The sequence below is a fragment of the Electrophorus electricus genome, chromosome 3, assembly GCF_041902795.1.
Source record: "Electrophorus electricus isolate QZ-2024a chromosome 3, ASM4190279v1, whole genome shotgun sequence".
Taxonomy (NCBI): Eukaryota; Metazoa; Chordata; class Actinopteri; order Gymnotiformes; family Gymnotidae; genus Electrophorus; species Electrophorus electricus.
The window spans coordinates 39,820,253-40,086,990 of NC_137499.1; the positions used below are offsets into that span (position 1 = coordinate 39,820,253).

The 266,738-nt window shown below is 43.6% G+C and overlaps 14 protein-coding genes, 1 long non-coding RNA gene and 2 pseudogenes across 27 annotated transcripts in view; 13 read left to right on the forward strand and 4 right to left on the reverse strand.

Annotated features, from left to right (window-relative positions):
• Positions 1 to 3,497: 3,497 nt before the first annotated feature.
• Positions 3,498 to 5,406, forward strand: LOC145653882 (heat shock 70 kDa protein-like). The gene has a single exon (XM_081708505.1). It carries the CDS (start codon positions 3,498 to 3,500, stop codon positions 5,262 to 5,264), a length of 1,767 nt encoding a protein of 588 aa, XP_081564631.1. The 3' UTR covers positions 5,265 to 5,406.
• Positions 5,407 to 19,273: 13,867 nt separating this feature from the next.
• Positions 19,274 to 21,182, forward strand: LOC145653897 (heat shock 70 kDa protein-like). Its single transcript, XM_081708506.1, has one exon. It carries the CDS (start codon positions 19,274 to 19,276, stop codon positions 21,038 to 21,040), a length of 1,767 nt encoding a protein of 588 aa, XP_081564632.1. The 3' UTR covers positions 21,041 to 21,182.
• Positions 21,183 to 37,305: 16,123 nt separating this feature from the next.
• On the forward strand, positions 37,306 to 39,214 carry LOC145653903 (heat shock 70 kDa protein-like; annotated as a pseudogene).
• A 15,063-nt stretch (positions 39,215 to 54,277) lies between these two features.
• Positions 54,278 to 56,186, forward strand: LOC145653905 (heat shock 70 kDa protein-like). The gene has a single exon (XM_081708514.1). The coding sequence runs from the start codon at positions 54,278 to 54,280 to the stop codon at positions 56,042 to 56,044; it is 1,767 nt and encodes a 588-aa protein (XP_081564640.1). The 3' UTR covers positions 56,045 to 56,186.
• A 15,912-nt stretch (positions 56,187 to 72,098) lies between these two features.
• Positions 72,099 to 73,915, forward strand: LOC118242446 (heat shock 70 kDa protein-like). Its single transcript, XM_081708518.1, has one exon. The coding sequence runs from the start codon at positions 72,099 to 72,101 to the stop codon at positions 73,863 to 73,865; it is 1,767 nt and encodes a 588-aa protein (XP_081564644.1). The 3' UTR covers positions 73,866 to 73,915.
• A 7,749-nt stretch (positions 73,916 to 81,664) lies between these two features.
• LOC113588782 (thyroid hormone receptor alpha-B-like) lies at positions 81,665 to 113,549 on the reverse strand. 2 transcript variants are annotated; one of them, XM_027028129.3, is made up of 9 exons: positions 113,176 to 113,549; positions 90,303 to 90,471; positions 89,364 to 89,425; positions 88,351 to 88,451; positions 88,122 to 88,269; positions 87,697 to 87,902; positions 87,097 to 87,243; positions 86,477 to 86,735; positions 81,665 to 84,250 (listed from the first exon to the last, which is right to left on the reverse strand). In XM_027028129.3, the coding sequence occupies exons 2-9, from the start codon at positions 90,356 to 90,358 to the stop codon at positions 84,003 to 84,005; spliced, it is 1,227 nt and encodes a 408-aa protein (XP_026883930.1). In that variant the 5' UTR covers positions 90,359 to 90,471; positions 113,176 to 113,549; the 3' UTR covers positions 81,665 to 84,002. The 2 variants fall into 2 exon arrangements, with proteins under 2 accessions (XP_026883930.1, XP_081567700.1); XM_081711574.1 differs by lacking the exon at positions 113,176 to 113,549 and adding an exon at positions 106,118 to 106,230.
• A 1,618-nt stretch (positions 113,550 to 115,167) lies between these two features.
• On the reverse strand, positions 115,168 to 136,381 carry nsfa (N-ethylmaleimide-sensitive factor a). 2 transcript variants are annotated; one of them, XM_027028124.3, is made up of 21 exons: positions 135,836 to 136,381; positions 128,902 to 128,987; positions 125,735 to 125,834; positions 125,376 to 125,415; positions 125,030 to 125,196; positions 124,682 to 124,789; positions 124,351 to 124,426; positions 124,102 to 124,257; positions 123,569 to 123,768; positions 123,088 to 123,253; positions 122,300 to 122,374; positions 122,006 to 122,193; positions 120,254 to 120,349; positions 119,809 to 119,965; positions 119,563 to 119,696; positions 119,362 to 119,428; positions 119,188 to 119,267; positions 118,819 to 118,953; positions 118,385 to 118,498; positions 117,957 to 118,012; positions 115,168 to 116,240 (listed from the first exon to the last, which is right to left on the reverse strand). In XM_027028124.3, exons 1-21 carry the CDS (start codon positions 135,845 to 135,847, stop codon positions 116,219 to 116,221), a joined length of 2,235 nt encoding a protein of 744 aa, XP_026883925.2. In that variant the 5' UTR covers positions 135,848 to 136,381; the 3' UTR covers positions 115,168 to 116,218. The 2 variants fall into 2 exon arrangements, with proteins under 2 accessions (XP_026883925.2, XP_081567701.1); XM_081711575.1 differs by lacking the exon at positions 115,168 to 116,240 and adding an exon at positions 116,259 to 117,803.
• A 149-nt stretch (positions 136,382 to 136,530) lies between these two features.
• psmd11a (proteasome 26S subunit, non-ATPase 11a) lies at positions 136,531 to 145,524 on the reverse strand. Its single transcript, XM_027028125.3, has 13 exons — positions 145,380 to 145,524; positions 143,026 to 143,127; positions 142,689 to 142,885; positions 142,405 to 142,462; positions 142,105 to 142,299; positions 141,830 to 141,974; positions 141,538 to 141,598; positions 140,504 to 140,566; positions 140,183 to 140,308; positions 140,048 to 140,083; positions 139,217 to 139,268; positions 137,901 to 138,043; positions 136,531 to 137,220 (listed from the first exon to the last, which is right to left on the reverse strand). The coding sequence occupies exons 1-12, from the start codon at positions 145,465 to 145,467 to the stop codon at positions 137,901 to 137,903; spliced, it is 1,266 nt and encodes a 421-aa protein (XP_026883926.1). The 5' UTR covers positions 145,468 to 145,524; the 3' UTR covers positions 136,531 to 137,220.
• Positions 145,525 to 149,622: 4,098 nt separating this feature from the next.
• Positions 149,623 to 155,140, forward strand: cdk5r1a (cyclin dependent kinase 5, regulatory subunit 1a (p35)). The gene is made up of 2 exons (XM_027028128.3): positions 149,623 to 149,767; positions 150,573 to 155,140. The coding sequence occupies exon 2, from the start codon at positions 150,646 to 150,648 to the stop codon at positions 151,567 to 151,569; it is 924 nt and encodes a 307-aa protein (XP_026883929.1). The 5' UTR covers positions 149,623 to 149,767; positions 150,573 to 150,645; the 3' UTR covers positions 151,570 to 155,140.
• Positions 155,141 to 169,350: 14,210 nt separating this feature from the next.
• Positions 169,351 to 192,222, forward strand: itga3a (integrin, alpha 3a). Of its 4 annotated transcripts, none has more exons than XM_035529314.2 (26): positions 169,351 to 169,585; positions 178,738 to 178,865; positions 179,241 to 179,326; positions 179,434 to 179,680; positions 179,785 to 179,877; positions 179,995 to 180,214; positions 180,902 to 181,095; positions 181,289 to 181,377; positions 181,533 to 181,669; positions 181,808 to 181,885; positions 182,127 to 182,194; positions 182,526 to 182,668; positions 183,369 to 183,515; positions 183,595 to 183,692; positions 184,213 to 184,381; positions 184,678 to 184,755; positions 184,856 to 184,935; positions 185,264 to 185,341; positions 185,533 to 185,635; positions 185,898 to 186,074; positions 186,364 to 186,480; positions 186,568 to 186,678; positions 188,076 to 188,174; positions 188,446 to 188,571; positions 189,085 to 189,246; positions 190,204 to 190,343. In XM_035529314.2, the coding sequence occupies exons 1-25, from the start codon at positions 169,383 to 169,385 to the stop codon at positions 189,196 to 189,198; spliced, it is 3,183 nt and encodes a 1,060-aa protein (XP_035385207.1). In that variant the 5' UTR covers positions 169,351 to 169,382; the 3' UTR covers positions 189,199 to 189,246; positions 190,204 to 190,343. The 4 variants fall into 4 exon arrangements, 3 of the variants coding, with proteins under 3 accessions (XP_035385207.1, XP_081567702.1, XP_035385203.1); XM_081711576.1 differs by having other exon boundaries at positions 189,085 to 189,199; positions 190,204 to 190,341; XM_035529310.2 differs by lacking the exon at positions 189,085 to 189,246 and having other exon boundaries at positions 190,204 to 192,222.
• A 695-nt stretch (positions 192,223 to 192,917) lies between these two features.
• LOC145643312 (integrin alpha-3-like) lies at positions 192,918 to 195,473 on the forward strand (annotated as a pseudogene).
• A 422-nt stretch (positions 195,474 to 195,895) lies between these two features.
• On the forward strand, positions 195,896 to 196,507 carry LOC145643313 (integrin alpha-3-like). Its single transcript, XM_081708244.1, has 3 exons — positions 195,896 to 195,986; positions 196,142 to 196,278; positions 196,417 to 196,507. Exons 1-3 carry the CDS (start codon positions 195,948 to 195,950, stop codon positions 196,496 to 196,498), a joined length of 258 nt encoding a protein of 85 aa, XP_081564370.1. The 5' UTR covers positions 195,896 to 195,947; the 3' UTR covers positions 196,499 to 196,507.
• A 3,265-nt stretch (positions 196,508 to 199,772) lies between these two features.
• Positions 199,773 to 205,033, forward strand: LOC113588774 (integrin alpha-3-like). Its single transcript, XM_081708528.1, has 4 exons — positions 199,773 to 199,860; positions 200,123 to 200,299; positions 200,588 to 200,704; positions 204,944 to 205,033. Exons 1-4 carry the CDS (start codon positions 199,798 to 199,800, stop codon positions 205,031 to 205,033), a joined length of 447 nt encoding a protein of 148 aa, XP_081564654.1. The 5' UTR covers positions 199,773 to 199,797.
• Positions 205,034 to 206,299: 1,266 nt separating this feature from the next.
• On the forward strand, positions 206,300 to 232,310 carry ca10b (carbonic anhydrase 10 (inactive)b). Its single transcript, XM_027028126.3, has 9 exons — positions 206,300 to 206,681; positions 208,344 to 208,418; positions 225,679 to 225,821; positions 228,828 to 229,013; positions 230,338 to 230,433; positions 230,619 to 230,691; positions 230,929 to 231,083; positions 231,216 to 231,390; positions 231,621 to 232,310. Exons 1-9 carry the CDS (start codon positions 206,624 to 206,626, stop codon positions 231,641 to 231,643), a joined length of 984 nt encoding a protein of 327 aa, XP_026883927.2. The 5' UTR covers positions 206,300 to 206,623; the 3' UTR covers positions 231,644 to 232,310.
• On the reverse strand, positions 207,695 to 213,595 carry LOC113588780 (uncharacterized). Of its 2 annotated transcripts, XR_003411880.3 has the most exons (4): positions 211,308 to 213,595; positions 210,665 to 210,783; positions 208,317 to 208,424; positions 207,695 to 208,167 (listed from the first exon to the last, which is right to left on the reverse strand). It is a non-coding gene; the product is annotated as an uncharacterized LOC113588780 (long non-coding RNA). The 2 variants fall into 2 exon arrangements; XR_014122930.1 differs by having other exon boundaries at positions 210,665 to 213,594.
• A 246-nt stretch (positions 232,311 to 232,556) lies between the features above and the next one.
• Positions 232,557 to 243,507, forward strand: smarce1 (SWI/SNF related BAF chromatin remodeling complex subunit E1). Of its 6 annotated transcripts, none has more exons than XM_027028130.3 (11): positions 232,557 to 232,623; positions 233,764 to 233,816; positions 234,234 to 234,277; positions 234,781 to 234,885; positions 235,705 to 235,797; positions 236,449 to 236,580; positions 236,683 to 236,854; positions 241,416 to 241,588; positions 241,840 to 241,941; positions 242,243 to 242,471; positions 242,613 to 243,507. In XM_027028130.3, the coding sequence occupies exons 2-11, from the start codon at positions 233,810 to 233,812 to the stop codon at positions 242,831 to 242,833; spliced, it is 1,278 nt and encodes a 425-aa protein (XP_026883931.2). In that variant the 5' UTR covers positions 232,557 to 232,623; positions 233,764 to 233,809; the 3' UTR covers positions 242,834 to 243,507. The 6 variants fall into 6 exon arrangements, with proteins under 6 accessions (XP_026883931.2, XP_026883932.2, XP_026883933.2 ...); XM_027028131.3 differs by having other exon boundaries at positions 234,781 to 234,879; XM_027028132.3 differs by having other exon boundaries at positions 232,558 to 232,623; positions 235,705 to 235,785.
• A 3,419-nt stretch (positions 243,508 to 246,926) lies between these two features.
• The window catches only part of prkcbb (protein kinase C, beta b), a 96,192-nt gene continuing 76,380 nt past the window's right edge, over positions 246,927 to 266,738 (forward strand). Inside the window, exons 1-2 of one of the 2 annotated variants that reach the window (XM_035526403.2) lie at positions 246,927 to 247,281; positions 247,669 to 247,700. In XM_035526403.2, coding sequence (XP_035382296.1) covers positions 247,106 to 247,281; positions 247,669 to 247,700 — 208 coding nt within the window. In that variant the 5' untranslated portion in view covers positions 246,927 to 247,105. The remainder of the gene's footprint in view (positions 247,282 to 247,668; positions 247,701 to 266,738) is intronic. The other variant, XM_035526404.2, reaches the window with a different exon arrangement.

Genomic DNA, 266,738 nt, shown 5'->3' on the forward strand with positions numbered 1-266,738 from the left:
AGTATATGTGAAGCTCACGTCATATTAAATATATGTTTTTTTTGTTTGTTTGTTTGTTTTTTTAATTAATTGACCGCCTTTATGCTTCTTCAGTGCTACAAGAGTCATGATTTACTAATGACTAGTTACAGGGGTGCATGTGCATGTGTGGTTTCTGCTGTATGGAAGCAGTTATGCATTTGGAACAACACCACGACTTTTAATTTAGCCTTCTTAAATGTGTCAGTGATGACAAGAACATTTCACCTTATATGTCTTGTTCAGTGGTGGTCAGGTTTCAGCCTTCCTTACTTTGGCCATATCTCTGAGTACTGAACACCTTGTACTTCTGGGCACTCCAGATAGGTTGCAGTTCTGGAATATGACAGCACTGGAGGATAATTGGTTCCTGGTCGCTGCACTTTTGATTCTTCTCAAATCTTTGGCAGTTAATTTCCGTCTTTTTTTCTCAACACGTTTCTTGCGACCCTGTTGACTATTTGCAACAAAACCTTTGAGGGTTCTGTGATCACGCCCCAACAGCTTAGCAATTTTAAGAGTGCTACATCCCTCTGAAACACTTTTTGCAATTTTTGACTTTTCAGAGTTAGTTAAATCTTTTTTGGCCCATTTTTGGCCCTGAAAATCTACACCCTGGTACTGATGTTAGGCAGTCAGACTTGTGTTCCTAATTCAAACTGTGACCTTTCATACTACATATTTGTAGCCAGTACCCATAAACCATTTTTGTAAGAAACACAGTGCTGTTAGCTTGATTAGTAGAGTGGGTATGATGTCAGCCAGAAGGACCGCCTGAAGACAGAGAGAAGAATTATAGCATATGACAGAACAGACACAATAATAGGTCTGTAAGCATACCAACACATCTTTACAATAAGCCAATTAACTTGCATCATGGCACAGTTCAAAAAAAGAAAATAACTAGCACATGTAATGACAGTGTGTTGATAAAACTATCAGGGTATGGGACACATACAGGATGCATCATTCGTTTCTGTGCATGCGAGAGACTTACTGCAGTTGACACAGGGTTGCAGTCATAGCGACTCGAGTTGCTGCTGTTTCCACTCTTTGTTTGCTGCAGACCTGGTGCTGGAGTCTACAAAATACACAGGGCAACACACTCAGCCAACTCAGCATGTACCCTCTGCTACCAGGCAACTTCATCAGCATTTATGGCATTTATCAGATGGCTCTTTTCCAGAACAGCTTACAAAAGTGCTTCAGTGCATTTCCTGTACAGATAGCCACACTGAGGTAGGCATTCAGTATGAGAAATTTTAGATGCCATTTATTAATTTTATTCTGGCAAATTAAATTATTTATTGTAATTGTGTGACAAGATAATTTTTCTGCAGGCAACTAGGCACACTGTAATACAGGCAGACAAGCATATACAGACCTATAATTTGCACGCACTGTTGTGTTCTGAGATTCCTGTTGTTTTAAAATGTCTTGGGCAGCACTCAGCATAACCACGTAGGCAAAGTTATTACACAGTCCCAGTAGCCCACACACACACACACACACACACACACACACACACACACACACACACACACAGAGAGAGAGAGAGAGAGGTAAAGGGTTGAGTTTACTCAAATATAATCAGTAATGTTCACATAACCAACAACACGCCCTCACACAAATTACTGCTTTCCTCATCCATTTAGTTAGCTAGCTAGTTATCTGACTAGTGGAACACACTAAACAAAATCGGCTTTGATTCCTCAACCGGTGTCAAGATCTGCTACCTAAGGACACATCATCAATCTCATGACACGTACCAGACAGTTCAGTTAGCTAGCTTGCTACTGTTTGGCTAAACATCAACTTACCAAACATAGCTAATGTTAGCTACTTACCCTCACTAACGGTATCAGGATCAGCATCAACACTCTCTGATATGTTCATGACAAATGCTGTAAAACCGATAACTGACACGTCTGACGGTGTTGATATCTAGCTACTGCTAACTAGCTAACCTAGTTATAGGTAAGAAATAGCTAAGCTACTTAATGTGAAATTCTGATTTCTTTGAGGAATTCAGTAAAGGTTAACGCCATAGATATGTAAGATGCTGGCATGCTCCATGAGACGGAAGATGTATATCTAAGCAGTCCCGAGGAGGACAATGAGCAGCCTTCAACATCTGAGGCAGGTAACTTTGGGTCATTTCGTGCCAAATCCCCTTAGGAGAAAAGGTTTCGTTAGTGAGGTCAGGTAAGATCATGTAGGTGTATGCCAGTGTTTTAGGTCTTTTTTCCCCAAAAATTGGGAATGAAAAAAGTCACAATTAGTATTTGTTTTCCTCACCAGGTCCACAAAGTTAGTGACGTTCAGGGGCCTTGTTCCCGTTCCAAAACGAGAGCGGGATCAGCATACGAGATAAACTGCCCACCGTCTACCTCACAAGTACAGAGCATATCAACTATATAAGCACATAGAAACCCAAATAATTCGTCTTTGACGAATTCACATATGTAATTATGGCATATTACTGAGTCAAAATAAGCTAAGGGATAGTTTCGCTTCTTTAAAATCAAAAAGCAAAATTGCTTTTCATTCTTCCTCTTTCTGTTATGAGCAACTCATAACAGTTCCGTATGTCAGGTATTCAAGCGCATGTGGCCTAGCAAAAGTAGGAACCCCTTGGAATGATCTGAAAATCTCAGGTAGTGTCTGTACTGAATAATAAATATTTATCAATAAGAATTTATACAGTCCAGTGATTTCCATCTTCAGCGTAGGGAGTGGCAGGCCATGGCGAAGGGCGGGCTGAAGACCAACCCTTCGCGTTGCCATGGCCACGTGTCTTTGTTTTGGTTTTGTCTCCTGCTTGCCATGTGAATGTGTTTCCCTCTCTAATGACCCAGAGTATTCGATCACTGCATCCACATGTTCCCTCTCGCAGTTTTATTAATCCTCTGATTTTATGAACTTCCCGGCCACACCGCTCTCCCTTCACTTCCTGACATTTCTCGTTGTTTCTCCAACGCTCGTGCGAATCAGACCAATTAGAATAAAGCAAGCTGATGCGGCCACGCCCACCACTGACGCAAGACCACAGCGGGGGAAAGTTCTGGACGGACCACGTTTTTTCTGTTGCTTTTACTCGAATGTCCTACTGAAACTAATCTAAGTAAAAACACGTTTAATGAATACCTTTTGTATACAGATTTATTGAACAATATAACATATACAGCAGTCCTTAAATGTGGGGAAATAGGAAACGTTACGTTGGCTCGGAATGACTGAAGTAATTTTATGATAAAGTAAAACATTTATTTATAGTCATTTACATAGCCTATGTGGTTCCGCTTTCCCATTTATGTCCCATTTTCCAACTTGTTTGGTTATTTGTTGGTATTGTCCCCTTTCAGACCATCCTGGATCTTTGTTTCATTTCTACGGACTAATTCGGTCTCAGAGACATCAGTAGTCTACAGTTGGACTGGCGGCGTTGCTGGCTGACTCGCGGTTGGTGAGCTCGCGCAATGGAGAAACCTCTAGAACTGTCGCGAGGTGAACGGGGGCGTTACCTGCTTGAATATAAAGCGCGAGCGGCAGCTCGTGGAAGACACAGCGTTCACGGACAGGTAACTAACGCACGAGCGAGGAGAAGTAAACCAACGGCTTTATCAGGGCAAGTTGAGTACAAAGGAGAGAAGAAGTCCTTTTACCCTGAAGAGATCTCCTCCATGGTCCTGGTGAAAATGAAGGAAACTGCAGAGGCCTACCTGGGTCAGAAGGTAACCAACGCTGTTATTACTGTACCTGCCTACTTCAATGACTCTCAGAGGCAAGCAACCAAATTTGCTGGTGCGATTGCTGGGCTGAACGTCCTAAGGATAATCAATGAGCCCACAGCTGCAGCGATTGCCTACGGCCTGGACAAAGGCAAGCAGGGAGAGCGCAATGTGCTGATCTTTGACTTAGGAGGGGGTACGTTCGATGTGTCCATCCTGACTATTGAAGATGGCATCTTTGAGGTGAAAGCAACAGCAGGAGACACACACCTGGGTGGGGAGGACTTTGACAACTGCCTGGTCAACCATTTTGTGGAGGTGTTTAAGAGGAAGTGCAAGAAGGACATCAGCCAGAACAAGCGTGCACTGAGGAGATTGCGCACAGCCTGTGAGAGGGCCAAGAGAACCCTGTCCTCCAGCTCTCAGGCAAGCATCGAGATCGACTCCCTGTATGAGGGCATTGACTTCTACACTTCTGTTACCAGAGCACGTTTTGAGGAGCTGTGCTCTGACCTGTTCAGGGGAACACTGAATCCTGTGGAGAAAGCCCTTAGAGATGCCAAAATGGACAAATCCCAGATCCATGACATTGTCTTGGTTGGAGGTGCTACGAGAATCCCCAAAATCCAGAAACTTTTGCAGCCTTTCTTCAACGGCAAAGAGTTGAACAAAAGCATCAATCCAGATGAGGCAGTGGCTTCCGGTGCCGCAGTTCAGGCTGCCATCTTAATGGGCGACACATCTGGAAATGTCCAGGACCTGTTGCTGCTGAATGTGGCCCCGCTGTCTCTGGGCATGGAGACCGCAGGTGGAGTCATGACCGCTCTCATCAATGGCAACACCACCATCCCCACCAAGCAGACCCAGATCTTCAGCACATATGCAGACAACCAGCCCGGTGTTCTGATCCAGGTTTACGAAGGTGAAAGAGCCATGACAAAAGACAACAACCTGCTGGGGAAGTTTCAGCTGACGGGCCTCCCACCTGCACCTCGAGGAGTCCCTCAGATTGAGGTGACCTTTGACATTGACGCCAATGGCATTTTGAATGTGTCGGCAGTGGACAAAAGCACTGGCAAAGTGAACAAGATCACCATCACCAACGATAAGGGCAGGCTGAGCAAGGAGGAGATTGAGAGGATGGTGCAGGTTGCAGACAAATATAAGGCAGAGGATGACCTGCAGAGAGAGAAGATTGCTGCTAAGAACACTCTGGAGTCCTATGCCTTTAACATGAAGAACAGTGTGGAAGATGAGAACTTGAAGAACAACATCAGTGAGGATGACAAGAAGAAAGTCATTGAGAGGTGCAACCAAGCCATCATGTGGCTGGAGAACAACCAGCTGGCTGAAAAGGAGGAGTACGTACATCAGTTGAAGGAGCTGGAGAAGGTGTGCAACCCCATCATCGCCAAACTGTACCATGGAGGGATGCCAGCTGGAAGCTGTGGAGCTCAGGCCCGTGCCCGCTCAGGGGCCGGCACCCAGGGGCCCACTATTGAAGAGGTCGATTAGGGACGTGAACTTCTTGTATGGACTCAGAGTGCTCTTTTTGAATTAGTTTCTCCTGAAGAAAATGTTGTTGCCTGTATTGTTCAGTTGTGCTTCACAGCATGTGGAGAATTAGCTGATGTGGACAATAGCATCTTTTGTCATTGCTAGTGCATTAATAACGTTTAGAACCTTGTAACACTATCAATATGTGAGATTTGTCATTACAATGTTTTTCCAGTGAAACATTTTACAAAAAGGTAAATATTACGGTGTTGTAAATATTCATCTAAATATATTTTGATATTTATTGTTAATAAAATGATCTGGACAAAATGGCTTAAATTTGTGGTCTTGACAGTCCATAATGTAATCTTTCTTATGAAAATAAATATATTAAGAAGAAAAACTAAGGAAACATAAAAAACATTTTTAGCTTTTTGAGCTCCTGAAATCTAATTAAATAAATGTAATTAAACTGAAATGGTGTGTTAGTCCTACAAATACTCAGCAGCACTATATGTGAAGCTCACATCACATTAAATTATATACCTTTTTTTTTTTTCATAATTGACCCCTTTTTTGTTTCATCAGTGCTAGAAGGCATGATTTACTAATCACTATAGTTACAGGGGTGCATGTGTATGTGTGGTTTCTGCTGTACAATATACAATATAAAAAGAAGGAAAAACTTTATATTCACCGTATATAAAAGATAATAAATAATACTGGATTCTGTTATATTTTGTATGTAAAGTATAATAATAATGTAAAGATGCCCAAACAGAACACGTATTGCATCTGAGACAGAAAGTGCAGACTGCACCTGGAATCCACCAGAGCCAAACTGTAATGTGGACATTGTGTGGTCCAACTGTGGCCATGCAGATGATGATCATGACCAAGGTAACTACTGTCATCCACTGCTTGAGGCTCACCTAACTTGGTGGTAAGCTACCATCAGACAGTATGCTTGCAGATGTAAATGCAGCAATAAGCACAATACCAACAACCTGTATAACTGAAACCAACAAACTGGTATATACCACTGCTATAGTTATGCTCAAGATCCTAGGATACAGTATACAAGCAACAGGCCACTTCCTCTGTGCCCCTTGAAATCGGAAACTTCAAACCAAGATAAAGCCAACTCGAAGTCAGCAAAATGACAGATCTTCAGAAGGGCATAAAGATCAAAGGTGGGGCCTGGTTACAGAAGAAATACAATGGGTGGCCCATAACTTAAGATCTAGTCTGGTAAACAAAGATCAAGAGGTCAAAAGAGAGGTCAAGACGCTTTTTATTGTCTTAGTAGCTATAAACATACAAATATAAATAATGTTCTTCCAGGACCGTGGGGAGAGAGACCCTGAGGACCTTTTCGGCTGTTCATTCTATTCTCCTCGGGGTTTTGCCATCTGAGACAGAGCAATTCCCAAACCAGGTAGTGAAGCAGCTGCTCAGGATGCGCTCTATTGTAGAACATGGTGAGGATAGTGGTAGGGGGATGAGCTAGAAGTAGGAATTACTGCTGGGTTTTCTTGGCTATGGAGCTGGTTTTGAGGGTCCAGGTGAGGTTCTCTGCTAGGTGGACACCAATGAACTTGGTGCTTGTGATGATTTCCACAAAGGAGCTGATATTGATATTGACTGGATATTGATATTGACTGGAGATTGATCACCATGTACTTTCCTAAAGTCATCCACCATCTCTTTAGTTTTTTCCACATTCAGAGACAGTTTCTTGACTTTGCCACTGCACTTCCTCTCTGTATGCTGACTCATCATCCCGCTGATGAGACCCCCCCACAGTCTTGTCATCAGTGAACTTGATGACGTGGTTCAAGCTGTGCATCGCTGCAGTTTTGGGTCAGCAAAGTGAACAACAGTGGACTGAGCACACAACACTACGGGTAACAGTGTTCAGTGTAGTGGTGCTGGAGACATTGATCCTGATCCAGACTGATGGGGATTTCCCAGTCAGAACAGCATTCTAACGTATGTGTCTTTTTGTTCAGATGGATAAGGGTCAGAGGAAGAGTTGGAGCAATTGCATCATCTGTTGAATGGCTGGGATGATATGGGAACTGTAGATAAACAACACTGGTGTGCAGTCTGTGGAGATACACAAAAGAAGAGACAGCCAAAAAGTAATGGCCTTGTTTGGGTTGGGTCCTTGCCTGAGCCTGGGTGGGTTGGCTGGCCCAGGGTGGTGGCCAGGTCCCCGCATATATTTAATACTAGTTCTGGTTGAAGCTCTGTTGTGTCAGTGCCTGACTGTATGTGCCCTTTTGGAGCCAAGCCAACATCATTATTTCTCATTAACATCACGTAGACTAGCATTAAGGTTCCGTTTCTTGTCCAGCATTAATGTTACTTGTCCTGTAATAGAATTGTAGAGAGAACAGGAACACATGAGCATCAGCTAGAGAAGTGCTGTTACGCAAAAAAAAGAAAAAAAAGCCAAATAATAAAATGTAGACGTGCCGGTCCTGCGTACCAGTGAGTACCGGCCTACTTTGAGCTCTGAGTAGGAGAGACTGTTGGGGTGGCACCGATGAAGATGAAGAGGAGGACAGCAGTGATGAGCTTGATCAGTGAATAGTGATGAGATACTGATGCTTTACCATACAAAAGATGGAAAAGGAACCTATGTCAGAGAAACCAGGTATAGGTTACACTGAACATTCTGCATGCCTAAACAAAAAATATTTCATTGGGGGCTTCTTTTGGGTAAGACATTTTGTTGTTATTTCTAGATTTCATTTGCTGTTACATGTACCAGCACATGGGTGCCCATGGGTTTGTGTCCACAGGTGCAGACTGTGGAAAAGGGGGGTGATGACTTCCCTTTAAAGAGCTGGCCCCGGGTCCATGAAGATTGGCTTCATTCTCTTTTCAGACAGGAACTATGTCTCCTGGGAGCCCACATGCTCTTTTGGTCTCTCTCATAATAGAAATTTGTTGTGCTAGGCATTTCTGATTAGCATTTGACATTTTTTGTTGATCTGCAGAACACATAACATGTATAACCATTAATTGTTCATCAGTGGGTTTATAACATTTTATAAGTATTAATTGTTCATCAGTGGGTTTATAACATTTTATAACCATTAACTGTTCATCGGCCATTCCAGATTCTTGAACAGCACTCAGTATATTAGACTGTTCTCTAGTGCTTTCTGGAATCATCTAGCAGTTGGTGACATTTGCATGCACCAGATGTTTGTGTGCCAAGTTGTTTGAATAATGCAAACAACAAACAACTCTTAGCACCCAATGTTACACTATTACACTAAGATCTGTTACAATAACTATTATACTTCATTGTCAGTAGAAATGTTTTAGTATACAGCAAAACATAGGCTATGTGACTTAATGATTCTAAGACCATTTCAGTTCTTTCTAGTCTCATCATCATTAGGAAAGTGTTAGGTGCAGTGAGGAACTTAGTATTAGTAAGATAGCCTACATGTATTGGGAGACTCAACACTACAATGACAATGCTAAACAAATAGTTCAAAAAAAGCCAGAAATTAAATAGGTCTAAGAAAACATACAGAGAAGTGATGTGAGGTGATATCTGAGCATCATGTTCTTAGCAAATCAAACAAAGCAACTAAAATGAAAGCAAGCAGCTTATATTAATGTAATAAATGAGGCTCAGAGTGGTGAGAAGGATCCATATGCAGGTAAGGGGTTTTAACAAAAGGAGCACAAAACAGGGTACGGCCAAAAATCAAGGTCCAAAGGCAAAAACAGGGTCAAAACCAGAATGAACGCAGAGGAAAAAGGGGCAAATGTATGAGTCAAAAGTGAAAAAACACGAGTACAGTCCAAGGCACAAGAACAACAATAGCAGGTAGCAAACACTTGGCCGGGCTGTTCATCCTTGAACCAAGGACTGAGTCCTCTAGAGGCCTTTGACTGAGGCGCCTAGAGGCCTGTCAAAGAGGCCTCCTAAGGATTTATGCTGAAGCCTACAGAGCAGAGTAAAAGAAAACAAAAGTAACTGGGAAATGACCTGCACTATTTCTCCTTTTGATTGCTGATGTGGGTTTCTTTTTCATGAACATTCCTGATTCTGGTTTTAAAAAACGTTGCTTTACAAACATCGCTGTTATGTTTTGGAAGTTATTTACGGTTCCAGGCTAAACTAAAGTCAGTACGGGGCTGCCTATCCACGAATTCTCAGTGAGAAGGAATGAAGCCCAACAACGTCTCCTGATGTTCAGTGCTTACCACTCAGACAAAGGCAATTATCTTAGGATGGCAGGCCTAGTGAGACTAAGTGACTATCCTACCATGAAGCTTGTGAAGTGTTATTTAATACATTCCGTGAAATGTAGCAAATTAATTTGTATCCTAAAATTCGTGAAATATTTTTGATAAAACAGGTCAGTGAAATTAACTGATTTTCTTCTGAAATTAGTAGAGTCCTACTAATAAAGCGCTAGGCCTAATGGCACGGTCCATTATGACGTCACATCGTTGTGACATCACTATGTGGCTACAAAAAGGTATAAATACGGTCATTTCACGAGACAAGTTTTAAAGCTTTGAAACGTGTCCGATTTGAGGCAGGAACTTTCACCGTTGGTGTGTATACATACATTTACATAGATACTGTTAGCTAATTAATTTCTTCCATTAATTCTTATCTGTGGATAGACGGTATGCTACTTGACCTTATTTACGGATAAGCCGTTCACCCAGCGAGGTGGAGATTACAGGGCGTAAAGCAACACAGCACACGATAAAGGCAAACCGCCCGACTCCGTTCTGATCGTATCTGATCTTTTCGACTGGCTAACTGCTAGTGTAAGGTTTTATCCACCGGTCACAAGCTAAATTTTCCACAGGACCGTCCGTAAAATTTACGCCTAGACGGGAACAGGTGTATGTTCAGATTTCATAGGCAGCGTCTTTGGGAACAGTTTTAAACGTTGCGATAGCAGGGTGGCTGCGATGCAGACATCGTTGCAGTTCTTCTGATGTCTAGCTATAACAACGCAGGCCTGATTCAGAGACTTAGGAGCAAATTGGTAACCGAGGTAACCGTTGTTGTTACACTGCTTTGTTTAGAGGTCAGTGTGGTTTATATGAACTATGTAATTCGATTGATTTATGTATTTCACTGTCGGTGGGTTTTGTTTTGCTCTATACTTGGTAATCTAGTAGGAAACAGCGAACTATCTTGCCACAGTGAGTACGAGTAGCAATTTTGCTACGTAGCAGCGCAGGTTGCTTAGCAACGGTCATTATTACGCCTGTTAAATGGGCGCGTGCATCGCGACTGGTCTTGGTGAAACAAGCGTGTATTATTTCGTCATTGTGTCAACAAAATATTAGCGCGAACGTGTTCCGATTGTCATTAAGAAGATAATGCGATTAGATTTATAGACCAAAACAACTTCTTCATCGAATTATATGTTACAATTGACGCGAAATCAAGCTTGTAAGGAAATACTTATATTTTCTTAATACAATTTTAAGAAGTGTTGGGGATAAAATCACGCAGCTCAGATATTGGTAATTATTGGCATTTGTCTCGGGTATTTCCAAAGCTGTGCCTCATGAGCTGAAAACTAACTTTGTGGTTTACCATGTTACCCTGGTTTTAAACTGACACGGATTTTCGTTGAAACAGAATCCATCCTTTTACGTATAGAGTAGACATCGGCACCAACCCCCCACATCGCAGTGTGAGTATTCCTTTTCCACCTGGGACACCACAAGGCAGCGGATGAGGGGACGCCGGGAAAGTGGCCGAGGAAGACGAGGGAGGAGCAGCAGACACTGAAGGAGGCGAGAGATGCGGCAGCTTCTCCTGCACATGAGAGTAAATATCTATTTTCATCAAGCAGTCATTTTATGCATCATCTCTACTATAGGTTTTCTGTTTATCTGTCCGGAGTTGGTATTCTCAAAGCGTTCCAGTCTTAATACCATGGTAACCAGAATGAAGTCATTTTAATAACGCTTCCTTTAATATGTCAGAATAGTCTTGGCTTTGCAATGGGAAACATTCAATTTTGTGTAAGATACATAAGTAGCAGTCTGAGACTATAAACAAGAGACAACTCAAATTAATAGTGAATCTGAGAAGGTATGATGTTAGGAAGAACACACTTTAATAGCAAAAGCAAATCTATTCACAGCCACTTATATAAAAAACCCCATCTGTTTTCAACACACAATCAACGTTTTCAATCATGAAGCAAAGTGACGGGAATCGGGAACCAGTTCCAAATTGTCCAATCCATCACAATTATACGACGCCGAGATAAACACTTGTTTTTAGCAATGCTTTTCTGACAGTGGGTCAAACATCCTTTACTTTCATCCATATTAGACGAAGATGGACAGACTGTTGCTCCAGCCAGCTTCAAAACTTATCGTCAGCCCCAAGCTGAAAGCTCCGTCTCATGTTTGCTGCACAACAACGGGGAGTGAGCGTGCGGCAAGGGCGAACACATCAATGTGCCAGGCAGGCAGACAGGGAGGGAGGCAGGCAGAAAATGAGGGAGGGAGTCTAAGGAGGCAGGCAGACAGGAAAGAAGGGAGGGATGGAGGGAGGAAGGATGGGGAGGCAGGTATTCAGACAGATAGGCAAGGAGGGAGGGGAGCTGGGGAGTGAAGGAGAAAGGCAGGCAGGCAGTGAGGGAGGGAGGGTGGGGAAAGAGGAAGGGAGGTAGACTGGGGTTAGATGTGGCCAAATGAACAGCATGTATCATGAACCTCCGCGCGGAGTCTGGGTCTCCATGCTACTTGTCCAGTCACATGTATTGACACTGTCTCCCTGGAGTCTGGGTCTCTATTCAAATCTTCCAGCTCCAGGTGTCCCCAGCCTCCACCAGGAGTCTGGGTCTCCATTCAAATCCTCTGGCTGTATGTATCCCCAGCCTCCATCCGGAGTCTGGGTCTCCATGCTGCTTGTCCAGCCGCATGTATCGACACTGTCTCCCTGGAGTCTGGGTCTCTATTGAAATCCTCCAGCTCCGCATGTCCCCAGCCTCCACCAGGAGTCTGGGTCTCCATTCATATCCTCTGGCCATATGTATCCCCAGCCTCCATCTGGAGTCTGCGTCTCCATGCTGCTCATCCAGCCGCATGCTCACCAGGGTCTCCCTGGAGTCTGGGTCTCCATTCCAATCCTCTGGCTGTATGTATCCACAGCCTCTCCCTGGAGTCTGGGTTTCCATTCCAATTGTCTGGCCGCATGTATTCCCAGCCATCCGCTGGAGTATAGGTTACATGTTGCTTCTCTGGCTGCATGTATCCCCAGCCTCCCTCTCTTCCTACCACCCCAGCCTTCCCTCCCACCCTGTCTGCCTGCCTGCCTCACTCCCGCCCCAGCCTCTCTCACTCCCTCCCTACCTGCTTGCCTTCTTGCCTGCCTGCTTGCGTCCCCAGCCTCCCTCCCTCTCTCGCTGCTGGCCTCTCTTCGTCCCTAGCCTCCCTCACTCCATCCCTGCTTGCTTGCGTCCCTCCCTCTTGCCCTGCCTCCTCGGCCTTCCTTACTTACTTCCTGCCTGCCTGCCTGCTTGCCTCCCCAGCCTCCCTCCCTCCCTCCATGCATGCATGCATGCCTGCCTGCCTCACCCGCCTTCCTCCTTCCCTGCCTGCCTGTCTGCCCAGCCTCTCTCCCTCCTTGCCTGCCTGGTTACGGACCTCCAAACCCTGCCATCGCTGAGCTCAGTCAAGCAGGACGTCCCGTTCCCCAGGTAAATATGCTGCATTAGAGTAACATTAACACAATGTAGGCAGGCTTATCAACTTATTTCTCTGACTAAACGAAAATGAACACCGTGCAAACATCCTCTACTTTCATCCATATTAGACAAGGATGGACAGACTGTTGCTCCAGCCAGCTTCAAGACTCATCGTCAGCCCCCAGCTGAAAGCTCCGTCTCATGTTTTCTGCAGAACGATGGAGAGTGAGGGTGGCAAGGGTGAATGCTTCGCTGTGTCAGGCAGGCAGGGAGGAACGGAGGGAGGGAGGGAGGAAGGATGGGGAGGCAGGCATGCAGACAGATAGGCAAGGAGGGAGGGGAGCTGGGGAGTGAAGGAGAAAGGCAGGCAGGCAGTGAGGGAGGGAGGGTGGGGAAAGAGGAAGGGAGGTAGACTGGGGTTAGATGTGGCCAGATGAACAGCATGTATCATGAACCTCCGCGCGGAGTCTGGGTCTCCATGCTGCTCGTCTGGCCGCATGTATCCACATAGGCTCCCCAGAGTCTGGGTGTCTATTCAAATACTCTGGCCGTATGTATCCCCAGGCTCCATCCGGAGTCTGAGTCTCCATGCTGCTTGTCCAGTTGCATGTATTGACACTGTCTCCCTGGAGTCTGGGTCTCTATTCAAATCTTCCAGCTCCGGGTGTCCCCAGTCTCCACCAGGAGTCTGGGTATCAATTCAAATCCTCTGGCTGTATATATCCCCAGCCTCCATCTGGAATCTGGGTCTCCATGCTGCTCATCCAGCCGCATGCATCCCCAGGGTCTCCTTGGAGTCTGGGTCTCCATTCAAACATTCTGGCCGTATGTATCCCCAGCCTCCACCCAGAGTCTGGGACTCCATGCTGCTTGTCCAGCTGCATGTATCCCCAGTCTCTCCCTGGAGTCTGGGTCTCTATTCAAATCGTCCAGCTCTGGTTATACCCGGCCTCCACCCGGAGTCTGGGTCTCCATTCTAATTGTCCAGCCGCATGTATTCCCTGCCTTCCCCTGGAGTACGGGTCACATGTTACTCGTCTGGCTGCATGTATCCACATAGGCTCCCCAGAGTCTGGGTGTCTATTCAAATACTCTGGCCGTATGTATCCCCAGGCTCCATCCGGAGTCTGAGTCTCCATGCTGCTTGTCCAGTTGCATGTATTGACACTGTCTCCCTGGAGTCTGGGTCTCTATTCAAATCTTCCAGCTCCGGGTGTCCCCAGCCTCCACCAGGAGTCTGGGTCTCAATTCAAATCCTCTGGCTGTATATATCCCCAGCCTCCATCTGGAATCTGGGTCTCCATGCTGCTCATCCAGCCGCATGCATCCCCAGGGTCTCCTTGGAGTCTGGGTCTCCATTCAAACATTCTGGCCGTATGTATCCCCAGCCTCCACCCAGAGTCTGGGACTCCATGCTGCTTGTCCAGCTGCATGTATCCCCAGTCTCTCCCTGGAGTCTGGGTCTCTATTCAAATCGTCCAGCTCTGGTTATACCCGGCCTCCACCCGGAGTCTGGGTCTCCATTCTAATTGTCCAGCCGCATGTATTCCCTGCCTTCCCCTGGAGTACGGGTCACATGTTGCTTGTCTGGCTGCATGTATCCCCAGCATCCTTCTCTTCCTACCACCCCAGCCTTCCCTCCCACCCTGTCTGCCTGCCTGCCGCACTCCCACCCCAGCCTCTCTCACTCCCTCCCTAGCTGCTTGCCTTCTTGCCTGCCTGCTGGCCTCCCTTCCTCCCCTGCCTCCCTCACTCCCTCCCTGCTTGCTTGCCTGTATGTCTCTCCAGCCTCCCTCTCTGCCTCCTCGGCCTCCCTCAGTTCCTGCCAACTGCCTGCTTGCCTCCCCAGCCTTCCTCCCTCTTTCCACGCCAGCTTCCCAGCCTCCCTCCCTCCCTCCTCAGCCTCCCTCCGTCTCTCCCTATTGGCCTCCCTGCTTGCCGCACTCCCACCCCAGCCTCTCTAACTCCCTCCCTACCTGCTTGCCTCCCCAGCCTCCCTCCTTCTCTCCCTGATGGCCTCCCTTCCTCCCCTGCCTCCCTCACTCCCTCCCTGCTTGCTTGCCTGTATGCCTCTCCAGCCTCCCTCTCTGCCTCCTCGGCCTCCCTCAGTTCCAGCCTACCTGCCTGCTTGCATGCCTGCCTGCCTCTGCAGCCTTCCTCCCTCCATTCCAACTTTCCTCCCTCTTTCCCTGCCTGCCTATCTGTCTGCCTCCCCAGCCCCACTCCCTCTATCCCTACCTGCCTCCCCAGCCTCTCTCCCTCCTTGCCTGCCTGCATGCGGACCTCCCAAGCCTGCCATCGCTGAGCTCAGTCACGCAGGACGTCCCGTTCCCCAGGTAAATATGCTGCATTAGAGTAACATTAACACAATGTAGGCAGGCTTATCAACTTATTTCTCTGACTAAACGAAAATGAACACCGTGCAAACATCCTCTACTTTCATCCATATTAGATGAGGATGGACAGATTGGCATCACTGTGCCCATCACAGATGAAGAGGAGGAAGAGGACTACACTCAGATCACTATGATCATGTGGCCTGAATTAAAACATGAAGCTTCAATAAAGCCAACTAAACCATTAAACTAAACCGTTTGATTGTACTACTACTACTACTAGTACTACTACTACTATTAATAATAATAATAATAATAAGTAAACTTTAGTTGTATAGGGCTTTTCAAAACTTCAGAACAAAATAGTACACACAAGATAAAAAACAGTACAAACATAATGGTAATGCACTGGATAATAAAATCATAGAACATAAAACCTGATCAAATTGAGTGTACAATATAAACAGTGAAATAAAAGTTGCAAGATGGATAAAACTACACAGATTTACAATATAAAAAATATTTATGGTCCATGTAATTTTCAGATGCCCAAACTGTGATGGAGTTTGCAGATCTGCACTCTTCTAAACTATTTAGAATGAAACAGCTCAAAATCATTTATGACAAGCCCCACCCGGCAATCCCCACCCGCCAATCCTGCCTCTCTTCACATATACTCAGCAGCAGTATATGTGAAGCTCACGTCATATTAAATATATGGGTTTTTTTTTTGTTCGTTTGTTTTTTTAATTAATTGACCGCCTTTATGCTTCTTCAGTGCTACAAGAGTCATGATTTACTAATGACTAGTTACAGGGGTGCATGTGCATGTGTGGTTTCTGCTGTATGGAAGCAGTTATGCATTTGGAACAACACCACGACTTTTAATTTAGCCTTCTTAAATGTGTCAGTGATGACAAGAACTGGTTGTCAGTGATGACAAGAACATTTCACCTTATATGTCTTGTTCAGTGGTGGTCAGGTTTCAGCCTTCCTTACTTTGGCCATATCTCTGAGTACTGAACACCTTGTACTTCTGGGCACTCCAGATAGGTTGCAGTTCTGGAATATGACAGCACTGGAGGATAATTGGTTCCTGGTCGCTGCACTTTTGATTCTTCTCAAATCTTTGGCAGTTAATTTCCGTCTTTTTTTCTCAACACGTTTCTTGCGACCCTGTTGACTATTTGCAACAAAACCTTTGAGGGTTCTGTGATCACGCCCCAACAGCTTAGCAATTTTAAGAGTGCTACATCCCTCTGAAACACTTTTTGCAATTTTTGACTTTTCAGAGTTAGTTAAATCTTTTTTGGCCCATTTTTGGCCCTGAAAATCTACACCCTGGTACTGATGTTAGGCAGTCAGACTTGTGTTCCTAATTCAAACTGTGACCTTTCATACTACATATTTGTAGCCAGTACCCATAAACCATTTTTGTAAGAAACACAGTGCTGTTAGCTTGATTAGTAGAGTGGGTATGATGTCAGCCAGAAGGACCGCCTGAAGACAGAGAGAAGAATTATAGCATATGACAGAACAGACACAATAATAGGTCTGTAAGCATACCAACACATCTTTACAATAAGCCAATTAACTTGCATCATGGCACAGTTCAAAAAAAGAAAATAACTAGCACATGTAATGACAGTGTGTTGATAAAACTATCAGGGTATGGGACACATACAGGATGCATCATTCGTTTCTGTGCATGCGAGAGACTTACTGCAGTTGACACAGGGTTGCAGTCATAGCGACTCGAGTTGCTGCTGTTTCCACTCTTTGTTTGCTGCAGACCTGGTGCTGGAGTCTACAAAATACACAGGGCAACACACTCAGCCAACTCAGCATGTACCCTCTGCTACCAGGCAACTTCATCAGCATTTATGGCATTTATCAGATGGCTCTTTTCCAGAACAGCTTACAAAAGTGCTTCAGTGCATTTCCTGTACAGATAGCCACACTGAGGTAGGCATTCAGTATGAGAAATTTTAGATGCCATTTATTAATTTTATTCTGGCAAATTAAATTATTTATTGTAATTGTGTGACAAGATAATTTTTCTGCAGGCAACTAGGCACACTGTAATACAGGCAGACAAGCATATACAGACCTATAATTTGCACGCACTGTTGTGTTCTGAGATTCCTGTTGTTTTAAAATGTCTTGGGCAGCACTCAGCATAACCACGTAGGCAAAGTTATTACACAGTCCCAGTAGCCCCCCCCCCCCCCCCCCCTACCTAAGGACACATCATCAATCTCATGACACGTACCAGACAGTTCAGTTAGCTAGCTTGCTACTGTTTGGCTAAACATCAACTTACCAAACATAGCTAATGTTAGCTACTTACCCTCACTAACGGTATCAGGATCAGCATCAACACTCTCTGATATGTTCATGACAAATGCTGTAAAACCGATAACTGACACGTCTGACGGTGTTGATATCTAGCTACTGCTAACTAGCTAACCTAGTTATAGGTAAGAAATAGCTAAGCTACTTAATGTGAAATTCTGATTTCTTTGAGGAATTCAGTAAAGGTTAACGCCATAGATATGTAAGATGCTGGCATGCTCCATGAGACGGAAGATGTATATCTAAGCAGTCCCGAGGAGGACAATGAGCAGCCTTCAACATCTGAGGCAGGTAACTTTGGGTCATTTCGTGCCAAATCCCCTTAGGAGAAAAGGTTTCGTTAGTGAGGTCAGGTAAGATCATGTAGGTGTATGCCAGTGTTTTAGGTCTTTTTTCCCCAAAAATTGGGAATGAAAAAAGTCACAATTAGTATTTGTTTTCCTCACCAGGTCCACAAAGTTAGTGACGTTCAGGGGCCTTGTTCCCGTTCCAAAACGAGAGCGGGATCAGCATACGAGATAAACTGCCCACCGTCTACCTCACAAGTACAGAGCATATCAACTATATAAGCACATAGAAACCCAAATAATTAGTCTTTGACGAATTCACATATGTAATTATGGCATATTACTGAGTCAAAATAAGCTAAGGGATAGTTTCGCTTCTTTAAAATCAAAAAGCAAAATTGCTTTTCATTCTTCCTCTTTCTGTTATGAGCAACTCATAACAGTTCCGTATGTCAGGTATTCAAGCGCATGTGGCCTAGCAAAAGTAGGAACCCCTTGGAATGATCTGAAAATCTCAGGTAGTGTCTGTACTGAATAATAAATATTTATCAATAAGAATTTATACAGTCCAGTGATTTCCATCTTCAGCGTAGGGAGTGGCAGGCCATGGCGAAGGGCGGGCTGAAGACCAACCCTTCACGTTGCCATGGCCACGTGTCTTTGTTTTGGTTTTGTCTCCTGCTTGCCATGTGAATGTGTTTCCCTCTCTAATGACCCAGAGTATTCGATCACTGCATCCACATGTTCCCTCTCGCAGTTTTATTAATCCTCTGATTTTATGAACTTCCCGGCCACACCGCTCTCCCTTCACTTCCTGACATTTCTCTTTGTTTCTCCAACGCTCGTGCGAATCAGACCAATTAGAATTAAGCAAGCTGATGCGGCCACGCCCACCACTGACGCAAGACCACAGCGGGGGAAAGTTCTGGACGGACCACGTTTTTTCTGTTGCTTTTACTCGAATGTCCTACTGAAACTAATCTAAGTAAAAACACGTTTAATGAATACCTTTTGTATACAGATTTATTGAACAATATAACATATACAGCAGTCCTTAAATGTGGGGAAATAGGAAACGTTACGTTGGCCCGGAATGACTGAAGTAATTTTATGATAAAGTAAAACATTTATTTATAGTCATTTACATAGCCTATGTGGTTCCGCTTTCCCATTTATGTCCCATTTTCCAACTTGTTTGGTTATTTGTTGGTATTGTCCCCTTTCAGACCATCCTGGATCTTTGTTTCATTTCTACGGACTAATTCGGTCTCAGAGACATCAGTAGTCTACAGTTGGACTGGCGGCGTCGCTGGCTGACTCGCGGTTGGTGAGCTCGCGCAATGGAGAAACCTCTAGAACTGTCGCGAGGTGAACGGGGGCGTTACCTGCTTGAATATAAAGCGCGAGCGGCAGCTCGTGGAAGACACAGCGTTCACGGACAGGTAACTAACGCACGAGCGAGGAGGAGTAAACCAACGGCTTTAACAGGGCAAGTTGAGTACAAAGGAGAGAAGAAGTCCTTTTACCCTGAAGAGATCTCCTCCATGGTCCTGGTGAAAATGAAGGAAACTGCAGAGGCCTACCTGGGTCAGAAGGTAACCAACGCTGTTATTACTGTACCTGCCTACTTCAATGACTCTCAGAGGCAAGCAACCAAATTTGCTGGTGCGATTGCTGGGCTGAACGTCCTAAGGATAATCAATGAGCCCACAGCTGCAGCGATCGCCTACGGCCTGGACAAAGGCAAGCAGGGAGAGCGCAATGTGCTGATCTTTGACTTAGGAGGGGGTACGTTCGATGTGTCCATCCTGACTATTGAAGATGGCATCTTTGAGGTGAAAGCAACAGCAGGAGACACACACCTGGGTGGGGAGGACTTTGACAACTGCCTGGTCAACCATTTTGTGGAGGAGTTTAAGAGGAAGTGCAAGAAGGACATCAGCCAGAACAAGCGTGCACTGAGGAGATTGCGCACAGCCTGTGAGAGGGCCAAGAGAACCCTGTCCTCCAGCTCTCAGGCAAGCATCGAGATCGACTCCCTGTATGAGGGCATTGACTTCTACACTTCTGTTACCAGAGCACGTTTTGAGGAGCTGTGCTCTGACCTGTTCAGGGGAACACTGAATCCTGTGGAGAAAGCCCTTAGAGATGCCAAAATGGACAAATCCCAGATCCATGACATTGTCTTGGTTGGAGGTGCTACGAGAATCCCCAAAATCCAGAAACTTTTGCAGCCTTTCTTCAACGGCAAAGAGTTGAACAAAAGCATCAATCCAGATGAGGCAGTGGCTTCCGGTGCCGCAGTTCAGGCTGCCATCTTAATGGGCGACACATCTGGAAATGTCCAGGACCTGTTGCTGCTGAATGTGGCCCCGCTGTCTCTGGGCATGGAGACCGCAGGTGGAGTCATGACCGCTCTCATCAATGGCAACACCACCATCCCCACCAAGCAGACCCAGATCTTCAGCACATATGCAGACAACCAGCCCGGTGTTCTGATCCAGGTTTACGAAGGTGAAAGAGCCATGACAAAAGACAACAACCTGCTGGGGAAGTTTCAGCTGACGGGCCTCCCACCTGCACCTCGAGGAGTCCCTCAGATTGAGGTGACCTTTGACATTGACGCCAATGGCATTTTGAATGTGTCGGCAGTGGACAAAAGCACTGGCAAAGTGAACAAGATCACCATCACCAACGATAAGGGCAGGCTGAGCAAGGAGGAGATTGAGAGGATGGTGCAGGTTGCAGACAAATATAAGGCAGAGGATGACCTGCAGAGAGAGAAGATTGCTGCTAAGAACACTCTGGAGTCCTATGCCTTTAACATGAAGAACAGTGTGGAAGATGAGAACTTGAAGAACAACATCAGTGAGGATGACAAGAAGAAAGTCATTGAGAGGTGCAACCAAGCCATCATGTGGCTGGAGAACAACCAGCTGGCTGAAAAGGAGGAGTACGTACATCAGTTGAAGGAGCTGGAGAAGGTGTGCAACCCCATCATCGCCAAACTGTACCATGGAGGGATGCCAGCTGGAAGCTGTGGAGCTCAGGCCCGTGCCCGCTCAGGGGCCGGCACCCAGGGGCCCACTATTGAAGAGGTCGATTAGGGACGTGAACTTCTTGTATGGACTCAGAGTGCTCTTTTTGAATTAGTTTCTCCTGAAGAAAATGTTGTTGCCTGTATTGTTCAGTTGTGCTTCACAGCATGTGGAGAATTAGCTGATGTGGACAATAGCATCTTTTGTCATTGCTAGTGCATTAATAACGTTTAGAACCTTGTAACACTATCAATATGTGAGATTTGTCATTACAATGTTTTTCCAGTGAAACATTTTACAAAAAGGTAAATATTACGGTGTTGTAAATATTCATCTAAATATATTTTGATATTTATTGTTAATAAAATGATCTGGACAAAATGGCTTAAATTTGTGGTCTTGACAGTCCATAATGTAATCTTTCTTATGAAAATAAATATATTAAGAAGAAAAACTAAGGAAACATAAAAAACATTTTTAGCTTTTTGAGCTCATGAAATCTAATTAAATAAATGTAATTAAACTGAAATGGTGTGTTAGTCCTACAAATACTCAGCAGCACTATATGTGAAGCTCACATCACATTAAATTATATACCTTTTTTTTTTTTCATAATTGACCCCTTTTATGTTTCATCAGTGCTAGAAGGCATAATTTACTAATCACTATAGTTACAGGGGTGCATGTGTATGTGTGGTTTCTGCTGTACAATATACAATATAAAAAGAAGGAAAAACTTTATATTCACCGTATATAAAAGATAATAAATAATACTGGATTCTGTTATATTTTGTATGTAAAGTATAATAATAATGTAAAGATGCCCAAACAGAACACGTATTGCATCTGAGACAGAAAGTGCAGACTGCACCTGGAATCCACCAGAGCCAAACTGTAATGTGGACATTGTGTGGTCCAACTGTGGCCATGCAGATGATGATCATGAAGAAGGTAACTACTGTCATCCACTGCTTGAGGCTCACCTAACTTGGTGGTAAGCTACCATCAGACAGTATGCTTGCAGATGTAAATGCAGCAATAAGCACAATACCAACAACCTGTATAACTGAAACCAACAAACTGGTATATACCACTGCTATAGTTATGCTCAAGATCCTAGGATACAGTATACAAGCAACAGGCCACTTTCTCTGTGCCCCTTGAAATCGGAAACTTCAAACCAAGATAAAGCCAACTCGAAGTCAGCAAAATGACAGATCTTCAGAAGGGCATAAAGATCAAAGGTGGGGCCTGGTTACAGAAGAAATACAATGGGTGGCCCATAACTTAAGATCTAGTCTGGTAAACAAAGATCAAGAGGTCAAAAGAGAGGTCAAGACGCTTTTTATTGTCTTAGTAGCTATAAACATACAAATATAAATAATGTTCTTCCAGGACCGTGGGGAGAGAGACCCTGAGGACCTTTTCGGCTGTTCATTCTATTCTCCTCGGGGTTTTGCCATCTGAGACAGAGCAATTCCCAAACCAGGTAGTGAAGCAGCTGCTCAGGATGCGCTCTATTGTAGACCATGGTGAGGATAGTGGTAGGGGGATGAGCTAGAAGTAGGAATTACTGCTGGGTTTTCTTGGCTATGGAGCTGGTTTTGAGGGTCCAGGTGAGGTTCTCTGCTAGGTGGACACCAATGAACTTGGTGCTTGTGATGATTTCCACAAAGGAGCTGATATTGATATTGACTGGATATTGATATTGACTGGAGATTGATCACCATGTACTTTCCTAAAGTCATCCACCATCTCTTTAGTTTTTTCCACATTCAGAGACAGTTTCTTGACTTTGCCACTGCACTTCCTCTCTGTATGCTGACTCATCATCCCGCTGATGAGACCCCCCACAGTCTTGTCATCAGTGAACTTGATGACGTGGTTCAAGCTGTGCATCGCTGCAGTTTTGGGTCAGCAAAGTGAACAACAGTGGACTGAGCACACAACACTATGGGTAACAGTGTTCAGTGTAGTGGTGCTGGAGACATTGATCCTGATCCAGACTGATGGGGATTTCCCAGTCAGAACAGCATTCTAACGTATGTGTCTTTTTGTTCAGATGGATAAGGGTCAGAGGAAGAGTTGGAGCAATTGCATCATCTGTTGAATGGCTGGGATGATATGGGAACTGTAGATAAACAACACTGGTGTGCAGTCTGTGGAGATACACAAAAGAAGAGACAGCCAAAAAGTAATGGCCTTGTTTGGGTTGGGTCCTTGCCTGAGCCTGGGTGGGTTGGCTGGCCCAGGGTGGTGGCCAGGTCCCCGCATATATTTAATACTAGTTCTGGTTGAAGCTCTGTTGTGTCAGTGCCTGACTGTATGTGCCCTTTTGGAGCCAAGCCAACATCATTATTTCTCATTAACATCACGTAGACTAGCATTAAGGTTCCGTTTCTTGTCCAGCATTAATGTTACTTGTCCTGTAATAGAATTGTAGAGAGAACAGGAACACATGAGCATCAGCTAGAGAAGTGCTGTTACGCAAAAAAAAGAAAAAAAAGCCAAATAATAAAATGTAGACGTGCCGGTCCTGCGTACCAGTGAGTACCGGCCTACTTTGAGCTCTGAGTAGGAGAGACTGTTGGGGTGGTACCGATGAAGATGAAGAGGAGGACAGCAGTGATGAGCTTGATCAGTGAATAGTGATGAGATACTGATGCTTTACCATACAAAAGATGGAAAAGGAACCTATGTCAGAGAAACCAGGTATAGGTTACACTGAACATTCTGCATGCCTAAACAAAAAATATTTCATTGGGGGCTTCTTTTGGGTAAGACATTTTGTTGTTATTTCTAGATTTCATTTGCTGTTACATGTACCAGCACATGGGTGCCCATGGGTTTGTGTCCACAGGTGCAGACTGTGGAAAAGGGGGGTGATGACTTCCCTTTAAAGAGCTGGCCCCGGGTCCATGAAGATTGGCTTCATTCTCTTTTCAGACAGGAACTATGTCTCCTGGGAGCCCACATGCTCTTTTGGTCTCTCTCATAATAGAAATTTGTTGTGCTAGGCATTTCTGATTAGCATTTGACATTTTTTGTTGATCTGCAGAACACATAACATGTATAACCATTAATTGTTCATCAGTGGGTTTATAACATTTTATAAGTATTAATTGTTCATCAGTGGGTTTATAACATTTTATAACCATTAACTGTTCATCGGCCATTCCAGATTCTTGAACAGCACTCAGTATATTAGACTGTTCTCTAGTGCTTTCTGGAATCATCTAGCAGTTGGTGACATTTGCATGCACCAGATGTTTGTGTGCCAAGTTGTTTGAATAATGCAAACAACAAACAACTCTTAGCACCCAATGTTACACTATTACACTAAGATCTGTTACAATAACTATTATACTTCATTGTCAGTAGAAATGTTTTAGTATACAGCAAAACATAGGCTATGTGACTTAATGATTCTAAGACCATTTCAGTTCTTTCTAGTCTCATCATCATTAGGAAAGTGTTAGGTGCAGTGAGGAACTTAGTATTAGTAAGATAGCCTACATGTATTGGGAGACTCAACACTACAATGACAATGCTAAACAAATAGTTCAAAAAAAGCCAGAAATTAAATAGGTCTAAGAAAACATACAGAGAAGTGATGTGAGGTGATATCTGAGCATCATGTTCTTAGCAAATCAAACAAAGCAACTAAAATGAAAGCAAGCAGCTTATATTAATGTAATAAATGAGGCTCAGAGTGGTGAGAAGGATCCATATGCAGGTAAGGGGTTTTAACAAAAGGAGCACAAAACAGGGTACGGCCAAAAATCAAGGTCCAAAGGCAAAAACAGGGTCAAAACCAGAATGAACGCAGAGGAAAAAGGGGCAAATGTATGAGTCAAAAGTGAAAAAACACGAGTACAGTCCAAGGCACAAGAACAACAATAGCAGGTAGCAAACACTTGGCCGGGCTGTTCATCCTTGAACCAAGGACTGAGTCCTCTAGAGGCCTTTGACTGAGGCGCCTAGAGGCCTGTCAAAGAGGCCTCCTAAGGATTTATGCTGAAGCCTACAGAGCAGAGTAAAAGAAAACAAAAGTAACTGGGAAATGACCTGCACTATTTCTCCTTTTGATTGCTGATGTGGGTTTCTTTTTCATGAACATTCCTGATTCTGGTTTTAAAAAACGTTGCTTTACAAACATCGCTGTTATGTTTTGGAAGTTATTTACGGTTCCAGGCTAAACTAAAGTCAGTACGGGGCTGCCTATCCACGAATTCTCAGTGAGAAGGAATGAAGCCCAACAACGTCTCCTGATGTTCAGTGCTTACCACTCAGACAAAGGCAATTATCTTAGGATGGCAGGCCTAGTGAGACTAAGTGACTATCCTACCATGAAGCTTGTGAAGTGTTATTTAATACATTCCGTGAAATGTAGCAAATTAATTTGTATCCTAAAATTCGTGAAATATTTTTGATAAAACAGGTCAGTGAAATTAACTGATTTTCTTCTGAAATTAGTAGAGTCCTACTAATAAAGCGCTAGGCCTAATGGCACGGTCCATTATGACGTCACATCGTTGTGACATCACTATGTGGCTACAAAAAGGTATAAATACGGTCATTTCACGAGACAAGTTTTAAAGCTTTGAAACGTGTCCGATTTGAGGCAGGAACTTTCACCGTTGGTGTGTATACATACATTTACATAGATACTGTTAGCTAATTAATTTCTTCCATTAATTCTTATCTGTGGATAGACGGTATGCTACTTGACCTTATTTACGGATAAGCCGTTCACCCAGCGAGGTGGAGATTACAGGGCGTAAAGCAACACAGCACACGATAAAGGCAAACCGCCCGACTCCGTTCTGATCGTATCTGATCTTTTCGACTGGCTAACTGCTAGTGTAAGGTTTTATCCACCGGTCACAAGCTAAATTTTCCACAGGACCGTCCGTAAAATTTACGCCTAGACGGGAACAGGTGTATGTTCAGATTTCATAGGCAGCGTCTTTGGGAACAGTTTTAAACGTTGCGATAGCAGGGTGGCTGCGATGCAGACATCGTTGCAGTTCTTCTGATGTCTAGCTATAACAACGCAGGCCTGATTCAGAGACTTAGGAGCAAATTGGTAACCGAGGTAACCGTTGTTGTTACACTGCTTTGTTTAGAGGTCAGTGTGGTTTATATGAACTATGTAATTCGATTGATTTATGTATTTCACTGTCGGTGGGTTTTGTTTTGCTCTATACTTGGTAATCTAGTAGGAAACAGCGAACTATCTTGCCACAGTGAGTACGAGTAGCAATTTTGCTACGTAGCAGCGCAGGTTGCTTAGCAACGGTCATTATTACGCCTGTTAAATGGGCGCGTGCATCGCGACTGGTCTTGGTGAAACAAGCGTGTATTATTTCGTCATTGTGTCAACAAAATATTAGCGCGAACGTGTTCCGATTGTCATTAAGAAGATAATGCGATTAGATTTATAGACCAAAACAACTTCTTCATCGAATTATATGTTACAATTGACGCGAAATCAAGCTTGTAAGGAAATACTTATATTTTCTTAATACAATTTTAAGAAGTGTTGGGGATAAAATCACGCAGCTCAGATATTGGTAATTATTGGCATTTGTCTCGGGTATTTCCAAAGCTGTGCCTCATGAGCTGAAAACTAACTTTGTGGTTTACCATGTTACCCTGGTTTTAAACTGACACGGATTTTCGTTGAAACAGAATCCATCCTTTTACGTATAGAGTAGACATCGGCACCAACCCCCCACATCGCAGTGTGAGTATTCCTTTTCCACCTGGGACACCACAAGGCAGCGGATGAGGGGACGCCGGGAAAGTGGCCGAGGAAGACGAGGGAGGAGCAGCAGACACTGAAGGAGGCGAGAGATGCGGCAGCTTCTCCTGCACATGAGAGTAAATATCTATTTTCATCAAGCAGTCATTTTATGCATCATCTCTACTATAGGTTTTCTGTTTATCTGTCCGGAGTTGGTATTCTCAAAGCGTTCCAGTCTTAATACCATGGTAACCAGAATGAAGTCATTTTAATAACGCTTCCTTTAATATGTCAGAATAGTCTTGGCTTTGCAATGGGAAACATTCAATTTTGTGTAAGATACATAAGTAGCAGTCTGAGACTATAAACAAGAGACAACTCAAATTAATAGTGAATCTGAGAAGGTATGATGTTAGGAAGAACACACTTTAATAGCAAAAGCAAATCTATTCACAGCCACTTATATAAAAAACCCCATCTGTTTTCAACACACAATCAACGTTTTCAATCATGAAGCAAAGTGACGGGAATCGGGAACCAGTTCCAAATTGTCCAATCCATCACAATTATACGACGCCGAGATAAACACTTGTTTTTAGCAATGCTTTTCTGACAGTGGGTCAAACATCCTTTACTTTCATCCATATTAGACGAAGATGGACAGACTGTTGCTCCAGCCAGCTTCAAAACTTATCGTCAGCCCCAAGCTGAAAGCTCCGTCTCATGTTTGCTGCACAACAACGGGGAGTGAGCGTGCGGCAAGGGCGAACACATCAATGTGCCAGGCAGGCAGACAGGGAGGGAGGCAGGCAGAAAATGAGGGAGGGAGTCTAAGGAGGCAGGCAGACAGGAAAGAAGGGAGGGATGGAGGGAGGAAGGATGGGGAGGCAGGTATTCAGACAGATAGGCAAGGAGGGAGGGGAGCTGGGGAGTGAAGGAGAAAGGCAGGCAGGCAGGCAGTGAGGGAGGGAGGGTGGGGAAAGAGGAAGGGAGGTAGACTGGGGTTAGATGTGGCCAAATGAACAGCATGTATCATGAACCTCCGCGCGGAGTCTGGGTCTCCATGCTACTTGTCCAGTCACATGTATTGACACTGTCTCCCTGGAGTCTGGGTCTCTATTCAAATCTTCCAGCTCCAGGTGTCCCCAGCCTCCATCCGGAGTCTGGGTCTCCATTCAAATCCTCTGGCTGTATGTATCCCCAGCCTCCATCCGGAGTCTGGGTCTCCATGCTGCTTGTCCAGCCGCATGTATCGACACTGTCTCCCTGGAGTCTGGGTCTCTATTGAAATCCTCCAGCTCCGCATGTCCCCAGCCTCCACCAGGAGTCTGGGTCTCCATTCATATCCTCTGGCCATATGTATCCCCAGCCTCCATCTGGAGTCTGCGTCTCCATGCTGCTCATCCAGCCGCATGCTCACCAGGGTCTCCCTGGAGTCTGGGTCTCCATTCCAATCCTCTGGCTGTATGTATCCACAGCCTCTCCCTGGAGTCTGGGTTTCCATTCCAATTGTCTGGCCGCATGTATTCCCAGCCATCCGCTGGAGTATAGGTCACATGTTGCTTCTCTGGCTGCATGTATCCCCAGCCTCCCTCTCTTCCTACCACCCCAGCCTTCCCTCCCACCCTGTCTGCCTGCCTGCCTCACTCCCGCCCCAGCCTCTCTCACTCCCTCCCTACCTGCTTGCCTTCTTGCCTGCCTGCTTGCGTCCCCAGCCTCCCTCCCTCTCTCGCTGCTGGCCTCTCTTCGTCCCTAGCCTCCCTCACTCCATCCCTGCTTGCTTGCGTCCCTCCCTCTTGCCCTGCCTCCTCGGCCTTCCTTACTTACTTCCTGCCTGCCTGCCTGCTTGCCTCCCCAGCCTCCCTCCCTCCCTCCATGCATGCATGCATGCCTGCCTGCCTCACCCGCCTTCCTCCTTCCCTGCCTGCCTGTCTGCCCAGCCTCTCTCCCTCCTTGCCTGCCTGGTTACGGACCTCCAAACCCTGCCATCGCTGAGCTCAGTCAAGCAGGACGTCCCGTTCCCCAGGTAAATATGCTGCATTAGAGTAACATTAACACAATGTAGGCAGGCTTATCAACTTATTTCTCTGACTAAACGAAAATGAACACCGTGCAAACATCCTCTACTTTCATCCATATTAGACAAGGATGGACAGACTGTTGCTCCAGCCAGCTTCAAGACTCATCGTCAGCCCCCAGCTGAAAGCTCCGTCTCATGTTTTCTGCAGAACGATGGAGAGTGAGCGTGGCAAGGGTGAATGCTTCGCTGTGTCAGGCAGGCAGGGAGGAACGGAGGGAGGGAGGGAGGAAGGATGGGGAGGCAGGCATGCAGACAGATAGGCAAGGAGGGAGGGGAGCTGGGGAGTGAAGGAGAAAGGCAGGCAGGCAGTGAGGGAGGGAGGGTGGGGAAAGAGGAAGGGAGGTAGACTGGGGTTAGATGTGGCCAGCTGAACAGCATGTATCATGAACCTCCGCGCGGAGTCTGGGTCTCCATGCTGCTCGTCTGGCCGCATGTATCCACATAGGCTCCCCAGAGTCTGGGTGTCTATTCAAATACTCTGGCCGTATGTATCCCCAGGCTCCATCCGGAGTCTGAGTCTCCATGCTGCTTGTCCAGTTGCATGTATTGACACTGTCTCCCTGGAGTCTGGGTCTCTATTCAAATCTTCCAGCTCCGGGTGTCCCCAGCCTCCACCAGGAGTCTGGGTCTCAATTCAAATCCTCTGGCTGTATATATCCCCAGCCTCCATCTGGAATCTGGGTCTCCATGCTGCTCATCCAGCCGCATGCATCCCCAGGGTCTCCTTGGAGTCTGGGTCTCCATTCAAACATTCTGGCCGTATGTATCCCCAGCCTCCACCCAGAGTCTGGGACTCCATGCTGCTTGTCCAGCTGCATGTATCCCCAGTCTCTCCCTGGAGTCTGGGTCTCTATTCAAATCGTCCAGCTCTGGTTAAACCCGGCCTCCACCCGGAGTCTGGGTCTCCATTCTAATTGTCCAGCCGCATGTATTCCCTGCCTTCCCCTGGAGTACGGGTCACATGTTGCTCGTCTGGCTGCATGTATCCACATAGGCTCCCCAGAGTCTGGGTGTCTATTCAAATACTCTGGCCGTATGTATCCCCAGGCTCCATCCGGAGTCTGAGTCTCCATGCTGCTTGTCCAGTTGCATGTATTGACACTGTCTCCCTGGAGTCTGGGTCTCTATTCAAATCTTCCAGCTCCGGGTGTCCCCAGCCTCCACCAGGAGTCTGGGTCTCAATTCAAATCCTCTGGCTGTATATATCCCCAGCCTCCATCTGGAATCTGGGTCTCCATGCTGCTCATCCAGCCGCATGCATCCCCAGGGTCTCCTTGGAGTCTGGGTCTCCATTCAAACATTCTGGCCGTATGTATCCCCAGCCTCCACCCAGAGTCTGGGACTCCATGCTGCTTGTCCAGCTGCATGTATCCCCAGTCTCTCCCTGGAGTCTGGGTCTCTATTCAAATCGTCCAGCTCTGGTTATACCCGGCCTCCACCCGGAGTCTGGGTCTCCATTCTAATTGTCCAGCCGCATGTATTCCCTGCCTTCCCCTGGAGTACGGGTCACATGTTGCTTGTCTGGCTGCATGTATCCCCAGCATCCTTCTCTTCCTACCACCCCAGCCTTCCCTCCCACCCTGTCTGCCTGCCTGCCGCACTCCCACCCCAGCCTCTCTCACTCCCTCCCTAGCTGCTTGCCTTCTTGCCTGCCTGCTGGCCTCCCTTCCTCCCCTGCCTCCCTCACTCCCTCCCTGCTTGCTTGCCTGTATGTCTCTCCAGCCTCCCTCTCTGCCTCCTCGGCCTCCCTCAGTTCCTGCCAACTGCCTGCTTGCCTCCCCAGCCTTCCTCCCTCTTTCCACGCCAGCTTCCCAGCCTCCCTCCCTCCCTCCTCAGCCTCCCTCCGTCTCTCCCTATTGGCCTCCCTGCTTGCCGCTCTCCCACCCCAGCCTCTCTAACTCCCTCCCTACCTGCTTGCCTCCCCAGCCTCCCTCCTTCTCTCCCTGATGGCCTCCCTTCCTCCCCTGCCTCCCTCACTCCCTCCCTGCTTGCTTGCCTGTATGCCTCTCCAGCCTCCCTCTCTGCCTCCTCGGCCTCCCTCAGTTCCTGCCTACTTGCCTGCTTTCCTCCCCAGCCTTCCTCCCTCTTTCCCTGCCAGCTTCCCAGCCTCCCTTGCTCCCTCCTCAGCCTCCCTCCCTCTCTCCCTACTGTCCTCCCTGCTTGCCGCACTCCCACCCCAGCCTCTCTCCCTCCCTCCCTACCTGTTTGCCTCCCCAGCCTCCCTCCTTCTCTCTCTGATGGCCTCCCTTCCTCCCCTGCCTCCCTCACTCCTCCCCTGCTTGCTTGCCTGTATGCCTCTTTAGCCTCCCTCTCTGCCTCCTCGGCCTCCCTCAGTTCCAGCCTACCTGCCTGCTTGCATGCCTGCCTGCCTCTGCAGCCTTCCTCCCTCCATTCCAACTTTCCTCCCTCTTTCCCTGCCTGCCTATCTGTCTGCCTCCCCAGCCCCACTCCCTCTATCCCTACCTGCCTCCCCAGCCTCTCTCCCTCCTTGCCTGCCTGCATGCGGACCTCCCAAGCCTGCCATCGCTGAGCTCAGTCACGCAGGACGTCCCGTTCCCCAGGTAAATATGCTGCATTAGAGTAACATTAACACAATGTAGGCAGGCTTATCAAGTTATTTCTCTGACTAAATGAAAATAAACATTGTGCAAACATCCTCTACTTTCATCCATTTTAGACAAGGATGGACAGACTGTTGCTCCAGCCAGCTTCAAGACTCATCGTCAGCCCCCAGCTGAAAGCTTCGTCTCATGTTTTCTGCGTAACGATGGAGAGTGAGCGTGGCAAGGGTGAATGCTTCACTGTGTCAGGCAGGCAGGGAGGGAGGCAGGCAGAGAGAAAGAAAGGGAGGGAAGGAGGCAGGAGACAGGAAGGGAGGGAGGGAGGAAGTATGGGGAGGCAGGCATGCAGACAGATAGGCAAGGAGGGAGGGGAGCTGGGGAGTGAAGGAGAAAGGCAGGCAGTGAGGGAGGGAGGGTAGGGAAAGAGCAAGGGAGGAAGACTGGGGTTAGATTTGGCCAAATGAACAGCATGTATCATGAACCTCCGCGCGGAGTCTGGGTCTCCATGCCGCTCGTCCAGCCACATGTATCCACAGAGTCTCCCCAGAGTCTGTGTGTCTATTCAAATACTCTAGCCGTATGTATCCCCAGGCTCCATGCGGAGTCGGTGTCTCCATGCTGCTTGTCCAGTCGCATGTATTGACACTGTCTTCCTGGAGTCTGGGTCTCTATTCAAATCTTCCAGCTCCGGGTGTCCCCAGCCTCCACCAGGAGTCTGGGTCTCAATTCAAATCCTCTGGCTGTATGTATCCCCAGCCTCCATCTGGAATCTGGGTCTCCATGCTGCTCATCCAGCCGCATGCATCCCCAGGGTCTCCTTGGAGTCTGGGTCTCCATTCAAACATTCTGGCCGTATGTATCCCCAGCCTCCACCCAGAGTCTGGGAGTCCATGCTGCTTGTCCAGCTGCATGTATCCCCAGTCTCTCCCTGGAGTCTGGGTCTCTATTCAAATCGTCCAGCTCTGGTTATACCCGGCCTCCACCCGGAGTCTGGGTCTCCATTCTAATTGTCCAGCCGCATGTATTCCCAGCCTTCCCCTGGAGTACGGGTCACATGTTGCTTGTCTGGCTGCATGTATCCCCAGCATCCTTCTCTTCCTACCACCCCAGCCTTCCCTCCCACCCTGTCTGCCTGCCTGCCGCACTCCCACCCCAGCCTCTCTCACTCCCTCCCTACCTGCTTGCCTTCTTGCCTGCCTGCTGGCCTCCCTTCCTCCCCAGCCTTCCTCCCTCTATCCCTGCCAGCTTCCCAGTCTCCCTCCCTCTCTCCCTGCTGGCCTCCCTGCCTGCCGCACTCCCACCCCAGCCTCTCTCACTCCCTCCCTACATGCTTGCCTCCCAGCCTTCCTCCCTCCCCAGCTTCCCTCCCTCTCTCCCTGATGGCCTCCCTTCCTCCCCTGCCTCCCTCACTCCCCCCCCTGCTTGCTTGCCTGTATGCCTCTTTAGCCTCCCTCTGTGCCTCCTCGGCCTCCCTCAGTTCCTGCCTACCTGCCTCCCCAGCTTCCCTCCCTCCCTCCCTCCCCGCTTGCATGCCTGCCTGCCTCTGCAGCCTTCCTCCCTCCATTCCTACCTCCCTCCCTCTTTCCCTGCATGCCTGTCTGTCTGCCTCCCCAGCCTTCCTCCTTGCCTGCCTGCCTGTCTCCCCAGCCTCTCTCCCTCCTTGCCTGCCTGCTTGCGGAACTCCCAAGCCTGCCATCGCTGAGCTCAGTCACGCAGGATGTCCTGTTCCCCAGGTAAATATGCTGCATTAGAGTAACATTAATGCCATGCAGGCAGGCTTATCAGGTTATTTCTTTGACTAAATGAAAATGGACGCTGTGCAACCATCCTCTACTTTCATCCATATTAGATGAGGATGGACAGATTGGCATCACTGTGCCCATCACAGATGAAGAGGAGGAAGAGGACTACACTCAGATCACTATGATCATGTGGCCTGAATTAAAACATGAAGCTTCAATAAAGCCAACTAAACCATTAAACTAAACCGTTTGATTGTACTACTACTACTACTACTAGTACTACTACTACTATTAATAATAATAATAATAATAATAAGTAAACTTTAGTTGTATAGGGCTTTTCAAAACTTCAGAACAAAATAGTACACACAAGATAAAAAACAGTACAAACATAATGGTAATGCACTGGATAATAAAATCATAGAACATAAAACCTGATCAAATTGAGTGTACAATATAAACAGTGAAATAAAAGTTGCAAGATGGATAAAACTACACAGATTTACAATATAAAAAATATTTATGGTCCATGTAATTTTCAGATGCCCAAACTGTGATGGAGTTTGCAGATCTGCACTCTTCTAAACTATTTAGAATGAAACAGCTCAAAATCATTTATGACAAGCCCCACCCGGCAATCCCCACCCGCCAATCCTGCCTCTCTTCACATATACTCAGCAGCAGTATATGTGAAGCTCACGTCATATTAAATATATGTTTTTTTTGTTTGTTTGTTTGTTTTTTTAATTAATTGACCGCCTTTATGCTTCTTCAGTGCTACAAGAGTCATGATTTACTAATGACTAGTTACAGGGGTGCATGTGCATGTGTGGTTTCTGCTGTATGGAAGCAGTTATGCATTTGGAACAACACCACGACTTTTAATTTAGCCTTCTTAAATGTGTCAGTGATGACAAGAACTGGTTGTCAGTGATGACAAGAACATTTCACCTTATATGTCTTGTTCAGTGGTGGTCAGGTTTCAGCCTTCCTTACTTTGGCCATATCTCTGAGTACTGAACACCTTGTACTTCTGGGCACTCCAGATAGGTTGCAGTTCTGGAATATGACAGCACTGGAGGATAATTGGTTCCTGGTCGCTGCACTTTTGATTCTTCTCAAATCTTTGGCAGTTAATTTCCGTCTTTTTTTCTCAACACGTTTCTTGCGACCCTGTTGACTATTTGCAACAAAACCTTTGAGGGTTCTGTGATCACGCCCCAACAGCTTAGCAATTTTAAGAGTGCTACATCCCTCTGAAACACTTTTTGCAATTTTTGACTTTTCAGAGTCAGTTAAATCTTTTTTGGCCCATTTTTGGCCCTGAAAATCTACACCCTGGTACTGATGTTAGGCAGTCAGACTTGTGTTCCTAATTCAAACTGTGACCTTTCATACTACATATTTGTAGCCAGTACCCATAAACCATTTTTGTAAGAAACACAGTGCTGTTAGCTTGATTAGTAGAGTGGGTATGATGTCAGCCAGAAGGACCGCCTGAAGACAGAGAGAAGAATTATAGCATATGACAGAACAGACACAATAATAGGTCTGTAAGCATACCAACACATCTTTACAATAAGCCAATTAACTTGCATCATGGCACAGTTCAAAAAAAGAAAATAACTAGCACATGTAATGACAGTGTGTTGATAAAACTATCAGGGTATGGGACACATACAGGATGCATCATTCGTTTCTGTGCATGCGAGAGACTTACTGCAGTTGACACAGGGTTGCAGTCATAGCGACTCGAGTTGCTGCTGTTTCCACTCTTTGTTTGCTGCAGACCTGGTGCTGGAGTCTACAAAATACACAGGGCAACACACTCAGCCAACTCAGCATGTACCCTCTGCTACCAGGCAACTTCATCAGCATTTATGGCATTTATCAGATGGCTCTTTTCCAGAACAGCTTACAAAAGTGCTTCAGTGCATTTCCTGTACAGATAGCCACACTGAGGTAGGCATTCAGTATGAGAAATTTTAGATGCCATTTATTAATTTTATTCTGGCAAATTAAATTATTTATTGTAATTGTGTGACAAGATAATTTTTCTGCAGGCAACTAGGCACACTGTAATACAGGCAGACAAGCATATACAGACCTATAATTTGCACGCACTGTTGTGTTCTGAGATTCCTGTTGTTTTAAAATGTCTTGGGCAGCACTCAGCATAACCACGTAGGCAAAGTTATTACACAGTCCCAGTAGCCCACACACACACACACACACACACACACACACACACACACACACACACAGAGAGAGAGAGAGAGAGAGAGGTAAAGGGTTGAGTTTACTCAAATATAATCAGTAATGTTCACATAACCAACAACACGCCCTCACACAAATTACTGCTTTCCTCATCCATTTAGTTAGCTAGCTAGTTATCTGACTAGTGGAACACACTAAACAAAATCGGCTTTGATTCCTCAACCGGTGTCAAGATCTGCTACCTAAGGACACATCATCAATCTCATGACACGTACCAGACAGTTCAGTTAGCTAGCTTGCTACTGTTTGGCTAAACATCAACTTACCAAACATAGCTAATGTTAGCTACTTACCCTCACTAACGGTATCAGGATCAGCATCAACACTCTCTGATATGTTCATGACAAATGCTGTAAAACCGATAACTGACACGTCTGACGGTGTTGATATCTAGCTACTGCTAACTAGCTAACCTAGTTATAGGTAAGAAATAGCTAAGCTACTTAATGTGAAATTCTGATTTCTTTGAGGAATTCAGTAAAGGTTAACGCCATAGATATGTAAGATGCTGGCATGCTCCATGAGACGGAAGATGTATATCTAAGCAGTCCCGAGGAGGACAATGAGCAGCCTTCAACATCTGAGGCAGGTAACTTTGGGTCATTTCGTGCCAAATCCCCTTAGGAGAAAAGGTTTCGTTAGTGAGGTCAGGTAAGATCATGTAGGTGTATGCCAGTGTTTTAGGTCTTTTTTCCCCAAAAATTGGGAATGAAAAAAGTCACAATTAGTATTTGTTTTCCTCACCAGGTCCACAAAGTTAGTGACGTTCAGGGGCCTTGTTCCCGTTCCAAAACGAGAGCGGGATCAGCATACGAGATAAACTGCCCACCGTCTACCTCACAAGTACAGAGCATATCAACTATATAAGCACATAGAAACCCAAATAATTCGTCTTTGACGAATTCACATATGTAATTATGGCATATTACTGAGTCAAAATAAGCTAAGGGATAGTTTCGCTTCTTTAAAATCAAAAAGCAAAATTGCTTTTCATTCTTCCTCTTTCTGTTATGAGCAACTCATAACAGTTCCGTATGTCAGGTATTCAAGCGCATGTGGCCTAGCAAAAGTAGGAACCCCTTGGAATGATCTGAAAATCTCAGGTAGTGTCTGTACTGAATAATAAATATTTATCAATAAGAATTTATACAGTCCAGTGATTTCCATCTTCAGCGTAGGGAGTGGCAGGCCATGGCGAAGGGCGGGCTGAAGACCAACCCTTCGCGTTGCCATGGCCACGTGTCTTTGTTTTGGTTTTGTCTCCTGCTTGCCATGTGAATGTGTTTCCCTCTCTAATGACCCAGAGTATTCGATCACTGCATCCACATGTTCCCTCTCGCAGTTTTATGAATCCTCTGATTTTATGAACTTCCCGGCCACACCGCTCTCCCTTCACTTCCTGACATTTCTCGTTGTTTCTCCAACGCTCGTGCGAATCAGACCAATTAGAATAAAGCAAGCTGATGCGGCCACGCCCACCACTGACGCAAGACCACAGCGGGGGAAAGTTCTGGACGGACCACGTTTTTTCTGTTGCTTTTACTCGAATGTCCTACTGAAACTAATCTAAGTAAAAACACGTTTAATGAATACCTTTTGTATACAGATTTATTGAACAATATAACATATACAGCAGTCCTTAAATGTGGGGAAATAGGAAACGTTACGTTGGCTCGGAATGACTGAAGTAATTTTATGATAAAGTAAAACATTTATTTATAGTCATTTACATAGCCTATGTGGTTCCGCTTTCCCATTTATGTCCCATTTTCCAACTTGTTTGGTTATTTGTTGGTATTGTCCCCTTTCAGACCATCCTGGATCTTTGTTTCATTTCTACGGACTAATTCGGTCTCAGAGACATCAGTAGTCTACAGTTGGACTGGCGGCGTTGCTGGCTGACTCGCGGTTGGTGAGCTCGCGCAATGGAGAAACCTCTAGAACTGTCGCGAGGTGAACGGGGGCGTTACCTGCTTGAATATAAAGCGCGAGCGGCAGCTCGTGGAAGACACAGCGTTCACGGACAGGTAACTAACGCACGAGCGAGGAGAAGTAAACCAACGGCTTTATCAGGGCAAGTTGAGTACAAAGGAGAGAAGAAGTCCTTTTACCCTGAAGAGATCTCCTCCATGGTCCTGGTGAAAATGAAGGAAACTGCAGAGGCCTACCTGGGTCAGAAGGTAACCAACGCTGTTATTACTGTACCTGCCTACTTCAATGACTCTCAGAGGCAAGCAACCAAATTTGCTGGTGCGATTGCTGGGCTGAACGTCCTAAGGATAATCAATGAGCCCACAGCTGCAGCGATTGCCTACGGCCTGGACAAAGGCAAGCAGGGAGAGCGCAATGTGCTGATCTTTGACTTAGGAGGGGGTACGTTCGATGTGTCCATCCTGACTATTGAAGATGGCATCTTTGAGGTGAAAGCAACAGCAGGAGACACACACCTGGGTGGGGAGGACTTTGACAACTGCCTGGTCAACCATTTTGTGGAGGTGTTTAAGAGGAAGTGCAAGAAGGACATCAGCTAGAACAAGCGTGCACTGAGGAGATTGCGCACAGCCTGTGAGAGGGCCAAGAGAACCCTGTCCTCCAGCTCTCAGGCAAGCATCGAGATCGACTCCCTGTATGAGGGCATTGACTTCTACACTTCTGTTACCAGAGCACGTTTTGAGGAGCTGTGCTCTGACCTGTTCAGGGGAACACTGAATCCTGTGGAGAAAGCCCTTAGAGATGCCAAAATGGACAAATCCCAGATCCATGACATTGTCTTGGTTGGAGGTGCTACGAGAATCCCCAAAATCCAGAAACTTTTGCAGCCTTTCTTCAACGGCAAAGAGTTGAACAAAAGCATCAATCCAGATGAGGCAGTGGCTTCCGGTGCCGCAGTTCAGGCTGCCATCTTAATGGGCGACACATCTGGAAATGTCCAGGACCTGTTGCTGCTGAATGTGGCCCCGCTGTCTCTGGGCATGGAGACCGCAGGTGGAGTCATGACCGCTCTCATCAATGGCAACACCACCATCCCCACCAAGCAGACCCAGATCTTCAGCACATATGCAGACAACCAGCCCGGTGTTCTGATCCAGGTTTACGAAGGTGAAAGAGCCATGACAAAAGACAACAACCTGCTGGGGAAGTTTCAGCTGACGGGCCTCCCACCTGCACCTCGAGGAGTCCCTCAGATTGAGGTGACCTTTGACATTGACGCCAATGGCATTTTGAATGTGTCGGCAGTGGACAAAAGCACTGGCAAAGTGAACAAGATCACCATCACCAACGATAAGGGCAGGCTGAGCAAGGAGGAGATTGAGAGGATGGTGCAGGTTGCAGACAAATATAAGGCAGAGGATGACCTGCAGAGAGAGAAGATTGCTGCTAAGAACACTCTGGAGTCCTATGCCTTTAACATGAAGAACAGTGTGGAAGATGAGAACTTGAAGAACAACATCAGTGAGGATGACAAGAAGAAAGTCATTGAGAGGTGCAACCAAGCCATCATGTGGCTGGAGAACAACCAGCTGGCTGAAAAGGAGGAGTACGTACATCAGTTGAAGGAGCTGGAGAAGGTGTGCAACCCCATCATCGCCAAACTGTACCATGGAGGGATGCCAGCTGGAAGCTGTGGAGCTCAGGCCCGTGCCCGCTCAGGGGCCGGCACCCAGGGGCCCACTATTGAAGAGGTCGATTAGGGACGTGAACTTCTTGTATGGACTCAGAGTGCTCTTTTTGAATTAGTTTCTCCTGAAGAAAATGTTGTTGCCTGTATTGTTCAGTTGTGCTTCACAGCATGTGGAGAATTAGCTGATGTGGACAATAGCATCTTTTGTCATTGCTAGTGCATTAATAACGTTTAGAACCTTGTAACACTATCAATATGTGAGATTTGTCATTACAATGTTTTTCCAGTGAAACATTTTACAAAAAGGTAAATATTACGGTGTTGTAAATATTCATCTAAATATATTTTGATATTTATTGTTAATAAAATGATCTGGACAAAATGGCTTAAATTTGTGGTCTTGACAGTCCATAATGTAATCTTTCTTATGAAAATAAATATATTAAGAAGAAAAACTAAGGAAACATAAAAAACATTTTTAGCTTTTTGAGCTCCTGAAATCTAATTAAATAAATGTAATTAAACTGAAATGGTGTGTTAGTCCTACAAATACTCAGCAGCACTATATGTGAAGCTCACATCACATTAAATTATATACCTTTTTTTTTTTTTCATAATTGACCCCTTTTATGTTTCATCAGTGCTAGAAGGCATGATTTACTAATCACTATAGTTACAGGGGTGCATGTGTATGTGTGGTTTCTGCTGTACAATATACAATATAAAAAGAAGGAAAAACTTTATATTCACCGTATATAAAAGATAATAAATAATACTGGATTCTGTTATATTTTGTATGTAAAGTATAATAATAATGTAAAGATGCCCAAACAGAACACGTATTGCATCTGAGACAGAAAGTGCAGACTGCACCTGGAATCCACCAGAGCCAAACTGTAATGTGGACATTGTGTGGTCCAACTGTGGCCATGCAGATGATGATCATGAAGAAGGTAACTACTGTCATCCACTGCTTGAGGCTCACCTAACTTGGTGGTAAGCTACCATCAGACAGTATGCTTGCAGATGTAAATGCAGCAATAAGCACAATACCAACAACCTGTATAACTGAAACCAACAAACTGGTATATACCACTGCTATAGTTATGCTCAAGATCCTAGGATACAGTATACAAGCAACAGGCCACTTCCTCTGTGCCCCTTGAAATCGGAAACTTCAAACCAAGATAAAGCCAACTCGAAGTCAGCAAAATGACAGATCTTCAGAAGGGCATAAAGATCAAAGGTGGGGCCTGGTTACAGAAGAAATACAATGGGTGGCCCATAACTTAAGATCTAGTCTGGTAAACAAAGATCAAGAGGTCAAAAGAGAGGTCAAGACGCTTTTTATTGTCTTAGTAGCTATAAACATACAAATATAAATAATGTTCTTCCAGGACCGTGGGGAGAGAGACCCTGAGGACCTTTTCGGCTGTTCATTCTATTCTCCTCGGGGTTTTGCCATCTGAGACAGAGCAATTCCCAAACCAGGTAGTGAAGCAGCTGCTCAGGATGCGCTCTATTGTAGAACATGGTGAGGATAGTGGTAGGGGGATGAGCTAGAAGTAGGAATTACTGCTGGGTTTTCTTGGCTATGGAGCTGGTTTTGAGGGTCCAGGTGAGGTTCTCTGCTAGGTGGACACCAATGAACTTGGTGCTTGTGATGATTTCCACAAAGGAGCTGATATTGATATTGACTGGATATTGATATTGACTGGAGATTGATCACCATGTACTTTCCTAAAGTCATCCACCATCTCTTTAGTTTTTTCCACATTCAGAGACAGTTTCTTGACTTTGCCACTGCACTTCCTCTCTGTATGCTGACTCATCATCCCGCTGATGAGACCCCCCACAGGCCTGTCATCAGTGAACTTGATGACGTGGTTCAAGCTGTGCATCTCTGCAGTTTTGGGTCAGCAAAGTGAACAACAGTGGACTGAGCACACAACACTATGGGTAACAGTGTTCAGTGTAGTGGTGCTGGAGACATTGATCCTGATCCAGACTGATGGGGATTTCCCAGTCAGAACAGCATTCTAACGTATGTGTCTTTTTGTTCAGATGGATAAGGGTCAGAGGAAGAGTTGGAGCAATTGCATCATCTGTTGAATGGCTGGGATGATATGGGAACTGTAGATAAACAACACTGGTGTGCAGTCTGTGGAGATACACAAAAGAAGAGACAGCCAAAAAGTAATGGCCTTGTTTGGGTTGGGTCCTTGCCTGAGCCTGGGTGGGTTGGCTGGCCCAGGGTGGTGGCCAGGTCCCCGCATATATTTAATACTAGTTCTGGTTGAAGCTCTGTTGTGTCAGTGCCTGACTGTATGTGCCCTTTTGGAGCCAAGCCAACATCATTATTTCTCATTAACATCACGTAGACTAGCATTAAGGTTCCGTTTCTTGTCCAGCATTAATGTTACTTGTCCTGTAATAGAATTGTAGAGAGAACAGGAACACATGAGCATCAGCTAGAGAAGTGCTGTTACGCAAAAAAAAGAAAAAAAAGCCAAATAATAAAATGTAGACGTGCCGGTCCTGCGTACCAGTGAGTACCGGCCTACTTTGAGCTCTGAGTAGGAGAGACTGTTGGGGTGGCACCGATGAAGATGAAGAGGAGGACAGCAGTGATGAGCTTGATCAGTGAATAGTGATGAGATACTGATGCTTTACCATACAAAAGATGGAAAAGGAACCTATGTCAGAGAAACCAGGTATAGGTTACACTGAACATTCTGCATGCCTAAACAAAAAATATTTCATTGGGGGCTTCTTTTGGGTAAGACATTTTGTTGTTATTTCTAGATTTCATTTGCTGTTACATGTACCAGCACATGGGTGCCCATGGGTTTGTGTCCACAGGTGCAGACTGTGGAAAAGGGGGGTGATGACTTCCCTTTAAAGAGCTGGCCCCGGGTCCATGAAGATTGGCTTCATTCTCTTTTCAGACAGGAACTATGTCTCCTGGGAGCCCACATGCTCTTTTGGTCTCTCTCATAATAGAAATTTGTTGTGCTAGGCATTTCTGATTAGCATTTGACATTTTTTGTTGATCTGCAGAACACATAACATGTATAACCATTAATTGTTCATCAGTGGGTTTATAACATTTTATAAGTATTAATTGTTCATCAGTGGGTTTATAACATTTTATAACCATTAACTGTTCATCGGCCATTCCAGATTCTTGAACAGCACTCAGTATATTAGACTGTTCTCTAGTGCTTTCTGGAATCATCTAGCAGTTGGTGACATTTGCATGCACCAGATGTTTGTGTGCCAAGTTGTTTGAATAATGCAAACAACAAACAACTCTTAGCACCCAATGTTACACTATTACACTAAGATCTGTTACAATAACTATTATACTTCATTGTCAGTAGAAATGTTTTAGTATACAGCAAAACATAGGCTATGTGACTTAATGATTCTAAGACCATTTCAGTTCTTTCTAGTCTCATCATCATTAGGAAAGTGTTAGGTGCAGTGAGGAACTTAGTATTAGTAAGATAGCCTACATGTATTGGGAGACTCAACACTACAATGACAATGCTAAACAAATAGTTCAAAAAAAGCCAGAAATTAAATAGGTCTAAGAAAACATACAGAGAAGTGATGTGAGGTGATATCTGAGCATCATGTTCTTAGCAAATCAAACAAAGCAACTAAAATGAAAGCAAGCAGCTTATATTAATGTAATAAATGAGGCTCAGAGTGGTGAGAAGGATCCATATGCAGGTAAGGGGTTTTAACAAAAGGAGCACAAAACAGGGTACGGCCAAAAATCAAGGTCCAAAGGCAAAAACAGGGTCAAAACCAGAATGAACGCAGAGGAAAAAGGGGCAAATGTATGAGTCAAAAGTGAAAAAACACGAGTACAGTCCAAGGCACAAGAACAACAATAGCAGGTAGCAAACACTTGGCCGGGCTGTTCATCCTTGAACCAAGGACTGAGTCCTCTAGAGGCCTTTGACTGAGGCGCCTAGAGGCCTGTCAAAGAGGCCTCCTAAGGATTTATGCTGAAGCCTACAGAGCAGAGTAAAAGAAAACAAAAGTAACTGGGAAATGACCTGCACTATTTCTCCTTTTGATTGCTGATGTGGGTTTCTTTTTCATGAACATTCCTGATTCTGGTTTTAAAAAACGTTGCTTTACAAACATCGCTGTTATGTTTTGGAAGTTATTTACGGTTCCAGGCTAAACTAAAGTCAGTACGGGGCTGCCTATCCACGAATTCTCAGTGAGAAGGAATGAAGCCCAACAACGTCTCCTGATGTTCAGTGCTTACCACTCAGACAAAGGCAATTATCTTAGGATGGCAGGCCTAGTGAGACTAAGTGACTATCCTACCATGAAGCTTGTGAAGTGTTATTTAATACATTCCGTGAAATGTAGCAAATTAATTTGTATCCTAAAATTCGTGAAATATTTTTGATAAAACAGGTCAGTGAAATTAACTGATTTTCTTCTGAAATTAGTAGAGTCCTACTAATAAAGCGCTAGGCCTAATGGCACGGTCCATTATGACGTCACATCGTTGTGACATCACTATGTGGCTACAAAAAGGTATAAATACGGTCATTTCACGAGACAAGTTTTAAAGCTTTGAAACGTGTCCGATTTGAGGCAGGAACTTTCACCGTTGGTGTGTATACATACATTTACATAGATACTGTTAGCTAATTAATTTCTTCCATTAATTCTTATCTGTGGATAGACGGTATGCTACTTGACCTTATTTACGGATAAGCCGTTCACCCAGCGAGGTGGAGATTACAGGGCGTAAAGCAACACAGCACACGATAAAGGCAAACCGCCCGACTCCGTTCTGATCGTATCTGATCTTTTCGACTGGCTAACTGCTAGTGTAAGGTTTTATCCACCGGTCACAAGCTAAATTTTCCACAGGACCGGCCGTAAAATTTACGCCTAGACGGGAACAGGTGTATGTTCAGATTTCATAGGCAGCGTCTTTGGGAACAGTTTTAAACGTTGCAATAGCAGGGTGGCTGCGATGCAGACATCGTTGCAGTTCTTCTGATGTCTAGCTATAACAACGCAGGCCTGATTCAGAGACTTAGGAGCAAATTGGTAACCGAGGTAACCGTTGTTGTTACACTGCTTTGTTTAGAGGTCAGTGTGGTTTATATGAACTATGTAATTCGATTGATTTATGTATTTCACTGTCGGTGGGTTTTGTTTTGCTCTATACTTGGTAATCTAGTAGGAAACAGCGAACTATCTTGCCACAGTGAGTACGAGTAGCAATTTTGCTACGTAGCAGCGCAGGTTGCTTAGCAACGGTCATTATTACGCCTGTTAAATGGGCGCGTGCATCGCGACTGGTCTTGGTGAAACAAGCGTGTATTATTTCGTCATTGTGTCAACAAAATATTAGCGCGAACGTGTTCCGATTGTCATTAAGAAGATAATGCGATTAGATTTATAGACCAAAACAACTTCTTCATCGAATTATATGTTACAATTGACGCGAAATCAAGCTTGTAAGGAAATACTTATATTTTCTTAATACAATTTTAAGAAGTGTTGGGGATAAAATCACGCAGCTCAGATATTGGTAATTATTGGCATTTGTCTCGGGTATTTCCAAAGCTGTGCCTCATGAGCTGAAAACTAACTTTGTGGTTTACCATGTTACCCTGGTTTTAAACTGACACGGATTTTCGTTGAAACAGAATCCATCCTTTTACGTATAGAGTAGACATCGGCACCAACCCCTCACATCGCAGTGTGAGTATTCCTTTTCCACCTGGGACACCACAAGGCAGCGGATGAGGGGACGCCGGGAAAGTGGCCGAGGAAGACGAGGGAGGAGCAGCAGACACTGAAGGAGGCGAGAGATGCGGCAGCTTCTCCTGCACATGAGAGTAAATATCTATTTTCATCAAGCAGTCATTTTATGCATCATCTCTACTATAGGTTTTCTGTTTATCTGTCCGGAGTTGGTATTCTCAAAGCGTTCCAGTCTTAATACCATGGTAACCAGAATGAAGTCATTTTAATAACGCTTCCTTTAATATGTCAGAATAGTCTTGGCTTTGCAATGGGAAACATTCAATTTTGTGTAAGATACATAAGTAGCAGTCTGAGACTATAAACAAGAGACAACTCAAATTAATAGTGAATCTGAGAAGGTATGATGTTAGGAAGAACACACTTTAATAGCAAAAGCAAATCTATTCACAGCCACTTATATAAAAAACCCCATCTGTTTTCAACACACAATCAACGTTTTCAATCATGAAGCAAAGTGACGGGAATCGGGAACCAGTTCCAAATTGTCCAATCCATCACAATTATACGACGCCGAGATAAACACTTGTTTTTAGCAATGCTTTTCTGACAGTGGGTCAAACATCCTTTACTTTCATCCATATTAGACGAAGATGGACAGACTGTTGCTCCAGCCAGCTTCAAAACTTATCGTCAGCCCCAAGCTGAAAGCTCCGTCTCATGTTTGCTGCACAACAACGGGGAGTGAGCGTGCGGCAAGGGCGAACACATCAATGTGCCAGGCAGGCAGACAGGGAGGGAGGCAGGCAGAAAATGAGGGAGGGAGTCTATGGAGGCAGGCAGACAGGAAAGAAGGGAGGGATGGAGGGAGGAAGGATGGGGAGGCAGGTATTCAGACAGATAGGCAAGGAGGGAGGGGAGCTGGGGAGTGAAGGAGAAAGGCAGGCAGGCAGTGAGGGAGGGAGGGTGGGGAAAGAGGAAGGGAGGTAGACTGGGGTTAGATGTGGCCAAATGAACAGCATGTATCATGAACCTCCGCGCGGAGTCTGGGTCTCCATGCTACTTGTCCAGTCACATGTATTGACACTGTCTCCCTGGAGTCTGGGTCTCTATTCAAATCTTCCAGCTCCAGGTGTCCCCAGCCTCCACCAGGAGTCTGGGTCTCCATTCAAATCCTCTGGCTGTATGTATCCCCAGCCTCCATCCGGAGTCTGGGTCTCCATGCTGCTTGTCCAGCCGCATGTATCGACACTGTCTCCCTGGAGTCTGGGTCTCTATTGAAATCCTCCAGCTCCGCATGTCCCCAGCCTCCACCAGGAGTCTGGGTCTCCATTCATATCCTCTGGCCATATGTATCCCCAGCCTCCATCTGGAGTCTGCGTCTCCATGCTGCTCATCCAGCCGCATGCTCACCAGGGTCTCCCTGGAGTCTGGGTCTCCATTCCAATCCTCTGGCTGTATGTATCCACAGCCTCTCCCTGGAGTCTGGGTTTCCATTCCAATTGTCTGGCCGCATGTATTCCCAGCCATCCGCTGGAGTATAGGTCACATGTTGCTTCTCTGGCTGCATGTATCCCCAGCCTCCCTCTCTTCCTACCACCCCAGCCTTCCCTCCCACCCTGTCTGCCTGCCTGCCTCACTCCCGCCCCAGCCTCTCTCACTCCCTCCCTACCTGCTTGCCTTCTTGCCTGCCTGCTTGCGTCCCCAGCCTCCCTCCCTCTCTCGCTGCTGGCCTCTCTTCGTCCCTAGCCTCCCTCACTCCATCCCTGCTTGCTTGCGTCCCTCCCTCTTGCCCTGCCTCCTCGGCCTTCCTTACTTACTTCCTGCCTGCCTGCCTGCTTGCCTCCCCAGCCTCCCTCCCTCCCTCCATGCATGCATGCATGCCTGCCTGCCTCACCCGCCTTCCTCCTTCCCTGCCTGCCTGTCTGCCCAGCCTCTCTCCCTCCTTGCCTGCCTGGTTACGGACCTCCAAACCCTGCCATCGCTGAGCTCAGTCAAGCAGGACGTCCCGTTCCCCAGGTAAATATGCTGCATTAGAGTAACATTAACACAATGTAGGCAGGCTTATCAACTTATTTCTCTGACTAAACGAAAATGAACACCGTGCAAACATCCTCTACTTTCATCCATATTAGACAAGGATGGACAGACTGTTGCTCCAGCCAGCTTCAAGACTCATCGTCAGCCCCCAGCTGAAAGCTCCATCTCATGTTTTCTGCAGAACGATGGAGAGTGAGCGTGGCAAGGGTGAATGCTTCGCTGTGTCAGGCAGGCAGGGAGGAACGGAGGGAGGGAGGGAGGAAGGATGGGGAGGCAGGCATGCAGACAGATAGGCAAGGAGGGAGGGGAGCTGGGGAGTGAAGGAGAAAGGCAGGCAGGCAGTGAGGGAGGGAGGGTGGGGAAAGAGGAAGGGAGGTAGACTGGGGTTAGATGTGGCCAGCTGAACAGCATGTATCATGAACCTCCGCGCGGAGTCTGGGTCTCCATGCTGCTCGTCTGGCCGCATGTATCCACATAGGCTCCCCAGAGTCTGGGTGTCTATTCAAATACTCTGGCCGTATGTATCCCCAGGCTCCATCCGGAGTCTGAGTCTCCATGCTGCTTGTCCAGTTGCATGTATTGACACTGTCTCCCTGGAGTCTGGGTCTCTATTCAAATCTTCCAGCTCCGGGTGTCCCCAGCCTCCACCAGGAGTCTGGGTCTCAATTCAAATCCTCTGGCTGTATATATCCCCAGCCTCCATCTGGAATCTGGGTCTCCATGCTGCTCATCCAGCCGCATGCATCCCCAGGGTCTCCTTGGAGTCTGGGTCTCCATTCAAACATTCTGGCCGTATGTATCCCCAGCCTCCACCCAGAGTCTGGGACTCCATGCTGCTTGTCCAGCTGCATGTATCCCCAGTCTCTCCCTGGAGTCTGGGTCTCTATTCAAATCGTCCAGCTCTGGTTATACCCGGCCTCCACCCGGAGTCTGGGTCTCCATTCTAATTGTCCAGCCGCATGTATTCCCTGCCTTCCCCTGGAGTACGGGTCACATGTTGCTTGTCTGGCTGCATGTATCCCCAGCATCCTTCTCTTCCTGCCACCCCAGCCTTCCCTCCCACCCTGTCTGCCTGCCTGCCGCACTCCCACCCCAGCCTCTCTAACTCCCTCCCTACCTGCTTGCCTCCCCAGCCTCCCTCCTTCTCTCCCTGATGGCCTCCCTTCCTCCCCTGCCTCCCTCACTCCCTCCCTGCTTGCTTGCCTGTATGCCTCTCCAGCCTCCCTCTCTGCCTCCTCGGCCTCCCTCAGTTCCTGCCTACTTGCCTGCTTTCCTCCCCAGCCTTCCTCCCTCTTTCCCTGCCAGCTTCCCAGCCTCCCTTGCTCCCTCCTCAGCCTCCCTCCCTCTCTCCCTACTGTCCTCCCTGCTTGCCGCACTCCCACCCCAGCCTCTCTCCCTCCCTCCCTACCTGTTTGCCTCCCCAGCCTCCCTCCTTCTCTCTCTGATGGCCTCCCTTCCTCCCCTGCCTCCCTCACTCCTCCCCTGCTTGCTTGACTGTATGCCTCTTTAGCCTCCCTCTCTGCCTCCTCGGCCTCCCTCAGTTCCAGCCTACCTGCCTGCTTGCATGCCTGCCTGCCTCTGCAGCCTTCCTCCCTCCATTCCAACTTTCCTCCCTCTTTCCCTGCCTGCCTATCTGTCTGCCTCCCCAGCCCCACTCCCTCTATCCCTACCTGCCTCCCCAGCCTCTCTCCCTCCTTGCCTGCCTGCATGCGGACCTCCCAAGCCTGCCATCGCTGAGCTCAGTCACGCAGGATGTCCCGTTCCCCAGGTAAATATGCTGCATTAGAGTAACATTAACACAATGTAGGCAGGCTTATCAAGTTATTTCTCTGACTAAATGAAAATAAACATTGTGCAAACATCCTCTACTTTCATCCATTTTAGACAAGGATGGACAGACTGTTGCTCCAGCCAGCTTCAAGACTCATCGTCAGCCCCCAGCTGAAAGCTTCGTCTCATGTTTTCTGCGTAACGATGGAGAGTGAGCGTGGCAAGGGTGAATGCTTCACTGTGTCAGGCAGGCAGGGAGGGAGGCAGGCAGAGAGAAAGAAAGGGAGGGAAGGAGGCAGGAGACAGGAAGGGAGGGAGGGAGGAAGTATGGGGAGGCAGGCATGCAGACAGATAGGCAAGGAGGGAGGGGAGCTGGGGAGTGAAGGAGAAAGGCAGGCAGTGAGGGAGGGAGGGTAGGGAAAGAGCAAGGGAGGAAGACTGGGGTTAGATTTGGCCAAATGAACAGCATGTATCATGAACCTCCGCGCGGAGTCTGGGTCTCCATGCTGCTCGTCCAGCCACATGTATCCACAGAGTCTCCCCAGAGTCTGTGTGTCTATTCAAATACTCTGGCCGTATGTATCCCCAGGCTCCATGCGGAGTCGGTGTCTCCATGCTGCTTGTCCAGTCGCATGTATTGACACTGTCTCCCTGGAGTCTGGGTCTCTATTCAAATCTTCCAGCTCCGGGTGTCCCCAGCCTCCACCAGGAGTCTGGGTCTCAATTCAAATCCTCTGGCTGTATGTATCCCCAGCCTCCATCTGGAATCTGGGTCTCCATGCTGCTCATCCAGCCGCATGCATCCCCAGGGTCTCCTTGGAGTCTGGGTCTCCATTCAAACATTCTGGCCGTATGTATCCCCAGCCTCCACCCAGAGTCTGGGACTCCATGCTGCTTGTCCAGCTGCATGTATCCCCAGTCTCTCCCTGGAGTCTGGGTCTCTATTCAAATCGTCCAGCTCTGGTTATACCCGGCCTCCACCCGGAGTCTGGGTCTCCATTCTAATTGTCCAGCCGCATGTATTCCCAGCCTTCCCCTGGAGTACGGGTCACATGTTGCTTGTCTGGCTGCATGTATCCCCAGCATCCTTCTCTTCCTACCACCCCAGCCTTCCCTCCCACCCTGTCTGCCTGCCTGCCGCACTCCCACCCCAGCCTCTCTCACTCCCTCCCTACCTGCTTGCCTTCTTGCCTGCCTGCTGGCCTCCCTTCCTCCCCTGCCTCCCTAGCCTTCCTCCCTCTATCCCTGCCAGCTTCCCAGTCTCCCTCCCTCTCTCCCTGCTGGCCTCCCTGCCTGCCGCACTCCCACCCCAGCCTCTCTCACTCCCTCCCTACATGCTTGCCTCCCAGCCTTCCTCCCTCCCCAGCTTCCCTCCCTCTCTCCCTGATGGCCTCCCTTCCTCCCCTGCCTCCCTCACTCCCCCCCCTGCTTGCTTGCCTGTATGCCTCTTTAGCCTCCCTCTGTGCCTCCTCGGCCTCCCTCAGTTCCTGCCTACCTGCCTCCCCAGCTTCCCTCCCTCCCTCCCTCCCTCCCCGCTTGCATGCCTGCCTGCCTCTGCAGCCTTCCTCCCTCCATTCCTACCTCCCTCCCTCTTTCCCTGCATGCCTGTCTGTCTGCCTCCCCAGCCTTCCTCCTTGCCTGCCTGCCTGTCTCCCCAGCCTCTCTCCCTCCTTGCCTGCCTGCATGCGGAACTCCCAAGCCTGCCATCGCTGAGCTCAGTCACGCAGGATGTCCTGTTCCCCAGGTAAATATGCTGCATTAGAGTAACATTAATGCCATGCAGGCAGGCTTATCAGGTTATTTCTTTGACTAAATGAAAATGGACGCTGTGCAACCATCCTCTACTTTCATCCATATTAGATGAGGATGGACAGATTGGCATCACTGTGCCCATCACAGATGAAGAGGAGGAAGAGGACTACACTCAGATCACTATGATCATGTGGCCTGAATTAAAACATGAAGCTTCAATAAAGCCAACTAAACCATTAAACTAAACCGTTTGATTGTACTACTACTACTACTAGTACTACTACTACTATTAATAATAATAATAATAAGTAAACTTTAGTTGTATAGGGCTTTTCAAAACTTCAGAACAAAATAGTACACACAAGATAAAAAACAGTACAAACATAATGGTAATGCACTGGATAATAAAATCATAGAACATAAAACCTGATCAAATTGAGTGTACAATATAAACAGTGAAATAAAAGTTGCAAGATGGATAAAACTACACAGATTTACAATATAAAAAATATTTATGGTCCATGTAATTTTCAGATGCCCAAACTGTGATGGAGTTTGCAGATCTGCACTCTTCTAAACTATTTAGAATGAAACAGCTCAAAATCATTTATGACAAGCCCCACCCGGCAATCCCCACCCGCCAATCCTGCCTCTCTTCACATATACTCAGCAGCAGTATATGTGAAGCTCACGTCATATTAAATATATGGGTTTTTTTTTTGTTCGTTTGTTTTTTTAATTAATTGACCGCCTTTATGCTTCTTCAGTGCTACAAGAGTCATGATTTACTAATGACTAGTTACAGGGGTGCATGTGCATGTGTGGTTTCTGCTGTATGGAAGCAGTTATGCATTTGGAACAACACCACGACTTTTAATTTAGCCTTCTTAAATGTGTCAGTGATGACAAGAACTGGTTGTCAGTGATGACAAGAACATTTCACCTTATATGTCTTGTTCAGTGGTGGTCAGGTTTCAGCCTTCCTTACTTTGGCCATATCTCTGAGTACTGAACACCTTGTACTTCTGGGCACTCCAGATAGGTTGCAGTTCTGGAATATGACAGCACTGGAGGATAATTGGTTCCTGGTCGCTGCACTTTTGATTCTTCTCAAATCTTTGGCAGTTAATTTCCGTCTTTTTTTCTCAACACGTTTCTTGCGACCCTGTTGACTATTTGCAACAAAACCTTTGAGGGTTCTGTGATCACGCCCCAACAGCTTAGCAATTTTAAGAGTGCTACATCCCTCTGAAACACTTTTTGCAATTTTTGACTTTTCAGAGTTAGTTAAATCTTTTTTGGCCCATTTTTGGCCCTGAAAATCTACACCCTGGTACTGATGTTAGGCAGTCAGACTTGTGTTCCTAATTCAAACTGTGACCTTTCATACTACATATTTGTAGCCAGTACCCATAAACCATTTTTGTAAGAAACACAGTGCTGTTAGCTTGATTAGTAGAGTGGGTATGATGTCAGCCAGAAGGACCGCCTGAAGACAGAGAGAAGAATTATAGCATATGACAGAACAGACACAATAATAGGTCTGTAAGCATACCAACACATCTTTACAATAAGCCAATTAACTTGCATCATGGCACAGTTCAAAAAAAGAAAATAACTAGCACATGTAATGACAGTGTGTTGATAAAACTATCAGGGTATGGGACACATACAGGATGCATCATTCGTTTCTGTGCATGCGAGAGACTTACTGCAGTTGACACAGGGTTGCAGTCATAGCGACTCGAGTTGCTGCTGTTTCCACTCTTTGTTTGCTGCAGACCTGGTGCTGGAGTCTACAAAATACACAGGGCAACACACTCAGCCAACTCAGCATGTACCCTCTGCTACCAGGCAACTTCATCAGCATTTATGGCATTTATCAGATGGCTCTTTTCCAGAACAGCTTACAAAAGTGCTTCAGTGCATTTCCTGTACAGATAGCCACACTGAGGTAGGCATTCAGTATGAGAAATTTTAGATGCCATTTATTAATTTTATTCTGGCAAATTAAATTATTTATTGTAATTGTGTGACAAGATAATTTTTCTGCAGGCAACTAGGCACACTGTAATACAGGCAGACAAGCATATACAGACCTATAATTTGCACGCACTGTTGTGTTCTGAGATTCCTGTTGTTTTAAAATGTCTTGGGCAGCACTCAGCATAACCACGTAGGCAAAGTTATTACACAGTCCCAGTAGCCCCCCCTACCTAAGGACACATCATCAATCTCATGACACGTACCAGACAGTTCAGTTAGCTAGCTTGCTACTGTTTGGCTAAACATCAACTTACCAAACATAGCTAATGTTAGCTACTTACCCTCACTAACGGTATCAGGATCAGCATCAACACTCTCTGATATGTTCATGACAAATGCTGTAAAACCGATAACTGACACGTCTGACGGTGTTGATATCTAGCTACTGCTAACTAGCTAACCTAGTTATAGGTAAGAAATAGCTAAGCTACTTAATGTGAAATTCTGATTTCTTTGAGGAATTCAGTAAAGGTTAACGCCATAGATATGTAAGATGCTGGCATGCTCCATGAGACGGAAGATGTATATCTAAGCAGTCCCGAGGAGGACAATGAGCAGCCTTCAACATCTGAGGCAGGTAACTTTGGGTCATTTCGTGCCAAATCCCCTTAGGAGAAAAGGTTTCGTTAGTGAGGTCAGGTAAGATCATGTAGGTGTATGCCAGTGTTTTAGGTCTTTTTTCCCCAAAAATTGGGAATGAAAAAAGTCACAATTAGTATTTGTTTTCCTCACCAGGTCCACAAAGTTAGTGACGTTCAGGGGCCTTGTTCCCGTTCCAAAACGAGAGCGGGATCAGCATACGAGATAAACTGCCCACCGTCTACCTCACAAGTACAGAGCATATCAACTATATAAGCACATAGAAACCCAAATAATTCGTCTTTGACGAATTCACATATGTAATTATGGCATATTACTGAGTCAAAATAAGCTAAGGGATAGTTTCGCTTCTTTAAAATCAAAAAGCAAAATTGCTTTTCATTCTTCCTCTTTCTGTTATGAGCAACTCATAACAGTTCCGTATGTCAGGTATTCAAGCGCATGTGGCCTAGCAAAAGTAGGAACCCCTTGGAATGATCTGAAAATCTCAGGTAGTGTCTGTACTGAATAATAAATATTTATCAATAAGAATTTATACAGTCCAGTGATTTCCATCTTCAGCGTAGGGAGTGGCAGGCCATGGCGAAGGGCGGGCTGAAGACCAACCCTTCGCGTTGCCATGGCCACGTGTCTTTGTTTTGGTTTTGTCTCCTGCTTGCCATGTGAATGTGTTTCCCTCTCTAATGACCCAGAGTATTCGATCACTGCATCCACATGTTCCCTCTCGCAGTTTTATGAATCCTCTGATTTTATGAACTTCCCGGCCACACCGCTCTCCCTTCACTTCCTGACATTTCTCGTTGTTTCTCCAACGCTCGTGCGAATCAGACCAATTAGAATAAAGCAAGCTGATGCGGCCACGCCCACCACTGACGCAAGACCACAGCGGGGGAAAGTTCTGGACGGACCACGTTTTTTCTGTTGCTTTTACTCGAATGTCCTACTGAAACTAATCTAAGTAAAAACACGTTTAATGAATACCTTTTGTATACAGATTTATTGAACAATATAACATATACAGCAGTCCTTAAATGTGGGGAAATAGGAAACGTTACGTTGGCCCGGAATGACTGAAGTAATTTTATGATAAAGTAAAACATTTATTTATAGTCATTTACATAGCCTATGTGGTTCCGCTTTCCCATTTATGTCCCATTTTCCAACTTGTTTGGTTATTTGTTGGTATTGTCCCCTTTCAGACCATCCTGGATCTTTGTTTCATTTCTACGGACTAATTCGGTCTCAGAGACATCAGTAGTCTACAGTTGGACTGGCGGCGTCGCTGGCTGACTCGCGGTTGGTGAGCTCGCGCAATGGAGAAACCTCTAGAACTGTCGCGAGGTGAACGGGGGCGTTACCTGCTTGAATATAAAGCGCGAGCGGCAGCTCGTGGAAGACACAGCGTTCACGGACAGGTAACTAACGCACGAGCGAGGAGGAGTAAACCAACGGCTTTAACAGGGCATGTTGAGTACAAAGGAGAGAAGAAGTCCTTTTACCCTGAAGAGATCTCCTCCATGGTCCTGGTGAAAATGAAGGAAACTGCAGAGGCCTACCTGGGTCAGAAGGTAACCAACGCTGTTATTACTGTACCTGCCTACTTCAATGACTCTCAGAGGCAAGCAACCAAATTTGCTGGTGCGATTGCTGGGCTGAACGTCCTAAGGATAATCAATGAGCCCACAGCTGCAGCGATCGCCTACGGCCTGGACAAAGGCAAGCAGGGAGAGCGCAATGTGCTGATCTTTGACTTAGGAGGGGGTACGTTCGATGTGTCCATCCTGACTATTGAAGATGGCATCTTTGAGGTGAAAGCAACAGCAGGAGACACACACCTGGGTGGGGAGGACTTTGACAACCGCCTGGTCAACCATTTTGTGGAGGAGTTTAAGAGGAAGTGCAAGAAGGACATCAGCCAGAACAAGCGTGCACTGAGGAGATTGCGCACAGCCTGTGAGAGGGCCAAGAGAACCCTGTCCTCCAGCTCTCAGGCAAGCATCGAGATCGACTCCCTGTATGAGGGCATTGACTTCTACACTTCTGTTACCAGAGCACGTTTTGAGGAGCTGTGCTCTGACCTGTTCAGGGGAACACTGAATCCTGTGGAGAAAGCCCTTAGAGATGCCAAAATGGACAAATCCCAGATCCATGACATTGTCTTGGTTGGAGGTGCTACGAGAATCCCCAAAATCCAGAAACTTTTGCAGCCTTTCTTCAACGGCAAAGAGTTGAACAAAAGCATCAATCCAGATGAGGCAGTGGCTTCCGGTGCCGCAGTTCAGGCTGCCATCTTAATGGGTGACACATCTGGAAATGTCCAGGACCTGTTGCTGCTGAATGTGGCCCCGCTGTCTCTGGGCATGGAGACCGCAGGTGGAGTCATGACCGCTCTCATCAATGGCAACACCACCATCCCCACCAAGCAGACCCAGATCTTCAGCACATATGCAGACAACCAGCCCGGTGTTCTGATCCAGGTTTACGAAGGTGAAAGAGTCATGACAAAAGACAACAACCTGCTGGGGAAGTTTCAGCTGACGGGCCTCCCACCTGCACCTCGAGGAGTCCCTCAGATTGAGGTGACCTTTGACATTGACGCCAATGGCATTTTGAATGTGTCGGCAGTGGACAAAAGCACTGGCAAAGTGAACAAGATCACCATCACCAACGATAAGGGCAGGCTGAGCAAGGAGGAGATTGAGAGGATGGTGCAGGTTGCAGACAAATATAAGGCAGAGGATGACCTGCAGAGAGAGAAGATTGCTGCTAAGAACACTCTGGAGTCCTATGCCTTTAACATGAAGAACAGTGTGGAAGATGAGAACTTGAAGAACAACATCAGTGAGGATGACAAGAAGAAAGTCATTGAGAGGTGCAACCAAGCCATCATGTGGCTGGAGAACAACCAGCTGGTTGTAAAGGAGGAGTACGTACATCAGTTGAAGGAGCTGGAGAAGGTGTGCAACCCCATCATCGCCAAACTGTACCATGGAGGGATGCCAGCTGGAAGCTGTGGAGCTCAGGCCCGTGCCCGCTCAGGGGCCGGCACCCAGGGGCCCACTATTGAAGAGGTCGATTAGGGACGTGAACTTCTTGTATGGACTCAGAGTGCTCTTTTTGAATTAGTTTCTCCTGAAGAAAATGTTGTTGCCTGTATTGTTCAGTTGTGCTTCACAGCATGTGGAGAATTAGCTGATGTGGACAATAGCATCTTTTGTCATTGCTAGTGCATTAATAACGTTTAGAACCTTGTAACACTATCAATATGTGAGATTTGTCATTACAATGTTTTTCCAGTGAAACATTTTACAAAAAGGTAAATATTACGGTGTTGTAAATATTCATCTAAATATATTTTGATATTTATTGTTAATAAAATGATCTGGACAAAATGGCTTAAATTTGTGGTCTTGACAGTCCATAATGTAATCTTTCTTATGAAAATATATTAAGAAGAAAAACTAAGGAAACATAAAAAACATTTTTAGCTTTTTGAGCTCCTGAAATCTAATTAAATAAATGTAATTAAACTGAAATGGTGTGTTAGTCCTACAAATACTCAGCAGCACTATATGTGAAGCTCACATCACATTAAATTATATACCTTTTTTTTTTTTCATAATTGACCCCTTTTATGTTTCATCAGTGCTAGAAGGCATGATTTACTAATCACTATAGTTACAGGGGTGCATGTGTATGTGTGGTTTCTGCTGTACAATATACAATATAAAAAGAAGGAAAAACTTTATATTCACCGTATATAAAAGATAATAAATAATACTGGATTCTGTTATATTTTGTATGTAAAGTATAATAATAATGTAAAGATGCCCAAACAGAACACGTATTGCATCTGAGACAGAAAGTGCAGACTGCACCTGGAATCCACCAGAGCCAAACTGTAATGTGGACATTGTGTGGTCCAACTGTGGCCATGCAGATGATGATCATGACCAAGGTAACTACTGTCATCCACTGCTTGAGGCTCACCTAACTTGGTGGTAAGCTACCATCAGACAGTATGCTTGCAGATGTAAATGCAGCAATAAGCACAATACCAACAACCTGTATAACTGAAACCAACAAACTGGTATATACCACTGCTATAGTTATGCTCAAGATCCTAGGATACAGTATACAAGCAACAGGCCACTTCCTCTGTGCCCCTTGAAATCGGAAACTTCAAACCAAGATAAAGCCAACTCGAAGTCAGCAAAATGACAGATCTTCAGAAGGGCATAAAGATCAAAGGTGGGGCCTGGTTACAGAAGAAATACAATGGGTGGCCCATAACTTAAGATCTAGTCTGGTAAACAAAGATCAAGAGGTCAAAAGAGAGGTCAAGACGCTTTTTATTGTCTTAGTAGCTATAAACATACAAATATAAATAATGTTCTTCCAGGACCGTGGTGCAGTACAAAAGGAGAACATAAGTGTAAACAATAAATATGAAATACAATACCAATGTTAACATATAGGCAACAGCAACCAGTGCACAATACTATGGCATTTTAATAGATATGCGTACAGCATACAGCAGTCACTGAGGTAACAGCCAATACACTCATTTCAGAACACAGTATTGTTAAACGGAATCCAATATTTGTTGTATGTCTCTGGGAGTTGAGAATTCTGATGGCAGGGGGGAAGAAACTGTTGCACAGTATGGCTGAAAACACCCACATGTTTTGTACCTATTCTGAGACTAACAGAGTTTGTGTGAGTGATGTGTGGGCTCATCTATAATGCTGGTAGCATTGAGAAATCAGCGTGTGTTGTAAATGTCCATGATGGAGGGGAGAGAGACCCTGAGGACCTTTTCGGCTGTTCATTCTATTCTCCTCGGGGTTTTGCCATCTGAGACAGAGCAATTCCCAAACCAGGTAGTGAAGCAGCTGCTCAGGATGCGCTCTATTGTAGAACATGGTGAGGATAGTGGTAGGGGGATGAGCTAGAAGTAGGAATTACTGCTGGGTTTTCTTGGCTATGGAGCTGGTTTTGAGGGTCCAGGTGAGGTTCTCTGCTAGGTGGACACCAATGAACTTGGTGCTTGTGATGATTTCCACAAAGGAGCTGATATTGATATTGACTGGATATTGATATTGACTGGAGATTGATCACCATGTACTTTCCTAAAGTCATCCACCATCTCTTTAGTTTTTTCCACATTCAGAGACAGTTTCTTGACTTTGCCACTGCACTTCCTCTCTGTATGCTGACTCATCATCCCGCTGATGAGACCCCCCACAGTCTTGTCATCAGTGAACTTGATGACGTGGTTCAAGCTGTGCATCGCTGCAGTTTTGGGTCAGCAAAGTGAACAACAGTGGACTGAGCACACAACACTATGGGTAACAGTGTTCAGTGTAGTGGTGCTGGAGACATTGATCCTGATCCAGACTGATGGGGATTTCCCAGTCAGAACAGCATTCTAACGTATGTGTCTTTTTGTTCAGATGGATAAGGGTCAGAGGAAGAGTTGGAGCAATTGCATCATCTGTTGAATGGCTGGGATGATATGTGAACTGTAGATAAACAACACTGGTGTGCAGTCTGTGGAGATACACAAAAGAAGAGACAGCCAAAAAGTAATGGCCTTGTTTGGGTTGGGTCCTTGCCTGAGCCTGGGTGGGTTGGCTGGCCCAGGGTGGTGGCCAGGTCCCCGCATATATTTAATACTAGTTCTGGTTGAAGCTCTGTTGTGTCAGTGCCTGACTGTATGTGCCCTTTTGGAGCCAAGCCAACATCATTATTTCTCATTAACATCACGTAGACTAGCATTAAGGTTACGTTTCTTGTCCAGCATTAATGTTACTTGTCCTGTAATAGATTTGTAGAGAGAACAGGAACACATGAGCATCAGCTAGAGAAGTGCTGTTACGCAAAAAAAAGAAAAAAAAGCCAAATAATAAAATGTAGACGTGCCGGTCCTGCGTACCAGTGAGTACCGGCCTACTTTGAGCTCTGAGTAGGAGAGACTGTTGGGGTGGCACCGATGAAGATGAAGAGGAGGACAGCAGTGATGAGCTTGATCAGTGAATAGTGATGAGATACTGATGCTTTACCATACAAAAGATGGAAAAGGAACCTATGTCAGAGAAACCAGGTATAGGTTACACTGAACATTCTGCATGCCTAAACAAAAAATATTTCATTGGGGGCTTCTTTTGGGTAAGACATTTTGTTGTTATTTCTAGATTTCATTTGCTGTTACATGTACCAGCACATGGGTGCCCATGGGTTTGTGTCCACAGGTGCAGACTGTGGAAAAGGGGGGTGATGACTTCCCTTTAAAGAGCTGGCCCCGGGTCCATGAAGATTGGCTTCATTCTCTTTTCAGACAGGAACTATGTCTCCTGGGAGCCCACATGCTCTTTTGGTCTCTCTCATAATAGAAATTTGTTGTGCTAGGCATTTCTGATTAGCATTTGACATTTTTTGTTGATCTGCAGAACACATAACATGTATAACCATTAATTGTTCATCAGTGGGTTTATAACATTTTATAAGTATTAATTGTTCATCAGTGGGTTTATAACATTTTATAACCATTAACTGTTCATCGGCCATTCCAGATTCTTGAACAGCACTCAGTATATTAGACTGTTCTCTAGTGCTTTCTGGAATCATCTAGCAGTTGGTGACATTTGCATGCACCAGATGTTTGTGTGCCAAGTTGTTTGAATAATGCAAACAACAAACAACTCTTAGCACCCAATGTTACACTATTACACTAAGATCTGTTACAATAACTATTATACTTCATTGTCAGTAGAAATGTTTTAGTATACAGCAAAACATAGGCTATGTGACTTAATGATTCTAAGACCATTTCAGTTCTTTCTAGTCTCATCATCATTAGGAAAGTGTTAGGTGCAGTGAGGAACTTAGTATTAGTAAGATAGCCTACATGTATTGGGAGACTCAACACTACAATGACAATGCTAAACAAATAGTTCAAAAAAAGCCAGAAATTAAATAGGTCTAAGAAAACATACAGAGAAGTGATGTGAGGTGATATCTGAGCATCATGTTCTTAGCAAATCAAACAAAGCAACTAAAATGAAAGCAAGCAGCTTATATTAATGTAATAAATGAGGCTCAGAGTGGTGAGAAGGATCCATATGCAGGTAAGGGGTTTTAACAAAAGGAGCACAAAACAGGGTACGGCCAAAAATCAAGGTCCAAAGGCAAAAACAGGGTCAAAACCAGAATGAACGCAGAGGAAAAAGGGGCAAATGTATGAGTCAAAAGTGAAAAAACACGAGTACAGTCCAAGGCACAAGAACAACAATAGCAGGTAGCAAACACTTGGCCGGGCTGTTCATCCTTGAACCAAGGACTGAGTCCTCTAGAGGCCTTTGACTGAGGCGCCTAGAGGCCTGTCAAAGAGGCCTCCTAAGGATTTATGCTGAAGCCTACAGAGCAGAGTAAAAGAAAACAAAAGTAACTGGGAAATGACCTGCACTATTTCTCCTTTTGATTGCTGATGTGGGTTTCTTTTTCATGAACATTCCTGATTCTGGTTTTAAAAAACGTTGCTTTACAAACATCGCTGTTATGTTTTGGAAGTTATTTACGGTTCCAGGCTAAACTAAAGTCAGTACGGGGCTGCCTATCCACGAATTCTCAGTGAGAAGGAATGAAGCCCAACAACGTCTCCTGATGTTCAGTGCTTACCACTCAGACAAAGGCAATTATCTTAGGATGGCAGGCCTAGTGAGACTAAGTGACTATCCTACCATGAAGCTTGTGAAGTGTTATTTAATACATTCCGTGAAATGTAGCAAATTAATTTGTATCCTAAAATTCGTGAAATATTTTTGATAAAACAGGTCAGTGAAATTAACTGATTTTCTTCTGAAATTAGTAGAGTCCTACTAATAAAGCGCTAGGCCTAATGGCACGGTCCATTATGACGTCACATCGTTGTGACATCACTATGTGGCTACAAAAAGGTATAAATACGGTCATTTCACGAGACAAGTTTTAAAGCTTTGAAACGTGTCCGATTTGAGGCAGGAACTTTCACCGTTGGTGTGTATACATACATTTACATAGATACTGTTAGCTAATTAATTTCTTCCATTAATTCTTATCTGTGGATAGACGGTATGCTACTTGACCTTATTTACGGATAAGCCGTTCACCCAGCGAGGTGGAGATTACAGGGCGTAAAGCAACACAGCACACGATAAAGGCAAACCGCCCGACTCCGTTCTGATCGTATCTGATCTTTTCGACTGGCTAACTGCTAGTGTAAGGTTTTATCCACCGGTCACAAGCTAAATTTTCCACAGGACCGGCCGTAAAATTTACGCCTAGACGGGAACAGGTGTATGTTCAGATTTCATAGGCAGCGTCTTTGGGAACAGTTTTAAACGTTGCAATAGCAGGGTGGCTGCGATGCAGACATCGTTGCAGTTCTTCTGATGTCTAGCTATAACAACGCAGGCCTGATTCAGAGACTTAGGAGCAAATTGGTAACCGAGGTAACCGTTGTTGTTACACTGCTTTGTTTAGAGGTCAGTGTGGTTTATATGAACTATGTAATTCGATTGATTTATGTATTTCACTGTCGGTGGGTTTTGTTTTGCTCTATACTTGGTAATCTAGTAGGAAACAGCGAACTATCTTGCCACAGTGAGTACGAGTAGCAATTTTGCTACGTAGCAGCGCAGGTTGCTTAGCAACGGTCATTATTACGCCTGTTAAATGGGCGCGTGCATCGCGACTGGTCTTGGTGAAACAAGCGTGTATTATTTCGTCATTGTGTCAACAAAATATTAGCGCGAACGTGTTCCGATTGTCATTAAGAAGATAATGCGATTAGATTTATAGACCAAAACAACTTCTTCATCGAATTATATGTTACAATTGACGCGAAATCAAGCTTGTAAGGAAATACTTATATTTTCTTAATACAATTTTAAGAAGTGTTGGGGATAAAATCACGCAGCTCAGATATTGGTAATTATTGGCATTTGTCTCGGGTATTTCCAAAGCTGTGCCTCATGAGCTGAAAACTAACTTTGTGGTTTACCATGTTACCCTGGTTTTAAACTGACACGGATTTTCGTTGAAACAGAATCCATCCTTTTACGTATAGAGTAGACATCGGCACCAACCCCCCACATCGCAGTGTGAGTATTCCTTTTCCACCTGGGACACCACAAGGCAGCGGATGAGGGGACGCCGGGAAAGTGGCCGAGGAAGACGAGGGAGGAGCAGCAGACACTGAAGGAGGCGAGAGATGCGGCAGCTTCTCCTGCACATGAGAGTAAATATCTATTTTCATCAAGCAGTCATTTTATGCATCATCTCTACTATAGGTTTTCTGTTTATCTGTCCGGAGTTGGTATTCTCAAAGCGTTCCAGTCTTAATACCATGGTAACCAGAATGAAGTCATTTTAATAACGCTTCCTTTAATATGTCAGAATAATCTTGGCTTTGCAATGGGAAACATTCAATTTTGTGTAAGATATATAAGTAGCAGTCTGAGACTATAAACAAGAGACAACTCAAATTAATAGTGAATCTGAGAAGGTATGATGTTAGGAAGAACACACTTTAATAGCAAAAGCAAATCTATTCACAGCCACTTATATAAAAAACCCCATCTGTTTTCAACACACAATCAACGTTTTCAATCATGAAGCAAAGTGACGGGAATCGGGAACCAGTTCCAAATTGTCCAATCCATCACAATTATACGACGCCGAGATAAACACTTGTTTTTAGCAATGCTTTTCTGACAGTGGGTCAAACATCCTTTACTTTCATCCATATTAGACGAAGATGGACAGACTGTTGCTCCAGCCAGCTTCAAAACTTATCGTCAGCCCCAAGCTGAAAGCTCCGTCTCATGTTTGCTGCACAACAACGGGGAGTGAGCGTGCGGCAAGGGCGAACACATCAATGTGCCAGGCAGGCAGACAGGGAGGGAGGCAGGCAGAAAATGAGGGAGGGAGTCTAAGGAGGCAGGCAGACAGGGAAGAAGGGAGGGATGGAGGGAGGAAGGATGGGGAGGCAGGTATTCAGACAGATAGGCAAGGAGGGAGGGGAGCTGGGGAGTGAAGGAGAAAGGCAGGCAGGCAGTGAGGGAGGGAGGGTGGGGAAAGAGGAAGGGAGGTAGACTGGGGTTAGATGTGGCCAGATGAACAGCATGTATCATGAACCTCCGCGCGGAGTCTGGGTCTCCATGCTACTTGTCCAATCACATGTATTGACACTGTCTCCCTGGAGTCTGGGTCTCTATTCAAATCTTCCAGCTCCAGGTATCCCCAGCCTCCACCAGCAGTCTGGGTCTCCATTCAAATCCTCTGGCTGTATGTATCCCCAGCCTCCATCCGGAGTCTGGGTCTCCATGCTGCTTGTCCAGCCGCATGTATCGACACTGTCTCCCTGGAGTCTGGGTCTCTATTGAAATCCTCCAGCTCCACATGTCCCCAGCCTCCACCAGGAGTCTGGGTCTCCATTCATATCCTCTGGCCATATGTATCCCCAGCCTCCATCTGGAGTCTGCGTCTCCATGCTGCTCATCCAGCCGCATGCATCACCAGGGTCTCCCTGGAGTCTGGGTCTCCATTCCAATCCTCTGGCTGTATGTATCCACAGCCTCTCGCTGGAGTCTGGGTTTCCATTCCAATTCCAATTGTCTGGCCGCATGTATTCCCAGCCATCCGCTGGAGTATAGGTCACATGTTGCTTCTCTGGCTGCATGTATCCCCAGCCTCCCTCTCTTCCTACCACCCCAGCCTTCCCTCCCACCCTGTCTGCCTGCCTGCCTCACTCCCGCCCCAGCCTCTCTCACTCCCTCCCTACCTGCTTGCCTTCTTGCCTGCCTGCTTGCGTCCCCAGCCTCCCTCCCTCTCTCGCTGCTGGCCTCTCTTCGTCCCTAGCCTCCCTCACTCCATCCCTGCTTGCTTGCGTCCCTCCCTCTTGCCCTGCCTCCTCGGCCTTCCTTACTTACTTCCTGCCTGCCTGCCTGCTTGCCTCCCCAGCCTCCCTCCCTCCCTTCATGCATGCATGCATGCCTGCCTGCCTCACCCGCCTTCCTCCTTCCCTGCCTGCCTGTCTCCCCAGCCTCTCTCCCTCCTTGCCTGCCTGGTTACGGACCTCCAAACCCTGCCATCGCTGAGCTCAGTCAAGCAGGACGTCCCGTTCCCCAGGTAAATATGCTGCATTAGAGTAACATTAACACAATGTAGGCAGGCTTATCAACTTATTTCTCTGACTAAACGAAAATGAACACCGTGCAAACATCCTCTACTTTCATCCATATTAGACAAGGATGGACAGACTGTTGCTCCAGCCAGCTTCAAGACTCGTCAGCCCCCAGCTGAAAGCTCCGTCTCATGTTTTCTGCAGAACGATGGAGAGTGAGCGTGGCAAGGGTGAATGCTTCGCTGTGTCAGGCAGGCAGGGAGGAACGGAGGGAGGGAGGGAGGAAGGATGGGGAGGCAGGCATGCAGACAGATAGGCAAGGAGGGAGGGGAGCTGGGGAGTGAAGGAGAAAGGCAGGCAGGCAGTGAGGGAGGGAGGGTGGGGAAAGAGGAAGGGAGGTAGACTGGGGTTAGATGTGGCCAGATGAACAGCATGTATCATGAACCTCCGCGAGGAGTCTGGGTCTCCATGCTGCTCGTCTGGCCGCATGTATCCACATAGGCTCCCCAGAGTCTGGGTGTCTATTCAAATACTCTGGCCGTATGTATCCCCAGGCTCCATCCGGAGTCTGAGTCTCCATGCTGCTTGTCCAGTCGCATGTATTGACATTGTCTCCCTGGAGTCTGGGTCTCTATTCAAATCTTCCAGCTCCGGGTGTCCCCAGCCTCCACCAGGAGTCTGGGTCTCAATTCAAATCCTCTGGCTGTATGTATCCCCAGCCTCCATCTGGAATCTGGGTCTCTATGCTGCTCATCCAGCCGCATGCATCCCCAGGGTCTCCTTGGAGTCTGGGTCTCCATTCAAACATTCTGGCCGTATGTATCCCCAGCCTCCACCCAGAGTCTGGGACTCCATGCTGCTTGTCCAGCTGCATGTATCCCCAGTCTCTCCCTGGAGTCTGGGTCTCTATTCAAATCGCCCAGCTCTGGTTATACCCGGGCTCCACCCGGAGTCTGGGTCTCCATTCTAATTGTCCAGCCGCATGTATTCCCAGCCTTCCCCTGGAGTACGGGTCACATGTTGCTTGTCTGGCTGCATGTATCCCCAGCATCCTTCTCTTCCTACCACCCCAGCCTTCCCTCCCACCCTGTCTGCCTGCCTGCCGCACTCCCACCCCAGCCTCTCTCACTCCCTCCCTACCTGCTTGCATTCTTGCCAGCCTGCTGGCCTCCCTTCCTCCCCTGCCTCCCTCACTCCCTCCCTGCTTGCTTGCCTGTATGTCTCTCCAGCCTCCCTCTCTGCCTCCTCGGCCTCCCTCAGTTCCTGCCTACCTGCCTGCTTGCCTCCCCAGCCTTCCTCCCTCTTTCCACGCCAGCTTCCCAGCCTCCCTCCCTCCCTCCGTCTCTCCCTACTGGCCTCCCTGCTTGCCGCACTCCCACCCCAGCCTCTCTAACTCCCTCCCTACCTGCTTGCCTCCCCAGCCTCCCTCCTTCTCTCCCTGATGGCCTCCCTTCCTCCCCTGCCTCCCTCACTCCCTCCCTGCTTGCTTGCCTGTATGCCTCTCCAGCCTCCCTCTCTGCCTCCTCGGCCTCCCTCAGTTCCTGCCTACTTGCCTGCTTTCCTCCCCAGCCTTCCTCCCTCTTTCCCTGCCAGCTTCCCAGCCTCCCTTGCTCCCTCCTCAGCCTCCCTCCCTCTCTCCCTACTGTCCTCCCTGCTTGCCGCACTCCCACCCCAGCCTCTCTCCCTCCCTCCCTACCTGTTTGCCTCCCCAGCCTCCCTCCTTCTCTCTCTGATGGCCTCCCTTCCTCCCCTGCCTCCTTCACTCCTCCCCTGCTTGCTTGCCTGTATGCCTCTTTAGCCTCCCTCTCTGCCTCCTCGGCCTCCCTCAGTTCCAGCCTACCTGCCTGCTTGCATGCCTGCCTGCCTCTGCAGCCTTCCTCCCTCCATTCCAACTTTCCTCCCTCTTTCCCTGCCTGCCTATCTGTCTGCCTCCCCAGCCCCACTCCCTCTATCCCTACCTGCCTCCCCAGCCTCTCTCCCTCCTTGCCTGCCTGCATGCGGACCTCCCAAGCCTGCCATCGCTGAGCTCAGTCACGCAGGACGTCCCGTTCCCCAGGTAAATATGCTGCATTAGAGTAACATTAACACAATGTAGGCAGGCTTATCAAGTTATTTCTCTGACTAAATGAAAATAAACATTGTGCAAACATCCTCTACTTTCATCCATTTTAGACAAGGATGGACAGACTGTTGCTCCAGCCAGCTTCAAGACTCATCGTCAGCCCCCAGCTGAAAGCTTCGTCTCATGTTTTCTGCGTAACGATGGAGAGTGAGCGTGGCAAGGGTGAATGCTTCACTGTGTCAGGCAGGCAGGGAGGGAGGCAGGCAGAGAGAAAGAAAGGGAGGGAAGGAGGCAGGAGACAGGAAGGGAGGGAGGGAGGAAGTATGGGGAGGCAGGCATGCAGACAGATAGGCAAGGAGGGAGGGGAGCTGGGGAGTGAAGGAGAAAGGCAGGCAGTGAGGGAGGGAGGGTAGGGAAAGAGCAAGGGAGGAAGACTGGGGTTAGATTTGGCCAAATGAACAGCATGTATCATGAACCTCTGCGCGGAGTCTGGGTCTCCATGCTGCTCGTCCAGCCACATGTATCCACAGTCTCCCCAGAGTCTGTGTGTCTATTCAAATACTCTGGCCATATGTATCCCCAGGCTCCATGCGGAGTCGGTGTCTCCATGCTGCTTGTCCAGTCGCATGTATTGACACTGTCTCCCTGGAGTCTGGGTCTCTATTCAAATCTTCCAGCTCCGGGTGTCCCCAGCCTCCACCAGGAGTCTGGGTCTCAATTCAAATCCTCTGGCTGTATGTATCCCCAGCCTCCATCTGGAATATGGGTCTCCATGCTGCTCATCCAGCCGCATGCATCCCCAGGGTCTCCTTGGAGTCTGGGTCTCCATTCAAACCTTCTGGCCGTATGTATCCCCAGCCTCCACCCAGAGTCTGGGACTCCATGCTGCTTGTCCAGCTGCATGTATCCCCAGTCTCTCCCTGGAGTCTGGGTCTCTATTCAAATCGTCCAGCTCTGGTTATACCCGGCCTCCACCCGGAGTCTGGGTCTCCATTCTAATTGTCCAGCCGCATGTATTCCCAGCCTTCCCCTGGAGTACGGGTCACATGTTGCTTGTCTGGCTGCATGTATCCCCAGCATCCTTCTCTTCCTACCACCCCAGCCTTCCCTCCCACCCTGTCTGCCTGCCTGCCGCACTCCCACCCCAGCCTCTCTCACTCCCTCCCTACCTGCTTGCCTTCTTGCCTGCCTGCTGGCCTCCCTTCCTCCCCTGCCTCCCTAGCCTTCCTCCCTCTATCCCTGCCAGCTTCCCAGTCTCCCTCCCTCTCTCCCTGCTGGCCTCCCTGCCTGCCGCACTCCCACCCCAGCCTCTCTCACTCCCTCCCTACATGCTTGCCTCCCAGCCTTCCTCCCTCCCCAGCTTCCCTCCCTCTCTCCCTGATGGCCTCCCTTCCTCCCTCACTCCCCCCCCTGCTTGCTTGCCTGTATGCCTCTTTAGCCTCCCTCTGTGCCTCCTCGGCCTCCCTCAGTTCCTGCCTACCTGCCTCCCCAGCTTCCCTCCCTCCCTCCCTCCCTCCCCGCTTGCATGCCTGCCTGCCTCTGCAGCCTTCCTCCCTCCATTCCTACCTCCCTCCCTCTTTCCCTGCATGCCTGTCTGTCTGCCTCCCCAGCCTTCCTCCTTGCCTGCCTGCCTGCCTGTCTCCCCAGCCTCTCTCCCTCCTTGCCTGCCTGCATGCGGAACTCCCAAGCCTGCCATCGCTGAGCTCAGTCACGCAGGATGTCCTGTTCCCCAGGTAAATATGCTGCATTAGAGTAACATTAATGCCATGCAGGCAGGCTTATCAGGTTATTTCTTTGACTAAATGAAAATGGACGCTGTGCAACCATCCTCTACTTTCATCCATATTAGATGAGGATGGACAGATTGGCATCACTGTGCCCATCACAGATGAAGAGGAGGAAGAGGACTACACTCAGATCACTATGATCATGTGGCCTGAATTAAAACATGAAGCTTCAATAAAGCCAACTAAACCATTAAACTAAACCGTTTGATTGTACTACTACTACTACTACTACTACTACTATTAATAATAATAATAATAATAATAATAATAATAAGTAAACTTTAGTTGTATAGGGCTTTTCAAAACTTCAGAACAAAATAGTACACACAAGATAAAAAACAGTACAAACATAATGGTAATGCACTGGATAATAAAATCATAGAACATAAAACCTGATCAAATTGAGTACAATATAAACAGTGAAATAAAAGTTGCAAGATGGATAAAACTACACAGATTTACAATATAAAAAATATTTATGGTCCATGTAATTTTCAGATGCCCAAACTGATGGAGTTTGCAGATCTGCACTCTTCTAAACTATTTAGAATGAAACAGCTCAAAATCATTTATGACAAGCCCCACCCGGCAATCCCCACCCGCCAATCCTGCCTCTCTTCACATATACTCAGCAGCAGTATATGTGAAGCTCACGTCATATTAAATGTTTTTTTTGTTTGTTTTTTTAATTAATTGACCGCCTTTATGCTTCTTCAGTGCTACAAGAGTCATGATTTACTAATGACTAGTTACAGGGGTGCATGTGCATGTGTGGTTTCTGCTGTATGGAAGCAGTTATGCATTTGGAACAACACCACGACTTTTAATTTAGCCTTCTTAAATGTGTCAGTGATGACAAGAACTGGTTGTCAGTGATGACAAGAACATTTCACCTTATATGTCTTGTTCAGTGGTGGTCAGGTTTCAGCCTTCCTTACTTTGGCCATATCTCTGAGTACTGAACACCTTGTACTTCTAGGCACTCCAGATAGGTTGCAGTTCTGGAATATGACAGCACTGGAGGATAATTGGTTCCTGGTCGCTGCACTTTTGATTCTTCTCAAATCTTTGGCAGTTAATTTCCGTCTTTTTTTCTCAACACGTTTCTTGCGACCCTGTTGACTATTTGCAACAAAACCTTTGAGGGTTCTGTGATCACGCCCCAACAGCTTAGCAATTTTAAGAGTGCTACATCCCTCTGAAACACTTTTTGCAATTTTTGACTTTTCAGAGTCAGTTAAATCTTTTTTGGCCCATTTTTGGCCCTGAAAATCTACACCCTGGTACTGATGTTAGGCAGTCAGACTTGTGTTCCTAATTCAAACTGTGACCTTTCATACTACATATTTGTAGCCAGTACCCATAAACCATTTTTGTAAGAAACACAGTGCTGTTAGCTTGATTAGTAGAGTGGGTATGATGTCAGCCAGAAGGACCGCCTGAAGACAGAGAGAAGAATTATAGCATATGACAGAACAGACACAATAATAGGTCTGTAAGCATACCAACACATCTTTACAATAAGCCAATTAACTTGCATCATGGCACAGTTCAAAAAAAGAAAATAACTAGCACATGTAATGACAGTGTGTTGATAAAACTATCAGGGTATGGGACACATACAGGATGCATCATTCGTTTCTGTGCATGCGAGAGACTTACTGCAGTTGACACAGGGTTGCAGTCATAGCGACTCGAGTTGCTGCTGTTTCCACTCTTTGTTTGCTGCAGACCTGGTGCTGGAGTCTACAAAATACACAGGGCAACACACTCAGCCAACTCAGCATGTACCCTCTGCTACCAGGCAACTTCATCAGCATTTATGGCATTTATCAGATGGCTCTTTTCCAGAACAGCTTACAAAAGTGCTTCAGTGCATTTCCTGTACAGATAGCCACACTGAGGTAGGCATTCAGTATGAGAAATTTTAGATGCCATTTATTAATTTTATTCTGGCAAATTAAATTATTTATTGTAATTGTGTGACAAGATCATTTTTCTGCAGGCAACTAGGCACACTGTAATACAGGCAGACAAGCATATACAGACCTATAATTTGCACGCACTGTTGTGTTCTGAGATTCCTGTTGTTTTAAAATGTCTTGGGCAGCACTCAGCATAACCATGTAGGCAAAGTTATTACACAGTCCCAGTAGCCCACACACACACACACACACACACACACACACAGAGAGAGAGAGGTAAAGGGTTGAGTTTACTCAAATATAATCAGTAATGTTCACATAACCAACAACACTCCCTCACACAAATTACTGCTTTCCTCATCCATTTAGTTAGCTAGCTAGTTATCTGACTAGTGGAACACACTAAACAAAATCGGCTTTGATTCCTCAACCGGTGTCAAGATCTGCTACCTAAGGACACATCATCAATCTCATGACACGTACCAGACAGTTCAGTTAGCTAGCTTGCTACTGTTTGGCTAAACATCAACTTACCAAACATAGCTAATGTTAGCTACTTACCCTCACTAACGGTATCAGGATCAGCATCAACACTCTCTGATATGTTCATGACAAATGCTGTAAAACCGATAACTGACACGTCTGACGGTGTTGATATCTAGCTACTGCTAACTAGCTAACCTAGTTATAGGTAAGAAATAGCTAAGCTACTTAATGTGAAATTCTGATTTCTTTGAGGAATTCAGTAAAGGTTAACGCCATAGATATGTAAGATGCTGGCATGCTCCATGAGACGGAAGATGTATATCTAAGCAGTCCCGAGGAGGACAATGAGCAGCCTTCAACATCTGAGGCAGGTAACTTTGGGTCATTTCGTGCCAAATCCCCTTAGGAGAAAAGGTTTCGTTAGTGAGGTCAGGTAAGATCATGTAGGTGTATGCCAGTGTTTTAGGTCTTTTTTCCCCAAAAATTGGGAATGAAAAAAGTCACAATTAGTATTTGTTTTCCTCACCAGGTCCACAAAGTTAGTGACGTTCAGGGGCCTTGTTCCCGTTCCAAAACGAGAGCGGGATCAGCATACGAGATAAACTGCCCACCGTCTACCTCACAAGTACAGAGCATATCAACTATATAAGCACATAGAAACCCAAATAATTCGTCTTTGACGAATTCACATATGTAATTATGGCATATTACTGAGTCAAAATAAGCTAAGGGATAGTTTCGCTTCTTTAAAATCAAAAAGCAAAATTGCTTTTCATTCTTCCTCTTTCTGTTATGAGCAACTCATAACAGTTCCGTATGTCAGGTATTCAAGCGCATGTGGCCTAGCAAAAGTAGGAACCCCTTGGAATGATCTGAAAATCTCAGGTAGTGTCTGTACTGAATAATAAATATTTATCAATAAGAATTTATACAGTCCAGTGATTTCCATCTTCAGCGTAGGGAGTGGCAGGCCATGGCGAAAGGCGGGCTGAAGACCAACCCTTCGCGTTGCCATGGCCACGTGTCTTTGTTTTGGTTTTGTCTCCTGCTTGCCATGTGAATGTGTTTCCCTCTCTAATGACCCAGAGTATTCGATCACTGCATCCACATGTTCCCTCTCGCAGTTTTATTAATCCTCTGATTTTATGAACTTCCCGGCCACACCGCTCTCCCTTCACTTCCTGACATTTCTCGTTGTTTCTCCAACGCTCGTGCGAATCAGACCAATTAGAATAAAGCAAGCTGATGCGGCCACGCCCACCACTGACGCAAGACCACAGCGGGGGAAAGTTCTGGACGGACCACGTTTTTTCTGTTGCTTTTACTCGAATGTCCTACTGAAACTAATCTAAGTAAAAACACGTTTAATGAATACCTTTTGTATACAGATTTATTGAACAATATAACATATACAGCAGTCCTTAAATGTGGGGAAATAGGAAACGTTACGTTGGCCCGGAATGACTGAAGTAATTTTATGATAAAGTAAAACATTTATTTATAGTCATTTACATAGCCTATGTGGTTCCGCTTTCCCATTTATGTCCCATTTTCCAACTTGTTTGGTTATTTGTTGGTATTGTCCCCTTTCAGACCATCCTGGATCTTTGTTTCATTTCTACGGACTAATTCGGTCTCAGAGACATCAGTAGTCTACAGTTGGACTGGCGGCGTCGCTGGCTGACTCGCGGTTGGTGAGCTCGCGCAATGGAGAAACCTCTAGAACTGTCGCGAGGTGAACGGGGGCGTTACCTGCTTGAATATAAAGCGCGAGCGGCAGCTCGTGGAAGACACAGCGTTCACGGACAGGTAACTAACGCACGAGCGAGGAGGAGTAAACCAACGGCTTTATCAGGGCAAGTTGAGTACAAAGGAGAGAAGAAGTCCTTTTACCCTGAAGAGATCTCCTCCATGGTCCTGGTGAAAATGAAGGAAACTGCAGAGGCCTACCTGGGTCAGAAGGTAACCAACGCTGTTATTACTGTACCTGCCTACTTCAATGACTCTCAGAGGCAAGCAACCAAATTTGCTGGTGCGATTGCTGGGCTGAACGTCCTAAGGATAATCAATGAGCCCACAGCTGCAGCGATCGCCTACGGCCTGGACAAAGGCAAGCAGGGAGAGCGCAATGTGCTGATCTTTGACTTAGGAGGGGGTACGTTCGATGTGTCCATCCTGACTATTGAAGATGGCATCTTTGAGGTGAAAGCAACAGCAGGAGACACACACCTGGGTGGGGAGGACTTTGACAACTGCCTGGTCAACCATTTTGTGGAGGAGTTTAAGAGGAAGTGCAAGAAGGACATCAGCCAGAACAAGCGTGCACTGAGGAGATTGCGCACAGCCTGTGAGAGGGCCAAGAGAACCCTGTCCTCCAGCTCTCAGGCAAGCATCGAGATCGACTCCCTGTATGAGGGCATTGACTTCTACACTTCTGTTACCAGAGCACGTTTTGAGGAGCTGTGCTCTGACCTGTTCAGGGGAACACTGAATCCTGTGGAGAAAGCCCTTAGAGATGCCAAAATGGACAAATCCCAGATCCATGACATTGTCTTGGTTGGAGGTGCTACGAGAATCCCCAAAATCCAGAAACTTTTGCAGCCTTTCTTCAACGGCAAAGAGTTGAACAAAAGCATCAATCCAGATGAGGCAGTGGCTTCCGGTGCCGCAGTTCAGGCTGCCATCTTAATGGGCGACACATCTGGAAATGTCCAGGACCTGTTGCTGCTGAATGTGGCCCCGCTGTCTCTGGGCATGGAGACCGCAGGTGGAGTCATGACCGCTCTCATCAATGGCAACACCACCATCCCCACCAAGCAGACCCAGATCTTCAGCACATATGCAGACAACCAGCCCGGTGTTCTGATCCAGGTTTACGAAGGTGAAAGAGCCATGACAAAAGACAACAACCTGCTGGGGAAGTTTCAGCTGACGGGCCTCCCACCTGCACCTCGAGGAGTCCCTCAGATTGAGGTGACCTTTGACATTGACGCCAATGGCATTTTGAATGTGTCGGCAGTGGACAAAAGCACTGGCAAAGTGAACAAGATCACCATCACCAACGATAAGGGCAGGCTGAGCAAGGAGGAGATTGAGAGGATGGTGCAGGTTGCAGACAAATATAAGGCAGAGGATGACCTGCAGAGAGAGAAGATTGCTGCTAAGAACACTCTGGAGTCCTATGCCTTTAACATGAAGAACAGTGTGGAAGATGAGAACTTGAAGAGCAACATCAGTGAGGATGACAAGAAGAAAGTCATTGAGAGGTGCAACCAAGCCATCATGTGGCTGGAGAACAACCAGCTGGCTGAAAAGGAGGAGTACGTACATCAGTTGAAGGAGCTGGAGAAGGTGTGCAACCCCATCATCGCCAAACTGTACCATGGAGGGATGCCAGCTGGAAGCTGTGGAGCTCAGGCCCGTGCCCGCTCAGGGGCCGGCACCCAGGGGCCCACTATTGAAGAGGTCGATTAGGGACGTGAACTTCTTGTATGGACTCAGAGTGCTCTTTTTGAATTAGTTTCTCCTGAAGAAAATGTTGTTGCCTGTATTGTTCAGTTGTGCTTCACAGCATGTGGAGAACTAGCTGATGTGGACAATAGCATCTTTTGTCATTGCTAGTGCATTAATAACGTTTAGCACCTTCTAACACTATCAATATGTGAGATTTATCATTGCAATGTTTTACCAGTGAAACTTTTTACAAAAAGGTAAATATTACGGTGTTGTAAATATTCATCTAAATATATTTTGATATTTATTGTTAATAAAATGGTCTGAACAAAATGGCTTCATTTTGTCACGGTACGGCCCCTCCCCCACCAAACGTCTCCGTGCGTGTGTATGTGTGTTCGTCAATGTGGCCACGCCCTCCTTGTGTATCACACCTGCTCCTTATTGTGTCGTTATCATATGTATAAAGGTCTGTCGTTTACGCGTTTGTGTTGTCGGTTTTTGACTCTGTTAGCGTGCATGTCTAAGTGTCAAACGTATGTTTCCGTTTCACGCTACTTCTCTCCGCATCCTGCCTAAAGCTTCCAACATTACAGAAGAACCGACCGATGAAGGATGCCTGGGAAGGGCAGCAAGAAAAGGAAGGGGAAGAAGGGAGGTAAACGTCCTTCCACAGCCCGCGCAGTGAGACCATCAGTCATCCTGGCCACACTTCCACCATTGGGGAGGAGATCACTTTACGATTTTGGGGGGCCCCCGATTACGATCCATGGTCGAACTCTCTGGAGTCCTACAGACCCCAGCCAGACTCTGAGAACTGGTACGCGGAGGTGGACTCCGTTGGGTCTTACGACCACTACATGGACTTCCACGAAGGGTACGCAGATTATGGAGAATACAGGGAGTGCAGTGACGTTAGTCTGCGGTCGGATGGGGGTTTTGACTATGGGGAGGACCCGATCTATGGAGATGGAGGAGGTTCTCTATGGGGATCCCTCCAACAGCAGTGACATAGCATCTGCGGACTCCGAGAGCGACGAAGCCCCGGCACTTCAGATACCACCCAAAGCTCCGCCTAGGAGGTGCTGCTCGGGAGCAAGCAAACCTTCCCAAGCCGCACAAAGAGGGGCGATCGTGCTCGAGGACACTCTTCCCACTAGGGCATACAGCCCCGGAACTCGTGCGCCGGTACCTAAGCCTCGTAGAGGCAAGGGGGAAGCCTCACCAATGCCCGCCCCTGAGACTGGCAAAGCAACTTGTGCACCTACTGTAGTGGGTGCGTGGAGGTCACCGTCCCCCAAATCAGCGAGCGGTGATCCACCGCAGGCGGGTGGGACTCCAGCCCAGCGGACAACTGGGGGACCGGTCAGGGGTCCTGCCCCCCCCGACTTTTCACGAGTCCTTTATGTAATTTTGTACCCCTCACTGTGTCGAGTCCCCATCACATTGTCTGTGCCTGTCAGTGTGTCCGTCCCTGTGTCTGTCGTCCTGATCCCCGTCCTTACCCCCCCCCACCCCCCTGCTGTTCTGCTCGCGCTGGCCCCTTTTGGGTCGCTCGGTCCCCTGGCCTCATCGTTTGGTGTTGGTTTCGGGGCTGCAGCCCGATAGGCTGGCATGCCAGGAGTCGCGCCCTTGAGGGGGGGGGCTCTGTCACTGTACGGCCCCTCCTCCCAAACGTCTCCGTGCATGTGTGTGTGTGTGTGTTCATAAATGTGGCCACGCCCTCCTTGTGTCTCACACCTGCTCCTTATTGTGTCGTTATCATGTGTATAAAGGTCTGTCATTTACTGAAATGGTGTGACCGGGTGTCGGGCTGTCACGTTCAGCCCTTTCCGTGTTACGTGTTTTCCCTGTCTTGTGTTTTGTTCCATTCCATAGTTTTGTTTGGTCCTCACATTTATTGCTTACACCTGTCCCTCGTTTCTATTTTTGTGAATTTCATGTATTTAAACCCTGTTGTGTGCCTTAGTCGTGGCTGTTCATTGTTTGTTTGTTTGGAGGTTTAATTGTTGGTTTCATTTTGAATTAATGTTTGATGGTTGTTTCTTTGTGCTCCGTGTCTTTGTGTTTCCTAGCCTTAGTTCCTAGCCTGCTTTCCTAGTTAGCCTTCGTGTGTTTTTGTTGTGTAATGTTTCCTCGTACTCTCCGTGTCGGCTCTGTGACCCTGGACCGTATTAACGACTCTGGTTTTGGATTTGCTCCTATTAAATCTCGCTCCTCTCAGCACATGCGTCCACCTCCTCAACATTACATGGGCAGACTCAACCTGCTGTAGGATAGAGTGTCCCGACAGGATACCACTGAAGATGGAGATGAAGACAGCACTACTGAACTCAAACATTAGACAGTGGTGTAATTCCAATGTTTATTAGTTATAATGAACATGACCAGAGAAAAATCGTGCTGGGTAAATTCACGGTACAAGTAAGCATAACCTTAGTATTTGTGGGGTTGAATTTGTTACAGATAAAGAGTCAAAGGAATATGAAATTAGCTTTGCAATGGAAAATGTAGCAGCTATTAGAATTATATACAGCCAGATTGTGATGGGGCTTTTCAACAGTACTGGGAGGAACACACGGACAACAGAAGGGTAGGTATCCTCCTGGTTTTGATATTTGTCTGTAGCATATTATTATAAATTAATTCAAAATTTGACAACTTGCAGAATTAAATACGCAAGACATCTGTCCTATTATATAATAGTCAATTGTTTGCATAGAATGTTAGTGTTACATTTTATGTCTGCTACTGTTTACATGAAGGACATATTATGGCTCAGAGGAGTGGAAATAGAAAACAGAACTGTGGCCTGGTGTTCGAGGACTGAAAGCTAATGTGACTGAATTTGCACTAAGTGGACTGTGTGGATGATTCATGTAAATAGAACTGTGTTTCCAGTGATCAGTAGGGTCAAGATGCAGCTTCTTAAAGAATGGTCCAGGCTAGAGGACCAATTACTTACATATGCTAAGGGCCTAATTACTGTAATTCCAGAAACTAATGGAGATGCTATTATGTCAATTACATGTTACTAGTGTAAAGGACAGAACCACAGTAAGGAGCTTGTTATAGCCAATTAAACTCCTCGGAACCTTAATGGAATAAGAGGGTTTAGTAGCACATCATATATTGTTAGCAGCCTGCTGCTGAATTCTGAGAAACTCTTGAGCAGGGTGGCCAAGCTCCTGGAGATCTGTCACCCTACAAAACCCATTTCCAGATCTTCCACATCTCAATATATTACTCAATGACTTCAAGAGCAGAGACGAGGACACCACAGATCCAGAAACATTTTGTGCATACAGTCTCATTTTCAGGCTGATTGGAATGAATATGGGAGAAGTGTCTAGGACCTTTTATATGAACCGTATAAATCTATAGATTTCTGTGTATATGCACCTCCTTGACTTTGATTTCAGGTAGCTGTACTGGTACCAGGAAAACAAACCATGCAAGGCAGAGGTAGTCCAAGACTAGGGCTAGAAACTGGTTTATTCTTGTGCATTGGAGTCCTGTTATGACATTTACATTGATGGCATTTAGCAGACGCTGTTATCCAGAGCAACTTACCAAAGTGCTTTGTCATTTACTCATAGAATACATCCTAGCCAGTACAGTAGGTTAGAGTCCAATATACCAATGATTTAGAACACTGTAGAAATACAGGTGTGACAGGCCAGACAAAGTCAGATGCTTGCAGATATAAAATATGAGCTTTATTTGTGCTCAAAACCAAGGTCAATACCAGAAGGACAAAATCAGGGATAATCCAAATAATGAATGAAAAGCTGTCCATATCAAAACCCAGGCAGATCAATCCAAAAGGGGTAGGCAAAAATCAAAGACAAGAAACACAAAAACTAGATGTGATATGCAGAAAGGTAATCAAGGAATTAATGCTTGGTATGCTCAGATTAACACTAGTAGCAATACTTCACAGTGTAATGTTGCTTTATATACATATTCCTAAGTGACCACAGGTGACTTCAATACTCTGGTGATGATGATCTAATTGATCGTTCATGGTTGGATGAGTGGTTGGCCGGGTGATGAACAGCCTGCTGGGAAGTGTAGTTTACTAGGGGGTTGGGCGGTATGACAGCAGGGATCACTGCTAATGCCTAGAAGTACAAAATACATAAGGTCTATATTAAACAATGATAAATGTAATAAACAATAAGTACTAGAGTTTGTTAGACAACATCAGTGTAATAAACAATACCCTACAATAAGTACTAATTTAGTTAATATAGGAGCAGGGTCAGTTGTCATTTAAATATTCCACAAATAGATGGGTCTTCAGTCTGCGTTTGAAGACTGCAAGAGACTCTGCTGTCCGGACAGCAAGTGGAAGTTTATTCCACCATCTTGGAGCCAGGACAGAAAATGGTCTCGATGCTTGTCGTCCATGAGACCTGAAGCAAGGTATTTCAAGCTGAGCCGTATTTGAGGTTCGAAGTCCTCAAGGTACGGATCAGGCTTTGACTATTGACCTCATGTATGAAGGGGCTGGTCTATTTTTGGTTTTGTAGGCAAGCATCAAGGTTTTAAATCTGATGCGTGCAGCTACTGGAAGCCAATGAAGGGAGTTGGACCCACAGTCCCCATCCCACAGTTCCCAACCCACATGCCCCGCATATGCGTCTGCTTCATCATCGCCACACATCACTGAATAAAATCAAGCAGTCCAAGTTGCTTATGGAAAATTATAATAGGCTATGGAAGCATTGAGTAATGGGAAATGAATTATGTATAAACAAAAAATATACCCATGTAATTTTGTGTTCCATGTGTATAAGTTGAAGTCGAGGTGACAGAAGAATACCAATTTTGGCCATTTGGGTAAAAGCAAGGGAATGACTAAATAATGAAAAGCACTAAGGGGATTAGTAATGGTGTGTTCGCCCTACACATATTCATATATGTAAAGCTCATGTCACATTAAATATGCCTAAATGTTTGTTTTTTTTATTATTCATTGACCCCCTTTATGCTTCATCAGTGCTACAACATTCATGATTTACTAATGACTAGTTACAGGGGTGCATGTGCATGGGTGGTTTCTGCTGTTTGGAATCAGTTGAGGTAATAAAATTATATTGCAAGGAGAGAAATAGGGATGGTCCAGAATAAACTGATTTCATGCAGGAAAGGCCTCTGTGCAGCTTCAACATAAATCCTCAGGAGGTCTCTTGGACAGGCCTCTAGGGGCCTCAGTCGAGGGGACAGCCCGGCCAAACACCGGAAGAAACAATATGGACATCACCGGAACAACCAATACAGGCAGCCGGTGATATAGAATATGATCGCCTTTTAAAAAAATAGAAGTAGTCCAGGATGAACCTAATGGTACCAAGAACTGGTTACTGTAAGTATTCAATATCAATTTGCATATATTGAATAATGTATGGTTTGGAGAACAATAGTGGAACCTGGACAGGTTTTTATGAAAAAATAAAAATGGTCATGAAGAAAATGTATAAAAGTTGTGCCCACCTGAGGCTGTTAGACATTCTCTGGACAATGCCTTGTTTGTAACATTGAGTTCAGAATAAAGACGGAACCAGCTCTTCTCTTCAATTAATTCCAGAGTCTGCATTTTTATTTCTATTTAGTGTGTATTGAATAAACAGTCTTGAATTTAGGAAGATCTAGAAATGACACAGTTATGATGCAACACAAATATGGAGGTTACATTATTGTATTTGGAACAGCACCCCAAAAAAAAACATTTCTTATTAAACCCATGATGTAATGTCATGGACACAGTAGCTTCACATTCAGTGGCTACATATATTCAGCTGTAGCTTCATTTTCAAGACACAATCTCAATAGTGTTACATTAATTACTATTGTTTGTTATAAGTATTATTCAGTTACTTGTGTTCAGAGATACATTGCTCCACATATACATGGGGCAGAGAATTTAATTTTCTTCTATCAGGAAGATTGAAGATAAGATTAATGCAAAAAAACCCAAAACAATTTACACTAATTTGTTTTAGTTTTGCAAAGAATTAAGCTATAACAAAAGCTTACACACTTAATAAAAACATACACACTGTCACAGTATGCTCCCCTTCCCACTGATCACGTGGTATGTCCCGCCATGTCCAACGGGAGTTCACTATTGACTGTGTTCATTGTGACTTGTAACTTGTTTGTAGCCACACCCCCCTTGTTACTGCAAGTCGAGCCATTGCAGTGGCTGTTGGCCATTGTTCATGTTAGTGAAGAGAGGAACAAATGAAAGGTGTGTTAAATGAGTACAAGGAGATGATGGAAGCAGGACAGAAACCCAAAAGTGTGAAAGGCAAAGTAAGTAGCTCTGAATATGACTCCGGTAGAAAACCCTCTCTGCCACAGGAAGCTGAAAAGGAGCTTGCAAGTATTGCAAAGATGCTGTCTCAGAGAGGCTTTCCTTTAACCAAAAAGGACATTCAGAATCCTGCTTTCAGCTATGTCAAAACCAATGGCATATTTATTTTTAATTTTGTCATTTCTGTGAACTTGTGGAGAATTTATAGTCACAGTCCTTAATGAACAACACATTTTAAAAGTACAATAAATGTAAGATAAGAAAACAAAATTAGGATAAGAATATGGTTTTGACCTCTTATATTGTTGAGGTTGAAGGCAAATCACTTCGGTACCATGTATGCAGACACCACAGAATGGCCCAAACAGTAGTGTGGTCAACTACACCAAAGGCTGTGCTTAGGTCCAGTACAAATGTACTGATGCATGATACAGAATTCACCTTACATCTAATTACACACTACTGTACTCACATTCTTTATCTTGTATTCTTAAGGGCCTTTGCTATTTATTTATTTATTTATTTATTTATTTTTTTCTGTTACGCACCACTAGACTGTGCTCTGTCTAGCTCTGTATTTACTATTGCTTTGTGTGGACATAAAAAGTTTGGATAAACTTTAAATCATATATTAAAAAAAAAAAGATTAAATCATTCAACTAGGACAGTGACCCAGACTAAGACTGGATTCAGAATTTCATTTCATCATAGTGTCAGTAACTGGCAGTGAAAATTTTCAATGCAAGACTACAATTGACATAATATGCACTATGTTTAGTGGCAACAGTAGCTGATAAATCAAGCACTACTCATTACCACTGCTTGCCATGTGTTTCCTGTGATTTAGTACATTTGTATTATCAGAGTTCAAGTGTTGATCTTCCATGTCCAACTGTGCCATGCTTGTGACATTCTGTTTAATGGAGTTTTAGATGCATCACTGAAATTCACAGGTTCTAAATAAGGTTCTAAATAAGACACACATTTTCAAATATGAGTAAGTACTCTTTATTTGTTGAGTATATGTGAATGAGAAATGGGTCTTTCCATGTGGTCAATGAATGTTAAGAACTGTTATATTGTGATATGTATCGTTATCGGGACATGAAATTATCTGTATTGGGATGAGATTTTGGTCATACTGTACAGCCCCAGATGTAAGAATTTGTACCTGTTTTAAACCATTAAATGTTTTAGTTCCTTTTCTTCGGTAGTGGAACATTTAACTCAGTATTACAGTTTTTATTAACACTCCTCTGATACAATTTTGTGACCCCTTAGTTTGAAATGGATTGTTTCATGGGGGCACATGAATGAATGAGGACATCCTCCCTTGTTTTTTTGTTATGATCAGTTCAATTCAGTTCTGGACAGTCAAAAACATATTTAAGTGAACATTAAAAAAAAAGCCATCCCTGCTAATACAAGACCTCTTCAGTTTTTTGGCCTAATTATGTAACAGTGTGGAGCACATCTCTTAGTGTCACACCAATTCAGATCCTTTTTCAATTACTTTATTGCAAATGAATGAGTACAATTTGTACCGACATAAGTACATGGTGTGTAAAGGATGTTTAACAAGAAGTGTTAATGACTGACCCCTATTAAAATAAACAGGTGCAGAACTAATATATGCAGAATTTAAAAAACAGATTCTAATTGTATAGATGAGAAAGTGGCAGAGTTGTTGTAAACCATGTCCAAAAATGCAGAGGAGATGGCTCCTTGATTCCCTGGACTGGTTGCAATGATCAGAACTCTGCTTGGGGTGGGGCTTCTCTCTGCAGTGCTGGTGGGTTGGGGTGGGGTGGGGCTTCTCTCTGCAGTGCTGGTGGGTTGGGGTGGGGGCTTCTCTCTGCAGTGCTGGTAACTTGGGGTGGGGTGGGGGCTTCTCTCTGCAGTGCTGGTGGGTTGGGGTGGGGTTTCTCTCTGCAGTGCTGGTGGGTTGGGGTGGGGTGGGGGCTTCTCTCTACAGTGCTGGTGGGTTGGGGTGGGGTTTCTCTCTGCAGTGTTGGTGGGTTGGGGTGGGGGTTTCTCTCTGCAGTGCTGGTGGGTTGGGGTGGGGTTTCTCTCTGCAGTGCTGGTGGGTTGGGGTGGGGTTTCTCTCTGCAGTGTTGGTGGGTTGGGGTGGGGTTTCTCTCTACAGTGCTGGTGGGTTGGGTTGGGTTGGGTTGGGTGGGGCTTCTCTCTACAGTGCTGGTGGGTTGCCTGGGTCTGAGTCTACTACAGCACAGGGTGTAGAGGGAGAGCTGCATCCTACAGACCAGGTCTGGTTATTCACAGTGAGTCACACAGTCGCAGGTCCCTGATCACAGTGTCAGTGCTGCCTGAGCAGAGAACTACTTAAAAACCCCTGCAAGAGTACAGTACGCTGCGCCATTAGTAAATCTGACATACTGAATATACGTTCATATTATGCCGTCTGTTCATCACAGATTTACTGACTGGATCAGTGCTTTGTTTACTTTAAGTTCAAATCATGTCATAGATTTTATTTTGGAAACTTTGTTCTTTATCAAATAGGTAAAGAGGCATATTTGACCCCACATCATAGACGCAATATATCAAAGGAAAAGTGTCAGGAAGGGGTTGGGGTCAAACAAAATGTCAGGAAGGGTTTAGGGTTCAGGAATGAACATCAGCGTGAGTTCAGCATCTACGTACCATGTATATGCAAAGAGATTCTTCTGCACAGAAAAGGATCTGAGGAGAGTATGTTTATAGTGTTTATAGTGATGAGGTGAGGTAGTCTGTTTCCACACTGAGGTTACCAAAGCCCATTTCTCTGTTGTGGACAAATGATTGTCAAATCTGTAGGAACACTATATAAGCTCTTTTAAAAGATGTCAATGATGTAAGCTCGACGGTAAGATTCTGTGAATCTGTTTTTTCGTTCCATGTTTCTGTTTTTTAATAAAAACATTCCCCTACTCACATTGTGCTACATGGTGCTTGGAAACTGACCAAAATTCCCTAAATCACATTAATAGACCAGGACTGGAAAGAATTCACCTTTACTGTTCACCCAAAACACAGAACCCTGGAGCCATCTCCTTTGATCTTAGCATGATACGGTGTGATGCTTTTTTGCTCATGCTTCTCCGCGTGTGTCCTGTAGTGTAACCCTGGATCTGCAAGATGGCCTGGCTTGGTCTGGCCTGATCCACAGGACAGGTAACAGGGACAGCACGTAACTGTGCATGTTGCAGTCTTAGGGCAGACACTGATCGACGCAGAGTAGCACAGAGTCAAAATACATAGTGACATGGGACTACTCAAGATACGATCACTGATTTTAAACTTGCATTAGGTTTGTAAAGTCAGTGGACAGGCTGAGTGTGAAGGTAGACTGGTTGTGTAGTCAACATTTTGAATGCTAAGTGATGAATGGTAGCAGGCAGACTCCTACACATGTATACACATATGTGTATGGGGCTACATGTGCTGGGCTACATGAGGTTAGTGGAGGTTTTTAATTGTAAGTTCATAATGTACACAGGGTGTATCTGAATGTTTACAGGTAGGCATGTTCTTGCAAAATATATTCAGTTGAGCACAGAAAATGCAAAAATACTTTTAGTTTGAAGGAATTACTTTTGCTAAACTCCCTAAATATGCTCCTCCTGAATAGGTGAGGTATGTGGGAACAGAAGGAGGTAGGTTGATAAACGATCTCTTAGCAGAAGGGACCCGACAGCTGGCGAGAGGGTGACTGGCGCTCTGAAGCGTGACAGGTTAAGGGTTAAATGGAACCGGAAGTGCATATCCTAACTCAAAATTGCATGAGTCTGCGGAGAGGAAACTCTTCTGGCACTTGTGAGCGGCCTTGCTCCCGGTCACACGTGGTCCTCGAACATCTCCAGGAAGAGCGGAGGGAAGAGCTCGGTGGGACACTCCACCTTCATGTGGAGGAAGCGGCTGGCGTGGCTGGCACCAATCATGCGCAGGTCCGTCACCTTCATCAGCAGCTTGGGCCAGAAGTGGGGGATGTCGTGCTTCCGGTGGTTTATGTAGTGCTCAAACGCCAGCAGGTAGGTCTCCTGGCATTGCTCGATCTTCTCCACACACGTCAGTCCTGAGCGATCTGAGACAGCAGCAGAGAGAGTTTCACATGAAGGGGATACACTGTTAGGACTTCTGCACACAACCGGTATGTTTAAACACTTTATGTACTGGGCTGAGTCTAGAATATCTGTCTGTAATACCACATGACAGTTGGGCTGTGTTTTAGCATACATTCTGTCTGAAGCAGCATGCAAATATAAATGCTCAGTTTATGCACATGGAAATAATAAAATGACCTTATTTCCCTTACACAAACATTTAATGGAGGGTTTTGCATAGCACGTGCTGATCAGACATAAAGGGTAAAGACTTTAGAAGTCTGATGATTATATATACTGTCTGATTTCCTAAGGCTTGAACAACTACTGCCATCTGATTTCACATGAAAATGTCTTATAATAAGGTGCAAAGCAGTGACTGACAGATGACAATAAGAATAAGAGCTGAAGAGATAGAAGTCATTAATCACAGAGGGGCTGAGCACACCTCAATAATAAACAGTGCAAAGATACTGAACTAATTAGGTCAAAAAATGTAATAAAATGTAGCTATCCAGTTCAGAGGACCCAGAGTAGTGTCTGCCTTAGTCCCTAGTTATTTTGGGATTCTAATCTCATATGAGCTCTATCTGTGTTCTGCAAGTCTTCCACCTCATAGGGCATCAGTTCGTGCTGTACCAGGTCCTCCGGCCCATGGTTCCACATGTTATTGTGGCTGCTATTTGTTGTCAGCAACATTTTCTTTTTGGTCACCTTAGGTGACCTCATCTTTTTTTTCCGGTTGATGTTCTTTAATGAAACCTTCTTGGTAATTTCCATTCTATAATAAACTTTTAGACTTTGGAACCAAAATGAAAAAAATGTTCTATCAGATTATTGCTTTACTTGCTGACTCATCCTGGAGTATGACACCTGTTGCTTGCTCTGTAAGCCAAATTCTATTTTTATGAGTCAAATGTGAATTACAGTTTGATGATTACACCATATAAATTATGAATTATGCTTTGGTGGCTCATAGCCTTGTTTATTAAAGGAATAGTTTGGCAAAACTTTAATTTACACAACTTTTCACTTACCTCAGATGTAGTCATTCAACCAGGACGTGTTTGGTAACTCAAGTGTCCTTTATTAGTTTCACACTAGAACTATGAAGCAAATTTAGGTAGCATATACTGGAATTCAGTACACTAAATGTTACCAAATTAAGATAAAGGAAAGTTATTCTGGCCACCCAGGATATTGTCTTGGAATGTATGTGAAGTCCCTCCCCAATTGTATAGAGTACAGTAAATTACAGTGTGTCAAGATGCTAAAACAGAAATTACGGTGTCCTAATCCACCAGCAAATTACAGTGCGTCAGAGGAAGCAGGGAGGGGCACCGTGAGGACTCCCACAATGCCGTTCACCTATCTGCAAGGCTTATTTATTTAAATTTCATGTTCACATTTTTGTTGTTGTTGCCATTGATAGTCAGACTGTGTGACTGTATCTAGTTGTTTAATCAATCCCAAGATAACCCTTTTACATCAACGAGGACTGGGTCCTGATCTGGTTCTGAGAACCTTTGTGCTATTCTGAGAACCAGTTTGCACCCCTCTTAATGTTGTCACAGTTTGAGCTTAAGAACCTGCTATTCTTTTGTACCAGCTAGGAACAAGCTGTTTATTTTGGATGAAACGTGCCAAATGGTTTGAAATTAGGTGCGTGAACCAGATCGGTTTCGGTTTCTCAAAACCAAAACTAAGAGTCTAAGAGGACTAAGAGAGATGCCTGCCCCACGCCTCTCCCCTCTGCCCCTCCACTCTGGGGTGGGCCACACTGACCTGCCCCACGCCTCTCCCCTCTGCCCCTCCACTCTGGGGTGGGCCACACTGACCTGCCCCATGCATCTCCCCTGTGCCCTTTCACTCTGGGGTGGGCCACACTCACCTGCCCCACGCCTCTCCCCTCTGGGGTGGGCCACACTCACCTGCCCCATGCCTCTCCCCTCTGCCCCTCCACTCCACAGAATGGTTCAGTGATATCAGAGTTCTGCATGTGCTGATCTCAAGATACTTCAACCATGCAAATACACATGAAGAGTCTGAGAATCTAGGCAGCATGCTGTCTCCTCTCTGCCTTACAGCCATTCATTGTGTGCACTTCTGTGGATTTAAACCCATAACCTTGCTGTTACCAGCACCCTGCTCCACCTTCTCCGCTACAGGTGTGTCACCCACACTGTGGCAACTCTGCTGTGTCTCACCCGAACTCATGAGCAGAACCGCCTGTAACAGCGCCACCTCCGTATCGTCCAGGTTGAAGTGGGCCAGGCTCTTGCCCAGGTCGAAGATGGCATCTGACACCACTCCCAGGCCGCCGTTCTTCAGCTGCTCTCTCTTCACGGCCATCTCACCACTCAGAGTGAGCGTCTCGCTGTCGGGGTCGTAGCGCACGGCCGCACGCAGAGACATGATCTCCATGCAGCACCCTTTCAGCAGGATGATCTGGTCCTCACATGGCAACTACACACACACACACACACACACACGCACACAGACATACACATGTATGCACACACGCACAGACGCGCACACACACACACACACACACAGACTGGTGCTATCTTTAAAAAGGCATGTCAGTAGCTTGCTAAATTTCCAATTAGAGTCAAAATGATATTTTCGCCTTCTACAGAATTTAGAAAGACCAATCCTGGAATATCTTGTCACCTGAAAGCAGATAAGCATGTCATTCCTCACAGTCGTAGACAGACTGAAAGTAAGATGCAGCTTCAACCTTGACTTCATGGCTGTGATGAGAACTGCAAGTGTTTCCATTGTGACGGAAACATTCGAATATGAGGGCCTGAGTGAAGACGCTCACCTCAGAGAACATGGGAAGCTTTTTGGCAAAATCGACCACCCGTGTGATGGCAGGAGTGACGATTTTGATGAACTCACTGAATGCCTCTAGATCCACTTTGTCTCGATTCTGGGTGGCAGCCGTGGGAGACTGACCGATGTCCTCTGGCTGGGGCCCAAAACAGGCATGTGAAGTCCAGAAGCAGTGACATAAAAACACCAGTCACACACACCTCAGTCCACCCAGCTGAGCGAGTCAGCTAAAGTCATCTGGCCACACCTAATCAAGTACTGGTGACTCTACAGGGAATTACACTCTATGAATGTAAGCTACTGTATGAAAATATGGTGTTCTCTCATTGTCCAGTAAGAACAAGGACATCATTGTTCAGGACATGCTCTGACCTGTCCCCCTTACAGCTCATTTCAAACGTACTGGCTGGACGGACTAAAGAATCTACAATGTCATGTGAAATAGACCAGTAAACAGCTCACAGATGGCAACACTGGTATCATTCTTTCTTATTGTTAGAATCAAAATAGTTGGGTCTGTAAAGTGACCAGACGAGGTCAGTTAGGAGCAGGGGCCTTGGTGCGTGGCCGACCACTACAGGTGTCTTACCATGAACTTGCGCTTCTGTTTCCAGTGCGAGAGCTGAGCGCTGGTGTGGCGATGCGCCTCTGTCACTGTGTGGATAAGCTTCCACTCCAAGCACGTGGGCTCAGGCCGGTTCTGGAGCGTCTTCATCAAGTCCTCCTTCCTCCTCCGCTCCCGGTTCTCCTCGATCAGTCGCCTCTTGGCGACACGCTTCGAGTCATCCAGCACCACTAGCCAAAAAAACCCCCCAAAAAACACAAACGACAGGAATGTCACATGAGTGCTCGTGCAAAACACGAGGCTCTTCTGCGTTGCGGGTTAACTTTCGGGGTGAACATTTGGGGTGAATGTGCTGCTCCTACACTGTAACAGCACAGCAGAAGACACCTTGTCCACATGCCTGGGGAGTAGCAGTGTGAGGACGCGGGGCGGTGCAGGGGCGTACTTACGGTCCATGGCCATGCCCGCGGCCAGGCACTTCCTGAAGCGGCACAGTTGGCACTGGTTGCGGGTGACCTTGTCAATGATGCAGCAGTGGTGGAACTTGCAGGAGTAGGATGGATGGAGGCTCTTCTGGATGGTGCGTCTGAAAAAGCCCTGAAGGGAGACAGAGTCAGCAGCTGCTTGAAAGTGTGTGTAAGATCTGATGTGTTGCTTCTATGAGGAGCTGGAACACACCTTACATCCCTCGCAGGTGATGCAGCGGTAGTGGTAGCCCGTCGCGCGGTCTCCGCACACCACACACACCTCATCCTTGTCCAGGTAGCTGGGGATGTACCCTAGAAGAGAGATGCACAGCACAGGAGGAGGGGGACTTACAGCAGAGCAAGCACACACACTCGCACACACATAGGGCACAGAACCTTCTAAGTTTCTCACCCACAACCACTGGCGCAGGCTGAGTTAAATCTCAACGCACAGAGACACACCCCCACAGTAGGGGAAGACAAACACTTTCTCCCATTCACCAGGACCCCTTTCAAAATAAACCCTTTCCATGAGCGTTTTATATCATTTACTGTAAGGACTGGGAACCAGGGCTGGGCCAGCTGCTAGGCTCCATAAAGCCACCAGAGGGAGGCAGAGAGCAGTTCCAGGATAATCAGGGCTAATCATAACACCTGTCCTCCTGCCCACTTAAGAGCCACTCAGGCCCCCTTGTTTTTAATCATTATTCCATGCTCTGATAAACCATGTGGCTGGTGTTTTGCGGTTGGGCTCTGAAACGCTGCCTCTTGTTGCTCGAGTTTCCCCTGTAAGTAACTGGATTTTTTAGAGAGAGTAGCACAACAAAGTTCTGTTGTAGGTTTCCTTCATCAGCTTAGCCAGATTTAGCAATTATGCCAAACAGAATACTAAAAGTGTGACCAAAGTGTTGATGACCATAAGCTGTCTTGGTCTGATCAGTCTGAAGCAGAGATCTTACAATATCTGAATTAGGGCTTCTGAGTGGGACTGTCGATAAAACTGCATATTATCATTTAAGAAACAATAATATGTGTATTACTCCAGACATCTGCACATGCTGACTGCAAAGTCTCACTCATGATGTTCCTGACAGCCGAGCGGAAGCACAGCAGCCTTTCCAGATCACTCTGGCCATCCCCCGGTCTGCCCATAGCACTGCACTGCACATCTGAGAGGAGCTTTTAAATGTTAGATGACTCAACACATAAGCCAGGCATCCTTACCAGACATGTGCTTCAGAGAGCAGGGACTCTTCTTCCGTTTTCTGTTCACAACATTGGGCCAACTGGGAACAGAAGGGGGGGGGGAGAGCATGTTTTAAAATTATGAAGCTTAAACGGTTTAAAGGTTTCTAAGCAATGATATTTTCATTTACAAACCTACACCTTGTGACCCGTGAATTGCATATGAATTTGCTGAAAACGAAATTATAACATTATGCCCACATGGTGGCACTGTTCTCAATGCTGTTCTCAGAGCCTTCCTGCGGCTGTTTGACAGCTCTGTAGTGCAATAAAGAATTGAAATAAAGCTCCATGTTTGGGACACATGGAGCAGACTCCGCCCCCTATGTTTGGGACACAGAGCAGACTCCGCCCCCTGTGTTGGGGATGCACAGTGCTTAGTCCTATGGCAAGCACAACTGCTTATAGTACAGGCTTAAGCATGTGGACAACAGACATTCATGTAGGCACACACAGAGGCACTTTGTTCAAAACGATGGATGACGTGAAATAGAACTAGTAGGGTGTGGTGATTAATACTTGTGATTGATATAGTGTGGAGGGTAACAACACCACCGCTCCCATGGGGGACTGGGGTTCACCCACCTGCCTGGGCCAGTACTCTATGTTATAGCAAAATGCGTCCTGGGGCAAGACCCTTACCACTACCATCATCTATGTGTAACATGTATTTTATTATCTGAAACCAAATCATTTATATTAAGTACAGAGTATATTAATTCCATCTGGGAAACATCTAAAGAGTATTTATTAAATCCTAAACGTTTATATCTGAGTGTATGGTGGTACTAAGAATATGAAGTGAGGTAATTTGATGCACACAACAGGTTAAAAAACAGCACGCACGCAAACACAAACACACACACACACACACACACACACACACACAGAGTTTGTGTGGTGGGGGTCCAAGTTCACCTTGTGTCATCTTCCTCTCGCAGGTTATTGTTCTGGTCTTTCGGTGTGTGTTCCATTCACCTTAGTTGCATCCAGCAGCCAATCATGCGAGACAGATGTTGGCCCCACCCTTTCCTGCTGCCTCTGCATTGAGGAGTTGGGAGGTTCAGAGAGGCCTGTGTCCCCGCCCCTATTTCAGAAGACACACATCAATCAAAAATATTAGCACCTTTTGACACCTGGTGGTAAAGGTGACAGTAGGAAAAACACACTGGAATGATGGAAGAGGATAAAGGACTGTTGTTACTACAAAGATTCATTTAGATTGTATCCTTTATTAGGACACATTCTTTTTTTTTTGGGGGGGGGGGTACTTAATGAAATAATAATGAAAAATTAATGGATGAAAGCATACCAACTCAAATTCCCTGTTAATGAAATCATTTTTAAGGTAAACATTATTTTGTTGAGAGTGATGTAAGGAATCTTTTTAAATGTTAATTTTAATTTCATGTTAGAATAATGCTAACATCTACAGGATGATCTGAGGGTTAAAGAAACAAGAGGTGGATCTTATGGGCAATAATACAAAAGACATTATAGTGGGACAAGGTGCTTTCTTCTAGCTAAGTGAGCTGCTGCATCTCACTTTGAGTCATGTAGAATTCTAAAGATAGCAAATCTTAATTCTGGCATAAAACAAAACTGAAGGGGAAAACATATTTCGATTCATGTATAGTTGCCCAGTAGTTAACGATTTACAGTAGAATAATTAAATAAAGGCAAAGTTATTAAAAAAGTCAATCAAAAAAGTGGTCTTGATATGTGACACAATCATTTGCATTATATTGTCAACAATTTAAAATTATCGCAATATTCGATAATATTGCTTGTAAGACAAGACAAATTGTTAACCAGGTTAATTAATTTACTTTATCTAGAAGATAGCTAACACAGTGATAATCACCTAGTGTAAACTAGATAGGTAACTAAATTTGATGTGATAAAACTTTGCTGTAGTTTCCTGCTAATTATACATTTGGCTTATAGCAAGAAAGTGATTCTTGTTTGCTGCTGCACACTTAACACTGGTTTCTGGTTTGGTCTAGCCATTTGACAGTTTTTCAGTGTCAGGTATACCCTCATTCAGCAACCTGGACACCAACCATTTCCAAGACTAGTTCAGAGGTGAGTCTACCTATTAGACTTACCTCTGAACTATCAGCAGTCATTTCCCTGGCCTAAAACCCTCTCTTTTCACTTTGGGCATTTATGATACTTTATGATACTTTTCCAGTCTTTTGTGTGCTACCTGTTTTGTTTTTTTGTCTCTGTCTGCTTTTGATTTTTAACCCTTTTGGTCTGTGCCTCTGATGAAATTTGCTCAGGGTTTGTAATAATAACAGGTTCTATACCATTACGTCTAATGGGTTTGTATTAGTAACATGTTTTATACCATTAGGTCTAGCCTATCTAGCTGTGTATAATGGACCACTAAGTACATTTAGTTTCTCACACAGGCTTAATAAGGTCTCTCCATATTTGGTACCAGAAAAACACTTGCCGATTTCACACTAATCTCACACCAATCCCTGCCCATCTTATGCATATCTCATGGCCATCTCAAGCCCATTTGCACCCATTTCATGCAGATCTCATAAGCAACTCAGGCTGATGTCCGATACAGCCGATAGCTGTTGCCCCTGGTTACCATGATATGACAAACGTTGACTGAGTACAAGTGGGAAAGCTTGACATCTGCTTGTAAACAAATCCAGGCACATCAAGACCAGGTTTCCACTTATTGGATTATTGCATCATTTCTAACATCTAAATCTGCATAAACTACATCTACATAAACTGTCAAATTTCAATAATCTGTTGCTAGGTACACAATACATTAGATTGCATGGACAGAGTTCATAATTGATACAGTAGAGAATCGCACGTTGTGCTGAGAATAATATAACAGTTGTTTGTGAATATAACAAACAACTGATTGTTGTTTAATGGTTCCACTTTAATATCACTGAATTCTGAGTGCATAGTTCAAATGGCATGTGTGTGCAATGTAATACAGTTAATTCATGAAAATGTGCTACACATAGCCTTGTGAAATAGGCAGGAGCAGAAGCGAGCCAGTTCTTAGGTAGCTAACTCACCAGCTAGCTAATGTGCTCACTTGCTAAACATTTGAACCATAACTTTGCATTGAGTATTACATCATCCTCACGAACTGTTGGCTCTGAATCAGTGATCAAAAGATTTAGCTGGAAATGTGTTTAGTTTTGCTATCAAAGCCTTGCTTCCAAAAATGTAATGATAAATTCAGCCCTTAAAGTGCCAGTGTTGGCCAAAACAGTGTTTCCAGTGCATTGTGGGAAGTACAGGATCACAGCCCACCAGCTACACTGTACAGATCTCTGTACAGAAGTCTAATAAAAGTGCAAGTCAGATTTAAGTTCCTGTTTTGAGAACACTGAACACACAGGCCAGCCAAAAAAAATAAAACTGCTGAGTTCGGAGACACCAGATTCTGTGGAACATGGCCAGCTCCATCTAGCTGCTGATGTAGTGTGTCAAATATTTCAAATCCAACACAAATCCAATAGCAAGATGTTCTTGTTCACTTGTGTACACTTGTCTAAGAGATGGGGGAAAACATTGAGAATTAAATCTGTACTCTCATTTGTCTGCTTAAGAAAACATGTATGAATTATATCTTAAATGGTGCTCATATGCTGACTGTTGCTCTCCAAATTTATACCTATTTCATGTTAAATATGTTATTACATACATAAATATTACCATATCGGAGGTCTTCCCCTGGGCGATCAGGACACAGACTGCGACAGTACAGATCGTGTTTTCCTTTGTAAAACTTAAAAAACGTCAAACCTGTTTTCAACTGGACATCATAATCACGTAAATATATATACGGACAAACCTATAAATGATTTTGACTATAAAACTCAGTCAAAGAATGCAGGCTAGCTGAACACCAAAGCAGAAGTCTACTAGTGAATAAAGGACAGTGAACAAAGGACATTTTATTTTACTAGAAATGTTCTATCAAGTCACAGTCTAGAATGTAGCACCTGAGATGTTCCATCTTACCAGGCCTACAGCGCATTCCAGAAAGTGGTGAGGTGCAGCTGAAATGCGTTCTGCTAGGCTACAGCTCTAAACCTGTACCCTCACACTGACCCTACTACTCTCACAGCTCACTTTAACCCTTAGTACACAGAACTGCTTATCTGTCTGGACATCAAGAGAAATACACTCACAGCTAAAGACAAACGACAAGCAGCATTTTTGTTCCATATTTCCAAAGTGTTTCACATAGGAAACACTCATATATAGTGCCATATAGGGTCAAGGTCAGCTTCATTCAGAAATGATTCCATATTGCTCAAAAACTGGAAACCAAATCCATCAGAGACACTGTCAACATGAATATTAAAATCAACGTCTACTGGGGCTTTATCCTAATAAGGTACGAGAGAAGTAAGAAAATCATTCTGATATAAAGCAACACTGTAACTTAGGAGGAAGGTAAATTACAGCACAAAATACTAGATGATTGCCAAGAACTTTAAAAGATAATCTTTCAAACTTGAAATTTCCCCAAGAGAAACAGACAAACAACAGTAACAACCCTTAAAAATAGCATTCAATTCTCCTCCACGACCTTGGATGGTTAAACAAGAATAGATCTGCGGGCATAATTCATTTTGGTGCCAGTTCTCACAAGGCTTAAGCCAAGTCCCCAGTAAACACAAAAAACAATCCAAGCTGTTTAAGGATACAAAGTCCCACAAAGTAACAAAGATATTTAACAAAGATCTGAGCTTGATTAAATCCATCGTAGCAGCTGAGCAGTGTTCCATTTTAGTGGGCAAGAGGCCGAGTATTCTACTTAAATTATTTAAATTCACCAGACTGGACCTAATTAAGTTTTTTTTTCTCTCAATATGGGCAGAAGGTGGTAGAGCTGAAAAACCGGCTGCAACCACACATTCCGCTTCTCCGGTGAACAACACATGAGACTGTGTCCATGTCATCTTACCACAGCTGAATAAGAGTACTCCCTCCTTCCTCTACTGCTGTTCTCATCGACTTAAAAACCGTTCACAGCAATGGAAACGAAAAACTTCCAAGGGGGCTGGCAGCAACAATGGAGGTGAAAAAGAGCTATTTTGTAGATTTATCCTGCCAACAGAGCCATTGATCATGCAGGCGAGGACACAAAACATCTCTCAGTCATAGGAACTGACAGAATGTGCATTTGACAAAACAACTAACAACATTAAACAAGTAAGAGCACACCCGAGACAATGCCATCTCAGGGGGAAAAAACTAAAAGTTTGAGAGTAACTTAAGTATAAGCTTTTATTTTTTGGCTGGATTTAAAAACCCATAAAGAGGTTGCGTAACTAATATTCTCTATAATATTTCAGACTATAAGATATGGAAGAATATGATTTTACAGCACTTTCCACTGCTCCTTAATTCATACCATTTAGCAATCTTAGGGATAAGCAGTAAGCCTGCCTCTGCATGAGTGAGGTGTTCGTGATAGCCCCATCAGATCTCTAAATGTGCTATAATCTGAGATATGCTGGCTCTAGGCCATTATAACATCATAACATTAAACATCAGATTTAGTACCTAACATCAAAATGTTCTGTTTTATTGGGTTTGTATGGTTATAAAGGCTCTCTTAGCCATTAACAGCTTTTTCTTCCATTTTGTATGACTGTGCTGTTGAACCGAGTACCAACAAGGTTCAAAAACCATTATGTTTCCAAATGACATCAACTGGGCTTTGCAGAAAGGGAGAGCAGCAGGTGGCTTAAAAATGGCTATCTTGAAAAGCCAACATGGGACATGTCCAGCCTGCATGACACATTAATCAGTTATGCAGAATTATGCAGAATGTAGACAGTTTAAAACAACACAAGATGGATTTACCAGTTATATTTGAAAATAACAAGACTTTTATTGTGGCCAAAATATATTATTATTATTAATCAATAAAATATGTAATAATAGTAATAATAATAATAATATTATATTATTTTTACCACTAATAATAATAGTAATAAATAATAATAATAATAATAATTAATAACCTTTCCAAATAACTTCTCCAGTAAGATGTAAACACAAGCATGTTGAGATTGCTGTAGGACAATGCAGTTATTCGCAGGCATGCTAATTTATAGCACTGACAAGACAACTGAACTGCACATGACAAAATATAAGTGCATGAACCAACAAAGTTCATGTGTCACTATTCCCCTCCACTAGCATGGTGATTCCCTTCGCTATCATGTGTTCCTCTGTAATTGTTCAGTTCCTGGTTTTGTTCTTCACCCATAACTGGCCTCACCTTTGTCTTGTTAGTTTGCATATTTAAGTCCTGTGTGTCCCCTGTTTTGTCGCTTGTCTTTATACTAAGCCTCTGTAATACAATCTGTATCCCCGTTTCACTTCCGTCTGTCACAGAACGCTCCTCTTGCCACTGGTCATGTGGTACGGCCCAGCAGGAGCAGTGGGATTCACACTGTCTTGTTTGTAACCACGCCCTCCTTGATAGCACACACCTGCACATGGTTTAGTGTTCTGTGTGTCTGTATGTATTTAAACCCCCTGTTGGTGTGTGCATCATTGTTGGTCATTGTTCATGTAGCCTTTGTAAATGTTCACGTTGTTTAAGATAGTTATATGTGTATTCATGGTCGCCGTTTATGTTAAGTGTGCGGCCTGCTCCACGCCCTGCAGCGCTCGGGCCATTACACCGTCATCTCTGTATCACTTTGTTGGCCAGTTGCAACCAGTTGGCAAGTTCCCTGTATTCTATTTCATGTTCTTAGTATTTTGTAGCATGTACCTTGTTACCCGTTAGCCCGTTTTCCTGTTGTTTTTTTTTTCCTCTAGCCAATTCTGTTAGTCTGTTCTTTGCCTTTATTTTACCTTGTTTCAGTTAGCCTGTTCCTGTTCTCTGCATTTATTAGTTTCACGTTCATTTTAGTGTTTGCCTGTTTAGTTCATTGTCTGTTGTTTTTGTATCTTTTTTCTCTGTTTTTGTTACCAGTTTTGTATTCCTGTTTTGTTTTACTTCCCCTGGTAATATGATCCTGGAAAAGGCATCCATCTCAGCATTTGCATTCTGCCTCAGCTCACTTAACATTACATTAGGAAATGGAGACACTGCAATTATAATTAGTGGTGCACCAATATTGAATTTCTTGGGCCAGTATGATGACTGACAATTAGTGCCTTGTTTTAGGTGATACTGATATTAATAACTAATCATTTTACTTTTATGTATTTTAAAATAATCTGTATATGAAGTGCTGTGAAAGACATGTTAAACTCTAAATATTTTGCATAGCCATGTCACAGGTAAATCGACATGACAATTATTGTATACATACTGCTCATACTATAAGGTGAGGCAGAACGCATTTGTGGAGCGACGTTTATTTTAGGCAAATCCATAATCAATATCAATTACACGGTCCAAGAGCTTAGAACTCTGGGAAGCAAAACCGGATCACATAAAACCAGATAAAAGGCACAAAGTAAAACATGAAGATAATGAACTACAGCCTGACAGCACAGAGATGTTTATAACATGGCATGTGGTGCTTATTCTGTTACATAGTGATGGGTAAGCAGGACACGTTTGCAGAGATGAGTAACGTTTATTTTATTAGTTTTTATTCAGAAGCCTTAATACGGTTTGTGTTCAAAGTACAGGTAGTCAATGAAATGTGTCCAGATAGCATCATACAAAAAACAGACAGACAAAGAACAAAGGGAAGCAGATAATATGAATATGATAATATAATAATGATGATATGAAGTCAGGAGAACCAGCAAAAATACACAAGGAGAAAGCGACAGAGGAGAATGAGATATAAATACTTGGACAAATCAAGACAAATGAAACATTTAATACATGGCAGGGGTACACAAGATAAGAGACAAGCAGATGAAAGAAACTGAAACAGAACCTCGTGGAAACATTGCCATAGGAACAGAACCTCGTGGAAACATTGCCATAGGAACAGAACCTCGTGGAAACATTGCCATAGGAACAGAATGAAACGAAGCACCACGGGAATCACAACTACAAAGGGTATTCTGTGATGCATATGTTGCAGTTAACACGAAGGGGAATAATTCATTCCTTTCTCGAACATTAAGTGCCATATTTTGTCTTAAAATAATACAGGTAGAAGAAAGCCTATGGCTGGAAACTTAAAGACCCAGAAAAAAAATGATCGGTTGTAATAATTGGCTGATACAAACTTGTAAGGATGAAATAAAAATGATCCTTATTGGCAAATTATACATTGACCACAGAGCTTCCGATTTTAATACTCATATCTCAGACAACTTGGCTATATTTGCTCCACAGATAATCAGAGCTGTTCCCTGTATCCATGCCTCCCCAGGGCTAAGACATCTCAATCACCTGTATAAGACAACCTGTATAAGACAATCACCTGTATAAGACAACCTGTATAAGACAATCACCTGTATAAGACAATCACCTGTATAAGACAACCTGTATAAGACAATCACCTGTATAAGACAACTGGCCTCACAGTTCACCTCTTTGCCTTCAATAACCATATAAAGTAATACCAAGACATTCCTAATGCCTCCCAATCAGCCTCTCTGTATCAACATTCATGATGGAAACAATAAACACAATAAATACCCTCTTCAAAGCAATCAGCAAATTTGTCCAGGCCCCATCTTCAATACTGTCTAGTTTTTCACTAGTTTGTGAAGATTGTCTTCAATTCCTTCAAATCACAATTGACAATATTTACAAACAACTGCAATCTCACTCCACTGTTTACACTCCATCAGCACGCACAGACAGTATTCAAGCTGCTTCCTTCCAGTTTTCCTCTCACTGATCGTGTATATATGCATGAACGTCTAACACAGACTCTAATACATTACCTTGCTTTTTAGATCCAGCCCCACATCACTTCTTCAATATTGCCTTCCTGTCATTTCTGCTTCTGTCTCCAACACAGTAAACTGCAACTGTTACCCTTGATACTACTGAATTTGGCAGTCTCTAATCTGTCCTTTGTTGCTAAGATATTAGGAAAGGCAGTAGCTTCACAACTACAGGTACACATGTATTCTAATAACCTCTTTGAGTCTTTTCAGTCGGGTGTTTGCTCTAATCACAGTACAGAAACTTCTCTAGATACCAAGATAACACCTCTTTGTTTTTCTCTTGTTATGCACAAAATGTACCTTTACTTCCAACCAATCTGCTTCATTTGATACTCTACTGGACAAGTTAAACTCAAAAATGATCAGTGTCATGTATGTGATTGCATCTGTTAAAGTTAAAATCATTTGATATAAGCACCTTGGAGAAATACCGCCATGGAGACCACCATGGAGGACAGAGTGTAGAAAAGCAGAATGCAGATGGCAAAAAAACTAATTTTGGATTCACAAAGGAGTCTGCAAAGATACACCCTAACGTGCAACATGAGACAATTATCCTCCAACATCATCAACAATAATATTAACAACAACCCAATTCTGTTTGCCCCCATCAACAGGCTAAATAAAGATATTAACTGAAATATATAATAAGTTTGCTTCTTTTTTCAACACTAAAATACATAACAACAGCTTGGCCAATAGTGATTCTATGTCCAGCAATACAGCTGTCTCCTCAGTATCACTATATCGATATAATATGGTCAAAATGTTCCAGTTCAGTGGTATTAATTATTAATTAATATTAAGTATTAATTTCCTTAATGGAAACAGTGAGACCTCAATTTATTTGCCTATAGTAGATTATTTTAAGATAATATTTTAAAAGGTTTTTTTAATGTTCTTAATTCTATAGCAACAAATATATTACAACAGATATATAATAAATGTTTGTCACGATTAGTCCCTACCAGCTTCCGTGTTCCATGTTTTCCGTCGTGTGTATTTTAGTTCCATTCCATAGTTTCGTTTTCTCCACCCCTAATTTGATTTTCCACACCTGTCCCTCGTTTCTACTTTGTTTAGTTCATGTATTTAAACCCTGCCTTGTGGCTTTGGTCTTGGCTGTTCATTGTGTACTTCATTGCGTTTATCTGTTTATTTGAATGCGTGTGTTAGGTTCATTGTGTTTGGTTGTACTGAATGTTGGTTTGTACTCCGTATATCCTAGCCCTCGTGTTTCTTAGCCCAGAGGTTTCCGAGCGTCTTTTGCTATAGCCTGATTCCCCTGTTTGCCTGCGTGTTTTTGTTTTGTTATGTATTCTTGTGCTCTCTGTGTTGGCTCTGTGACCCTGGACTACTACAGTGACTGATTTTGGATTTGCCTATATTAAATCTCACTCTTCTCCACACTTGCGTCCGTCTCCTTACCGCTACTTTTTTTTTTTCATGTCACACTCTTTCAAAATGCATTAAACCTGCAGTGGTTAAACCCATCATGAAAAAATAAGACATAGATCCATCAGTGATAGATAAATATAAACTATTTTTTAAATCTTATACAGCTATTTTGGCAATTGTCAATCAGGCTTCTGGCTGAACCACAGCACCAAGATAACTCTTTATAAAAAAATTTGAATGACATTTACAGATTACAAATTCTGGAAAAATACCTGTTTTACTACTTGACCTCAGTTCACCTTTGACACTACTGATCATAAAATATCCTTCGACTTGAGAATGAGGTTGGACTTTCACGTGAAGTCTTAAAAGTAGTTTGGGTCCTATGGCAGAAACTACTTCAATGAAATAGACAAGCATATCTGAGACTATGACCTGTGGTGTACCCCGGGGTTCATGCTTCCCCTTTGGCCAAAAAAACTATGTATCTTTAAATATCTTACCACAGAATTATAGTACAAAATGGAGGTGCAAAAATGCCCTGCATCTGAATATAGATAAAACTGAGATTATTATTATTTGGAAATAAAGATGAGAGATGTAGACTTCTTAGAGCCCTCTAATGGACTGGTTTATGACCTTGGTTCTCCACAAACAGGTGAATGCATTTGTGGCATGCACCACAAGAACAGGAAAGACCTACATGACCCTGCATGACCCCTACAGTGGCTTTATTCTGTCAGCTGCATTTGGGAATCGGCTCTTTCAGGCTTAGTGGGCTGATGACATCACCAAAACATCAATTAAGGGAATATCTTTTGGATCTTTCAGAAACTTGTAGAAACTATGCTAAGGTGCACTAAAGATATTTTGGCAGCTCATGATGGAACACAGCCAATCAGGAAATAGTATACTAATGGCCCAAAAATGTTAGCAGCTTGAATTGCATTTTATTTTAGTAATTTTTTCCTTTAATCCTCAGAGATTTATCATGCATTAGTGTAATACTGTAGAGATAAAAGTAGAATACATAATACTCTAAACACACTATATTTAAATTACAACAATAAGAACAACTATCCTCGGTGGGTTAATTTGTTAGCCCAAGCACAAAATTAAAACAATATCTGGACACCACGTATATACAATAAAGGAAAGAAATGTGTAGAATAGATGTATTTTTTTTAACTGAACAACTGCTTTATGAAACCACTCACACTTTGCAAATTTCTGGAGAAAAGTAGAATGTTCATGCAAAATGCAATATGAAGGCTACAGAAAACAGACTTACTTTGTCAGACACATGGTTCTCATACAAAGACTTAGGGTTTTTTTTTTTTTTTCAACTTGGCCTCACTGTGCCCTGGATCTTAAGGTTAAAAACATTCAGACATAGACAAAAACATTTAGAAGTCTATTTTTTGGACCATGTCACACTCTTGGCAGTTGAGTCTATGACTTGGCTCTACCCACAGAAGCATGTCCTCTGTCTCTTTAAGCAGAATGCCACATGCATGTAATGGCACTTACATTTAAATGTGCTTGGGAAATATATATTTTTTAAAAAACAAACATTTTATATATAATATGGTTCTTGGTTTTTTCTCAGGTCTGCTTTTCCCTGATGTCCATATTAGGTGAATTAATTTCATGCTGGTGTATTATCTCTTGGAAAATATCCATTACTACTACCTGGTTGAAAGTTGAAAACTATATCTTGACTGAGGCAACACACACAGTACTTACACAGTATGTTTGGTGCTTGTGGATTTGTAGGCATGCACAGTTATTTTTATATTAATTATTATATTATGATATTTGTGCTGGTCACATGCCAACTATAAAAGGTCTTAAGTAAGGCAGTACACTCAGCAGTATGCCCAAACCTGTACACCTTCTCTTGAATACTCCATACATAAAGAGCAGCAAGACCAGATATATCCTTTCATCTGCAGCATTTAGCAGAGGCTCTTAACCAGGATGACTTACAGAAGTTATACCCAGTGCTTATCAGTAAATAAACAGGTATCACCAGTTGCTGGGCCCATTGATGTATGTGTTGAAATATGCCAGTTCTGGTAATTACAGTCAGTAATTATAATGGACACTGTTATTTCTGCCAGACCTCTCAGCTCAGGACACCTGTTTTGTGACTAACTGTGGTATTGATCCACTTGTGTCTAAAAGAAGTGCTAATCAATAGGAACAAAGCAATCTGCAAAGTCAAAAAACATCCTCACTTTCATCCCAACAGCCTTGAAAACACGTTCTGCTGCAAACAGAATGTCATCACTCCAATTAAAACATACGTTCCAAAAGCAATTACAACGAAAGGCACACCAGCCTTTAGGAAGAAGCGTCTGAAGGCTCTGTCAATACAGGTTTGGATATTAGATCCTGCCGAGTTAGCTTTCTTTACATAATCATACCACTCAAGGGACTAAAGACAGAATTGATGTGGCCCCCCTACAGATAAGAGATTTTCTTGATTCTGAGATTAACTCCCAATCTTGGCACACATATAGCTATAATGTGCACTTTGGAGGACACATTATTTGTTTGTGGAGGGCTACATAAACTGGTGGATATTATTACTGCATGCATGAACAATGTCTGGCTTCTATGAGCCCACAAGATCCAGTTACTCTTGCACATAGACTGAATAGAATTTAATAATAAAAAAAACTGAATCTAAAATGTGAAGATAAAAATATTTATAGCTTAATTCCACTAACAAAACAAAAGTGTTACTGTGACAGGCCAGGCAAACTCAGACGCTCGCAGATATATGAGCTTTATTGGTGCTCAAAACCAGGGTCAGTACTAGAAAGACAAAATCAAGTTTCAAGTTTGGTTTATTTGTTACATACATAGTCATACACAGTATAACTCACAGTGAAATGGTTGAGAGGGCTCTGTCCAAACTGAGGGAAAAGAAAACAGGGGTGCATAGAGAAATATATATTCTATATATGTACAAAATATATTAACAATGTTTGTACAATATATGTATATTATGTTTATATACACAATGTACAATGTATATGGTTATGTACACAATGTACAGAATGTACAGTTCCATCTTGTAAATGACATTTACAGTTATGTTACATGGTGGTAATTGAACATATTTACAGTTATGCTACATGGTGGTGGTGGTCCCCACATTTTATCAGTTGCTCTGATTCAGGGCCCGAATGGCCTGTGGGAAGAAGCAACTCTTCAGTCTCTCTGTCTTGGTCTTCAGGCAGCAAAAGCGCTTCCCTGACCTCAACAGAGAGAAGAGCCTATTGTTGGGATGGGTGGGGTCCTTCACAATCCTCCTGGTCTTGGTCTGACACCGCTTGTAGTAGATGGTCTGCAGGTCAGGAAGTTCCGTATGAGTGATGCGCTCTGCTGAACGCACCACCCTTTGGAGTGCTTGTCTGTCCTGCTTGGTGCTGTTCTCAAACCACACGGTGATGTTCCCTATGAGGATGCTCTCGATAGTGCAGGTGTAGAAGTTCCGCAGTACCTTGGAGGGCAGTCTGAAGTCTCTTAGGCGTCTGAGGTGGTAAAGATGCTGACAAGCCTTCTTTGCCAGGGAGTTGGTGTGGCAGCACCAGGACAGGTCCTGCGAGATGTGAACTCCAAGGTACCTGAAACTATCAACTCTCTCCACCATGGTTCCATTGATCCTCACAGGTTGGTAGTGCCGCTCCTGCTTCTTGCTGCAATCCACAATCAGCTCCTTTGTCTCGCTGACGTTTAGGAGGAGATTCTTTTCCTGGCACCAGTTTTCCAGCTGTTTAATCTCCTCCAGGTAGGCCCTCTCATCGTTGTCCGAGATCAGGCCCATGACAACGGTGTCGTCAGCAAACTTGACAATGATGGTGGAGCTGGAAGTGGCTGTGCAGTCATAGGTGTACAGTGAATAGAGCAGGGGGCTTAAGACACAACCCTGAGGAGCTCCAGTGCTGAGAGTGAGGGTGGATGAGGCACAGTTGCCCACCCGTACTGATTGTGGTCTGTCTGTTAGGAAGTTGGAGATCCAGTCACACAGGGATGTATGCAGTCCTACATCCTCCAACTTAGTAGTGAGTAGGGAGGGGATGATGGTGTTAAATGCTGAACTGTAGTCGACAAACAGCATTTTAACATAATTACCCCTCCCTTTGTCCAGGTGGGTCAGTGTGGTGTGGAGCAGACGTGCAATTCCGTCATCAGTGGAGCGGTTGTGGCGGTATGCAAACTGCAGTGGGTCCATGGAGGCGGGCAGTGAAGATGTGAGTCTCTGACTAGCTTTTTTAAAGCACTTCATCACGACTGATGTGAGGGCAACAGGGCAGTAGTCATTGAGGCTGGAGGGTCGAGGTTTCTTCGGGACGGGGACGATGGTGGACCGCTTGAAGCTGGACGGGACGATACCAAGCGTCAGGGAGAGATTGAAGATGTCAGTGAATACCGGGGCTAGCTGATCTGCGCAGGCTTTTAGGACTCTCCCGCAGATACTGTCTGGTCCCACCGCCTTCCTGGTATTCACCCTTTTAAACACTCTCCTCATGTCACTCTCCGTGTTGATGAGAGGGCGCTGTTCTATGGTGGGCTTTGCGCACCGTTGGCTGCGCTAATGGTAATGATACTATTTGCACTAGCACTGTTAGCATTGGCGCTGCTAGCATTAGCGCTGCTAGATGTAGCCTCGAAGCGAGCAAAGAATGTATTCAGCTCGTTCACCAGAGACTCATCTGCACTCATCAGTCCAGAGGGTGGGCCCCTGTAGTCTGTGATCATCCGTAGTCCCTGCCACAGGGATCTAGAGCCACTCTGCTGGAACTGTGTCTCTAGTTTCCTCCCGTAGCGCCGCGTCGCCTCCCTCACCGCCCTGCACACTCCGTATGCCGCAGACTTGTACTCGTCCATGTTCCCGCTGGTAAGGGAGCTCGGTGTGCCCGAGCCCTCAGCCTGTTCCTGACGCTGGCTCACTTCCCTCGAGGCCTTTTCCTCGCGTCGCATCCTTCGTTTCCCCTCAGGATCTCCGTCAGTCATCTTGGGTCCGGGGTTAGAGACGGCTTGAGGTGAGTGCTATGAATATTAAGAGAAATAAGAGCGTCTCTGCTGTACGAGATACGTGTCGTGGTGTAAGAAGGGCTGCGGAGAAATCGGGGTAGCGGGAAGAGCGAAAAGAGCGAAAAAAGTGCCAGGTGTGGACGGAGCAGTCGTGACGGCAGCAGACCTCACTGGCGCCATCTTGAAAATTCAGGGGGAATCCAAATCATGAACGAAGAAAGAGTCCAAGTCAAATACCAGAAGAACAATACAAAAACCAGGCAAATAAATCCAAAAGGGGCAGGCAAAAATAAGAGATGAGAAACACAAAAACTAGAAGTCAATACACAGAAAGGTAATCAAGGAATGTATGCTCAGTATGCTTAGATTAACACAGGTGGCAATACTTTGCAACATAATGTAGCTTTAGACAGGCTTATATACAGAATCCTAAGTGAACGCAGGTGACTTCCATACTCTGATGAGGATCTAACTGGATGTTCATGGTTGGATGAGCTGTTAGCTGGGTGACGAACAGCCTGCTTGGTAGTGTAGACTATCAGGGAGCCAGGCGTTATGACCGTACCCTTCCCCAAAGAGTCTGGGACAGCTGAGGCATGAGAACTGGCCGCGGCGACCAACGGCCAGCACGGAGGACTCGCCCAGGCTCCAGAATCGCCTACAGGAAGGCGGCAAGGGCGATCCTGAGGACGAGGTGCAGGCTTATCTGGGAAGCTCGCGTGAAGTCGGAAAGAAGACTGAGATCCAGTATATGACAACGGGGAACCCAGCTCTGTTCCTCAGGGCCAAACCCGGCTTATGTAAGTCCCACACAGAGCCACACTCGGTCTCCAGGTCGGTATCTCAGGGTAACTCCTCTGTGTCTGTCTGCTATTTCCTTATACTTTCGTAGGGTGTGTTTTATTCGCTGGCGTGTCTCCTCCCATATCTTCTCGCTACAATGCATCCATTCGTCCACAGCGGGGATAGCGGCTGTCCTCGAAGTCCATGGAGCCATTGCGGGCTGTCCTAGAACACACTCAAAAGGTGTTAGGCCGGTGGAGGAACTCGTGAGTGAGTTTTGGGCCATCTCCATGGGAGGAACTTGGACCAGTCTGAGGGACTGTACATACAGAAACAATGCAGGAATTTGTTAAATTCCTGATTAGTCTGTTCACGTTGTCCATTGGGCTGATACCCAGATGTAAGGCTAAGGGCAACTTCTATGTGCTCAAAAATGGAAGCCCAAAAACGAGACGTGAATTGGGAGTCCCCAATCAGACAAGATGCCATCCAGGATGCCAAAAACACGAATAGAGCTTCTGCAGTTTGGAAGGCTGTTGGCAAGCTTGGAAAAGCAATGAACCTCACACCTCAAGAGAATTGATCCACTACCGTAAGAATAGTAGAGTTACCTTCAGAACAGGGGAGGTCAGTGACAAAATCCAGGGCAATATGACACCAGGGTCTTTCGGGTACGGGAAACGGCATGAGTTTTCCTGTGGGTAGAGTCTGGGGGGGGGGGGGGGGGGTCTTGCTTTGGCTGCAGATCAAACACGAAGAAACATACTTGTGAACATCGTTTGTCATTGTTCCCTACCAATATCAGCTAGTCAAGAGTTGACGAATGTGTGTTTCACCCGGATGACCCGTAGAATGGGCCCAGGTCAACAGCCGGTCCTGGCATGTCACAGGTGCGTAACGTTTCCCTGTAGGGCACCCACTTGGGATGTCTGTTTTGTGTGACTTGTTGGATCATCTCATCCATCTCCCATTGGATAGACAACAGGTGCACCCAGGTAGGAAGAATTGACTCCATGGCATCCCTCTCCTCCTCCGTCTCTCCTTGATTCAAAGTTCAAAGAGGTTTTATTGTCATTTCAGCTATATACAAGTACACAACAAAAACGAGACAATGTTCCTCCAGGACCATAGTGCAACACAAAACAACAGTGCAACAGACAACATGCTACACAGGTGCAAACAGTCCAATATAGTGCAAAGATGTCATTAAATAAACATTAAATAAACAATAATAAATACAGAACAGGACAAATACAAAATGAGTAGACAGTGCAATTATTTAGTGCAGTACACAGCACTGGGAATATGTAAAGTGAGTTGTGCATAGGAGTCAGTGACATGCTACACTGAACATAGTCACCGGTAGCAGCCACAACAGTTCAGAGTACAGTGTTGGTTTAGTACAGTACTCTAGCAGCAAGTAGGATAATGTGCATGACTGCAACAGGAGTGCATAGTTTATTTGTGTGAGGTTTGACTTCAGCACTGATGAATGCGAGAGAGGGCATCAGCTTTCATATTGCGGGTTCCTGGTCGATACATAATCTTAAAATGAAACCTTGAGAAAAATAACGACCAACGAGCCTGGTGGGGGTTCAAGCATCGGGTTGGGTGCATATATTCCAGATTCCGATGATCAGTGATAACTAACAATGGATGATTAGCCCCCTCTAGCTAGTGTCTCCATTCTTCCAATGCAAGCTTTATGGCCAATAGTTCCTGTTCTCCTATTCCATAATTCTGTTCAGCTGGCAACAGTTTACGAGAAAAATATGCAACCGGGTACAGCTTCGAATCTTCATGTCTCTGGGACAATACAGCCCCTACACCTATGTTTGAGGTGTCAAGCTCTACCACAAACAGAATAGATGGGTCAGGATGTCAAGGCAGGGAAGCAGTGGTAAATGCTTCTTTCAATGCTTTTTTCAATCGTCGAAAGGCTTGCTCTGCCTCTTGATTCCAACAAAGCTGAGTTGTAGCACCTTTTAAAAGAGATGTGAGGGGAACAGCTATGATACCGGCGGTAGAAGTTAGCGAAGCCTAGGAGGCTCTGGAGCTTCTTGACAGTGGTAGGCACGGGCCAATGGAGAATGACCTCTATCTTTTGGTCGTCCATTGTGACTCCCCCATGGCCAAGTACATATCCCAAGAATGATACAGTAGTCAGATGGAATTCCCATTTCTCCCCCCTTTACATATAATCCATTGTCCAGGAGAACCTTCAAAACAGACCGGACATGTTGTATGTGGGTTTCCAGATCAGGTGAGTAGATGAGGATATCATCTATGTATGCAATCATGAATCTCCGTATATATGCTCGCAGGATGTCATTGATAAAGGCTTGGAAAATAGATGGAGCTACACTGAGACTATAAGGCATTACTCTGTAATCAATGTCCCCTAGTGATAATGAAGGCGGTCTTCCACTCATCTCCTTTCTTGATGCGTATAAGGTTGTAAGCACTACGGAGGTCTAATTTGGTGAAGTACTTGGCATCTCTCATCTCCTCCAGGGCGACGGGGATGAGCGGAAGTGGGTATGCTTATTTTTTAGATATCTGGTTGAGGTTGTGATAATCGATGCATGGACGAAGACTTCCATCTTTTCTCTTTACAATGAAAAAACCGGATGCAAGGGGAAGTGGATGGCTGAATGAAGCCTCGACTTAGAGCTTCCTCTATGTATGTTTTCATGGCTTTTTCCTCCTCCTGGGAGAAGGGATAGATGCAGGCCTTGGGATACAGGGCTCCTTCCAGGAGTTCAATAGAACAATCAAAAGGATGGTGAGGGAGTATCAGGGTGGCTCTTCTTTTACTGAATACTATAGCAAGATCACAATATTCTAGAGGAACGGGAAAGGCTTGGTCGTGGGCAGGGCTCGCTATGCTTGTAGAACATTGGTGAACTGTGGGGAATGTCAAACAATTATTTTGACTTTCAGACTACCAATGAGTAATCTCCCTTCGCAGCCATGATATACTCAGGTTATGTTGTTGTAACCAGGGCAGACCTAGAATAACTGGGAAGGATGAGGCTCTTAGGACCAGAATGGAGTGCACTTGTGAGTTTGATGGGTGTAATTTGGAGAGATATGGTACCAGCTCCTTCCTACTGGTGATTCTTCCAGAGTGGCCAGGCGAAGGAGTTTTGGCAAAGGCTCCTTGGGGATGTCCAATTCCTGAACCAGACGAGCATGTATGAAGTTACCCTCTGCTCTGGAGTCAATTAGGACTGTAAACATCGAGGGCGGGTGTGAGATCTAATATAGACAGGTAGAGAAAATGACTTAGCTACCATACATTTCGTGGAAAAATTTTACTACCTTGGTGTTTGGTGTGGTGTTCATGACTTCTGTGGGCTTGAGACGACACTCCCTGAGAATGTGTCCCGAAGAACCACAGTACAGGCAAAGACCCTCCTGGAACTGGCACCTCCTTTCCCCCTCGGTCAAGCGAGAGGAATCACATTGCATAGGTTCCACAGAATCCTCCCATCTAGGCTCTGCTCCATTTCTTGAAATGAGGTAAGTACAGAGATTATTGCTGGCTCTACGCGATCTTCGTTCTTGAATGAAATGGTCAAGACAGATGGCTAGAGCAATGATATGATCCAAGTTGAGTTTGTCATACCGGCAAGCAAACTCATGCAAGACCGTTATGGAAGATGACAAGCAGAGACATCATTCCACCCACTACCAGCAGCAACAGTACAGAATTCACAGGCATAGTCAGCTACAGATCGGTTGCCTTGGTGAAGTTGAGCATTTCACTGCAGGCTCTCCCCTCATGTGGGTGATCGAAAACCGCTTTAAATTGAGCGATGAAATCTTTATAGGATTTCGTTTCCACTTTCTCAAATACAGCAGTAGCCCAAACTAGTGCTTTATCCGATAGATGGGAGATAAGAAGAGCAATCTTGGCTTGGCTGGAACAGGGTGGGATTCTATTCAAATACAAGGTGCATTGTAAAAGGAAACCCCGACACTTGTCTGGGGAGCCGTCGTATTTCTCAGGTTTACTCACGGGAACAGCTGGTTGAGTGCCAAGAGGCACAGCAAAGGAGGCCAGTGGTGGGGTGAACTGGGGAGTCGTATTCATTAGTTGTAGCCAGGAAGTGAGTTCTCTCATACACTGCCCGAGTTCAGACATTTGTGTCTGTTGGTCTGCTTGCTGTTTGGCGATTATGTCCATATATTGCGTGAAGCCCTCAAGTACATGTTGGTGTTGGCTGAGTAGCTGTCCTTGATTGTTAATAGCCTTCTTCAGAGCCTCAAAATCAACCGTCTGCATGATGGCAAAGTATTCTGTGACGGGCCAGGCAAAGTCAGACGCTCGCAGATATAAAATATGAGCTTTATTGGTGCTCAAAACCAGGGTCAGTACTAGAAAGACAAAATCAGGGGGAATCCAAATCATGAACGAAGAAAGAGTCCAATTCAAAAACCAGGAAGATAAATCCAAAAGGGGCAGGCAAAAATCAAAGATGAGAAACACAAAAACTAGGAGTTGATACACAGAAAGTTAATCAAGGAATGTGTGCTCAGTATGCTTAGATTAACACAGGTAGCAATACTTTGCAACATAATGTAGCTTTAGACAGGCTTATATACAGAATCCTAAATGAACACAGGTGACTTCAATACTCTTGTGATGATCCAATTGGACATTCATGCTTGGATGAGTTGTTAGCCGGGCAACGAACAGCCTGCTGGGTAGTGTAGTCTATCAGGGGGTCGGACGGTATGACAGTTACAGACAAGAAAGTCCAGTTTTCTAGTAGATGAAGTGAGGAACTGCATCAGCATGCACCGTAAACATTTAATGTGGTTTTGACTGCATTGTGATTTGATTCAGTTATTTCATTTATTCACAACACACATCCTCCACACCCACTATAGGTGAAACTCCCAAATGTGATGAAGGCTGTGTGCACCAGGAGAACACTAGATGTCCTGATCCTTTGACTTTCTTTCCATTATCATCTGTCTTGCTCATACTCCAGGTCACTTCAACATAATTCTTCTTATCCATAGGCCACCCATTACCAGGAACTTCCGAACAGGAATTATTTATCTCTGATGGCAAATCAGAATGGTACCACTCTTACCATTTTCCTGTAGTTCAAAGGAAACTTTAATAGATATAAACCAAAAAGAACCAAAATGAATAGATCCCTGGATGACCTTTCCCCCATTTTGACACCAAGGCAACAAGGAAGTGTGAACTGGACACACATAGCCCTTAAGGGCCAAAACATATGTGCAATGTATGTTTGTGTGTGATGTCTCAGCACAGAAACTCCAAATATATTTGCTCCGTCAGCATATGTTGTAAGATGTTCTATTTACCTGTTTGACACGTTTTGTGTAGTAATTCATTTTATGAGACATCAAGAGACTGGTTATTGTATTTAATTTAATTCTTTCCATAAGAGATCACCCCTTTATCATTAAAGCTATCAAGTAAAGCACAAAGATCATGTAAGAAAAATTAGCACTTAGTTGAAATATTTTATTAACAGAAACTAAAATCATATTAAGATTAAATATTCTGAAAATGATCAGCACATGCATTTTTCTAGAGAAGCCCCATTAGATCTAGTGTTTTTAACAAGGTCATTAGCAGTAAAAAGCCAAAGCTCATTAGGTTCGCACACCCAAGATGGGCTGTATGGGACTAGCCCCGCCCTCTGGGAGGGGCACAGGGTCAGTGTGACACTTGTCAATCAAGGGCGTCCATTATGTCACACACACAATTATGCAGTCGGAACTCAATACACTCATTTTACGCTCAATACGCTATTATTTTTTTTAAATGGCACCAGTCACAGATTTTTACATTATATATATATTACACATCATAAACATTGTATAAACACAAACCTTTATCTACATAGATATTAAAATGTGTATATATGTAGATAAACGTTTGTGTCTGTATTTATACAATAATGTTTATGATGTGTAAAAGATTTTTGAAAAAATAAATCTAAATATATTACACCTGTCTTGCCTGGCAAACTTCTCACCAATAGTTCCAAAAGACAAACATATTAATACAACTGCCAACTTGAAAAACTGACTGGCAACTTTAAATATATTCCAGTAAAGAGCCCACGATCTCTGCTAAATCACAAATTTTGCTATATAGGGTCTTTATATCCATCAATATTTAATTCTTTTAATCGTTGTTGGAATCAAAAATCCAGGAGGCTCATTGTGAGAAGCAGTGTGCGTTCTAACGGACTGTTGGCAGTCTGCTGCTGCACTGATCTAATCCGTTTTCTTCTTGAAAAAATCCAATCCCAAGAACCGATCCTGTGTTAATCTGGATTTCTGCACTATATAAGAATTTAGAATTATTCTTTTTTTTCTACCAAGTGGCTGTTTCTATATAAAGTGTAGACTACAGTCAAACCAAACAGCAGGTTCCGAGTTGTTTGTGCTGTGATACTATTCCACTGAGAAACGCGACTTCAGCAGATCAAATGGATGGTTTGATAGCGGTACAGGTCCAGGTCGGCCTTTCCCTAGCATGACCCCCCCCCCCCCCCCGCCCCTCGAGCGCGCGGGAGTGTACTCGCTGCCCCTCCTCTCGCGAGCAGCTGACGTAGGCACACTCCGAGTTTGGACCAGGACATCGGCGCAATCGACTTATGTAACCGCTGTTTTTCTTCCTTCCGTATTCTCTCAATCACCCAGTGCCACAACAACCCCAGAGTGGGGCGTTATCGGCTCACTATGCAGAGACATCAGGCAGTAGCGAGCAGCTCTGGTGATTGCATCGCCATTCTTTAAGGACCAGGGATTTAATTAAGCCCAGTTGCCGGCTGCAACTTCTCTCTTCTTATTCGATTCTCTACAAACACATTCGTAATCCAACGGGATAGGACATCAGAAGAAAGAGTCCTTTAAAAGTTGTAAAACTATTTTAAAACTATTTATTATTAATGTGATCATTCTTATCATTCATTCGGCAACGTGTTTTTTTTAACCTAGGTTGTGTTCATGGGATAAAAAGTCGAACCTCTAACTAAGCTTTTTAACTTCAATGTAGCATTTCAGATAGTCCAGATAAAAGGAATAACTTCCCAACATAAGACAATCTGTCTTTCAATGTCCTAATAATGGCATAGATAATTGGTTGCCACCCACTTGAACATCGACAAAGCCTTCTTAATTAAACTTAATTAAACGTAAAATGTATAGCAGGTGATTGTCCGTGATTTGAATGTTTCATTTTATATACACAATCTTTAGAAAGAAACAATGAAGATTGAAAATTGATTTATAGAACGAAAATCCACAACGATGAAGTGACAATGAGCGACGGAGCAAAGATTTAGACTAGGTTCAGATATATTTAACGCTCTTTTAGATTAGGTTTGGATGTATTTAACGCTCTTTTAGACTATGTTCAGATGTGTGTAAAGCTCTTTTAGCCTAGGTTCTGATATGTGTAACAGTGTTTTCGAAACTGCCACCATTCCTTGTCAGCAACAGTAAAAAACGAGGACTCCAAGACAAAACAACTATACGAGGGTCGAAGTTGCACTTGAGAAACAGTGCCTCATACTTCCCCGTCAAGTCACTGAACACGCCTCGCTCATAGCACGCTACGGTTTCACCGCGGCGGTCATGACTCGGTAATCTGCGCAGTCCTACTCACCCAGCGCTAACGAAGACACGGGCGCGTAAGGCCAAAGTCCGACACCCGGGAGCTCAAGGGTCCTTTACGGAGCGGGCGAGCTGCGGCGCGTCCTTCATCTTAATGGGCTACATTGTACGTTGCGGGGTGAAAAAATGTAAATAATATCGCAATCTCCAAGGACTGTAGGAAGTCTTCTAATGCATATAACAGGCAAAATCACTTGGTGATTCCTTTTTATTTATTTAGAGTATTTGAAAATAAATGTAGACTATCGAGGTTAGGTTGCTGAAGGGAAATGCAACAGCATTACTATAGTGGCTCCGCCCTCTTTACGGTGAGGGCGCGCGCTGATGTATAGAACTTCGCTCGTGTCGAATGCTGCTCTCTACAGGTTCGCGAGAGCCCAAACTTTTTAAGCGACTGCTGAGATTATTTTGCTGTGAGCAAGCATATGGTGGTCCCTGGAGATGTTTAACTTGCTGGTAGCCTCCTGTTGTGCGCCATTTGAATAAACATATTTCTTAGAGGTATATCCTGTTCTGTTTTTGTAGTGACTACTTGGTGTATATTTAGTACACAACGTTATTAAGAGTCCTATCAATTACGACAATTAAGTCAAAAATCACGTGTACCGTCACGTGTCAAAATATAGAGCGCAATCAGACAGAATTGATAAGATTTATTTTCTAACGTTTTACAGGAACAATATGCACAGTAAAAGTCATAACCAGACGCAGCTGTTTTTAGACCTCGGAGCAAACACTACACTTGGAGGTCTTTTCTTCAGTCTTAGAGTCGGTCTTTTTTCCCAGCGTACAACTGATGCATAAGTATCTGATTTTAATTGATATTTGTCCTCGATATGAGCTTAGGAGGGGATGGATAGAATGGTTGTGTTCAGAGCCGGGACGTTCATATCATTAGAGCTTTGTAAACAGTAGGTATTAATGTTAATTTTAATTAATGTTAATATTATTTAATAACAGCATTAACGGTGCCTTTGTTTGTGTCTAGAAAGTTTAGAAAGAAGTTTTTATTATTAAAAAAAAAATTTAGTTTTATTATTATTATTATTCAACCATTCATTACAATAATGATTTGCCAACGGTGTCCTGACTTTGGGAGCCACAGAGCATTGATAAGCAGACTAGTCACTTTATACAACAGAGTTAAATGCCTGGTGTCAGGCCACAGTGATGGACTTTGACAACCCTCTCATTTACAACCTGATCAACAGCCAGGAAAAGCTGCTCAGTCCAGTTAGCTTGTTAGTGATGAGCCATTATCTTTTTTTATTGGGAGGAACGTTATAATGTACAAATGACATACTAACGCAAACTAACTAAGGATTTTCAGTGTAATAAGTGGAATCATTGTGAGGCATGAAAGCAAAGGGATGAATTCTATGTTGGTGCTCCGAGAGCATCACAGTCTTCAGGCTGCAGCTCAGACTGGCATTTGTACAGGTTTCATGATTATTTGCTATAAACTTGACTCAACAGGCCTATTTTCAGTAGAAACTGTCAGCACTTTGATCGTATTGTGTTTAGAAATGTAGGCTCTCCACAGCTCATCCAAGTTATGACTTTCCTAAGATTGTTTTAATCATTCCTTCACTAAAAACAATTTACTGCTGTTGCTGGCAGTAGGTAACTTCAGTTTTAATAGGTCAGTTGTTTTGAAAGAGATGCTAAGTATATGTGAGCTGTACTTTGGAAAACACCTTTTCCCCAAACAGGACTTCGGCGATAACAGAGGGACAGTGCATAACAGATGCATATTTGGCCTTTTGCACATGCAGTGTGTAGTAAGCATACTGTAGTCCTGCCATAATCCCAGATCTTCAGTACAGTATCCACTCTGTGTTAAATATTTAAAAAACAGTGATCACATCATGGAAGAAAAGTGAATCGTACACACACACACACACACACACACACACACACACACACACACACACACACACACACACACACACACACAGAGAGAGAGAGTGCATGAATGCTTCCATCCTTGAGACTGTTTCTTTTTTTTATTGCAATAATACATTTTTCTTTCCCATATACAGCTTTAATAGTCATAACAAAAAAGTGCTGAACATCGAGCATTAACCACTGAATCAGTAGGGTGGGGCTAAACAAGCAAGCAAAAACCAAACAAATTATCCTTGTGAACAATATCTATACACACACACACACACACACATTTCACTACAAGTTCATTCACTCGAAATATGAACTCACACTCATGCCAACACAAATAAAGATGACAATAGGAAAGGAACCCATTGTATCACAGTCATGTTAAAGGTTTCATTACAGCTTATTCACTTGTCAAAAGTGCCAGATCCTTGAACACTGTCTTCAGTACACACAGACACTTAAAGCAGACTTACCGAACATGAAAAACACATCAAGCTATACTCCAAAAAATAAAAACACATTCAAACAAAAACGGCAGTAATTATGTGCATTAGTCTGTGAAGTGTTGGAACATCTATGATGATACAAGATTGATTGGTAATGCATGAGAAATTATGAACAACATTGTAAAGGTAGCACTGTCATCAACTAGTGTTACCATAACACAATCAGGTGTGAAGATGTGGTTTGGAAATTAAAGTGATCACGTTCACACTACATAGAGCACTGCTCAGTTGTACTTCAGACATCAATAAGATTTCCTATCTAGATATTTCAGATGCTGCATGATATATATATATATATATATATATATATATATATAAGTATGATATGTGTATATTACCACAGAGTAAATATATAATACAGGTTTGTTTCTGCTTCTCTCTGAATGATTTGGTACATCCACACATCTGAGTTGTTACTACACTGTTATATATGGTGTGCAAAAACGGCACAAAATCACAAGACACTACTGGGACTGACTGATACTGCAGTGGGGCAGGAGTAGCAGGAGCGCCTCGGCCTAGGCTAGCCCTCCTGCTGTGGTGAGCTGTGAAGGTCGGTCGTAGTTGCTATGGAACATGCAGAATGTGTTACAGGGCCAGTGGATAAGATGTCTGGCTCCTCCATCTGCTTTGCTACTGGTAGAAGCCACGATCTCTGGAGAGTGAGAGAGGAAGAGCGTGAATGGATTGCAGAGTGTACGTGTCGTGTGTTGCCATGTGCGTGCAACAAGACATTTGTGTGCTTTTATGGGAGAAAATGAAAAGATAAACTTGAAATAAATTTTCTATAGACGTTTCTTTGGGTATGCTTTATGCCCACTTTGCACGCTAGATGGCGACATCACGCCGTTCAGGCAGCGTCTCCCCCTCGCAATATTGGTGTAAGAGACAGCACGTGTAAAATAGCCTATTTCCCCATCACTGAGACAGTCGCAGTTACGTTTTGGTGTCGCTTTTCAGGGCAGTAATTAGAGCATACCGATAACTGGCCCATGTTCATCAAAGACGCTCAAATCTGGCGTAAAAGTTTATGAACAACTTTTTGCTGAGACTAAGAGACGGGAATATTTTTATTGTGGTCAAATCACTGAGAAGGTAGCCCCTATTCAAAAAATAAACGTGGTCTGCTTTTGAAAATGGATGTCTGATATTCGGTAGTAGTTGTTTACATCTCCAGTTTAGGCGGCTCAGTGGTGATAAACCTCTTATTGTTCAGCATCTTAGTAATACTGTAAAATACTCTGGAAGTAGGTACGATATGCACTTAAGTTTGACTGGGTTACGTGTGGTCTAATTTTCCGGTAAATATAAACTGGAATTTTGCAGCCTTATTTTTATGTAACTAGGTTCTTAATTTATTAGCATGTCTAAACAGAAAAATTTTAGAAGTTGTGTTATTCTCTGAGAGCATATTCTCTCGTGTTTGTGTTTCGATACAAGACACCTGTTTTACTTCTGAGCCGACACAATATTGGCTGAGTAGCTAAACGCTAGGCACTTTACTTTAGTTTGGCATATGTGGTTGCTTCTGCAACATCCATACAAGCTCTTGCTGTGATTTTATTATGATCACGAACGACCGCTTCCTTCTCGCCTCTAGTTAAAGCTATTTTTATTCTTGATTTATATTTTTATTTTCTTCTTGATTTGCTTCCTTTCAAGTCCATCTGTGCACGCATGGTTCCTGAATGTTTTAAGGTGACAGGTTTAGACATGAAGGTGCGTGTTTAGACCTTAAGGTGCGCGTTATATCAGTAAGGTCCATTTGAGCCGATTCATCAGTTCTGCTCAGATCACCGCTGTGCTCGTTTGATGTTTGTAAACCGATGCAAAGTCATTCATTCATTCCGACTCATTCGTGCTGACTCCGCGCTCGTTCCTAAGCAGTGTTCATGAATAAGGACCATTATTCAATTTGTGAAAAATACCACCTGTGGAAAACTGTTGCAGGTTGACAGAATTCTATAAGCAGGTACAGACTGCTACACACTTCTATAGACCAAAACAAATTGCAAAATACTTCTACAGTCTTAAGTACACTAGATTCAGGGCTCTGTCTGTTTGGTCTTAGAGTTTAGTTAGTGAAGGATTTGCCAACTTTATAGGTTCGTCTAGGGAAACTACTCTAGCATTACTGCATGATGAACTTACCCACTCTTACCATCACTGGCAATGCACACAGGGATCTTAAACCCGGATATGATTGTTGTCATGCAGCCTGATGGTTGTGAAATTAAAAATAAAAAGTGCATTTAATATTCTTCTGGCTTTTCATTCCACTCAAGATGGAAGAGTATTAGCAGAAGTGCCAGTGTTGTTGGTCCATGATGGCGCTAACAGATGACATGTGAGAGAGGATGGCCAAACTTACGCTCCCTCATCTCGGAGCAGAGAGAGGAACTTGCTGACGCGGTACTCCTGGTCCATCTGGAGTGAAGAAAACAAACAAACTACATTATCACACTGTTGCCGTGCTGCCTGAGACGTGTGCTATGCATGTGCTGTTTCCCTGGGACTGTATGTCTGTCTGCAACCAATCATCCATGCAACTTGTGTCCTTGAATGCGTTTTGTTTTTTAGTGCATGTTTAGTAGTTATATGTTGAGAAGTATATATGACAGGTTGTCAATGTTGCATGGAAATTACATTAATCCCCCCCCCCCAAAAAAAAATAAATTAATAAGAGTCAGCGTACATGTTAAACGTCTTAACAAATGTTTGGTAAATAGCACTGTGCCTCTGGGCTTCGAAGCTTCTGGGTTCAGGGTTGTTTATCAGATGTAAAGCAAAGCAGCTCACCTGCAGAGACATTTCAATAAGCATGAGGAGCTTCTTAATGCCAATCCACACCCTCTTTCCCTTCACCTGCTGGGCGATGGTTGCCCTCTCAGTGTCCGAGAAGCTCCCCAACAGCTGTCAAACAACACAAACCCATCACCTGCAAGGTCTATCAGGAGGTGAAGGGTTCAAACCAAAACTGCCAAGACTGTGAGGGAGACCAAAGACATTCATTGCATTTAGCTGATACTTTTATTCCTCACGTGGACGTGACATACAACAGCCTCTCATGTGCACCAAACTCTGTCTCTGTGCTTTAGGCTTGTATTGCACTATGATCATGAAAAGGCCCAATACATTTGAAAGGCATTTACTGAGATAAGTTTACTCTTTATTCACTAAATCAAGGTTAGAGTGCCCCAGCCAAGCTGAGATGTACTGATTCTGGGCTTCACCTCAAGAGCTTCTACCAGGTGCTCTCCACTCGAGATGTTTGGTATGTGGATGGTGGTACTGAAGGCATCCAACATCTCCATCTCCTGGAGTACATCCTTACGGCTGGTGGTGCCAATGATGAGGAGCTTACGGCCCTGTACGTACGTGTACACACATACACACACGTTATTGCAGTACAAATGCTTCCCAATCGGTCAATACTATAGAGCTATCCAACCCCTGCAGTAAGAGACAGAAACAACACGCACAAAACTAACAACAAAAACTGTACTGCATAAAAACACACAATAGCAAACCCCACTGTAAGAACATGAACACACACACTCACACACACACAAAATAGTAAACCCCACTGTATGAACACACACATGAGGAGGTGCCTTCTTCAGGAGAACAAGCAGTGCTTGTAGAACCAGATTGGAGAAACGAGGTCCGATTGGAACATAATCTGTGGATAAATCACAGGAGGAATTATTAATATTACAGGAAACGTGACCGTCAGTCATGTAACTGTTTATTTGGTGAAACACACAAGACCTCACCCAGCAGTCTCTCAATATCGTCCACCACCACACAGCTGAGCTGTGACTTATACGCATCATCAAAGATCTGGAAGGAGAGATGAACAGATGTACACCACACAATAAAGAAATGTTACTCCCCCCACTGCAATATAACGCTCATATGTCCACAGGAAGTGACGACGTGATTGAGATGTACCATTCAGACTACGACCGACTGACCTTCTTGATGGCCTGGCACTTGGAGATTTCAGAATGGCCAATCATCTTGTCAGGAGAGCAGATCTTGATGAAGGGAAACTGGGAATCCTCTGCGATCTTGGCAGCCAAGGCAGTCTTTCCAGTGTGTGGAGGTCCTGCAGCAAACAGATCGAAAACAAATTCACATAACACGTACATTCTGCAATATGTTGAAACACCAAAATGAGATATTTCTAGGAGTTATTTGAAATGTCCGATCTGGCTGACCCTCCAGGAGCACTGCCACCAAAGGTGTACGGTCACTGTTCTGGGTCTGCTGCACGAGCAGCTCCCCGTCATCCAGCACCCGGGTTACAGCATCCCCCCATTTAATAATGCCATTCATTATGTAGCTGGCGTAGTCCTCTTGATTGGTACCAAAGGCCTTACAGGACAGAACAGAGGTTCAGAACAAAAACAAAGAACTGGAAACAATATTCCATTGCGACTCCCTTGAAAACCACTTTGATGTTTAAGTAAGAGAGTCTTGATAGCTATTATACAGGAGTGTAACGAAATTTCATCGGCAGCCTTCTTGATGCAGTAAAGCACGCATTTGGAGATTTATGTGGATGGCAGAATGTGCAGCAAGAGAGCAGATTGCAGTCTTTCACGATTAAAGTGCAATGGGAAAACAAAGGAAACCCAAAGCAACTGAGTGGCTGCTACTTACAGGTTTGATGTCATTGTTGAGCGAGCCCATGAAGTCTGCTCTGCTGACCTGGAGCTTCTCCGCTTTCTCCAGGTCGACCTCCACTGTGGCTGTAGCCTGTGGCACAGCAGATCAGGTTTAGCCACGTGGATGCTCAAAACCTCAACACACTTTCTGATTCACTTTTTACAAACACTTCATAAAACAGAAAGAGAGAGAGAAACAGTGAGAATGACCAAAGGAAGTCGAGCACATTCTAAGAATGAAGAAAAGTCCATCTACATAAGAGGCGGCCCTCCGGGGGTCTGATGACCTACAACCATACGGAGTTTAGCTCCTACCACAGTCTCACACACCTAATGCAGCTAATCTCTGCCTTTGGTAGGAAGTTACTCTTATACCCAGGTGTAGATGAATATTGAATACATCAAAACTATGAAGGAACACATTTGTATTATGTAGCAAATAAAAGTATTAAACCAGAACATGTTTTATACTTTAGATTCTTCAAAGTAGCCATGTTTTGCTTTGATGACAGCCTCATGAGGTAGCCACCTGGAATGGTTTTCCCAACAGTCCTGAAGGAGTTCCCAGAGGTGTTGAGCACTTGTTGGCTGCTTTTACTTCACTCTGCATTCCAACTCATCTCCAACCATCTCAGCTGGGTTTAGGTCGGGTGATGGTGGAGGCCAGGTTATATGACACAGCACTCCAACACTAACTCACATAGAATGGAGGTGTGTTTGGGGTCATTGTCCTGTTGAAAAAGAAATGATGGTCCTACTAAGTGCAAACCAGATGGGATGGCGTGTCACTGCAGAATGTTGTGGTAACCATGCTGGTTATGTGTGCCTTGAATTTTGACTGAATCACCAACAGTGTCACCAGCACCTCCATGCCATCACACCTCCTCCATGCTTCACGGCGAGGACCACACATGTAGAAACCGTCCACTTGACTTTTTTGCATCTCATGCAGTCTCCTCTGAACAGTTGAAGTTGAGATGTGTCTGCTGCTTGACCTCTGTGAAGCACATACATGGGCTCTAATCTGAGATGCTGTTAATTTGCGGTTTCTCTAAAGAACTTCTGTGCAGCAGAGGAAACTCTTGCTCTTCCTTTCCTGGGGCAGTCCTCATGAGAGCCAGTTTCATCATAGCTTTTTATGGCTTTCATGACTGCATCTCGGGATACATTCAAAATGTTGTGGATTGACTGACCTTCAGGTCTTAAAGTAATGATTCTGTTGCTTCCCTTTACTTAGTTGAGTGGTTCTTTCCATAAATATGACTTAGAACAGTATAGAGAAGTGTGTATGAGCCCAACCTCTGCACAACACAACTGATGGTCTCAAACGTGTTAAGAAACCAAGAAATTCCACAAATTAACTCTCAACAAGGCAGAGCTGTTAATTGAAAACCATTCCAGGTGACTGCTTCATTGAGCTGACTGAGCGAATGCAGAACTGTGATTAGAGCAAAAAGGTGGCTACGTTGAAAAATAGAAAGTATAAAACATACTCCAGTTTGTTTTGGACACTTTTTTATGGAATACATAATTCCATATACGTTCCTTCAGTTTTGATGTCTTCAATATTAATCTACATTGTAGAAAATAATAAAGAAAAAGCAATGCATGAGAAGGTGTCCCCAAACCGTGGACTGGTACTATCAGATCTACACATCTCCCACCATCAGTTCTTAGGTTTTTGCATGGCGAACTTGTGTGCTTGGCCTGCTGCCCAGCAGGGCATGGCGCATGGCGAGACACACACCTTGATGTGACGGTTCATGGCCGTGGACTGGGCAGCGCGCACCAGGCCCTCCAGCTCCGCCCCGCTGTAGTTCTTGGTCTCGGCCGCCAGCTCCTTTAGGTCCACGTCAACAGCCAGCAGATTGAACTCCCGCATCTTAGCCGTGTGGATACTCAGGATCTGGACACGCCCTTTCTCGTCTGGCAAGCCTGGGCGGAGAAGAGGGGGTGAGAAGAAATATGTGATGCATGAAGTAGATGCATGAAAGTGAAACAGTTTGTTCTGTAAAAATGGAGAGGAGAACTGAGATCTTACCAATCTCCATTTTCACTTCAAATCTGCCAGGTCTCATCAAAGCATCGTCTATGAGATCTGGCCTGTTGGTCATGCCTGTACACAAATGAGGGAGACGGTGAGGACTTTGTGTGAGCTCAGAGATATGGAGGCTGGTTGGATCCAGTGCAACACAGTGCAGTGCAGACACAGAGCTGTAATGCAGTGAGGTTCACTCCAATACAGTTCAGTGTTATTCAGGACAAGGTTTCAGAAGCAAATTGATGTTCTGTGATGTTTGGTGATGTTCGGTGTCATGCAGGGCCATACAGTGATGTGCAGTGTAGTGCAGGGCCATACAGTGATGTGCAGTGTAGTGCAGGGCCATACAGTGATGTGCCGTGTAGTGCAGGGCCATACAGTGATGTGCCGTGCAGGGCCATACAGTGATGTGCCGTGCAGGGCCGTGCAGGGCCATACAGTGATGTGCAGTGTAGTGCAGGGCCATACAGTGATGTGCCGTGCAGGGCCATACAGTGATGTGCCGTGCAGGGCCGTGCAGGGCCATACAGTGATGTGCAGTGTAGTGCAGGGCCATACAGTGATGTGCCGTGCAGGGCCATACAGTGATGTGCCGTGCAGGGCCATACAGTGATGTGCAGTGTAGTGCAGGGCCATACAGTGATGTGCAGTGTAGTGCAGGGCCATACAGTGATGTGCAGTGTAGTGCAGGGCCATACAGTGATGTGCAGTGTAGTGCAGGGCCATACAGTGATGTGCAGTGTAGTGCAGGGCCATACAGTGATGTGCAGTGTAGTGCAGGGCCATACCTATGACAAGGATGTTGTTGAGCTGCTCGACCCCGTCGATCTTTGACAGCAGCTGGTTCACTACAGTGTCATGCACGCCAGTGCTGCTGGCCCCTGTGCCACGCTGTTTACAGATGGCATCCAACTCATCAAAGATAATGATGTGCAGACCACTGTTAGCACCCAGCTTACATAAAGAGAGTAAAAAAGAGAAAGTTACATTTTTGTTTATTACTCCAATTAGAAAGAATAAAGAGGGAATGAAGGCCATGTGAGTTGTGTGAGGGCGAGTGAGGTTGCATGAATGTAAGGATGAATGAATGTAAAGTTATGAGAGGTGTGTGGCTTTGTGAATGTGTATGAGGGTGAGTGAGGTTGAGGTTGTGTGTGTGTGAGGGTGAAGTTGTGTGAGGTTGAATGAGGAAGTGTAAGTGTGTTTGAGGGTCAAGTTGTGTAATTGCATGTGAGGTGTGTGCGTGAGGTTGCGCCTGTGGTCCCTCACTCTCTTCTGTTCATCCTCAGCATCTGCAAACAGCTTCCTGATGTTGGCCTCCGATTCACCCACGTACTTGTTGAGGATCTCTGGACCATTGACAACCTTTGGTTCACGCGCATTCAGCATCTTCCCAATCTGCCTGGCCATCAGAGTCTTACCACAGCCTGGAGGCCCAAAGAGCAGTATGCCCTTCACGTGTTTACAGCCTGCGGGTCACAGGGAGTAAAGCTGGTGGGAATACTGCACGTTCAGGACCCTGTACAACAAGATCCCAACTGAGTACAACTTGAGCAATTGAGGTTTAAGGGGCTTAGGGGCCCAACAGTGGCAACTTGGTGGGACTTGAACCAGCAACCTTCCAATTACAAGTCAAGTAACAAGTCACCTTAACCACTGAGTTACCACGGCTCTAGACTTCTCAAATTTGTGTTTGTGAAATTTCTGAATACAATTTAAACTGGTAAATGTGGCATGTCTGCTCAAATCACAACCAGTGTAATAATGAATTGTATAGATGGTTCATGTCTGAAGGTGCACACCCATTTGTTCCACTATATCTGGAGGGAAGACTCGAGATGCAAAAGCCCTCCGGAAGATGTCGGAGAACTCCTTGTCCAGACCACCGATGCCCATACGTTCAAAGTTCCAGTCAGGGTTAATAATGGTCTGACGCGCCTCTTTGGTTTTGGCCTTCCCTGATGAGCAAAGACGAAGCGTAATACTCCATTAAAAAACTGAAAAATCAATGATGTTCTAAATGTTCATAAAACAAAATAGGTTACACTCACCAACCAGAGTGAGAGAAGAACTCTCTGCCTTTTCAAAGATCACCTGACTGTTTCCCACTAGCAAACCAATCTCAATCTACACGGCGGGGTGTCGGTGAAAGACAAACAAATAGATGGTCTGAGTGGGATTTGTTTAAACAAGGGTTTTAATTGTCTTTTTTACCAACAAATATTAAAGTGCCACTCTGTGTTAAGAAGACCAGTATATAAAATTTACAGCAAGAGTGTAGTACATGCCGTTTGACAACGGATAACCCAACCACACAGCCCAGGACTGGGTGAATGCTAATTACAGCTAACGTTCTCAACAGCTACAGAAATGAAGGGAAACCTTCTGTTTCTTGCCCGATGCTGGCTCTCCTTTCAGAATGCTGGGGTCCATAGCCTCTATGTCCTTAACCACCAGGCCAAAGAGTTTATCACAGAAACTGAAAACCAGCTGAAAAAGAGCACAGGCAGGCCAAGCACACACAATCAGCCATCACCATCTAGACCACCGTTCGTGTTTATTGCAATGTTGCAGTTGTTCTCGCACTGATCTGCTAAGTCAAACTCCTGGGTACTGTGTACATCTGCTGAATAGATTGCATCCAGCATGTCCAAAGCGCTGCTTTTTTCAGCAGTGTAAGAGGAAAAAAAACAAAAACAGATTCAAAATCCATTTGAAGTGAGTGTTTACCTGCTGCCCCACAGAAAAGGCCTGGTTGTTGAACTGCTGAATAAACTCACTAGCCATCTTGTCCGAGTCGTAAGGACTGGAGTCGGTGCTTTTCTTCTGCAGGAAGTCTATCTCGATCGTCATAGCACCAATGCACTGCTTCGACTTATCAAAATTGTAGTTGGACACTAACAGGTGGAACAGCAGCCGTTTGAGTGGGAAACACGTAGAGAGCGAACAGATACATGTGCTGACGGTTGGCTCTTAGAACACATTTTACTGCTTAAAGGGCTAAAGTCTGATACTGGTTTAGCAGATTACGTTTTAGAATTATTTATAACAGATCATTTAAGATAATTCTACACACCTTCAACTTCTTGTCCAATAGACAGACCAGCCCATTTTCTCTTTATGAAGGAGAGATGGAGTAAACAGATCAGTGTGCCCATTACAGACTATTCAGAGAGCTTTAATCAGACAGTTCAGCTGTTCGAGATATGCCCCCTGTAGACCGCTCCCATTCTTCAGCTGCTTGTGGGCTATAATGTGATCTGATGTGCACAGCCTGTCTGTCCTCTGGAGAAACACAGCTCTACACTGTAGAACTGGACAGTTATTGAATTATTTGTTCAAACCTGTAATGTGTGTTAATAACTCACTAAAAAAACTTACTCTAGGGTCAGCTGCTTAAAAATGGCTTCTCTGCATGAGTGAACCCAGACTCACCTGCGGCAGACTGAAGGCGATGGTTCCTGGCGCCACAGTGTGGTGGCACTTCACTGTAAACACAAACTTATGGGTGGGCGTGGTCTTGACAGTCACATGCCTGCAGGGGGGCAGGACCAACAGGTCACACTTGGAGGTCTGCAGAGGCTGTGAGGCGATCAATGGGTAGCACATTTCATTTCAGTATGTAAAACGTGTGTGTGTGTGTGTGTGTGTGTGTGTGTGTGTGTGTGTGTGTGTGTGTGTGTGTGAAATATCACTCTGAGTCTGAAATTTCAAAGTGCTATACATAAGGAACATTAAAGCTCATATGATGATAAAGTATAAAAAATTAATACAAATTCTGAAATATAAAATACAATAAAGTAAAAATACTAAACTAAATACGAGACAGTCTCAACGGACTCAAGCATCTTTTTGATCAAGATTTTAAAAACCTTCATAAGGGTTTTATTCCTAATAATCTCTGGAATATGATTCCAGAGTACAAAAGGTATACAAGTAAAGCCTTCTCTACCAGCAAGTGCATGATGCCCCCACTCAGCAAAGTGAAGGGGACAGGACAAGCGAGATATAATGGAACTAGTCCATTAAGGACAAAAGACTTTGCAGTCAGTGGAAATCAGTGCAAACTGAGTGAACCGGAACGTGCAAATTATAGCATAGTACCCAGATGGGGGTAAAATATAATAAAACATAACAGAGAGGAGTGTGTACAGAGATACTGTTCCAATCAACTAAACGGTTTCCTCTGCCATTCCTACAATGTCATAACTGAAGGGAATGTGGACCAAAATAATTTTGATTAAAGATTAACATGAGATTACCACGCATGACAAAATGCCAAACATTATTTTGATCCTCTACAGAATGTCAACAGGAAGTACAAACAGGGACTATTTCAAATCAGCTAAAAGAACAAGTTTATTCATTTACAAGAAAATATATAAAATACACATAAAAAAAAATCCATAACAATTACAGTTTTGCTGCATATACACATATACAGTTGTGCACACACACACACACACACCACGCACACGCACACGCGCACACACACGCGCACACACGCGCACACACGCGCACACACACGCACACACACGCACACACACGCACACACACGCACACACACGCACACACACGCACACACACGCACACACACGCACACACACGCACACACACGCACACACAGTGTATTGTAGGGCAGACTGCAGCAGGGGAAGGAGACTGCGGCAGCCTGATTCAGCAGTCCAAGAACATTCTAACCCTCTCATTCTCACACACACACAACACAGGCACACTCACCACAGGCACACTCACCACAGGCACACTCACCACAGGCACACTCACCACAGGCACACTCACCACAGGCACACACACCACAGGCACACACACACTCACACACACTCAGAACGCAGCCTCCGATCATGACTACGATGTCATTTTCCCATCAGTTCATTTATAACACAGCCACTAGAGTCATTACTCACACTAAATTCTCATATAGCATTCCATATACAATTCTCCTTCTCACCTCCAAAGCCCTACATGGCTGTTCCCCTGATAACCATGGCAAACTGTTCCATCCCTATACCTGACCATCTGGGTCCTAGACTTAGACTGTCTTCCACACATACACACAAACACACAAACCTATGTACTCAAATTCCTATTCGCACTACAGTTCTTCACACCCCAAGGCCTGTAAAAACTCCATCCGTTATTTACAGCCACTTAGACTTAAACACATTTTCAGTGAGAATGAAGACTTCCTCTAGAAAGACATGGAAATGTGTGATTAACTTCATAACCGGGTTTCCTGAGGAAGTCATAGATGACGCCTTCACTCGTGTCTTACCTGTTCGGAGTAGACGCACTGACCTACAAACAATCTGCTGTTAAGACTACAAGAATTCCCTTGGTGATGGCTTATCATCCTACAAATACAACAGTTGCTGATATACTTCAACACTTCATGATCCTCCAGAATTCTCCTTTAAATCTCCTACAGACATCAATGACATGCTCATCAAGAGTAAGAGAAATGATCATTCAAATAGTGGTTGTGGTACTGTAGCCTGCAGCATGTACATTTATTAACGCAGTCACTAAAATAACTGGCACAAAAGGATCAGTTGTCATCCCCCATTCCTCCTCATGCATCACTGTGGGAGTTTGTATACTGTATTACTTGTGAGAGATGTAGCTTTATATTGGAGAAACCAAGAGAAGATTTGCTGATGGGTAAGGAGTTGCTGTTTCCTGTGGTGAGGCATTTTAATACTAATGGACACTACATTAATGACATATCTGTTTGCATTGCCAGTTGTTGCTATGGTAGCAATTAAATTAGGAAACTCAAAGAAAAACTCCTCCTACTACTAATTCAGAAGCACTTTGCTTGCACAGCTAATGAAGGACCTCTATCTAAATGTCCTGTTTCTCTGGAAACTCATATGTACTTCCATTTTGAATCCATCACACACACACACACACACACACACACACACACACACACACACACACACAATACATACAAACACAATCTTAACCTCTACATCTGATTGCACAATGACTATATAATGTTTGTTATATTTACTTTATAAATAACATTTATTTTTTATTCATTTTAAGATCATCATGTTCATGATGCTGCCAAATTGGGCACCTCACCCCACCCAAAAAAAAAAAATAATTCCACTGGAAATATATAATATAATCTGGCTATAATAAATATTCAATACATATCCTAGCCCTTATGCTAATTCAGAGGTGGAAATGCAAATAATGCTGGGTCATTCTCCAATCTAGAGTACTATATCAGTGCAGTATGCACATCAATGTCATTAATGTTAGCAGTTCAGTTGCCATGGAATGAGCATGACAAATACCAACAAAGCAGCTGGATGCTTCTTTGGAATAAAAATGCACTTATTTAAAGAATATATGAGTGAGAATCAATGAGTGACCTATGAAATATATGTGAGATTTTCCATTAATGCTTTAATGAGTATCACAGCATTGTGCAATTTAATAGAATTGTGGTTGAGGGGTGTGGTTTCATAGACTGCGTCTGTGAGCTGCGGTTTTATGATGGGTCTGACAGAACTATACAGTGTTCCCCAGATCCTCTGCAGTGGTGTGACTCTAGAGGACTGGTTACTCACTGGCCAGACTTCAGGTCCTTCTCGCTCACCACTGCGCAGTTGGTCAGGGACAGCTCGTCTGTTGGGCATCGCGCCGCCTGCATTGTCTGATGTAGAGAGACAGAAAAGAAGAGATTAAGAGAAAGTGTTGGAGAAAGAATGGCTTGCATGTTGAAATACAAGGCAGGGCTTTTTCTGACATTGTTAGTTTTTTCTTTTTTTGTTTCTATTGATGAGCATTTGCAGCTTTAGATGGGGTTTGGCCCATCCTCTTAATACTCTGTTTCACAGACAGGGTGGGTCCTGTGACTGTCAAGTTTTCAAATATACTGTCTCTCAATAAAGCATGAGGAGCTGGGGTGGGTGAGGCAGATCAAATGATTATCATTATTTAGTGGAAATGATGCCCACATCCTGTTTCTTAAATCCACTGGCTCTGAACTAAAAGCTTCTGCAGCCAGAAAGACAAGTAATGAACTCTTCAACAGAGAAACAAGGAAACCAGCACCAAAGAAAGAAAGTGAGAAAAATGTTTATAATGTTTTTGACAGCCAAAAAGAGTAGCAGACAGCAAACCCAGCCAAAAGACCCAGAAAGTGAACGACACCATGAAACAGTGCTAAAAATGCCAATGCACTGTACAAAGAAATGCAGTTTATTAAAGGCTGAGAAAAACACAGTAAAATAAAACAAAACAGCACACAGAGCAACCAGAAGCCTAGCAGGCAGTGGCTCCAGCACACAAAAATATAAAGCAGCCAGAAACCTAGCAGGCAGTGTCTCCAGCAGACAAATAAACAGAGCAGCCAGAAGCCTAGCAGGCAGTGGCTCCAGCACATAGACCAACACACACAGGTCAAGTGTTTGAAGCAGGAGAACTCTGTAGGAGGTCTGGTGACTATCAGTTGAGGTTCTATTTGCTTTCATATTAACACACTACCTGCATGTGACTAAAAAAAGCATCCTGTACTGGGATATAATGCGTTCTATTTCAATACGTATTTCAAATGACCATCACTGGTATGCTAAGGGTAGTTTTTAGGTCAGTCGACTAGCAGGAATAAACTTTGATTAAATATAGTCTTTCATTTGGTTTACTGAGGTGGACATGCACTATATTAGTTGATAAGGGTCTTACCAGCATACCTGTACTGGTCTCTCCAAAACACAAACAAACATTTTAGAGAGTAATTTCACATCATGTAATTTGGGACATGTTTTAGAAGAGGATTTCTCAGATACTGGTAAAACATCCACAAACCAGGGCAAAGGTTAGGGTTAAGACTAGGTATAGGGTTAGGTTAGGGTTAGGACTAGGGATAGGGTTAGGACTAGGGATAGGGTTAAGACTAGGTTAGGGTTAGGTTAGGGTTAGGACTAGGGATAGGGTTAGGTTAGGGTTAAGACTAGGGATAGGGTTAGGTTAGGGTTAAGACTAGCCTGAATGGAAGCTGTGTGGACTTTCTCTAATAGTAAAATTTCACCTTGACAGACAAGAAATAGGATAATCTTTAAACTGCGGTCAAAGAATCACAGAATTGTGGATGTTGTAATGTTATGGCCCTTGACACCAAACAGGCCAAACCATGTTTCATACACACATTGTCTGATGTTATTTGTGATCTCAGCAGTGCATGCGCACACACACATGCACGACTGCAGTGCACTCAGACACTGCAGGCCAGAGAGAAGCCGAATCCCCTGAGAGAACAGGTGTACTAGCTTCAGGGGTCACGTCATCCGACCTCTTCTGCCTCTTTATGGTAAACCATAAGCCTCACGTGTCTTCGTACCCCCCTCACCCCATGCTCTGTCTCATCACACACAGCTCCATGTCTGTCTCCAACACGAACACTAAACCTGCCATCTAAAGAGACAGCATTCATTCACATATCTACTACAATTTGTGGTTTTGCACTGTGAGCAAGGAAAAGAAAATTCCAGAGTTCTGAAGCACAGGTGAGTATGCAGGACAAACGATCACACTCTGCAAATTCATCTCAAAGCAAGAACAGGATGATTCACAGTGTATATTTTTTGCATGAGAGGAAAAGAAATCTGTGTAGTACCTAAATGAATGATGCTCTTAACCTACTAAAATAATGCAATTCTCTGTCTAAAAGAATGGAGCACTCACACTGTGACAGTAAAAGACCACCACCACCAAATAAATAAACAAAGTAAAACAAAGTTCTCTCCCTCTCTAAAATAATATATGCTTCCTTTCTCTAGCAGTAAAATAATGTAACATTCTTTCTGACAGTAAATTTATGTGTAATTAACAAGTAATAAACACATCTGTGTATGTTAAAAAAAAGCTGATACCTGTCTGTAAAGCGTCATTGAGTCTGAGAAAGGCACCATACAAATGTAAATAATAATAATAATAATAATAATAATAATCAGCATTTTTTCTCTACCAGTACAATAACAGTACTTTCTCTCTGGCAGGAAATTAATGTACTCCCTCTGGCAGTAAAGTAACAGTATTTTGTCTTTGGCTGGACTCCATCTCTGATAGTAAAATAATGCAGTACTGTCTCTCCTCTGGGCAGTGGAATAGTGGTACTGGTACCAAGCAGAGGCCAAGCTGTCACCCTTCAGATCAACACTGGAGCGGCCAAGGCCGCTGCCAGATTAAACCGAGAAGACAAGCCCAGGCCTCAGTCACTGCAGTCAACAGTGGTGGTGAGCCCCATGTTGAGAAAGAATACATACCTTCCAAAATATAATGACCTTGATAACCAATGTAAGCACAAGGGAGGGGAAGAGGACATCAGACAGAGGGCTGAGAGCTAGAAATACAGAGACCTGGGGCAGGTGTGAACGTGGAGCAAGCAGGGGGGTGGGGCCGCTCATACTCAGCACAGTGTGGCAGAGGGCTGGGCGGAATGTGAGTTCACACGGGCACGGCGGGTTAAAAGGCTGCAGGCATCTTCAAGCTTTAAAACCATCAGCTCCTACTTAACTGGGGCAAATCAGAACAAATGAATCACATTTAATACTAGACTCCACCACTCCAAAAAGCTACAGGCTTTTATTTTTAAAGAGACATATACTGGAAATTTTCGAATGGGTGATGAGGTTTCAGAACCCAGCTTTTATTTCTATTAAATATACAGCACTTTGTGGCAGGTTCCTGGTCTCAGTGAGGTAAGAAGAGGAGAAACATTTCCTATCGAAACATCTAGCAAATCTAAAGTATCTGAAACACCGGCAGTCAAAGAGCAGGTCTGTGGCAGTCGAGCAGTAGCAGGGTTTCCTACTCCAGAGGTGCATTCCACAGAACTACTAAAGCATTTCACTGCCAGTTACATCATGTATGACCCTGTATGTGACAAATAAACTTTGAACTACTGCAGTATCCAGTATGAAAGTGTTATACACCTCATGTTGTACAGATTCATTTACCACAGAATTGAGTCTTTTCATCTGTTTGTGGATCAGTGAGCTTGCCAAACAAAAACATCTAACTCAGCTATTTCAGGCAACCCTGCCCTGCATATAATGATTCTGCTCATCAGGAGAGATGTTTACTCAGGCACCAGGAAAACCAAACGATCAGTGATACAGAGCAACACCAGCTCACTGCATTAAGGGTGGATCCAGTGATCTGCAGGACAAAAGCTTACTGCATTTAGGCTGGTTCCAGGGCAGGAACACTGCTTTAGTCTCTAGGCTGCATCCTTCCACATGAACCTTTATTAGTCAATATATTAGTCACAGAATACAAAACAAAAACACCAGTACTCCATCAGTAAAATCAGACATAGGAATAATATTTTACTGCTAATTTGAGGGTGTACCTGTCTAAATTATTATTCTGCTTTTACTAGATTGTCATCTTTAACCAACATACTGCAACAAGCACTTGAACTGAATATATTTCTCTTGTAAATGCAAGGACAACAAACATTGAACACAGCAAATAATGCTTTGTCCCTAATCTTAAACACCCATGAAATGCTATGCAGATTAGAGACCATTTCAAGCTTTTATTTTATGGATGAAAGTAGTTTCAGTGTATTTACTAAATAGTCATTGCCACATTTTCTTCTTCTACACCCATATTCCAAAAGGTATATATAGGCTCTTAAATAGTATAATAGACTGTAATCTAATTACTGGTGCTTTAAAAATAGTTATAACAGCACCAAGTGTCAAATACTGTGGGTAGTTTTTCAATGCTACTTTAATGTCTAATCACACAGTCTGACAAAACATTTAGGGTTAGGATTTTTGGAATATTTTAATTAATATTTTATATTATTTAGACAGAAACCACTATATCACAGAGCCTGTGCATGGCAATATAAGACCAGCATTACACTTAGACCTGTCATTTGTTCACTTATTTTACATAAGGCTACCAAATAGTTCGTATAGTAAAGTGGGTAACAATGTTACCAACCTTGTGGGGGACTGGGGTTCAAACACTGGATAAGTGTTCTGTACTATACCAACATGAGTGCTTGTGTAAGACTCTTATCACTGCATTTGCCTCTGCCTCTCTAAGATGCTTGAAATGTTTAGTTGCTCTTGATAAAAGCATCTTCCAAATGTGTAACCTTTAACAATTGACAGTAAATAAAAGTAAATAAAATCTAAATAAATAAATAGTTTATTTTTTTGGTGTAGTACAGGAAGTAGTGTAGTGTGGGGAATTGGATTTCAAACCGATTTAACTTAAACCCATGGGAGTAGCTAAGATCAGATTTAACTGGATGTGCGTCATGATAGTACCAAACAGAAGGATGTTATTCTCAGAGAAAAATAAAGTCTGTAAAAAACCTAACTGGCTCATCAGAAACCTTCTCCAGAAAATCCCACCCACACCGTTCTGTAATGAATCCATCTCTGCTCTCTGATTGGTTAACCACAGAAGCGCATTTGAAGGTCACTTCTTTACTTCCACTGTAAAACAGTACAGAAATATTCTAAAAAGGTATTAGACTATATCACATTCTGCTGCTAATGGAACATATCTTTGTTTTCTGAGATGAAGAGAGTAAATGAGTCATTGACTGTATCCTGTCTGGGAGCATGTTACTGTTCAAATATAGCTGCTCCAGGGATTAGTGATTACGCTGTTCTCTCTCTCCCTCTCCAAAAACATGCCGCTGGGGTGTTTTTAGGTTTTTTTTAGTTTTTTGGGGGGTTGGGGACAGCAGATTATGTCAAATCGCATTCCAGCACAGGATTAAAAAAATATTGTCAGAAATAACAATCACACAATCTAACGAACCTCAGAGGTTCATGTTAAATGCTTCCTACTACAAAGAGCAAACTATAGGCTAACAGACAGCATTCCAGGACTTTATGTGCTCCATGTGTGGGAGGATGCCTCATTGCATTTTACAGAATCTGTGCCCAGGTTTATGTCTACACACAAGTAGACTGCAACAGCACAGTGAGATGAGCCACTTCTGCATCTGCACTCTCAGACTAGATCTCAGTGCCATCATGTTATGTCCTGAGAGTCAGCATAACCGAGGGTAACGTCCCTGTGTGCTCAGATGAACCTAGTTGTATTGAAAAGTAAGTTATAAAGCAGGCAGTGAGGCACTGTTGTGTAGATATGTGTCTTAACTGAGGCAACCTGCAGATAGTCCTGGAAGTAGATATATGACTCCAGTGGCTTAGAACAGCAGGACACCACAGCCTGGGTACACTGTGCCTACTCCCATAACTTATGCAGAGAGCCACAGACCAACACAAGCCAGCACGTCTTTGGGCTGTGTCAGCCCAATCTTACTCTACCAAGATGAAAGCATTGTCTGTAGTATTCATGGATTATCCGATTTGCCAACATAGAGTCTAATGCGACAGTTTAGTCTTCATGCCACTGTGTGCAAGCTGATACATTCAAGCCTTTTGATTTCCTATAACAGCTTCATACAGGGTATATTAAGTACACAACTTCTCTTAATATTTCATAGACATTTGTAGTGCTGCCTGTGCCTTGATGCCAACATCTATACAAAAATTATTTTAAAATGAGCCTCATTGCCATGCTAAAAACGGAGGCTAGTATAGTTTTCCTATAGAGTAATGACGATGTCCGTCTATATTTGGCTCGTGTCTTTTACATGGTTAAAAACGTTGCGCGCCTACGATTCTTATAGCTGCCATTAGCTCGTGCTTTAACCTTACCATTGTGTATTTTAAAAACGGGCAGGATTTTGTGAACGGTATGAGCACCACTATGTATCCATTTTGTGTCGTTGTAAATGTCTGATTAAGAACAGTAGGTACTAATGAGAACGTCGGAAAGCGACTGCGACATGATTAAACTTGGCTTTACGAGAGTGTCAAGGTTAGGCCTACGTCTAATAACCATTCAAATAACATTCATTATCAGCACAGTTGAGTTTAATAAAGAATCGAACCCTGTTCTGTTAATGAAAACACGGCGTTTTGCTGCAAGTCTGTTTAGCAGAGCAGCACAAGGCTGTATAGACGCCTCACCTTGCGCTAAAATAAGTAGGCTATAGCTTCACCTCTACTGACAGTAAGACACGGTCAATATTTTAACAATGCAGCAATCACATTTAAAATAAGATGCATAATTACTGAAGACAACTGATGTGTTGCTTTGCCAAACCTTAGAGTCCATAAATGCCATATCTTGTTCCGTCTCGGCGTATTATCAGCTATTAGAAGCGTATTAATAGTTAGTTTGCAACGTACGGATGTTACAAATAAAAACACATCGCCACAGCCTGTATTTGCTCTGCCGCACAGAGCTGCCAATTTTTATTGCAGCCGTTTTTGTGCTAGTCAGCCTATCTGTCCACCATGGCTATATAGCACAGACCAGCTCAGATGGCATACGCGCTAACCTACAGTCGAAAGGAAACTATAAGGAGGGGATTTAATGTAGCACTACCTCAGTTCTTGACACCCAGGTGTGCGGCGCCATGACAGAATATATTAAATTAGGAGTCTCTCTTACCCGGCCCGCCATCTTTGTCTATGGTGACGCTCCTCAAGCTCTGCAGTTCAGAGGCTCCGCGGATCAGCACCCACAAAGTGGACAGCGACACTCGGATGCACTGCGCATGCGCTGGAGGCATAGTGAAGTCGCTTGCTGCCATTCGCTATACGAAACTCAGATATTACTCAAAAAAAATAAACAATACAACGAATATACGAATATTTCAACTGGTCACGGTTTTTGGAACGTTATAGATTGGAATATAGTTATAAATCTAAACAGAGGGCAGTGTTATTAGTAACCGTAATCGCTGCTACTTTATCCTTATATCCTCCTAAAATACTGCACGGGACTATAGTTTTTCCATGTGCTCAGTTTTTTTTATACCCATAAACTAAAACAAAGTGTAATCCCAAATTCAATTAAGCACCTCCTTGAGTGATCCTTTTTTTTCAGCATTTTGTATAACGGTCATGGTTAGAGGACAAGAAACACGAGGGCACGCTCAGGAGGTCAGAATAACACCTCATTTGTGCCCACTATCCAGTTAGTTTAAATAAAAAGTAAAATCTAAATAGACTGCTTAAAAAAGAACATAAAAAAAAACAAAAACAAAAAAAACCCTTCAAACACTGCATCTTTTTTCAAGTCAATGTGAGCATACTTGTTTTCATATCAACTGTTACTGCACACCACTACATGGACCCCACTGGTGTGACCATGTTCTCTTGGTGACTTTATTGTTTTTAGCGTTATAAAAAAGGCGCGACAGCATGGCAGGCCGTAGACAGAGACGCTTGGCAACGATATTTACAAAGAAAGGGTAGGGGCAAGGAAAACAACGTGATAGCCATGGCATTCTCCCTCTACTGCCCTGCCCCGCCCACAAGCAGAAAGTCCCAGAATGCTGTGTTTCAGAGAGGCAGGTCTGCACAGGGCCTCAGAAGGAGGAGATTCTGGACTGAAAAGTTCCTCTAATAACACGAGGGGTAAGGGGTGTCCATGGTCAAAAAGAGTGACCTTTAGGTTGGCAACAGGGTTGACTCATCCATGTGTCAGCTTTGTTCTGCAAGAAATCTGTGTATATATATATACATTTCTTATAGAATTATAATGCATGTGTGTTTATTATTTCAAGATTCCCTGATGGCTCATTGGAGGCAGCCAAGATACAAATAACTGTGAAGAAAAAAAGAGAAGGGTGGTGGTGGAAAGTAAAGTAGATCCTGGAGGAGCTGAAGTTTGTCCACTGAGGGGAATGTTCAGAATGTCCGGGTGAAAGCTAGCCGGCCCAGCAGACTCTGGGGTTGTGGCTCCTTTAGTCTGTGTGCACATCTGGCTCCCCATGGCCGTGCCTGAGGGAACCCACACTGGCCTTGCTCTCAGCTGCAGGAACCCACCACCTGATCCCCACCAGGGCACAAGAGAAACGAGAATATCACCATCAGACCAAGAACTGCAAAGCATTAGGCAATATGCTAAAGGTTAAAAGTCAAGAGACATTGAGCCATGATGAATAAAATCATATATTTCTGGAGAATTGACATTTGCATTATGTTTTTATCATATTTAGGATATGCTCGTCAAAAGTGACCTACAATACAGCTTAGTGGTATCCGTGGGAAAGACACTTATTCCATTATTCTAGCCCTGAATCTAAGGACACCATTAAGATAGGACACCTTCAGAGGGAAAACACATAGAAAGTGTATACACACACACACACACACACACACACACACACACACACACACATATATATATATATATATATATATACACACACAAAATATATGCAAGTCAAGGAATGATTTGTTATTCAAATGCACTGAAGTGAGTGCTGTTTCTACAGCTGCTTGAAAAGGTATATTTGTAGTCAACGTTTGAAGACAGCAAGACTGATGTGTGGACAGGTAGATGGGGTTCATTTCACCATCTGGCCTGACAAACACTCAAGTGAAGTCTAAAAAGAAATCATCATTGACTAGAATCACTAGTGACTCATCACATTAATTTATTTATTTTTAACATATATGCCTGACAGGCAAACCACATCCAGCTGACTGACATCAATACAGCTCACCTATGACAGCTTCTTGGCTTTGTTGTAGAGGGAGTCCACTACTCTGCTCATGTTTTGTATGGTGTCCAGAGCAGCTTCATATGTTTTGTCGACTGGGGGCTCATCAAACACAATAAGCACACCCTCCCCTTGATCAAGGATCCCTGGGAGAACGACAGTAATATGAGCCAGAGGCACAACAATCATTAAGAAGCAAATTAGTTACTTATTCCAAACCTGGGTTATTAATTTGCTCATCCTCTGCATTTTCATGACAGTTCAGCCTAAGGTTTAAGCCTAGTACTGCAGCCTCCCACAGTTTAGTGTTAACTCAGGTCCTGACTATCAATTACCAGACTAATGAAAAAAAAAATTAACTGGCAATAAGTGAAACCATCAGGCCTCATTTTTATTGTTTAGCTTAATATTTTAGAGTTTCTGAATTAGTGTTTTTTAAAATTATTAGTACTTCTTTGTAAAAAAAATAAAATAAAATTCCACTCAAAACGGTAGTAAATGAATGGTGTACTTGCACTGAGACTTTTATTATGACAGGGCTGCACTACAGCTGGTAACTATGAAACCAGCCTGCAGTCACTAATTTATTCAGTTTATAGCTCATTCTTTAAAGTGATAGTGTATTTTGGGAGAAATGTGGGTAGCCGAGTAATTAGGGGGAATAGCACTACATAAAACTATTTTGATACTAATTTAAATGAGTCCCAGGGCTGTATTACCATCATTTTTTACCCATTACAGCAATGGCCCTTTAAGTACTGAATTGACAATTTTGCATTATGCAAAAGACCCTTGTAATAAAATAAACTTAAAAAAAAATATTTGTATTGTGCATTGTGAGCATCCTTGTCAATCTCAGAATTTCCTAAAGACTATCCTAAATTGGCCACTGCAATACAGATAGAACCCTACGTGACATTGAATTCTATGAAGTGAACAACTTTGCAAACAATATAGCAACTACTAAAAAAATGATCAAACAGGACTCATTTATTATATACAATACTCTAGTTTAAATGTACTTTTTTGTTGTTTACACTTGATTAGCTCTTCAGTGAGTTCTGGCTGCTGTTTGACATATCACTGCACTACGTCCATATAAACAAAATGCCATTCAAATTGTCTGTCTAAAAATGGTACAAAACAACACAAAGGTGAACTGTTGTAACTGGTTCTGGCACAGATAGCTGTTTGAATGAAATGTGATCTCCCTCAGCTTTTAAAATGAATAAAGATGTGTGCTTTTTTGTTTGCATTTTTGAAAACAGCAAGGTCATCTCTAGGCAGGTTCTAGGAACTGCACCAAAATGAGTAATTACCGTGAAATTTCTTATCTAGAATCATCTGTGACAGTTTTCTCTCAACATCTCCCTGGAACAAAAGAGGCGGATTACTCATTAGATACAACAGATACCAGCCCTGTCATCTACACACATGCAGTATGAATGAATCTGTGCTTGCTCCAACATCAAACCAACATTTTAATTTCAACACTGTAAAAGAAAAAAGTGCAGTTTTTTCAATTTAATCTTCATCTGCTACATGCTTTGCATGTGGTCAGTTACTGCAGACAATAATTCTGCCCTGAGGACAATTCAGTCAATAAACATTTATGCTAATCACACATTTTTGTACAAAGCCTTGATGAATTCTTCAGTAAACAGGTGCTTGTAAACGATATTATAATTTCAGGGACGGGACTACTTTTCCAGATGGAAGGATCTGTGGTAGGACACTACTGCCGGCCTATTGCCACTTAGCTCAAAGTAAATGCAGTTCTGCCTGATCGCACATGGATACCATAAAATCTCAGAGGAAGGCTGAGTAACTGGAATTGCATTTTTCTGTTTGTCTTAAAAGCTGAAGACTACATGACAGCTTTGGCAAGATATTTCCTTGTGTGGGCCTAATCCCAGGCAACATGAAAACAATGATAATGAGAATTTGATTGAAAGCAATTTTCCAAGTCATCCATTTTCCATTGGGAAACATGTCAAACATTTACTGGCTGTGGTAACTGACCATATGTTACAGATAGACAGAGAAGTTTGTAAAAAATAAATGTTGCTTTAAGGAGGTATTGTGTCATCCCTTAATTCTTACTGCCCTTAAATTGAGAGTTAGATGGGACAACAGATTTTGGCTCTTACCTTTGACAGTTTTATAAGACTGGAAATGTGTTCAATCTATGGAAACACAACAATTGTGAGCATTTTTCCTTGCTGAACAGTGTATGCTCCCTTGGCACTAGGAGTGTGCAGTCAGGCTGCCCCAGCCCAGCTCACCTGGACTCTGGAGAAGGGCTCGATCACCCTAATGAGGTTCTGCTCCAGCAGGTTGTCGTAGAGCTTGGTCAGGTGGGTGCTGATGATCGGGTCCTCTCGCAGCTCAGCTCGGTAGTCCGTTAGAGCCTGAGAGACAAGAACATCAGCATACAACACAACTAGGCTGCAGATACAGCTTTAGGTATAGAATCAAATAAACATTAAATTACATAAATAAACTAATGAACAGGGCAGTTTAACCTATTTACAGCATAGAGTGCACCATATTTATATGTCTGCCACAAATTCAGTGCAACACTGAATCATGCAGTCTGCACTTACCTTTTCAAAGTCTGCAAGTGACCTGTTCTTACTGGCCTGGGCCACACATTTCAGTGCATCAGTCTGCAGAAAGACACACGTTAAGGAGGAGAGTAAAGTCTTCTTCTCCCAGGCCTACTGTACTTCAGATAGGAACAAAAAACTGTAGAGGAGACTACATAAAAGCTGCACAGATGAAATCTTTTCAGAAACATCAACATTCAATCTCTCCTACTCCACACAGGCCTATCAAAGACATTTCTGCACTGTACAGATGTTTAAGCTGTAAGCCATCACGTATGGGGTTCACTTATTCTTTCATAATGTTCCACTCATGATTAAATGTCCTCATGTTCTTTAGGAACAGACTTGATTAATCAACTCAAGTACTTATTATGTAAACAGCCACTCAACTGGTACACTACCACTCCAAATTCACAACTAGACTTTGCTTTTGCTGAAACAGGAAAAAAAAAAAAAGAAATTATCTGAAGAGGGCACCTTGTAGTAACTGCAGGGCACTGTAGTACAAAATGTAGAGGTAGTCAAAACTATACACAGGACTTCCAGAGAAACAAAGGTCCTAAGTAGTAATATTATACTATGTTATAATAAAATTTAAAAATTGTGCTTTTACAAGAACATGTGCATATACCTGTACAGTGTTTACTGAATGCCTTTAGATACTGTAGCCAACTTTTATGTATTAACATGATAATATGTACTAGGCCACAGAGTAGTATCTTAATGTTCCTAAAGAATAAACACTGGCGGCAAGCAGAAAATCCCATTTTTGCAATAAGATGAAGAAACTCAATTTTATTATGAATTTAAAATGTGTTTTTTTTGTATAATCAAATGTGTGACAATGTCTCAAAATAGCTATACATAATACTCATTTAGTGAATGTGATTCTTTCTAAATACAGGTTAACCCAAAGCCATAATGCTGACATCAGTTACTCCTCCAAACTGGGGTTCCCCTCCAGTGCAGAGCAGGTGTGAATGAGCAATAAAGGGTTAGTGAGGAGGCAGGATGCTCTCCCATGCACATACCTGCCTACCAGCGTATCTAAGGGCAAGCTTCCCACTGATCAGTGCCTGCACATCCTCTGGCCTGCGGACAGACAAAGTTTAAGTGTAGAGAACTTGTTTTTGTGAAAATTCAAATGAGTGAACCCAAAGTGACTTACAATCATGACTGAGTACAACTTGAGCAATTGAGGGTTAAGGGGCTTGACCAGGGGTAGAACAGTGCCAACTTGGCGGTGGTGGGGCTTGAACTGGCAACCTTCCCATTACCAGTCAAGCACCTTAACCTTTAGAAAACCAATCCAGCAGGACTTACGCGTTGAGCATGATCTTACACAGCAGCATGTACTTCAGTGCTGTGATGGCCCGGGGACTGTCGATGGAGTCGTTGCCTTCAAACGCCTCATAGAAGTACGAATAAGCTGTCTTCCAGTCCTTCTCCTCCGCTGCGTGGATGATACCTGGAAAAAGAGTAAAGCCTCCAGTGACGACAGCCCTGCATTCAGAGCTTAAACACCTTAAGATGTGACTGAAGCATCGAGTGTCCCCAGAAGTAGGCCCACATGCAGGAGCGGGTCTCTGGAGCCTGACCTGACTGCATGTCCAGGGCTGCCTGCAGCTTGGGCGGGCAGTAGATGGCATTGGCTGTAGTCCTAGCAGACGTGAGGGCGGCACGAGCTTTCGGCAGGTTACTGAGTGCATGGTAGGTCTTGCTCTCCAGGAGCTGAACCTCCACAAGAAGAGCTTTGTCATCCATCTTCTTCAGCTCCTGCAGGAGCTGAGAGCCTGTGAAGAAAAAGAGAAATGGGGACCAGAAGAATGTTAATAAGTCTTCCGGGTTAGAACATAAGTGTGTGTCAGAAGTAAGAGGGTTTTATTTGCAGAGCTAACCTAGCTGGAGGGCCTCCTGATAACGCTTGGTGTCAAAATATAGAGAAACCAGGCGTGCCTGTGAAATGAAGAGAAACACACACACACACACACACACACACACACGACTGAGTCAGCCATACATTATTTAATCATGGGTCATACAATTAAATCACTAGTTCAAATTTACTAAATTATCAAAAGTATCCAAAACACCAAATGCATTTCCTGAAAAGTTTAGATATAAAACGACAAATGAAAACCTCACAGAACAGAGAACACACTGAGGGGGCCTAGCGGGTTACCTCCAGGGCCTGACGCAAAAAGGTCCTTTTCTCAGATTTAGCCCATTCGATGCACTCCAGACACAGCTCCACCTCCTGGCCTGTGGCTGCTTCCATATCCAAGAAGAGGTCGAGCAAGGAGCGCACCAGACGCGCCGCCTTTGCCTTGCTGATGGAGTTCAGGAAGGGCCGAACATACTTCAGCAGACCTCCGAGCTCTGCGTGACACACAAACACAAAGCTACATTTGTGGTGCACACATACACACATCCCCAATGCTCTGACGTTGAGACTCGCAGTAGAACCAGAGGTTTTCTGCAGTCGCTGAGCTAAGAAGCAGTTCTGCTGTGGCTCTTACCGGCCGCCTGTCCTGTCTTGGCCAGCAGACCCCCAAGCTCCAGAATGCTCTGCTCCTTCACCCGCAAGGCCTCTTCATCGCTCTCCTGCACGTCTCGCTTCACTAAATGCCAACAAACAGGAAGTCTCAGTTCAATACTGCTCCTTCCTTACACAAAACACTTCAGTCATGCCGACAGATTAATAGAAGCACTCATATGTTGCTAACCTACATTCACAACACAATTAACAAAAAGCTTGCAACTTTAAGGCACAGGGGCTAAAAAATATAGTTAAAAACAAAAATATAATAATTTCACTACATAAGCCTCACAATACATGATGATGGTGAACCCTTGATGGACATGGTTAAAGATGGGATTGTTAGTGGATCAATGTGCATTTGTTTCAAGTTTGGTTTATTTGTCACATACATAGTCATACACAGTATAACTCGCAGTGAAATGGTTGGATTTTTGTTTGTTGGATTAAGTGAATTTATTGCCAAAATTAAAATCAATAACTTGCTATACAACAATATATAGTGACATCCAATATATTTAATGTTAACTTACATGTAATTACATCAAAGCAGCCACACAAAACACTCGTGTGTATCCAGAACAGTATTCGTGGTGGATCACTGTTCCCCCTAAATTGTGATCTGTTACAGGGCTGATTTGCATATTAACTGCCTTGTCAGTATTAAAGGCCAAAATAATTATCAGTGTTCTCACTTCAAGTCAAATGTTAAGATTCCATGCTTTTCACTGACTAAATATGTACGAAAAAACAGGTTGATTTTGTTAATCCCACACACACACACACACAAGACAGAACAGGTGAACAGGTGAAAATATAACATTTTGATAAAATGGCAACTAAATTTAAAGATGGTACAAACAAGATTCACTGATATTCCATGATTTGACCCAAAGAATTAGCAAATTCACTGACTTTCTAAAAGTCTGGAATAGACTTTAACATTCCATGATACTGCAGAATTTCCATGACCTGTAGGAAGTCTTATAGCAACCCTATAACATACAACTTATTTCAAGCACTTGATGACTGAAAAATTACTTGTACAGGCAGGTCAGTCACATTGACACAGTAGTCTAAAGAGGGTCGAATGACAAGGGCTCAAGCTTTCAAACAAAGCAGTTGCATTTTAAATGTGCAAAAATATTCATCTTTGTACAGTGAATGGTATATATTAAACAATTCTGCATCATTATTTTAAGACTTATTTCAACATTTAGTACAAAAACGACCCATTTAATTCAGCGCACTTAACAACAACCCGCTAGCTAATTTTCACACTTCTGCTTTTTGTTTTGCAAGCTTGTCTGTCCAAAATAAGATGTTTTAGCCACTAAACTTAACTATCCACAGCTAACGACTTATTCAAACAAACATCATCCACAAGTCACTCCAATAATCATGTTTAAAATAAGCAAGATGCTTTTAGTTGAAACAACAATAATAATAATAATAATAATAAATTCTTATCATCATCATCATAAATAAACGAGGTATTATTTATTGCCAAAACTATAATCAACAACTTGATAACACAACGTATAGTAACACCTAGAGAACATTTTTGGCGTTAACTTACATGACATCAAAATTTGTCAAATGAACGTGAAAAGGTGACAGCTTAGTCGGGTAACACATCGATCTGCCTGCGATCAGTTCGCTAGTTAACATTAGTCGAAGTAGCTGGCGAGATTATCTAACCTAGCTAACGCAAGCCTGGATATGAACAAACTAGCTAATAGGCTGCAGCTAGCCATCGGACGCAAAGCAAAGTTTTAACTGCACTATTTATTCTTCTATCCGGCTCTGTAGAGTTCATCCTAACTATAATTTATATCTGGCTGCATTTACATGACGCAAAAGATACATTCCTCTAATGTCTAGCTAGCTACTAAACTATCCATCCGTGCTAGCTAGCAAAGTTGTCTTTACTAACCAATGATATTTGAATGGAAGGACGCTAGCGTTAGCGTTAGCTGTCTGGCTACCTAGCTCATTTCTAAACACTTTAAGGTGGCCTGCACTGAGCTTTTCTAAACAACTAGGCACAAGGTTCAAGAGGTCACCGTGGATCCTCTGTAAAAACAAAATCCCCAATAGGCTAGCTAGGCACAGTCAGATGGGAAAGGCGTTAGCTGGCGTGTTTAGCCGGCTAGGGTTCGCCTGTCACAGTGAGTCAGCAGGAGAACCCGGTAACCTGGACCGGCCATAGCGAGCTAATGTGGAGGCTAGACAACGATTTTCATTGTGAAGATGCTCCGGTGGACGGTGAAACAAGGCTATGTCCAAAACCCAATAAATCACCTATTAATTGTCCACGCAAACGACACTTACCAATAGCGTGTAAAATGTCAATAGACGCATTCCGGTCCGTGCTGAGCAGCGATTGTGCTCTCTGAAATTCCACTGCTGCGGCCGCCATCTTACCAGTTCACCAACTGCATGATTCACACAAGACGTCCATCAGAGAGAGGCGGGAACTTCCCCCGCGCGTGCACGAGTCACGTCACTACGTCCATCAGAGAGAGGCGGGAACTTACCCCTGCGCGTGCATGATGGGACTTGGCGTTAGTAAAAATAAAACGTTTCATAGGTGAGACAGACGTTATGACCGCATTATAGACTCGATTCTCAGAAAAAAAAGCTTAGTTTTAGCTAGCTAACATAAAAACAAATACTCTCAACTCCCTTCTAATCAATGTAATGTAACACAAACGCTGCCAGTCAATAATTTACTACTCTTTGCTTATTTGATTTTAGAAAACAATGATGGTATAAAGCAGTTATTTCTTAGATTTTAGATTCTTCAAAGTAACCACCCTGTACTTTGATGACAATTTTGCACACTCTTTGTGTTCTCTTAACCAGCTTCATGAGGCACCACCTATGATGCTGTTCCATTAGTCTTGAAGACGTGCTCACATACGCTAAGATTTTGTAGGATCGGGTACTAAAGATCTGATAGAGATATCTGCTGAGGGTGAATTTAAAATCAATGTCAATGTTTTAATTTTGATATATTTGAATGAATTAATTAAGTTTATAGAGTAGGCCTATATATAAATTGATTACATTTACTCAGATCATATATCAACTTTCAACTTTCACTATTTACATTCAGTCAGGTATGTCCAAACTGTTAGTGCTTAGCTAGCTACAGACTTATGCTTAGAGAGTAAGTGCCAGGACCACAGATCATGTATGCAACAATAAAGAGCCTTCAAGAAATAGGGGCCTTGTCCCAGACAATAGTTGCCTTGCCATTTATGTGGAAAACACTACTTTACCATTGGTATGTGATTTAGCTGATGTTAGGCTGTTTGAGTAAGAATTTTGATCTTAGAATTTATTTTCAGCTAAAATCTGTGATCCACTTTAGCAAACCCTAATCTTGATTTAGTCAATGTGGGACTACCATAGTATATGTAAGTAAAAATATCCTTAATGTAATATGTTGATATTTGGCAGTTTCTCTTCAGGGATTCCACTCAGTGGATTGTCCAGTCCTTTGTCATCATAAGGCCACCTCACCCCTGCTTGGTCATCCTCTTCAGGCCCTGCTCATCCTGGCAAATGATCCAGAAATTCAGTAGCATGGCTTGTATTGACTCTGTCTAAATTATTTCCCTTCAGTTCCCTGCCAGTAGATGAACCAATGATGCCAGTTGATGCTGCCATGTCAGAAATGGCCAGCCCACCTTAGGCCCACTGGACTAACTGAGACTCCACCCTAGAACCATTGGAGTAACTGAGAATCCACCATAGACCAACTGAAGTAACCAACACTCCTCATCTTCATTGAAGTGGCTACTTGGACTAAAAATAACATAATGAAGTAATGACTGGTTACTAGCTGAACTGCCCAATGGAGGATGGGTTCCCTCTTGAGTCTTGGTCCTGTCGTTCCCAAATCCCCAGTCAGCTAGTCTTAAACATTCAAATATAAAATAAAGATGCAGACTTAGTATAAAATATAAAATAAAGATGCAGAATTAGTAGAAGAGAATAGCTGGTCCTGTCCTTTATTGCAAGTTAATGTTAACAAGCATTATTGAGGCACCATCTGGAGAATGTCTAACAGTCAAACAAAGAACCCACATTTTTATACATTTGTCAGAAGTGGTTATGTATTCACCCCACCTTCTTTTACACATTAGCGTTTGCATTCGCCACCATTACAACCAAACCCTACATTAGTCAATATATGCAAACTGATATTCAACACCCACACCAGTTGGAGCCAGTTACCCCCACATTCCAAGAGAAGACTTCTCTTGACTTTATCCTAAAGTAATTGTTTTTCTATATGGTCCTGAGCCTGGTGGAGAGGTCATATTTCTTACCCTGAGGTCCACCAAAGCCTACCCAGGATCCTTTGCTGAAGCCTGCAAAGGCCTCTGCTGAGCCTCTGCCCTGTACTAAAATCATTCTGAAAGGACACAGAATCTCTAAACTCCCTTATGTTTTATGCTATTAATATGTCTAATGCAATGTTAGGCCTCTTTTCCCTGTAAACACTCTTTTTATTACTTCAGTCCTCCAAGGGTTCCTCCTTAATCTACCCATGGAATTTTTGCTTGCCTCTGTCACCTTCGGCTTGCTCATTAGGGATCTGGACCCATAGATTTGTAAAGCTGCTTTGCAACAGCATGTGTTATAAAAAATGCTATATAAATAAGTTTGACTTTGACTTCAATGTTGTGTTCCCGCCACTGGACCTCTCCTGCTGTCAGTTTGCTGTCAGAGTCTCTCTGGATAGGAATAAGAATTCCATATGCTGTAAATGTACATATAAAAAAGCAATCATGAGGCTACACTATATAGATGTTCCACTGGCATTATATAATGTAAATATAGAATAAGGTTTAGGAAACAGGACCACACACCAAATTCTTTTGAAATGAAGGTGTCACTTTGCTTTGAGTGGCTTTCTTGAGTCTACTTCAGTAAGGGCCCTGAAAGACTGAAATGACCAAATCTGATTCCTGGTTCTGTGAGGGCCACTTCTTGCAGAGTTTGAACTAGCCTAGATAGAGTTTAACTCATTCAGTCTCATTCAGTAATTACAAATATGCAGATTGTCTTTGGATTCAAGATCTATGACTGAGTATGAGAGACTTAAAGACAGTAATACCAAATATTTGCCTTTATGGTTTCTGATGGCTAATGTTCAGTATCTTAACCTTCTCTACATGAGAGGGTAAATATACCACCCATCATAATCAATACCATAGGTCTTCAAAAAAAAAAGAAAGCCCAATCCTTCACTATATAGTATGGTAGTAAATAATCAAATATACTAAATAGAAAAATGTTTCTTTGTAAACTGCACAAAGCTATGAAGTTTAAACAAGTCTAAAAATATTTATTGGGGTAGATTCTAGTTAGCCACTAGTCACATTTCTGAGGGTATGAGAAAATTAACATGCCGATTAAAAGAAACAATGAATAAAAATTAGACAAAACGCCAGGACATGTAAAATAGGCTGCTACACCTTTTGTCTTTGATTAGTTTTTTCGTTCACTGCCATTTTGATGTGACTATATCAGCATTAGGTTTAAATGAGTGTGATGCCATTTGTAATGCCAAAAAATAATCAATCGTTAACACATTAACACCTCGTTGTATTATCGAAGGATTGGCACTAGCCATTTATTGTTTACATCATATGACACGAAGATGGTTGGTAGAGGACTGCAAACATTGAATTGGTTTGAAAGATTATGAGTGGTGCACAGGTTTCCTGACGACCCGCATAAGATAATCACGTTTAGGGGCCATGACCACAGCCGTTAAGACTCTGATGTGTACGTTCACAAAAAGCCACTCAGCAACGTGTAAGTGATTTGCTCATTGGGGCGATGTTTGCCCATTTCAGTTTTTTTTTACCGAATACGCGAACTGTCTTCGAGTAACAAAGGCGGGGCTTTTAAGGGTAAACGCAAAGTTGCTTTGCTTTACGCCACACAGATGTTGACGGGGAGGGGAAATTGAAGCACAATTGGCAGGACCATGGACAGATCCCCGAGTCTTAGCCAACCACAGTCTAGTTCCCTCCCAGCGGTCGGTGTCGTTTGCTGCGATTCAGCTGCTGTGTAGCAATGGCCAATAGCATGCCATCACCTCTCTCCCTCAGAAATCACTGCGAAAACCTGCAGATGTCTGCGTCAATGCGAACAATGTTCTCTCGTTTATTCAGCAAGTAGCATTTTTACCGGATTTTTGTTTTTATTTTTATTTTTTGCATTAGTCTATTCATTTCTATACATATATATCCACGCATCAACAAGCTTTATTACCACCGAAGTAGGATGGTTAATAAGTCAGAATATCGTTTCCTTTAGCTATAGCTGCCAGAGCATTTTATTGAGAAGACATACGTGCAGATATGAAACGGACTCATTTGTGGTGAATGAAACACTCAGAGAAGCGCGGACCCCGTTATCTGCCACACGTGAATGGAGATGTTCGGCTATTTTATACGCCAAGTAGTAGCGTGGCCTCCCCCATAGACTTTGCATCTCGCCAGGCACATATACATTTACCGCATAGATATTTGTGATTTGATCACGGCAGGTCCAACTCTAAGGTACCTTGGAGAGCGACGAATGCGTTCGGTTCAAAGTGCGCTAATTTTCTGAAGGATATTTTAAAAGAATAGGCCCAGTAAAGAATATTTATGAAATAATGCTTAATTATCGACGCTGACTAAAATTGACTGGTAAGTAATTCGTATATTTTCACGTAATACAAATAGATAATTTTACCCTAATACAAATACGTATACTGTTCAGCTTTTGTCGACTTGGTCCTTTAATTTATGTATATAAAACACCCTCAATGTAATTTGATATAAAAATCAAAATGTTATGTCTCTTATTTCTCTCGAGGAGAACTGTTTATATATGAGTCTTCAGTTATTTCCGTTGTATGGGAACCATGTTGTTTTGCTGACTTAATTCTGTTTAAAATTACGAACCATTTGAAAACGCACAGAATATCTCAAGATTACGAATTCCAAACGTTTATGTATGCACTTGGGAAATAGACGTTTATGATTTATCGTTACCGACATAATTAATAAGAAATGGTTAAACGTCGGTGTTGTTTATATTCTCGGCTTCCATTTTGGAGCTAAGATGGATGCTTGCGCACATTTTCCTATTTTAGGCTAGTTGCTCACTCCCATGTCAGAAATAGATCTGACTGTCTTAAAATGTTTACGGGTTTATGAACATTATTATGTCTAAAACCTTTTAATTCACAAAATAAATTAAGTCTGGCTGAATTTCATGTTTGACATTTGACAACTATATGGCTCGGATGAAGAAATGCCTATATTAAACGATACATATATTTAATGTTGGATCATGAAAACAAAAAAATTGTTTTTTTGCATGTCTCCGTCAAAGGGTATAGTAATCTTGCTTGTGGTTGGTGTTATTTAATTAGCAAAAACTAAACTCGATGAAGTTTAATATGGAAAAGAAAAATGGGAAACCTCACACTGTTGATTTTGTTTTCAGGTGTACGTTCCATTCAGGCAGTTTTTATTACACCTTGGCCTTTAGATTCTGTAGCCTCCAAGCCCAAGGTAAGATGGGTACAGTGCTCTCTGTTTCCCCCAGCTACCGCAAGGCTCCTCTTTTTGATGAGATACCACCTATGGTGGGTCATTATACGGCTGTGCAGAACAGTAAGAATGCCAAAGATAAAAACCTAAAGCGTCAATCACTCATCAGCGTCCTGCCATGGAAGCGCATTGTAGCTGTGTCAGCCAAGAGGAAAGGTTCAAAGAAACTTGCATCAGGAGACAGCCAGGAGGAAGGGAGTGTGGACACCCTCAACAGCCAGAACTTGAAGAAATCCCAGTCCTGTGCCAACCTTTCCACCTTCACCCAGGAAACAGTTGTAAGCTCCATACCTACATCCAAGACCACTACCAATGTGGTCTCAACTGCCAAGAGGACCTCGATCACAGGATCCATGGGCCAAGCCACCAGCGCAGGTACACCTAAGAGGGTAATAGTGCAAGCATCTACCAGCGAGCTTCTCAGAAGCTTGGGGGAGTTCTTGTGCCGGCGCTGCTACCGGCTGAAACGCCTTTCTCCGGCCGACCCAGTCTTGTGGCTTCGCAGTGTGGACCGCTCACTCCTGCTGCAAGGCTGGCAGGATCAAGGCTTCATCACCCCAGCCAATGTCGTCTTTCTCTACATGTTGTGTCGTGATGTCATTTCGGCTGAGGTGTCTAGCGAGCGGGAGCTGCAGGCCGTGCTGCTCACCTGCCTCTATCTGTCCTACTCTTACATGGGCAATGAGATCTCCTACCCACTCAAGCCCTTCCTGGTGGAGGCAGAGAAGGAGGCTTTCTGGGACAGATGCCTGGAGATCATCAATCGCATGAGTGTCAAGATGCTGCAGCTGAACTCAGACCCGCACTATTTCACACAGGTCTTTGCTGATCTGAAAAACGAGAGTCAGAAGGAGGAGGAGAGTCCACTGCTGATTGGACTGGATCGGTAAAGTCTCTCATGGGGGGTGGGAGGGGAAATAAACATCGGGTACATTTATTTTGTTAGGAGTCATTGCTTAAAAAATATTTCGATACCAGCCCCCATGTAACATGACATGGAGATCCCCCACTATTAATCTGGCAAGTAAAGGACCATGTTTACTACAGTTCCTCCACTTTTCCGCGATGGACTGAATATGTCAGTGTTGAGGAGCTGTGGCTGAAACCGGATGTATACAGGGGTGGTGACTTCAGCCAAGTCACTGGATCCCCAGCATGTAAATTCATTACATGATATCTTCAAAAGCCTTTGTGCATGTGTTAGGGGGCAAGAAGAGATGCAGGAGCTATAGTGGGGATAAGGAGGGTGGGAACCCAGCACAAGCCGCTGAGATGATTCAAAAGCAATGCCCATGAGCAAACCAAAGACTCACAGCTCCTGTAACTAGAACATTTGGGATTTCACTATTGATAACTGCAGTGTTTCTGCTGTGTTCTTCCAGTGCAGTTGTGCAAGGTCCCACACATGAAACTCCAGCTCAGCCAGTAAAGCAACACGCTGCTACTGTGAGCAGCCATTTTGTCTGTTACCAATACATTACCATGGTTTTGCATAGCTTTCCCTCCAAAGAGGTGATTGAAGATCTTAAAGTGCTGAAGGCACAGGGCTCCATAAAGACACAAACATGCAACATTGGTGAATGAAAAGAGGCAAGTGTTGATTATAGCATTGAGCAAGCAGTGTAAGGTGTGGGGTTAAGTATTATGTTTTATCAGGGAGTGGGGTAATAAACATCACTTGGTAAAGAAATTAAATCTTTTATCTCAAAAGGAAAGTTTGTCTGACACATTTTATGTTATGAGCTGCCTCTTTTCATTGTCAAAAGAACAGAATAGGTATAACAAGGACAAATCCAGTGGTTATGTATTATTTTGTATTTGTTCTGCTCACCCCCACCCCCCAAGATGCACTGTACATGTTATTATATGGGTGTTTCTTCATGCATGCTTCTTTGACAAATAATTAGTTTTTAAGGACCTCCCCCCTGCAGTTCTAGTCTAAACTCGTTCCGCATAGATCTGTTGAACTGGTCTACCAAAGAGGTCAAAGGTTGGGTCAGTTCTTACCCACAAAACATCAAAATCATCTGGCATGGGCTTTCAGTAATCTTTAAAAATGGATACAAGCTTTGAGTGGACAAAGTAAGACCATATTTTTTATACCATTTGGCAAAAGGATCTGATCTTCCACACATGGCTTGTAATATATTTTCCATAATGGTGTTATCAACATGAAGTAAAAAAAAAAAAAAGCTATTTTCATCAATCTAAATGACACAAACTTAAGGGTGAAGTTATAATCACATATCAACCAATTTTATAAATGCATGGAGAAATAACAGGAAGAGAGGAAAACTGCAGTAGTTGGGTTATGTACAGGAAAAACGTTAGAAGTTATTATTATATTACAGAAAGAAATACAGTGTTCTGAGATTAGGGCTGTTCCATGTACATCCTAGCAGTACAGTATATGCCTAGGATATACTGTATATTTTTCCTATAAGATATACTGTATAATAAGCCCAGGATATAACATATAATATTCCTAAAGGATATACTGTATAATATTCCTAGGATATACCATATATTATTCCTATAGGATATACAGTATAATGTTCCTAGGGTATGTATTTTTCCTTGGATATACAGTATAATAAGCCTAGGATATAGTGTATGTTTTTGCATTTTTCCTTACACCAAACCTTATTTGAACACTTGTGTGGAATGTGGATAAAAAAAACTTTCTTTAGTGATGTAATCACTCATAAGCTGTGAATCCAGTGTTTTCGTTTTTCAAGGAGAATGGGTATTTTTTTTAAAAAGTGCTGCGAATTTGCATAATATTATCCTCAGTCTGGTGCATGGAGGAGGAGCATTAAAAAAATCTTTGTTACCTCAGAGAGTTGCAGACTACTAAACGGAAATTTGAGATAAATGTCTGAAATATATCTAAAGATCATGTATGCTTTCCATGAGTCTGCTGCAGTCAGTGCTGGTTCAGGTCTGGCACATGTAACAGGGTATCAATCCAGTGCCAATAATAACCGTTACTTACTGCCAGAAAGCAGCTTGTTTATAAACTGCAAAAACAAGGAAAATAAAGCAAATGGAGGTCAAGTGCAAACAATCTAGTTTAAAACATGCTATGAGAGAACAACTGGTGTCAGGCTGATAAGGTTTGAAGTCTCAGTGTGTACCTGCGCATGACAATGGCATGAATATCAGTCCTAACAATTCTGAAATAGTGAGCGTACACATAAGTCCGGATGACTCAGTAATAGAAAACATAAATATAAATCTAACATGTGTGTAATGGTGGGCATAAATATCAGGCTGACTGAGGTCATGGAGGGAGATGAGCCAAGAGTTGGGGGAAATGCCCAGCCTGATGTGAAGGATCAGCAGAGATGATGATGTCACAATAGTTAACTCCTCCCACTGTCTTGAGCATTTTTGATGCAAGAAACATATTCAGATAGAGATCAGATTGGAAAAAATGCATATGAATGTCAAGGTTATGTTTTACTTCTTTGTATAAAGTTTCCATTTTAATTTGCAATAAGGCAAACAGTTTTACTCTTATAATTGATTTAAAGTCTCAAGAATATATCAGAAATTTGATGTAAGCAAAGATCTTTAACAGTTCCCTGATAGAGACTAACAAACAATTAACTAGTATTTTGCATTTAAAATGAGATCAAATGTACCACAACATGTCATGGAGCAGAGAGCTCACTGGTGAGATGTTAGCACAAAAGGAAGCAATATAGGACTCATTATAGCCTGGGTTATACGACACCTGGGTTAAAATATAGCCTGGGTTATATGAGACCTGGGTTAAAATATAGTCTGGGTTATACGACACCTGGGTTAAAATATAGCCTGGGTTATACAATATAGCCAAATTTATACAAGTGGAGAGTTAAATATCTGTCTATGCTAAAGGAATTCCAGTCCAGAAAAAGGCTGAATCACTTATATTTGTATTTATCCATTTTTCTTGTACTCTTTAAGAGAGACACATGTACCGCCTCCAAGTGTAGAGTTCGGTTGTAGTACAGACACAGCGCAGTTGATTCTGTAGAACTCTGTATCTCTGTGTAAATGGTTTTTCCTCTGGTAAAGCAGTGTTGCTTGTCATTGTATCTTTACATAATGACATAAATGCCCGTGGGTTGAATGCATTGTAAAGAACGCAACCTGACTGTGTGAGAAGAACAAGTGTCCAGCAGGAAGATCACGCCAGAGTGACACCATGCAAGCACACAAGTCATCTTTACCTCCCCCTCTCCATCAGACTGAAAAACGTACTGTAAATAATGAACGACTACAAAGTAGGAGGGAAGCAGAATTTGGTTTCACTCTTTCTCTTATGTTTTATGGTTTGTGGTTTTTGAGCAAAAGAAAAGAATTAATCTATATAGATAACATATTCAAGGAAGCAATCTGTAACTACAGCGTATGAGTGTGAATATGTGCAATGACTTTGTTTTCACTTTATATAAAAACAGTGTTAAGCTATTTGCTTTTCTGTGTTTATTTGATCTACATGTTTATAAAATTGTTTTGGGGCAATAAAATGGGGAGAGACACAGTAATAGAAGAGAAGGGAAGAGAAGAGTTTATTGGCACCTTCTGTGAGAGGTTTCTGCATGACTGTGCGACTGAACAGTGATGTCACATTGACGTAATGACATCATACGTGTGTGAGCGGGAAACAGTAAGGGTGACTGTTTGGTGAGTGAGTGGGCAGTGGAACACCAGTCCTGCTGGGACAGGCCAACAACCTGCAATGTTACATAAGTGTGTGGGAAGATGGTAAAACTGTGCTCCTTACTGAAGAACAAGGCTGGAGAGCTTTACTGTGTGGTCACAACTCTGCATGTTCACCTGAATGCCAAGGAATGCTTCCAAGCTTCCATTTGTATGTGTGTGTTTCTGCAACCACTTAACTGAGTCACTGTACACTATGTTTGCTATGCCAAACTGAAACATGCTTTGGAAACATTTACATTTACCTTCCATTTTTATCCAAAGCAACTTACAATTACAACTCAGTACAATTTTGAGCAATTGAGGGTTAAACGGTCTTGCTTAGAGGCCCATAGTGGCAATTTGGCAGTGGTGGGGTGTGAACTGGCAACTAATTACAAGTCAAGTATCTTAACCAATGAGCTACCACTGAAACAATCATTACAGCTGAAGCACTGGTGTTTCATGTTTGCAGCTGTAGCACGTGAAGTTGAAATAACAAGGGTTGAATGCTGAACACACTCGACCAAAGCATTGGGTAAAGGTGAACAGATCTACAGCCGAACTCTCACATTCTCATGTCCCATGTAATTATAGTGGCCAGTAGGGGGCAGCCAAGCCGCAGGTATTTGTTTGCTTTTCTGGACTAAATAGAGATCCTACATGAAAGTAAAACCTGGAGACGTGGTTCGGTATCATTCAAACACCAGCCCAACTGATTACTCATCAATGGCTAATGTGTTCTTTTAAAATGTGTGTGTGTGTGTGTGTGTGTGTGTGTGTGTGTGTGTGTGTGTGTGTGTGTGTGTATATAAGTCCTGTGAGGGGTGTGTTTCTGCTGAGAGATGTGGTAGTCGTTCTACATCACTAACTGGAGAGCTCTAATGTTTTATGCAGTTTGTGAGTGCTTTCATTCTCTATATGAGTAGACAGTAGCTATTAAACATAAAACGTTACTGAAGAGTGTGTGTTAGTGCTGAGAGGGTGTATGTTAATGCTTTGAGGGTGTGAATGCCGGTTATATTAGTAAAAAGTGTGTTAGTACTATGGATGTTAGTGCTGGGGTGTGTTACTATAATGGAGGGTATGTTAATGACGAGGGGTGTGTGCTAGTACTTTGTGTGTGTGTTTGTGCAAAGGGTTGCCTGTGTTATTTCTGAGGGATGTGTGTTAGTACTGTAGGTGTGCGTTAGTGCTGGGTTGGAGGGTGTCATAGTACTGAGGGGGATGTTAGTGTTAAGGGGTGGGTTAGTACTGTGTGGTGTGTTAGCACTGTGGGTGTGTGTTTGTGCTAAAGGGTGTGTTTGTGCTTTGGGATGTATGTTAGTGCTTCTTCATCACTAACTGTGGAGCTCTAATTTTAAGCAGTTGGTGGGTGCTTTCATTCTCTGCAGTACAAGACAGTGACTATTAAATCTAAAAACAAACTGTATAAACCAGCAGGCAGGGGAGAGATGCTGCACTTAATGATATATAGAGTGTGCTGGAAATATCCCCAAAGGAAGGGGGGTGGATGTGACTTCTGGCAGCCCGCTGTGAACACACTCCCCACATAATGGATTCTCTATTGATGATACTCGTTTCATCTTTCCTATAATGCACACACAAAGGCACACACGGGGCCCAATGACACACATACTCAGAATGGTAAGACGTAGTGACTGCCTGAACTACTCGGGAGATGGACCCTTTCTAAGTAGCCATTTATCAGTTATGAGGCACAAAGCCAGGGCCCATCCCAGTGGTCACTGCAATACCCTGCTCCTGGTCAGGTACAAAACCTTCGTGTTACATTGCAAGGAGTGAGGCACTAACAATAATACATAAATAAACAGATTTTATTTGGAGAAAACAAATCAAAGACACTAACAGAGCGTCAGAAAAACGTTAGCTAATGTTGGTAGATATAAACTTTATTTCTAATTTTATTTTGCTTCCAGTAGTCATTAAATAATTAATCTATCTGATACGAAGCAAATGAACTGTTGCTATGACACAAACAACTGAAGAGAATGGGCTTAACCTAGCTAGCTTTAACCACGTTATGCCACATGAATAAACTGCATGACTAAACCTCAAGGTAACATGTTGTTGGTGTTGAAAAACTAGTCTGAGAGCTATTTAACTTAATGATTACGTTTAGCTGTTAAAATTTAGGATAGATTTCGAGAATAAAGGCATATTTCGAGATATAAAGTCGTACGGTATAACATTTTGAGAAAATCGTAATGGGCTGGATGTCCCGTCATTAGAGATGTCCTGACGGACGATTCTTAAATTGAAAGGCGGGCAAACACTAGAGAACATGAATTCCAATAATTTTTTTAAATGATACGAAAATCCGAGCGTGACAAAAGAGAAAGAGGGTGAGGAGACATGCAGTGGAAGAGAGAAAGAGAGAGAGAGAGCTGCACACACAGAAGGTGAAGAAGAAGTTAGCTGGCAGTCTATCGCAAACCACTAATACGCCGATATAGAGACGGCATTGCGAAGACTGGGAGATAAAAAGGGGTTGATGGACTGGATAAAAATGTCCCCAATGGAGAAGAATTGACATTTTACAAATAATCCAAATGAGAAATAAGAGCTTAACAGAGACCCGGTTGCTCATGCTGCTACAGAAAAACACCATGCTGCTCCTTTATCAAACGCTAGAACATTATTTGACACAAGCAGTTAATTTCGTAGGATGAGTGTTCCGGTGAAGGAGGCGGAGTTGCAGCTGTCTGTTCATGTTGCTGCCATTCGAGCATTTCAACTGTTGATCATTTAGGATGTGTAGTGGAAGAAATTTCCATGAGAGGGGTTACATTACACAGAACAAAATACAGCGCTGAGTAATTCAGTGATAGGGCCTGCAGCACATGAAGAGCTAGAGGAGTGAGCCGTACTGTGGAACAGTCGATGAGGGCACGATGTCACAAGCAGAAAAGGACGGTGTGTAGCAATCGGGTACTTGTCGTTCCTAAATCCCCAGTCAGCTAGTTGTAAAGTTAAACATTCAAATGTAAAATGAAGATGCAGACTTCAGAATTAGTAAAAGAGAATAGCTGGTCCTTCTTGTATTGCAAGTTAACATTAACAAGCATTTTGAGGCACCCTCCAGAGAATGTCTAACAACCAAACAAAGAACCCACATTTTTATACATTGGTCAGAATTGATTATGTATTCACCCCACCGTTTTACATACTAGGGTTTGCATTCGGCACCATTACATCCAAACCATACATTAGTCAACATATGCAAACTGACATTCAACACCCACACCCGTTGTAACCTGTTACCACCACATTCCAAGAGAAGACTTCTCTTCACCTTGTCCTAAAGAAGACTGTTTTTCTGTACCATCCTGAGCCTGGAGGAAAGGTCATACATCTTACCCTGAGGTCCACCAAAGCATAGGATCCTTTGCTGAAGCCTGCAGAGGCCCTTGTGCAAATCCTTCTGAAAGGACAAAGACTCTGTTATTAATATGTTATTAATATGTTATTAATATGTCTAATGCAATGCTATGCCGCTTTTGCCTGTTAACACTCTTTTATTACCTCATGCCACAGCAAGAAACACTCACAAATCATTAGCACATGTCCAGTGGTTCAGACCATAGACTGTATATATCTTACAGTACACTTTTATATACAATCAGACGCACTAGTGTTTTGTTTTTTTTTGCTGCTATATGCATTGTGACAGAGGTTTGTGGAGCTTCTTCTAAAAATTTGTAGTTCAGGCAAAAAATAACTACTTTTATCTGCCTTGTTAATATATTCTTTAGAAACTTTGCAGAAAACATCAGGTACAGAGGAATCAATGAGGGAATGAATCTGTGGACTCACTTTGCTTCGTATTAGCATTTTGCCATTTTCCAACACACCTTGCTCTCATGTTTTTTGTCATCATTTTTGTCATTTGACTGGATGCATGAATGGATAAGACCATTTTTTGCATGACAGGCGCTATAGGACCAGGCTGTGACTTTCCTCGTCAGCCGGCCTCCAGGTACAGCATGAAATCAGCCCAGCTCCTCCTCTGCCCTCATCTCTTACTTCATCCACACCTCCATCCCTCAGACCACCTAAGAGGACACCTCAATCTCAGAGAGTGTGTTGCATTAATACTCTTCGGGTCCCTGCTGTTACAGTAATGATGTCAGCAGTTCTTGTTTTCAAAAGAAGCGCAGACCCAGCATGCCTGTAATGTCTCCCATTCCAGTACATATCAGAAACAGGAAAAAAAAAAAAACAGGCAGTACATCTCAGATACTGTAAATGTGGAAAATCTGCATTATGCAAGATACGAGCCACAGTGTTTGGTGCAAAACACAAAGGTTAAGTCACCACTTCTTAATATTAAAGTCATTGAGAAAATCATCTTTCAGCACCTTACTGATTTTCTAAAGGCAAATGGCTGTCAAGACAAATTTCAGTGAGGATTTCGGCCTACTCACAGTACTGAGAATAATGACATACGTTTGAACACAGGTCCAGGAAAGCCGTCAGTTCTACTACTGCTTTATTCTTAGTGCAGCCTTTCATACTGTAGACCATCACATTCTTATGGGTAGATCTGAGAAATTGGTTGGTCTCTCAGCAACAGTCCTAAAATGGATCAGTTCATAACTGCTAGGCAGAAATTATTTTGTTGAAATAGAAAATAAAGTTTCTGAAAGAGTGCAGTTGACTTAATGCTATGGATGAGCTTTAGTATTTCCTAATCTACACCCCCATAGTTTATCTTTAGTATTTTCTAATCTACACTTCCATGATCTACATAGCGAACACAACTGACTAAAGGATGAAAACAATGATGTTATTGTATAATACAAAGTAATATTGTATCATTTACAAACAAAATTCAATGATAAGATAGTATGAATTTATTGTCAAATAGTAGTATTAACACAATATAATATATCTATAAGCATTTCTTTTTTTGGTTTTAAAGAATCTTTTTTTCTGTTCCATATAGATTGGTGTTTCACTCTAATCTGGCAATTTTAATGAAAATCTGGATTTAGGTATTTAGTGTCATATTCTAGTCACTTTTATGGCAGCATTGTGAAATTTAACTCGTGACACAACACAGTTTAGTATTTTATGTGCTCTAGCCCACTAAATGGAATTCATAAAAATTTGTTGATGAGTTGATTGAGGCTTGATAGAGTCTCAGTTGCTAGAGACATCAAACAAGTGAGGAAGCCCCATCACAACAGCTTTCAAAAAGCTGGTGTTTCTCTCCTTGACAGAGACTGCTTAGCCCCAATCAGTAATATTTAATACTACAACAATAAACACTTTGGCATAATAACAGTACTCCTACTTAAATGCGCAGTATGTATAATATATTAACAGAGGTAATCTTAGGGCAGTTGTAGCAGTACTTAATGAATCCTTTAAAGATTTAATATGCATTTTAACAATGCCATGAATTGTAACTTGATTCATGAAAGCGTGTGTTTTCCTGCCCCTTGTTGCTTACTGAATTTTCGGGTCCGTAAATCCTCTGCTACTTTCCTGTCCAGTCCAAGTTTGCCATGGAACAACTGGGTAGTACCTGCCAACCTGCAACATGCTGGGTTTCAGTTTGGCAAGCCAGTTTGCAAACTCATGTCAAGACATCCATCCAGTAAGTTCAAAGTTCAAAGTTTATTTGTCACGTACATAGTTATGCATGGTATAACTCGCAGTGAAATGGTTTTGTAACTGCTCCGTCTGAGCTGAGCAGAGATTCAGGGAACTATGTATATATGTATAATATGTATATATATGTATGTATATATACACAATGTACAATGTACAATTTCCAGTGGTGACCTGGTTGTTCATTTTTAAACCTTGTTGTCAGTATTTGACAACAGTACGAAGCGTTACAGTATTTTGGAGAGTGACCACTTTGACTGGGCAGGACGAGCTCAGAGGTCTCCCTCACAGTCTCAGCCGTAGCAATTACTAGGTTCAAAATTTGGACAGGAGAATTATCTTACATGTAATAAAATCAGCCCACATCACCCCAAATCTATATCAGTTACACTGGCTCCCTGTCCCTGAACTGAATGCATTCAGTTTAAACATACAAAGCTCTGCCCAGTCTTGCACCTCCCTACCTAGCCGCACTACTGCCCTCATACTGCCACACCCATAACCTCTGGTCTTCTACACTCCATCCCCGAGTTTAGGTTGGTCTCTGTAGGAGGCAGATCTTTTAGTGTCATGGCTCCAAAGCTCTGGAACACTCGAGCTCAATCTCTCCGTCTCTATTTCAGATCCCAACTTAAAACATGACACTCTTCTCTAAACAGTTTTCATCACCTTTCTGTTAATGGTTGTTAAGCAATGCATGGGACTTTTATTCTCCATTTGTATTGATATTGTAAAGTGACCTTGAGTTTGACAAAGTCCCTGTACAAAATGATTATTATTAATCAGAGTCAAAGCTGAAAAGCATCACCAGAGTGTCAGACGTGATTCCACTTTATTAATATTATATTATTATTATATGCAAAGTAGTTAATATGATGTTGTAGAGCCTCCTGAGGTCCTAAATGGCTGAACTTTACAGGGAACATCAGACTGTCAGTTCATATTCATGTGTGTAAATGTGTGTTGATGTCTTTCCTCAGTTCTGCCCTTAAACACTTTGAGGCCTAAAGAGGCTGTTTTCATAGACTGATCATAAATTACAGAGTCAGTTTCTCAAGGGGCCTCTATATGTCATGAATGATGATCAGAAACCCTCAACAAAAATGTTTGTGAAGTTTTGTAAAGTTTTTTCACCCTTTGACCTTTAGACAGTTCTTTATACTTTTTGAAGAAATAAGTCAAAATACTTATCAGGCAGTTCAAATTTTGGCATAATTTGTAATAGCAATGTTATTTAGCTCATCGAGCTGAATTACATGGCACCTATACACATCTGAAGTATGCAAAAAATGATAATGTGAGTTTAATGATTTTAGACGTCGTTGTGCGCTGTAGCGCCCCCTAAAGATAATTTTGGGTGAAACTTTGCAGACCACACTAGAACATCAATGTATGAAAGTGTTTCAAATGTGTATGATGATGATGATGATCTCTTACATGGTTTAGGAATTGTAGCAATTTAGGTCATATATTTGCAAAGTTGTATATGCAAAGTTGTTAGTGCTAATGTAGTGTGACTCATTTGAATCCAGTTTTGTGTTTCTCGGTAAAAATATGTAGAAGGTATACTTGATGTATGTACTTTAATAGCACTACCTAGTGGCCAGAAGTTTTGAAACATCAGAGAATCGTACTAAAAACTTACTCATGATTCATGCAAAGTTTTGGCTTGGCTAGATGTTTAAATATCAGTCAGCCTGTCAACATTTGTTGCTGGGATGTCACTGCTCCCAGCCATGTCTATTTGACCAACAGTATAGATGTATTTTACAGCTTACAAACAGTAGCCTGCACTGATTATATGTCAATATGACCACACAGGTATCTCTCATAAATAGTCACACTCTTCTGCAGGTGACAAACCACCCACTAAAACGTCCAATTATTGTTAAGGTATCACGTTCCAGTAACTGTTACTTTGACACTTATTGGAAGGTATCAAATTTAAGTTGTGAAGTAGTGTGTAAAGTTTAGCTCTGAGCTGTGGCTATGTGAGTGAAAGCATATGTGTATGTGAAGTCTGGTATAGACTGAACCAGGAATTGTGTTTTATTCTGGAGTGGCTACTGGCTCTGGAGGTCGAGTTCAGTGCAGGTTTCATGAAAGGTCTGTCACTTTGCAACTTTTAAAAGACAAATCAAAGCTTTTTAAAATGTACAAACTGGCATGATGTATTTCTTTGAAATGCTGGTGAGTTTATGAGTATGTGATGGTACAAAAATACCAAGAACAGTGCTGTGCTTGCCCTGAATATATGATATGATGAGTGTGAGTAGTGATGCCTTGGTAATGTTTACAAATGTACAAAATGGCACATTCAGTCCATAACCTTCTGAATCTGATATTAACTTACAAAATTATTCTGTCATTACATGTATAAAAGTACATTTCTGTGAGGATATAAACTACTTTTCCTGACTTCTGTGCATTTAGGTATTGAAACACATCCTGTGATTAAATGTGAAGTAGATAATAGTGTGTTGTAGAACCTCATACTGATCTGCATCAAACTTTGCAGGCATCATCAGACTCTCATCAGCAGACTATCATTACGTGTAAGTCTGTTTGATATGGACTGCTTTTCCAGACTTTTCCAGACGTTTGTCCATATATGGACAAACCCAAGGACTGCATTAACCGGATAGTTAATTTCATGCTGTATAGCCTCCCAATATCCTACCTTGTTCAAACTTTGCAGTCAGCATCAGTGTCAGAACATGTATATCTGGAAATTTCAGTATTGACGCAACTGTGTTTTCCTAATTAATGTTCATATAAGTACAAAAATACAAGATACGTTCATATAGATATGAAAACACATTTTCCAACTTTGCAGTTTTGCTTAGAATGTTAGATTGAATATATCTGTCCATTTTGGTCAAAATCAGACAAACTATGAATTTTATTATATTTATTCCTATTTATACATATACCCAAATGATATTGGTACCCATTTGATCAATGCTTTGCCACATAAGGTCAAAATGTCAACATTTATTTCTCCCCTCACGTTTGTCTCCAGCTATTTCTAGTTTATCTCTGATTGTAGTCTTCTAAAAACCCCGTCCCTACGTATCTTGTTTGTCGGTCGTTGTTTCTAATCAGCTTTCGTTTGTCCTCGCCCCTTCGCTGATATGTGTTTGGTAACATGGTCTCTCATGGTTGCTGGTTAGTTCTCATCGGTCTTAGTCTCGCTTTGTGTTGGTAAGAGTGTGTTTGTGGTAAGATCCCGTGTCACACCTCGCTCCTTGCTCCTATGTGTTTGTTTAGATCTCATTTGTATTCTCCCTCTGTGTTTGCTGTCTGTGCTGCCTTTCCCGTTAATGTTTACCCATTGTTGCGGTTTGTCTTTGAGTCTGTTTGTTTATTAAAACTTAGTATTTATTCATTCTAATCATCATGCTTGTTATGGCTTCCCTCGTCAATTCTGTTTCACGTAACATCCAAGACGCCGGCACTTCGCACGTGTGTTCATCCTCGCTCATCTCGCCTTGCGCGTTACTATTTCAAACAAAGCCCACAGTTCTGCCCACAGCTTCCAGAACAGTTTGAATTGCATTACCTCTATGCTTACCTTGGTCTGAAGGATGGGTTTTATATTTAAATATTTAACCAGAAATTTGCAAATAACTTTGGAGATATTTCTCTCACCTGAAAAAGAGTTACTACCCAAATTCTGCTTAAAGAAAGCTGATGGTTAGCAAAATGAAGGCAATTTGACAAACTAATTTAGATATAGATATCCCAATTGTGTTTTTGTTTTGTTTTGTTTTTTTAAATGGGGGGAATAAACCCGTTCTTGGAGCAGTTAGTCTGGCTGTATTTGGGCACACAGGAAGGCACTTCCTGTCCTGCTGAGGGTCCATTTTAATTGTGTAACAAAGTCCAACATACACTGCACTTTACACAGGAGTGTAAGTACACAGCTGCTCTTCAGATTATTCAAACAACATCTACTAATACATTTACACAATCCTACAGTCCGAACACAATAGAGCCACTTAAAATTATTTAATAGCCAGAGGGTTTTCAATGCAAACTGCCCCCTCTTATAGATTGTGATCACATTGTGTAAGGGTTGGCACCAGGCCAAGGCCCACTCCGGCTACCAGAGGGAGGCCTCGAGTCAGGCACACCACTAATCAGGCTTGATGCCAAACAGCTGGGCTAGATCTATATAAGCCCAGTGCACCAGTCACAGTGTGGGCTCTTTGCTAAAGTTTTGAGCCAAGCGCCTAGCCGGTAACTCTGGGTATTGAGGTCTGTGAGCCCTTGTGTTACACCTCTCTTCTACTCTTCGAGGGTGTCTGTGTTTTTACACGTCCCCTCCCCTTCTCCAGTTTTCCCTCTTGAGTCTCTCTCCCAAGGCTCCCCTTAACCACTAAAGCTCCTCCCTGTTTTCTGGTTTTGTTTGGGAAGTTTTAGTTTGGTTTTCCCAGTGCATCGGGGCTGCCATTCTTTCCGTGGCATCCTTTGTTCTCCCTTTTTCCATGCTCGGTGTGGTGTTTAATTATTCCTCTTGTTTTGTCATGCTCCATTCCTTTGAAGTGCGATATATGCGCAGGTTGTTTTGATGGTCGCCGCAGTCTAGTTTGCCTCGTAGCAAAGTGGCTGGGGTTGAACTCCCCAACTTCGGGGATTTTTTTTTTTTACTTCTCTTGCTTTACCTGTTCTTAGATCTAACTGTTTTGCACACGGGCTCACCATCATTAAAATGTGGTAACTCACCCAGTAGGCTGTCGGTGTCTTCACCTATCTGACCCCTCATATTTGAGCCCCATTATGCAGTTCATGTAACCTGTTTAACTGTTTTAGTAAGACCACTGAAAGCAGAGTCCGTGATGTCAGTCATTGTGCTTATTTTAGTCTCATATGTGATTCATCCTGTTCATCTGGATTTCGAATGTTCAAGCACGTGCTTGTTACAGCAGTTCCCAATGTGTGTTTCTGCTTTGGAGAACTGGTTAAAATGGGGAGGTTGCAAGATACTAGCAGCAGAGAACATGCATGGAGGGAAGAATAAAGAGTGAACCTTTCATCATCATCATGATGGTGGGGAGAAACACCAGTCCAAAAGGAACCTACAAACAATAAGAGCAATATATATTGCTAGCAGAGTTCAGCATGAAAAGTGAAAAAAAAAATAATTTCCTCCAAAACAATATATTATCACAATGATCAACTTTTTAATTAAATTTTGCAAAAGAATTTTGCTTAATTGTTAATAATATAACATTATAGAACTGATGTGTTTAAAGCACACATCAGTTTTTGAGTGGAATTCAGCTACTTTTAATTATTAATGAATCAATGTAAAAATAATGACCATTGTCAAAATCCATTTAGACTTTAATTTGAAAAAGTCCGTTTTGAAAAAGACATATGAGTAATTACTGTGCATGACATTAATAATACAGCGCACCATTGTCTGACTCCTAATGGCAGTCAGACATTAGCCCAGATGAAACAGAGCTCATAAAAAACCCTGTGCCCAACACCAGATGCCTAGGACTGACTCTGCTTTAGTACCATACTGTTGCGCTCTGTTACAGAGAGGAAGCCACACAGAGGAAATACTGCAGCATGGTTTCTGCTGTGGTTTAAGAAAAACCTTTCAATAGACTAAAAATGCCCAGCAGATGGCAGTCATTTTTCACTGGGGGCTTTAAAAGTCTGGGGATACACCAGAAAAGAAGTCTGTGAGCAGGAGAAGGTCAGTGTTCTCAAGCTGCAAGCAGGACCTTCTGGCAAAGGCATAGTCTCCTGAGGCAGTACTGTTTTCCAAACTTAGGTCCTTTTCATAGATTATTTTTCACCTTGCAGATAGTCCAGAGACACAAGCAAGACAATTTCCTTCCTTTTTTGGACTTCTAACCACAGTTATTTTTTGCATCATGAGAATAAGAAGATAAAATGCAGAAATACTTGTATTTTTACTGAACAGAGATCTGCACATGGTCATTCTTTTACTTCTTCTCCTTCTGGTTTTTTTTTTGTTTTGTTTTGTTTTTTGTAGGAAGGACTCAAGCAATTAGTTTCTTCCCGTCGTTATCTCTCTGGTCAGCTTCACAGCTCCATTCTTTGACCTCTTAATGAACAGAAGTTCACAGACATGTGTGTGCAGCTCTTCTGATTCATATCATTCAAGCTCTGGAGTCATTTAGGGCCGTATGAAAAGAAGACATTTTTGAATTTATGAATATATTGAATTTATTAAGCATCACAAATAATGGGTTTGAAGAATGTAACTTTCCAGAAGACAAAGCTTATTACCCTTATTATTTATTAACCCAAATGGTTCTGTAATGTATAAATATTTGCATAATACTTTTGTATTGTTTTGTCCAAGTACTATTGTATCGTATATTTGAACAGTTGTGGCTTTATTTGGCTTAATTAGAATTTTAACTGAATTGAACTGAAACAGCCTCAGCAGCAAAGCTCATTTGCCCTGTAATGTACTCCTACGAGACATGTGTTTGTGCTTGTGGAGCTCCTAAGCATCTAAGGTAAATACTAAATCCATATAAAAGTGTTTTTCCTGAGAGGAAGATCTGCATTGTCAGTTAAGGTAACCTCGTAGTATCCTGCTAATGCAATTCTTCCCCAAATAATTACGAGTAAACATGCATGTTTCCATTTAGTGCATCCAAACAAAGAGGCTGTTTGGGTTGGAAGCCAGAGCGTTTTAATCTGCATGGTGGTTTTCATAGTGTGGTTTGGCCTGCGCCTGCCTATAGAAGGGGAGGAAGGAAGGTGCACAGACGTGTTCCTCTCATCTGGGTTCCGCATCAGTGTGTGTCTCTGGCTGAGCCTCGCTCTGCTTTCCCTAGAACGCTGAATGCTGTGCTGTCACCGCTCCGTGACGTGCCTGCCACACACCTGCTGCTACAAGAAGGAAAATCAGTGTTTCCACTATGAGCCGTATTAGCAGTAAAGGACTAAACATCATGGGGGTAATTACTGCAAAGCACAGACCTCTGGGAGATAAGTGCGCTGATCAGATCAAAGGCCTACAGGACAAAAGCTATCATTTACGTAATGAAGAGCATGGAGTCATTTGACTTCACTGAGTAAGCTTCAATGACTTCAATTATGCAAACGCACACACACACGTGCGTGCCCAAGCAGGCACACATTTATGCACTCATAAGCACACATGTACATACACACACATGCTCATGCAGACATGTGCGCAAGCACACACACACACACACACAGCATATCTGATTGTGCATTCAATGAATATAACATCTTAGATATACAAAGCCTGATTCTACAGTAACCTTGCCTACCATTGTGTCTGTCCAGTGAAGGAGAGCCACTGAGAACTAGCGGATCACATTCAGCCTGTTTTACCCAGGCTGGGCAGACCACTGCAACAGAGGTCAGCTAGGTATGCCAATTTCCTGCTTCTCCGTTTCCTCCTCCAGGCCAGGGGATGGGGATTGGCTGGGGAAGGCCGATAACTCAGAGCGGATGCAAGAAGAAACAATCAACAGAGTGCAGGAACTCTTGGCTGCTTTCTCTCTGCTTCTCGTGGAGTGCGGGCTGCATGGGGCCGCTGCAGCTTGTGTGCACTGCTGGCTGCCTTCAGAGGGAGGATGTGACCCTCATTACTCACAAGGCAATTTTAGGGACTAAGTCTCACTTTGTTTTGAGGCTTTATCAGTCACCCAAGGCTGATGCAGAAACGTTTGATACCCAGGCTTTGATGCTCTGCTGACGGTATGCTTTATGTGCGCTTATAATCAGAGCAGTCAGACCCCCACCACCACCACCCACGGAAAATACCCCAGTTTATTCACTTATTAGCTGAAAATGACTCTCTTTGGCCAAAGATAATGGTCTTGATCAATGTTCAGGATGTCTTGCTCAGTGTGCATTCCAGTCCAACATCTGATATTGTCAAAGAGCTTAACAGCATGGTTTAATTCATAGCACGTCCTCTTTAATCATCGTCTCCCACTGCGTTTTCTGTTTATAAGCTCGTGTGTGTGTGTGTGTGTGTGTGTGTGTGTGTGTGTGTGTGTGATGCGTAGTCGATCTTCGTTAGTCTGTTTCGCAGTGCATTACCTTTCGATCCTTTAACATCAGGTGATTTTCGTGTTTGCACCGAGAGGCTGGTTTGTCTGGGCTGTCCGTTGTCAAGGTGCCCGGACTCAAGGTGCCTTCGATGAAGTCGTCAGCCAGTCTGTTCTGATTTCCACATATGGCAGTCTACCACCCCGGAAGAAGAATGACTAATCTGCAGACTGTAGATACTTAACGCCTGAACGTGACCGCTGAAGAGCAGAAACAGCGGTGAGAAGGTAGCGCGTCCAGCGGAGAATACGGAAACTCGCCGACGTACAGCTCTACAGAGTACAAAATGAAAACCACTTCACAACCGTGTCGTGTATCCTCAAAGTATCCCTACCTCCTGTTGCTTCTTTTTCTGTGCGCTGTTAGTCGCTGTTGCGCCTTCAATTTGGACGTGAGATTCTCCGTTGTAAAGGAAGGAAAGACACCGGGCAGTTTATTCGGACTGTCGGTCGCGCTACATCAGCAAGTTGTGGGGGACAACAGATACCTGTGAGTAAATACCTTACGGTGATTAAATACCTTACTATGATTAAATACCTCACTGTGAGTAAATACCTTACTGTGAGAAAAATGGGCTCTTCAAAACAGGCAAATAAATATGCAAATTCGTGCGCATCTTTTGTTCTTTGCACCTGTTGAGCCTGTAAATTAAGTTTTGATTATGCGGTGTAATTCCTGAAATTAGACTTTCAAAAGCAGGGAAAGCATTCGCATAACCAAGTAATGTGATTTACCGTTCGCTGACTTGCATGGACATTTACTGTTAGTCGTGTGAAACAAAAAGAAATGTTGTCTTTTTTTGTCCTTTCACTGTTGAAAATTGACAGACAGTTAAATATACATGAGAGGAAGGAACTTGTCAGGAAAGGTTACTGTTTTTCTAAGGTGTGGTGGCGCTAAGTGAATAATTAACGCAGTAACTTCTCTTTCATTGTTGAGTATTAGGTGGAATCGAGAAAGCGTCCAGGTGGAAGGTCGGGCACGTCGTGTTGTTGCTCCTTTTATAATGCTTTTCTTTTTTTAATGATTCAAATACACATTTTCACTCCGTCAGGATTACTATAATTTATTTTTCAAACTTTTTTAGTCCACGTAAAAGCTGCTAAAAGCTTGTCAGTATTTGCCAGCTATCTCCTTTATTACCTTGTTGGCCGGTTAAATAAATCCTTCCCTTCCATTTAATCCACAGTCTGACTAAACATCACGCATTAATTCTCTGTTAATCTCCTGCCATACTGAAATACCTCAGAGGTCCCGAAAATCCACCAATCATCTGAGACGCCAGTGAGATCCTCTGAGACCACTTTCCTTGTGTTAGAGAGTCTGGACACTATCATGTGATATCACTTCCATATCAATTACGCAGTTTATAGGATGAATGGGACGACAAATGCCCTAAAGGAAACTTGGAAATGCTGTCAGATATATTTCACCTGACTGCCAGTGACCAGCAGACTGCACGCGAGAAGAGAGCAATGTGTGTGTGTTTACACGTGTACTTTATACACAGAGCATGGGAGGGCTTAAATAAGAATTGTGGTCATAAATACTTTTACACATTTAATTTTAGAAAATAACCTTGAATGAGCATTCAGCTGGCCATTATGGTCATTATTTATATGAAATTTGATTAAATAATACTTTAAAAAATAGTTTAACTCATATACTAGGAGTGTGGTACTAGATGTAAGGGGTTAGTGAGTAGGCGGTTCTGCGTTTCAGAGTTAGTAGGGTGCACCACTCCCTCACACTGGTGTAGGAGCAGAGCTCAGATGGGTAGGTGGCGGAAGATGCTGTCCTTGTGCATTATCCTTCAGCCTGGCACTTTTACTAGCAACACTGATAGCAAGTGTCCAAGTGTTGTTCTCAAAGCACAGAGAAGACAAACCTTCAGCAGCAAACCTTCAGCTATGTGCTTAGCAGGTGGGACTGTGCTCCACACTCTACAGGTAAGGGTGTGGCATGCTCTCAGTGGGTGAGAGCCTGGCACGTGCTCAGAGGCTAGGACTGTGCTCGGCGTGCTCAGAGGCTGGGACTGTGCTCCACGCTCAACGGGCATGACTGTGCAGGTAGTGTGGAAGCTGTAACAGAACACTGGTGTACATGTTATGGCTTTTCTAAAACCCCCAGGTTGAAAGCGTCTTGAGGATTTCACAATGTCTTATATTAGAAAACTGGCTATCTTATAAATTGAACTTACATAGACATTAACATTATGTGGTGTTCACTTGAAAGAACCAGCCATTTTTTTATCTTGATCATTATAATAGTGCTCTCTACTAATACATGGGTCTTACAAACAGCAGTGACCACGCAAACACACAGGAAACACAAAACCCTGGGAGACTGGAGTGATGTGTAAAAACGCCTGGATGTTCCACAGAGCACACTGATAAAGTTAGTGTGATTCTGTAGGAATAAAAGTGTCATAATACATATCTGCTCATTATAAAGAGAAGAAAGGACACCACATTAGCGCATTGGTGTTTGAGCTGGCTTAAGGCTCATGGTGGTTTGTAAATGGAGTGAACAAAAAAGCTGCAAAGTATTACAGTTTTGCGTTGTTTTAAGCCTACTGAAATTGAACCAGGAGCGGATTATTTAAATATAATTTCTCAGTTCGGCTCCTTTGGGCAGCCCTTGTATGTTCTGTAAAAATGGACCTTGTTCTGATAATATCAGGCTCTGGCAGTGTAGCTGAATAAAATGACCTGTCTGGTGACTTCCTGGTTGCCTGTCACTGTGCTGGAAAATGAGCAGTACCAGAGTGCAGCCTTTTCCTGAGGGAAGGCAGATTGGTGTAATGTTGACAATCTGCTTTTCTATGTACAAATGCTTAATGACTAACAGGAAGTTCCCATCAGCTGCAGAAAGCAAAGGAACGCCTTGTTTGTTCATTACTCATAAAAAGCACAAGTGAACTTTGGTTGAAGAGAAAACACCTACTGTGTTCCAGAGTCTGATTTATGGATGTACAAACCATTTGGATGTCCTCTTGACCTTAAGTGTTGTGAGCAAGGCTTCTCCGAGAGCAATAGGTTTTGAAAATGTGTGTGTCATTTAAATCCCTGTTCTGATTAGCCAGCACAAGCTTTTAACAGTCCTGCTCACTGTTTTAGATCTCAAGCTCTTCATACTCTTGGGTCTCATTAATACAACAACATCCTGTTCTATTTTAGTATGAATACACATATGAACTGCATTTTTTCATCCTTGTGACTGAAATTCATTTTTATTGGTAACTAAAATTGTCAACATCCACCAAAATCATCTTTAATAATCAGTGTTTGGGTATAAATAATTAATCATGTTTAATACTCAGTAATTGGATATGAATAATGAATCATGTTTAATACACAGTGCTTGGGTATGCAGCAAAAAATAACAGTCTGAATTTTGTTATCACTATTTTTGCATGTGCTGTTTTATATGTTCTAGGTGTTTATAAAGTATGTATTGTGTTTCCAAGGTGATGCCTTCGGTGCTTTCGCATTTTTGTGCTTTTTTGTGACATTTTAATGATGTGCAGTGACATTCAAACTGTGGGCACAAAATAGTTACCAGTTATGAATTTTCTCTTAATTTTGTCAGGTATCTTACATAGTTCTAAGATAATTCTTAGCTGGTAACACAAACATTTTGCATCCACAGTATGAATGTGACTATATAGTTATACATAATCGTTTTTATATGGCAAGATTGTATCAGGTCTCTTATGATTGGTGCCAAGCTGTTGTAACGCGTGGTGGCCCGAGTGCCGCAGAGCAAGGGGCAGGATGCACTCCAGCGACTGAGACGTACATTTATTTACATAAACGACACAACGGTACTCACACTTATCACATACAAGGAACATGAAATGGTTAACGTTAAGCAAACACCTAACATTAACACGTCACACTCACACATTACGCGAAAAATAACCAGCACTCTTTACACTTTGACACAGGTTTATATACATTTAAACGAACGAGGTGCAGGTGTGGTTACAGACAAAACAGCCCTCCCGCTGCACGTGGAGGGCCAAACCACCTGACTAGGGCGAGGCAAGTGTTCCGTGACAGCTGTTTGTAAGTTTGGGTCTTCAGCTCCTGATAAATTCTTGGTTGAACCTTGTTTAGTTCACTTGAGGTTCTGAGAATTTCTACATTAACGCAGGCTGTGCAGGGAGTCTGGTAATCACTGCTCCTAGCTGCTTGAACCTGTCTGCTGTTCAGGACACAGATTGGAGTAGGTGTGACTCACTGTGATCTATAGCACAGCCACAAGGCGGAGAGAAGTTCTCCAGGGCTTTCACATGGTGTATGTACTCCTTTGGGCTGATCAGTGTTTGAGTGTAAGAGTATTTTTGCAGTTCAGTGTGTTGTCTTTCAGTGTTAACAAATATACAAGAGCATTCAGGCATGTATTCATTTAAATAATCTAAACAAAGGCCTAAAGAGTTCACTTGGTTGTCATGGAACTGGGATCTGTCCTGAGTCCAGGAAAAGATGTCTGGCATATAAAAAATTGTCTATGCCCATAAAACATTAGCCATGCCTGGTGCAAGTAGAGTGTTCACATTGGTAAAGATGACAAGATGTTGTTAGTGCAGTATTGATCTCATACCAGAATGAAAGCACGATGGCTAGTTTTACACACACCTGTTGCAGACAGCCCTATGTCTCAAGAAGGAGAGATCCAAGCAAGAACAATACTACACTATGCAGATTTGAGCTGGATGCATTTGACCTTCAGTACTGAGGAGTGCATAAACAAACATCTGAAGATTTAAAATGCCTTTATACTGCCACCTGCCCACCTTTCTGGAGTTGCTTATTAGCTATTATCATTCCTTCCTTCAGTAAAATTACGTGACATCAAGGAAATGGCAAATATTCTACCTGTTCTCTAGATAGTAAGCACAACAAAACTATTTTCCACGTAACAAAATATAAAGTTAGCCTAGCGCACAGCCTCGGTAGATCAAGACATAATCAATATATAATGTTAGCCTAGCGCACAGCCTCGGTAGATCAAGACATAATCAATATATGTTAGCCTAGCGAACAGCCTCGGTAGATCAAGACATAATCAATATATAATGTTAGCCTAGCGCACAGCCTCGGTAGATCAAGACATAATCAATATATAATGTTAGCCTAGCGCACAGCCTCGGTAGATCACGCTACAATGTGACCTGGTTCAGCTTGCACAATTGGCTAAAACAGTGCTGATGAGGGCCAGCTAGAGCCAACAGCGCGGAACACACCACAGTGAGTACAGGCAACAGTCAGTCACTCAGCGTCCAGTGGCCTGACGTTGTCTGAGGGCTGACTGTTGGATGTGTTCCCAGCACACATACATAGCCATCCATAACCATATATAACTATCCATAACCATACATAACTATACCTATCCATAAATATCCATACATAACCATACATAATGCTTTCAGATTCCTGTCACCTTTTTACAACTGATGATGATGATAATGATGTTTGGATGCACACCAAAACATCTTGTGTGTTTTTTAAATTGCCCAGTGGTTTTATTAAACATTGTTTAAAATATTTGGTGGACTTGGATGGCTTAGAAATGAACTTGCATAGACAACACTGGTCACAGTAAATCCTTTAAACAGAAAGGTACAGGTACAAGGGCCCTGTGGCAGGGTCTCTGTAGTTTGAGTTTCCAGGAAGGAGCTGGTCATGCTAAACCCTGCACTGATCAACATTAACCAGCATGTAACCAGTAACACTCTGAACATTCAACATGTGGTGTGTCCTGTCAGTATTGTGCTTGGAGCTTGTTTTTCTGGTGTTGTGGGTGATTGAGGTCATGTGAATGGCCTTTATATAAAAGAAATCTGAGTATTTTTGGTTTCAATGACTGTCATAAACAAGCTAGAGACATATAATACTTGGGTCAATAACAATTGGCCTGTAAACAAAAGAAAAAAAAGATGCACTCAGAGGTATGTTCCACTTCCTCTCTTCAAGGCTAGAGTAGTGCAAAGATTTTGCATCACAATGCAAATAACTTCCCTTTCTACTTCAACCAGCGAGCCAGCAAGCACACTGATCATTTTGTTGCTGGGTTCCCTGGTGTGCTTGGAGGTGATGTGATCTGCTTGCTGTAGAGGAGATGTGTTCTATACCTGCCTGAACATGAGCGTGTCCTCCCCTGCCAAAAGCTACAGCCCACAGACACACTTTCTCTTTAAAACCAGCTGTATTGACTAGAGCCTTATTTTGCTCTGGGGCCTGTAGCTCTATTTGCTAAAAGGGCATGACTTTCAAATGGGGCCTTTTGTTGTGTTTTAACTGTCATAGTTATTTTATCTATCAATGTTGTATTTTTCAGTTGGATTTATAGTCCCAAAACCCATTTTAACCTAAATTTTTTTCAGTCATGTGTAAAGCATTCTGAATTGCAATATGCTTTGTTTATAAGATGCTGTATAAAAGGCTTGATTGATTGATTGCCAGATTTAAAATGTGCAATTTGCCAAGAAATAGCACTATTCCTAGTTCTAGTAGCCTATTTGATAGGGCAATAAAGACTGGAGAAACTGTTATCTTGGGTACTGGGTAGTAATGGAGACATCCAAAACACACTTAAGAAAGCATAAAAATTAAATGCAGTTGTATGTAATATATTTGGAGTGCTCTGAACTCTTTGAATGAAGGATGAAAGCTGAGGGTTCTCTGATGAGCTCTGAACATGGCAGGCAGCTTCTGGTTTGTCCAATTGCATATGAGGTATGTGGTATGTTGGCCACAAGGTGTGGTGTATGAGTGTTTAATACATCATGCGACTTGTCTCCGTTCAGGCATGTGCTTCTGCCTCATCACTCTCTTTGAAAAGACTTTAATTCACAAGAGCTGGTGGTATGAAAAAGTCATGCTGGACTGTGGAACACACTGTGGAGCAGTGTGGGAGGGGCCTGGTGGACAGAAGAGCAGTGTGGGGGGGAAGGTCATCTATAAAGGAGTATGGGACGGGCCTGGTGGATGGTAGAGCAGTGTGGGAGGGGCCTGATAGATGGTAGTGAAGTGTGGGAGGGGTCTAGTGGATGGTAGAGAAGTGTGGGAGGGGTCTGGTGGATGGTAGTGAAGTATGGGAAGAGTCTGGTGGATGGTAGTGAAGTGTGGGAAGGGTCTGGTGGATGGTAGTGAAGTGTGGGAAGGGTCTGGTGGATGGTAGTGAAGTGTGGGAAGGGTCTGGTGGATGGTAGTGAAGTGGGAGGGGTCTGGTGGATGGTAGTGAAGTGGGAGGGGTCTGGTGGATGGTAGTGAAGTGGGAGGGGTCTAGTGGATGGTAGTGAAGTGTGGGAGGGGTCTGGTAGAATCTGTACTGTGCTTGCTTCACATTTCAGAGCTGTTTAGCATGAAGCACCACTTTCCTTGAAAAGAGAGAATTAACCCAAACCACTCTGTGATACAGGATCAAGTTCTTCTCTACCAACACAAACAGTTAGACAAAGTATTTGTGGACTTTACATATGTGATTGGGAGTCAGTAAAATTAGTTTTTACATTAGTGTAGTTTTGAAATTAAATTGAAATTGCAAAAATAGTTTATGCAACCAGGACATAGTTCTAACCCTAAACCACATCCCCTAACCTTAACCCTGTCTATCTTTGGGATCTGTGGCCATGTTTGCCTGAGCTTCAGTATCAGTGATATTAGCATCTGTATTGTATGGGAGGATATAGAGGATGTGCTGTTTACCTGCCTGTGGGTTGCACTCGTCAGCAAATTTATGACAGAGGTAGCCGCCTCACTCTTGGGATATTTGGCTGTCATATTTTTTACTTACCCACCTCTTCTCTTCACCTTCTTCTCTTCTTGAAATCTGAGGTGATTAATGGTGTATGGGGGTCGGGTGGGGGAGTGGGATTGGGGGTAGGAGCGGAGAACGTCTTTCACGTCACCGAGGCGCTGCTCCCACCCCACACCCCTCCCCCAGCCGGACTGCTCTGACTTTGACCTGTCTGTGTCCTTCCCGGTTCTACCTCATCGCGATGTGCGGTGCGTACCAGCCAGAGCACAGACTCACAAACAGCTCACCAAAGCGAGAGGCAGAAACGCAGAGCAACAGAACGAGGGTGGTGTTGCCAAAAGGTGGAGCGGAGGCACCTGCTTCCCATGTCATCTGCACCTTTCAAACACATCTCGTAAACGTCCACCAGGAACTGAGTGTTAACGTGCCACATGCCAGACCCACTCAGCACTGAGTCATAAGACTTCAGACAGGTTCACTCTACACACTACTCCTACTAATCCTGGAAGAACAAATTTTGTCTTAGAAATGTATGTTTGTCTTAAATGCATTTTATTTAAATACAACTTTACATAGTGTGAATGTTTGTTTTGAATCCTATTGCTGTTAGTGAATGTTGATTTAAAGTAAATTTGCTTTGATCCCAGCATCCAGAGAAAGTATGACTGAAATCCCATGTGGTGAGATTATCTCTGAATCAGTGAGTTACACAGCGTCTTTGGTCTGTGCATGAACAGGATGGGGCATGATTTCTGCCTGCCCCACAGAAGACCGCCACGTGTCTGAATCTGCAGCAGAGCTGAACCAGACTGATGTTTGGCGTCCCAAGCCTTCTGTTTGCTGATCCATATCTTTGGCAAATCAAATAAACATGTTGCACTCTAAATTCACAGCAAAAGGGTAGAAATGTGCCGGTGCCAAGGCCAGAGACGGAAAAGGGAAGCTCTCAGTCATCACCATCTGGATGAGCAGGAACCTTGACCCTACAGTGCTTAACCATGGAGATCCTTTGTTGGGCCAACAGAAGGTCATCACCGCTTATTTAAATGTCACCATCCTTGGTGTCACAGTAAATAAAACACATTTAGACTCAATAATGGGTGATGACCTTCATGGTTGGAGACTTACCTGCTACTCATAATCACCCAGGCATTTCTTTGTTGTGTTTGAATATACCTATTAACTACATATAATATATAATATACCTATAAACTACCTCTAATGTAGTTTTGCTGGATCACCTCACTTTAATGTTGTTTTGTTATGCTCCCACGTTGTTGTTATTAGTGAGCCTAGTATTGGCATATATGAGCGTTATATGGATTAAAAGAAGCTTTGGTGATTTTTAGTAATCGAGTTTCTCGAGGAATCATTTCAGCCCTATAGGTAACAGATATTTTAGTGAGGTTTTTGACGTTTTATTTACACTGTAATGACCAGATTTCAGCACATTTTATTGGCCTGTTATATGAGTTCCATTTGGCTGGTAATAAGACTTTTATGAATGCGTATGCAATGCCATGATGTAATTTCTTGTCAATTATGCTAATAATGTAATTAACTAAAAAAAACATTGAGATGATCTCTGCATAAATTATGTGTAAAACCTTCTGTTTGTCTTGGTGGTTTTGACAACATGAATTTGTTGGATTGTTATTCAAAATGATCAGGATGTGGCAAATAGGCAAATATCTTAAATGTACAATATGTGTTGATGTACAATGTACTGACATAAATTGCAGACATGTTTAAGAAATAAGGAAATGTATGTAGACCTATGTTTACGATCATAATGTGTACATATCTGAAGCTAGGGTCAGAGGTGAAGTGTGTAAATATTTGTAGAATTTCTCAGTTATTTCCCTTTTGTACAGTCTGCTTGTAGGGGCCCCAAAGGAAAGAGCAGAACCTTCTTTGTCAGCCAATGAGACTGGAGATATGTTTGCTTGTCCAATCAGCACAAACCCCAAAGACTGCATACAAGCAAACTTAGTCAGCTCAGGTAATGTAACTGTCTCAGTCGCAATCTAAATTCTGTCTTATTTTACAAACTGTTATTTCTTCTAAGGCTTCTAACAGGTATTGCTGTTTACACTGTGGTGTTATCCTGACTAGAGCACATTTCAGGCAATAGAGCCTCAGGGGTACCTAAGTCTGGTCCTGGAGCTTTTCTGCCCTGCAGAGTTTAATTCCAACCCTAATACACCTCATCCTGTCAATCAAGTTCTTCTTCTTAATATGAGAGGCAGGTGTGCTGGATTAGAGTTGACCTGAGCTCTGCTGGGTGGTAGGTCTCCAGGACCAGACTTGGAAACCTCTGCATTAGAAGTGTACTGGATGATTTGAACAGCTGTTTGTGGGTGTCATTGTGCTGCAGACCCTCCTCAACCAGACGAGATTGTAGAGGGCATGTGGCTCGGTGTGTCGGTAGCCAGTCAGGGTCAACCAGGAGGGCGGGTCATGGTCAGTCACTTTCTGCCACTTTAATCACAGTAATTCATCTCTTCCTGCACCTGTTTCTGTGTAAAACACTATAAACACTTGTTTCAAACGTCCCCTTTCCTCACCAGGCTTGTGGTCATCGCTACACAAGAAACATGGACAGGGGTACAAACCTACGCATGATTGGGAGGTGTTACATAGCCGGGAATGACTTGACCTTGGACCCAGATGGAGATGACCAGTGGCAGTTGAAAAATGAAGTGTGTGACCCCAACACCAACCATCTTAGAGAAGGCATGTGCAACATGGGGATCTCAGCTACTATCACACAGACAGAGGTCATCGCAGGTGCTCCTGGCTGCTATAACTGGCAAGGTGAAAAGGCTTTTTCTCATTTAAACCAGCCTAGTCAATCATTATTTCAATGGTTCAGTAAATATTGTGGGTTCCCTTCATAACTGTGTTGTCTTGTTCTCCAGGAAATTCATTTGTGATTTACAGAAACCCTGACGACATGTATGACACTCAGGAGACCAAGTTTCCAGACATGAATGATGGAAATATATATATGGGTAAAGATTTCTATGTTTATACTTTGAATTGCTCACAGTTGCAAATTAAGCTGCCATGTTTTTCAAGTGTCTTGTGATACTGCTGCTACTATCTTTGTTGATTTGCTCATTGTGCAGGCTATTCTGTGGACAAACAGAGTGGAGTACTGAGCCCAGATGAAGACACAGTGGTGACCGGAGCTCCCAGACACCAGTCCAAAGGGTCTGTCATCCTGGCTAAGAGCGTCAGGAAGGAGAACAGCCTTCCTGAGCTGCAGAAGCAGTTCACTCTGGATGGGGAGCAGGTCGGCTCCTATTTTGGCAGTAGCTTTGCTGTTGTGGATCTCAATAATGATGGGTAAGGACAGCAGGGGGTGAGTCTCTCCTGCACTGCTAATTAGTTAGGTTAGGTAGCTAGTTAGATGACAAGCTAGTAAAATGAGAAATATAATCAGTAGCTAGCTAGCTAATCAAACGCCCCTGCTATAAATAATTGTTAATAGATAAGATTACTTTTAGTAATATTTTTTACTTTTAGGATCAGTTTTCAGTCTAATGGCTACTATTAAAGGTTTTTACCAGTCAGAATTCCCATTTCTGACGACTAGCTCAGGTGGTTCGTTGTTCTCTGCTGCAGCTTCATCTATGTCTGGCTCAAATGTAATTGACTGAATCTCACTGTTATGATATACAGTCACCCCCACAGTCACTGCAGATTCATCAAATTTTAAAATAACTTCAAAGTCTTAAGAAACAGCACTGGAAAGTTTTCAGTCCAAGTCAGTCAGGGTGTTTGATAACAGCGTTGTTCACGGTTGCCCACCAGTGACGTCACTGTGCAATTTTCTGGAATTTCCAGCACAACTTCGGTGTTTTCTGTCAATTTACTTAAATTGGTCGTTTTTAAAGAAATTAACATGTTATTTTCATTTCAATTCACATAGACATTTTTCAATTGCTAAGATAATGTGAAATTATCAGGGTGGTCCATTAGGTGCTTAGCCTTTAACATCCATTTATCTGCGGTGGTTGCTTTAACATGCAGGTGGAAGGATCTCGTAGTTGGAGCCCCGTTTTATTTCAATCGGAGAGCAGAAGAGGGCGGTGCAGTGTATGTCTTTATGAACGACAACGGCTCCTTCCTTAAGAAAACTGACACAGTGTTCACAGGGCCCAGAAACTCAGGGTTTGGTATGGCTGTTGCAGCTATTGGCGATGTTAATCAAGATGGCTTCCAAGGTAGTATACTGTTGTGAAAGATTTATTAAAATATATAAACTCATTTTAAAAATTACCTAGTCTTGTGATTTGTAGATTTTGTCAAACGGCAGTTTCCATAAATAGAACAGAGCTACTCTCAAACTGTAGTATTGTGCTCTGCTGCCAACTGGTGGTGACAATTTTACATAACATGAAAACTTTGTCCCATTAGACTTTGCAGTCGGTGCACCCTATTATGGCTCAGGCAGGGTTTGTGTATGGATGGGCAGCCAAACTGGCATTTCGAACAAACCTAGTCAGGTAAGAAAAAGCTTTTTTTCAGTCATCTTTAGAAGCCTGCAAATGTAGTAGAGAAAACCTGTAGAGAAAACTAGCCGTGTTGACCATATAAGATCAAACCCAAGCTCAGGTAATGGTCATGAAAGGTTTCCCTCTAAACCTTTCTGTGGTTGTAGGTGATTGAGGGGAAAGACATTACTAATGGTGGCTTCCGGACATTTGGCTACTCCATCAGTGGGGGCCTGGATGTTGACAGGAACAGCTATCCTGATGTTGTGGTTGGATCCTTAGATGATCGTGTGGCCTTGCTAAGGTAAGTCTCTCTGTGTTTCAGCAGTTTTCTGTTTTGTATGTTGGCCAGAATATCAGTAGTAGTTTATCCTATTACGGCTGCTGTGGTTTATTTGATTATTTATGTTTTACACCTCAAGTTTTCCTCCTGTCTTAACAGGGCCCGTCCGGTGATCCACCTAAAGAAAACTTTCACTGTGACGCCCCCTACTGTTGACCCTAATGACTGCGACTCCTGGTAGGAGTTTGTAAATTCACTCCAAGTAACATCATTATGTACATGAATCCTGCACGTCAGGTTCTTAATATGTGGCAAATAACATTTGTGAAGTACTGGTAACTATTAAGGACACTAATATAACTAATGAGTCACTGAATGCAAATTCATCTGTGGCTCAGCCTTTTTTATTGAGATTACTGAATGTGTATTTCCAGTCTAATACAGTACGAGATTACAGTGTTATGTTTGTGTTTTGCAGTATTGTGGTGAAAATATGCTTCTCCTACACACTCAGCACCGGGGACTCAAGCTTCAAGAAGAACATTAGTAAGTAATCCCACAAGCCTCATGTGCAGATCAACACTCACACACACATACACACACACACACACACACACACACACACACACACACACACACACACACACACACACACACACACACACACTCTTTCCTGTTCAGCCCCAGATATGTGCAAGCCATATAGACACATAATGAATTACTGGACCAACTACAATAGGTTCTGCCCTTTGGTAGGCTCTGTCATTAGACACAGACTAGACACTGCACACTGCATGATGACTGAATGACATTTACATCAATGGACATTTAAATGAACACCCCGTAACACTGAGCTAAAGGCTTTGATTTCCTGTAGCTGTGAAGTTTACCGCAGAGGCCGATCTACTTCGCCGGTCATCCGTCAGCCGTGTCCGTTTCCTTAGCAACAATAAGAACAGCCACACTGGTTACTTGTCCATGCAATCAGAGGACTGTCAGACTCTTATCCTTGGAGTGGTGGTAAGAGACAAGCACATACCATTCAAATAAACTATGGCTGCACCAGTGTTGAGTTTCTTGGGCTGAAATCATAACCGACAGTCAGGACCTTGTTGTGGCCAGTACCAGTATTTATAACTGATAATTTTATCTTTATGCATTTTAAAGGAACTTCAGACTATCATTTATATGTGCAGTACAGTGGTTCTAAGATGTGTTAAACACAAAGAGGAACAAAAAATAGTTGAATCTGATATGAAAATTATTTGAAACACATATTACAAGTGAAAAAAAGAAGATTCATCTCTAATTATTAGCATTTTTCTTAGAACTGCAGTAATATACAAATGGGGTTTAAATTAAACAGACGGTTTAATCTGTAGCAAAGATGAAAATGATCAGCTGTAATTATCAGCTGAAATTTCTAGTTCAAGATCGAACAACTAGCAAATACATTTTTAAAATGTTTTTATTGTCAAAAAAATATAATCTATTGATATATCGTGCACCCCAAAGCTCAGCCTATACAAAATATTCTTCACATATATACTTTGTAGACTTTACTCTGGAATATCCTCATACCCTGACAGTACGCTGTTTCTCATGTGGTTAGCTTTGTGAGTAGCTCGCAGTATCTCCACAGTCACTCATGTTTATGATTGTAGTCTGGGAGGACTATGAGCAGTATGTGTCTGGGGCTGATCTGTTTTCCTTGCTGTAGAAGCCAGTCCGGGACAAAGTTGCACCTCTTTCCTTCTCTCTCAACGTGTCCCTGTACGAGCCTGAGCCCAGTTCTCCACAGCAGCTGCAGAGTCTGGATGCCTTTCCCGTGATCAGCCAGCAGGAGGCGCTCACGGAGAGGACGGAGGTGAGAGACGCGCCCTGGCCAGCCCACACGCTCCCCAGACCTGTCGGCTGAAGCGTAATCGTCCACTTCTTCTCTTCAGATTCACTTCCAGAAAGCCTGTGGACCAGACAACAAGTGTGAAAGCAACCTGCAGATCACAGCCATGTTTGCAAAAAACCAGCAGGAGATTTTCCCAGTGTAAGAACCATCACCTTCTGATGACCTCAGCGAAGCTGACCCGTCCACACCGCGACCTCTGCTTCAGCAAGGAGCTAGTAGTAGCTAGCAACTGTGTGCTAGTATTCTGCCCTTGTGTGTTTGTAGTATTTTCTTTAGCAAATGACTATGGGGCTGAGGTCCAACATTTGATTTCTGTTGCATAGGAAACTGTGGAAGAAAATGCCATTTCAGCAGAGGTCATTTTAGGGCAGGTAGCATGCAAGGATGCAAGGGATCCCCCCTCGTAGGTCACTGTGTGAGGTCTTGATATACACTTTGATATACACAAAGGACTTGGTTTGATGCGAAGGAAAGTGAAACTTCCTGGGCCACCACCTTTCTGCCTCCAGAGAGGAAGAGATCAATAATTACAACAGACAGCTGCAAATGTTACTGGAGATGGAAAAACCCAAATGTTTATTGAGCTTCCCTAGCAAGATACTGTATATCCACAGGGCAACGCATGAAAGTGTGTTTGTGTGTGTGTGTGTGTGTGTAGTCGGGACGGCCAGCAGGTCCTGCTCTATGACTCCAGCATCAAGAAACTCAGTCTGCTGGTTAATGTGACCAACGCTCCCACTGCAGAGAGACCAGCAGAAGACGCCCACAATGCTGTTCTCAACATCACCATTCCACCCTCCCTCAGATACTCCGGCCTCAGATCTTTGGTTAGAACAGCGCTTGGAGCTCAGAGCTAGCATCTGTGCTTAAAGATGGTTTAGGATTAGGATTATTTCACATTTTACTATAATTTGCAATTATAGCATAATGAAAATTTCTTAATCAGTAAAATAATTAAACTGCCTGCATCCTACTGAACTCAGTTCCATTGTAAAATAAGTATTACACACATTGTACAGTTGGTGGTGAAAAACCTGCATTAAAATGCATCAGCCCTACATTAAGATGTTCAAGCTGTGAAAATTCAGATCTCTCTCTCTCTCTCTCTCTCACATCAACACAGAGTTCAGCGATTGAATGCAGTCCTGAAGGCAATGTTATTCTGTGTGAACTGGGGAACCCTTTTACTACCAATCAAATGGTAAAGTAGGAACTTTTAACTGCCTGTGAACAGAGGTCACTGCGGCGTAGTGTTTGATATATGTTTTTATAGTTATGATCGATTTGTCCTCTACCAACAGGTTGATTTTGCAATAATCTTTGAGACATCTGGGATCACATTGGACACCCAAGAAATTAAGTGTGATCTGCAGCTCTCAACGTGAGTATGGCTCTGTCTCTTGGGGAATTGCCCCAACACAGCTTTGCTCACTTATCTGTTCCCACAGCACAGTAGCTGAGATCATTTAACAAAGCAGAATGAAGCCACAGTTCTTTTGTGATTTCAAATCAAGTCAAATCAAAGTTTGTCACATACAAGGTCATACAAGGTACAACTAGCAGTGAAATGCATTAATTTTCTTTTGTATGGGAGCACGAGGGCATTCTGGATAATTCTGTGGAGCCGCACATATTTCTGGTTAGCAGAATGTGAGATGGATTGTGCCTTATTAAATGTCTTAACTTATTGTTGCGTCTCCTCTGTGCAGGCTGAGTATACAGAGTGATTTAATGCCACTCACCAAAGTGCTCCTGGTGGAGTACACCCTGCAGGTGTCTTTTACAGAGTGAGTGCCATTCTCCAGTAACAATATACTGCTACCAAACTGCACCTTTATAGTCACCTTTAGTCTCATCAGGTGTGTGTTCCTGTTTAAAATGTCCTTCTTCACAGATCTACGTCTCCTCACATCATTGTGTGCTGGGGATGGGCTTCTGCTGTGTAACCTCTGGGCTCTGTGTGTGTGTGTTCCCCCAGTTTCTCCCAGGAAGTTCAGACTGAGTTCAGTGGGGAGGTCGTCGGTGAATCAGCCATGAAATCCACTAGTGATATCGGAAGCCCAGTGAAGTTCATCTTTACGGTGGGTAACTGCTGTTACTGCTTAAGAAACAACCTCAGCAAGTTGATGTTTCCAGATTCTGCTGCCACATGGTGGCGCTGTTCTCCAGTCTGTGTAATTAGAGACAGAGACTGTATGTTTTGGGGCTTTGAGCTCTAAACCACTGCCTTTCATTTTCCCTCCGGTTTTATCGGTTCTCCAGCATGTAGTCATTGTAATAGAGCCATAGACTGCATTCCCCATGATTCCATGCGCAGTTGGCTGTGACCTCTTTCGTCTGCAGGTGAATGTGGAAGGGAAACCTCTGGAGGATCTGGGTCATCTGCAGGTGGACTTTGAGTGGCCCAGTGAGGTGGAGAATGGGAAGTGGCTTCTGTACCTGTCAGAAATCAAGATGACGGGCACCTCAAACTCCATTTGTGTTCCACCAGGAGACATTGTGAACCCACTCAACCTCCTGGTGAGACAGGAGAAATGTTTCTTTCTGATTTCACAGAGTACTGGATTTCCTGACTGGACCCAAAACCCACACACAGAGGAGTGATGAGTGGCAGGTCTTCAGTCCAGAACAATAAAAAAACAAACCCATGAGTGGCACACAAATCAACAGTCTCCTTAATAAACATATTTTCTGATCATATTGGTTGAAGATGCATCTAACAATAAAGTCTCATAATTTGAAATGTCAACATTCTTTACTGTCGTGTGTCCAAAGCACAATGACACTCCTACAAATGTGCTGTTGCTAGGTGTCCGAGCGTCAGAAGGAGCGGAGGAAGAGGGAGGATGAAGGCTCTCCTGAGTCTGTCCACTCAGTCACACAACCCTCTCTTAACCTGCAGGGCGGCCGTAAGAGATTTTCCTTGGTCAGTTCATCAGTCACTCCACCATTTTGTTGTTTAGTTGCTAGGCAACCTGCTCAGACATAAGACTTCACCCACTTCCTCCTGCAGAGCTGTGGGAGAGGAGCACGATGTCAGACCTTTAGCTGTGCGTTACACAACATGAACAACTCGGCCATGCTGACGGTCCAAGCGCGCCTGTGGAACAGCACCATGCTGGAGGTCAGACGCTCAAATCCCTTCACACACCACACTCTTCCTCTTCTCCTCTTCATCATCTACTTGCATTGACGTGTCCTCCTCAAAGATCATGATTTTTTGTACATGTATACAGGGTTTAACCAAAGAGAGAGACAGGGAAAGTTGTTGAACATCATCAGAAAAACGGAAAAACTTAACGATGTTGCGTTTGTCCTGATTAGTGAAGCTGAAATATGGTCAGGAGCCCTAATGAAGTTGAACGTCCTTCATGACGTCCTCCTTGCCTCGCCAGACAGCGTTTGCTTTTAAACGTAGTTTTCACTTGATTCTTAAGATGGTCACACACCACTATGGAGCACTATTCAGGCCTTAATTCTCCACAAACACCATAATATCAAAAATACAGGTGGCACCCATTAGCCCAGTAGACCCTGGCACCATTTATCACAATAAAAAGCAGAATAAATTGTTCTGTTAGTTCAAGCAACGTGGTGCTTTTTACACTGTTTTAACACCATTTCAGCTCATTCACATGAACTCAACACATTTTCTTTTGTTTTGCTGAATTTTTTTATCAGGTTTGTCAGATATTATTGCATAATTCAGAGCATAAAAAACATCAGATTGGCACATTTTACAACATAATAGAAGCAAAATGCTTTCGGTTTGTGCCAGATTATGGACTATACAGTGCATCATTCAGCTGACATTAAGATGTGGTGTTTCCGCTGTTGCCAGTTACCACCCATACACAAGCACAGAACTTTCCACTGCTGTATCTGCCCTGATTAGACTAGGCCTCCTGTTTAGGACTAATTATTTTGTTAATGCTGCTGTAGCGATAAACTATTAGCAGATGACCATGAAGAAGAGAGGAATAGATTTACATCTGTATCAGTGTCAACAAACTCAGATTTATACAGCTGTTTACACCAGAGTAAATAAATAAATATTGAATATGAACTAGAATTAGGTCCACCAATGTATAAATGAGCATATTTTTAAACACATTCATTGATACTTCTGGGAAAAATGCAAGTTAGGTATTTTATATATACATCTCTCAATAATAAGGTAGACAGCTCTACTTAATGAACATGTTTGTAATGCAGAGAGCTGCTGCGAAGGATCAAACAGAATTATTACTTGGAAGGTGTCACATCATATTTGTAAAACCTGTGAGTTCAGCTCAGAGAAACGCTGTCGGGCATGGTGACATTCAGATTGATTCGTATGCGTTGGAGAGACGGCTCAGTTCCCCACAAGTAGAAAACACAACAGTCACAACAGTCCAGTCTTTACCAACTGCACCTATAGAAAGATTCAGATTACTAGCAAACTGTTCATTACTGTTGATGGAATATTTATGACAGTCACGACTGGTGACGGCGTTCTCACGTGCTGCTGTGTGTCTGCAGGATTACAAAGAGGCTTCGACTGTGGATGTTTATAGCCTGGCTACTCTGAAGCTTATCACAGACAAACCCACCATCAGGATGGCCAATCAAACAGCCAGTGTAACAGTCCATTCTTTTATATCTCTGCACCTTTATCATGTCCCTTTAATATTTTCTGAGTGGCTTTTGTGAGTTTATTTAAACACATTATACAGTATAAGGCTACTGTGTGGTATTGGCATATGGGATATAATCTTCATTCTTTGAGAGCCCCAGCACTGCAGTGTGTTCTCTGCGCTAACCCACGTAGGCCACCTCATAAGGGTAGCAGGTGGGTTGTAGCAGGGTTGACCCTAATCTCTGAAGTTGACGACTTCTTCCCTTTGCTCAGTTCTCAGTGAAGATAACACCAGCAGGGCAACACGAGACTGCATATGAAGTTCCCCTGTGGATCGTCATCGTGTCTGTGCTGGCTGGAGTTGTTCTGCTGGGCCTCATTATTTTGCTCTTATGGAAGGTGAGCAAAGTTTACTGCCTCAGCCCCATAGAAAAAAAAACTATTCAGATACCGGATCATCAAATAGAGATAAAGTTCAATTTCTTGTATAGACATAACAAATTTGCCTCAAAAAGGCAACAGTTAATGAGACATTTGAAGACCTACTGTGCTACACTGTAGAGAACGCAACTTTATTTATATAGCATAATTATTATTATAATGAGCTATATTTATTAATATAGCTAAATTCATAATTTAAAATCAAGGTTCTTTGCCTTGGTTCTTTGTCTTGTGTCTATTACAGAGTTATGTTTATTTATTCTACTAAAAATATGAAATGAATACTGTTATCATCCATTATCCTGCTTTTTTCATTGATTATATCGTGTTTTCATATGGTGAACATGTCTATATCTGATTATTTGGGTTTGACAATTATAACTTTAATCTTCATTCTCCAGTAGTGCTGGATTGTTCGTCCTGTTCCGCTCTTGTGGTGTTTGATTGGTGTCTGAACCCTCCCGCCCCCAGTGTGGTTTCTTCCGGAGGGCCAGTACCAGAGAGCTTTATGAGGCAAAGGCCCAGAAAGCTGAGATGAGAACGCAGCCATCCGATAAAGACCGACTCACAGAAGATGAAGACTGAGGCAGGCTGGGTCATATGATCCAAGGCAAACTCTCACTGTGCTCCTGGGTAACCCCTGACCTGACCTCCCTGCCTGCCTCCCTGCCTAACCAACATCTGCTTTCTAGTTCTGTCTTTTCCTCCTGATCAGGGAATATGATCTAGGAATGTGGGAGCCAGTGTTCTATGTTTTTGGTGTTTTCCTTCACAGCTGCACTAAAATGTTCCTTCATGTCTTCACACCTGCTCTTTCCTGTCTCTCTCTCATTTTGAGCTGTTCTAGATTCTAACTGCATATTTACTGAAGAGCTGTTCTAGATTCTTTTAGCGAATAAGCACCGCTTTCTCAAAAGCAGGGGAGACTCCTGTAAATTATGCCCTATCTCTACAGGCTGAGTTATGGCTGGATGATGCATTTATCCTCTTTTTAATCTCCTATACTTACCACCCACTTTACAGACATACTTACTGTTTATGTGCCAGTGTCACTGCTGGGTTGAGCATGGGCCAAAACCCAACAATACACAGACATTAGCGGTTACTGTGGTCAGAAACTGACTAGTGATGAAGGGCTAGAGAATGACCAGCACACAATGCATGGTAACAGATGAGCTGTATACTCTAACCGTACCCCTCCAGGGTATACCTACAAGGTCATTTTCCAATAAAGGGGCTGGTTTGTGTAAGGCAAAGAATGACTTATTCTACCTCATACATATTTAAAATAGTAAATACAGATCTGATGCTTTGTAGAGCAGTTGTTAAGTGGAAGCTCCTTGTGTCCCCAGGAAAAGCCCCAGTGTGACCTGGTGGTGAACTCACTGTGCTCTCTGAGTGTGCACTGTGGCCTCTTTAGTGGTGCACTCACTGTGCTCTCTGAGTGTGCACTGTGGCCTCTTTAGTGGTGCACTCACTGTGCTCTCTGAGTGTGCACTGTGGCCTCTTTAGTGGTGCACTCACTGTGCTCTCTGAGTGTGCACTGTGGCCTCTTTAGTGGTGCACTCACTGTGCTCTCTGTGTGTGCAGTATGGATTCTTCAGAAGGGCACTATCCTTCAGGACCATGCCCAGGTACCACGCTATCAAGATCCACAAGGATGAGAACTACCGCCTTAGTCAGGGATGCCTGATTAAAGACTTTAGCAAGAAGCACTGGATCACAAACTGGACAGAAATGCAACAGTATCACTGAGTAGAGACCCCCCGCCCCCAAACAAGAGTGGGAGAGACTCCATCCACCATGAGCTGCAGCGTCTACAGATGTTCCTTTCAACCCTACCTGATTTCACAAGAGCTGATCTCTCTGACACAGGAGGCCCAGGTAATAAACCCAGGTGGTGTCCTGCAGGGGTGGAGCCATGTCAAAGTGGTTGTAGTTTGCTAACTAATCACTTTCCCACCAGCGACATTCCGGTGCTCATGTTGGAGCATGTTCATGTTCAGGACAAATGATTACGTGTCTGGATGTGGGTGATTCCTAGCCCCGAAAAAGCAGGTGGCCTATAAAGAAGAAGATATCAAAACATCATATATTATGTTCTTTGTTTCCACATTTTAGTTTTTGCATCTCTGACTCTTTCAGCGTCTCAGAGGGATTGCCATAGACAGCGATTGTGTGCAGAACACGTGTTTTGTTTATTGTTATGTTATGAATATGTACAGTTATTAAGTAGCAACTGTGCTGGCAGTATATGCAAAATACAGACAGATTAAATTAATCAAAATATCGAATTTCTGGAAAATAGAGGCTAAACAATTTTACAAGTGACACCAAAACCCTACAAGAAAAGGCTATGGCAGAACTACACCAATTTTTCTGACCCAAAAACAGTTCAAGATTTTAACATCCATACTTGCCCCCTGTTGGTGGAAAGGATTTTAGAAGGTTCTAGGTTTGAACCCCGCTGATGTATAATAGCACTGCGCTCCTAACTGACCATTTCTCTGGTAATACGCTACTCTCCCTGCAGGAGGCTGTTTTTACTCTTAAACTTGTGTTTACACCTGGGTTTACATTCCGGTTTAGACTCGTGTTTACACTTGGGTTTAGACTTTGGACTAACAGACACTGCTGCACTTGGTGGACCCAGATGTTTATGGAACAATTTGTATTAGGAAAGAGTTTGTATTACATAACTGTGACTACTAAATTAATAGGACTTAGTAAAGAAAATAAAAGTGTATTTGAACTGGTTAACAGGTAGATATGATCCATTTATGGGTTTGTTGATGCACTCTAAGGCCATCCACCATGGAGACTCCATACAGCAGAACTGTACATCACCTTCATGTCCATATGTCATATCTGTGGTATTGTAAATACTTTGCTTCTTGTACTTAATGGTGTAGCTGAAAAATTAATATCAAAGCAGGTTTTTTCTTTTTTCACAGTAAGGCTATGGGCTTCGAAGATGTGTCAAAAGTCTACTTAAAATGTGGATTATAGTCATACCTTTCTACTGTTATAGTTAAAGACTTTTACTGTAGGGCACTGGCTGTTTGCTCCTACATGACCTAAACATTTCGCATTGTACTGCTTTGTACACTGTACTATTACTGCTGTTTGGTAATATTGTATTAGAGGGATATGTTTACAAATATTTGATTTTAAATCAACTGCCTGGAATGAATGTAACGATTACAGGGTAAATGTCAGATCAAAAGCAACATAATTTATAATGTAGAAAAATCCTGTTCAACACAATCAGTCCAGTCAGCTAAATGCCATAAACGTAAATGTAAATGTAAATCCAGTGAGGATTCGTTATCCAGATGGAGGTAATATTTGCCAGAATCACTTTTGCAATTTGACTTTTTGAGTGAAAACATCCTGTGTTTTATATAGTGATTTATTTTTGTATTCATGGTATTTTGTAAAAGAAAAGATTGAAGTTTACACCTCACATTTGACCTTTTGTGTTCTGTGTTTTATTGTTTTAAGGAACTTGCATACTTTGTCTGTTACATGTGCTTGCAGTATCTTTGTACATCATCCTTTTGTGGATATTTGGTGTTAAAATAAATCTACCAGTAGCTGTTGTAAAAATGTACATGGATTCATTCAAGCAAAGCAAACGGTATCTCTGTTCTTTGTTTTCTAAATGAATTGGACCAATGGTGTTCTAGCTGATTGTGTGGTTATTTGGTTAGTAACCCCATTTTAACCTCACGTTGTCCATAGAAGTGTAGAGAGCCTCCCTGCAGCTTCGTCAAAATGATGTTTTATGGGTGTCTCTCTCGCATTGTTACCATAGTGACAACAACGTTGAACCCAGTTAGTGCTGGTCTTACCCACAAGCTACATACTAAAAAGAAAAAACATAATATTGAAATGTGATTAAGGTTGTATACAACCCCACTATTCAAAAAGACTCCAGCACATTCGGGTGTCTCAACAAGGTGCTTCTGTTGATTTATTAAGCTATATTTAGCTTATAAGACAAAAAGATGTTTATTGATATGGGGACATTGCATTCTGTTTTCAAGACAAATGAAGAGAATGATGAGCAGATGGAGGCAGGTTCAAGGTGTATTTCAGAGAAGGTCCTGAGCTATTTAACATCACCTACTGGTACCAAAAACATCAAACCCACACCAGCATTGGAGAGCCCAACTACTAAATCTCTGCCTACTACTACTATGCATTTGTCAAGTTGAATGTACAACACAGTTTCATCACCATACTTCTTTTTATTGTCCAGGGACACCCACATAAAACAAACCAGTGCAGCATGATAGACGATGAACGATGAGCGTGAATAAGGGACACGCACATAAACGTTACTACTAACACGAACACTAAACGATGCCCGGCGACCCTCTCTACACACACACGGGTTTAAATACACACAGATCAATGGCGTGGGAACAACGTGCAGGTGTCTCAGAACAAGCCTGCAAAACAAGAGGGCAGTCAGGCAAAACAGTCAATTAACAAGTCCCACAGCACGTACCACGTGATGCGTCCCGTTACAGATCTAAATCATGGCATAGAAAGACAATTAAATATACCAATTAATTACTTAATCAGCTAATCTTTTAGACTGTCTCCCAAAGAGGTGAAGTCATGCAGGCCACATGGTGTCGGCACGACAAACAGCAAGTGCATCTCTGGTTCACTGTAGAACAGGAGCCAATGAATAAATAAAAAAGAGAAGAAAAAGAATGTCTGGAACGATGGTGACACGCCACGTGTGCTCCAACTGAGTCAGCCTGTCAGTGATAAGCCCATTTTTAAATGTAGAAACAAAAGATGCGAACTCGTTCTGCAGATCTGGTACAGGAATGTTTTTCTCCAACAGGCATCAACTTCTAACAGGGACAGAATGTCTGTGCATAAAAACCAATGTTGTTTTTGCCTATAAACACTGACACTGTTGCAACTGTCTCTCCCACCTTCAGACAAACAGACTGGGACTTGTGAAAAACCAGAGAGTCCTTGAAATGTCGTACATCAGTGGGCAGATGGAGTGGCCCTGGTGTCTACTAGGAGGTCATGCTCCTGGACTCTTATCTTTGTACTTTGTTTTACTTGATGCAGTTGCACTTTTAATTCATTGAAGGATGGTATTTAAACCGTCATTTACTTTAAATGATTCTGTCATGCACACACAAACATGCCAAAACCATCTTACAACGCTTTGGTAGCTGCTCTCAGACAAATTACCTCACGAAAGAGAAAATGTCTCACCTTTTGTGCATAAAAATGAGAGCTTATGAATTCAACTGTTAAGTACACCTTTTCAGTAGCACGTTGGACTATGAAAGCAAGAAATTACATGCAATTAACTACACATATATAGATGTTTACATATGGAGTATACTTTCAGTGCTGGAAAAATGTATTATTACTACTACTACTGTATTTTCATAGCTTTTTAGCCTACATAAAATGATCAGTATTTACCAGCTATCTTTCCCTTGGTTCAGTTAAATATAGATATTCTTAGGATATAAATACAAGCGCCTAACTAGTTTCTGAATTAACCTCTACTAATTTAAATATACCATTACTGATCTAAATTTACTTCTATTAATTTAAATATGCCTCTACTAATTTAAATACACCATTACTAATCTAAATGTACTTCTATTCATTTCAACTAATTTGTTTGTGTGAAAGGAATTGGAGAATTTCAGACTGTCAAAAAAGGCAATACGGTGTTTCACATTGTTGTTTTATGACCATTTCATGTAAATAATAAATTTATAGGTGGATGCTGTTTACTCTGGAACTCTATTCGATTACATCTTTGTGCTTGCAGGTCCCTCTCCTTTTAAAAACCATCTGAACACAAACTTTTCCAGAGAGTCCTAGTAGTGTTTTATTATATGGTGTTATTTATTAATGAGGTAGTTAAGATAGAAACATTTTCAAAATAAAACATCATATGATACAACATATTATAACCAGATGTTACAGTCAGAAAGTAGTTCATGCTTTCATAAACCCTGGATTAGACTACTAATCTAGGAGTTCTGTGTTAGTAGGTGACTGCCCAAATGTCTCCTTTAGTAAGATTCACCTGTTTCAGAATGCAGAAAATTCACTTGCTTCAGTCTGCTTGTAGGGGCCCCAAAGGAAAGAGCAGAACCTTATTTTTGTCAGCCAATGAGACTGGAGATATGTTTGCTCGTCCAATCAGCACAAACCCTAAAGACTGCATACAAGCAAACTTAGTCAGCTCATGTAATGTAACTGTCTCAGTTGCAATCTAAATTCTGTCTTATTTTACAAATTGTTTCTTCTGGGGCTTCTAACAGGTATTGAGGTTTACACTGTGTTGTTACCCAGACAAGAAACATGGACAGGGGTACAAACCTACGCATGATTGGGAGGTGTTACATAGCCGGGAATGACTTGACCTTGGACCCAGATGGAGATGACCAGTGGCAGTTGAAAAATGAAGTGTGTGACCCCAACACCAACCATCTTAGAGAAGGCATGTGCAACATGGGGATCTCAGCTACTATCACACAGACAGAGGTCATCGCAGGTGCTCCTGGCTGCTATAACTGGCAAGGTAAAAAGGCTTTTTCTCATTTAAACCAGCCTAGTCAATCATTATTTCAATGGTTCAGTAAATATTGTGGGTTCCCTTCATAACTGTGTTGTCTTGTTCTCCAGGAAATTCATTTGTGATTTACAGAAACCCTGACGACATGTATGACACTCAGGAGACCAAGTTTCCAGACATGAATGATGGAAATATATATATGGGTAAAGATTTCTATGTTTATACTTTGAATTGCTCACAACTGCAAATTAAGATGTCACGTTTTTCAAGTGTCTTGTGATACTGCTGCTACTATCTTTACTCTATTTAATTCAAATTGGAAAGAAGTTTTGATGAAGCAGCTGGTTTTGTTTGCATTTTCAGCAGATGTTTGATGGAGTCGTTGATTTACGTCAGGAAGGAGAACAGCCTTCCTGAGCTACAGAAGCAGTTCCCTCTGGAGGGGGAGCAGGTCGGCTCCTATTGTGGTAGTAGCTTTGCTGTTGTGGATCTCAATAATGCTGCTTCCGAAATAATATGCTGTTGCAAAACATTTATTCAAATATATAAACTCATTTTAAAAAATTACCTAGTCTGTGATTTGTAGATTTTGTCAAACGGCAGTTTCCATAAATAGAACAGAGCTACTCTCAAACTGTAGTATTGTGCTCTGCTGCCAACTGGTGGTGACAATTTTACATAACATGAAAACTTTGTCCCATTAGACTTTGCAGTCGGTGCACCCTATTATGGCTCAGGCAGGGTTTGTGTATAGATGGGCAGCCAAACTGGCATTTCGAACAAACCTAGTCAGGTAAGAAAAAGCTTTTTTTCAGTCATCTTTAGAAGCCTGCAAATGTAGTAGAGAAAACCTGTAGAGAAAACTAGCCGTGTTGACCATATAAGATCAAACCCAAGCTCAGGTAACGGTCATGAAAGGTTTCCCTCTAAACCTTTCTGTGGTTGTAGGTGATTGAGGGGAAAGACATTACTAATGGTGGCTTCCGGACATTTGGCTACTCCATCAGTGGGGGCCTGGATGTTGACAGGAACAGCTATCCTGATGTTGTGGTTGGATCCTTAGATGATCGTGTGGCCTTGCTAAGGTAAGTCTCTCTGTGTTTCAGCAGTTTTCTGTTTTGCATGTTGGCCAGAATATCAGTGGTAGTTTATCCTATTACGGCTGCTGCGGTTTATTTGATTATTTATGTTTTACACCTCAAGTTTTCCTCCTGTCTTAACAGGGCCCGTCCGGTGATCCACCTAAAGAAAACTTTCACTGTGACGCCCCCTACTGTTGACCCTAATGACTGCGACTCCTGGTAGGAGTTTGTAAATTTACTCCAAGTAACATCATTATGTACATGAATCCTGCACGTCAGGTTCTTAATGTGTACTAGTAACTACACTAATAAGGACACTAATATTACTAAACCTTATTATTTAAACTTCAGGAAGAACATTAGCAAGTAATCCTATAAACCTCATGTGCTGAAACAGACAGACAGACACACAGAGATAGACAGAGAGACACACACACACAGACACACAGTAAGATAGTCACATGTGGACAGACACACAAGCAAGCCATATAGACACATAATGAATTACTGGACCAACTACAATAGGTTCTGCCCTTTGGTAGGCTCTGTCATTAGACACAGACTAGACACTGCACACTGCATGATGACTGAATGACATTTACATCAATGGACATTTAAATGAACACCCCGTAACACTGAGCTAAAGGCCTTGATTTCCTGTAGCTGTGAAGTTTACCGCAGAGGCCGATCTACTTCGCCGGTCATCCGTCAGCTTTGTCGTTTTCCTTAGCAACAATAAGAACAGCCACACTGGTTACTTGTCCATGCAATCAGAGGACTGTCAGACTCTTATCCTTGGAGTGGTGGTCAGACAGGCTACTGGCCCCTGCAGTCAGGGATATATACCATTGCAATAAACCTATACACAGGAATACACACACACTTTGTAGACTCTGCAGAATATCCTCATACCCTGACAGTGCGCTGTTTCTCATGTGGTTAGCTTTGTGAGTAGCTCGCAGTATCTCCACAGTCACTCATGTTTATGATTGTAGTCTGGGAGGACTATGAGCAGTATGTGTCTGGGGCTGATCTGTTTTCCTTGCTGTAGAAGCCAGTCCGGGACAAAGTTGCACCTCTTTCCTTCTCTCTCAACGTGTCCCTGTACGAGCCTGAGCCCAGTTCTCCACAGCAGCTGCAGAGTCTGGATGCCTTTCCCGTGATCAGCCAGCAGGAGGCGCTCACGGAGAGGACGGAGGTGAGAGACGCGCCCTGGCCAGCCCACACCCCACTAGCAGGAGATTTTCCCAGTGTAAGAATCGTCACCTTCTGATGACCTCAGCGAAGCTGATCCGTCCACACCGCGACCTCTGCTTCAGGAAGGAGCTAGTAGTAGCTAGCAACTGTGTGTTAGATTTGTGCTACCCTCTACTTATGATGTTTTCAGTTGATGTTTGATGTTTTCAAGTGACTTCTAAGGTCCAATGTCTGCTCCGTGCACATGCGTTTGTATGTATCTGTTTGTGTATGTGTGTGTTTTTGTGTGTGTGTGTGTGTGTGTGTGTGTGTGTGTGTGTGTGTGTGTGTGTGTGTGTGTGTATTATGACCCTGTGGTTCTGGCTCAATGGTCTGAGGCCAATAGGACACAACATAAAGAAAACACCCAGCGATGCAAAAATTGCAATAAGATTAATCACTTTTATGATTAAATATTCAATCACACAACCACAAAATCAGGAGAACGTCAGGGTGGGCGTAAGCCGGCATAACCATGCAAATGACCTGCCGGAAACTCACTTCCCTAAACAAAAAGACAAAAGAAAAGAAAAATACAGCATAACTTCACTAACAGCAAAATAGAAGAAAGGGGAAAAAGAAGGCAGCCCCCCATCCCTACAGCTCCCAAAGAAGGACCAGAATATAAACACCTCAGTGCACATACAACGATTCGTATGAAGCCGGTACCTCTTATAGCACTCTGGGTAACGCCTAAGCAGAACCTCCCTAAGCTTCTTACAAAGCCAGCGACTGTCTCTTAAGACCCTATTAGAGGAGCCTGTAACAGGCCCTACTGAAAGAACCTACCAAGTACACTTTACCGTCATAAGGCCCTATTGAAGAACATATTACAAGACCTGTGACCATGTGGAGTCTACCGCTCAAGACACCCCGGGGCAACAGTACAGTCTCAACATGCATGTTTAACCAGCAGCTAATGAGACCGTGGACCAGTCAGCTCTCAATCCTATTTGGCCAGTCACACAAAGAACCAGCCACGTGCTGGTGCTCCTGTCGCAGTACCATCTCCTGGGAGGACCTGCAACACACAACTGAAATCAAAGAGGCACAAAACGAATACAAAACGGTGGTAGCCGTAACATTGCGTGTGTGTGTGCGCGCGCGCACGTGTGTGTGTGTGTGTGTGTGTGTGTGTGTGTGTGTAGCCGGGACGGCCAGCAGGTCCTGCTCTATGACTCCAGCATCAAGAAACTCAGTCTGCTGGTTAGTGACCAACGCTCCCACTGCAGAGAGACCAGCAGAAGACGCCCACAATGCTGTTCTCAACATCACCATTCCACCCTCCCTCAGATACTCCGATCTTTGGTGAAACCAGCGCTTGGATTTAGGGGTTATGATCAGGTCAGGGTTACAATACAAAATGCGGTGAAGTTTTAAGCTGTTGAGCTATTTTTACTCTTGCAGAATGAAACATTGTTCTTTATGTCAGAATTTAATTCTTACTCCTATACTCCTATAGAATGAAATGATATTTCTCTTGGTAATTATTCAGAGACTGTGTGCCCCTTTCATAGCACAGCTGTTCTGTGTGAGCTGGGACAGCCTTTTACTATCAGTCAGACACTGCAGTACGATCACACAAAACCACAAGCACATGTGAACTGAGTTTATTAGATGTTTCTGTGGTAACTTCATTGGTCCTTTGTGACAGGTGGACAGTACAGTCATCTCTGAGACGTCCAGGACCGTGTTAGACATTCAAGAAATGACCTGTGTTCTCGGGTTTTTGACATGAGTGTCTCCCATGTCCCCATTTCTAAAATCGCTCCAGCACAGCTTTGTTCCCGCAGTTCTACCACCGTGTGTCCTGATGAGTGGCATCACTTTCAGGGGTTTGTTTTTGTACAGAAGCACAAGGATGTAAGGGTTAGGAGATGCTACGTGGGCTTTTCTAGGGAGCCGCACTTCTATTCTGTGTAAACTGGATACCGTCTTGTTAAATGTCTTATTTTATGTCTTATTTGATGTCCTATATTCTCTGTGCAGACTATGTATACAGAATGATTTAACACCTGTGACCAAAGTCCTGATGATTCACATTACAGACATTTATTCAAGTGTGAGTGAAGGACTGACTAATAATTTAATTCTACAAAACCTCACTACACTAACATTTACATATCATCAGGTCTGTATTTGTTTACCCTAGTAAAATGTCCTTCATCCCGGATCTAAGTCTCCTCACTTCCCGGCTGGGGCTGGGCTTCTGCTGTTTAACCTGCTGTGCTCTGTGTGTGTGTGTGTGTGTGTGTGTGTGTTCAGACTGAGTTCAGTGGGAAGGTCATGGGTGAATCAGCCATGAAATCCACCAGTAATATCGGAAGCCCAGTGAAGTTCATCTTTACGGTGGGTAACTGCTGTTACTGCTTAAGAAACAACCTCAGCAAGTTGATGTTTCCAGATTCTGCTGCCACATGGTGGCGCTGTTCTCCAGTCTGTGTAATTAGAGACAGAGACTGTATGTTTTGGGGCTTTGTGCTCTAAACCACTGCCTTTCATTTTCGCTCCGGTTTTATCGGTTCTCCAGCATGTAGTCATTGTAATAGAGCCATAGACTGCATTCCCCATGATTCCATGCGCAGCTGGCTGTGACCTCTTTCGTCTGCAGGTGAATGTGGAAGGGAAACCTCTGGAGGATCTGGGTCATCTGCAGGTGGACTTTGAGTGGCCCAGTGAGGTGGAGAATGGGAAGTCGCTTCTGTACCTGTCAGAAATCAAGATGACGAGCACCTCAAACTCCGTTTGTGTTCCACCGGGAGACATTGTGAACCCACTCAACCTACTGGTGAGACAGGAGAAATGTTTCTTTCTGATTTCATAGAGTACTGGATTTCCCAACTGAACCCAAAACCCACACACAGAGGCATGATGAGTGGCAGGTCTTCAGTCCAGAACAAAAAAAAACAAAAACATGAGTCACACACAAATCAACAGTCTCCTTAATAAACATATTTCCTGATCATATTGGTTGAAGATGCATCTAACAATAAAGTCTCATAATTTGAAATGTCAACATTCTTTACTGTCGTGTGTCCAAAGCACAATGACACTCCTACAAATGTGCTGTTGCTAGGTGTCCGAGCGTCAGAAGGAGCGGAGGAAGAGGGAGGATGAAGGCTCTCCTGAGTCTGTCCACTCAGTCACACAACCCTCTCTTAACCTGCAGGGCGGCCGTAAGAGATTTTCCTTGGTCAGTTCATCAGTCACTCCACCATTTTGTTGTTTAGTTGCTAGGCAACCTGCTCAGACATAAGACTTTTCCACATCTTTTCAGCACTGGTATGCAGCGACCTTGACATGATATGATGCTCACTACTCAGTGATTCCCCTTCACCCACATCCTCCTGCAGAGCTGTGGAAGAGGAGGAGCGTGATGTCAGACCTTTAGCTGTCTGTTACGCAACATGAGCAACCTGGCCATGCTGATGGTCCAAGCGTACCTGTGGAGATCAGTTGCTCAAATCCCTTTACACACACCATACTCTTCCTCCTCTCCTCTTCATCAGAATGTTCTTTGGGCAAAGCAAAGCAGGTTTGGAAACTGCCTTAGCTCTATCAGTCTTTGGTTTCTGTTATTCTGCCACATTGGAGTACTCAGGCAGTCAACGAATCTTGATTTGGTATCAATACTTTAAACCTTCATATTATTTATCTGTGTAAATAAGGGACATAGGGACAGCGTTCAACAAATTTAAATATTAGACAAAGATAACACAAGTAAACACAAAGTTTAACTTTTTGGAAGGTGTATGTCCCATTACATCTGGTGTAAAAGTAACACAGCATTTCTGAAAAGGACCATCATACCAACAGTAAAATATGGTGGTGGTAGTGTGATGGTCTGGGGCTGTTTTTCTGCTTTAGACTTGCTGTGGTAAATGGAACCATGAATTCTGCTGTCTACTAAAAAATCCTGAAGGAGAATGTCTGGCCATCTGTTTGTGACTTCAAGCTGAAGTGCACTTGGGTTCTGCAGCAGGACAATGATCCAAAAACACACCAGCAAGTCCACCTATATATATATATATATATATATATATATATATATATATATATATATATATATATATATATATATATATATATATATATATATATATATATGTGTATGTATAAGTCTCTATAAATGTATAAGTCTCTAATTTCTTCACAAGAACACTAATAATAATAATAATAATAATAATAATAATATTCAATTTAAGTTTCATTTGTATAGTTTTATAGTTTATATAGTGCCTTTCCCATACTGAAGGTTGCTTTATAATACGGAGGAGAGAGCTTTAAAGGAGGAAAGTGAAGAGCAGAGATGGAGAGATTGTAGTAATGTACTGCTCATTAAGGGGGTGCAACACCATGCAGAGATTTGTATATGAGCAAAGATTGTATCTTAAGGGTTGATTTCAAATGCTCTGAACTCAAAACAAAATCTTAATCAAAAATGCACCTGAAAAATTCAACTGGTCTCTTCGCTTCATCCGTGTGAACATATATTCAGCGGAAAGAAAAATGACACCACTAAAGATTACAGTCTTTCTTCCCCTGCCATGTTTTTCTGTAATTTGTCCATTTTGTCCTTCTTCTGCCCTAATCTTCATCCCCATTTAGACTAAGTTCATCAGCCTTTAGGAAGAGCTGCCTTTTTATTAAGAGTTCTCACTTCTGATTCTTAATACTGTCTTTTGTGCTTTTTATAGTATTACTAAATATAAACTGTAAATTGTGACATAAAAATTGACACAATATTTTCACTCATAATAGAAGTAATGAGTTTAGTTTGTGTGCCATTTTCTACACCCCCTGGAGCAGCCGCTGCTCTGTTGTCCCGGGATATGCCATTATGGTCGGGGACTGCCCCTGACAACTAATTTAGACAATAGACAAACTATTAGCAGTGACCCAGGGACGGGCTGTTCAAATGTAGCTACACTAGCTAATTTTGCTTACGCAGCTTATACTGTATGCAACAACACTTGAATGACTTTACTATGCAGAAGAGTAAAGAAATAAATGGAATATAAAATGAAATTACGACCACCTAATGTGAATGAGTATATTTTTAAACATATCCTTTCTCTCGTGGACAACTCCTTGCATTAGTCTCTTCACTTCCTCTGCCAGCCTGAGAAAAATGTTTCCTCAGCACCATATTCAATTAACAGCTCAACTGTTTGGAAGTAGAAGTGCGTCCGTTTAGACTTCTAACCAGTTGTGTCTATGGAAAACAATAGTGGCTACATAACATAACTCAGTTTTTAGTGGAGATAACACCAGCAGGGCAACACGAGACTGCATATGAAGTTCCCCTGTGGATCGTCATTGTGTCTGTGCTGGCTGGAGTTGTTCTGCTGGGCCTCGTCATCCTGCTCTTATGGAAGGTGAGCAAAATTTACTGCCTCAGCCCCGTAGAGAAAAAAAAACAAAACTATTCAGATACTGGATCATCACAGACATTATGATATTGTGCGCTGAAAGTTTTTTTCTTTGCAACAGCACAATAACAAATCTATTTGAAAAGCATGAGTTAATATACAGCCAAAAACAACCACTGAACATTACAATGCTACACTAGTCTACAGTGCTATGCTACTATGCTATAATCAGTTGCTGAAGCTGATCCGGTCTCAGTTAAGCAACTATGCTGATTATACTAAAAATCTAAAATGAATATTATAATGCATTATGTTGTGTCAGAGTTTCTACAGACCATGCCTCCCTGACTCTCTGGGTTTGATAGGTTCATTCTAATATCAGGTTCTGCTGTGTTATGCTGGATTGCTCATCCTGTTCTTGTTGTGTTTGATTGGTGCCTGAACCCCCGGGCCAGTATCAGAGAGCTTTATGAGGCAAAGGCCCAGAAAGCTGAGATGAGAACGCAGTCATCCGATAAAGACCGACTCACAGAAGAAGAAGACTGCAGCAGGCTGGGTCATATGATCCACAGCAAACTCTCACTGTGGTGCTCGGTAACCCCTGACCTGACCTCCCTGTTGCTTCCACTGGTCAGGATGTTCGCTTTAGTTCTGTCTTTTATATCTGATTCAGGAGTTTCAGACCCACTGTAATATATTTTTGTCTTAAACCTGGATTTCTGTACGGCTGCTTTGAGAAAATGACTATGTTTAAATAAAATTGGTCAGGTCTTTTCCTCCACATCACAAGACCATCTCGTTTTCTGTCTGAACTCTTTCAAGTTCCTCACTAGCTTTTTTTTTTTTTTTTTTTTGCTTACAGACTGAAGAAATGTTTAAGATTCTGCTTGCATATTCAGTGAAGATCTGTTCTAGATTCTTCTTTTCAGAAGTCATGAGAGGCTCCTGTGATTTGTATATTCCTGCAAGTGACTCACTGTCTCTACAGGCTGCATGACCTATTTCTCCACACTCCATTTAAACCTTTGCCCTCACTGCCAACATTTCTAGAAACACCTACCATAAATGTATATACACAAATCAAGTGATGTTGTAGGTGTACAGTCACAGACTGTAGCCCATCTGTTGGCATGTGCTCTGCATTATCACTGGTCAGTTTCTCGCCATGGGACCACTGCTACTAGGATATTATTAGTGGCATGGTAGTGCCATCTTGGTAGTGCCATCTTGGTAGTGCCATAATGGTAGTGCCATCATGGTAGTGCCATCTTGTAAGTGCCATCTTGGTAGTGCCATGGCTAAGGCTGATGCGTTGTTTCAAAAATGACTTGCATCACACAGTATGAGACATCACTTCTATCCACTTTATTACACTATCACTTTCAATAATTTTCTTAATGAAAATAAATTTATTTTTAGGAGAGAAACCCACCTCTCATACTGACCTTATTATTCAAATAATAAAGAATAAACACAATAATGGATACAGTGTGGGAGGTAAGCTGAACTTAGCTGGTTGTTAAGTGGAAGCTCCTTGTGTCCCCAGTAAAAGCCCCAGTGTGACCTGGTGGTGAACTCACTGTGCTCTCTGAGTGTGCACTATGGCCTCTTTAGTGGTGCACTCACTGTGCTCTCTGAGTGTGCACTGTGGCCTCTTTAGTGGTGCACTCACTGTGCTCTCTGAGTGTGCACTATGGCCTCTTTAGTGGTGCACTCACTGTGCTCTCTGAGTGTGCACTGTGGCCTCTTTAGTGGTGAACTCACTGTGCTCTCTGAGAGTGCACTGTGGCCTCTTTAGTGGTGAACTCACTGTGCTCTCTGAGTGTGCACTGTGGCCTCTTTAGTGGTGCACTCACTGTGCTCTCTGAGTGTGCACTGTGGCCTCTTTAGTGGTGCACTCACTGTGCTCTCTGAGTGTGCACTATGGCCTCTTTAGTGGTGCACTCACTGTGCTCTCTGAGTGTGCACTGTGGCCTCTTTAGTGGTGCACTCATTGTGCTCTCTGAGTGTGCACTGTTGCGTCTTTAGTGGTGCACTCACTGTGCTCTGTGTGTGTGTAGTGTGAATTCTTCAGAAGGGCACTATCCTTCAGGACCATGCCCAGATACCACGCTATCAAGATCCACAAGGATGAGAACTACCGCTCCTGATTAAAGACTTTAGCAAGAAGCACTGGATCATAAACTGGACAGAAATTCAAAGATACCACTGAGTAGAGGACCCCCCCCCCCCCCCCAAAAAAAAAAAAAAAAAAAACAGAGTGGGAGAGACTCCATTGTTGCATTACTGGTGTTTACACTTGGGTTTAGACTCATGTTTACACTCAGGTTTAGACTCGTGTTGACACTTGGGTTTAGACTTGGGACTAACAGACACTGCTGCACTTGGTGGACCCAGATGTTTAGGGAATAGTTTGTATTAGGAAATGGTTTCTTTAGATAACTGTTTGTGACTGTTAACATAATAGGACTTAGTAAAGAATATCCACTGGTATTTGGATTGGTTGAAAGGTAAATAGGATTTATGTATCACTGTGTTATTAATTGCACTCCCCACTAAGACTCTATTAGAGACCAGAACATCACTGAATGACACTGTCCCCTCCATGTCCACATTCCTTATTTAAGGAATACTCTGAATAGCGTAGTTTGAATTGCTTAGCTTAGTTAAAGGTTTATTTAACTAAAATATTTTTAAAGCAGGAGTTTTAATGAAACAAAGCAACTGTGATGTGTACTCCAACTATTGTACTCTCATCAGTTGCAGAATGCTGCTACTGTTTTCTGATGTATTAGAGTGGCAGGTTTACAACTGATTTTAAATCGCATATTAAACTGCCTGAAACAGTGTATTGACCAAATTTATAATGCTGAAAAATCAAATGTTTGCAGAGAGGATTCATTATTCATTTTGCAGTCCGGATGAAATTACTGATATTTCCCAAATAATCTTATCTTTTACGCGAATAAATCGGGCAGTGTTTATAGTGATTTATTTTTGTATTTTAAATGTTTTGTAAATGACACTTCTAAAGTTTACATATATAACGTTTTACCTGTTGGTACGTCTTAAATGTGTCTTTCATCTCCTGTGATTAAAATAATGAATAGCCTATAATGGTAGTCTATATGAATGTTTAATAATACAATCACTAGCTGGTATTTGTCAAATTGTAGCTATTTCTTCATGAAACAAATAACGTAAAATATTAGCGACAACATTTGATATGCATCCTAACCGAATTAGTCCATTGCCATCCTGTGCTTTTTTGCATGTTATTTCCTTGCTAACTCTGAAACTATGCCGATTTTGAGGCATACATCAGCCTTCCAACGTCCGCCGGGCAGTGTGGGGCTGGTTTCGAGCCGCAAATGAGACAGGGAAAGTAAGGCAGTGTACCTAAAGCCTCCCACCCCGACGACACAGGTAGCGCAGTGTGCCGCGGCTCCCAGCGTCGTGTCTGTTACCAGCGGGCAGATCGCTAACTGCCGTGTTATATTCCACATATATGCGCGACAGAGGCTACGTTTTTGCAAGTTCGTGCCTGTGCACTGCCAGGCGGTGTTAGATTTCAGTTTGCATACTAAATCCCCGCTCTGGTTACGTGTTTGGACTCTGTGCTTGGAGCTCAGCCGCCGTGCCCTCCCTCGGCAGTATGCCCGCTGACCTGCCTACTTTAACCAAGTCTTTTCAGATTGTTGATTTATCCTGCAACGTTATGGGGATGGACTAAATGAAGAATGCATCACGTTTGGGAAATAAGCATTATTTTACACATTAATACCATCATTTCGGAAGGTAGGCTATGCTTGATAACGTCCGGATATTAATGAGTTTCTCTTTTTCTTTCCACGCTGTTGCCTTATGCATTCATGTCGACTGTGATGAGCGAGTGGATAGTTATTCGTAATTTGTTTCCTAAACCTAATGGAATATCATTTTTGCTTGTTTCGGTTCTAGTAACAAGTAACCTTTAGTATGACTTGTCCAGACTCACAGAATTGTAGACAGATGGCAAAGTGGCCTGGGTTTTTTGGGGCTTTTTTTTTCATGCAGATTTTCAATTATAAATTCGGCTAGTCCAATAAAACGAGTCGTTATCCGCGCGCTCCAACCATTGCGCTCGTGAACATTTTGGGGTACACTTCTCACAGTCTCGGTGTCACTGGGCTGTCTCAGCGGACTCCTCTGCACCGAGGCCATTAAAGAGTGTACACTCGCGTGTTTGGGTGAAATTCGTGATTCCCCTGTCTTCAGTAAGGCTCTGACTTATGCCAGAAAGGCATTACCATGCAAACAGACGAGTCGGGAAGGACCAGCATAAGTGAACGCGTGTGCTGAACAGATGGTGTGCTGTGAGGGTCTGAGTTAAGTGCCGAAAGGTGTCTGGTTCAGCTCAGTACGTAGATCTGCTCAGGAGATTCAGTTCCGACTGTAGCCAGAGCCATAATGACTCACGCAAGTCAAGCACATCTGCAGCACTGACATGTCTGTAGGAGTGTGAGTGCAGAGGTTATACCCAGAAAGCTCTCACTGAGAAGATGGGTTGTTATGTGAAAGCCTTGTCGCGTGTAGTCTGTCCTCCAACACACAGTGAGCGTCAGGGGGATAGCACAGTTGCAGAGTGGATAGCCAAACAGCATCTGTGCTATAAAGCCCTTAAATTCCACATGATAAACCACACACTGTTTCCGCTTGTTTCTCCGGATAATGTGTCTGTTCATGTGTACAAATATAACAAATGCCTTTGTTGTTCCAAAGGGCATTCAAAAGAGCATGGAATAACTATGCAGTCACAATAGTAATGCAGTATAGTTAAATGCCGATATGTATAGTGAATGAATAGGCTAAGGTATTAATCACAACTTGGAATTAGTCAGCAAACAGAATTTTAATAGAACACTGGAGATTTCTGTGAGAGAAGCTCACTAGAGAGCAGCTTGGCCCACTGAAAATGCAGTTTAAGCCGTGCACCACTCCGTCTGGTGTGGGCAGTGGGGCGGGCGTCTCTGTGTAGACTGGGTGGGGTATGGGACTGTTGGCTGAAGTGCTCCAGAGGAACCCTGGGTATGGTGCACACAGCTGCCTGAGGGAGCAGCAGGAGCCGTGATGTGAGATAACTGTGAGATCTCAGAGCCGGAGTCGGCTGCCTCGGTGACCTACTTTTCCTGCTTAGCGGCCCGAAGCAGAAGATCCATAATGCATCTGGCATCAGAGCATCCAGCCAGTCAAGATGCACAAGCTGTGTGGGTTTTCATTCAAGCAGCAGTACAGTTGTGCACCACTATATGTATTATATGGAAGTAAATAGATAAATCCAATTAAAAACCATTTATATTTACAAAGGATGCATCGTGTTGTACTGGTCCGCTAATATGAAGGCCTGTGTAGGCCAGTTTTGACTTTCTGTCCCAGGAACAGCTGCAAAAGTACCTGATGACTTTGGTTTGTTTCTTACAGCACAGCCTGTGTCCTCAAAACTTCACGATGGCTGGTGGGCATACAAAGATGTTGTCCAAGGAAGCTTTATTCCAGGTAAGACTATTTGAAAATGGAAAAGAAAAAAATACATATATAGAGAGAAACAGAAAGAGAGCCCTGTTTGTAGAGAGATATTTGTTTAGGGATATATCCTTGTTTGGGTGCATTTCAGAGCTGTGTAAATCAATATATGTGGATAGAGAGGGATATTGCTTATTAGCCACACAACCAAGTCCAGTGAGACTTGATTTTGGTACAAGATCTTAAACTCTGCATCACAATACATACATAGACGTCATCACACTCGCCACATATTGTCAACAACACACAATACAATTATAGTAATGGTGTAAAAACAAATATATATTACACAGCCAAATACATTAGATGACTGTATATTTATAATGTTTATAGTTCAAAGTCCTGATATGCTGAGGTTATGCTGGTTATAAGTTATATATACAGCTTTATGTGCACTTACCCCTATGTACACACATCTTTATGTGCACTAAACCCTATGTACACTCAGCCCTATATACATTCACTTTTTTATGCAATAACCGCTATATACACTTGAGCTTTGTATGTACGAACTCCTATATAAACTCTGTTTACTCTCAGTCCTAATCTTTTTATCCATGCCAAGTCTGGTGCCATATGTAACATAATAGCCATTTTCTCATCGCATGTAAAGCAGTAGTTTGACAATTGAGGTTTTTTTTGGGGGGGGCTCATATCTATTTAAACAGCACATGGAACAAAAATTGCAGCATGCTGAGAGAGCATGTCAGAAGGTCCATAAATAACTACAAGCAGATACCCACCCATTTACTTAGTCACAGTTATGACTGAGTACAATCCAAACAATGGAGGGTTAAGCTTCTTTCTCAGGGGTGCAGCAGTGGTAACTCAGCAGGGGTTAGGCTAGAACTGACAATCCCCTGATTATTAGTCAAGTACCTTAACCACTGAGCTACCACTGCCCACATATATGTACTAATCCCTCTATACACTCACATTTGTATGTACTAACCCCTATATACACTCACATATATATACACTCACACGCACACACACACACACACACACACACACACACACACACACATACATACACACACACACACACACACACACACACACACACACACACACATATATATATATATATATATATATATATATATATACACACAAATTCTTATGTATACTCAGCCCTATATAGACTCACCCTACATACACCATTATATACATAACACGCGCTCAGTCATACACATACTACTTTATCAGGAACTCCTATCTTGCATCTACAGTAGAGAATTGTATCGTTTACCTGTGTACTTTAACAGACTATGATTGTGAATGCGTTCATGCACAGTTTATCAGCCACCCGCCAATCTCCTGGACCAGTGATCACTCTCTGACCACACAACACCATTACGGACTGGAAACCACGTAGACGGTGGGCCGCCTTTGACACATAAGTGAGTTTGATAGCAGCAGAGCAGTGGGTGTCGTGCTGGTATTAGTTTGTTAAGAACAGCGTTTTTTTCTGAAGTTTTTATATGGGCTCGTGTCACTGTTAAAATGTAAGTTGTTTGTCCAGAAGTGTCCTTCCAACAGTACAGTTCAGAACTGTGCCCAGGTTTTCTTCACCGTCCTGCGGCTCATCATCGCTTGGATTCTGACCACACGAGCACATATATGTGGGCTGGGTATTTTTGGAAGGCAAATCATTTTCAGCTCAACAGTGACACAACCGCGTGTAAGAACTCCAGCACCACTGCTGTGCCTGACACACTCATACCAGCACACCACCCACTACCAAACCACTCACTGCTGTGCAGAGAGAGGTCTCTACCCAGATGGATCCCAGTACGCCATGGAGCTGTGGTCAGAGTCTGTCCAGTAGTGAACAGTGTGTATATATGTTACATGTTCTGCAAGTGCTATTTGTATGTTCTGTGTATGTTCTGTTTTGTATGTCTATCAATGTTTTCTCTTATGTACTGACTCTATAAATATAATGTATTGTTATTATATAGGGCTGAATGCAAATTTTCCAGGGCAACCCATCAACTGCAAACTGCAACTGTACAAGGGTACAAAATGTACCAAAATTTACCAAAATGTAAGATAATGTGTGCCTATTAAATCAAACACTGACTAGGTGCAAGGTAGGTAACTAAATGGCCAGTGTGCACAAAATAACCTTTAAATAAATATAAACTCACTATCCACTTTAAAGCCACTGTATCAGGAACACCTTCACACACCAGTAATGTTATAGAAATACCAACCTTGTACCAAATCGTTGGCCATTTTGTTAGGCACATTTGTAACGATTCCTGTGTTGTTACAGCTCTGTTGCCCCTCTGTTTGGTGACCATACCATTGTAAGCGCAGCATTAACACTGACCTGGTGGTGACATGAAGGATGGAGGTGGGTGGTCAGACTCTGTGGTCCTGTGGTCAGGACCTACCGATGGCTTACAGAACATGTACTCGACAGCAGGTGGACTGTATGTTTATAGAGCTACTGTTAAGTATATGGCTGCTTAGTATAAGAGAAAAGCACTTATTACGAATAAAAGAGTGTGTGAACTGGGTCCACATTTATAATGATCAGATTTAGACACAGCAAATCCCAAGAAGTAGAGCTGTAATATTTCAGAGCCAGACACTAGAGAACTAAGACAGGGACACAGTGTGTGGCATTAAGACACTAGAGAACTAAGACAGGGACACAGTGTGTGGCATTAAGACACTAGAGAACTAAGACAGGGACACAGTGTGTGGTACAGCTCACAGTGCTACTGGGACAAAGGTCACCACACTGCAGCTCACCATACTACTGGGACATAGGTCACCATACTACTCACTATAATACAAAAATCACTCGTAGGTATATTCTTGTATGGCAGATATTACCTTTAAACTTACTAAATTTGGAATGAAGGGATCAAAAATGATGCTTTTATACTGCTGTGAGGGTGATCAGATGGTAGCTGTAAGACACTGGGGATATCTGGGTTTAGTCATATTACCATTTTGCATATAGAACTTTTCACTTCAACCATACCATGAGACAAAGATGTGAAAGATTGATTTATTTTGAGTGACTGGTTATCAGCACCTGTTATGGTACATTTATAATCTGGGGTTGGAGTAACTGTTAGAAACTGGGTTTCTAATTTTATTTTGGGGTTAGGATTACTGTAATTGTTTGAGACTGCAGTATCTAGGGTTATGGTATGCATAAAACATCTTAAAAGCTCACTGCACTCAGACATGACATAAAACATCTTTAAAGCTCACTCCACTCAGACATGCCATAAAACATCTTAAAAGCACACTGCACTCAGACATGACATAAAACATCTTAAAAGCTCACTGGACTCAGACATGACATAAAACATCTTAAAAGCTCACTGCACTCAGACATGACATAAAACATCTTAAAATCTCACTGCACTCAGACATGACATAAAACATCTTAAAAGCTCACTGCACTCACACATGACATAAAACATCTTAAAAGCTCACTGCACTCAGACATGACATAAAACATCTTAAAAGCTCATTGCACTCAGACATGACATAAAACATCTTAAAAGCTCACTACACTCACACATGACATAAAACATCTTTAAAGCTCACTGCACTCAGACATGACATAAAACATCTTTAAAGCTCACTGCACTCAGACATGACATAAAACATCTTAAAAGCTCACTGCACTCAGACATGACATAAAACATCTTAAAATCTCACTGCACTCACACATGACATAAAACATCTTAAAAGCACACTGCACTCAGACATGACATAAAACATCTTAAAAGCTCATTGCACTCAGACATGACATAAAACATCTTAAAAGCTCAGGTACTCACAAAGCCCAGAGAGAAAAAGAATGTTTAACCAGGATTTAAAAATATCAACAGTGGGTGAGAAATGATTATAAGAAGGCAGACTGTTTCAGCGTCTGGTGGCAAACAACAAAACAGCATGGTTGCCCTTTGTCTTGAAGTGCCTGTGTCGACATGCAAAGTCTTTCGCCAATCAGACTGAATTCATTCTGATACTAGATTGAGACTTAGCTGCTTATATAAACACTTTATTCAGCAATGCCATGAAAATGCATCTGTTTACATGCACACGACAACTAATCATAGCCAAAATGATTTTTATTTCTTTTCTCACTCACACTAGATCATGGAATCACATAACCCCACCAAGTTACAAAGCCTACAGTGGCTCCTGCTCCATTATCACATTCAGTCTAAAATCTTGCTCCTGGTTTTTAAATCTTTACACGGTCTGGCTCCTGATTAGCTCACCGCTCTGTTGACTTGACACAGTCACTCATGTGCACGTCGGTTTGCCGATGCTCATTTGCTCTGTGTTCCTCCTGCCAAATTATGCACGTGTGGTGATGGAGCGTTTAGCGTCACAGGCCCAGAGCTATAGAACTCCAACCCCTTGCACCTCCGTCTCTGTAAATCACTGTCCACCTTCAAAAAGCATTTAAAAATGTTTCTCTTTCAGACTGCTTCTCCAAATCTGTAAATCTTATTTTCTTCTTATTGCCTCACTGCTTTATTTGATCATAGTTGCGTTTTGTCCTAAAACTCATCATGTTTTAATCTGTAATTTAACTTTCTTCTTTATGTCCTCACTGCTTTGTTTTTTCCATTATCCTTGTGTTTTGCCCTCTGCTGTTTTCTTCCTGTGCTGGTCACGGTACGGTCCCCTTGCCACTGGTTACGTGGTACGTCCTGCCGCGTGCAGGCGGGAGTTCAGGTTGGCTCGTTTGGAGCCGCACCCCTGTCATTTAGCACACACCTGCACCTGGTTTAGTCTCGTTATGTCTTTAGTATTTAAACCCCTGTTGGTGTGTGCATCATTGTCGGTCGTTGTTCATGTTCTTGTTCACATTGTTCATGGTAGCCATATCTGTATTCGTGTCCACTGTTTATTTTATGTGCGTGCTGTTGTCTGTTTCGTGTGTTAATAAAAGTCTGTCTCCGTCGAGGGAGTCTGTATGTCCTGCTTCTTACCCTGCAGCACTCGGGCCATTACGGTGCTCTCCTGATGTTTTTATGTGTTCTTGTATGTGAAGTCCACGAGTGTCCCGAAAGGCACTTATAAATAAAATGTATTTCTATTATTATTATTATTATTATTATTATTATTATTATTTAATTTGCTCTATACATTGTGTAAACCCACTGTCGTTTTTTTTTTATTCATATACTTGTCCGAACAACTCGTTATTATGAGTGTGTTGAACATTATAAACTTCCGTTATGTCCCAAATGCCCATGTGCAGAACGTACTCAGTTTCCGATCGGTAATGTAATCTGATACAAGCCTTTATATTCCTATAATACTTCTATTTAATGGATTATGTATAGGTTTACCAACCTTGCTCAATGAGATATATGTTGCATTCAGAAAGGTCTCAGTCAGAAGAGTTTATACTGATTGGCATATACACAGGCATGTTCTAATCCAGTACCTGACTGTTGTGTTGTGAATGAGAAAGTCACTAATGTGTTGTGGTGCTTTTTGTTGTAGTGCTTTAAAAACAAAGGAGAGGGCCTTAAAATTCGTTCTGAACTTCAGTTGTAGCCAGTGAAGTGAGTGGAGTATGGGGGTATGAGTGGAGTCCCTCTTTGTAGACACTGACTGAGACACAGGAATCTGGCTGTCGCATTTTGCATAAGCTACTGACAATATAAATTTGCCTATGCGATATGAAGAGAGTTACAATAGTCAAAGAGGGAAGAAATAAATGCATGAACAATGGTCTCTAAGTCTTTGGGAAAAAAAATTATTTTAGTTTTATTGTGGTCTGTAGATGGAAGAAACTTGATTTTACATCTGTAGTGATTTGTTTGTCAAATTTTAGGGAGCTATCAAAGAGAATCTCAAGGCTTATCAGACTTATCAGTGCAAAGGGTGGCAAACAGATCACCTAGCTGTCTGCTGTCTTTTTGATAGAATGAGGAGTGCTGAACATAACATAACTGTCACGAACACCAGGACACAGGGACGTGGATACAAATGCGAGACAGTTTATTAGAGTAAACAAACAGGTAGGGGTTGTGTTGGGGGTTGGTAGGATAGGTGTCAGTAGCTGGGAGATCACGATGTGGAGAGTTGTCAGTCCAATCCAAGGTCTGAACCGGTAGGCAGAGTCCAGAGTGAGCCGAATGGCTAGGTGGGAGGCGTAGTCTAGGATGGAAACAGAGGTCGGTAGCCAGGAATCACAACTGGGGAACAGAATGCTCGGCATGCATCTGAGGAGAGCAATACTTCGCAAGGTGGACTGGGAAAACGAGAGGCTATAAAGTAAACAGATGAGAGCAACAGGTGTAGCCCAGCAGTTCTCAGGAGAGGATTATCTGTGGTAAGACTATTGGGCTGATTATTATACAATAGTATACCATAATAAAATCAGGAGTGCTGAACATAATAGCTTCATTTAATTATTTGACATCCACTTTGGTATGTCACTAAGTCAGGTAAGACCTAAGACGGTAAGATGGTAAAATAATACAATAAAACAAACTTAAAGATCTGGGTCCATCATCTTTTGCATATACCATCATCATAATAATTGATGTGTTACATTCATAAAATACAAAGTCCAACTAAAGCATGTATGAAAACACAAAGGCCAGGGAAAGCATGTATGAAAACAAAACAGGGTCCACAATTGAGCCTTGGGGTCCTCCACAGGTGATGGATGTTGACAAAGAACAAAAACTAGTACTGACAGAAATAATTCTGTCAGAGAATACAGTGCCCAGTATCCCTACTCTGTGTTCAAAGTGATCTAAAAGAATGCTGTGGCATCAAAAGCTGCACTCAGTTGCGCTTCGGGTAGATGCTAAATCCATTTTGTTACCTTGTATTGAGCAATGACAGATATGAAGCAATATGTCTGTGTCTGTCTGTCTGACTGTCTCGAAGAATTTAAATCGTAGAGTTCCCAGAGTAAACAGCCAAAAGTAATTGAAAGTGTAAGCAGTGCTAACACTGTACTATGATTTGTCTTAAAACCAGACTGAGGATGAAAAACCCACCATGCATACATTATTGTATTAACATAAAGTGCTAAATAGTGCTGTGGCTGCACTGTTGCATGTTTAATGCAAGTTGGAATGGGACAATTAATCAGGCTCCTGTTTGCAGTACCCAGAATGCTATGCCCTAAAGAGAGCAGTATGACTTTTAGCACTTGAGATAATACAGTATCCATGAGGCAGATATTGTGCTTTATATGTGATACTGTATCCACCAAAACAAGCAGACAACCAGGGTCAAACAGATTCAAAGAAGCAGATGACAGTGTTAATGAAGAGACATGATCGTCAGCCTTAGTTTTTCTCAGTTTAAAAATGCTGCTGTGTTCAAAACAAACAAACTAGCTCAACTGCCAGGCTTTTTCTTTTCCCACAATTTCACTGCAGACTTACACTGTTAAAGCCAGTCAGCCATCATGGCCACTGGACCTGGGTGGGCTAAAAAAAAAAAGCTATAGTCTTAATAATAATAATAATAACATAAAAGTGCATATAAACTCCTAATATAACTTTATTAGTCTTAAAGAAAGAGCCCTTTTAATCATCTTCAGCTTCTGGCCTCTGCTTCTGCCCTGAAAGTTTATAGCACTGCTGCTAACACCAGCTGGTGGTAGAATGCTCAACCTCCGAAATGCGCATACATCTTCATGTCATCTTTGTTTACAAAATTCGGAAAGGTTCTCTTGTCTTAATCCTGTCATGGAGCAGAGGTTATTCTTCCGGACATTACACAGCCTTAGAATAAATTCTAAAAAAAGTTAGGTCAAGTTGGGCATAAACATACGAGAAGTATCCTGAAATCTCCAACAGTACATGGATTACACACCGTCAGGAATAAACAGGAAAACAGGAATAAACTAAAATAAGAATATTAACAACAAAACCAGTGTGAATATATAGATATTTAAGTGTAGGTTTAGGTGTGTATTTTCTAATGAAAATATTTTGGTAAATACATTAATAACTAAAGTTAAATAACTAAATAAATTAAGTAAAGTGAAATGATTACCTAAATAAATTCAAGCATTCTAACTTGAGCCAAGTTTTGTTAAAACCTTTAAAAGTTACAGGTAAATAAGGTGATGTGTGACATGACTAGAAATAAGCAGGTTAGGGAGCAAGCAACACATTTTATCAATCAGCTTCTACAAAAGTAAAGGGCAAACAGTGAAAGTACCAAAACAACTCTGCTTTTGCAGAGTTCACTTCAGAAGCCACAGGTCAACCTTAGTCCAGCTGACCTGCGTCGAACATCTGGAATGGGGATGAGTGAACTTAAACAGGGACAGGGGAAGATTATAACACCAACAGTTGAGCAATTAAAACCTAATAAGTGATCTGTGTTGTGATTGGTGGACCACTCTGATCTGATCTGGGGTGTAACAGTTGGGAAATGAAAAAGTGTGAACAAAAATTAGTCCTGCAACACTTCCTACATGATACATGTTCCATGTTGAACAGGGATGGGAAAGTCCTGAGGAATTAAGAGTACATTATATTGAAAGGCAAAAGGAAAGTGATTGGAACGTGCAGTCCCGAGACATATACGGCGATGTAGTTTATTCATTTATGTGAAGTAATTCACATTTCTGCATGTGGAACCTTTACTGATGAGAAGCTGACTAGCGCAGAATGGAGCAGGACATGAGAGCTTGGGCTGGTATGCTGACACGAATCTAGGACAGCTAAGAGACGGTCCAGGGAGTGGGAATACAGATTTTAACATTTTTTAGTTTTGCACGCTTAAATGAGACGTCTGGGTCAGTGAATTCCATTCTAAGAATGCAGTCAGGCAGAAGGCACATGACGGAGCAGCAGATGCGACACAGACAAACAGAATGGTAACAATACAACCCGAGAGCGGCACCCAGGTGTTCACTCGTACACTGGAATTAAATTTGAGTTTTAGATATTAAAAGTAATTGGTAATGTAGACTAAGATGACTCTGTATAAAGTAAAGGGAACTCCTTATGCATGGTTTTTACTGGTAATCAGTGGGAAATGCAATCACAAAAAGAGAAACTTTGATTTTTGATGAGCAAAATAATTGTATAACAGTAATATGTATTCAAATAACTATTTTTATTATCCCTGCTCATGTCAGTGCCCTAATAGGATTTCAGCAGGTTTTAGGGGGCACGGCATGGGCATCCAGCTCTGGTGTTTGTTTCATAAGCGTTCTGCTAAAGTGTCACACCTCGCCATTGTTGTTCCATCTAAAGAACATTTTGAACTCTCATTATTGTATCTAAGACCAAATCAGTCTCGTGTCCCTGAGCACTCGTTTGCCATCTGTTCCCAGCCTGTTGATAAGATTACACACACACACATGCGCACGCACGCACACACACACACATACACACGGACGCACATATAAACAAACAAACACACACAAATAAAAGTCCCCAAAGCCCCGCATTACATTAGGCATGATAATCAGACCCAAAAATGTTTTGACATTAATTCTGGCCTGTAAAATCCAGACATATTTTAAAAAAATGTCTAATGTGTCTAATGCGTGCTGTGTGGTTCACCCCAGTTTTTGGTGCGATGCCTTGGCGGTCAATATTTTCTGTCATTTGATTGTTTTTTCCTTTTGCCACGTTATTCACACTTCTGTTCTAGTTGTGCCATTCCAGCAAACCCTGCTCCTCTCACTGAATTACTCACGGACTACGGTATGCTTCTCAGCAGCTGCAGGCTTTGAGTTGTTAAGCACACACTGATCTCACATCTCACATCTCACAATGGCAGGCTTTCTGAACACACATACATCTCTCCTATTCAATATTTCTGTACATTAGAGAAAGTCAGTGTTATTACATTTGTAAATGTTTGCTGCTAAAATGACTTGACAGAGAACAGTTGGCAGAAGTATGTTGGTTTTTTAAGTAGTCTGATGATATGAATTTCAGGGACACAGCAAGAATACCCAATGCCCTGTACCCCCCATCTAGCCATAAACAATTTTGAATACAATTGTAATTTTACATGTTGAGCTCTGCCTTTAATAGGGTGAAAGCAAGCAGTGTTACCATAGGAATAGTGTAAACATAAGCAGTGTTACTCTGGGATTCGGTTACTGGGTTGGGAAATTCAGCCTGTTTCACACATCCAGCAAAAAAGCAACATAAATGTTCTATCTAATTATTAGATTGGACTAGATTAGTATTTAGTAACATATGTTTGATACAAATCAGTTCTGAACATTTGAAAGAGCATTTTCATTTTACAGCATTTGGTACACATCTCCATTTTTTGAGTACACATCTCCATTTTTCATTTTTTGGTCCATCGATCCATATTAGTTTAGATCCATATTAGTTTAGATCAGATGGGCTTTCTGGATTGCTCCTTTTGTGACAGCAAGTTCACACACACACACACACACACACACACACACACACACACACACACACACACACACACACACACACCCACCTACCTCTCACTCGCAAGGCTAAGAGCATACTTACTCTAAGACAAATGTCTGAGAATGTGTTTGGTTTTGCTCACCAGTTCCATATGAAGTGAATAACTACATAATGAATTGGAATTCATGCACTGGATGATCCCAGATACAGTGAATCTTGGGACATGGGTCAATACTATTTTACATTATAAAATGATGTTGATTATTTCCCAGCACACTCACCAGCATTAGCTGGTCAATTGACATGAAATATGACTAGAATTAGGGTTGTGGTTAAACATACTTTTAAAAAATTATTAAAATCCCTTTAAACACAGAGTTGCTCATCCGTCTGCCATTAAAACGTTCAGAAAATACGCCAGAGAAGTGGTGCTGTTTTTGGTCAGGAAGCATGTTGAGCAACAAGGCTCAAAGCGACAGTTTCAGGGCACTGTAACAATCTGGACTATCACACAGCCTTCAAAATGGCTGACTCCCTGAGCAGTTCACTACAGACTAGGGATCTATTTAAGGCTAGTAGTCCAGACACCTGGATCACCTCATTTCCATAAACAATTGTGACCACGTCTCCTCACGCCGCCGTCTACCACAAGAGAGCAAAACCTCTCATACGCCGTTACGTAAGATTAAAGTGTGAGCAGCTCTTTACTGTTAGCGGTAACCTCGGCATTGTTATGACATGAGGACGTGTCACAGACTGTCTGCCTACATCACTGTGAAATTATCAAGTCACGTCTATCTTGTACCCCATACAGATCGAGTTGATGTAGCTGTCAAATTCCTGATGACCTGTGCAGTAATGCCATGCTTGGCGAATGCTGCTTTGAGTTGGTGTGTATTTTCTCACCTTTGAAGGTGATGCCTTTGATTCGAGATGCATCCCTGTAGTTCTTCAGCTTGACGTGCTTTGTAGGTGTCTTCCTGTATCATCAGGCCAACCATCATATATGACCTTTGACAGCTGTGTAAACTAACTGTCTATTGTCATTTCAGTCTAGGTCTATTTAAGCCATGCATCATTCAGTGGTAAGTCAATGTATGCTGTGTGCACCTGTATGTTCATATCTTTGCTAAGGATGTCATCATTTTTTGGAAAACATTTTTCTAGAGAAAGTGTCAAGTTGTAACCTGAACTCTTTTTCCAGATCAGTGTGAAGGCACAGGTTCAGGTTCTCTGATGATCAGATACTTTATTTGCTGTTTCATGCTTTGTATCTCAGATTAATGCGCTGAATCACTGAAGTAAGTGGTTTAAAGCTGCAGTAAGTGGTTTAAAGCTGGAGTAAGTGGTTTACAGTTGCACTGACATTACACCCAGCACTGTGATCGGCTTGACCTTGTTTGGGGGTCATGTTAATATTGTTGATATTTGAGCTTTAATGTTTATTTTCTAAAACAGCCTGAGAGTAGAGCAGAACGTTAGTTGGAAATTACATTTGTATTGGCAGTAATGAAACAACACTAATTTTAAAAAAGAGCAGAGGTCAGAAGGCTGTCCCAAAATGGATGTCTTAACAAGATAATATGGTTATTCTGGTTAATCTCATACAGAAGATATGAAGAGGTAACTAATTTAACCATTTTCTGAAATTATATCTAAAACACTGTTATTCAGAGAGAACTTGTTTTTCTTTTCACCACAGATACATTTTCCACAACTAGTTAGCTAAGTTACTAAAATGTTGCTTGTATTATTCATTTGCTTTTTGTTTAGGACAGGTTGTTAATTTGACTGGAAATGAAAATGATTTTGAACCAAGATGAAAACATTACTGTGATATAATATCCACACTGATACATTGTCCATGTTAGTACATCTCATTCTTTTGGAAACCTTTACAGGCTGTGCTTTTCTGTGATGACAATAAATTATAAATGTAGAAAAAATAAGATCAAATCTCAGCCATGGTTCAATGATTCTGTTTGGGCTGTCAGGGTAGAATATAGAGTATCCGAACAAAAATAGAGAAAGACAACTTGCAAGTTTACTAGGAGATTCTAAAAGACCATCTGAACACTTTCCAGAAAGGGAGCATTATTCCTCTGATAATATTTCAAGAAATGGTCAAAGACCTAAAATGATATTTAATACAGCTAATTGTGTTCTTCATCTTTGAACTGGTCTCTCTTTCCTTTTAAAATGAGATTATATTCCACTACCCCTTCTTATGATGACGTCCTTTCTTGTCTGCTAAAAGAGACCTTTTATATAATTGGTCCAAGTGTTTTGTCCATTATAAGCACATGTTATTTACAGTTTGTGTCCCAGATTTGTTTAATCATGCAGTTAAACAGCCTCTGCTTTAAAAAAGATTGTCTTGTTCCTACTATATTGTTATATTATTGTTATATTATCCCTACATTACTAGGCTGGTTCATATTCTAACTTCTTCACAGGACCTTTTCCATTTTACCTCACTACCATGGGGTTCCTCAAGTATCCATATTGGACCAGTTCTCTTCTCATTATGCTCCCTCTAGGTAATATTTTAGAAACATAATATGTCATTTCAGTGTTACTCAGGTGAAACTCAGTATGTTCTGCTAAAGTCAAATAATTTGTATCCATTAAGGTGTCTGACCAAATGCCTTGAGAATATCAGGTGTGTTAGTATTATATGTGCATCAACAAGGCAAATTCCTCATATGTAACATATCTGACAGATTTCAGGTATGATTAACTTCAAGTTCAAGTTTGGTTTATTTGTCACATACATAGTCATACACTTAAGTACACAAAATGGTGTAAAACACAGGAGATAAACTGCAGTAATATTCCAGTCTGGCCTAGTTGTGTAAACTACACAACTAGGCCAATCTAATTTTACCAGAACACCATTTACTACACAGCATCTTTCACACAAGCGGCAACACTATGACATCTGAAATTGCACAGTGGTCCACTGAAAAACTCTTCATCATCCATTGAAATAACGTGTTATGTCTTTTTGTGGGCTCCGTACACCTCTGTGTCCTACTCCTGAGAGAAATGCCTGGGTTCCTAGAGCCCTGCTACCTTGCTAGCTAATCTTCAGCATAATGTGCTAAAAAAAAAAACTAGTCTGCTTTGTACTTTGCCAATTTTATAGCCACAGCTAACAATAAATGCTAAACATTAAATCCCTTGGATCTCTTGTTTTGCTTCCTATCTGATTGATTTAGCTTAATTTTACCCTTGAGAAAATATAGCTAGCTAGCCTGTACCATAATTGGTAGAACCGCCTTTTGCTGCAGTAAAAGTTTTAAATCCCCTGCGGTAAGTTTCAGGTTTGAACTCTCTTTTAGGTGTGACTTCTGCTCATCCTGGCTCGTTTTCTCACGCTGTTCAGGTTTCTTGAATGACGGTTGTGGAGCACAATTTTTGTGATTTTTTAAATAAGATTGAGATCTGGACTTTGACTTGGCCATTGAAAAAAAATTCACTTAGGGGTTTGTGCTTGGGATCATTGTTCTCTTATAATGTCAAATATGTTCCAATCTTTAGATTTTAGCAGATACAACAGATAATTTTGTAGTATATCAATTTAATTTGCACCATCTATCACTAATTCAGCTTTAAAAAGATGCCCATCCTCCACTGAGGACAGGCATCCCACGACATGCTGCTGCCTCGCCCATGCTTCACTGTTGGGTTGCTGTTTGTGGAGGAGTGGGCAGGGATAGGTTTGTGCCACACATAGCATTTTGAATTTCAGCCAGAAACCTTCATTTCCGTCCCATCTGACCCCTTATTGTACATTTTAGCTGGGTGACTCTGCTGTTTTTGGGCGTAAGACGTCATCAGATGTGCTCTGCTGTGTTTCTTTCTGGCATAGTGGCATTCTTCCTAGCCGCTCTCCTGTGCAGGCTGCTTGTGTGTAGAGCTGTTGATATCAACTCCTGGCGCACCTTCGTTCTCAGCTGCTGAACTCTGGCGCTTCTTCAGAGTGATTGGACTTCCTACGGCTTCCTTCAACAGTCCCTTCCTGCTCTGATGCGGAGTGGTGAAGGGAAGCCTTGTCTCCTTTAGATTCAGTCTAACCAATGGTGCTTGAATGAAGGGTGTCTTTTATTCAGAAAAGGTTCGATCTGTAGTGATTCACAGGTAGAGGCCGCCTATAAGCCAATGTGGTCCTTGTTGGAGCAGTACAAGCTGAAGCTTCCACGGCACAGGGCTGTGGCCTGCGGAGTCACATCGCGTTAGCAATTACAAAGCAAAGCAGAGTCTAGAACACAAATACGTTATGGCAAATCACAAATACATTAAGTGAAAATGCAGTCATGGAACCAATCAAAAGCTCACAGCAATAAACCATTTAGTGACTTCACATTAGCATTAAGCCATAATACAATACAATTAACCAAAAACGCTGCATTTGAGACCGCTCACAGTGGAAGAAGCCCTTTCACTTCTTCTCTCATACTACTGCCACACAAACATATCACATTTACTAAATATAAAATATTTATAAAGACATAAATATTAAATATACATACTTTTTAAAGTGGTGTAACAAAGCTGGAAATTTCAGTATCATGAAAGCATTTAATCAGCAGTGTATTTTCCTAAGATGGTGTTCAGTGTATGTTGCATAAAGCATTGATGACATACTTGCTTAGGTGCTCTTTGCACAGTGATCTCTCATGAAAAACATATCTTTTGATTCATTAGTCTGCTATATGAGTCAGATGTTGACTGCTGACTGTTCTTAGTGTGCTTATAATTCCATCAAACTTCATTCCTTGTCTCTCAACTGACTAGAGGAGCTGGTCTGCACTGGTGCAGGTCTGATATCAGTAGGTTAGGATTAGAGGTGCGGGCCTGATATCAGTAGGTTAGGATTAGAGGTGCAGGTCTGATATCAGTGGTTTAGGATTAGAGGTGCAGGTCTGATATCAGTGGGTTAGGGATAAGGGTGCAGGTCTGATATCAGTAGGTTAGGATTAGAGGTGCAGGTCTGATATCAGTGGGTTAGGGTTAGAGGTGCAGGTCTAATATCAGTGGGTTAGGGTTAGAGGTGCAGGTCTGATATCAGTGGTTTAGGATTAGAGATGTGGGTCTGATATCAGTAGGTTAGGATTAGAGGTGCAGGTCTGATATCAGTGGTTTAGGATTAGAGGTGCAGGTCTGATATCAGTGGTTTAGGATTAGAGGTGCAGGTCTGATATCAGTGGTTTAGGATTAGAGGTGCAGGTCTGATATCAGTAGGTTAGGATTAGAGGTGCAGGTCTGATATCAGTGGGTTAGGATTAGAGGTGCAGGTCTGATATCAGTGGGTTAGGGTTAGAGGTGCAGGTCTGATATCAGTGGGTTAGGGATAAGGGTGCAGGTCTGATATCAGTAGGTTAGGATTAGAGGTGCAGGTCTGATATCAGTGGTTTAGGATTAGAGGTGCAGGTCTGATATCAGTGGTTTAGGATTAGAGGTGCAGGTCTGATATCAGTGGTTTAGGATTAGAGGTGCAGGTCTGATATCAGTAGGTTAGGATTAGAGGTGCAGGTCTGATATCAGTGGTTTAGGGTTAGAGGTGCAGGTCTAATATCAGTGGGTTAGGATTAGAGGTGCAGGTCTGATATCAGTGGGTTAGGGTTAGAGGTGCAGGTCTGATATCAGTGGGTTAGGGTTAGAGGTGCAGGTCTGATATCAGTGGGTTAGGGATAAGGGTGCAGGTCTGATATCAGTGGGTTAGGGTTAGAGGTGCAGGTCTGATATCAGTGGGTTAGCTGAGCTGTAACAGACACCTGCTGGCACCTCTGTCTCCCAGTTCCCTCTAAGTGATGGGGTGGCGATCCATGAAGAACCATGAAGAACAGTTTCATTGACTTGCTGGGGGAACTCGTCCTGCCCAGCTTCTGACCACCCGCCTATGTACTGATCTCCGAGAGTCCCTCTATCCTCTCTGCTGATCCTGGAGTGTCTCCATCCTCTCTGCCCATGTTCAAAACCTTCTCTCCTGTCTGCTGAGCTCAGAGGGGCTTCTCTCCCCTGCGGTCTCCATGATGACAGGGATCCTATGCTCTTCTCACTGAATCAGCCCTGCTCTGGGCAGAGGTGCAACCTGTCATGAGTCTCCATCCAGTAATAATGGCTTTCTTGCCAGACTTATAACCACAAAGCAGGTACCAAACCTGATGCACCGATATCCGTTATGGAGCTGTTAAGATGTTTTGTTTTCCTGCACCTGAATAGCATCATTCTCTGTACACCCCCATTTAGGATACAGACGGCGCTTTTCAAACAGGCCTCTTCCGTTTCAATAAAGCTGCATGAAAACTGCTTATTTTGACATACAGACCACTATTATTTCCAAGAGTTCTGTCATAATTATTAGCCATGGCTGTGGTCAAACAAAATAACATAACGTTCTATTGTATTAACTAATAAAACTAATAGAATTCTAGAAAAATTACAGGCTTTATTATAAATGGTAACTGGCTATGAACATGTATTTCTTGCCACTCAAATTGTTGAATAAAACCCAGTATCCTACACTGAACCAGAATTCCTTGCATATCTGTTCTAAAGTCTGATACCAAGTGGTGATCAAAAATCAAATAAAAGTCACCTCCCAAATGCAGCTCACAGTGGAAGTTTGTGAACAGAAGCATACAGACACCTCAACAAAGTCTACAAGAACTTAATCTGTAGAGCATGTCTTACTTAATGAAAGTTCTTCCTTTCTGTCAATCAAAATTGTCCTTAACCAATTCTCACTCTCATGTAAGAGTTTCTTTCTTTCTCTCTCTCGCTCTTTCTCTCTCTCTCTCTCTCTCTCTCTCTCTCTCTCTGTATGTGTTTCTCAGTGCCGTCTTTCTGGGGACTGGTGAACACTGCATGGAACCTGTGTGCTATTGGAAAAAGACAGTCACCTGTAAATATTGAAACCAGGCGTCTTATCTTTGACCCTTTCCTCAGCCCTCTACGTGTGAACACAGGAGGAGAAAAGGTACTACGTGAGCAGAAAGCATTGCCTTCTGGTCCGAGATCACGGCAGTACCGCAGCTCCCAATTCAGTTCAATTCGATTCAGTTTTATTTAATGACATGTGTAAATGAAAAGAAGACAGATGCACACAAAGGCTCCTCGCAGCACTAGGTAGATATGCCAAAAAAACCCAAAAAACCCCAAAGAAAACAGTACGTAAAGCAATGAAAAATTAAAAGTTTATCCCCCCTACACAAAATGCCAGTATGATTCTGTTGGCTAGTTACCGTAGATTCTGTGTTTCCAGATGGCCCAAGTTCATCACATCATACGAGTCCCCCACAGTCTTCTACTACACCATCCAGCACTACATTGAGCTTTCAGTCAATAGGCAAACCCAAATCCCCTTGATCCAAACTACCACAAAGGCTGCAAGTGTGGAGAAGATTAGCATATGGAAAAACATCCCGTAAGCATGTCTACCTGAGCTTCTTTTTTTGGATGCTAATTTTTCACCCGTGACTCAAATATTTTAAGAAAAAGGAATCATAAAGCTGTGCATAAAGGTGAATATCATAGTTGACAGCATTTTTACAAACCTTTTGCCTATGAATGAAGCAAAAGATCACGGAATCGTTTTGATTTTCTTTAGAACTGCAGCGCTCAGATATGACTGGACAGTGAAAACCTATTACTGCACTGACAATGAGTGGTCTGATCCTTACAAAGCTAAGTGAGATTCAACAACAACAACAACAACAACAAATGCTTCTGAGAGAAGCACATGCATCAGGAGTTAAGGGGTTAACTCCTGGGTTAAATCCCTGTTGTATGACTAATGCTGCTGTGCATCTGCTGGGGGAGATTGACAGCTCCACCATCTGTACGGATGGCCTGGTATGCACACACATCCCCAAGCAAAGCCCACAGACACACAGCTCTCTAGCAAAGCCCCGAGAGAGACACACAACTCTCTAGCAAAGCACTGAGAGACACACAGCTCTCTAGCAAAGCCCCGAGAGAGACACAGCTCTCTAGCAAAGCACTGAGAGACACACAGCTCTCTAGCAAAGCCCCGAGAGAAACACAGCTCTCTAGCAAAGCACTGAGAGACACACAGGTCTCTAGCAAAGCCCCGAGAGAAACACAGCTCTCTAGCAAAGCACTGAGAGAGACACAGCTCTCTAGCAAAGCCCCTAGAGAGACACAGCTCTCTAGCAAAGCACTGAGAGACACACAGCTCTCTAGCAAAGCCCTGAGAGACACACAGCTCTCTAGCAAAGCACTGAGAGAGACACAGCTCGCTAGCAAAGCACTGAGAGAGACACAGCTCTCTAGCAAAGCACAGAGAGACACAGCTCAAAGCCCCTAGAGAGACTCAGCTCTCTAGCAAAGCACTGAGAGACACACAGCTCTCTAGAAAAGCCCCTAGAGAGACACAGCTCTCTAGCAAAGCACTGAGAGAGACACAGCTCGCTAGCAAAGCACTGAGAGAGACACAGCTCGCTAGCAAAGCACTGAGAGAGACACAGCTCTCTAGCAAAGCCCCGAGAGAGACACAGCTCTCTAGCAAAGCACTGAGAGAGACACAGCTCTCTAGCAAAGCCCCGAGAGACACAGCTCTCTAGTAAAGCCCCGAGAGACACAGCTCTCTAGCAAAGCACAGAGAGAGACACAGCTCTCTAACAAAGCCCCGAGAGAGACACAGCTCTCTAGCAAAGCCCCTAAGGGACACAGCTCTCTAGCAAAGCACTGAGAGACACACAGCTCTCTAGCAAAGCCCTGAGAGACACACAGCTCTCTAGCAAAACCCTGAGAGAGACACAGCTGTAGATAAAACTTAGAAAGAGATCATATTCTTCACCAATAAAGGCTGTGCTTAAAGCACAATACTCTTGAGTTATGTATAAGTTCATACATTAATATTGATTATTATTGTTACTGCTGTTGTTGTTGTTGTTGTTGTTGTGTCTTCCTAGGTCATCACAATGTTCCCAGAGAGATTCTAATTAGGCACTGGTGTGTTTGCACTAGGTTGAGACAGTTTGAGGAGATAATAGTATTAGCCACGAGGGTAACATAGCAACTGTTACTGAAATCTCTGTGGAGTCTTCTGTTCAAGGCATTTCATTAATGCCAGCTAATGTAGTTTATCCCTTGGAAGCAAATGCCAAGGATTCAGTGTACTGAAACTTTTACTGTGACAAAAAGCTGCGTATGCTTGCACGGCGGCCTCTGTTTGTGTTGTCTGCCCCCTGGTGGTCATCACAGTCATTGTAGGTTGCAATTTCAGTTTTGATGTTTGTTCATAACATTGAATTTTAATTTTTTTATGGTCCAAAGTAAAACTCATTGCATCTTATAACTGGCAGCAAATTAAAATAAAGTGTTTAACTACATGTATTGCTTTCTCTCCCATTCTTGAAGAATTAGCAGTATTCAAGTCAACCTAAGTTGATCCCACATGAAAAAACTAGACTGGCTTCAAATGACCCCGCTGACATCTGAGCACATGGCACGTCTGTCATGACAACTGTAGAAAAACAGCTTCATTGTTCTTGATGAACTACTGTAACTAGCAAATTTGTCTGAACGCCACCAAACAACCAGAAGACAGACCAGGTGTTCTGCTCTTTTCTCTTTAAATACACGAGAGTAGTTGGAACAAAAATGTCTGTTTCAGCCTCGCGTATTATCTCCAGGCTGAGCAGACGCACCTGCCGCCTTCCCTGTGATCCAGTGTTTACACTCTGATCTCCGACCTGTCAGTAGAGAGGCTCTCATCCATCTGCTCGCCGGTTTAGCGCTTGCTGCTATTTCCAGAAATTCCCATCGCTGGAGCTTTTAGGAGCTTTTTCAGTGCAGACAAAACCGCTGGCTGTGGGCAGCCGAGCGAGAACACGCCCGCTGCTGGCTTGCCGAGCATTATTTAAAAGTTGGGTTTAGTGTCCTTAAGACGTTACAGGGAGGTCCAGGGCGGAGGGAGAGCCGCGGGGAAGAGGGACGATAATGGCGCATGTGTTTTCAGATTACCGGGACCATGTACAACACGGGCCGGCATGTCTCCCTGTGGCCGGACAAGTCCCACGCCGTCAACGTGTCCGGCGGGCCGCTGAGCTACAGCTACAAGCTGGAGGAGATCAGGTTGCACTTCGGCGCTGAGGACAGCCAGGGTTCCGAGCACCTTCTGAACGGACAAGCCTTTCCTGGAGAGGTGAGCGGGAAGCAGTCAAACACTACGCTGATACTTGAGCCTGCTTTTCCCTCCCGCTGGCACCTGAATCAAGCTCAGAACAGTTCCCGAGCTGGAAAAGCGCTTAAACTATTTCATTGTTTTTGTTGTCGTTTATTTGTTGTTTTTTGAGTGAAAAACTGGAAAAGATTCAAAGCTTCTGTCAAATCACCCTGTATGTATGTAGGGGTTGTTGCTGGAGTTTTCCTTTCTCTCAACTGGCATTACTGAACACTGCAGTATCAGAGAGCACTTTCACTTTCAGGAATAAGTGCCGGGACTGGGATTACAGTATATTCCGATTTTAAGAGGGGATTACAAGGCATTAACGCAGCATACAAACCCAGCATAACCGTACACAGTGTAAGGTGCTCCTATACTGAGAGCTTGTATGTCATTTTCACACATGCAGACAGAATAGTGGGGTGTGTAATAGGACCCAGAAACCCACCATCTCACACACTCCCTTACACACAACCTTCCACTCTTCCACCACCCAACATCCACCCAGCACCAGCTCCCCACCCACTCAGACGTGGACCATCAAGGTCCTGGCAGTGGGAGGAGCCTCAGGCGTCAGCTAGCACACAGTGGGAGGAGCAGGTTGCCACCTGGAACCTTCCACCTTGCTTGTCCCTCTGCTGCACTTTTAATAGAACAGAAGATGACGGAAGCAAAACTTCAAATGGACATAATCTTTTATCTGCTGAAACCTGGTAAACGATTCTGATGCCCTGCACTTTAAGTTAAACGGGACTTAATTGTGGAGGATGGCGGGCGGTGCATGGGGTTGGTTCTTCTCCAAACAGTCCACTTCCATCGGCTTCGCTGCAGTGTGACACAGTCAGCAAAATCTTCTAAACTCTTCTCCTTCCAATTGAGGTTATTTGGGCAGCAGCTTCCAAACAACTCAATTTTGAAGCTGACAGCCAAACTCATTATAACTGATGACTCAAGTGATATTATGTTATGAAAGCAATTTTGAGCTAGTGAAAATCACTCCAACCGTCTGTCCCGTCCCTTCCAATGCTCTGACTCGGCCATGCTGCGTGTGAGAGAGAAGTTGATGGGAGAGGTGGAGAGCATAGTGGATAAATTGATAGAAGAGGCAAAAGACGCAAAGTGGACCTGGACTTTTAATGTCCTTGTGCTTTAATATTCTTACTAGCAGTTGATAGCTACTTGACAGGTCGATTCCTTAATTACTGTGCAAACTAAGGAAATGCGACTTGTTGCTGGTATAAAGCCTCGTGCGCTTCAGATGTTCTTGTCTTTTCAGACGTTGTTGTTTTTTTTCCTTTATCAGGTGCAGCTCATCCACTACAACCAAGACCTGTACTTCAACTATAGTGACGCAGCCAGAAGGCCGAATGGAATCGCAGTCATCTCCATATTCCTGAAGGTTCTGCCAGGACTGAACAGTACCTGCACATTTTTAGTCACGACAGAATCATACTGTGATTGTGCAAGCTACAGATATGACACACTGAACAGATATGACCAGTAACTGTGCACATGACTTCTGTCCAGAGCTGATGGGCTGCTTTACAGAGATGACCCGATGCATTAAAATGTTTTCATTTCCAGATATCAGAGCCTACAAATTTGTTTCTGATCCGAATGCTGAGCAGAGAAACCATCACCAGAATAACATACAAACGTAAGCCTGACATTGGTCTACAGCTATTGGTCTGACAGGTATTCACTGATTAGATTGTACCTTGGAAATGTGACAATCTAGACACACAATACACAAAACAATCAGAGGCATTTTTTAAAAATTGTTTCTGTTGCCACTGTATTAGTAATAAAAAAAGACTGAAGGCTGCAAGCTTTTATCATTACTGCATGCGGCATTTCTTATTTCCCATATCTGGCTGTAAAACTCTTCCACTAGATGATGCATATTTACTCACGGGCTTGAACTTAGAAGAGCTGTATCCAGAGACCTCGGGCTTCATCACATATGAAGGTTCCATGACTGTCCCACCATGCCTTGAAACTGCCACCTGGATCCTGATGAACAAACCAATTTACATCTCACAGATGGAGGTGACCTAGGAGGCCAGAGCTTAACAAAGAAACGTGCTAACTTTATGTGCTTGTGCTATGTTTTAGAGTAACGTTGCATCTCCTGGTGAGCATTTACGAGTCCTTTAAGGTGTCTCTGAATCTCTCGTTCAGATGCAGTCCCTGCGTCTTCTCAGTCAGAACCAGCCATCTCAGATCTTCCTCAGTATGAGTGACAACATGCGGCCTCCACAGCCGCTTCATCAGCGCTGCATCCGCACCAACATCAACTTCCACCAACCTGTGCGAAACTGCCCCAACAACCGTGTGCTGAGGCTGCAGTACAGGGGTCAGTGTTCTGCTCGCTCCTGTCACAAACACAGCTTTCTCTGAAACTCCATGCACAGTGTCTGCTTGGCGTGGCTACAGAAGACAGCATGGCTAGAGCTCTTTTAGAATACATTAACAAGAATTTCACTGGAAGAAAAGGCTAGTGGAATTGAGTGTGTAATAGATTTTAGATGGCAAAAATCAGACTTCTCAAACTCTACAAATTCTGTTTTTTCTTCCCCTCTCCAGTAAACGAATGGCTTCTGAAGTAGTGCTTTTAATGATGACTCTATGGTTGAGCGCTGACAAATAAAAACACCAGTGAGACAGAAGGCAAGAGAACAGAAGATGGGAAACTACTTTTATACTGGTTTACATGTTTATAATAGACTTCAAGGTCAAGTAAACCGATGGTTTGTATTTCCTGTTGTCTGACAGACAGCTGGACCTGCTGAACTAGGCTTTGTTCCAGAAGATCAATACTGTGTACATTTTATGTATACACTTGAAATAAACTCAACTTTGATAGCAGGGCCAGTGCATTTTTCCAGCCTTTGTATTGGAATATATTGGGCATGTTGCGTTTTTATCTCTAAATGAGTTAGATCACATGTGTCCAATAGACGCCAGCTGGTCATTGAATAAGCTTCCATATTGCGTGGCCCGGTGATGATGGTGAAAATTAGTTTTCTTGTTTTATTAATTGTTAATTATCCTGTAGTAGTAAGCCACAGCAACAGTTAAACAGGACAATTAAACATTTCGATCGAGACTTGAAATATGTCCCATAGCAACAGAAGGAGCACGTTCCCCTTAAAACCACCGTTAGCAGGGCACAGCAAATTCAAACCTGAATTATCTCATGCGTCAAAGCATCCAATTTTAAGACATGATGTGTTACTGACAGATTTATTTTGTTTATTATTTCGGCTGGTTGGTTTTTAAATAGCTAGCTAGCCAATTAGGCCATAAAAGCGTAATAGTGAAATTATTTTTCATGCTCTAAATGATGCTGCTAGTTTACACGTTAGCACTACGCTATTATCTAATCGTTCGTTCGAGGGGTACGTTTAAATCAAGAATGAGCGTATCCGTGAACGCCTGGAGCGCAGCCAGCGTCGTCGCCGGTGCCTCCGTGTAGCTGCCACGTGCACGCACTAGAGGGCAGCACGGCGCTCGTGACCCCCGTCTAAATCGCGAGCGATGTGTCAGACGCTGGTGGCGCGTCGCTGAGGGAACAAAGAAGTCTTGGGTGAGTATTTGTAGGCGTCGTTTTTTCAGCCCCCCTTCGTTTATATATATTTTTTGAAAAATGTTGAACTGCCTTTTAGCGACATGCTGAGAAAACCAGCTCGTGATTCCAACTGTTTTTTTGCTCAGTAATGTTCGTTTATTTGCCCGCCTTTTTACAATGGTTGCGAGCTAACGTTAGCTGCCTAGCCTGTGCTGCTAGCAGGCTGCTATCCGGTAATCCGGTAAATGAACGGGACAGGCGGATTGTCCTACCAGGTTAACCATCTTGCTAATTGGCTACCGTTGGCTTTTCTTGCTTATATCTTGCGTATATGTTTTATACAGTAAAGCTACTACACTGTGCTAATCTGCCTACGGTATGTTTGTGAGTGAACTTTTGGTATGCTAACGTTAGATACCCAGCCATGTCGATGTGTCTCCATCGTGTGAAGAGCCTCCATTCATTGTTTGCCTGCATGTCAGCATTCAAACCGGTTCATGCTCACCAGTGTCCTCATACGGTCGCTATTTGACTGATGGCTAGGGTGTTCGGGTACATTAGATACTGCTGATATGATAGTTTCTATACAAGACTTTTTAAAAATAATCTGCCTAATCTCGCCCACGCTCGAAGGCCTCAAATATTAGCTAGTTAGCAATAGTTGAACAAGCTCGCTTGTTGGCTTTCTAGCAGCGCCGGGTGCTGATGTAGCTGAAGTTGTCTATTTTGCTACTGCTAACGCTAGCTGGCGTTTTTTCTTCTAATTTAAATGAATTTCTTATTCATTTAACAAATGTATACATTTGCTGGCTAGCTATCTTATCTAGCACTGGTCTTTACCGGGTATTTAGCCAGCTAGCTAACTAACTTTAATTTAGCTAGGTTAGCTAGCTACTTTGTGGGCTAGCGTGCTAGTTTGTGTGCTGGCTAACGTGTGATACCTCGCCAGCTGTGTAGTAGCTACGTTAGTTGTCACCAGCTGTGTAGTTTTGAATGACATTTGATTTTCGGATATGATATATGGTTGTTGTTCATATGGATTTATTTTTTGTCCCAAACCACCATACGAAGCATTGTCAGCGTGAGGGATTTTTATGTTCACTCTCAGCGACCGAGAAAGCATGCCTATTCGTCTAATAAATCTTTACCCTATTGCAGAACCAAATGATGGGGTTAGCCTGATATCCTCAATCCTACAAACAAGATGTCAAGTAAGGATACATTTCAACTAATTGTAATTTGACCACTACGTTTGTAGCCCCTACGATGCCACCCATCTGCGTCAAACATAGTGGCTTTACGTATAAATGTGGCATTCGACTGAAATTACTATCTGAATATCTGCATCCCTGTATATGAATCTTGCACTTTTTCTTGTTGAGCCCAATGTCAGATGCGACATAGATCATAAATGGGTGCACTAACACTAAAACTTTATCTGTCATTTGGGGAATAATGTGTTTTTAGATGTAACATTTATGACGGCCATTAAAGCGAAGTCCCTTTGAACTGACGCTGATGTGACGAATAAGTAGGCTTTAGTGCTGCTACTTGGACAAAGCCAAGCGGGTCATTCTGCAGCACAGCTCATTACAACCAATTAATTTCTCCCCTTCTTTCTCATGCAGAGCGGCCATCCTATGCCCCTCCCCCCACCCCAGCCCCCACAACAGTAAGTATTCCACAACATGCTGGTCATCCATAAACACCCCCCCCCCCCCAATCACCCCAAAACCTTAAGATACCCAGGTGCTTGTGGAGAGGGTTGCGGGAGGGTGACGGTTCCGTGGGCTGGTTGGAATGTTCTGGAATTCAGTTCCCAATATTCACCTTTATTGGGTGTCTAGACAATATTTGAAGAACATGGCTCTAGTTTGTGCTGTAAGCTCTGAGCCTTGCAGCATTTTATCATCTCATGGACTTTGACCAGGGCTGCCCCTCACATGCCTCCAATCCCCCTGGCTGGCCCACGTCTAGTGTCTGTGGCTTTGCTACAAATGGATATAGGACAGTCCAAGTTTGTGCTGCTATCAGAGATTGCTGCTTTTTGCATGTTTTACGCAAATCAAAAAAAGAAGCAGGATTCTCCTTTTCATTTTTATTTATTTTTTTTGTCCCTTCCTCCCTTGTTTGTGTCATTTCTCATTCGTGTTTTGTCTCATTTGTCTCCATCAGCAAATGCCCACCACCCCTGGGTTTGTGGGGTACAACCCATACAGCCATCTGGCCTACAACAACTACAGGCTGGGAGGGAACCCCGGCGGGAGCAACAGGGTAATGGTAGGACCGATACAAAACAGGGCTATAGCCCCAGCAGAGGAGAGAACCCCAGACCAGACACGCTAAGGCTAAACCAGCCAAGCTAGCCACTCGGATATCAATAATATGATACGTTTGCTGTTCTATTCAGTAGATTGATTTCGTAGGTTGGAGAAGGATCATTTGGGTAGACGAAGGGTTCGTGTCACTGGTAGCACTAGTGGCTTCCATTTTCTTTCTATACTTCTGTAAAATCGGTCACTCCTCCCCACCCCACAGGGTATTGGCTCTCTCTCTCTCTCTCTCTCTCTCTCTCTCTCTCTCTCTCTCTCTCTCTCTCTCTCTCTCTCTCTCTGATTTGGTTTTCAGAAGTACTCCCCTCCCTCTGTCAGTCATCCTGTCTCTTCATTCTGCACGACTGCTAATGCCCGTGGGCTTGCATGGCTCATCGTGCCGGTGTCAGGCAGCAGAGCAGAGCCGGTTGCTTGGCTCAGGTGTTCAGCGTCTGCAGCTGTTGGCTGGTTCTGCACGTTCACCTAGTGGCAGCTTAGAATACCACACACACCATCAAAGGCAGTCCATTTGTCTTTGAAATGCATTTAAAACTATGCATGGATGTCAGTCAGTGAAGAGAAAATGCTCCCTCTTTGCTGGATTTGGTCCGTTAGATATGTCCCCTTGTCCAATCAGGTCACGCCGTCCTCATTTTTCAGTTGTGTGCTTTCCTTGTACCTCTCCTTACTCATAGTCCTCCATTGCTGTGGTCCCCTCGTGCTGCATCACCCCCTGGTTGGACACTAACCGCCTCTGTGGGCTTTTCTCTCCTCCTCTCTCCCCCAGAACTCCTCAGGGATCACTGTTCCCAAGCCCCCGAAACCGCCTGACAAGCCTCTGATGCCCTACATGCGGTATAGCCGGAAGGTAAGCAGGAAGGTAAGACACCCACGGTGTCTGCTTTTGCTGCTTGTTCTGAGAGACTGTCACTCACAGCCGGATCAGGTTGAGAGCCTTCAGGAACCTGCCACGCTCCCCACCGGTAGGTGGTACGGTCCGTCAGCACCCGTTAAATCCAGCTTTCTTAGATGGCCACACATTGAAAGTGCACCACTTAAGCTGGTGCTTAATCAAAATAAAAATTGGTTTCGGCTTCTCACGCCCTTTGTATATTAACGGTGGGTTTAATGCACCAAATGAAAATACTGTAGATAGTAGTCTGTGAGTGCTTTGGCCCAAAAGAACTGCAATGTTAATATGGTCTGAATTATTAGAACAGCTAATTGAAGTGATGAGCACTCCTCACTCTTTTGAAGTGACATTTGGGGGGGGGGGGCGGCGGTTCCTCCCACTTCACTAACGGTGAGGGGGGGCTGGAAACGCAAACCATTCCACTTATAGGTGGCTGGTCGTACAGAGTTTTGTTTTTTTTTTCCCCCAGCCCCTCCCCATTTCCAAAGTGTCATCGCTGTGGTCAGCGTGTCCCCTTTCTCTTTGGCTGAAGAGCTGCCCCATGGAGCTCTGGTGGTCTCTTCCCAGCCCGTCAGGCCCCTGCCATGTCTGACTCTCCTCCTTTCTTCCCTGTCTTAGGTGTGGGACCAAGTAAAAGCCTCCAACCCGGATCTGAAGCTATGGGAGATTGGGAAGATTATCGGTGGCATGTGGAGGGACCTCACTGATGAGGAGAAGCAGGATTACTTAAACGAGTATGAAGCTGAGAAGGTCAGTGAGGGGTGGGGGCAGAAAGGGGAGGGGCTTAAGAAATTTGGTGGCTTTCCTTAACTCGAGCTGACTGATTGCGCTCCTTCTGCTCTTTGTCCCCAGATTGAATATAATGACTCTCTGAAGGCCTACCACAACTCTCCAGCTTATCTAGCCTACGTAAACGCCAAGAACCGCGCAGAGGCCGCTCTGGAGGAGGAGAGCAGACAGAGGCAGTCTCGGCTGGACAAAGGCGAACCCTACATGAGTATCCAACCCGCTGAGGACCCTGACGGTGAGGCCTCCTAACTCTAGAGTCTGTGGGTGCGAATATGACAGCACGTCATCTAGAGATTTTCATGGGTCATAAGTGTATATTGGTGGTGTTGAAGCTTCTGTATTACCCAGGGTGTTTCTCCCCCCCCCCTTCTTTTTCTTGCTGCAAAATATTGGAGACGTCCCCTGCCTCCTTTTGCAATTTGTAGACTGGTCTCTTTAGACTTTGAATGGTCTATATGTAGAGTGGCTGAGTGGTCCAAGCTGTGTAAACTACGACTGGCATCTCTGTAGATGAACATGTGTGTACACTGATGTTACTGTGTGTGGACTGACCGGTTGGTCTGTGTGTGTGTGTGTACACTGATCGGTTGGTCTGTGTGTGTGTGTGTGTACACTGATCGGTTGGTCTGTGTGTGTGTGTACACTGATCGGTTGGTCTGTGTGTGTGTGTACACTGATCGGTTGGTCTGTGTGTGTGTGTGTACACTGATCGGTTGGTCTGTGTGTGTGTGTGTACACTGATCGGTTGGTCTGTGTGTGTGTGTGTACACTGATCGGTTGGTCTGTGTGTGTGTGTGTGTACACTGATCGGTTGGTCTGTGTGTGTGTGTGTGTACACTGATCGGTTGGTCTGTGTGTGTGTGTGTACACTGATCGGTTGGTCTGTGTGTGTGTGTGTACACTGATCGGTTGGTCTGTGTGTGTGTGTGTACACTGATCGGTTGGTCTGTGTGTGTGTGTGTACACTGATCGGTTGGTCTGTGTGTGTGTGTGTACACTGATCGGTTGGTCTGTGTGTGTGTGTGTACACTGATGGGTTGGTCTGTGTGTGTGTGTACACTGATCGGTTGGTCTGTGTGTGTGTGTACACTGATCGGTTGGTCTGTGTGTGTGTGTACACTGATCGGTTGGTCTGTGTGTGTGTGTGGACTGACCGGTTGGTCTGTGTGTGTGTGTGTACACACTGATGTTACTGTGTGTGGACTGACCGGTTGGTCTGTGTGTGTGTGTGTGTACACACTGATGTTACTGTGTGTGGACTGACCGGTTGGTCTGTGTGTGTGTGTGTACACACTGATGTTACTGTGTGTGGACTGACCGGTTGGTCTGTGTGTGTGTGTACACACTGATGTTACTGTGTGTGGACTGACCGGTTGGTCTGTGTGTGTGTGTGTGTGTGTGTACACACTGATGTTACTGTGTGTGGACTGACCGGTTGGTCTGTGTGTGTGTGTGTGTGTACACACTGATGTTACTGTGTGTGGACTGACCGGTTGGTCTGTGTGTGTGTGTGTGTGTGTACACACTGATGTTACTGTGTGTGGACTGACCGGTTGGTCTGTGTGTGTGTGTGTGTGTGTGTGTACACACTGATGTTACTGTGTGTGGACTGACCGGTTGGTCTGTGTGTGTGTGTGTGTACACACTGATGTTACTGTGTGTGGACTGACCGGTTGGTCTGTGTGTGTGTGTGTGTACACACTGATGTTACTGTGTGTGGACTGACCGGTTGGTCTGTCTGTGTGTGTGTGTGTGTGTGTACACACTGATGTTACTGTGTGTGGACTGACCGGTTGGTCTGTCTGTGTGTGTGTGTGTGTGTGTGTGTGTGTGTGTGTGTGTGTGTACACACTGATGTTACTGTGTGTGGACTGACCGGTTGGTCTGTCTGTGTGTGTGTGTGTGTGTGTGTGTGTACACACTGATGTTACTGTGTGTGGACTGACCGGTTGGTCTGTCTGTGTGTGTGTGTGTGTACACACTGATGTTACTGTGTGTGGACTGACCGGTTGGTCTGTCTGTGTGTGTGTGTGTGTGTACACACTGATGTTACTGTGTGTGGACTGACCGGTTGGTCTGTCTGTGTGTGTGTGTGTACACACTGATGTTACTGTGTGTGGACTGACCGGTTGGTCTGTCTGTGTGTGTGTGTGTGTGTACACACTGATCGGTTGGTCTGTCTGTCTGTGTGTGTGTACACACTGATGTTACTGTGTGTGGACTGACCGGTTGGTCTGTGTGTGTGTGTGTGTGTACACACTGATGTTACTGTGTGTGGACTGACCGGTTGGTCTGTGTGTGTGTGTGTGTGTACACACTGATGTTACTGTGTGTGGACTGACCGGTTGGTCTGTGTGTGTGTGTGTGTACACACTGATGTTACTGTGTGTGGACTGACCGGTTGGTCTGTGTGTGTGTGTGTGTACACACTGATGTTACTGTGTGTGGACTGACCGGTTGGTCTGTGTGTGTGTGTGTGTGTACACACTGATGTTACTGTGTGTGGACTGACCGGTTGGTCTGTCTGTGTGTGTGTGTGTGTGTGTACACACTGATGTTACTGTGTGTGGACTGACCGGTTGGTCTGTCTGTGTGTGTGTGTGTGTGTGTACACACTGATGTTACTGTGTGTGGACTGACCGGTTGGTCTGTCTGTGTGTGTGTGTGTGTGTGTACACACTGATGTTACTGTGTGTGGACTGACCGGTTGGTCTGTCTGTGTGTGTGTGTGTGTGTGTGTGTGTACACACTGATGTTACTGTGTGTGGACTGACCGGTTGGTCTGTCTGTGTGTGTGTGTGTGTGTGTGTGTGTGTGTGTGTGTGTGTGTGTGTACACACTGATGTTACTGTGTGTGGACTGACCGGTTGGTCTGTCTGTGTGTGTGTGTGTGTACACACTGATGTTACTGTGTGTGGACTGACCGGTTGGTCTGTCTGTGTGTGTGTGTGTGTGTACACACTGATGTTACTGTGTGTGGACTGACCGGTTGGTCTGTCTGTGTGTGTGTGTGTACACACTGATGTTACTGTGTGTGGACTGACCGGTTGGTCTGTCTGTGTGTGTGTGTGTGTGTACACACTGATCGGTTGGTCTGTCTGTCTGTGTGTGTGTACACACTGATGTTACTGTGTGTGGACTGGACTGGACGGTTGGTCTGTGTGTACACACTGATGTTCCTGTGGTGGGACTGACCGGTTGGTCTGTGTGTACACACGTTCTCAGATAGTCTATATGGACTGACCGGTTGGTCTGTGTGTACACACTGATGTTACTGTGTGTGGACTGACCGGTTGCTGTGTGTTACACACTGATGTTACTGTGTGTGGACTGACCGGTTGGTCTGTGTGTACACACTGATGTTACTGTGTGTGGACTGACCGGTTGGTCTGTGTGTACACACTGATGTTACTGTGTGTGGACTGACCGGTTGGTCTGTGTGTGTGTGTGTACACACTGATGTTACTGTGTGTGGACTGACCGGTTGGTCTGTGTGTGTGTGTGACACACTGATGTTACTGTGTGTGTGTGTGGTGTTGTGTGTGTGTGTGTGTGTACACACTGATGTTACTGTGTGTGGACTGACCGGTTGGTCTGTGTGTGTGTGTGTGTACACACTGATGTTACTGTGTGTGGACTGACCGGTTGGTCTGTGTGTGTGTGTGTGTGTGTGTGTGTACACACTGATGTTACTGTGTGTGGACTGACCGGTTGGTCTGTGTGTGTGTGTGTGTACACACTGATGTTACTGTGTGTGGACTGACCGGTTGGTCTGTTGTGTGTGTGTGTGTGTGTGTGTGTGTGTGTGTGTGTGTGGTACGCACTGATGTTACTGTGTGTGGACTGACCGGTTGGTCTGTGTGTGTGTGTGTACACACTGATGTTACTGTGTGTGGACTGACCGGTTGGTCTGTGTTGTGTGTGTGTGTGTGGTGTGTGTGTGTACACACTGATGTTACTGTGTGTGGACTGACCGGTTGGTCTGTGTGTGTGTGTGTGTGTACACACTGATGTTACTGTGTGTGGACTGACCGGTTGGTCTGTGTGTGTGTGTGTGTGTACACACTGATGTTACTGTGTGTGGACTGACCGGTTGGTCTGTGTGTGTGTGTGTGTGTGTGTGTGTGTACACACTGATGTTACTGTGTGTGGACTGACCGGTTGGTCTGTGTGTGTGTGTGTGTACACACTGATGTTACTGTGTGTGGACTGACCGGTTGGTCTGTGTGTGTGTGTGTGTGTACACACTGATGTTACTGTGTGTGGACTGACCGGTTGGTCTGTCTGTGTGTGTGTGTGTGTGTGTGTACACACTGATGTTACTGTGTGTGGACTGACCGGTTGGTCTGTGTGTGTGTGTGTGTGTGTGTGTGTGTGTGTGTGTGTGTATGTACACACTGATGTTACTGTGTGTGGACTGACCGGTTGGTCTGTGTGTGTACACACTGATGTTACTGTGTGTGGACTGACCGGTTGGTCTGTGTGTGTGTGTGTGTGTGTGTGTGTGTACACACTGATCGGTTGGTCTGTGTGTGTGTGTGTGTGTGTGTGTGTGTGTACACACTGATGTTACTGTGTGTGGACTGACCGGTTGGTCTGTGTGTGTGTGTGTGTGTGTGTGTGTGTGTGTGTGTACACACTGATGTTACTGTGTGTGGACTGACCGGTTGGTCTGTGTGTGTGTGTGTGTACACACTGATGTTACTGTGTGTGGACTGACCGGTTGGTCTGTGTGTGTGTGTGTGTACACACTGATGTTACTGTGTGGACTGACCGGTTGGTCTGTGTGTTTGAAGACTATGACGATGGCTTCTCCATGAAGCACACGGCAGCAGCTCGTTTCCAGAGGAACCACCGGCTAATAAGTGACATCCTGAGTGAGGTGGTGGTTCCAGATGTACGCTCTGTGGTCACCACCGCACGCATGCAGGTGCTCAAACGACAGGTCCAGTCCCTCATGGTGCATCAGGTAGGCTTGCACGCACACACGTGTGCGTACAACCCCCGCAGGTCTTAGGCCTTAAACAACAAATACTTAAAACAACCCCAATTCAAGCACTTGAATTCTTAAAAGTAGTTTATTTAAAACACTAAGTAGTAAACATGACCCAGAGAAAAGGAAGTCTCATAATTTCAAAGTGTTCTGTCAGTGTGTTGTGTGCGCACAAAGTTCTTTCTTTATGATTTGTGGTTTGAATGATACCTGCCTTGTTTCTCCAGAGAAAACTGGAGGCAGAGCTGCTCCAGATAGAGGATCGCCATCAGGAGAAGAAGAGAAGGTTTCTGGAGTCCACCGAGTCCTTCAATAATGAACTGAAGCGGGTACGAATACCTTTAGTTTGTCGCTGCTCATACTGGTGACCTTTTTTTTTTCTCTAGTAATTTTGACAACAGATGTAAGCAAACTGTTTGTTAATAGCAGCATGTGTGTTCATTGTGTAAGGACTCAGTAGTTCTGCTCTACCACACAGAAAACTGGTATGTAACGTTCTCTGAATCCTGCAAATAAATGAGGATGTATTACCTTTTGCTTAGGTTGCATGTACATTTTGCATTATAAAAGTTGTGAAGAGTAACTTTGCATGTATGAAAACGTGTGTGTGTGTGTGTGTGTGTACCATAGCTGTGCAGTCTGAAGGTGGAGGTGGACATGGAGAAGCTGACTGCGGAAATGGCAGCGGCCGAGGAGGCGGCTCGGCGGCGGGTGGAAGAGCGTGAACGCGAGGCGGCGGAGCAGGCGGAGCGAGCAGCCCAGGAGGAGCAGCAGGGTTCCAGTGGCTCCACCCACCCCGACAGCAGCGCCAGCTCTGAGCCCAAAGATCAGCAGGACAAAGCCAGTCCTATGGAGACAGGTCAGTAGTCCAGCCTGGGTATGCTCTAGTGAGAACACTTCACATACTGTCTTTCTGAACGTCTCTCTCTCTCTCTCTCTCCTGTCCCCTTTTAATTTTCTTTCTCTCCATCTGTCCCTCTCCATCGTCCCTGCCCCGCAGACGAGGCTCCCACAGAAGTGTCTGAAGGGACCCAGGAGTCTGAGGAGAGGCCTACGGTGGCCACTGCAGAAAAACCAGCATCGATTGACCCAGCAGAGGGCGCTACAGACGAGGGCACAAGTGACAGCACCGCACCCTCGGAGAGCAGCACGGGGCCGCCGGCTGAAGCTCCGCCCTCTGACCCTGCGTCAGAGGAACGACCTCTAGCCCCACCTCAGTGAGGAGGAGCCACGGCCTCCTTCCTTGCTCCACCCACACGCCATCTTGCCCCAACATGAAATGAAAGTCAAGGCAACCCTCCCTCTCTAACACAACCACTGTTTTTGCGCAGACGTGAAGCTCTGCAGAGGCACTCTGCTAGCAGGCAGGTGTGTAGTGGCCCGACCTTTTTATTAAACGACTACTGCAGATTGTTGGAAGAGCTCATCACCCCCTGCTGTACTGCAGCTCTCCAGTATGTGAGGAGAGAATTTCAATTCGGCGCATAAAATAATGAATCGGGTTCACCTGCTCCACTAAGACGACTCCGTGGAAGAGAGGAAATGCTGTCTGGATGTTTGCTTCTGATCACTCCTTCCTCCCTGCAGTGCCATTCTCATTTTATTTTTGCATTAATTTTTCTCACTTTTCTTTAATATAAATTTAGTTATGAGTAGAATGTGAGGTGTTAGTGGGTTTCAGCCTGTTTTGTCCCGCCCCCCCCTTTCCAGTTCCTAGTGGTCCTTCTGTCATAACACCTGTTCAGTTACATATCCCAGCAGATTAGACATGACGCGCAGTGAGCGTAGGTAGTCTTAACGGATCGTACTGTAGGCTTCCTCCTCACCTGTGGCAGTTTTGTATTGTTAAACTGTATTACCCAATAAAGTAATTTCTATGTCTGTTTGGAAATATGCATAGCATTCCTGTCATTTGTTGTACCAAATATTGGCTTTTATAGTTACTAAATGCAGTTGTATTATTGATGCTTTTAAACTTTTTTTTCTTTCTGATTTTAAGTTAAATCATCTTCTTGATCGGTAAACAGTTTGGGGTAACGAGGTACATGTATGGAAAAACAAACATTCTAGTTATTCCAATGCTAAAGCACTGCAGTGCACTTAATAGTTAAACTCAGTTATGTAGTGTGTTGTAAGATTTTGTTTAGTCTTAGTGTTGAGGTTACAAAGTGGTAATTTTTTTTAACCTGCAGCCAATTTCTATACAAGCATATTTGTATATGGAGGCGTCCTCTCACCTGTACAGGAAACGAAGCGGTGCAATCTTATGGTTACCGCAAGAGGGCGGTAAGAACAGTGAACCTGCTGCAGGTTCTCTCTGCATTCCCAGAATTTATTGTTTTTCTTGTTTAAAATGGTCATAATTTCCAAGACCTCCCAACACACTTTAGCCAGGTAGGCACTGATGACCTGGTTCAGGTGTATGATGGAGATTGAACGGAGCCTCTCTTGTGGACTTAACCTACATAAGCGCGAAAACGTTTTCTGCCAAGTAATTGCAATGGTTATTTTCAGAGGCCATGTAACACTTGCGGTATAAATAGAAAGGTAAGGTGGTCTATAAAGTGATTGTACCATTCTCACCGATACCGCCGCCTGCCCCCACGACGCAGAGGCTCGCGCGTGATTAGCCTCAGCCTTTACAGAGCGCGCGCCTAGGCAGTGGGCGGTGCTATTAGCTCACGAGAGCCGCCAGGTTTGCTCAGTCTCCACAGACGGCGTTCAGAAATGGACGCTCTTCGCTGCAGTTTTACGTTTGGCTCAGCGGTTGTGGCGAGTGGTCGAGTGTGGTCTGATGAAAACGGATGATAAAATGGCATGAAGCTGACCAGTTATCAGATCCCCTCCACGTGGATTTCCGATTGTTTAATTTTACGCCATGTGTCCCATCAGGTCTTTACTGAGAAACAAACACGGTGTGGTCGGGAGTTTCAAGGTCTTCTGATCTGCCGGCCTGTGCGTCCTTTTCATTTACTACAGTAGCAAGACTTCGTTTTTATTTTCGTGCTTTACATATATTTATCAAACAGAGCATTACCATGGCAACCACACTGGGAGGTGTTGAGGAAGTGTTTTCTTTTTTAAATTAGTTTCGCGTTGACGCGAGCCGAATGAATGCTGCACGCAGCGAGCCTTAATGCATGCGCCACCAAACAAAACAAAAAACAAATAAAACCGAAATCTACAGATTCCACATCAATCTGGGCACACGGGAGCGAGAACGAGCACCGTGCCCAGTCCGCGTCATGTTCCATTAGCCGTGGGGTTCACCACTTCGGACAGCTGGTGGCAGCGTTTCGGTTTTTGCTGAAAATTGGCTTCTATTGTTTTGAGGTTGGTTAAACATACAGCAGCTAAAAATAAATGAAATAAAATCAATAAAAACCACAGACCATTGTTAAAGTGAACATTTTATTATATAAATATCAATGCCAAGTATGAGCAGGATTCTACCTCCATACATATTTATCCAGTCATATACCCAGTATTTATACCCGAACTTGGGGTGTGTGTGTGTGTGTGCACTATCAGTAAGAACATCAGGCCAGGGGGTACTGAGGCTTTTGGCTGCTGTTGGATGGGGGCAGTACAACCTCTCCTTGCAGTGCTGGATGGGGGCAGTAGATTCTCCCCCTGACCTATTGGAATGGGACAGTAGTAACTCCTCCCTGCCCTTCTTGCCTCTGTGTACAGCTGTCAGCCACACAAGGGTACAAGTACAAAACATAATAAAATACAATATGTGACTGTTTAAATAAAACCTGCATGTATGATTGAGTATATAAATTAAAACATATCATTGGTTCCATTAAATAAAACTGAATGTATGGTTCTGCAAAATTGAAGACTAACTGTGTCTTGTTACTTTAACTGATATTAACAGGGCTAACAGGGCTGACACAGCTAACACAGGAAAACACATATAGGTGTCAACCAAAGGAAGCTATGTTTGAAACTTAAAACTTGCTGATAGACTTTCTCCCATATGGGTTTCTCCCATATGTAAACTTTTCAGTAATGAATGCGATGAAGTTCCAGAACAAGGCAGTAACAATGACAAAGTGAAATGGGGCAGTGAAGATGATAGCGAGAGCTGAGGAGAATGCTAGGAGGAGACCATCATACACGGACCGTCATACACAGTTAGGAAAGGGCTGAATTTGAAAAACATTTTCTGTCGAAAAAAATCACTCATCTTGGTGAAGCATTCTGTCCTTAGGACAGGTCCTTATATGATGTTACTACACCAGCAGATTTCAGCTCTGGGATGAAAGGGGTTTGAGCACAGAGGAACAGCTGCACTAAAAAGGCCCTTCGGATCTGGACACACACACACACACACACAGAGACACGCACGCTTTTAACATCATTTAGCCTTTTGGCTTGTTAAGACATGAACACGTACAGCTTCATCTGCTTCTACATCACTGGTCCACTTTATGAGTAGCAAACGTCCTGTGGCTGGTTAAAGTCAAGAACCCATTTCCTTTGGTGCCTTGCTGAGAGAAAGATTGTTGAGGCATTATGACATCGAGGTGTGTGTTGTGTGCATGCATGTGTGTTGTAGTGTTTTTTACTGTGTTGTAATCTGTGCTGTAATGTGTGCAGTAGAGTGCATGTTAGCGCTCTGTGTGTGTGTGTGTGTGTGTGTTTGTGTGTGTGTGTTATTGCTGTTTGTCCTTTTGCCTCCTACTTGTTTGTGCGTCACAGGAACAAAACGATTGTGCTCAGCGGCCAACGAAGCGGCTCTCAAAAAAAAAATTATTATGTAACAAGACACAGAAAGCCATACAATCCACACACTAACCCATCTGTACCCTGCATCAGCTCCAGACTGAGAGGACCACATTCACTACTCTGTCGTGCAAAGCAGCGAGCACACACGTATCTGCACAGAGAAAGACTCGCGCGGACCACTATCGCCCCGAGCACCACGAGCGCCGAGAAGTGCCACGCGCGCACAGCGGTGAGCGGGGTCTTCAGATCAGAACAGAAATGACAAAGCGAGACTAAAAAAAGAAATAAAACACCAGAGGCAGACCCGTTAGAGCATATCAATGTGATAAATGAAGCGCAGAAATAGAAATGCTCGTTGGTGATAAATGAAAGACGCTCTTCCGTAACAGTGCGGTCGTGTGTCATGTAAACAAAGCAAAACAAACAAACAAACAAAAAAAAGACAAGCAAAAAACAACAAAAAACCAATTGTCAGACTAATCATGATTCCGAATTCGAAAAAGCGCCTTTAGGTTTCCGAGGCGCGGAAGCTACAGGTAGGCGGAGAGGTTGCCGGCGCTACCGCGGAGGGAGGAGTCTCGCGCCTCGCGTCACTCCGGCCGTGCGCTCGCCCATCCGTCAACGCGCCGGAGCGCAGAGAGAGCAAACACCGCGGCTGCGCGCTTACCGCTGCGAGGAGTAGTGCACTGAACCGACGCACTCGCTAAAGCTCACATAATAAACCAGAAAATAACTTTTAATACTTCCGCCTTCAAAATGGCTGATCCGGCGCAATCAAACAGCGATGGAGAGGAGAGGAGCGCGCCGATGAGAGGCTTCGCGCGGCAGGGCGCGCTGAGGCAGAAGAACGTCCACGAGGTGAAGAACCACAAATTCATCGCGCGCTTCTTCAAGCAGCCCACCTTCTGCAGCCACTGCACGGACTTCATCTGGTAAGCAGCACACTGGTGCGGGAACGGTGAAGGAGCCGGGCTGTTATTTTTAGATGGGAAAGACAGGTGCAATACTTGCTGCTAACCCCGAAACAAACAAACAAACAAACAAACAACAAAAAGCCAGAAATCCGCGGTCGGAGTAGCCGACTTCTCTCGCTTTATCGCCTCTCTGTCTGCTTTTTCTAATCTGGGTGAGTCACTGTGGGAAGAGGAAACTTGCACCATATAACTGGGGATGAAAACGCATCCCGTTAAGATTTCCAGTCAAGTTGTTTGCGCTGCTTGACAATGTGAACACATTCAGCATGTGTATAAAAGCATTTGCAGTTCTGGGTCAAATGGGTCTGTAGTTCTTTCAATAACTACTATTTCCTTCTGTTACAGGGGCTTTGGGAAGCAAGGATTTCAGTGTCAAGGTAGGAAAGCAGTTTTATCTGCTGAACACAGGCAGAAATGATCTCTGTTCTTACACATCCGTTACTCATCTGTTATTAGGGCCTCATGAACAGGGTAATGATATGAATGCATAAGTGATGAGCTGGAAATATCCTGTGCATGTGGATGATCTCCTTTCATTCTGCTCGAACTGTAAATCGTGGGCTTTTATCGATGGACTTAATGTGGTTATGGATATGGTTCATTTCCTTTTTAGCCAGCGAGTGCTTTTCTTGTGTGATGTAGCGGGGGTGTGTTTGGACAAGGAAGAGGGAGGTGTGTTTGGCTAGGGGGGTGTTTGGATGGAGGGGGTGTGTTTGGGCGAGGAGGGGTGTGTGTTTAGGGTAGGGGGGTTTGGTTTGGGGGTGCTTGGGCGAGGAGGGGGTGTGTTTGGGTGGGGGGGGTGTTTTTGGGTAGGGTTGTGTTTGGGTTGAGGTATGTTTGGGTGAGGAGGGGTGTGTGTTTGGGTAGGGGGGATGTTTGGGACAATAATTCTACATTTTTACAGTGAAGTAAGGAACAGCTACTTTGGTTTATGTTGCAAACTGCCTGGAGTATCTGAGTATTTTCATTCCACACCTTATATACAAATCACGCATACACACAAAACACACACACAAAACACACACTCACACACACACACACACATACACACCACAAACACACACACAAAACAAATACACTACACACACACACACATACACAGCGCGCACACACACACACACACACACACACACACACACACCTTCCCCTTCTTTGGTTAGTTATACTGGCTCCTTTACACCCACACTGTGACCAGTTCATTAATTTTCCATGAAGCTACTTCACTCATACACAGTGTTTGAATTTCTCAGCTATGAGATCGGGTTGAGATCGGGTTGAGATCGGGTTGTGAGACATTAGGAATCCTGTACCACACTTGTATCAGCTCCTCCAGGTTACCTGTGTCCATACCTATAACCTGTAACAGGGTGGACCTGTAACCATGTATCGTTTGATCTAAACACGTGTGTTTGGAGTCTGTTGTGTGTAGTTTGATCTAAACATGTGTTTGTGGAGTCTGTTCTGTGCAGTTTGATTTAAACACGTGTGGGGAGTCTGTTCTATGTAGTTTGATTTCAATACGTGTGTGTGGAGTCTGTCCTGTGCAGTTTGATCTAAACACATGTTTGTGGAGTCTGTTCTGTGCAGTTTGATCTAAACACGTGTGTGGAGTCTGACCTGTGTAGTTAGATCTAAACACGTGTGTGTGTGTGTGTGTGTGTGTGTGTGGAGTCTGTCCTGTGCAGTTTGATCTAAACATGTGTGTGTGTGTGTATGTGTGTGGAGTCTGTCCTGTGCAGTTTGATCTAAACGTGTGTGTGTGGAGTCTGTCCTGTGCAGTTAGATTTAAACACTTGTGTGTGGAGTCTGTCCTGTGCAGTTTGATTTAAACACGTGTGTGTGGAGTCTGTTCTGTGCAGTTTGATCTAAACACTTTTGGGGTGTCTGTTCTATGTAGTTTGATTTAAATACATGTGTGTGTGGAGTCTGTCCTGTGCAGTTTGATCTAAACACATGTGTGTGTGTGTGTGTGGAGTCTGTCCTGTGCAGTTTGATCTAAACGTGTGTGTGTGGAGTCTGTCCTGTGCAGTTTGATTTAAACACGTGTGTGTGGAGTCTGTTCTGTGCAGTTTGATTTAAACGTGTGTGTGTGGAGTCTGTTCTGTGTAGTTTGATCTAAACACGTGTGTGTGTGTGTGTGTGTGTGTGTGTATGTGTGTGTGTGGAATCTGCTCTGCGCAGTTTGATCGAAACGTGTGTGTGGAGTCTATCCTGTGTAGTTTGATCTAAACACGTGTGTGTGGAGTCTGTCCTGGCAGTTTGATCTAAACACGTGTGTGTGTGGAGTCTGTCCTGGCAGTTTGATCTAAACACGTGTGTGTGTGGAGTCTGTTCTGTGAAGTCTGATTTAAATACGTGTGTGTGGAGTCTGTGCAATGCAGTACTCCTCTGATGCAAAGCGTCATGGGGTCTGAACGTCTTGATAGGGGGATTTTACATTTCAGTCCCTGTCTGCTTTCCAAAAGAGCTCAGTGCTCTTTAAAGAGGCTCCAGTTACAGGCCCCAGTTGGTCCACAGAACCCAGGAACCCACTTTAGCTCTGCAGGGCTGAGAACCTGCTCAAATAACAGATGTGACATGGTATGAGTGATAATGTGTCTTACACTAAGTGTTCAACATCCTTCCTCTTCTTAAAAAAGTATTTAAAGCATCTCAGGGCAGACCACGGGGGGGGGAGGGGGGACTGGGCATTAGTAGCTCAGTGATTGTGGTACTGGGCTTGTAAACAGGAGGTTACAAGTTCAAGTCCCACCACTGTTAAGTTACTACTGTGGGGTCCCTAACCTGCTAAAGTTGTATTCAGTCATAACTGTAAGTCACTTCAGATGAAAGTGTCAGCTAAATGCCGTAAATAATTATCTAGCCCAAATTTTAACAAATTTGTGAAAATCGATACTTGTTAGTGAAGACGGTCCATCCACAACATGTCCTCTGATGTGGATGTTTCTTCTCACTGTGGCTCCAGCAAAAGTTTCCACTTTAACTGGCTCTCTGCTGACCTGCTGCACTCCCGCTGATTCCAGTGTTCCACTCCGATCAGGCACAGAAAGCAGGGAAATCCAAGTTCTGCTCGGAGCACCAGTTCTTCCAGTTGAATACCTAACTGGTCTGATGTTCCAGTCGAACACGTAACTGGTCTGACTTCCCAGCTGAACACCTAACTGGTCTGACATTCCAGCTGCTTCCACTGGTATTTAGAGTTCTATTCTAAAGGGTTTGTACAGTTCTATTCTACAAGGATTGAGCACTCAGCTTGATCATGTATTCAACCAAATACATCACACTGGGCCTTCAGCAGGTTTAGTTACCCTTACCCACACACACACACACACACACACACACACACACACACACACACACACACACACACACTCTCTCTCTCTCTCGCTTTCTCACTCTCTGTTGCTCATTCTCGTTTTTAAGTGCTTCCACTATGATCCTGCAGAAATAGATTAGAGAATTAGATGGTAACACACAGATTGTTACTAGACAACATGGAGCATGTAAATGTGATGTCAAATGGGTATCCTTTAAAGATACTAACAGAAATAAATTTTTAATGGCAAGAGTTGTGTTATTTCTGCACATCCATCTCAATATGGGGAGGTGGGTTCGGTCTGGTTTCAGTGTGCTCACACTAGGACTACACAACATATATTTTGTTAATCATTATCAAACTACTGGACTTTGCAATAGAGGCTCAGATTATGCAAATGATCCGTGTGACGAATCACTGCTGCTTTGCTATTGTGCGCTGTGAGCATGGTGACCACCTTCGTGCTCTCCAGATGAGTGTTCTGTAGGTGTTTTGCTGAATAAATCATCCAAATAATGAAAATAATGTTTCTCAAAAGAATGCAAATCACATTAGACGACTGTCACTTTAGGGATTCACCAGTGTGCTTGTATGTATTCTAAGAAACAGCACAATGGCAGTGTGTGAGTGTACTTGCAGTCTGATGGTTTGTCCATATCTCCAAGCCTGTGCGTTCATGTGCTGGTTTCTGGTGGTTTCCTTGTCATGACCGTGATTATGGATGTGGTCACTAATCGTAAACAAATACACACTCATTCACATAAAGGACCCAGTTTCCTGTGTTCTGAAATGCATTTCCCTTCATTTGTATTTGTGATTGGAATGCTGAAGGCTACAGTGCAGGTTCTGGGTGCGTCGGTCCGATGCGGGGCCGCCGCATGTCTGTAGGGGGTGAGGAAACGGGAGCGCAGCCATGACTCTCCTCTCCTCCTCAGTCCCTGGCACTTGACTTGGAGCAGTGAGACGCAGCAGGTGAGTAACGGGAGCGTCTTTGCTCATAGCTGCTTAGAAGAGTCTCTCCAACCCCTTCAGTCTTAATTATAAATCTGCATCTTTCCAAAAGGGAAGGTCTGTACCATCCAGCCATATGAGAGAGAGAGAGAGAGAGAGGGAGAGAGGGAGAGAGAGAGGGAGAGAGGGAGAGAGAGAGAGAGAGGGAGAGAGAGAGAGAGAGAGAGAGAGAGAGAGGGGGGGGAGAGAGAGAGGGAGAGAGAGAGAGAGGGAGAGAGAGAGAGAGAGAGGGAGAGAGAGAGAGAGAGGAGAGAGAGAGAGAGAGAGAGAGAGAGAGAGAGAGAGAGAGAGAGAGAGAGAGAGAGAGAGAGAGAGAGTTGGCCTGGGGTCGGCTTCAGTGCAATAAGTGATTGACTCATCGTTGAGTCGGTTTGTGCTGCCAGTCAGGGACGTTAGTGTCTTGTGTCCAGTAAGAGGGAAGCAGTAGCTGGAGCAGGACAGACCCTGAGCAAACCTCCCCACAGCTCAGGACAGCCCTCTCTTTCTGCCGTTTGGGAAGTACTCAGTTCCTATGCCCTCTGCCCCAGGATTGTGGGCCAGATGGGGCAGGTGTGGGGCAGACTTGGGGCAGACGTGGGGCAAATGTGGGGCAGAGGCAGGAAGGCTGAGCAAAGCAAGCAGGTAGCTGTTCAACTCTCTGTACTGAACATATATACAGTGCAAGGTGTGAAGTATCCAGGAATAGCAGGGGATCTATGGCTTGGGGGTGGGGGGGTGCTATTTAAACCCAGAGAGAAGCCGGAGTGCCATTAGTGCCATCCATACACTCTCTCCTCCTCATGCAAGCAATGGTTGGGCTCATAGTCATTTCAACCGTGTGCTCACATTCTAACAGGGTTTGTTGGAGGACATTGTGTTCCTCCAGACCTTCCACAGTGAATGACAGGCTGGTAGGACATCCTCCCCAGGTCCAAGAACATATGTGTGTGTGTGTGTGTGTGTGTCTATTGAAAACCCTCTCCATTTTCCTACAGCCAGTGTGTGTGTCCTTCTGCTGCAGTTCAGGGTGAGCAGGATATGTGAATACGTAAAGGCCGTGGTGTTATACGGTTATATTTACATTTACACTGCATTTAGCAGACACAGCAAAATGGTTTGTTGTCTCTGTACGATTAGCCCTGAGTGTAAAAATAGGCCAGAGGTGATATAATCAGGGTTTACATTAACATTTGCGTTTACGCATTTGGCAGATGATTTTATCCATACGGACCCACAGCTGAGACAAAGTACAGCAGATGCACACAGCTGAGGCCTACAGTGCAGTGAGACCACGTTTCCAGTCAACCACCAGACACATAGGAAGGTAAACATAGGAAGGTTTTAGTTGAAGGTTTCTGACTCTACTCTTGGGTCATGCGTTCTTGAGCCATGAGTTCTTATTTTGTTTTTTGTTTTGTTTTTTTAACAGTACAACATGAACTGAGTCCTGTTTGTTTTTTGTGGCTTGGCAGGACTCAGTAGGAGCCGCTACTGACTTACTGCTAATGTATCAGATGACAGATGAGTGTCGAGAGTCTCTTCCAAACAGCCATAACCAGCGTAATGAGACCGAAAGATTTGCTGGGCTTTATGGACATAATAAAAAGCTCACCGAGTGGCGCTTGGCACAATGAGATTATGCGTAATAATGCTGTAAGGACCTTCTGCTGCGGTGAAGTGCCTTTATGTTAAGCTAATACAGGCCAATCAGGACTTTTCTTTGGTTGTCATTAGGAGCCTCTCATGCAGCTCTGCTGGAGCGGGTTTGTGCCTCGCAGGGCGGGGTGGCGAGACTGCAGAGGGCACCGATGCTACAGCCTGTGAGGAGAGGCCTCGGCCCCCTCTCTGCTGTTGGTTCTGACCGAAGGCGGTGCCCTCTGCAGTCTCGCCACCCCGCCCTGCGAGGCACGAACCCGCCCATTTGGTCCGCGGCTATTCACGCTTCACCATCAGGTGACTCAATTTGGATCAGGTCCGTGTTTGTCTCAAAAGCAGCGTGCTCCGGTTCTGACATGGAGTGCTTTAGATGGAACCGTGACCTTCGCCCTGCGGCCGGCCGGGCCTGCTCTTTGTTTGAAGTCGGCGAGAGTCGGCTGCTTTGATGTGGAGCACGCCATGCAGCCCCGCCAGAGGATGAAAAGAAGGTTAGCGGGACAGAAGCACCAAGGCTGCATGTCTGGGGCGGCCTGCAGCTCCGCTGGGGATCGTCTCGGCTTAGTTGGCCTCACTTTTTTAAATAGGCCATCTGAGGGGTCTCACAGACGTGGAGGAGCTCTCTGCTCTCCGCGGTCCTTTGCACATGTTCGGTGTCTCATTTTGGACGGCGGGTTTCGCAGTACTGTGTCTAGGGCTGTCTGTCACAAAAATAGATCATGCTTGATTAAAAAATGTACAACCAGCCGGTCGAAGGAGGATCGTGAAATCATGTGACCAGCACATGATCTGCACTCAAGTGTGCGCGATTGTTCTTTTACTGGCGTGGATGGTTTGAGTGTCAGTGTGCATTCCGCACGAGTATTGACTGATAAGAAAAGCAGAAGTGACCCGAAACTGTAAACATCGCATTGCAAGGCGACAGTAACAGATGTGTCATGTTTGAAGATTCTTTCCCGTTCCTACAATTGTGCACTTCTCCACACAGTTTCTCTTCTTCTAGCTGCCGAACAAGAAACAGGCCTGTCTGTCCCACTGTTCCTTGGCCCGCTGAAGAGACGGGCCTGACGCGGCGGGACGCGACAGGGCACAGAACCTTGATTCCTTGATTCCGTACAGGCGTTTGAGAGGCTTTCTGCGACATTGTCACGCTGGACACCAATGAACCTTAGATCACACACAGTCCAGCTCGGCCTGTGCTTACCAGTCACCACCGCACCCGAGCACTGCGTGCTCACCTGTGCGTGCCCTCGCACACTCACCGTCCCATGGTTCCGAGAGCAGTCAGTGCACCTGCTGAACATGGGTGGGACCGAACGCCTCCCCTGCCAAGTTGGTTTCATTTCTTCATCCATTTAGGCTGGATTCATAGTTTTTGTATTTCTCGCTCCTGGTGGTGTGTGTTTCTTAGCTGACATCTTATGTACTGTTAGATTTTTGTTTGGGCAGAGTGTTCCAGCGTTTTCCTTCTGGCACTCAGTTGTATCAGATGATTCCTGCATTGATTAACCAAGTCATTGGGTTTTATTTTTTGAAAAAAAGAAAAATAAAAGAAAAAACACAAGAAATAATTGCCTCTTAACGAGACACCGTGCTCTGTGCGGCACAATCTTAACGAGACACCGTGCTCTGTGCGGCACAGTCTTAACGAGACACCGTGCTCTGTGCGGCACAGTCTTAACGAGACACCGGGCTCTGTGCGGCACAGTCTTAACGAGACACCGGGCTCTGTGCGGCACTGTCTTAATGAGACACCAGGCTCTGTGCAGCACTGTCTTAACGAGACACCGGGCTCTGTGCGGCACAGTCTTAACGAGACACTGGGCTCTGTGCAGCACTGTCTTAACGAGACACCGGGCTCTGTGCGGCACAGTCTTAACGAGACACCGGGCTCTGTGCGGCACAGTCTTAACGAGACACCGGGCTCTGTGCGGCACAGTCTTAACGAGACACCGGGCTCTGTGCGGCACAGTCTTAACGAGACACCGGGCTCTGTGCAGCACTGTCTTAATGAGACACCAGGCTCTGTGCAGCACTGTCTTAACGAGACACCGGGCTCTGTGCGGCACAGTCTTAACGAGACACTGGGCTCTGTGCAGCACTGTCTTAACGAGACACCGGGCTCTGTGCTTCTCTCCTTGTGGCTTTTCTCTATACATATGTGAATGTCTCTGAATATGTACCCAGCTGGACCACAGAATTCTGGTAGATACAAAACTTCAAGAAAAGAAGTGAGACCATAGAAATCAAAATATCCAACAGACGTTCTTGTTAATGGTTTTCAACAAAAAAGTCAAAGGTAAGTGCCGCTCACTGTGCCGACGGCGTTCTGTTGTGCTCCGTTGTTGTTCTTCTATGCCTGTACAGCTTATTAAACCTTTTTATTAAAGACTTCAAGTGCTACTGCAGAATTCTGACTTTTTCATTTTCCATGTGGCCTCTGTCATCTTCCCTCTCCCAGGAACTCACTAGAACAGTTTCTTATTGTTGATGTCCTTTGATTTTCATTAATTAGTTGTCATCCTCCTACTCTGCACCCAGTGAGTAAAGCTCACAGGCTAATTTACTGCGTGTTTGCTGAGCGTTCTGGGAGAGGTGGTCCACCTCCGTCCACGTACACGTTAAATATCCCACATGCTGCTCGTTAGCAGCGATCTGCATAGCCGTGGCGTCGTTCCCTCCTTCTGAGCTTGTCTCCACGAGTACTATTCTGCAGTAAAACAAGGAACTTCACTGCCGCCACTCTCAAACGGTCTCATCTTCTCTCATCTTTCATCCTTCTTGTGATAAAAATGTTCTCTTCATTCCGTCCGCTGCACACTGAACCTTCAAACCCTCCTTCCTCACACAGTCTGGTCATCTTTACCAACGGCTACCATTTTTCAGAAGTACCTGCCAATTCCGCCGCCTCTCCTCTTAAACCTCTCTGCGGCTGTGGACTCTCAGCCCCGAGAGTCTGGCCGTTCCTCTCCAAACTGTCCTGACCTTCATCTTCTGGCCGCTGCCTCTCAGACACCCTCGGACCTGACAGAATTACGCTATACAGAGCTGAGAAGAAGTGGAGAAAATACGACTCGCTTTACCTCCTTCTGCTCCTTTACAGCGAGGCTCATCTCGCATTTTTCTAAACTGTCCTCTACCTTTCCTTTTCTGCTCACCCACCTTCTGCCATTCTGCACGTCCTCTCTCACGTCCAGGGATTTCATGTATATATCACAGACATCTTCAAGTATTTCAGTCACTCTGCCAAGGCAACACAACGCTGGCCACAGCGCTGGCTCACCAGGGCCGAGGGCCCCGTCCGTCGCCGTTCACGTGACTTGACTCGCGTGCCCTGCAAGGCACAGCTCAAATCACGTCACCATAGTTGCTGATGGCACGAGAGTGGTGGGGATCATCAGCACACGTGGAGGAGGCAGAGCTTTGGTCAGCCTGTCATCTCTGTGCCTGGATCTTCAACACCACCCCCCCCCCCTTTCCTTTCTGACCACCTTCTTCATGGGGATCTTCTGGACCAGCTGGATCACAATCTGATATGGGAACCTTATTTTTTTCCAGACCACATGACCCTACAGAGAGTCGGGAGAACAGCCGGGAGGGTGGTCCGGGTCTACCTACACACCATCATCACCACCTGGCTCAAGGCCAGTGACAGACACAGACATCCCTGAGATCCAACAGCAGGTCCCAGAGTCTCTGTGCTACCATAGCCAGTCTCAGCCATGGCTGCTTCCTACAGGCAGTCTGCCTAAACTATTTACTCCACCCAAACATCTGCTTGGACTAATTAACAATCTTTCCGCCACCATCAGGACCATCAAAGCTCATTTCATCACCCAGTCTCTTTATCACAGCAACAACACATCAACAACAATAATAATTTATATATTATAAAGATATAGAATAATAGTTGGCCTTTTGAGGTACACACTGCACAGGAAAATACTATATTAATATATTCTAGTAAAAAAGAAGATTAACATACAACAGGTAATGAAACAAAGATGAGGAAATAATGAGAAGGAATAATGACAGAAAAACATTAATGAGGAGAGAAAGAATGACGCACAGAGATGAAGAGGAAGAGTGTTCCAGAGCTTTGGGCCAGTAGCTCGAGAAGCTGTAGCTGGAATAGAGTGTGGAGGCATGGGAGAAGAGCCGATGGGTGTCAGAGGAATGGAGAGCGTGTGAAGGAGAACACATACAAAGAAGAGTAGACAGGAATGGAGCGGCCAGACCATGAAGGCAAAGAAATGTTTTATATCGTATGTGGAAAATAACACGAAGCCATTGTACATGTTTGAGTCAGGGAACTGTGTGTTGCCTTAAGATGGCATATGTAAGAACTCTAGCAGCTACGTTCGGAATGTTTTGAAACTTCTTTAATCCACAGTCAGGAAGCCACATAGAGGAACCTTGCCACCACACTGCTCCTGCTTCTCCTGGGACATCTGCTCAGACATTCCCACCTCTTGTCTCAGCCCTGCCACTAAGAACATTTTTGAGCTGTGTGTGCATTCGTGTTTGTCTTGGTCATGAGATGGGCCAGTGGTTCTGGAGTTCAGGACAGATTCAGGAATATTAAAGTATATTCAGTTCAGTTCAGTTCAAAACATGGACTTAATGTTGTCAGTGTAATTGTGTCCCTGTGTCTAGGCGCAGTGGTAGCTCAGTGGTGAAGGTACTTGACTTGTAATTGAAAGGTTGCTGGTTCAAACTCCACCACTGCCAAGTTGCCACTGTTGGGCCCCTGGGCAAGACCCTTAACCCTCAGTTGCTCAAGTTGTACTCAGTCATGATTGTAAGTTGCTTTGGATAAAAGTGTCTGGTAAATGTAATATAAAATGTGTGTTTCATTGCCCTGCATGTGTATTGTATTGGGATTGCTTGTACAGCATGGTAATGTATGTTTCATTCCTTGAGGAACCATCAGGTGGTGGTAATTTGATTGTGATATGCACATCTACTCCATACAGGCTCTTCACTTGTGTCCCGCAGTGCTTAGTCCTGTCCTGTTCTTCCTGCTGTCTTAGTGAGGTCATATCCTTGCTGGGTTCTCATACCACTTCAATGCTGATAATACTCAAACTGATATTCTGGTTTCCACCCTCTGACACTCAGGTTTCTGCTCACACCTCAACATGCCTAGCAGACATCTCTTGGATGGAGAGTCGCGCCTCACTTGAGGCGTAGCGTCTCAGCAAGACTGAGCTGCTAGGTATCGCTGGAGATGTCTCCCCAAGTTGAGATCTTGACGAGGGAACTATTGGAGCACTGCAACTGACGAGGAGCGCAACCTTGGGCTACTTCAGGATAACCAACGATCATTCTCTCCTCATATTTCTAAAGGAACACTTGGCCATTTCTCTCCACGGAAGCCAGTCAGTAGCTTGTTCAGTTCCTTGTCATCTCGGTGTTGCACACTGCAGCTCACTACTGGCAGGCTGTCTTCTCTGTGCCATCAGACCCCTGCATCTCATCCGGATTGCAGCTGCATGGCTTGTTTCCGACCTCCTGAAGTTCTCCCACATCACTTCACTGCTGCGATCCCTACACTGGTTCCTTGTAGGGGCTTGCGTCAGGATACTGTTGCTTGCCTTCAGATCTGTAATCGGACCAGATCCCCTGTACCTGTAAGCGCTAATCAAACCTTGTTCAGCCTTGTTCTAGTACAACTAGACTAGAACCAACATCCCTCAACATACAAACAAGACATGCAACACGACTCTTCTCTGTCCTGCCAACGAGGTGGAAGAAGGAACTTCCACTAGCTGAGTGACTAGCTGTCTTCAAATGAAGACTGAAGACTCACCTCTTCACTGGGTTACTAAGCACTTAAATATGCACAACATTCATTTACTGTCTTCTTTTCCATTCTAGTCAGGGCCTTAGCCTGGCAGTATTCTTAACACTGAACTCATCCTCTGTTGTCACATGAGGTTCTGTATTTGAGAGTCTACAAAGCACTGGACAAAGGTGTCTGCCAAATTCTGTAAATGTAAATGCAAACGTATTCTGCATTTATCTCACACTGTTGTGCTGCATGTATGTATTGTTCTGTGTTTTAAGTACTACAGCATGTGCTGTTCTGCTGTACAATCTACAATAAATTTAAATGACAGCTTACTTAAGTGACCTTCTCCTGACCTCAACAATAATAGAAACAATCACAAAAGTTTCTGTGCTCTCATTTCTGCCCAAATCCCTGCAGTGGACTTGTTTTGGAACAAGTCCCAACACCGGAGGGAATAGCGCAATTCCCTGTCCGGGAATTTCGCCGAAACTGCCCTCCTGTCAGTCACTTCAGGTGTCCACAGAGCCTGAAAGAACTACGTGCCTTCATCTCTTCTCCTCTTCCCTCGTCTGCTGGCTCTACACTCTGAATCACCAGGTGCTTATTTGCGCATTTTCCAGCTTTGGCAGTCAGCCGTGGTGCCTTCCCTTGGCTCTCATCATATATTCAAGGTCAGTCATACTGGTCACCTCGATTCGAGCTGCTTTCAGCCCCACACAACCTTATGACTGGAGTGCCCCAGGGGTCAGTTCTCGGTCCAATCTTTTTCTCTTTGTATATTAAACCAGAAGATTCAGCAATCAGTTCACATGATATAGTTTCTGATGATATAACTGTATGTGTTATTTTCTCTCTGTGTCTTCTGTGGCTCAGAGAGGATACCTGACTCATCTCTGACATTTCTGAACAGAAGGCTGAATCTCATTCTCTCCTGAATCTCAGGTATTCACAAGATGGAACTTATCTATGTATACGTCTATCTTTGTATGTATATTCTATATAGCTTGACCTTTCAGTTAAATAGACACCATCATAGTCTCTAGTATACTGTTAACAACACCATGGTGGTTCTGGGCAACCAGCTAGCCTTCTACCATTACATTGCATTTTGGGTGCTTGGGTCATTTCTGACTGGACTACTATTCCCTACTGTCTAGTTTTCCATCAAATACTGCAGCTTCTCTGCTAAGTCTCCAGCCTTTGGTTGTCCGCCTGGTCTATAACATTCCAAAGTTTTCTCATGTCACTTCTTTACTGAGATGGATGGTCAAATACAACAATGCGTTGGGTCAAATAGACCAATGTGTTATAAATCTTAAAGTTTTTGCTAAAAAGAAACATACATATATGGGAAATGTAACAGTCCGAGTGCTGCTGGTCAAGGAGCAGGACGTACATACTCGCTCGACGGAGACAAACATTTATTAACATATGATACAGGCACCGGCACTCACGTATAACACAAACTGTGAACGTGAACACGGACATGATCAATGACAGACAATAATACACACACTGACAAGGGTTTAAATACATAGAAACGTGACAAGACTAAATCGATGCAGGTGTGTGCAAAACAACATAGGTGTGGTTACAAACGAGACACAGTCAACGAAGAACTCCTACTGCACGCAGCAGGCCATACCATGTAACCAGGGCAAGGGGAGTGTTCAGTGAAAATTGTTCAGTGGAAATTTATTGATATTGGTGAATTTCTAACTTGTCTGATTAAAATATTCTTGAATAAGCTATTTCCCATAGTTAAAAGTATCGGAATTTATAATGATTTGATGATCTAAAGGCTATAGATCATTATGTAAGTCTGTGATGTGCAAAATAGAAATAGAAACTTTTATTTGGATCTCAGACACATTTGGTCCTGACAGAAGCTGCCATCCATCATGACTTCACGAGGGTCCTGTAGTGTCCTGGTGTTGAACCTGCATCAGTGAAGCACGCTTCACATGGCTCGACCTGGAGAATTATGTTGTTTAAGGTACCCATCTTGGGGGTACATATGGTAACTCTTGCAGTGCCCTCATGGAAAAAGGCTCATGATGCATCGTTTTTGCTTGTGAACACTGCTGTAATAACAGGCTCACAGGCAGAATAGGAACTGGGTTCGTTTTACAGTGAGGGCGGGCAGGTTAACTAAAAGATAAACCCTGCCGTCCTGACCAGTCCTCTCTCACAGGGTGGGACGAGCTGCAACATAGCTGCCCTCAACAGCCTCTGCAGTTCTCTGTTTCCTGTGTCGTCCACAGCACAGTCGATACTGTTGCGGGTGATGCTCGTGTGCTCAGCCCTCCCTGGAGTTCTACCATCCAGCTCTGCGTGTTCAGCTCCTACACAGCCGATGGCCTCACCCCCAGGAGGTGGGGTTGATCCTGGCTGGGAGCCCTGGCTCCATGCCTTTGCTGTGCCGCCTGTCGTTGCGGACATCTTCAGCCAAGCCGTGGCCGTGTAGTTGCGGAAGGCTGTTCCTACCAGCAACAGCCTCTCAGGGAGTACCCCCACTTCTGTTTCCTCACTTGCTCAGCTTCGTGGAGCTTTCTGACAAGGACTTCTCTCGTCCTGCTTTGGCCACACATGCCCCTCCAGCGTTTGCTCAGGGATGCATTACACCTCGTCGCCTCGCGGAGCTCCTCTGCCGCGTCTCAGCACAGAAATTCTGCGAAGTCCTATCTCCGCCTCGGTCCTTGGAGTTTGGATGGGGTGGTGAGTTGCACGTTATTTCAGCTCTTCCAGCAACAGTGCATTCAGGAAGTAGTGTCGCGCTAACTCTCCTGCTGAACCATCATTCTAACTTTCACCGCCACATCGCTTACCCACTCTCCCCACAGCCTCAGCCGCTCCGAACACAGCCGTTATAACAGATTGCGCCGTAGCCGCCTGTCCAACACGTCGCTGGAGGTCACTGCTGTGAGGTCTTCATGCTGCTTTGGCGGAAGATCCAAAAGCGTGTGCAGTGCCCCTCCGTGCCAGGGCTAGGCAGAGCTGCTTCTCTCTCAGCAGGCACCAGCTAGCATCACCACTATCCTCGCCATCTTCTCCTGGGCAGCACCTTCTTTTATGCTCGTTTATGCGCCGCACAGCTGCTATCCCACTTCTGATGCCACCGCAGCGTCCCCGGGAGACGCAGTTTCTGCTCAGAAGCACTTTAGTAGCAGGCTCACCAGAACCGGATTAAACCTGCTAAATTAGGGAAGGATAAGTAAAAGAAAAAAATAGCACATGAAAACCATGACATGTAAAGCCAAGTGTTAACTCAACTAAAAGATAAACTAAATAAATGCATAAATCCACTATGAAAATAAGACCTTAAACATTAACTTTAAACTAATTTACAGCCTGCAGTTATGTGCCCGGAGGGCTCTCTCTCTTTGAGGCCAGTGGTAAATGCTACAGAATAATCTTTGTCTCCTGTAATATTAAGGTGCACTCTGGCATCAAGGTGTTGCTATAAACACCCAGTGCATGCCACTCAAATGCCCCTCGGGGCATTACATCTTCTGCACCTGCCCGCGCCACGGGTCTGTTATCTCTTGTCATTTACTCCACAGCTGTAGCCTGCCGTCACGGAAGGGCGGTCATTAACAGTGCAGCGTTTATGGATCTCAGTCCTCAGGAGAGGAACCGTGCATGGGTGTCTGCAGTTAAAGCCCATGCACACCAAAGTCTGGTGGTTTGCATGTGCCAAAAATGGTTGTTGTATTTTTCCTTTGTGTTGTAATATTACTTATCATTGACTGGTAATTTATCGTTACAGGCCAAGGCACCCGACGTCACAGTCGTCTATCCACCAACATTTGGATAAGGTTTCCAGCGTTCTGGTCCATTTATTGTTCACCTTTGAGATTTCAACTTTGAAACAGGCCCTTGTTAGGCGTTGCTTCGACTTGACTTCCTTTCACCAGGTCCATTCTAATAGATGACACTTTAAAGCCATTCTTGGTCCACATCTGTCCACACGCAAAACAAGTGTAAAAAAAGGAGTTTCAGGTGATTGCACATGTAGAGGAAAAGGCCTGGGGTGGGTGTCGGGGCTTCTGTTTATCTGGTCACAGAATGTGTTGCTGTAAGATACAGAAGGGTTGTGAGTGACAGGCGTGTTCACCTGCTTTGCATATTCTGTGATATTTTCTTGATTTGACAAACCATTCAATTCAACTAACTCAAATCTTCCACTTGTTAAGTCAAGCGTGTTACAGAGAGCATTTTATGTTTTTGGCATTTGGCAGACGCTCTTCCTAAGAGCAACTTACAAAAGAGCTTTGTCATCTACTCATAGAATACATCCTAGTACAGTACAGTAGATCAGAGTTCAAGGTACCGTTGAACTAGAATACTGTTGAAATACAGGAATCAATGCCGATACAAGTGCACAATAAGCTTAAGCTTTTTATCAGACAGAGAAATGAAAAGAACAAAAAATACTTCTCTGTCCTGTGCTGTGTTCTCATTTTGAGAAATGTGGGCTAATTAAATGCAGAGGAATCATCACAAGTTCTTGATGATTGTCTTAGAAGAACATTATGGTAACAGTTATGCAAAAACAGCTCCAAATGATTGTTTTACTTTTTGTCTTTGGAAAGATAAAACACCTTTTATTTATTGAATGTGCCACCCTGAAATGAAGGAGCCCTGTGCCTAGCGGGCGCTTGCCATGTTCTGAGTCATTTGCTGGACTATCAGAAGTAGCCCTCAGTTGTTTCTTTTCTCTTGTCTGCTTGAAACCTCACAGGCGCATTAGCAGCAACCGGCTCTGGGAGTTGTTTAGTTCCCGTGCAGATATGCCAGCACGTGCTTTGCAGTGTTATCGTGTTACTGTAACCACTGCAGTCGCCATTAATTAGATGTGGATGAGTGCAGCTGTGGGTTTCGTACAGGAGACCCTGGCACCGTTCTTCTCAGAAGGTGAAGGCCTTCACAGCAGTGCTGGACAGGCGGTGCGTGTCATGGTGCCTCCAGCCGGTCTCCAAGTCTGGTCTACTACCTGTCTCCAGGTTTGGCGTACTTCCTGTCTCCATGGTGCTGTGAAGCCCAGAAAGACTGGGCCCTTGGTGCTTTGGAAATGATGCTTTTATCCCATTTGCATGAACTATGAACTGCTCTGTAGTGTTTGGAATTTTAAAAAGACTGATTGAATCATGTCTATATTGTGTCTTATAGAAAACACGTATATTAGGTGCTGCATCCTGCATCCTGATGAAAAAAAAGTTTGTCGCTGAGGAGAATATTTAAAAATGTTAAATAAACTGAAAGCTGACATTATACACTCAGAGAGAGAGATTTGTAGTTGTTTGAGGCAGATCTTGAGTTGATGGAGGACGTGTGGTTATGATGAAGGTATCAAATTGTCACGCACACATTCGTTTCACACTGAAACTTGTGCAGCAGTTTCACTCCTCTAACCCCACACACACTCCCCTGAGGAGGCCCCAAACACACCTGCTACACCGTGATCGAAAAGTACTTGAGTCTGTATGAAGACTGGAAGGCAGTGATGGTCTGTGAGATGGAAGCTTTGCTTGTGTTTGGGTAACGCTCCTCCTGGCTGCTGCAGTTGCTAGGTAACAGCAAATGAAGTGATGGGCACTCTCTCACTCTCACTGTGGTCCCACCCCCTTATCCCCTTCTCTTTATTTTTATCTCCCCTTCTCTCTTCTAGCCCCCCCTCTCTCTTTCACTCTCTCTCGCGCTCTCTCTCTCACACTCTCTCTCTCTCGCTCTCTCTCATACTCTCCCTCTCTCTCTCTCTCTCTCTCTCTCTCTCTCTCTCTTTCCCTCTCTCTCTCTCTCTCTTTCACTCTCTCTCTCTCTTGCTCTCTCTCTCCCGCTCTCTCATACTCTCCCTCTCTCTCTCTCTTTCACTCTCTCTCTTTCACTCTTTCTCTCCCTCTCTCTCTTTCACTCTTTCTCTCTCTCTTTCACTCTCTCTCTCTCTATTTTACTCTCTCTCTTTCACACTCTCTCGCTCTCTCTCTCTCACACACTCTCTCTCTCTGTATCTCTCTGTTTCACTCTCTCTCATACTCTCCCTCTCTATCGCTCTCTCCCTCTCTCTTTCACTCTCTCTCTCTCCCTCTCTCTCTCTCTTTCACTCTCTCTCTCCCTCTCTCTCTCTTTCACTCTCTCTCTATCTATTTCACTCTCTCTTTCACACACTCTCTCTCTCTCTCTCTCACACTCTCTCGCTCTCTCTCATACTCTCCCTCTCTCATTCTCTCTCTTTCACTCGCTCTCTCTCTCACTCACTCTCTCTCTCTCTCTCTCTCTCTCTCTCTCTCTCTCTCTCTCTCTCTCTCTCTCTCTCTCTCTCCCATGCTCTCTGGTGGATATCATGCCCTAAATATCACTACTTCTAGACATCACATTTAGCTAAGTGGAAGCATTATTTAGGTCATTATACAAAAGTAAATCAGAGTAAATGTAACTTTCCTGTGAAGGTTTCGAGGTGTTGTTAAATAAGAGAGAGAGAGAGAGGTCACATGCATCAGCATGATCCCAGCAGAGAGGGCAGAGGTCACAGGTATCAGCATGATCCCAGTAGAGAGGGCAGAGGTCACAGGTATCAGTGTGATCCCAGCAGAGAGGGCAGAGGTCACAGGTATCAGTGTGATCCCAGCAGAGAGGGCAGAGGTCAGAGATATTAGTGGTGGAGATGATCTGTGCTTATTGGTTTCATAATTATAGCTTTAAAGAGCATTGAAACTGTATTAAAGACTCAAGACCCAAGACACAAACACACACACACACGCACACGCACATGCACGTGCACAAATATGCACACACAATCCCAGCCAGTCAGGTTCTCTGGGTCAATGTTGTAGCCATTCATAATCACACATTGTTACTGAGGGACTTTGTTCTTGGTTTAAATCTGAACATTCACTGGTACAAAATATAAATGCTACAGAATAATCGTTATCTATTCAATACAAAAACCAGTTTCTTCAAATCCCACATGCTTATAATGCAGCGTCTTGGACCCCCGAGGCTCCTCCGTGGGTTGGGGTCCTCCAGCTCAGCTCTGTCACTGCAGATGGCTTCCCCTGGTCTGGTGAGCAGATGGCAACCAGGGCTAAAGGTCCCCTGGCCCTCACAGAAGATCCCTCAGAAGTGTCTCCACCTGCTGCTGTGCGTGTGGTGTACATGTCTGCTTTGTGGAGGCCAGGCTACTTATTACAGCATCCTCTCAGCTGTTTTGGTCCCATGGGGCTCTGTGTCTGTGCTCTTAGCCGCCCATAACCCACGTAAACCTCATCTCCCCTAACGAATGTGGCTAATTAACGTCACTGTTAACGAGGGCATTAACCAACTCCTGCAATAATGTGGGTATTTGGTGCTTTCCTGTTCCTGTCTGACACTCCTGATACTGCAGATATGAGCCCTGGTACCAAAAAACACCCAGTAATTAATTCAAGATCATATTCAGCACTAAACATCACACCTAACGCCGAATTAGAAGGAAATTAATCAGTTGCTTGCAGATACAGTTTGTGAATCTGCATATTCCCCTTGTCTTAATCTTAATCTCTCGTATTCTGTCGCTCTTCTTTTTCCTGCCTCCTTTTTCTGTGTGTCTGCTCTTTCACACCTCCCAGTGCCCTGGTGGCTGTAAATGCCTGTTAGTGTGTGAGTGTGTGGATGGGGGTAAGT

Coding starts and splice junctions, on each gene's coding strand:
- LOC113588774 (XM_081708528.1), top strand. CDS start 199,798: ATGGGTGAATCAGCCATGAAATCCACCAGTAATATCGGAAGCCCAGTG. Junction 199,861..200,122: donor CAGTGAAGTTCATCTTTACG/GTGGGTAACTGC, acceptor TTTCGTCTGCAG/GTGAATGTGGAAGGGAAACC. Junction 200,300..200,587: donor TGAACCCACTCAACCTACTG/GTGAGACAGGAG, acceptor TGCTGTTGCTAG/GTGTCCGAGCGTCAGAAGGA.
- cdk5r1a (XM_027028128.3), top strand. CDS start 150,646: ATGGGTACAGTGCTCTCTGTTTCCCCCAGCTACCGCAAGGCTCCTCTT.
- LOC145653905 (XM_081708514.1), top strand. CDS start 54,278: ATGGAGAAACCTCTAGAACTGTCGCGAGGTGAACGGGGGCGTTACCTG.
- LOC145653897 (XM_081708506.1), top strand. CDS start 19,274: ATGGAGAAACCTCTAGAACTGTCGCGAGGTGAACGGGGGCGTTACCTG.
- psmd11a (XM_027028125.3), bottom strand. CDS start 145,467: ATGGCGGCCGCAGCAGTGGAATTTCAGAGAGCACAATCGCTGCTCAGC. Junction 143,128..145,379: donor TGACATTTTACACGCTATTG/GTAAGTGTCGTT, acceptor GTTGGCATTTAG/TGAAGCGAGACGTGCAGGAG. Junction 142,463..142,688: donor TTTTGCGTCAGGCCCTGGAG/GTAACCCGCTAG, acceptor TTCATTTCACAG/GCACGCCTGGTTTCTCTATA.
- LOC145643313 (XM_081708244.1), top strand. CDS start 195,948: ATGGGCAGCCAAACTGGCATTTCGAACAAACCTAGTCAG. Junction 195,987..196,141: donor TTTCGAACAAACCTAGTCAG/GTAAGAAAAAGC, acceptor CTGTGGTTGTAG/GTGATTGAGGGGAAAGACAT. Junction 196,279..196,416: donor GATCGTGTGGCCTTGCTAAG/GTAAGTCTCTCT, acceptor CTGTCTTAACAG/GGCCCGTCCGGTGATCCACC.
- ca10b (XM_027028126.3), top strand. CDS start 206,624: ATGCATCACGTTTGGGAAATAAGCATTATTTTACACATTAATACCATC. Junction 206,682..208,343: donor TAATACCATCATTTCGGAAG/GTAGGCTATGCT, acceptor TGTTTCTTACAG/CACAGCCTGTGTCCTCAAAA. Junction 229,014..230,337: donor GACAAGCCTTTCCTGGAGAG/GTGAGCGGGAAG, acceptor TTCCTTTATCAG/GTGCAGCTCATCCACTACAA.
- smarce1 (XM_027028130.3), top strand. Junction 234,278..234,780: donor CCACCCCAGCCCCCACAACA/GTAAGTATTCCA, acceptor TGTCTCCATCAG/CAAATGCCCACCACCCCTGG. Junction 235,798..236,448: donor GCCGGAAGGTAAGCAGGAAG/GTAAGACACCCA, acceptor TCCCTGTCTTAG/GTGTGGGACCAAGTAAAAGC.
- itga3a (XM_035529310.2), top strand. CDS start 169,383: ATGAAAACCACTTCACAACCGTGTCGTGTATCCTCAAAGTATCCCTAC. Junction 169,586..178,737: donor GTGGGGGACAACAGATACCT/GTGAGTAAATAC, acceptor CCTTTTGTACAG/TCTGCTTGTAGGGGCCCCAA. Junction 183,516..183,594: donor CGCTCACGGAGAGGACGGAG/GTGAGAGACGCG, acceptor TCTTCTCTTCAG/ATTCACTTCCAGAAAGCCTG.
- LOC118242446 (XM_081708518.1), top strand. CDS start 72,099: ATGGAGAAACCTCTAGAACTGTCGCGAGGTGAACGGGGGCGTTACCTG.
- LOC145653882 (XM_081708505.1), top strand. CDS start 3,498: ATGGAGAAACCTCTAGAACTGTCGCGAGGTGAACGGGGGCGTTACCTG.
- nsfa (XM_081711575.1), bottom strand. Junction 124,258..124,350: donor TTCTTCTCTCACTCTGGTTG/GTGAGTGTAACC, acceptor TTTGCTCATCAG/GGAAGGCCAAAACCAAAGAG. Junction 117,804..117,956: donor CTGCTCCGAGATGAGGGAGC/GTAAGTTTGGCC, acceptor CACAACCATCAG/GCTGCATGACAACAATCATA.
- LOC113588782 (XM_027028129.3), bottom strand. CDS start 90,358: ATGGAACACACACCGAAAGACCAGAACAATAACCTGCGAGAGGAAGAT. Junction 87,244..87,696: donor AACAGAAGCGCAAGTTCATG/GTAAGACACCTG, acceptor TTTGGGCCCCAG/CCAGAGGACATCGGTCAGTC. Junction 84,251..86,476: donor GGTTCTGCTCATGAGTTCGG/GTGAGACACAGC, acceptor CTGCTGTCTCAG/ATCGCTCAGGACTGACGTGT.